The sequence below is a fragment of the Anoplophora glabripennis genome, unplaced genomic scaffold (genome assembly GCF_000390285.2).
Source record: "Anoplophora glabripennis isolate ALB-LARVAE unplaced genomic scaffold, Agla_2.0 scaffold5, whole genome shotgun sequence".
Lineage (NCBI taxonomy): Eukaryota > Metazoa > Arthropoda > Insecta > Coleoptera > Cerambycidae > Anoplophora > Anoplophora glabripennis.
In genome coordinates this window covers 2,231,811-2,482,815 of record NW_019416525.1, presented here as the reverse complement: position 1 = coordinate 2,482,815, position 251,005 = coordinate 2,231,811, and the positions used below count along the sequence as shown (strand labels likewise).

The window sequence follows — 251,005 nt, the reverse complement described above, 5'->3', positions numbered from 1 at the left end:
AAAAAAAAGTTACGGAGAGAGGAAGAGCTCACCGTGGCACTGAAGGGCGAGGAACGATTTCTTCGCGAACAGAGGGAGGCGCTCAGGGAGCAATTGCGGGTTCTCGATGAGCGAGAACTCACTCTGGAACGAAGAAAACGTTCCAATACCGCTTCAGTGAAGCGGATAAGGGGGATGGTTAACCAATTCGAAGAAATGGTTGAGGAAATAACAAAAAAATAGTTATTTCCTCGATCATTGAGTTCAGACTCTTTTTGTAACTTTTTTAATCTGATTTTTAGTTTGTAATATTTTAGGTTATTTTTATGTACATATAATCTGATTTTAGTTTGTAATCTCTTAGATTATTATTATTATTATTATTATTATTATTATTATTATTATTATTATTACTGTCTTTTTACATTCTTTAAATATTAAATCAATATTTATTTATAACAATTATTGGAAATGCGCAATTGAAAAGGTAATAAATAAAATATTTTATTAATGACCTAAAATTGCGACAGTTTTAATATAGATATTTAATTTTATTAAATTTATGTAGAGTTATAATAAATAGCTTAAAAATAATTTTATCTAGTTTCTGAAAATTATAAATAAAATTTTATTGATTGCTGAAAATTATAAAAGATTTTTTTATTTTGGACAATGCTCGATTTCTGAGGGGTTAGCTTTGAAACGTTGATTCGGTTCCCGAAAATTCCGAATAAGTTTATGCATAGATTTCGAAAATGTGATTTTTTTTTTATGTATTTTCTGGAAATATCTCTTTTTCGAGTTCTCGCGTGCAATTACCTATACGTAATGTTAAAAAATGATTTCGTCAAAAAAACATAATCATTTGCTGGTATTCAGACGGATTCGTTTTGTGCGGTTTTTGCTAACCTTTTGAATATCTGGATAACAACATTTTTATTTGACTATTGAAAATTCTCCTGGACCAAGTTGAAGGCCTAGATTACGAAAATGTAATCCAAACGTGCGTAAAAATTTAATATATGAGAATGTAATTATGTAATTCCGTGTACAAGCAGCTAATTTTAGTTTAATTCTATATTATGTGTTGCAAAAGTAGTAAAACTGATGTAAAATATTGAACTTTGCAGACGTATCGGTAGTAATTAAATAATAATTTTGTCGAATATAACGTTAAAATTAAACGGACAATTTTAGTAACTGTTGTAATTCATCCAGGCCATAATTTACGGCACGCGCGTCAAACAAAATGTAATAGATAAAATATGGCGACCAAATAAAAAGTTTCGGCATTTTGAACAAAATTAATTTCCTACTGCAATAATTTAAAACCAGTCTGGAGTTTGTATGCTAATCCGTACGATTAAATCTACATTGTTTTCATTTTGCACAATTGGAAATGTCAGGGGACTTAACTGGATCTAAATAATTTAAATCACTGTCAAAAAGTAACTTGGAATTAAAACTATATGTCGTAACAAAAGACGAGCTCACAACACAGTTTATATGTAGTTCTGATTCGTCCGATAGATGACGAGACATAAAATGAATCGTTTTCATCGCATAAAATTATCCATTTATGTCATGTTTATTATATCTTCTTAAAATCTCAGATCAGTGCCTCAAACACAGGTAAGAATATACAATGTAATGAATTTCACTTTATGCCTCAAGCAAAAACCATACAAAAGAATGAATGTCGCCTTTAGCGATTCGAAACTGTGAAAATTGTTTTGAAAGGGAAAAGAAACCGAATGACTCTAAATTAAAAGTAACCGTACTTATAGACTTATTCGAATAAACAAAATCACAATGAAAGTTTCTTAGAATAAATTTAAGCTTCTATTTCCTGCTGAAGTGCGTAAATTCATAAATTGAAAATAATTCATCTGAAATAATTACTCTCTCACAAACTTTCTGGGGGATTGTTCTCGTTGTAACTTCAGATTTTGTTTAAAAGTTAGGCAGATAATTTATGTTGGAACTTTATATTTTTGTTTCTGTTTTCAGTAAAATCCGAAACCTTTATATAAATATTGTATTATATATAAGAATTCATTTGTTAGTTTGCCTAAACGCGCCAGTAAATAATAAATTTTTGGATATTGTCAGGTGAAACATCTACCGGTGTATCTGTTATATGTACTTATTTTTTATTTGCTGCGTTTAAAAATAGAAGCGACAACCAAGTTTGCGACACCTTAAATTGGTTTGTCCAATAATTGGATGTAGTTAGGATGAATAAACCCAACGAGACCCAGTTCACTGGATCTTGTTATGCATTACTCCAGGTGTTCTTCCTTTTCCTTTCAGATTTTTTTTTATTCCCACAATGAAAAATCGTAATATATGCATATGTACAGACTGTGACAGTAAAAAAATGTAACTAGAAAAAATGCTGAAAATTTTATAACGCACTCTGTTAAAAAAATGTCAAACAATTACTTTATTTTTTAATTTGAGAACAGTTTTAGGCATTCTAACAAACAAATCTTACAGATTATATTTTGTGAGTTGCTTATTACCGGAGCATCCTGTACATTTTAAGAAACATTGTTCCGTCGGTTCTGTACGTATACAAGTATCGATTAAGTACTTCTCAAAAGTTTTAAGGACCATTTAATGCGAAATGATGGAGTAATAAATCATTATGTCGATAATCCTTTTACTCAGCTTTTAGCCTGAATGTAAGAATAATTATGATCACAACGTAATTAAGATGTTATGTATTTTTACGAAGTGTTTTGAAAATCTAAATGTAGCCGTTTTGTTCATTCTTCCACCGTTTTCCGCTACGTTTTTTAATGATTTTTCGCCAATATCGCAAAGGAAAATATTTAAATAGGAGTAGGAAAAAGCGTAAGGGGTGATTTATCGGCAAGCGTTAAATGGACTATTTAGCGTTATAATTCATATCTCATGACATGCATTATTGATTTAACATTCTCATCTCCTAACGTGACGCCGCTGATAGTAACTAACTAACAGGTGTACCCAGGCTCAGACAATCTCGGTCAGCTGTTAAAATCACCTGGCGAACGAAGTTTTGTGGTACATTGCAAGCTTACGCCTCATGAATACTGGATGTTATTAGCTGGATCGAATTTCATCACATATGACAGTATTTCCAGCATTTATCTTCACGATTTAGTTCATTGCGGCTTTCTGTAGCAAGCAGCGTCTTATTTATTCGTATTGTGTAAAATAAACATACCTATTATATACCTATAAGTCGACGCCACTGGATTTGCCAATAATAATAAACCCACTCGTCAAATTATTACATTCTGCATTATAATCAGATACAAATTATCGGCATAATTATATCTTATTCGATTCTACGGCAACGTATATCGACTTAATTAGCGACGTTAGCTTTACGTTAGAGTTTAATTAAAATTGAATACTCAATTTTTTATTGGCTTTGGTAGAACGCTTTTAATTCATTGTTCGATCCTGAAACCCCTGACGTATTAACCAATTGCATAGCTAATGTGATTAATACCCGAAACAGAAGGGATGGCCAGTAAATGATCTACTTATTAACGCTTTTTAAATTTTCAAGCGTGCTGACCGGACACGAATCGAGTTTTCTATTTACTAATTATAAAAATTCATATACGTGCACTCTGCCTAAAGCGGCGATAATTAAAATTGAAATCGTGTTACAGTTTCCCAATTTTTTTTTCAAAAGACTATTTCGTCTCGGAACGCTGGCCCTTGTTTCATATGGCGACATAGCCCCACGTTGGGTGCCATGACACGGAACGCCAGCCGTGGTTTCGGTTTCATGTGACGACATAGCCCCACGTTGGGCGCCATGTCGCGGACTTGTACTTGGGCTAGAGGGAGGCTAGAGGACTTGGAGCTACCACCAGACCAATAGACTGCATTTGCCGCCAGTTCGTGTTCGATCGCCAGCAGGGCGAATCTCGGACCTCGGTTGGACTACTGCGGCGTGGTTGGGTCCAGGGACATCTCAATTTGACCCGCGACGCGTTGGGAATATGCCTTGGTCTCGGTCGCTCGGCCGTGGTTCGCGATCTGAAATTAGAAATTCAAAAGGGAGGCGAAAATTTTATTTCCTCCGTCCTCCGTCGGCGGTTGTAGTGAGGTTGCGGTGCAAGACGCGGTTATTGTCCGCTGTGACAGGGGGTGGCTTGGGGCTTGGTGTCGTCTTAGCGGCACGACGTTAGGAAATTCAAAAAGTGGGTGAAAATTATCAGAAGGAAGGCGATTTTCTTAATTCGCCGTCTGAGGCCATTTGACGGGTGTTGTGGATGTCTGGATATCTTGGTACAATGTGTTGAACGTCTTGCATGTTGTGGAAGACCGTTCGTCACGGTTGGGGAGTTTCATGCATGTTTTCGAAACATCCGCGATTTTTCATGAAGAATCCGTGGTTTGGGTGGTTCGTTAGTACATTTGAAACATGGGTGAAATCTGAACGTATTTTGCCATTTTTTTTACCGTTTTGTGGGGAAAAAAATATATTCAGCTATATTGGCCGTTGTTGGCACTGCCAACATAGCAACATGTCATGCATTATACATAACAAAATTGCCAGTGAAAATACACAACTTTAAGTGGGTGTCAGCTTTTTAGAAATAGTCTAATATGCCTTAAACTTTACATATGATATTGGGCAACTCACCGTTTTTGTAATGCGGTAGGAAATTTTGCGACTTTCTGCGTGAAGTATGTTTTTTACTGGAATCGAAATAGAATTTGTAAAACGCATGCACCCTACCCTGTTCAGCGTTGTGTATGTAAATTAAAAAAAAAAAAGGTTGAAAATAAAGTTCAATCTACTCTTTATTTTTTAAAAATAATAATTAGCTTTTTCAAAACAATTCAGTGTTTAAAAGAAAAATCAAGTTGTTTTGGTAAATAGAAACAACTGTGGTAAAATTTTTAAGCCAAATTTCATTACAACGGATCAATTTTTTTTTCTAGAAAATCTTTTTCCTCATTGATACGTACATGAAAATGTACTTTGCGTTGGAGGAAGTCGAGGTGTTAGAGCAAAAATAATTGGCAGATGAAATTTTTGCTGCACCGACTTAACCGTATAACAATAGCCAAATGGGGAGTAATATATCTGCGTTTGTTTGTAGGCAGATATTCGGAAATTCTCGCATAAATTTGTTACGGTTTCTGCACTTTCACAGCTCTCTGTCTCTTGCGTAAAATACGTTTTATCTTTTCCACACCACCTCGGTCTTTTTCAGTATTTAATTCCATGTTTTATAAATTAAACAGTATATTTATATTACAGAAAGCTTCATGCAACTAATTAAACTGTGTTCCTTTGAATATTCTTCGAAAAACATAAAGTACATTCATTAAATCGTTTATGTTTGTTTAAAATAGGTTGGTTATGCATTGTTTTAAAAGCGCAGTAACGCTAGCAATAATTATTATGTGTTGTAGGTACGTAACAAATGTTACTTTCTATGATCAGTTCGGAGATAGGAGAAATTTTGAAATAAAAATAAAATTTACGTACCTATAAATCTTTGGTTGCCGGATAGAAACATTTTTATCGTAGAAGAATATATGGAAATGTGTGAATATGATATAAATTTTTCTGTTGCGACAGTACAATTACAATGATTGTTCTTTTAGGGGACTGGAATAATATATTAAAATAAAAAAAAATTCACGCACAAGACAAACCAGGTACGGAAAATTACACGAATTATTGAGACAATAATTGTTGTTCGTATTTTATTTGTTTTTATTGAAATATCAATTTAACCTTTTCGCCTGAACTTGACAATAATTACAGGTAAAATACAACTGGTTGATATTTATACAGGGTGCTAATTTTATGTTTTTCAGGAATATTCAAATGATCTAACCAATTTTTTATTATGTCAGTAGTAATATATGTACTTAATAGTTACAGAATGAAATGAACGTGTGTGGGGTCTTTAAGAATAGCGATGTTTGCTTTAAAGGGTAGACTTCCATTCGAATGACGTCGTCAAAATGTTTTTGTTACTATTAACAGTAACGCGTAATGAAGAAAATAATCAATCAATCCCGTGAATGGAACATTGTTTGATACAAAGTCATAAAAATTTTCACAAGTAATAAATCTTCGTTGTAGCGCAAAAACGCTATAAAATTAAAATGAGCATTTAAATATCTCCATAAAAAGTTTATTAATTAAGAATTCATTAAGAATAAATAACTTAACGCTTAACGTTGCATTATTCTAGCTGTGATACGTAGGAAATATTGCCCTTGTGGAACAAGGTAGTAGTCAAGAAGACAATTACTTTGGAAGACAATGCTTACCACATTAAAAGCGTTTTTGTGATACTACGCTTGGCGGTATGAGATGTATTCAGTTAGATAAATGTTTTGCTACTGCTAAGGGATAGGACAATTCCCAATGAAGCTTGCACCCACCTAAAAATACGCTTTTTCCGAAACTACAACCTTTTTTTTGTTTTACGGATTCATTTTTAAAACGAAATATACTTTTTAATTTAGCCTGCTATACACTTTGGCTATTCATTTACAGTTGTCACACATTTTATCGATTCCCATATTCAAATATTATATATTTGAAGCTGTTTTCATTAAATCAGTTATGGTTAGTAGCACTCAATAGAATTTGATTTAAAACAAATCCATTTTATAATAAAACAGAAATAATTGTGGGCACACTAGATTTATTTGGCACTAATTTCATGCGACCGTTATAATGGAAACACGGTTAAATAAAATAAATTATGTCAATCCGATTGGGTATTTCTGCCACTCTGAAAAGAAAAATAATTAATTTGCGTCAAAATGATTAGACAAAGGGTTGATTTTATAAATTTAGTTTTACGTAACCAGAATTATCACACACACAACATAATAATAATAATGATTAATGATAATTATTCATTCTTTTGGTTAAGAAAAAGTAATTTTATAAAATTAACAGTATTTATTATTGTCAGTGTAAAGTGTAAATATTGTCATTTGTAATTAAATGTGTCAAAAAATACAGCTAAAAGTGTACGGGGGGTAACTTTAAGTTGGTGTCAGAGAGCGAAACTGCAACGGGAAATAATTTCCTAAAATCGGATTGCTTTTGTGTGACTTGATACGTTATTATAAAGCCATCATATTATTTTTGTAGATATTTATTTTATGTCGTCTGTCGAGCACCCCGTATATGCCCTGGATCGTGTGCAGTGGCCAAATTACGTACTTTAAAGGTAAAAATCGATCAAATGAAGCAGTGAGTGAAAGAGTGCTAGGGGCTTTATTTCTGGGCTAGCGGAAATACATGTAACGTGTATTTTATTCCAGTTCTTTGGACCTGTTCCCTTCCAGTCGTTAATAAATCGGTAATGGTAATGCACACGGCTTTTTAAATTTGGACTTGTCAATGTCAAGTATGTAATGGGAACCAATTTTCTGTCTGCGGGTTTCCAGTTAGGACCGGTAAACATGGAAACAGATGAATAGGTCTTTTGTTATTTCTTTCTGGGTCTGAAAACACAAGCAAAATAGTTTAAGTAAAACTCACTCTAAACGATGTTTAATTTGCAGTCTGTCGACAAATTTATGAAAATCGGTCGTTATAAATTCATGTTTATTAGTTTATTTTTGTTGATTAATTTTATTTCGTGTATCGTCGTTGCGGGGTTAGAATTTTTCGAGAGATTTGTGGTTGGCAATCAGTACGTAGCGTCAAACGTAAAGTATCCTTTCGAAATTCATTACTTTGTCCCTGCTGTGCCAGTTGCTGGACCATTCATTCTAGTCGCACATAAATGCTATGTAGAACGTCCTCTGACCTCGAGCAATTTATCCCGGAAATTTCCTTTGCACATCTACCGCGTCTCCGATTGATATCTCCAGTCCCTTACAATTTATTGAATAATTGTCTAATGAACTAATGGGACTACCTGAATTGTTATGGAATTCTCGATCATCCGTATCCGTCACACGGACTAGTGCCGGTACAGGATAGGCCTTAAATTCGTACATTTATTCGAATCCGAAACTGTAGCTAAAATAAATCATAAAAATAAAAATCATAAAATAAATCCACCTTTGTAACATTCGACAAAGTATTCTTGAAATAGATCGAGTTTCATTTATTGTTGTTATTCTTAGGCAAAAAAAATGTATTAATGTAATTAATAAAACAGTACGTGAAGGTATTAAAAAGATCTCGGGTGGATGCATAACATTTCGTGAAAAACTGAGTAAACTTTTCACTTCCGAGCGTATAGGAAAGTCATGGAAAACCACCGTCGCGTCGGACTTGTAATAATGTTTACAGCTTCGGGGGCACTGGATATTTTTTCTTTTCATTTGTAGTTTGTATAGCAAGAGGCAGCAAAATATCTTTTCTCTTCTTACCGTTCTGAATTATAACAGACATTTATTTTTAGTAGAAAATACATTACTTCAAAGCCGTGTTGCCTTTGTAACTATTTACATTTGTGATACTTTGTAATACCTGCCATAGAGGAATATGAATATAAAAAAAAATTATAAATGTTGAACGCTTTCAAAGAAATAGTTGTATATTTTCCACTGGAATTAACTATGAAAATTGTTTTTTGTTGAAATCGGATTAAATGAAATTTGAATAACTGACATAATCATATAACTAATTATTGAAATATTTGAATAAGCACTTTAGAAATTATACCTAATGGAATTTTGATTAGTTAGTATGAGTTGTTCGGTCTTATGGTAAAATTTTAGTAATACAAATGATATTTAACCATAACAATAATGAAAATTGATTTAGAAAACTATGTTTTAATTCAGATATTATTTACATAATCAGGCTTTTACATATTAACATAAGTTTAATTAATTAATTTAACAAATTTAACTCGAAGGGATTTTTGAAGTAGTCTATTAACTTAGGAAACAAATTTCTAAAACAAAAAAAGACGTTGCTGAATAGGATTTTTATTCTGATGATAGTTAATGTTTTTTAAATGTCTTGGATAAAGAAAATATTCAGCTTAAATATGCGATACTTCGTAAATATTTCCTTTAGAAGTCAGTATGTTATTGAAAATTACGCATCAATTTTTTTATATTTTAACAGTGAAACAATTAATACATATACTACCGACGTTTGTGTATAGTCTAGGCTTTACTCTTTTACCAGCGCCTCAATGTTAGACAAACATTGTTTAATGTAATTAATAAAACAACTTCGACTCTTATTTTAGGTACAACAGGACCGGGTTCTACTATTTCTTACAGTAAAAACTAGATAGTTTTCATTATTCTTACTTGAATAAGTATGAGAAACGTAAAAAAGACTTGAGTGAATGCATGGCATTTTTTGAAATGACAAACTGCACAAATTCTTCACATTTAAGCATAGGAGAATCATGGAAAACCGCCCTCGGTCTTGTACGTATAATGTTTACCGCTTGAGGAGTATTGGATTTTTTGCATTAAAAGAGGTAACAACATATTTTTTTCGTTTCTTAGCGTTTTAAGTTATAAGAGACATTTATATTTAGCTTCACTTCAAAGAACTGTTTACATTTCTGATACAGTGTAATACCTGCCTGTTACTACAACCAAAGCATAGACGAATATGAATAAAAAGAAATTAGAAAATCGTTTTATGTTGAAATCACATCAAATGAAATTTGAATATCTTGCAAAATCGTTATGTTAATTATACTTATATGTTAATGGTAATGTGAGTAATTCGGTCCCATGGAATAATTTTCGAAAACTGTTTTAGAAATTATTTACGTAATTTAATAATACATAATAATACAATAACAAAATATATTCAAGTTAAGCTTGCACTATTTCGGGAATATTTGCATATTTTCTTTAAAAGTCATGCAACATCCTGTTTGTTAGTTTGTGAGTAAATTATGAAAAATACACATTCATTTTTTATTACAGAAACTATAAATGTACTAGCGACGTTTGTGAACAATGGTTTTGGTTTTGCTTTTTTACCAGCGCGTTATGGTTCTATGCAGCTAATATAAATCAAATCGATAAAAATTAATTGCATCATTTTGTATTTGCGCTAGCAATATTACAGTGTTGTGATGTCATTCGTTATTCTTCTGAAACATGCGATATTTGTGTATCGTATAGATTTAAACAGAAATATCAAAAATGAACATCATTATATGTTATTGTTGATCTTAAGAATTTTAAATACACACGTGATGTGTGTATTTTGATTGATTTAATGGTAATTAATAATAATAAGCAATTCCCATTTTTCAGTCTCTTTCAATTCAATTGTACAAATACGGTAATTTTAATTCTGTTTGTTCGATTTATGCTTTTATCGATTGAAAATGGTCGGCATCCGTATTTTCCTTATTATTTGTCATTTAAGAATTACTAAATTACGGCTTTTCCGGTTTGACCCATATGTTCAGTATAACTCATGGAAAATATATGTATTAAAAATTTACACGATTGTTGACTACCATTTATATAGAAAATACCACTAACTGCAATTTGTGTCACATATTACTAGAAAATCTTGCGTTTAATACAATTTTTGTTAAATATTTAGGTAGGTACATTCTATTTCGTTACAGGATAATATCCATATAATTATTATTTTGAATAAATACTAAAGAGAAATAAGCAAAAAATGCATATTTTCACTTTGTATGGATAACACTGTATTTTTAAAGAAAAATAAAGCGTATCTTAATGAACTGTCTTTGTTAGATATATATATGTATATCAGTAAAGGCCGTTAAGCAATATTTGTTATTAAAATATCATAAATGAATCAAATTACCTATGTAGCGTTTTCTTTATACGCGTATGAAAATTTAAAACGTTATTGTGAATTTCGAATCACCTAATTTAGGATTTAGGCATTCTCTAAGAATACGTTGCCTTCATCTACACTCTATTGAATACAAAATCAACCCTCTGCCTAAGGGGCATTTGCCCCTTAGGCAGAGGGCATGTTTATACTATTTAGTCTACTGCAATCAAGTGTGTATTGTAAGTAATGTGTTTGCATGCCTACCGACTTTACGTCGGTTTCAGTGTGTTCAATGGATGATTTTTTTTAACAGTGTGCTTTGTTTAACAAAACTGATTAGTTAAATGCACTTTATAAACTATACAGGGTACTCAGGATTTTTTGTGGCAAGGCGATTACTGACTAACTTCGTTCGGAAAAGTTGCAAGACTTATTACAAACTTCAGTTTTCCTTTAAATACGAAGTTTAAATGTATAATAGGTACTTTGCCCTAATTCGTGAGTAGCTGACTAAGGGAAACACATTATGTGTCATGGTGAATAACAAGCGGGAAACGCAAATCCCAATAAATACTTTTAAGTGCAGTATTCCTGAAATTCCGGGTACGTCAAATATTGTCACGAACGCCTTTACTTTTAAAAATTTACAACGTAATGTGCCTATAAGCATTCTAAATTTTAATTAGGAATTATTAACTATAAAAACATAATTAAAAGGGTCTTACGGTTTTACACTTAATTAAAAAACATTCTAATTAAGGGTACCGGTCCCAAGCTCCAAGACTATGCCTTCAAAATAATTATTACAGGGTGGATGCTATGCAACCAAAAATGATTTGGTAGTACAGTGGTAATCTTGTCACGCTGCTAATTTTAAGTCGGCAGTACCAACAACAATCCAAACGAAGCACCAACGGAAACAAATATTTCACTCTATTGGATGAAATCATAGAATAGTGTATTGAAACAGATTTTACATATTTTGTATTTTTTTTGCACAAAATTTAAATTAAAAAAAATAACTAAATTTATTTAAATACTTAACACAAATCTTAAAAAAAAAATAATGGGAAGCGGTACTTTTATTAATTTTATCAGAGAAATGGAATTATTCCTATGCGAGCAATGGTCGTCCTTTGGCGTTGACAGTTGAATTTCAAGGAGGAAACATTTTAATTTCGTATAAGGATAATTAATTCACATTATCGAAAATTTTCCAGACAGGGCTAATAATATAATGACTCGTTTGTGACAAAATTCAGTAGAGAAGACGATGTAAAATTGGGACATTGTAGCTATTACGCTGACTTGGAGAAAAATGTGCACGACATGAGACTGAATACACCCCGTCATATTGGATGATACTCGGGTAAGTCCCCTTCAGTGCACGCCTCCGCCGGCTCATCCTCTAGAGTCTAGAGAATATAAGATTACGTTAGGTAATGACGGTAGGTTGAACAATATGTAATACGAAAATTACAATAACTGCTCCGGCGTTCCCAAAAATTTAATATTTACACACCATCAATCGGATATCAAAATATCGACCCTCTAAGGTGCAACAAGAGTGTCAAGTTAGCGACAGATTTTTCCCAGACAAAAAAAATTAGTAAAAAATTTCCACGAGGAAAATTTTCAAAAATTGTCAGAATTTAAATGTGCTAAAAGTTTAGGTAAAAACACTCAAACGCGCCTTCGGTTTTTCCACGCAAATTCGGGGCTTATCCTTAGTTAAAATGAGGGACAGGCGAAACAAATTAGGGACAAATAAAATAAACTGAAAGGTTTTTTAATAAATTAGGTAATGCTTAGAATGTTACAGAGGGAAATTAATTATTTATTGCGGGGGATTTAAATGGAAGGGCTCAAAATTTAAATTAGAGAATTGAATGGTATTTTCGAAGGTAGGAGGAAATATGACGATTTCGAAAGGGTTGCTAATTACGGAATTCTGTATATAAAATAATTAGTGATTATAGATACATATTTCACGCACAGGAATGTTGGAAACATTCACGAAATCCGGTACAGAATCGGTAAAATAAGTAAATGGTAGATATTTTCGTTTTAGAAATACTTATTATGTATTTTATTATTTTTACTTTAGTATAAATGACCTTTAAAATAGAATAAATATATTTTATTGTTCTTATTCGTTGAATGTAATTTATATGTCGATCAGAGTTGTTTACAAATCCTTAAAGCTGTAAAAGGTAATAAAAGGTACATTATGTTGTGTCTCGCAAAGATATAAGTAAATAAACAATAAATAAATCAATAAGAGCCATCAAAATTCTGTTTTGGTAACGAAAACGAAGATAATATCGATAGCATTAATGATGTTACAATATTCACTATTCAGGTAATAATGAATTAAAATATAAATCTACTCTCATAGTTGCATACAAAAATTTGTATTTTTTTGAAGTAGATTTTATAAATGTGTCAGTATTGCCTTAAACACGAATCGGCTATAAAATTCCTGAGGAAGTTTATGAAGATTTAGTGTTGATGGTGCGATTTTAAGAAATTCTTGAGCCGGCGATCTGTGTAATACCGAGTTTTTATTTGAGGCTCTTTTAAACTTAAGCAATTTCGATCAAATTGCCCTTTATAACATTTTCGCGGAAACCGGTTGACAACAAAAAAATTTCAAACTTTAACTTGAGTAGGGGAAATCGGAGCCCTAACTCCACTTTAGATTGATATCCGTATGCCTTGCTCAAGCGCTGTATAAATTATACAGTGTGTTATTGTGAGTGGAATTAAATTTTGCATGAACAAAAAAAAATAAATTTAAGTAAGTGTACCAAGCTGCTCAGACAAAATTTACTCAAGTTGAAGTTATTAGATTTACATTCATAAAATAACTGACCCCTGAAATACTTTTTTTGGAATAAAGGCTGAAAGGTAAATGTTAGCTTTAAATGAACTTAACTCCCAATTCTAAAGAAAAACAATGATGACGAGGTGATGTTCTTTCTAAACAAAAACACAGTTGGTGTTTATGTAAGGCGGGACTCTTTCGTCTCTTTGCACACTTCTATAAAGCCCTCTTCCTTACCCCAGCGAAAGTGGTTAGAACAATTATACTTCGGCTTGTTTTTCCTTTTCTCAGATTCACAAGAGTATAGGGAGTAGTCTTAGGACTCCTTAACGATACAACAAAGCTTCCAGCGTTTCAGTCAATCGCACTCTTTACGGAGACTGCTCGTAAAACTCCTAAGCGCTTTACTGCTATATAAGCTTTCCACGGTTTCCTATTTTCCCATATTCACTGTTTATGCATAGTTTTCATTTAAGTAGTTACGGGTACATATAAACTACACAAGCATGTTTTTAATTAAAAAAGGCACATATTCATAAATTTCTCACGCAAAATCTACAATCTACAAAAGAAGCGTTCTAAGACGTACGTTTATAGGAACTTTTCTTATTAAAAAATGAATCTCTAACAACTGTTTACACAAGTTGGGCTTAAAGGTGTTATTAATAATCAATGTATAGACAAAACTTATCTTTTAAGAGTATCTTAGAAGTATTTAATATTATCTGCGACGTACGATCCATGTAAAAGTTTAGTCAACACGAAAGTGTTTGATGTTCTCTTAAAGTCGTGGTAAATGAATTACAGTTGACGTATCACCTTGCTAGCCATTAAATCTGCATTCTGGATGAGGAAAATCGATTTAAATCACATCGTTTCATTGATCCGTCTTTTTTTCGCAAATCACTTTAACATCACCTCCATAAATCATCATAAATTTCTATTCAATCAGTATTTTGGTGATTTAAATAAAGCTAGGGTGACATTTTACTTCCCGAAGAGTAGAAATCGTAAATGCATTTAAAACAGTGTTAAAAATAATAATAACCTATGTTATATTGTAGAAGGCGTTAATAGTAGTTGATCGAGTAGATATTAGCTCTATATCTTAATTAAGGAGTTAAAAATTTTGAAAAATTGATTAGGTTTTTAATTATATTCAGATGAATGGCAGAAGGGTCAGTTGACGAATTTCTGGTCTACGAAGACTATAAAAGAGCAGTCAAAACGCAATTTTTCCAAAGATTATTGAAATATAATGAAAATTAAAAGCGTCAACATAGTACTCGTAAGGTGGTCCAGTCCATTTCGACATATTGCACCTCTTGGATTTTAATGAAACTAAATGGCATGCTGTTGGGCAAGACATAGACAATTATTACATATTTATTTTCAAAGTGGTAATTCAATTAGATCTGATATCTGATAGAAATCGATTTAGAACATTTTTATTTGCCGTCTTTTAATACTTTTATTTAGGTTTGGCCCATAGGAACTGCTATAAAATAAACTGTAAAGTGTACCATAACACTGCCATTTAGATTTATTTTCTTAGCTTTGACATTAACTAAGATATATCGCTATTGACACTTTTTTCAAATAGCTCCTAAAATAACTAAGATATAAAGCTAATATCTACTCGATCAACTACTATTAGCGTCCTCTACAATATAACGTAGTTTACGATATAGGTTCCTATTGGGGACAGTTTCTCCATGGAAGTACGGCTAGACAACCATTAATGTATCTTAATGTATCAATAATTACTGTTCTCTAATTGCGACGTAATAGATTTGTATGTGATGGTGACTTATAATTTTAGCAATTAATCCCAAGAGCAGTTATTATTACATCGTTATGTTGAACGTTTATATCTGACGGCTCGGTGACTGGGTTGACGTTTGAAATGTCGTCATAGGACGAGATACGTTCGAGAAGACATCGTCGAATAAATATCACCCTCTTTGATTAAAAGCAATAAACGTCTTCTTCCAGGCTGTAAGATATACAAAGTATTCAGAAACCATATTTTTTCTTTTCACTATACACAATACGGCCACGTAATATAAAAGAAATGCGTTCCCTTTGGGATCCGTGATTTCAGAAAACGTTTAGTGGGTACACGTCTTTAATATACGCAGCCTGCGACGATACGAAATGAAATTTTCAAAAGTAGCTGTTATCACTGCCCTATTTATTATCAGTACATTTTATTACTACCTAAAGACTTAATTTTATTCCCTGTAATAAACTATTTTCATTATTTTTTTTTTCTAACTTGGTAATACACCTAAACCCAATTGTACAGGGTGAACCTTATATGCTTTCATATACAGGGTTAGAACTATTTAAAGGGAGACTACAGGGATATCGGAAACCGTTAGTCATACAGGGTGGCTCAAATTACAAAAAAGTTGCACAATTATGGGGCGAGTGTTTTGGTGAAAACAGATCCAAGATATCTTCGATAGTTTCTGAGATATCTCGAAAAAAGTGAAAATATCGATTTTCTATTTTTCGTTATAACTCATTTGTTTTTTAAGATAGAAAATGACAATTTGGACATCAGCCTACTATTTCAGAAAAATTAAAAAGAAATTCAAATTGCTGCAGGCAGACAGGATATTTTTGTAAAGTGTGATACATCGTTGAATTCGTATTTTTTTTCTTTATCCATCCATGAGGAGAACCAATATGGCGTCCATAAGGAAAAAAAAAGTTGACCATCGCGACACTGAAACAATGGAAGATAGAAAAAATCTCACCATTGAAATCGCCATGTTGGATAATGCCTAGATACAAAATTTCGTGACGCATCTTAAAAAACAAATGAGATAACGAAAAATAGAAAATCGATATTTTCACTTTTTTTCGAGATATCTCAGAAACTATCGAGATGTCTTGGATCTGTTTTAACCAAAACACTCGCCCCATAATTGTGCAACTTTTTTGTAATTTGAGCCACCCTGTATGACTAACGGTTTCCGATATCCCTGTAGTCTCCCTTTAAATAGTTGTAACCCTGTATTATAAATAGCAGTTTACTGTGTAGAACATATAGTTAATAGGTTTTTTTTACGAATTCGTGATCAGTGACCCCGAAAACCCCCGTACACCATATTTGGCTCGAATCTGTTGTTATTTGAAAATTCGTGATATCTGACCTTTTGACCCTTTTTTTTTGAGGTTAGAAAAAGAACCATCAATTCTGACCGCGGATTAATACAAGTTAACACTCTAACACGCAGGCTTCGCATACTTCAGTTGCATTGTTTTAGTTTTTTCTTATTAATGTAATAAGATTATGAGTAATGACTCATAATCTTATTTTAATATGTATCATTTACTGTTTGTTTGTCCTCTTACAAACATTTTATTTTAACATTTGACAACCATTTATTGCTTGTACTTGTATTGTTTTATTACCATTTTCTTTGTTCTTTAACTTGTGAACTAGTTACGTGCCAACACTGTTATACGCGTGTGTGTACTGTGTTGTATATTTTACTATAATTTTTATTATTTTTTATTTTCGTAATGATTTTATATTACTACTATAATTATTCTTTTTGACGTGTGTAAACACTTTTTGTGTACTAACACTAATATTTATCTATCTATCTTTTTTTAATTTTTAAACTTCTTTATTCTTTATTTTTAAATTTCTTTTCTTTTATATTTTGAGACATTTTCATTAACTATAACAGGGTGTCCCAGAAATAGGTGCCGAAATTTTAATCCAGCAATTAACAACTTTTGTGTAATATATTTTTTTAATTTCTTACATTTAAGACAACATAATTTTTTTTATTTTAAATATTTCTTAACATCCACTGGTCTTCGATTAATTAATATTGAACAAACATAGGTACATAATTTAATATTAGGCTAGCAAAAAAAATTAAGATCATTCCATAAAATATTCTCATTCGTTATTTCGATATTTATTTAATCTATAAGCAGCTCGTCACGTTATTTTAATGGGTACAACATATATATTTTTCTAAAATCTGAGAAAAATATTTATTAAACAAATTTTGTTGCTTTTGATGACTTAAATACGTGGTAAAACATTTTGGCACTCATTTTTGGGATGTCCCTGTATAGTATATGAAAATTTTTTGTTTAAAACATTTTCTTGTGTAGGCTAGGCTATTTTGACTCTCCTAAATTATTTTTTACAATGTTTTTGATTAAAATTTAAAATAACGTGACTAAAATATATTTAATAAAATGATATTTATCATCTTTTTTCAGTTCTTCAAATGGCAGATGAACGACGAATGAGCAACATTCGAAGATGTATGTTCCTAGTACCTAGGCGTTATATTATATCGTTTGGGGCTAGGAGTATATTTTTGTTGTTGCTCTCATCATCACATCACGATAGCAGAAATCGCGGTGAAAAAATTGATGGCATATACTAAGTCATTTTTGAGATAGTTTACTTTTTATCTGAAAGTGCAAAACCACCCCCTCTAACAATAAAACCTATGTCTGAACAGTTCAATTTCATGTCCTGGGTCCTACGAAACTTCGTTATATTTATGTCCGCGATATGTAAGTGGCGCCATCAGTTGATTGCATAAGAGATATGACTATTTGATTAAAAGTTTTAAAAATTTGTACCGAAACATAGTTTTTTTCGCGACTATTTAACTTGTAGTTACTATTTCTATCTCTTTTGAACTTAGTTGTCATATCGTAAGCTGAGATCTCTTCACTCACTCACATTACACATACTACAACATACACAACTTCAGTCGCAAAAAAAATATATAATTTTAAAGATATGTTAGTTCAAAATGGTCCGATAGATGGCAGCACATATATCTCGTCGACATAAGTTGAACGTAAAATCATGTTGTACTAAGGTAGTAAGGCCGGGATGGGTGGTGGGCACAGGGGCTGACCGACGAATTTCATTACCGCGACAATCTTACGGTGTGTTAATATAGTTAGTAATATGGTCAATAGTATTGTTTTTAGAGATAATTTCATAGAAATGTGAAACCTATCCCCCTTTTAGCAAATTTTTTACTGACAGTTCAATTTCTTGTTGTCTTACTAAACTTCGTGCAATTTATGTCCGCGAGATGCAAGTGGCGCCATCTATTGAATGCATAAAAGTTATGAAAATTGAATACCGTTTTATGAAATTTTTAAAAATATAAACGTAAGCTGAACATAATTTAAATTACAAAAGTTAGTTCAAAATTGGCGATAGATGGCCGATGATTACCACCACGACGACGTTAGGTCGTGTATATGATATATGTGAGATTTACAGTTTGACTTTGGTTTACAATAGTTTACATGTTATGACATGTTAAGAAATTAAAATTAAGGGTAATGATTACTGCAAAATTTAATTTTATTGTCTATTTTACCCTATTATTAGATATTCGGGGAGGTGGTATAAAATATTTAAAATCAGGGTGTGGTTAAGAGGTGGCAAATTGCACCAATAAATAAAAAATGTGTTTACAAATTATGAGATTTAATAATTAATTCACAATATTCACAATAACTCAGAAAACAATACAAGCAATAATAATTGAATATGAAATTAGTTTAAAGAGATATGATTATCCACCAGGCCAGCGCAACCAAGAGTATTTCTCCGGATCCGGGCAGACAAGTCGTCGAGGCTCGCTGATATCCCTTCTTCTGCTAACACGGCCAGACTTTTACAAAGGAAAAAAAAATAAAATAAAATCAGTCTTATTAAAAAAAAGTATACAGGCAGCACAAACAAATATTAAAAAATAAAATAAAAATAAAAATATTCAGTCTCGTGGGACAATGCAGACCCGATGCTCAAGACACATCTAAAGTCCAATCTTGATAACATATGGTATGGGAGTATGCTAACCCCATACTCAAGACTGATCTAAAGTCCAGTCTAGATAATACACATAATGATCAAATCAACAAATAAAATGAAAATACTTTCAAAGATTAATAAGAGAAATATAAGATATCTTGATCTTCAGCCTAGTATTAAAAAATAATAATCAGTCAAATCGGTGCGTTACAATCTGTAACAACAGCAAGACGCGTGTCTGTCAACAATTAGTAATAATAATACAAGGGTGAAATTGTCATAAAAGTTAATCTTGTTCGGTATTTCAACATTGAGCAAAATTTTCGATGTTAATTCCCCATTATCCTCACAATTAAAAATATATGTACACACTTAAGGTTCACCCTGTCCCTGTATGGAATTTCTGGTTGATCGTCAAAATGTACAGGGGACGGCGAAAATACTGATAATCGTAGGCAACACTGTACATTAATATAAACGATATCGGATATTTTAGTTTTCAAAAGGCAGCATTTATTTGTCTTTGATGAATATTACAAGCTTTAAATTTAAGGGACTGCAGGAAAATGTATATAATTTTATATTTAAGCGAATTAGTCCGTTCGTATTCAGTTGAGCTATAAAGAAGAGATAAAAAGAATTAGTAATACACCGGGACCAGCTGCAGAATCAATAAGTAGCCAATTAATTTTCAGTGCGAACATTTTCACACCCCCAGAAGAATATTTACGGAACTGAAATCTCTTGAAACCTGGCAACATGAAGAACTCGAAATTATGGCAAAAAAATGTAGTTCGTATTTTAAAAAAGGTATTAAGCGTTGTATATTATTTAATTAATCGTAATGAAGTGGTAAAAAATTAAGCGAGTTTGAGAAGTACAGCATTTTCTCAAAGAGTAATGTAATTTTACATCGGAAAATAATTTATAAAGTACCCGGAAATTTAATTTTATAGACCCATTTAAAACTTCATTTTCTGCAACCCCTTTCAGTTATTGGGACTACCAATAGCAAGAGTTCCTATGTAAAAGAGAATATGAAATAAAACAGTTTCAATCAATTAACTAGCTGTTTGAATTTATATACTTGGTTAATTCTCAACGACCTATTTAATTACATATTTTTGCTGCATAAATAAACGTTTCTTCGTTTCTTATTTAGTCATGATTGTGCAAACTTATGTGACTGGAAATAAATTAAACGCTTCATTGTAGTTTTTGAACTTGAATGTAATTCGATCAAGTTTTGAATCTTGGAGGATTAGACAATGAAACGATAAATGAAATTTGAATATCAGATTAAAATAATTTATTCACAAACCACAAAAGTTGATAAAACTTGTTTACAGTTTTAATCATTATAGAGTTTATGGGTAAAAGAATGTCAAAGTGGTATAACGTGTAGGACGACATTGATTATAATGAGTTCTAAAACACATAAAACAAGGCTTTGCGCTGAAGTTTTAATATAATTTTCTGAAACATCTAAATGTCCCTTGTTCCGAGCCAACAAGATCTCGTTATATATTTGGCTACGATAAAGAAATTAAATTCTGTCAAATATCCCCTTCATCATGTAGAAAACTTTCAACCCCTATTAACCAATGTCAAATATCCTTTGCTCCGAGGAATTGATATATTTTGTTAGTGGAATGAAAATATTGTAGCGGCGGCATTTTAATTAAATATTTTTAGACAATTTTACAAATAGATGTAATTTTCGTTTTCAGCTACTGACAGTAAAAAAGGGAAATAATTATAGTAAACATCAAAAGCTTGGGAAAGGAGTTATTAATTTGAATGTCCAAATACATGTAGCTGTAGCCATTGTACAATTCTTTTCGATCTTTTTACTCATTTCAGCCCCTTTAGCCCTTAAATAAATCACTTGTAATTTTTCACGGACAGAACTGAATATCAGTGAGCGTTTCACCCACTGTTGTACGACTACAACGGCTGAAAACTATAAAAATGTGCCAACTTTTCATTCCAACCGCGGAAAAGAAATTTGCAAATCAAAATTATTTTCAGAAGAGTCGTTGCCAGAATTGAATTTCTAACTGTTCTAATATTAACGTGAGTGTAAATGACTTTTTCACTAGAATTTGAAAATAATGAATGTTTTTCACTTAAAGGAATATGAAAAATTAAAAACGAAAAATTCAAAAAGTCAGTAGCTATCGGTAAATTAAATACATTAGTAAGAATACCCTCAAATAATATAATAATATTTTCATTTTACCACTTCCAGAGTTAATAACGAAAAAACAAATTATAAACACTTATACGTTCTTTTTGCAAGATCTACCTAAATCCGTGAGACTGCCCACCATTCTTTGGACACTCTGTATGGCGTCTAACTAATTTCAACACCCTGTATTTGTGATTTTTTTTGACTCAATATTTAGTTCATTAAAAATTAAGTCTAAGCAAAAAAATGCTCGGATTTGAGTAAATTTACTCACCTCTATTAATTGAGTTATTAGTTGGCAGTGCAATTTGAATTGAAATATTTTTCGCCCGGCGACTAAACGTTTCGTAAATGTGTAAAAAAAATATTTTATTGTCTTACTACGTTTATAATTTTTGGTCGTCAAAGTTTCTACTTCCAAGGGGACGATCTTCGATGTTAGATATAACTATTCTACGTCTAGTCTAGTCCTGATGATAGAAAGCAGAACACCTTGTACGTAGAGTTACGCTACAGCAACGTTCATAGTTCCTTTCTTATGCATTGTAATCCACTGTTCCATTCAGCGGGCGTTCTCATTCCATACATTAATTAGAACCAAGTGCAAATGATGAATTAGATTTTCTCCCTCGCACTTCAGAAACTCGGCAAAGATTTTATCATTTCCCAGGGATTTATTGTTTTTCAATTCCTTCACGCATCAAAGTGTCCCTTCCAATGTTAGCTCTAACTAGTTATTTTATCCACTACAGTTTCCAGCCGATAGAAAATTTGCCGCCGTGATAAGTTAATATTAAATAAAATAGGTTTGCTTTTTGATAAAATGCGTATAAATTCGACGACAGTAGGTATGTTCCGCGTTCAGGGCGAAGTTAATAAAAGTAAGTATAATTAATCAGAATTACTAGATTGATTTTTCATTAATACGGTACTGGTTCCTGAACAGAGCGCGACATAAAGCGTTCGTTAATAAAAATAATGTTCTATTTTTCCCTTTGTTCTCCGTGTGCCACTGTATCAATTACAGTAATAAAATGGCGTTAGTAATGATGATTGCCAATTAAAGCAACACAACGAATCTCTAAAAATCCTCCATTTTTCACAGTTACCAGCTTTGGCTTTTAGCCATTTATAAAAACAATGCACCGTATTATTCTATACTTGATTTATTTAAAAAATATATTTACACAATATGGAAAATTATATTTCAAAAAGCGTTGTTATTAATTAGGTTGACATATATCAAGTTATTTTAATATGTTTAAATATGTACAATCATATTTTTGTTGAAGTTGAAGTCACTTTTGTATCGACAAATCTATGAAAAATAAATAAAATCTTACCTCACTAATTAAATCAATTTACTAATGTTTCGATTCTTTCGATGCCGGAACTTGGTCCCTTAATATGAAAATATTATTAGGCCTTTAAAATAGGTACATATCAAATTTTGTTAAAATATACAATGCAAAAGCGTTACCAAATATGGCAGGGCAGCGAGTATATTTTTATATATGAAAAGCATAGCTGCTTATAACGTTGCAAACTGTGCAAAATAATCTTTTTCATTTTCTCTCGACACTTTACTTAATAGAGTATTATATTTACTTCGAGTTTTATCCGTCTCGATTTATTTGATTTTATTTCCAATACCACCAGTGGTGTCTCTTTTCATATGTGATTGAGTGTAACACTCAAATAAAAATCAATAAAAATATATTATACAAATATGAATATTTTTGACAAATAAATATATAATATCAAGAACTCCAAGATACAGGGCGTTGAAATATAATTATGCATTTAACTTTTTTAATATGTACATTTCTTGTTCGGCGACGTTTTTATTTGTTTGCGAGAGATTCCTCTGATATTTTTCACAAGTTATGAGCTGGTGGTAAACCTATAACACTCATAAGATTGTTTTGCTACATTTTGTTACGGTCGCTAGGGTTTTTGCGGTTCTAATGGACGGGCGGACCTTGCATGAAATATGGACTACATTAAACTTAAAAAAAACTCATATCTATCCGAGGACCATAAAAGTACTATCGTGGGGATGATATGGCTCCCGGCCTTGTTTTCATTAAAAAAGTTGTGCATCTAGAAGAGAACGAATCACTCTTCACAAGCAACTGCAGCGTATTAAAAAATCCCTCTACTTTAATTTTCCCCCTACCAACATAAAATTGTCAGTGGACGTACTTATTTAAAAATTCAATAAATGTGATTTATATTAAAAAAGACAAAATGTTCGCTTCGCGTTTGTCTCGGAATAAAATGATTTTCCAGCACCGCACTGGTTTCATATATACGAAACTGCCATTTTAAATTTAATTCCCCAACTTATCATGAACCCAAACTAAATAGAACATGCATGATATTTGATATTGTCAACCACAATGTATCGCTAGCGAGTTTAAAGAGAAAATTTAAAAGTACATGAATGGAAAAAGGATAAATAGACATGTAATGTAATGTAAACACGTTTTAGTTTTTTTGCAAAATAATACGAGTCAAATCAATCTTAAGAATTAATTTATACCTATTACTATTGCCGTTTTTTTAATCCTCACCGAACTACATTTGATTATAATTGCACAACTGTGAAATTACAAGGCAGTGCAAAATATAATATTTATCAACACTGTTAAGAAAACTGTTCAATTTTTATTCGGTGGATATTATTCAGAAAAAAATTGAAAATATCCCCTTACGAAAATATTTGTTCAAATAAACAATACTTGCTGATTTTGTACAGTATTCTCGATTAAGGATAACAGAAGTTAGCAGGAAAAATATATTTTTGAAAAATATTTCATTTTAGTTGAAATATGAAAATAGTGTAAACTGCAGGCACATTTTGGTAGTTCGGAAACGGTCAAAACTAGGCTCATCATAGATATTTGTCTTCCTTGGTTAAATATTCACTACGTCAGCGGTAGACGTCTCTAGGACGAAGCTTTTAGTGTTGAGAAAAGCTGTCTACGGCGAATTCCAACATTTTGGTAACACTCGAACAAAATATGCCAAGAGCTAACACGGTTAGTTGTTAGTTATTTGTATGATTTCGCTATAAATTAACTAAATTTACCGGTGCGGCTCATAAATTATTCTGTTTAATTTTTAAACGTTTTCGCAGACATATTCAAAGTTTTATAAGTATTTACTGTTCCTTTGCCAATTCTGTTTGTTTTTCGTTTTTTTTTGTTCATACACACAAGATATAAAATACAAATAGAGAGCGGTAAAGAATACGCGAGGCTTTTGGATTAACTTACCGGCTATGAATGATGTAATACTTGATTGCACTGTAATGATTGTTCTGTGGTGACGCCCATGATAAGTCCGCGGTACGTGAAGTGAAACTGACAATAAGAGGGCGGCCAGGAGGATCCGGAACGTCTGAAAAAGAAAAAAATAAAAAATAAGCTTACAGGGCTTAATTACTTTTAAGAGGAATTAGTTATTATGTATTTGATCAGGGGTGTCTCCAAGAATTTGTGGTCATAGGTTGTACAAGTTATAATAATTTTTTAGCCTATTTTTATTTTGTTATGCAATGAAAATACCCCACTGCAATAAAATAAACGTACGGAAGACCTATACGTTGAAAACGTAAGATTAAAAAAAAATAAATTGTTAATTTGCCGGGTAACTCAAATGGAAACAAAATACATTTTTCAAGATCCATTACGACTGTATTAAAATTGCGCCAAACTCTCTTTCATGCCGTGCTTTGAACGATTTGTTAATCTAATATATTTTCCTTTGTACCTTTTCTTTCCCATTTCTTTTTGTCTTAATAATATAAACACTTTTCAAGCAACGATAACGTTCCCCAACCTCAACGTATTTACGTTAAAAATTGTTCGCACAAAACACATCGGAAAGATGAAAACAAAAATCTATACATCAAAAACAGTGAACTATGAAAACGAACGCGAGTTAATATTTATAGAAGGAATAGATTTACGAACAAATTGCGGACCTTATACGGCAGTTTATGGTCGAAATGTCAACTTACCTAAGACTCTCAGTTGGACGACTCCATCCGGTTGTAGACGGTTGTTGATGAGGCAGATGTAATCCCCCGTGTCAGATGCTAGGACTGGATGGATGGTCATCCCGTAGTCCTTAGCTAATGATATACGGTGTTGTTCAGTGTACACGGTTAGAGAACTTTTCGAGTAATCTAAAATCACTTTGTTTTGCGACAAAGAGAACCATTCGAGGGCGTACACTAGCGATTGCTCGTTGGCACCTGGACAAGGCAAGGACTGGTTGTGATAAGCCTTCACGAAAATCTGCTCGGTCGGGGTAGCCGTCACATCTGAAACAGAAAACAGTTATTCGCTAGGGTGGCTAAGAAACTTTTCTTACACTTAAAATGTTCATCGAGTAACTTTATAAAAGATATTCTATATAAAATGGCATAGGAACGTAAGATACTTATAAAACGAATGGCGCAATTACTTTTTCGTGAAACAGTGAACTGTGTTTTGTGGTTTTTCTAGTGACTAGACAAGACATATTTGAATACATGCAAATTAATAGGCTCGTGTTTGTATATGTCACGTGAGCCTATGAGATGTCACGTGACGTTACAATAGTGTGACAGCTATTACTGCCAGTTTTTAAACTTCGTACCCGATTCAGAACCGCGTAAAAACTAAACAACCATACCTGCCCTAAATTATGGATAAGATATGATTACCCCCCTTAAAATCTATGATACACTGAATAGTAAGTTGGATTGATTATGTCCAAGTCTATCGAAATTTTTACGATTACACAATTTTTACACAAAATTAATGCCAATCCACCGTATTCTTTGTAATACTCGGTTTCATACGGTACTGCTATTCCGTTAGAACGAATAATTTTCTCCCATTTAAACGAATATTTTTAAAAACCCAATTGAAAAATATTAATTCGTTTGTAATTAAATTCGTGTGTATCGCGAAGTACGAAATTAATTTATTCACCGACGTAAATTTTCCATAACTCGACGTAAAATATTTACGGAAATTTCTCATGTTGGGTATTAAATTTGAAGCCCGCGCTGTCCATAACATAAAATTAGCTCTTTAGACAGACCCATACAAAAAGTAACAAGCCGATTTTAGAAATCACGGACCTTTTTAACCGCATTCATTGCCTATTTGCGTCGTATGATTCGGTCCTGCTAAAGCAATGTAATTGACTCAGGATCGGCCTCGAGATATTGTACAGCCCTTGGCAGAACACTGTTCTTATACGATGACATGTAATGGAATATCCTCGGACAGTTTATTTAATATCAAACGGATTGTTAAATAGAATTCATCATTTAAACGTACATAAGACTTAAATTGTGGAACATGGCACGATATCCATGTGTGTAATCCTTTATTATATACGATATAGAGATATTTGTGATTTATATCGTTTTCTATTGCCAGCCAGTTTCATTTAAGAGGGGCGTTACCATCAAAGCCGTTTACAACATCGAGATATTATACCTTTCGTGTTGAAAGTGCTAAAGGCAAATATTTTTATTATTTTGTTTGTCGGGTAACTCTTCAAAGCTACTAACTAGTAATTGTAATTTGGGAATAGATGCAATCTGTCACATTATTTTTGAAATAGTCACATAACAATCGGGTTTCACGATTTCTGAAATACTTGTTAATTAATAAATACGTGTTAAACTTGGCTCGTTATTTTTTATCAGGAATTATAGGTATTACAAATGCTGCGTCAGAAAAGATCAAAGCTTCTTTAAATTGGTAAAGGAACGACACATTACGAGCTATTGGCAAGCGTATTATCGTATATCGGTCTGTCTTTTGAAATCCAGTCCCTATTTCTGTGGAAATATATATTATTTTTGTTTTTCAAATATTAACAAAACCATATATACAAAATAAAATACCGCCAAACCGTTACCAAAATTGTGCAATTAATCCGATAAAAATCCTCCAAATCGTGTCGCACGTGTATTACTAATTAAATAACGGGGTACGCGAATGACCAAACATTAAATCCAATCCTTGTTTCCAATTTACTAAAATTTGGCGCCAATATACCACTGGAGAAACCAGATACGCGTTTCCAAATAAATATCAGGGATTTCCAAATATCAATTAAATTTCCGATACGTAGAGGGATTTTTTTTTATTTTATCCATAATGATGCAGAACTTTTCGATGCCTTCTTCCAATTTTATTTCTACTAGTTCCATCATTTTGTTAAGGAGCAAAATCAAAGACTTACTACTCTCGGCAGCTTGTATATCTCTGCCCAAATATATTTTAAAATTGTAATAGTACAAAGAATGACACACTATTCCGGCAAAAATAAGTTTACGTAAGCGTTTCTTAATATAGGCCGGTTTATCAGAACATTTCGTAAGAGTTTATCACAATTTATTCTGAAGTAAATTTAGTACAAAAAAAAATATAATTCTTAAATTGGGCATTATCCAGTTTTATTGTAGTAGTGTATTGTTATCAGATTATATTAAAGAGGGATGATATCGAAGATTATTAGGAATGGAAATGTTTTGACAAGGCCAATATTAAGTGTATCTTGTCATTTGTATATGTATACAAGTTTCGAAGAATTAATTTGTTTTGGTTACTATTCTAAAATCAAGAATCCTGGAGTGGCATAACTTACCAAAAACTCTTCTGGGGATATCATTGTGATTGATAGCAAACGGTAAACTAGTAGGAATAAGTAGCAACCAATAAATTATTGTTCTCATTGTGCTGGTAGCACCCGAGGACCACCGTAAAAATTACATTTTAAAGTGTACACGACCGCGAGGCCACTGTAACAACACCAACAACAAAATAAGAAGCGTTGATAACGTTAGTAAAAAGCGTTTCCCTAACCATCGATTCGCGTGTATTTGAGGAACGAGTTTCACTGCTAATGAAGAGTTCAAGTGCGAATCTCGCGTGGAAATGTTGCCAACTAAAATCTCATAGCCAGAGGCTTTTGCCGCCCCCAACATTGGTCACCCTTCTGCGGAGAAGCAAGCTTGCGCCTTACCGAGAACGTTTTGCGCATCCGTCGACCCCCGCACCCTGAAAAACTTTTGCTTTAACGAATCCATGTTTCGGCAACTAAGTTATATAGGTACACTGAATCGTTTATCGAAGAACCTCATAAGTAACGTGTAGAGATGTGGCAGTTGGAGGTCCATTGTATCCAGCTAGGTCCCGATTTGTATGTCGGAGCAATTTGAGAAAATCGGTAACAAATTTTATTCAGTCTATCTGGTTTTTATTAAGGGAAATTGTATCGGGATGATTTATTTTAATGGTTTTGGTAATAGCCCCCAACAATGTGGCCAGAGGCGGCTCCGGAAGGGACTGACACAACGGAATTGATGGAAAATCTAAATCATCCTATATACACTCGCCAATAGTCTACTTCTCCTTCATTCGAGTATAATTGCACAGAAACGTTGCGATCAACTTTCAAACGACAGGGTAATCATTCATGAATACAGGTATACACTATGTATGAACTTACACTGTAAAAAAAATTGAATGAAATTTCATTCAATTACACTCATTAATGTATTAGTGTCTGTCGACATCCGATCGAGTGAAATTTTCACTCTGTCAGTATGACAACTGAGACTTTACGAGCGAAACTAAAGAGGTTGAAGTGAGTAATTTTACTCAGATCCGAGTTTCTGCCAACTATCGAATGAGTGACTTTTACTCTATTAGCATTTAAGAACAATAATTGTTCTAATTTGATTAAAATTTAACACTAATACTACTATAGAGCAATTTTTTGCTTAGACTTGGTTTTTAATTGTCTAAATAGTGTGAAAAAAAAAAATTCACCCATAAAAGATAAATTTGGATATACGGGGTGTTGAAATTAGTTAGAAGCTTTACAGTGTCCAAGATAAGAGAGGGGATGGGAGAAATATAAACTATAGGTAGAAATAGGTACAGTGAACTATTTTTTTGTAATATTTTTAATAAAATCTTTTTAATACAAAAAAATATATAAATAACTAAAAAAAATAAAGAAATTCAACGAAAAATAGGTAAAATATAATCTCGGATTTTTAAAAAATTTGTCGACCACTTTTTAATAAAATCTTCACGGTTGTCAAAAATAAGCTTTCTGTGTATACTCATCATTGCTAGGCCATTGAGATGATTTTGAACCATAGTATTTCTCAGCCAGGTTTTTGTTCTTTTTTTTAATTTAAAATTCCAGAGCTAAATTTTTAAAATATGGAAATGCATTACTTTTTAACATGAAATTTTATATTTTTAAATTCTTTTGTCAACAAATATTTATACTAATTCATTACAATTGCTTTTTAAAAAAATAAAGTAAGGTATTAATTTTGAAAATTAAAGTTCAAGTAAATAAAATATTTTATTAAAAATTTCCAATCTAATACATTCTCAGCTTAAAAAAATTGGTGATGCCCTTGGAAAGTTATATGTGTATGTATGTCTTAATAAATTTTAATCAATATGGTGAACCAAAAGGCAGGCAATAACAGAAAAGGACGGAAAAATTCGAATTCATAAAGTTGTTATATTGAGAAAACTATGTAAATAAATGTAATAAAAAAACTATTTTGACTAAATTGACTATTAAATAAAATTTTTACTAGGACCTTGCACACGTGTCCTCCTCAATCATACTTGTCCGTCTTTCTATTGGTTGGTAGAAATGCTTTGCACAGGACTTAGGGATACACCTTACTTTAAAATCCGTTATATTTTTTAGTATTTACACGGGACAGTTATATCTACAGCATTTGGGGCGAGACTTAAAAACTTGGGGACATAGCTGCTGAAGAAACAAATTGCCCGACAAAATGTCTGCCAAATTTATTTCAACAATTCTTCCACACTTCTAAGTTTCCTTCACAGAAACCCAGCACAAGTAGCATATCAACTTGTTCGCTAAATGTAAATTTTCCAGCCATTTTCAACAACAATCAGAGGCAATTTGTTGAACACCTTATAGTGTGTCAATTAACTTTAAATCATAGTCAAATAAGACCAGTAATAAACCTAAATCATGTACCAAAGGTTCTTCTACGGTAAAGTGTTACAGAGATAATAATTTTTTGTATACAGGTAGGTTTGGTTAAATTACAATATTTTGGACACCCCTACATGTACCTGCCCTGTGTCGGTTCTTATGCGGGACACCCTGTATATATTATATTGGTAAGCGGCAATACGAGTTGTAGTTATTATCACACATAACCTAAATCGGTGGTCAAGCCGTGTGCCGCTCTATGCTCACAATACACAATACTAATGACTGTCACAAAAAAACAAAGCAAAGCGTTAAACTCACTCACACGCGCAAGCGACAATGAAATGCACGGCCTACGTCTCTCAGCAGAAAAACCGGGATTGTTCACCGGCACGCTAGGCCTACAGAGTAGGCATTAGGCCGCTAGATATACGTATCGAATAAATTGATCGATTCGAAGTTTCAGATCAAAGGCAAACATGTTTCATTAAACGCGTTGATAAATGTATTGAAGTTAGAGGTGGTCATCTTGAGCAATTATTGTTAAATAGACATTTTTTTACTAATGTTTACTATTTTATTGTTCATTACATTTTTTAATTCTAAATAAACCCTTGTTTTTGACATTTCTATATGATTTTGCGAGACAACTACTTTCATAAAGTATACCTTTTTTGTGCAAAAAAAAGTTGGAAAATACGAATTTGATACCAAAGATGAAATACAAAGTACATATAAAAAAGTTGTCGATTTTAACACATTCATTATACTGCAGCTAGCGTCCTCTATGAGCTAAAACCAAAATGTGAACAGCTTCAACTCCTTCCAATGAACTCCAAAATTTGTAGGGACATTTGCATTTATTAAGAAATAAAGTAAAATATTTTACATTTAACACCCTGTATCTCTTTTACTATCAACTTTAGGACTAAGGTGAGTTCGGCTAAATCGCAATACAGGGTGTCCCGAAATTCATGCAACAAACTTTGGTCATACATTCTTAAGACAAATTTAGGGGACGCGTATTTTTTCATTTTGCCAACTGGCCCCCTATTTCGGAGTTATAGCCCCCTGAAATCTGCCCCTAGGTAGTCTTTTATATCTCAAAACCATGTTGTACGAGAATCACTAAATTTGGTACACAGGGGTTTTATGACATGTGGAATCTCAGTGTTACGTTTTTTAGCGAGAAATCCCCTTAAGACACTTTTTTGTGGCCCCCCTTGTCTTTGGATCCAGGGAAATTTGATCGCAAATCTGATTTTTTTTTAATTATTAGCTAGAAAGCCATTGAATTTAGAAACTTTTTTGTCTCTTGATATTAGTTTCGTAAAACGCAATGTTTTTGAGGAAAATGGCGAATCACGTTATGCATTTGAACACATTTTGACATTTTTCTCGAAAACATTGCATGTTACGAAAAAAGTATAGAAGAGAAAAAGTTTCTAAATTTAATGGCTTTCTAGTGGACTGATAATTTTTAAGAAATTTAAATATACGACCAAATTTTTTTGGCTCCAAAGACAAGGGGGGCCCACGAAAAATTGTCATAAGGGGGTTCCCCGCCAAAAATCGTAGCACCATCAGATTCCACATGTCATAAAACCCCTGTGTACCAAATTTAGTGATTCTCATATAATAGGGTTCCGAGATATGAATTTCGGGACACCCTGTATTTTTGTTTCGGGAATTTACCCGTGAATTTTGATCCATTACCTCTGTATCCTTATAAGGTAAAAAGTGCTGTTATAAGAAGGCAACGATGTGTCACTTTTTGTTTAAATAAAATTATTTATAAGAGAACCCGGCCCTCGGCCAACCTCTAAGATTTCTGATCTCTACTTGTGACGATCTGTTGCGATTTTTTTTTTTTTGTTTTAAGACTATTAATAATCTGTCAATTTCATGAACTTATATAGGTTAAATTCGACAAAAGGAAAGCCAAAATTTTCAGTTTTTCGTGGATAATTTATTAAAAGATTTTTTATACGTCTCATTTTCCAACAGTTCGTACTAAATCTTTGTACACGTCAGTTCTCAGGAGGCCGTGGCCACACCATCTCAGAGCATCGCTGGAGAAGTGCACGCTGACCAGTACCGATTTAAACTTATTAGGGCATCGTATTCACGAAGAAAACATAGTTCCCCAAGAAAAACACGTGCACGGTATCGGAAGATTCCCGGAGTCCAGGACGTACCACCAACTCCAAAATTCCTTGGGAACCTTGAATTGGTTTCGCAAATATACAAACCCACAATCAGATCAATGGAGTATGGTAATGTTAGCAGTGACTCCAACATCCTGTCAGACATCCACGTTTTTATTCGAAGATAAACAGAGCACTGGCCGGTAACCGCGGAACAACTTCTAGATATCCTGAACCGCCATTCCAACAGAGCGTGTCACCGGAAAGACACGGCTTCCTCCCGCATAAGGACACATCAGTCTGCACACACGATGAGCTTCCGTTAGCAAGTAGTTAGACCCCAGGAACGGTCCCCGGATGTCTTAGGACAATCAGCGGTAGTGATCACTGGTTGAGGCCCGAGTAAGTGAACCACGCAATGCTACCTAGAAGCGGTTCCGTCAGGACTATATCTGCTATGGAAATGCAGAATTTCTGGTAATGGCTCACAGAACACAACCACCATACCCACCTGGAGACGCACAACAAGATAGGGACGAAACATTTAATAATATTGGAAAAGAAAGGCAAACCAGATAGGAGAATACATAAATAAATGCCTCATCTGTGGAACCAGGTCGGTTCCAGGAACCGGCACAAACCCATGCGCATCGGACTTGGGTGCCGTTCCGTTAAGCATTGAGCTACTTGGCTCCTGACCGTTTCCGATCTTCACCGACCATCAGCGTTTCTATGTACCAGAGGCTATTTAGATTATTAACCTACAAGGGGAGGAAAATTTTTATTGTGGTTTTTGAAGTGCTTAAGAGCAACTGGATAATATTACATATAGTTAAAAATAGTTTTATTTTTATTATTTACAATATTGATATGTAATATCGATTTATTAAAAATATCATTTGTACAATTTTGCTAAATTTGAATATTTTAATAAAAAGAACTGTATTATATGAATTTTTAAGACAACAGTTTTATCAAAATATCCTGATTATTTTAGCTATTCATTGTTTATGTTCTCCAATATCATACGTGGAATGAATGAATATGCATCTAATAACAGTTATGTTACAATAAAACTATGAATATACCTTTTTTTAATAGAACATATGGCAACATGTCAACAATATTTGAGTGCGGAAATGTGGTAAAAGAAAATGATTACGCGAGTTATTTACAAGTAAAATTTAAAAATAATTATAGTTTTACGAGTTACAACACGATTGTCCACTATATAAACACTGAAACAATTGTAAACGTGAAATCTTCCAGCAATGGGCCCTCATTTTTTCAAAGGGCTATGTGCCAGACACATGAATATATCTTAATATCAAATTATTCACTGTCGGTATAAACAGTTGACTTAATATCTTTTTCCATTTCACGTATATTCTCGACAATATCGAAATGTGCATATTCCTGTTTATCACTTTGGAATATTTGCCTACGTTTAATACAAAGATAAATCACAGAAGGAATTGTAACAACAATAACTAAAATATACGTCATAGTGAACATCCTGTAATACCATTTCTCAGATAAAACTTCAGTCATTATATGTATAGGATAACAGTACGATTCACTAGACGAAGCGTGTACAATTTTAGCATCCGTGTAACACTCCGTGCAATGATAGTCCATTGATCCTCTACAATTTTTGCACGTATAATGGCATGGCAAACAGGTCTGGTTTCTTGCTAAATCTAGTTCTTCTTCATTTTCGGAATAATCTAAAATGCTGTTGTAATATTTTTCATGGCATTCCTGTAGACAGCTTCCTTGGTGCAGGTAATAATTTGGAAGGCATTCTGAAATCAGTAAATTATTAATATATTTAAATTTATTATACGAGGCTATCGTATAGAAAAGAATACTAATAACACCGAAACATTTAAAAGACGGTATGGCATTTTCATAAATTAAAACCACTTAAATGAGGCAACCTAGATCAGAAATTGGCGTGATTCTCTAATATCTCAAAACGGTAAATTTCTATTTAATTTTGATTTACCTCTACTATTCATGTGATAATTTTAACCGAAAATTCTGTTACCATAAAAATTTCAATTTGTTTTGCTAAATTATTTTATTTAATAAGTTTCATTCCAGGGGTCAAATAAAAAATGTTTGATTTTGGTTATTTCACTGTAAAACCATCTTTGGATGAAAAGCATATTAATATATTACAAGCTTAAAATGCAGCCAATGTACATGTTGAATTTTGTATTTTGCCAAGCAGCTTTGTTAAATTCCAACACTACTTTCCATTTATTTAGAAAATAACTAGAAATTTTAGGCGTTACATATACATTGTAAATTTATAACACCCACGGGCAAAATAAAAAATTCACTTAAAAGTAACGACTAATGGAAATTAAATAAAATGAGCATAAAAGAACCACAAATCTGACAACAATTTTAGCACAACCAAAAAATCTAAAGACGTGCATAGATAAAAGTATCTTCCGTTCTTGTAACTTACCTAGAGTTGGTTAGTCGTTACGTTTGGGTGCTTCTCTCCAACGCAAATCTGTTAGCTGCGTAGATTCTTTATCTGCTACTATACTACGTAATCATTATAACAAGCTAAGTGCAATTGCGGGTACAAAAAATTTAAGATGTCTTGTTTTGCCACAATTTATTTTGTATAGATTACAAACAGTTGTACATATATATATAATAACAACATATTGTAGTTAATTAGCAAATCCACTGAAAGGTGTTAAATTAAAAGGTGATTTACAAAAATTTATAATTGTCAATAGACTTGCTAAATACTAGGCCATCGGATTGGAGATTTATTAAAAAACATATGAGATTTAAATAAATATATGAGCAATAAATACACAAACACTTATTACATACACACTTATCCAAACACATTCACATTCACACGTTTGAGCCGTTACTAATACATTAGGAATATGCATTTTAAATAAAAATTATACCATAATATTTTTTCTGCAACCAAGGGACATTTTACATGCAATTTTAACGAAAAGTTTGCTTTATACTTTTTTTATTTCTTATCCTTTAACGGAAAATAATAATTGCCTATATCAATCGAGAAAACCTTGAAATAATTAACTATGCAAATTTAATATACCTATTAAAAAGAAAAATTGTAGCTGGTTTATTTTATTGATAAACATCACATGAAAAGTAGTCCTTTTTTATGTAAAATGCGTAAACCTGAATGTACTAGCTAAGGCGTATTAATAAATCTACTTAAAATTACGTGTCATCTCCCAGTTTGAATATTTCTTAAAATTAATGGTTAACATATTCTCAGGAACCACTTTTCAATAATCAATAACATAAAATAAGTCTTTTAAGTTATGTACAAAAAAACAATCACAGTAAAGATGCATTACTAAAATTAATAGGATCTAAACACAGTACAAAAGGTGGCATTTTTTTGTCTAAGAGTATTGGTACATTGGGTAATTGCACTTATATTGTAACTCTAAAAATTACTGTCCTACCAAGATTTTTCTTTTTTCGTCTGGTAAAACTGTAATTTGACATCTTTAATAATTTGGCACAATTATTTTAATATTATAAAAATCGCTATCAATTCTTCAATGTAAAAAAAATCGGATATATCTATATGTATATATATATGTATATATAATAATTTATACCCAAATCAGCAAATAGCCAATCAAACTTAATAACAGAAACTCCCTACAGAAGCGTTTTCATATCAAGGAAATTTTTTTCTGGCGTAAATACTAAGAAAAGTATAATAATACGTTAATATTTCCCTAGTTTCAACAAAAGGCACATTTTATTACTCAAACTATTTGATAAACTTAGTTTTATTGCTATTTAAAATAAAATGAAACATACCCGCATAATATTTGGAGTTACTAGTTATTAATATTGACCTAGCGTGAGCATTTTAATTATTGCAGTTTTCTTTTTAATTTTTTCTTTTGGAATAACCACTAATGTGCTAATAATATAGTTTTATAAAATATGATTTTAAGTAGATGGCAGTGAAGTATTTTATTATACTTCTGTCATTTAATACTATCCATAAAAACAATTAAGACAATATCAATAAAAATAAAGTTCTGAATATTTAACAAAAGCAGCATTTTAAGTAACTATTATCAGGTACAGTAACGAAAATAAAATTTTGACAGTTAAGTAAACAGCCTCGTTTTCAAATTTATTTTTGTCAATATTCAAGATGAATTAATCACACCCTAACACTAATCGAGTGTCATAGCTGAAAACAGCATGACGTGAAATATATATCATGGCAACTATTAACAATCAGGAGAGTCGATGGGAAGACGCGGAAAATGTTTAAGGAGGGGGAAAAACCATAAACGATCAGTTAAAATCTCAACATCCTATCATTCATTTTCTTCTTTAACAGTTTCATAAAATAATCACATTTAACTGAATGGTTCTAAAAAGCAACCATTCCCAGCCAGGATCATCAATAAAAAAAATCGTTATTATTAAGAGGAAGACCAAAAAGGTTAGTTATTTTTATGTTTCCGTACTGGGGCTAAAAATTGTTAAATTGCAAAACGAGGCTGCTTCAGTCAAATTTCCCAGTACTGTACATTTGTCGTAATAAAAAAATTGACTATAGAAACCTAAACAACAAATACTTAAATTCAACTTTAAATTAGACAGTACATACTTGTATAAATTGGGAATTTAAAAAAATAAATATATAAAAAAATCTAACTACTTCAAGAAGCATATATTGAAATCTGTACAGCCATTTGTATATTATACATAGATTTGTTCTTAAAGAAACTGATAAATTTATTAATTGTACTATTACAAAGATTCTCTTTTTATATGGAATATTCTGTATGTATTTTGTATAACTGTGAAAATTGTTGTCAGAATTTTGTTGGTTTAGTATTACTACTTTGTAATTATAATTTGCTTCCAATATTTTTCTGATTTCTGTGTGTAATTTTGTAAAATTAGTTACGATATCTTGATTTGAAGCACAAGTTATAATAAATAAAAATGAACCATAAATGGGTATTAGTAACATAGACAAAACATCGTGAATGCTGAAAAAATGAAAGTACAATATTGATATAAAACATAACAAACCTAAACATAAATTGCCTTTTTTTTTCGCACAACCTGATGTACTTTTTTCTTTTTCTTCCACTTCTAGAGTGTCCTTTCGGTTCTGAAATATTGCGAAGACAATTAATATCACTTTACTATCTTAGATACTCTGGGCGTCTACCGCAACTGATTTACTAATATACTATTTTAAAACTATTAAAATTACTTACCTCCGCCCCTCCTTTCCAGTTTGATGAAGTATCATCAATGGAATTGTGAGAAATTTCTTCGTTGTATATTTCTGAAAGTGTAGTCGTCTTTCCACTCTGTCGGAGGTCATAAACAGGCGGAGTAGAAGTACCATATAAAGTCAATTGCCAAGCCTTAACTTCACCTACAAAATAACAAAAATATTACACACTTTGCACACGCTTCAGGAAGAGAAGGATCATTTTACAAAATTTTTTTTTTGAGAAATGCAATTAAAATACCAAGTAAATATTTTACATGACCAATAGGATTTTATTGATAAATTATTGAATGATAAAAAGAAATATTATTTTTTTCTTACTATGTACATACTTGGTAGAGTAAAATACTTAATTCATTGAATGATTGATAATATTTTATGCATATAACTACTTATAAAGCCAAGCCAACAAAAAATATAAGAAAAATTTGTTTCACAAATTAGACATAACGATTAAAATAACAACTATATTATTGTTATTAGTAAAAAAACTACTGAAAAAAAAAATAATAAAGGCAAACAAAAATTCAAAACCAGGCATGCATTCAGTTACCAAGTTGTCCTTTTTGTAAAGTTGTAGTTTTTGCGGGAGTAGGCGGTTCAGTAGACTTTGGAACAAGTTTCACATTTCTATTAGAGTTAATATCGCGGCTTTTTTCTTTTAATTTCTGCGATTTTTTAATAAAATTATAGTTTTTGGTGGCATCCCTAGAAGGAATCATTACCGGGTAGGTTATTGTAATATTTTTCACAAATTTTAAGTACTGCTTAACACTATCTTGATCTAACTTTAGTTTGGAATTAGGGTTTGAGTTAGACACGGCATAAAAGTATGGTGATACATCCGTGGTAGGATGTGTAATTTTTTTATTTTTTACGACATTTGTACCGTTAGAATTATCTTTTGACGCAAACTTTGTTTTTGATTTATTCTGTGATTTAGGAATTTTAGTTGGTACAAACATTTTCTGTATATTTTTATTTTTAGTTTTTTTGTTACTCTTCTTTTTCGTAATGTTATATCTAGTTTTATTAAATTTATTAGTATCACTATTGTTAGGCAAACTGGGGAGGAAATGCTTGGTTCCATAGAGAACCAGTGCCCAATTTTGTAACGTAGCTCTCCCTAAAAAGCAGCAGTGTTAGTAATAGCTGTTTTGTTAGTAATAAGAAAAAATTTACACCAAGTCCGTACTCACCCAAAAGTCGACCATCGTTATGTATCTCCAACTGCCAAGTCCCGAACGGTGACTCGCCCCAAGAATGGACAGACATAAAGGGCCAGAAATTAAAGCCCGATCTTGAATTATCATGCGCTCTATGAGCTAATAGCGTAACTCTTGTGCCCATCGGTGATGTTAACTGGATATTTAAATCACCTCGCCTTTGTGAAAATATCGTTAATTTAGCCTGAACGTGTTCTAAAACCTCAACTCCTTCACACTCACTAACTTGCAACTGTAAAACTACTACACTTTTTGCGGGGATTGGCCTGTGGAGAAAACGAGCGTTATGTTTATTTTAAACAAAGTCCAGCCGGTATAATTTATATCAAAGTGAACTTACTTGAGAACATGAGGGGCGGTTATTTCACATTTACGCTGTTCGGGAACAGTCACCCAATTTTTAGCGAGTTGGACCATAGCATAGGCATCCATTAGACCATATCCGAAGCTATGTGAAACGTTTCTACCTACTCCGTTAGTCTGCCAATCTGCGGCAATTAAATTCTGCGGCCTAGCAGTACGTACAACTATATGTTGCATATCCCTCCAAGTTAAATTGGGGTTTGCTTCTAAAGCTAAAGCACATATTCCGGCTGCGAGAGGTGCTGATGCACTTGTACCTGTGTGGCTGCTTGTACAAGAATGCCTTAAGTCAGTCGTAACAACTTGTCTTTCGCCTACAGACCCGCTGCTATAAGTCGAAGCCAATGTAGAGCTACACGCTTCACTATACCACGGCACATGTCCATGTTCCGTAGCGCTTGATATCGACAAGCTATAAATGGAATTCGTATAGCCGTCACAGTTGCAATTATCGTGATCTCTACCACCGTTTCCTGAAGCCCAGACAAATATCGATCCCTTTCCGTTACGCCCCTACAATAATAGATATATTTATCAATAACTATTAATTAAGTTTAATTAAAAAGATTCTACCTTACTGACTCCCTCTATAAAAGCCCTTGTTGCCAATTCTCCGGGTCCATCTACTGTTTTACCATCATCGTCAGGACCCCACGATGCGCTATATATGTCTATGTGATGCGGATTTAGACTTAGCGATCTCGCTTCCACGGCATCCGTAACATCCCCGTCTAACATTCTAACTCCTCCTACTTGAGCTCCATGGGCCACACCGAGCGCGCATACGGAATTGTTACTCGTCGCAGCAACTTCCCCCGCACATCTAGTGCCGTGCCTGTTTGAGTCGATCATGTCATATCGGGGACTGGGATCCGAGTCTTGGCCATTAACATCATAGGATGCCATGGGATCCTTAAAAGGATAAAATACATAAAAATATATTTACACATTAATAAAAAAAAAAATCCTTACATAGTTTTGTAATAAATCAGGGTGATCCTTTTCCAGACCGTCATCTAATATTGTAACTACTGCTCCTTTGCCTGTGATACCCTCCATCCATGCTGGTATAACATTCATATCCAGGCCATTACCTCTATTCTATAAATAGTGGAAAATTTAATAATGGTGGTATAAACAAACACATGAGACTCACCAAATACCACATCGATGGCCATTGAGGATCGGAATCTTGCAACTTTAAATCTCTTTTAACTCTCCTTTTAGCTTTCTGTTGCTGAGCCCATTTAACTCTCGCATCAACAGCAAGCCTCGCCTTCTTTTCCGAATTAGGTTTTAAAGATCGTTTAGCTACACCGCTATGTGAAAAATGGTAATGATCTTCAAATATCTGTAACAGAAAATAATATTCACGAATGAATAACAAACTGCTTACTTATATTTATGATTTACAAAACCCCCCCCCCATAAAAAAATATGACTACGGCTATGTAGCAAGTTTCTCAAGTATGGTTAAAATTCGATAGATGGCACTATAAGCAGGCCGTTCGTGTTGTCTTTCCCTTTTCCCATTTCTCATGTTTCGTGTCAAAATGTGTGACAGTGTGAATGCGAACAGAATCGCGATCTAATAATAATTAGACTCTAATTAAGGTGAAGATGATACGACATATTCTATTTTTTTATTATTATTTTTTTAACCGAACGTACAGTAAAATCGTTTGATTCGAATTATCAGTCTGCCTCACAAACCAATCGAAAGTTAATATAAAACTTGTTCCACTAAGAACATTTCTTGCTTTTAAGCAGTCACGAACTGATGAACAACCGGACACAGTCGAACGAATAAAACAAATTTAAAATTAAAAGACATTGTTATTGCCGTAGGAAATTTATCAAACCTAAATTACGTTGGTTTGACAATAATAATAAATACGGCCGGAAATTTCTCATTTACTACACAATTATTAAAATCTATCATTGTGTACGTATACATATTTAATCAAAGGTAGGAACCTTACCGATACACAAGATTTGTGTAAGATAAAAAAAACTGACGTCTAATTTTCGCGTGTGCATAATTTTCAAATTTTTTTTATTTGACCGGATGTTAACGATTTCTTTTCGATCGGAACGTACTGGAATGCAAACCATGACTTATCTCCAAAACAACAAAAATAACTCTTTTATGTTCCTGACTGAAAATGAAATAACTGTAAATTAAGTTATGAATCGATTGAAGACCATGCTTCGCATTTTATATCAGCTCATTTATCAGCACTGCAATTGAACGAATAATAGGTAGTACCTCTGTACCAGTGAACTAACTAAATATATATATATATATTTATTTATTTAAACCAGATCCCATTTACGATCGAATAAAATTATTTCATTAAATTAAATATTTAATAATTGCTGATAAGTAATAACTGACATTCAGAAAAATATATACATATTCAAATCTGGGAATATTTAGATAAAGTAAATAGAAAAGTATTTCTCGAAATATTCTTGAAAATATTCGCATGTTGATTATGGCTATAAGAAAATAATTGCCACGCTTAGTGTAATCAAATGCAAACAAGTTGTATGACGAGTACAATATATCGGAAACAAGTAAATTATGTTTAATTTAAAAATAAATTGTAACGATTAAGCATAGCAATTACCCCATAATCTATAACACATTAAACATGCATTTTGGCACAATTTACTCTATTATGTGATGTATTCTGAAAATTTAATTTTCTGGGAATCCACTAAAACATCCATGAATCGATAGATTCTTTTATTCCCACGCAACTAATTCCAACTTACTATAATAAATACTAAATTACAGAATGAAATAGTATTTGAGTATTAATACTTAGGTACGGCAAACATTTTGATTCCAGTGAAAAATGTGCGCCGGATATTTTACTTGTAACGGTTACAGGAACCTATAAAATTATATTACGTGTTTGGCACCAGAATTGTATTATATTCTAGTGAATCAAATGTAGCACACGGCATATTTTATTATTTTATGAAAAGTAATATAACTTGATACCATTCTGATACACTTAAAAAATTTATGTGCATCACATTAACTGTTATTATTCCTAGACAAACATACCCGTCTCCATTCGCTTGGAAGTGTTGTTAGTGCTGGGTCATTATTAATTTATAAGTGCTAATTACAAATATAAATTTGACGCAAAGACACACTAAATGTGTATATAAATGTTATTACCGAAGCAACGTAACTGAACAAGCAATTAGACCAATTATTTAGTAACGTAAGTGTTACATTTCAAAATCACTGGTCTAGTCCATGATATTCCTACGGAATATAAATTTACTTTAAGTTTTAATATTCTGTAGAGAACGAAATAAGCGCAAACCAACTACCCTTGCGCATTTTGCGAATTGATATGTATGTTTGCTCAAGCCAAGCGACAAATTTTCATTTGTAAATAGCTAGGCAACCCCATTCGAAGTCACTGCTGTGTAAGCTAAATTGCCAATATCGAGGGGAGAAATAGAAATTAAAATCAAGTGACCAATGACGTCTGCCAAAATAATGATGCTTTAACTGCCAAATACATATTCAATATTTTAAATAAAGCTTGCCCTAATTTTAACAAAATAATATTACGAATCATCTTTTGTTTCTCAGTTACCTAGAAACGAACACACAGTTATGTGTAAGTATGATTCAAAATCATTACCAAGACAATATATACAAAACTACTTTTTTTCTAACATTCTTAACTAAATGATTGGAAACATCTACAATAATAAAACACGAGTGTTTAAAACACGACGCCGCTGTGCTGAATGGAACAGTACTTTGAATGCTTTTATTGTTTACTATGTTTTCCAGAATATAAATATTTTTATAATGACTCCATCATTTTTAATTAAAATGTGATACTTTGCGCAATCAAAAAACATTCATTCTGTTATTTTATCGAGTAAAACTACCATTAGTCATCATTCAAACAATTTTTTCCTTAATTTCGTTTTACTAAGAAAAATAAAGAGGTGAAATTTGCATCATCGTCAACATCAGTTTTTTATCAGTATTACTGGGACTTTTTCATATAAGAAATTTCCCAGATATATATTGGGGGTTTGCAATAGAATGCCGTCATTTAAAAAATTTCTTTGCATTTCGCCCCACATTGCTTGAAAATTTCCCTTAGATCTTGATGATATTTACCTTTAAACTTTCTCAAAACAAGCTTATGAAAGCTTATGTTCATTAAAATATATAAAATTTCTTTTAAAAAAACAGTTCCAACTTTCTTTAATAAAAAAGGTCCTTTGATTTGTGTCCGTCTACTTCGTCTTTAATAAAATGAGTTTAAGCCGCTTCGTGATGATTTTTGTTTATTAAAAGTTTTGTCGCACGGAAGATAAACCATGTAAGGCGGCCAGAGGTAAATTTTCCGATCATTTATCTTATCTGAGCCAGGGAAACTTGCTTCGTTTAAACAAGATGGCCCCGTAAAAGAAAATAGCAGATCGGACGTGTACCCATTGAAATATTAAAGAAGTTTGAGAAATTAGGTTCCAGGTTTTGTATTTTTTTTTTAATAATTTTATTATACTTGACAAGGTACCATACTTATTTGATTTTAATAAATAGAAACATGAACGTGAACTCAATCGCAAAAAATACGGCCATAAAAAAATCACATATTAAGCGTATTACAAAATTGTTGGGATAAACAAGTAAAATTTCATTATGGAATTATGTAACAAATTCCTTTTGACTCCAGATTACAAGAGGAATACTTTCCAGACATTCCGGAGTTCTCCAAATTGTTAAATATGAAATTTAGGAGATAATGTGTAAACACGGTATCCGAGATGGTTTTTGGGTGAGGCTGATACATATATCTGAAATCACTGAATATTATAAAAAATATGTATCTAGAAATGTCTTACACATTCAAATTTTAAAAAAGTAAATAAAACAGTAAATTATCTACTTATTTAAAATATATCAGTTCTTATTAAAATTTTATGGAAATTAAAGTACAGGGTTATTGATTACAGGTGTTCTTTAAACTCATTGGAAATTATTACGATTTCAAGGAAAGTAACAATCTCCATCCTTTTTTTTGCAAAAGCAAGTACTCACCAGTCCATGATTAATAAATCCGTGGTCTCTAGCAACTTCGTCGGCTATTTTAGATCCACCTTCTATTTGCACAGCCCATTGTTGCGTGTAATGCGCTTTTGTATAATGTACACCATAAACAATTATACAAACACAAAACAAATATAATTTCATCATCATCTAACGTCGGAAGACGTTTTCCTTGCGTGCTTCTTAATAGTTTGAGCTTCTTTTATCTAATACGAATATCAATTTCAAAATTACTTATAGTTACCGATGAGTATTTGAAGTAAAAACAAAATGTTTCACTCTGAAAATAAAAAAAAAACTGTGTAAGTTGTTGAAAAGGTTTAAAAGTCTATTGAATTAATTCATGTAAAAATTATTATAGATAATTTAATCGGTCCCTGAAAAAAAAAAAAACATTTATATATAAAGCTTTATCTCTTTTACGATTTTTCTTATTGAACCATCATTTCCTTCAAGTACTAATACCTTTGGACTCTCCAGTGACCCTAACAGAAAGTATAGAAACGATAATATTATTAATGATATCGTAAATTCAGCGGTAATTTAAATAAATACAATATTACAATAAATACTAGAATTTTGACGAGAGGATAACTGACATTGAAACATGTTAAAAAAGTGACTAACATATTTATTATTCTAGCAGCATTGCACAAGTTGGTTTAAGTTTTACGTAGAGATTTTAATTAAAATCGTAATGAGTCATTAGTGTCTCTGAACTGATTCATCTGACAGACAAACCAACTGAAATTGTTAAAAAGTCAAGGCAAAATACTGTTAAAACGTACCGTCAACCGAAGCCGTTCTTGCGGAAGAACTAGCTACATATTATAAGTAAAATTAATGGCATTCTACCATATATACACATGAATTTAGTAGGGCAAATTAATTGTGTTGAATAATTATTTCTCAGCAAATAAATTGCAACCAGAAGGCGAATAGTAAATAAAGATAAATATGCGGTTTAACAATAGTGCAATACTATCATTATTTAAAAAGTCAAACTAGGGTCATTTAGGATAATGAACTATTGCAATAATCTGCACATGGATGACAATAAAGCATATTTTCGATTAGATGAAACTGAAAGAAAGTGAGTCATCAGATTAATATACCCAACAATAGCTTAATATCTCCTACAATCTAATTATGTTTAAATAAGCTTAATTGATATAAAAGAATCCTTTACAACCTTCACTTCGTATAACACTTTGCGCTTAGCGTTTCCTGTTTCTTATATTTTTTTATAGATGCCTATTTATTTATATTCTTGTTATATACGATTTTATTTATCAGTTTACGCATGTTTTGATTCCAGTTTATACATAAGTAAACTAATATCTACTTCTAGCAACTTGTAACTATTTTATTATTATTTTTTTCGATCATTAGGTTATCTCAACGGTTTAGAATCCAGCTACTGATAATTGCAAATTTATTTGACCATTCATCACTTTCTTTAGAATTTATTATATCAAATTATTAATAAAAATAGGTGATCACTATTATCAGTCGATGAATACAATAAAAATTGGTTAGTTTTAAAACAAGATGTTAAATATTATCTACCCATACCTACGCCACTGTTAAGAAGTTGTATTCCCCTCATATATATTAGAATATCGGTGCAAAATTAAAAAAATAATAATCCTCTACTGGGTGTAAAGTGAAGTGAAGAAAAAGTGATTTAAAAATTTACACTTGTTCCTATTCTTCAAAAGGTGTACCTCAGATTACCTCAACTTACTTAGGTTATTGAACCTTCCTCAGCTGATTTTGCTTTCTTAAACTCGGCACTGACTAGGTTAATAACTTGAATCAGGTCATTCATCTTTTTTCGGCTGATATTCGTAATTGCAATTGTCATTCCTTTTAATGTTAATTCAATATTGTATATTTTTTATATATTCTATTAATAAAACCTGTAATTCTTAATTAATTGTTGTGTGAATATACACTTCAATGTTCCTATACGCGAGTAAAATTAGTAATTAAATTACAAGATAGTTTATCTACGGTAATCCAAGTATTTATGTTGGGACACATCGTATCTTAGTTAGTTCGTCATTTCCTCTTTGATATTTGATATCTTGAAAATTAATCACTTTTCCACATATACATACATGAGAATCCTCAATGACGTACTATGTTAAATGTGAATCATCAAAAGGCATTTTAAAATTACTATAAAATTCGGGGATCGGGGGAATAATAATTAAATTCCGCGCTCTTAAATTATACATTTCGGAGTTGATAAAAATCGCGAAGCAGCAGCATTTACGAAATAAATTTTAACCAGTTAGCAAGTTGTAATCGTTATAATTTCATTAAAACTCGATGTGGAATTTCTGCTTTGATTCGAGTCGAGGATTCAGGCTTATAAGAGATAAGGTACCCTTAGGAGTAGCATTAAAAAAAAAAACAAAGACAACGTTTTACTATGTCCTCAATTATTTAATTTATAAATGAGCGTAAGTATATGAAAATATACGATCAAAAGTATTGCTAACTTTAAAACTGTTAACGCCACCAGATAGCTAAGGAATACTGTACATAAAAATATTTCCATATCCAATTACTGATATAAGTAGGTATTACAAAAAATATATATGTAAATGAATATGTGTAATGCATAGTTCCTTTCCATGATGTGCGCAATTAATTTATATTCGTATAATGAGATAAAATTTATATATTAAATTAGTAAACATTCTTCTACGTCAGAAAGAAATCATTTAAATTCATTCCTCTAGATTTAATTACCATATTACACATGTTGTTTTGCTAGAGCTTATCAATTAAATGGTACAGAGCGGCAATGAGAAGTGAGTCACGGCGACGGCTAATCTCAGATAATGTACAAGTACTATCTTGAGTAAACATTTTCTTCATACAAAATTAATTTTCTAATCTAAGTTATTTCACACAGAAATATTTCACAAATAGATTAATGTAACCTCAAATTATTTTAACTAATTTATTATACAAATACACAGCGCATCTTACATTTCCGGCATTGATCATTACGGATGTACTGAATACAACTTATCAGAGATTTTATTCCCCGAAATACTAACAATATCCACTTCATAACAATAACTCACAGCTCCCCTTTTAATCTTTCATATGACTATTGCTGGTAGCTGACAATCAGTCATAGGCACACAATATTATGAGTTTGTTCCATTGAAAAAATAGAACCTTCTACAAAGTAATTGGAAAAAAAATACAAAAGGAGAGCCTGTACAGATGAAGCAAGACGATACAGTTTTTCTTAGGATTCCCCTATTTCCTATTTGTAAATCTCTAGCCAAAATAAAAACATGGGGAAATCCACTATTCTCTGAAGTTTTATAAAAAAAAAATAATAATAAAATAATACATGGAATTCTCGATGGAATCTGTTTTTGATGAAAACGTTTGCATTGGTTTTAACAATTTTTTGATAATTATAGTTTTGTCACATACATAAAATGCTCGCAAAAAATATTGACAATAAAAGTTCACACTGGCATTACCTCTTTGGAAACACGTTTTGATGAAAAATAAAAACAAATATCTGCATCAAGTCCAAGGGCACACAAAAGGAACAGTTACAGGATGTTTGTAACAGGCAACCAGTTTTAAATTTGTTTGTTTGGTTGAAGTGACTATGAATTAATTATTTTTTTTGCGCTTGATTAAGTCATTGCCAACTGGTAAAAGATATCTACTTAACTCAAAATTTGCAGAACTGCAAACGATTGGTAAATACTGTCGGCTTCATGTTATTGTGTAATTGTGTTATTTAAACGACCGTTATTTAAGTTGAAATACGTGGCAATGTTTATATACAAAAACAATGTTAAATAAAAACAGCAAAAATTGTTCTCATTGTAAGTACATACATAGTTCCCCAAGGCCACAGTTAAACAAAAATGTAAGATATGTGCAGTGACTATGAAAACATAGATACAGGGTGCTGAAAATAAAAAAGAATTAGCTTTTCTAAAGTATCTCTGAAGACGTTTGATACAGAATGATGAAATTTAACTGACTTATTTATATTTTATAATTAAAGGTAAAAATCCACTGAAATGACTAACACACCTGTATTTAAATGAATAATTAAATCTAATAGGAGGATTGAATGTGAAGGCGCTGTATAAACTGTAGTGATTTATATTTGTTTGCTATAAATTTTCATAATCTCTTACAAAATTGTCCGGATATATTATCCAGCGTGGAATAATTTTCAATTTCAGTCATAAAATATTTCCCTAGCGTGCATTCACATTTTCCCTAAACTCCTCCCTTTGCTGTTTATTGTGGTTTTTAAAGCTAACCAATATAAAATAATTGTTCTAGAACAAATATTTTTCAAATGGGGAACGACTTTATTATTATTATTATTACCCCTCCTATCAACAACAGCTTTTAGACATTTTATTAATGGCAATTAAGCTAAATCGTAAAAGGAATGTATGTTTCAAAATGTCTTCGAAGAAAGTACTAAAATTTACTATTTTTAAGTCAATGCGCGACGAAAATAAAATAACTTACATGTAATGAGTTCTGTGTTTATTATTATGGCAAACCTACTTGAACAATAATAGGACTTGTATCTTTGGCACTGGAAGCTAATATGTGCCGCCAAGTAAACAGAGCTGAAAAGTATATTAAAATTCGTCAATATGTAACTAAATTTTTACGATAAAGGCATCGTTTACAAAAATGTATCGACTGTGTTTGATTTGGTAGAGAAACGTAGACACAAAAAATATGATGATCATTTCCTGAATTTTACTTTGACTACGGACCTGTTAATATTTTCGTTATACTCCGCTGAAATTAGGTTGACAGGCAAGATATAAGGATGAGGATTGGTTTAAAATACTTCGATTTCATTCAGCTGGAAGCAAATTAAATAATTACTTAGTTATACGAAATAGGTCAATTTATCTAAATGATAACATCTTTATCTGATGAATTTAAAACCTTTAAGTTTTTACATACACTCCAAATAAACCTGTGTTTATTGTGATTATTATATAGATAAATATATATTGTACTCTGATATCTTAAGATAATGTAACAGAGATAAACTAAAACTGTTCTAAATTTAACAAAGACGCAAATGCGCTAAAATGTAGAAATATACAAATAAACACACTATTAATTATAATTTATTTAATTTAAAAACGTGTTTTATACCTTTCTCAACACTTTTGAAGGTGGTTTGTGTACCACTACTTGTATCTTCTTTATTTATAATATTTGGATAAGTACCTAAGAGTATAACTTTCTCTCATACAGAATACAGTGATATAATATTTGATGAGTTTATCTTTAATAACGGCAAAGTAATAATATTACTACACCATGCTCTTTTGAGAGTATGTAATTTCATTATTTTTAGTCCAATTGAACATTCTACCCAGAAGCGCAGTTATAGCGAAAATAAAAAAAGATTATTTATAAAATTATATTTTGCCCAATATCTAGCAAAACTAGCTTAATGATCATAAAAAGCAATTTATGTAGAAACACACATACTATAATTGAATTTTACAAGTAATTTACTATAGAGCCACATTAAATAGGTTTATATTTTTATTTGGATTTTAAAATTATTAATTATCTAATAAATATGCATTTTTAATATCAACTTATATGAAATAAAATAATAACAGAACTAACAATAAGATACCTATACCTATCTATAAAGGTAGTTTTTTCGCATGTATTTATTAAACGTGGCATACTGAAAAAATGATAATGACGGCGAGTTAATCAATTATTTATATAAAATTATATAACTAAAAATAATACTGAGGTGAGCTGAGGCCACTGAAATTGTTGATACTCAACTCTAATTTTAGAGGAATTTAATGGAACTCAACATGAGTAAACTCATTTCACTATTTAGTGTTATACAAGTACACAATGACACGTGGGACATAGTATCTAGTTTAAAATACGTTCACAAATATGAGAAATGTTACAATGAATGTGTGACATGACAGCAAACTTAATTAGGTACATAAAAAAAAATCTAGGAAAAATTTTGTACAACAATGTGAAAGGTACATGACTTTAAGCAGGTAGTCCACCTACCCATAAGCTAGGTGGGTTAATTGTGCTTCCTAAATTAGGGTTATTGAATTAGTTTTAATTATTTATAATATACGTAATATATTGTAGAAAATATAAAGTACAAATATGTTAGATGTAACTATTCAATAATATTACTAGTACTGTTATTTAATAAAAAGGTTTTTTGAATTCTTTTTCAATTTAGAACCACTTTCGTAACTATCAAGAAATTTCATCGTTCAGGTACACAAAATCAAAAAAAAATACATACGGTATGCAGAATGCAGAATACCTTTAAATAAAAGCAATAATACTAATAAAGTAAAATGTACAAGATAGATGTTGGAACAGTACATAATTTGTGATTGGAGATTCATAGCATCCTTGTACTTGGAACTGGGGAAATACTTCTGAATACATAAATGACACATATTATATCACTCACCGTCTGATTATCACATAAGTCATGGTAGTATACGAGTTTACAAACTGAAATCACTAAACCTCAAATTCATCACATGTGCGAACCCACATCACTCAAACCAGAACGCTACACTCGCTACCTCTCATCTCAACCCAAACTGAAAATACGGATTTACAGGAAAGTCCTAAGTTGCACTGAGTGTGCTCGCTATCTCTACTCTCGTATTGTTACTGCGCAATGACCAAAACCAGGGCCGGCAATCTCATATGTTGAAGATCATTCGACTAATTAGTTCCTTCCTCTACCTCCACTGACGCTACAATCGCTAAATATGGGGATTTTTACTTTACACTATACACATATTTATCTGGAGTTGGTACTGCACATTTTCCATTTTGCTTCCGCTCAATTTCATTTGTATGGTGAATGTTTCTCGTTTATCCCGATTTTGTATTTAGATTTGTACATAGTCGTACGTACGTTTATTATTTTGATAATTAATAAAAATTGAGAATATTAATTAATTATTATTGTAAAACGTCGACATGGATAAAATCTACAGCTAAATAAAACTACCATGCACTTTTGCCGTAAGTTACAATAATGACGTCATTTTAATGTCTTGAAAATATATTGTAAGCACCATTTACGATTTCTACCATTTTATACTTTGATAGCAAGCAACGTGCGTTTACGGTCAAAAGTATATCTGCCTAACCAAGAGCAGAATAATATTGTATCCTACATCTCTATGTGCTTCGTAGACACCCTAATAACGATCCTACCTTACTTTAAATAGCCTTGGATTTTGTTAAAAAGTCGGTCGCACACCGACAGCTTGCCATGGATGTCGTATCAAGATCAAACAGTCTACAGCTATGCTAACTTATATGTATGTATATGCACCCAGTACTCTAGATAGGGACTATTTTTTTTTAATCATTATTAAATATAGAGATCGACTGCCAAACTAAGCATAGATAATTGATAGACAACACGGTATACATGCGGGAAGTAAGGTAATATGTTCTTTTTTTGTTAATAACTCCGATCCCCCCTCCCCCATCTAATTTCCTATTACAAACTATTTTGATTTCTAGGTATAGTTTACGTCTCAATTTATTTTTAAAACTTGCAAAACAAAACTTTTTTAAAATGTTTTGGGATTGATAAGCTTACCAAAACTTGAGAATTTTCTTTATTGATTATTAATATTATTGAATATTAATTTGAGTTGGTTGATCAGGCAAGAAATTAAAGCTGTATTCAAGATGTCTTAACATATATTTTTTATCTAGTCATTTTAAATATAAATAATTTCTTAAAGATTAACGAGATTATACAAACAATAAAATATGAAAAACCTCTATTTGCCGCCTACCAAACTACTGAAAATTATTAGCAATTAAATCTATCCTATTGTTTTGAAAATTACGTTTTTTCAAAACTATAATTTGCATGAAAGTTCATTTTTTCTTTTATACCCGTTATCTACTCTATGCCAGTAGTCGGAGAATTAATATAAAATATGATTTTAGTAGCGTAATATCAGAATAAGACATGTTACCAAATCCCAAATTTTTGTTATTCAATCAATAGAATTATGCTTGGAAAAAATCATAAAATAAAATCTTAATGCCATAAAAGTTGAAAAAAAACATTACACAAATTTTTTAGCTAAATAATTTGAACATGTTTATTATATTCATGAGCCTAGCTAGGATTTTTTGCCGGGAATGGTCCCAGAACCGTGCAATCTCTCAGGCCTCTAAAAAAATATATAAAATTTCTTGATTTTAAAAAAAAAGAGGGTCGTTCAATCAGCAACTTACCGATATAAGAAAGATGATATTACTGCATCTTTTTTTCTGGGATGGGCACCGGGCTCTGGTGGGGCCGTGCACACCCCTGCCCCCCTCTAGCTACGCCCATGACTATGTTTGATAAATTGATAGAAAATTAGAAAAAAAAGCTTAGGTAAACCAAACTATAGAAATTATTATTTACAATAGTCACGTACATAGGAAATGACGGACAATTTTACTTGTAATTGTGCGCTAAGAACATTCGTTTTAAAATACTAATTACAATTTTTTTCAAGATAATTACAAACAACATTTCTGATATTAAGTGGTTTGGACTAATTGCTGTTGCTCATTATCTAAAATATTACGTACATAAGAGATAGAGAGCAAAAATTGAAAAATACGAATTTTTAAAATTAATTTCATTCATTCAGACGCATATGCACACCAACACAGACATTTGGACATATATACATACACTTAAGTCAAAAACTCAAGTATTTAAAATTTGACAAACATGCAAAAATACTTATAAAAAATGTATGTAGAGTACTAAACAAAAGTCGGTAGTATATTTTATTTTTACCTTTCTATCATCTTCAGTCCTATACACCTAAATACTTCACGAAAAAGTTTTTTATGCAATACAGTGCGAGCATTTATTAACCAGACCTTTAAAATAACAAATGTGTATCACAGACACCATATAAAAACATTTATTCTTTATTTTAACTTTATCAAGTAAACATGATTAATACAAATTAGGAACTTAATAAAACATAGTAGAAATTCATTTCCCAGCATTTCATACCATCTTATAAAGATCTGGTTTTGATGTTTTAAAGGAAAGGGAAGTTTTTCTTTGAGTATACACAATTAATAAATTTATGCCAATAAAGTGTATAAATTAACAAGAACGATGCAAGTATGTGCAGCACCGTCCGTGCGCTTCTTCATAAGCACAAGTGATTTAACAAAATTGGAATTTAATAAAAATGAGTACACATAATTACAATTTTTTATAGAACAAAGGCACTAATAACTTACAGTAGGCTGGCTGCCAATATAACATTTATATAATGATACTATTATTTAATATTTAGCTGTTCACAACAGTAGCAATGAAAAATAAAGTGCTTGATTTTAAATATCACTAAATAGCAAATTATTAAAGCATCTAATTATTTATTCTGGCAAGTTTACTGTGTGTTATAAATAGCAAAACCACATTTACTTTTCATTAAATCTCAGTCAAATAATTTAAGGCACAAACATTTAGACAACACACGTTAATTATGCCTTCATATTCAATAAAATCATTAAAAAATTATATTTACAAATATTAGGAAGAATAAAAAAATATATACACAATAATATAACACATACAAAACAACATAAACCGAAGCACATAATTTTGTAAAAAAAAAAATGATTCACAAGAAAACACACATCTAAAACGAAGTCAACTAAGAAAACAGACATCTTTCTGAAAGTTTTGAATCTGTTATAATGGTTGTATAGTATATTCGCACAATATCAATTACTTCAATCATTATTATAAATATCCTAATGGGAAGAACCTACCTTAAAATAAGTGTACTGTTTTCCTAATTGAGCAATTTTGTGAAATCGGTTACTTATGACAACTAACATTTACGTTACTAAATGATTAATTAATCAAATAAAATAAAATGCTTAAAAAATAAAACAAATATTTGTCCATCTCATTTAAATAAGTCCGATATAATCAAAACTAAACCACAACGAAATGTGGATACCTCAATCCTCCTTTAAAGATTTACCTTCAAACTGTCTATGAGGAACATAACCCTTTGTGGTTTCTGTTAAAGATTTAGGGGGAGGTGCATCACCAACACTAACATAACCCGATTTAGGCAAAGCTAACTGAGGTGGCGGCTGCTGCCAAGAAAACTGGGGTTTCAAAGTAGGAATAGATTCGCCGGCCCTTATATAGAGAGGCTTTTCTTCATTAATAGCAGGTTTTGGGGTGTCACACTGAAGTAAATCAGATGCTAACAAATCTTTAGTTAGCCCTGCTACAACATAACCCATATTTCTGTCTGCGGGTTCCGTTGCAGGATGAGGAACATAACCAGGATTTGATGCCTTAACCAAATCTCCTGTCATTACATATGGTGGTGGCTGGTCACTCGAGAACGGTAATTTTGTATTTAAATCAGTTATCGGTACATATGGAGGATCAGGTTTTGTCGGGTTGGAAGGATCAACGCCCAAAACACAGTAATTTCCTGCGGGTGTCGACAGTTTTGGAACCAAGGTTGCCGAAGGGAGCGTATCTGCAGTAACATAACCTACAATATAAAATTTATAAAAGAAAATATAACAATACTCCATTTACGATACGTCTGCAATGATGTCACAGTGCGAAACGAAATGGTACAGTGCTGCCAGGTTATAATTTTTTTCAGGATATTTAATTAATAAATTTTTGATAGTGAATCAGGTTTACTAAAAATGTAAGTTAGAACTATGGATTATGAAGTTCATTTAAATCATTTAGGAAACAGTCAAAATATTAATTTTTACTTAAAATTGCGTAACATTTTTTATAAGCTTTCAGTAGATTCCAATGCACAAAAATCTCACGGAGCTGCTATCAAAAGTAACAAAAACTTCAAAATGTCTGTCAACGGCCAAACAAATAAATTCAATTTTAATTCAGTGCAACGCTGCCAAGTGTAGTAAACTTAAAACAATAAAATTTCCTAGTTTGACGAGAGTTTAAGGTTATTCTATCCGCTGTGCTCAATTAATAAATGTGACAGTATCGCAAACTTATCGTAAATAGATTTCAAACAGTTTTAAAGTTTACCTATATTAATCGGTGGACGAGGCGCGGCAGACACATTCCTCAGACGAAGAGAATTTTTTCTATTTTCTTCATTTAATGAAGGCGACCTAGGCTGTTCTGTACCTGAATCTGTTGGAGAAATGTGTGCTGTAGATTCTATAGATGAAGTGATGCTTTCATGACCAGAACTACATCCACTGGAATCACCACTTAAGCGCGTTTCGCTAATTTTATGAAGTAAAAGTTGTGCATCAGCAGGAGGATTTGGTTCAATTTCAATATCATTTTGTTTTTCAGAATTCCAATTTTCAATCTCAAATCCTGGAGGCAGTTTTGGAACAAATTTCCTCACTTCGTTAAAATACAAGTATAACCTAAAATTTAATGTTATAATTTGTTATCTCCTTATGTCTAAACATTACCTTTTGAAAACGCACAACATTCCTATGCCAAGGAAGATTACGAATGAACAAATTAACAGATATTTTACAGAGTTGTATGGAGCACATGAAGACTCCAAGTCATCACTCCACGGTCCTTCTTTATGCTCCCCATTAATTATATTTACTGCACGAACTGAAATGTAGAGATGTTTGTACTTGCCCGAACCACAACCTTCTAAGGTGTAGTTTGTTGTTGTTACATTTATATGTGGAGTATCTTCCATGTCAAGTCGTTCCCTAATTTTCACTTGATAATAATCAATTTCGCCTCCCGCAAGCTTTGGTCTCTCCCAACTAACAGTTATGTAAGAATCATTTTGGAATTTTATGGCCGGTTGTTTCATATTACCAGGTAACCACATCTGCGTCATAACGCTTTGCGGATTCGAACGGTTAGAGCACTTTACTGTACAGGCCTCAATGGATATTGTATAGTTTGTAAAACTCATCAAGTTCATCAGCGTTATCTCGTTTGTAGTAGTATTTTTCACTTTCTCATTATAATACACATAATAATTTTTTAAGTAACCATTAATTTTTGATGGTGGTTGCCACTTAAGCGATATTGAAGAATTAGTAACATCAATAACTTCCACTTGAAGAGGTGGGGTAGCGGGTGCTGCCTCATTAGTGGTATTAAGAAGGGGCTGACTAGGTAGACTATAAGTGAAGTTATTAAGGATGTAACTAACTGTAAGTCTATAACTTGTATGTGGTGTGAGTCCAGTAACTTTACCAGATTGTAGATTTACATCACCTTTTATAGTAATGTTTTTCTCTGTGCCATTTTTGCAACTTGTTTGTGTTGGTTTTTGTATCGGACAATAATGTATTGCGAACCCTTGAATGGTGTTTATACGGTTTGAACAATCTAAGCTCCATCCTATTTCTATAAAAGTAGAATGGACGTCTTTTATCCAAACATTTTCAATTTTTCCTTTACTCTTGTTTGGAATAATAGTACATTCGGCCCAAAACATTCCACTACTACTGTTCCAAGAGTTCGCAGATATGGCAAACTGGTAAATGCCTGTTACTGGCAAACTTCTAGTATATCTCCTTGTATCCTTGGATACTACATCCCAACTCAGATCTCCCTAAAAATTAAAAAAAAAAAACTTTAGTTAAGACAGTTAAGAAGAACCACTAAAAAAAAACACAAAATTTAGAATCATATTTGCTTACGACAGTCACTACCTCTAATAAATTACAATTTTCCTAAGAAAAATAGTCTTACCGCACACTGGTATGGTCTATCCCTTTCGTTACGGCACCAAAATATTGTATAATTAGTCACCATTGCTGCTGATTCTGGATCCTTTGGCGATTGCCAGCTGAGTTCATATGAATCTCCGATATGCTCTTTTATAAAATTGGATGGTTTATCCAATGCTACAATATTTTATATACGGTTATGGCATTCATAAATATTCAAAAGAGGGTACTCACGTTTGGCCGGGATAATCACCGTAGACTTTTCTGAAGAATACCCCATCTCGTTTACGGACCAAATATTAACAACATATTCAGAAAAAGTTAAATTCTCTAACATGGCATAAGCTTTGACAGATTCAACATTATTTATTGACGGACGGTTTAAGATTTTTGCTATATAAGACAAATTTTGACCATTATATTGTTCTGCCTTGAGTTGCTGCCAGTAAATATAAACATTACGACTGTTATCATTAATAACGATTTGAAAACTACCCAAATTAGTTTTAGGAGGACAGTCAGGCACTTTACTTTTTGTTCTAATGGTTCTCGTTGCATTTTCTGACCACATAGATTCATCGTTCTGATCTGCCACTGAAGATCTCATACTGACTCTAATATCATATAAAATATGAGCATATTTCAGGTTTTTTAATTCAAAAGACAAAGTTCTATTCTTGACGCCTCTTATAATGCCTCCTAAGTGCCAGTGTTTTTCATATTCCCATTGGTATAATATCCTATGATGAAGTCCTGGTGAAAATGTAATCATAGAGTTAGGAATTGTCCATGAAAGTTCTATGGAATGAGGTGAAGTAGCCACAGCTGTTAAATTTTCTGGGGGATTGGGAAGAACATGCTTGAAGTGATCGAAAGTAATATAATTCATATTCACACCAAAGTCGTTACTCATACCAATTGCAAAATAATAGCAATCATGTACTGATCTATATTGTGGTGATGTTGATAAATTCCAAAAACAGACGTTTTTACGATTTTCAGTTGATATTCTCGGACAATTATACAAAAACCTTAAAACAAAAAAGTATATTATAAATACTGCAGTAAACAAATTAATAAAAAGCAACTTTTGCACATAAATCATCTATTAAAAAGTTCAAAATACAAAACAAATGAAGAAATGTTTAATTTGAATAGACAACAGCTTCCCACAAAATATGAATTCCTCCTCTTTAAATGGTATTCATAGAAGATCAAATATATATTCAATAAATACATATACAGTAATATAATGTGTAACATTTATAACACACAGATGCCATAGCGCCATCACCTGAAGCTGAATAGATGAAGTCTAAACATTAATGCATTAAATCCAAGAGGGCCATAGTATGTGATTTGGACACTATCATAACTAAAATAACATTGTATCATACAATACAATAAAAAATTGTACTTGGCAAATGTCTGACGTGTAAATTTATTAAGTTGCCTGAAAAATGTCAATAAAAGGACGAATGAAAAAAATGTAGAAGCAAATTTTTCAATAAAGATTTCAGTTTTCTTGCATTTTGGCAAATATCTTGAAGATTTTATTATAAAAAACAGAAATCATAAAAGGGTTACATTCTTTGTTAAATATAGCAATTAGTGCTTTAGTGCTGTAAATTTTATTCGGTATGGTTTAATAATTAGCAAAAAATCTTTAATAAGGGTGTAACTCTAAATTTACCGGATGCATACTTAAATAATAGTTACGATTTAAAATTTCAATAGTTAATTAATGAGGTTAATAGGATGTGTTACGAAAACTACGTTATCCATTAAAATTGAAAATATTTTGTATTGAAAGATCAGTAATTTGCAAGACAAGATTGCAATTTCCATTACTTGGCCTTCAGTTTTAGTCTCAAATAAAAAAAATCCAAATCCAAATGTCCTAATCCACTGCTAACTAAAGACAAAACGAAAACACTTACGGTTTACTTTCACAACCCACATAAATAAAACTTACCAAAAGTCAATGTCTTCAGGTATAGGATCACAATTTGGTTTTGTCTTGTTTTTCCTGTAAAATTGTATATGATTTGGTCTAGAGATATTGTGACGATAAATGTTGCTAAGTCTAGAAGCCGATATATTTCAAATATTTATCACAATAAATTAATCCTTGCCAATTCTCTTAAACAACGCAAACATTTAGATTTTTACTTCCTTTACAAGTCCACATTTTGTTAAGTTTTTTTTTTGCAGCATTTTACTTTAGATTCATTTCTAATTATTTTATTTATAGGCACAAAAAATTATCATAATATATGTATTCATAGAGGTTGGCACCATTTTGATGTATTATTTGATGAAGTTATTTATAATGACGCCAATTCTAGTGGAAGATGTGAATAACCGTTTTGTTCTATAAGAACAAGACATAACTGCCACGACAATCAGGGGACTGTTTATGTTTTGTCAAGTTTTATATGTAAGGTAATGTATTTGTGTTTTATTATTACTCACCTTGATGATCTTGATTTTACATTGTAAGTCAAATTATAATCAGTTTTGACATAATTTTCAGGAGAGGTCCAAGTGCATGTTAAATTATCACAATTTCTACTAATACACGAAAAGTCTGTAACGTTTTGAGGAGCAACTAAAAAAAAAACACATGTTTATTTATTGTAAATCCATAGTCTCGTACCTAAGGCCGTAAGCGCCCAGGGCAAGATTAGAATTTTGCGCTCCCCAAAATTTATTTTGTAGGAACAAAAACAATACAATAACTTTAAAGTGTAATTTAAATTATGCATTTAAGCATAAGATATAAAATTAGTTCTCATTTATTTTGAAGGAAGAGAAACAGTATAATAACTTTAAAGGCGAGTGCTTCCCCTTCAGCTATTCGCCCCTGGTAGCCGCCCGCGCGACCAGTCCCTAGCTGCGGCTCTGAATCCAAATAATCAAATCATCAAATCAATTGTGTCTAATGACCAAATTCGGATGACCGATTAAACAACAGAGTTCATTAATTGTGATAAAAAAATTATATGGGTTTCACTTTAAGTTGTTGCAAGTTTGATAGTTTTTAAATGAAACTGAAATATGTGAGTTGCTACTATACATCATTATTTTGAATACAACAAAAATTTTTACTCACCACCAACATAAACAACGTTCATACATATCATTTGACTGCCTTCAGTTGCATTAAAGTAACAATAATAGTTAGCTTCTTTTGTTTTTGGATGTTCTGCAATGTATAAGTTAATACTAGTAGAATTTATGATTTTGACCTGGAAAATGTACCACTTAATTAACCTTTAAAATTAAAATAAGATACACATTTTTACGAATGAGTAATTAAGTGCAATTATAACATAATTTACAATTATTAAAAACGTAAACTACAACATTAAAATAGCAGACATAAAATAAGCTTACCATTTCAGGTGGAATAGACTTATTGTCTCTAGTGAAATATAGTCGAGAACTCGCATTTAAACCATACTTATCAACGGCCTCTTTGCACAAATTACAAGTAATATTTAAAGCTTCTCCATAACGAAGTGTTATATCTCCCTGTGGCATAGTATCTAAAAATCAAATATTAATATTTCTGTAAAAATCAAATTATAAAAATTACTTACATCCATCTGTAAGTAAGCTGCTCATACATTTTTGTCCTGCAGTTGACACAAATGTTATAAGTACAATAATAGACCTAATGTACTCTTTGCTAAATGCCATGTTTATTTAATGAAGAAATCTCCTGTAATGATAATATCCCTAAAGTGTGAATTAATGTATGATTTTATTTTTTATTAACTTTGACCTTAACTGATAACACTTACACACACAAATAAGATGATATACTTATTTTTCAGAGTTGTCCACATTTTATAGTGACAAAAATTAAGACGTAACATAAACAACGTAAGTGAAGACGTCAGTTTATTTATTAGAAAATAATTCGGTTTTCCAAAAACATCATTTCAATATTTACCAAAAAAAATGTTATAATACATTTTATCCGAATACTGTTATTGGACGCCATAATATATCAAATTTAATAATATAACAGGTAATGATATTTAATAAAAATCCACCAAACTTCTAAAACAGGTCTATAGTATATACTTAGTATTCTTGAACAATACCATCATTTTAAATTCAAATAGCCTCTGCAGAAAATGTTTTCAAATTTACAGGTTTGTTGGTTCTACCTAGTTGCATAATGTATGAAACATGTATAATTCAAGTTAATACTAACAGTAATGTGGGATTAAAGTATTTGAAATACTTCTTTCCAGTTCTATTTGTGTAAGTAAATATTTATAAAAAAAATTTCCACCCTCAAGAGCTAAAAACTACTTATTAAACACTAACTTCCTATTTTATCATTTTACATGACACATAAGTTTAACGTATAACATATTTGATCAATTATCAATGAAAATGTCTTCTGAATGTTTGTTGGAAACATTTCATTATGCTTTTGAAGTGTTTGAAAGCCCATTGATAATTTGTTAAATATACACATATCTTAAAATGCAGGAAACTATTTGAAAATACATAAGCAAATCGACTTAACTGTTTTTAGAAGAACAAATATCAGAACATTACAACCTCGGTTACAACATATAGTAGTATCATATTCATATAAATAAATTTCACAATTTATAAAACAATTCCTAGAAATCATAAAAGATTTACTTATATTTTCTTCGAATTTTGGGTGAAATTGATATAAAAATGTTGAACAATTTCAAGTTTAAAATATACCGCTAAATGAACAAAAAATATTTTGGGTAAAATTTGTTACAAATTGTATTTTATAAATAATTATCAAACAAAATACAAGTTTCTTGTTTCTGGTTGAAATATTTTCTTAGTTTAGATTTAAAATTTTAAAAGTAAAAAAAATTCAGTATATTCATTCACACTATTTTGTTGTCAGATGGTCCACAAGATACATATCGTCATACTTTCAATTTATATACTAATAAAATTATGTAAATTTTTGGAAAAATGCAACTACCTGAAGCTGAATACATAAACTATTTTGGAAAATTAATTTATTCATTAAAAATTCCTCCAAAAGAACTTAAAAAATTAGATGTTGGTCAATCATTAACAAAATGCCATTAAAAATCAGCAAGTTCTTCAAAATTAATAACAAATTAACAATATTGAAAGCTCCATCTGCAGACCATTTTCTGAATGAAAAAACCTTGGCAATATATTATAATTGATGAGCAGTTAACCTTTACCGATCGTATATTAATTTATAATTTGTAATTATAAGTATTCTTTATAGTCTACTGTTTAAGTTTCACGTTAAATTTTAAACGAAACCACTCAATCATTGACCACAATTATTGTGAATTACCACCATTCCATTCAATAACACAGCAAATGAGAAGATGGATTCATCTTTAAATTACTAAATGGTTTTAAATTAATTTTTAAATATACCATATAGAAAACTATTTTCATAAAACTGCGACATTTAGGTGTATCCAGGTATTTTTATAATAATTTTGTCCTACTATACCTACCACTTTAATAGTGTTTTTGCAGATTAAATAAATAATGTAATAATTTTCATATCAATAACTCAATTTTAATATCCGATTAAACATAAAAGTTAAAAACAACAGCCATAGCGTAAATTTACTACTAATTTACCAGATCTTTGCCTATACATTTCAAATATCTTTATTTGTGTGTGTGTGTGTGTACAAAGTTTGCTATAGAGGGCCCCACATCAGAAGTAAAAAAAAAATAAATAAACTAAAAATATTTTCATTTCAACTGCCTATCTAGGTAGAATAAAGAAGCACATTTTTATGTCAAGTATTATACCTACAATAGATACATACCGAATTAACTACAGTCTATGAATTTTACTAGCTAAATAAAAAAGGAGGCAAACATAAAATAATAATCAGTTCTCACTAACTAATTTGAATACGTATTTGATAAAAAATAATAAATTTCAAGTTCCATGTAATGAAAGTACATTGTATATAATTTTCGGAAACAATTTAAGATTGGAATTTGTATCTTCACTCATTAATATAAAACAAAATTAAGATCGATTTCACTAAAATTTGACAGCATGTACTTATTTGCAATATCTAATAGTAAATAGCAAAGTCAAACTAATTAGTCTAATAATTGTTAATCACAATGTGAAACAAAATTATTGAAAAAAAAAAACAATATGATTATTTCAAATCATTTTGAAAAACCCATTTGACGCAAATCTCGTAATTAAATACCCAGAATGAAAACATAATAAATGAAATATATGCCACATACAAATAAACAAATCCTATGGCTCTTTATATATTACTCTAATTAATATTTTCCAATTAAATATAACGCTGAACGTCACCGTAGGTCATAAATAGTATAAATATACAAAAATAACATACTTGTTGTTCAATGATGCACCATTCTTAAAACACCCAATACTTGGAATTGACGATACCTATACGTAGACAACCAACTTGGGTTGCAATCAGATATAAAAGTGTCTCATTTTATTAGAAGATTCGCACCGTTATTAAAGGATGGATTACCGTATAATTCACACATAATCATCACTTTTTAACACAGAGTTTTCTTGAGAGAAACACCGTTGTTTGTAATTATTTTTCACAACATAAGCTGCTTGGGATTCTACGAACAGCGCCACTTACACAACTTTAAGCTATCTACGGACAGTCACGCTTCCATGGTTTCCCCCAAAACAATGTTGCCAATATTTACAAAAGCGCCATCTGACGACGACCTAGCAAACAACTCCTACGCAATCGTATTTTCAAACTTATTATTCAAACAATTCTTTTATCTTTATTCTTATTTAGTCATTATAAAGTTTATTACTTCATTTTTACTTCTAATTGAAGCTAAGAATAAATAATTTAAAAAGATTAACTAAAACTGAGATAACTTCTATGTAATTAAAGTGGTGGCTAGTGAAAATTAAAGTGGTCATGTTTTGATAATGAAACATTTTCACGTAGACAACTTCAAATAAAAAATTTTAAAATAAGTTTGCGGAATAAACAATTAAAATAGGGATTGCCCAACTTGTAATCTGAAAAAGGGTTACACATATACAGTGTGTTTCACTTAAAGTCGGAACACCTCCGTACTAAGGATGGCGTTGGCCGGTTTCCAAAATTCTTTTTTTTATGTGGTAGTATTCAAAAAGCCCTACTTTTTGACTTTATATTTTTTGACATGTTATCTTTTCTACGGCCTACTATCATTAAGAAAAATCCCTCAAAAATTAAAAAACATATTAGGTATTTTTTTAAGAAATAAATAGATAGTATTTTCGATTTGATCCCACATCAAAACCCTAAATACAACGTTTCATTATTATAGATTTTACAGGGTGTTCACAAAATAGGTGCTAACTTCGAAAAAATTTCACTTATTGTAGTGTCCTGTATTAACAATGGAAAATATTTTCTAGATATTTTTACATAATTTTATTAACCGAAGGTATGTATATCCATGCAGTTTCATTGATTTCACTCATGCAGGGTGCTCACAATAGGACAGACAAACTATATATATTTTTTATTATAGCAGAAATGAGTTACACAACGAAATAATATTTAAATATTATTGTTTTCTATTAGTCCACTGTCGTTTGGTATGCGCTGTTCAATTCTTCTCCTCTTATTTCTAATAACCCTCCTCAACTGATTTGGTGTTATTTGTTTGTAAATAGTTTTATTTAAATTATTTCGTTGTGAAATTCATTTCTGGAATAATAAAAAAATATATATAATTTGGCTGTCTTATTGTGAGCACCTTCGGTTAATAAAATTATGAAAAAAATACCTTAAAAATATTTTCCAGTTAATACAGGACACTGCAATGAGTGAAATTTTTCGAAGTCTGCACCTATTTTGTGAACACCTTGTAAAAGCTATAATAATGAAACTTTGCATTTATAGTTTTGAGGCGTGATCAAATTGAAAATGCTATCCATTTCTTTCTTAAAAAAATGCCTACTATGTTTTTTAATTTTTGAGGGTCATTTTTTAATGATAGTAGCCCCAAAAAAGATCACATGTCAAAAAATATAATATCAAAAAGTAGGTCTTTTTGAGTACTACCACATAAAAAAAAGAATTTTGGAAATCGGCCATCCTAAATACAGAGGTGTTCCGACATTAAGTGAAACACACTGTATGTACAATAAATGTTTTTTATAATTAACATCCATTCAAGCAGGCATTTTTTTTATTTCCCAAAACTAATTTTCTTTTTTTTATTTAAATTTGAATTTAATACTAACATTTTATTTTTCAACTTTATTATACCGCAGCTTTCTGGAAAATTCAAATTTTGAGAATAAAAAACCGGCCATCTGTATTCATCAGCGAGGTTATAGGTTTGGCAATACCTAATTTCATTTTTGATTTAATAATTAGGACGGAAAAATTCACAAAAAGAGTTATATATACATATAGTTGAAGAATATTTATTTTCATAATGAAATGACAGCTTTTCTAATTTTTTTTAAGTACAGAATTGTAGTTTGAAAAATGGAAGTTGTTATTAAATTAAAATTTGCCCACATTCACAACATACTTTTGCGAGATAGAATACCCAGCAGTTAAATTTTTTTTGCCCTAATCGTCTGGATCTACAAAAGTATGAATCATGGTTCATTAACAAAATATGAAAACTTGAAAAAAACAGCAAAATAAATTACGTTCTAGTCAGTAAGGAACCCATAAAGAATACTCGTTTTTCTAATGTAAAGCAGAATTATTTCAGCTACTTATGAAGTAGATAGGTAATATATTTGAGAATATCATAATACGTTTTCTTCATTTGTTTATTTAGCTTGGGGTAAATAGAGCAAAACAATGTAAAATAAAAGTATACAATTTATTAGGAAACCATGTGTTTATTTATTAAGTTGAAAACATCAAATGATCTTAAGATTAAAAAAAAAACTATTTCTTCTTTTGAGCTTTTTCGGCAGCCTTTGTCACCTTTCCGGAAGTGGCATCTTTGAAGTTAACGCTTTTGATGACACCTACAGCAACAGTCTGCCTCATGTCACGGACAGCAAAACGTCCTAATGGTGGGAATTCTTGGAATGATTCTACACACATAGGTTTAGTCGGTACCAGGTTAACAATGGCAGCATCGCCAGATTTGATAGCTTTGGGATTCTCTTCTGTGGTCTTTCCTGAACGACGGTCCACTTTCTCCTTAATTTCGGCAAATTTGCAGGCAATGTGAGCTGTGTGACAATCGAGTACAGGAGTGTAACCATTTGAAATTTGACCGGGGTGGTTGAGAACGATGACCTGAGCCATGAAATCGGCAGCTCCTTTAGGTGGGTTATTTTTAGAATCACCAGCTACATAACCTCTACGCAATTCCTTAACAGACACATTTTTCACGTTGAATCCTACGTTGTCTCCAGGTACGGCTTCTTGAAGAGCTTCGTGGTGCATTTCAACAGACTTTACTTCAGTAGTGATATTTGCGGGAGCAAATACTACCACCATTCCCGGTTTTAAAACACCAGTTTCAACACGACCTACTGGTACTGTTCCAATACCACCAATTTTGTAGACGTCCTGCAACAAACAATCAATTATGAAAAATCGTTAAAATTATTAAAAAATTTTAAGATACGAAAAAAAAAATCAGCAAAGATTAAGCCTAATTAATAATCACGTTGTCATTTCAAATTTTTCATCACGTAAAAAAATGAATAAATAATAAATATTTATAAATATCCAAATATACCAACCTGCAGGGGAAGACGAAGTGGTTTGTCAGTTGGACGGCTTGGTGGAAGAATAGCATCCAAAGCTTCAATAAGAGTTTTTCCATCAGCCTTGCCCTCCTTACGTTCGACATTCCATCCCTTGAACCATGGCATATTATTAGATGGCTCCAACATATTATCTCCATGCCAACCAGATATTGGAACAAAAGCGACGGCAGCTGGATTATAACCAATTTTCTTGATGTAAGACGATACTTCTTTCTTAATTTCCTCGTAACGAGCTTCACTGTATGGTGGTTCGGTAGAGTCCATTTTGTTGACACCAACAATAAGTTGTTTTACTCCCAGTGTGAAAGCGAGCAGAGCATGTTCACGTGTTTGTCCATTTTTAGATATCCCAGCTTCAAATTCTCCAGTACCAGCAGCAACAACGAGTACTGCACAATCAGCCTGAGAAGTACCAGTGATCATGTTCTTGATGAAATCTCTGTGTCCAGGAGCATCAATAATGGTTACGTAGTATTTGGCGGTTTCAAATTTCCATAAAGCGATATCAATGGTGATACCACGTTCACGTTCTGCTTTAAGTTTGTCAAGTACCCAGGCATATTTGAAGGAACCTTTTCCCATCTCTTGGGCTTCCTTCTCGAATTTCTCAATGGTACGTTTGTCAATACCGCCACATTTGTAGATCAAGTGGCCTGTAGTTGTAGATTTACCAGAATCTACGTGTCCAATGACTACAATGTTAATATGAATCTTTTCTTTACCCATTTTATCTGTAAAGAAAACATAATTTATACCACAATCCAAAGTTGGTAAAAAAATATACAGTAAAACCCCCGAAAAAATGTTTTTAAATGAATAAAAATGATCATTAAACAACGTAGTCGAGACACAACAGGTGGAATCCGATGCGGCATGCATTTCCGATTAGTCATTATCGGTATCTTAAAAACAAATTAAAACTAAATGTAAGTAACTGTATGCTATCAAAATTATGATAATTACAGCAAAACCTTTACAAAAGCAAATTGTAGAAGAAGGAGCTTAACTAATTACACGAATTATTAAGAATTAACTTTGTTTCAACATATGGCGGCCATTACTAAAAGTTGCCTGTACACGTGAATTTAAGTTCTAATAAATTTAAAAAAAAATACGTTAACTAGGTACGAGTGGAAATAAATATACATGAATACTTACCGTTTGGAATAAATTAAATGCAACAGTTAATAAAAACCTTAAAATACAAGGAACACTTTAAATCTATCAACTTAACGAGACGGCAACCGCACCGGGCGACGAGCCAGTTAAAAAGGAAGATACTCTGAAGCTGCGCTCTTTTCATTTCCCCCCATTCCGAGTTGATGTGACGTCACTTCCTTCCCCAGTAGCGCTATCTATTAGAAACATTTAGGCGGCTATTTTAAATAATTCTCCTGAAATTCGAAAAGATAAAAACAATTTAGGTGTACGACATGATAAGTTTTCAAGTTTACACCCACATAAATTTGCCTTAATTGATTTTGGAAGTTTAAGAGTCCTTTTAGGAACACTTTCAAATTTGTACTTTCCTTCTCAAATCGATGGTGTTTTAAAATTTCGTCTCGTGGTGCAATGTTGTCATGCATCAAGTATTCCGTCACTAATATCTCTACAGTTCTACAGTTGTTTCATTCTTTCTTATCAGTAGATCGCATTAAAGATTAATGCAGTTGTTAATTTAGAATCTAAATACCTATATTGAAAAACTTTTGAATGAACATTACAGTCATAAAATGTACAGTGACGTTATAAAAACCTATATAAATAAGCATTAGTACAACTATTTCAATATTCAATTTCTTTTTGAAATTAATACATATGTATAAAAATGCAAAATATAGGGTGTAAATTATGTATTATTTTAATCCAAAAAGATTATACAACAAGGGTCCGCAAATGATTGAATGAATTTTCGAGATACAGGGGTTGGTATTGAATAATGAAACTTAAAAAGAAAAAAACCACTAAATTCGGATATCAATACGTGTACAGTACGGTGGCCCAAATAAAACGAATATTATTTTTTCGTGTCTCTTGTGAAAATATATTAGTGTATCATGTTTGAAGAGCCCCCTCGAAAAATCAGCTCTAAAAATTTTTTTTTAGAGGTCGCTCAAGATTTTAAAAAATTTCCAAAATCGTTGAAAATTAAATTTTTTTCTCGTTATTTGATCATTTTCTAGGTTGAAAAAAATCTCTCGATTCTGAAAATTTCAAATCGATATTTTAATTTCTAAAGGTCACTCATAATTATTTTAACTTTAAAAGTAATGTACCTAAAATGTTTTTGAAAATATATGGACATATATCATTTGCAGTAAGGGACGGAAAATAAAAGACATTAATATATATAAAAAAAAAACTCTATTAAGTATAAAAACCGTTACTATACAGACCCTTATTTTAAAAAGGCCCAATGCTCAGCTTCAGATAAAGAAACCTAAAATATTGCTTTGATTCACAACCAATATACAATCATTTAAAATATATTGAATATATACTTAAATACTTAAATTTATGAGCTAAAAAATTTAAACAAAACAGCAAAATCATTAAAACATTTTAAGACATATTTAAAACAGAACCGGAAATGCAATTTTTTATGCAATGTAACATTTACACTGTTTATAAAATGTGAGATCAAAGTCTTATATATTAAATTAACATAAGATAAAATTGATTTGTAACATCAATAAAAACATCAGAACTTTAACGCAAGTATCACTGCTAAGAGGCCAAAATTTCTTATCTCAATATTTTTCCAGTTCCTTTCTTAATGGCAAAATATTCTTAGGAAATATTTTTTTGCTATATAAAATATCAAATTTGAGCCTATAAATTTTACATTTGATCCTTCATAATATTAAAATGGCATCACAAATGAATTAATTTATATATCTTAAAATATCCATTTACAACATTCAAATATACTATACACATCTTAAAAATTTTAATACTATAAACATTAGCCATCCATATCAAATATAAAAAATATATAATATACCTAAAATATATATATAATTTATTGTACAAACATGTAAACATAGTTTTATTGCATTGTACTTTCCACTTTCCTACTAACTAAAGTCATACTAAAGTAGCAGTAGATCTACTTTTCGAAACATTTCCTGTATTGTTATTATTTTTTTGCTGATCTTTGTACCAAGCATTCATTTCTGCAGAAAAATGGTCAGAAACAGTTATATGGCCCAGATCAATACTTGTATTTAAGTTGGCACTATTATCCAAATTTCCAACACTGCTGAAACACAAAAAATAAATCAATTTTTTCAAATATGATTTACACATTAAAATAGAAACTTTAATAAAAAGAAAATGATGAGTATACCTGCTAGCGTACGGTTGACATTTAGCAGGAGCAGGATAAGTACTCTGGGATAATTCCTCAAACGTTTCATTCAAGTTTTTAGCAATATTTCCACTATTATGGACAGTGTTGACTGAGTTTTCATTTTCTCCTTTAATAGGGGATTTTTTAAATTTCGTCGAGTATTTATAAAAATCTGACATTTCAAAAGGTTTTGTTTCTTCGTGATAAGGCTTACAATGTCCTGCTTGTACGATGGTGCAATTTTTTGGTATGTTGTTATTGAATAACTCTAAATTGGTTTCTGACAATCGAGGAGAGGGATTTGACTCTGCAGGTATTTCCAATGGAGGTTTAGATATTGATAAGGGAGGCGCCGGTTGAGGTGGTGAATGCACAACGTATTTCTCTTCAGGAGACAATACTGAGAGATTTACTGGCTGCAAAGAACTAGTTGACGTTTGTGTCGAAGAAACTGGTCCATCTAAAGATGTTTCTAACCTACGATAGCACAATTATAAAATATTTTAATACTCATTCATTTGTATATATAAAGCCAAAAAATTAGACGGCTGTCTAAGTTAAAAACCAAATTTCTTTCTTAGACGGGGATGCAGCCAAGGATAAAAGAGTGAAGAAACTTTTTTATCCTTGGCTGCATCCTCGTCTAAGAAAGAAATTTGGTTTATATATATACAGGGTGTCGCGCTCAAATGTGATACAAGCCTGTAGCTTCTTTGTTTTTTGACCGATTTCAAAAATTGTTTTTTAGAATGTAGGATAAAAAACTATCTAACTGTAATGCTGCTGTTTTTATTAATACAATTCACAGCCAAATAGGACGTGTTTTTTTGACATGAAAACGGCTAATTGTTATTAGCGATTTTTTTTCCCAAAAAACAGATTACGTATTCTCATTCAGCAGCCCTTAAAATGTCTTATCACCAAGTTTCATCAAATTCGATACATCTTGTATCACATTTAAGCGCAAGACCCTGTATATATACTTATATTTTTTTTTCGTATAATTGGAAAGATAGTCGACTATGTCCTTACCATTCCTTCTCCTTATGTTTACGAAGTATTTGATTAACATCATTAATGCTTCGATTGTCACTTTCACAGGAAGAATTATCATCACTTGGATAAACACTGTCTATTGTTTGAATACCTACACTACCTAACGATTGAGTACGAACTAATTGTCCGTTGTCCTGTGTTCGTCGGTTTGCAATCTAAAATGCAATATTTTTAGCATTACATGGAGTGAAAATAAATAAACCGAGGTATGTGCTGACCTGTGATTTCACTGAAGCGTTTCTAACTTGATCTGGATAGTTAGAAACACTGGAATTGTTATCTATAGACGGAGATATTCTTTTATGAATCCTCTTATTTTTTCTTCTGTCTAAACTGCCAAATCTAAAAATTTTATAATATTTATCTAACAATAATTTTAAAAATATAATTGTACCTCTTATCTTTTTGCCAGTTGACATCAATAGTGTTTGAATTATACCAGACTAATTCTCCATTTTCAGATTTTTTCCAGCAACCGCCCAATCCCATAGTCATAATCCCCATATGTTCATACTGCTGATGAGGTTGTATTTGATGGGAATTTCTGTAAGTACTTTCACTCTGATAATGTCTATAGGTTGGTTGACCATGGATAGTATGGGAAGTAAAATATTGTGACTTTTGAGGAATAGGAGGGCTAGATTGTCTATGCAGATGGGTATTTGAAAAATGGTTGCTCCCCATAGCAAATTTATTGATATCTGTGGCATAATTAGAATGGTTATACACAGCAGGGCGTTGATGAGCAAGTTGAGGGCTGTACTGTAATAACTGTGGGCTGTGCTGTTGTGGATTATGTTGGGAAAAACGAGGGCTTTGTTGTGCCATGTGAGGAGTGTGATGAGATGCAAGAGGACTATGCTGGGAAGAATGTGGGCTATGCTGAGACATAAGAGGACTATGCTGGGATGCATGTGGACTACTTTGTTGAAAATGCGGACTATGCTGCTGACTGTGTGGCTGCAAGGAATTGTGTGACAAGTTATAGGGAATAGAGTTTGAGTACGTATTATAATTTGGAACTGAATGCATGTTATTTACTTTCTCACGTCTAAAAATAAAAAAATATTTATTTAAAGAAACTTCCTTACCCTTAATTTTTTTTTCTGCTTGATTGCAACACAATTATATTTTACCTTTCCATATATTTATTATATCCATTTAAGCTCAGTCTATAAAATCCTGAATTTAAACTCTCCTCTTGCCTTAAAGGCTGGTTGTCAGTAAAATGTATTTCAGTATTTCTGTACGTATGTCTTGGCATTACATGAGCATACCTTTGGTCAACACAACTCTCACTTGGACTGGGTAAATTCTGTTTTACAGAACGTACACTGTGACGAACATCTGATTTAAGAAAAGGATCATTAAAGTTAGTGTTTATGGATACAGTATCCTCTTCTGTAAAACAAATAAATTGTGGGTATTAATGCAGTGCTCATTTTAAAAATAAAAAAAATTACTAACTTTGTTCAGAGGCACGTGGTTTCTTCTTTTGTTTATATTGCTCAGCTGTTGATCGTTCCTTTAATAAAGCCAATTTTTCTTGTAAGGCAATGCATTGGCTTTTATGTTTTTGATACTCAGCTCTGTGCTGACGTTTTACAGTCTGAAAGAAGATTAAATGTTTTCTTTACACTGAATAAACATTTCTTATATAGTCACAGTTAAAAGACTTAATTTTAAAAGAGGCAAATTTACCGTTATTTAAAAGTAAATACGACATTTAGTTTCAAATTTACCTTACTAATACTTTGTTCATTAGCCAGCCCTAAGGCAGCTTCTGCCAAATTTGCATGTAGTTGGATTTGCAGTTCTAAATTGGTAATTAATGTATCTTTATTAGCATTTACTACCAAATTTTCAGGTAATTCAAAAGCTGTTTTCATGCGTCTCCTTATCAACGGGAGAGTCTCTCCTGGTTCTAGTGGCATTTCTGGTGGTGTTATACCTGTTAACTCGGCTTCCTAAAAAAAAAATATATATAACATAATATAGTTCATAAATATTTGCAACAAATTTGACAAATTTTGTCCATGAAATCTTACCTGGATACATAGCTGCCTCAATTCTTGATTACGTTTAGCAAGTGAATCTTCAATTTGCTTTTTTCTTTCTTGAAGAGCTGCTATTCTAGCTACATTAACATTACTACTAGCGCCCATTTTTACTAATTTACTATCCTGTATATTAACAGCATCTTCTAATAAATATAGAATTATAAAAATAGAATGTTTACCGATTTTAATACTTACCCATTTTAATAATTAGAATAAAAACGTATGACGAATTTCTGAGCCATTATCAGTGATAGCGTAATAAATATTTAAAACAGATACGTAAATATCATTTTGTTCTATTTTGAAAGATAATGACAATCACAATAATTATTGCTGTGTTGTCTAGTCTACTTATGTGTTTAAAATATATATATATCAGAGAGATATTACCGACAAACTAATTATTTATTATCTGTCAATATTAAAAGGGTCATATTATAAATAAATGAATATATTATATGATTATATGTAAACTCTTGTATCAAAATATTTACTAAAAATAAATTTATGACACCTTAACCACCATTTTGAGGTTAACATATGTCGTAACTCGTAAGTTGCCAATAGCCAACATTGAAAATGATATACTACCAAACAAAATTTCAATATTTGGCGCTCCTCCTCCATTTATTTACATTCTCCAGAATTATTAAATTATTCATGATAACGGATAGTTGTTCAGATGCAAAAATTTGAATTTTATGCTGTTTCTAAAACGCAAAGATTAATTTTACTTCTATAAAAAAGGAGATCCACCCTAATTTAAACTATGTATAATAGCTAGTTGTTATTGCCAACTTTAATAATTCTTCCTAGCGATACCAATCAAATAATACTGGGGAACTACCCTTAATTCTAAAATAGTGAAAACCAACCATAGATATAAAAGACAAAGATGAGACATATACCTGACCGACCTCTATATTTTCCAAAGTCTTTGAAGCCAGCTTTGCATGTTCCATTTCATTGGTTGTTCGGAAATAGTAATAAGATTCGAATATTTTCATTCGCCAAGTTTTTGTGTCTATCTGTCTATGCCCATATTTGTTCAATATGAAATACTAGCCCATCTTTTAATTTTTAAGAAAAATTAACGTATACTATATATTTCATTTTATAAATGATCATTGATCAAAAGGTTTAACTTGAAAGTATTTCATTGACTTTGGACTTCGATCTTATTTCCGCCTTGGTTGAAGGTTGAAGAAAATAAACTGTTCAGTAAAGCAAAACCGGAAGGAATAAGCGAATAGTGATGGGCATAATCGACCAATTTTGATAATCGAGTTATCGGCAATCGAGTACTTCTAATAATCGAGTGATCACTCGAGATACGAGATATTGGTCGTTTTCATCCCAGCGGCGCACAAATATGTTTGTATTAGTCATATATTACTTATGAGCGTAGCTAAAAAAAAAAAAAAAAGCTCACGCACTTCAAAATCTAACCACTTTTTCGTTTTATTCTAAAAAAAAGCTTACGCAATCAGTGACTATTTGCAGTATGCACTAACATTTTGGGGTGCAACCGTAGGGTAATAATCACTCGAGTGGTGGGAGTAAACATCTCGAGATATCTCGAGTGATCTCACTCGATTTTTCACTCGAAATCTCCCATCACTAAGCGAAAGCGTCCATTTATTCAATGTCTGCTGATGGGGGAATAGCGTCTCTCGTTACTTGTTGAAATTGGCTGTATTTATGAAGGTATTGTACAAATAAGATAATTAAAAATATATTAAATTTAGTTTATTTTATTTAACTGTTTATTAATTTTGTGTATCTAAGAATATTATTACGTTTAATGCTGTTCAACCATGTGGTCATAGTCATGAGCCACGTTGCATTTGGTGTTTCGTCCACATCGCGTTAATCATATTTTTTATAGTAAATTTACTTATTTTAACATAAATAACATCGCTTTGTTATGTAATACTCTATTGATTTATTTATTCTATATAGTTAGGTATATTTTATTTTTAAATTCTAACAAAAAAGTGATTTGTAATTTATATATACATGTGCAAATTCTTTTTTGTGTTCGAAATATCAGAGTTTGATTAATTGAAGCCAGTATGTATTGAATCAGGCATTGGTTTCTATTATGTGTGTACTTATTTTTTTTTATTGTGACAACCTACTATATTTAAAATTATTCAGGATTACATTAGCATTAGAAATAATGAGAAATAGAGTATCCTTATATTTTCTGTTCACAACTTTGAACTACTTCAAATAACTAATAAGCGAGTGTCAATGTCGATATATGCAATTGGTACGATTAAATGATGGCATATTCATTTAATAGTTTTTAAATTGCTAAAGAAATGTGATTACTTACCACATGCTAAACAATTTTTGTTAGCTTGTTATTGTTTTCACAACATTCATAAAGCACAAATTTCCATCAGTTAACCGAGCAATTAATGTTTAAATGTTCTAGACATTATTGGTACTTTAATAAAAATTGGTGACATGTGCAGAAAACGAACAACTGAGCCTGCCAAGTTATGCTACTAATTGTACATGTATAATATATAAATGTTAATTACCACATCACTTATATGTATTATCCTTAGGCGCAGAAAATATTTTGGATGGAAATTCCATGAGGACTTGATATGGAAAAGCCTATGAGACTTTGTAACTATAAATGTCAATACTGTTCTTTACCATGAAAAGAAGAGATGAAGCCCCAAAATGAATTTGAATATTTTTTTGAAGGTATGTTACCACTTTAAGCAAGTGGTTTTTAGTTGGGAAAATGTGACAAACTCATCATTGAAAGTTAGATAATGCAGCAACAATATTTTGATATTTTTTATAAATAAAATACTAACTGAACAGTTTAAATCTCAATAGGACCACACTCAGGCAGTTTCATAGTGTATAACTTATCTATAGAAGCGTTCATGTGTGTGGAAAATAAATATTATGTTAAACAATTCGTAAATTGGGAAAATAAATTTACACAGTTTAACATAATCACATTTATTTTGACAATATTTTGTACATTTCCAATAGTTAATAATTATTTTTTTACTAGGAAAAACATGAAACTATTGAAGATATGTTTTTTAAGACATCCAATAAAGGAGAAGACGGATGATGTATTTACATCACACAATAGTAAAAGTAAGTTATGCTGCCATTTTTTTTTTATTATAAAGTCTTACTACTAAAGCAAGTTACTAGAGCTGTTTAAGTTTATTTTACTTAACCAGTGTGAAAACCTTGCAAAATCAATTTTAAAGTTTTCCCTAGGAAATTTTTCGTTCATTAAAAAATTCCTTCTATAAAACTCTCACAAACTTCTAAATGATAGGTATCTAATGTTTATTAAACCTTGACCTCCAGATAAAATTTGATATTGACTTTTGTGTTTTAGAGCAAAGGAGTGGTGATGGGAAACACCAAATGATGCTGGACTGTTGAATTGTGAAAATATGAAAAAAAAAAATGGAAGAAAATGTCTATGCTAAAGAAGTGGGCATTTTATCGATTGAGCAGTAATATATTTTTTATTGATTTAAATAAAAATGAAACAGAAAATCATTTGCTGTATTATTATTGCTTTTTAAATATACAAGAAATGATTTAAAATCTTTATTATTCCATTGAAAATTGTTATTAGGCTAAATTTTTAAATGCATTTTTATAAATACTCGTAGTTACTTCAATTAATTGCTCTAATTACTATAATTTCACAGATTGTTGAACAGTTCGTTTCAGGAACTACACCAACACCTCTAGATTGAGACAACGCCTAGTCTAGAGCTTCGATTTGGTTCTAATATTGAGAACTGTATGAAACTAGTTGGTCGACGCAGAATTGTAGGCGCATATTTTGAACTGATTTAGAATTCTTTTCTGTGGTATTTCATTTTTTTGATGATGCAATAATATTTCTATGTAATATTAATTGCCTAATAATCTGCTTACCTTAGGTTTCCAAATTCTTAAAATATTAGAGTGAATGTAAAATTATATAATTCCGAACTAAGAATTAAATTAATACTTGCTCTCTTGGAAGAACTGTTTGAACAGTTCAAGAACTGATTCTGAAAAAAAAAGGAAACAGGATTTTGAAAAAACCGAAACGATATTTACGAAGTGCGCATGAACAGATTGTTATAGGACTCGTAAAAATCCGAACAGAAGCGTCGAATTAATTTTGGTAAAGTAAACTCTATGGCAAGATTCAACAAGCCAGTCCCCAAATCATAAAGAAGAAGAAGAAATACAACGCTCTCCTGCTGTCTCATAATGTTTTGTGCCGATTATTTATTGGTTATGGTTCGCTGATATGTCAGATTAAACGGTCAACATTTGAACAATTAAAATTGTTATAAATAGGACCTAGTAAGGGATAAATTCGATATCACAAATATGTAAAATACTTCAAAAAATAATTAAGTTCGTTGGTAGGTATGTATGTAATAAACAAAATTACTGAATTTAATTCTTTTTAGGTTAGAATCCTAACCCCGCCCCTTTTTGTTTTCAATATTTTGGATCTCGCATTTGAAATGATTTTGTAAATAGACTGACAGAAAAATAACATTCAATATGGCTGTACCTAGTGGTGATAATAGAGGGCCATGTTACTGGTGTTTTAAGACTGTGAAATGGATACCAGTTCTGTTCATTGTAACTATAGTTGCGTGGTCTTATTACGCATATGTTATTCAACTGTGTATATGTAAGTGCGTACTCTTTGGAAATATTGTCTCGTTTACTGTATGATATACTTTTTTAGTGACTGTGGAAAGTCCAACAAAACAAGTTATTTATCTAATATTTTATCACCTCTTTTTCTTCATGTTTTGCTGGTCATATTGGCAAACTATATTTACCGATATTGGTAGAGTGCCTAGTAAAGTAAGAATTTAGATTATTTATTTTTCACGTTTGTAATTTGTTTGTTGTAGTATAAAATTCCAGAAGCTGATTATGAAGCTTACGTGAACCACAGTGACTCTTATGAAACCCAAAACACAATATTAGAAACATTTGCAAGCCATTTACCTATAACGAATATAACAATAAGTGGTGGCGTACGATTTTGTGAAAAGTGCAAAATTATAAAACCCGACAGAGCACACCATTGTTCAGTGTGTGGAGTCTGTGTTCTAAAAATGGACCATCATTGCCCGTGGATTAATAATTGTGTTTCATTCACAAATTATAAATTTTTTGTGCTTTTTTTGGGATATGCACTTGCATATTGTGTATATGTATCACTTACTTCTCTTCCATATTTTATTTCATTTTGGAGGGTAAGTTAAAAAAAATACAATTTATTTCTAATTGTAGAATTATTAACATTAAAAATATATATACATAGTTTCAAAACTTCTTCCTTTATTTTAATTAAGAAAATACCCTGTAAGGTAAACCGAAAAATGTATTTTTTTTTCTAAATGCCCCTTTTTCGATTAGTTTTTGAATTATAATTATGTTGCAGGGCGATCTTCAAGGAATGGGGAGGTTCCATATTTTGTTTCTCTTTTTCGTTGCAATAATGTTTGGTGTTAGTTTAATGTCTCTTTTTGGATACCACTGTTATCTAGTATGTGAAAATAGAACAACTCTAGGTCAGTAATTTCACAATATTAGATATGACTAATAACATGTATTTATATTTAATAGAAGCGTTTCGACCACCCAGTTTTCGAGGTGTTGGTACAGACAAATATGGTTTTCACATAGGAAGGTATAAGAATTTTAAACAAGTATTTGGAGATGATCCGAAGACTTGGTTTCTTCCCTTCAGTACTAGGTAATTAATTTTTTGTGTATTTTTATTATGTTCACTGCTATGTTAAACATAAATTTGTCCTTTAAAAATAAATGCAAATAGATTCGACCTAAAGAAATGAATTATTTTAAGAACTATGCGTGAGCAGTGGATATATTATTATTATATATTAAACATATTACCAATAAGACTGAAATGATTCAAGGAACATAAAAGTTTTTATATTATAAATATGATATTAGTTAAAGCAAAGGAAACAGTACGGGACCAGTGGTATAGTATTACTCTAAAAGCAATAAAACATTCAAATAAACATTTTACTTTTGAGAAATGGATAAAGAGAAGGTGCTAAGGTGGAGTTGGCGAGATAAATAATTTTATTATCTCCTTTGACAAAAAATTTATCATTTTCTATCCCTAATCATGAATATCCACTAAGAATGGACATATTTATATTAAGTTGTAAGCTTCCGAGGTTGCAGTCAAAAAACAAGACTATATGGCCAAAACCAATCAAATATGTGCACTTTTAGTTATCTATTCAAACTTTTGTAAATATTTATTTCTTTTCTCGTGAAATCTATAATAAATTACAAAAAATTTTATGCTAGTCAAGTTCTTTAATTAAAATAATTATAGTACTTACGAACATGAGGTTTTAGTTAAAAAAAAACTTCAACACATGAGATAATTTCGATAAAATTAGAAACAAATTTAATACACATGTAAAATAGTATCATTATGGAAGATTTTAGGAAAATGGTTATATGCTGATAAAATTAAGACAAAATCATGTGGACCTGCCATAACAAAACTACTTTTGTAAACACTGATATTTTTATCAGTGTGCTTTTTAAAATTTTTTGCTCTAGAAATATTTTGAATTAAAAACAAACTTATTGGCATTAGGGAAATTTAGAAACTGACACCAATTTTACAAGGACGGTAAATTTCAATTTTGACAAATGTTTTTTTCAATTTCTAAAATAACAGTAAATGTATAACTTATATTTATTTAACATATTCTTCTTCCCTGAAAGGTTTTCTAAGAATTTTAGGACACAAATAAAACTTGTCTCTTATCAATTTTTATAATTGATGTATGTTTTACGATACCAAATTTAAGAGTACAGGGGTAAAATAAGGCAAATAATTTGATCATAAATATGTTTCAATCTATTAACAAAATTATGTAAATGCAGCTTTTTACATAAAAAAATATCAGCCATGTATAATTACTCTGTAACGTAGCAAGCTTTAATCACAATGAAAGTATTTGTTTGATTTCCACAGTTTGACACTATTATTATTTTTTTTATTAATATCAAGTATTTAAGACAATCACAAATATGTGGGTATAAATTGTGTGCGTTTTTATAGTTAATTATTTATAGAGTAATATACATTTATATCTCAGCAACATTACATTTTTTATGAATTTTTGTAGTTTGGGTGACGGTATAGAATACCCTGTACACTCACGCCACCAGCAGAGTTCTTATCAGTCTATGGACAGCACCCAGAACAGGTTAGAGTAATAATATTGGCTAACGCTATTAGCTAATGCAACTCAACATTTTATTTTCTTGCAGTATTAACACTTTTAACTTTTTATTTTTGTGATAACAAATAGCTATCAATAAAATCAATTTGTTTTAATACTATTCATTTTCTGATAAGATATGTTTTCTGTAGCTTCCAAAACTACGACTTCATTTTTTTAAATGAAAGTAACTAACTTGCGTGTAAATATATTTTGAAAAGTAATTACGACTAGAGTATAAATTACTTTTAAGTTCCAATGTATCTTATGAAGAAAATATGTCTTAACTAACAGTAGTTAAAAAAGTAAAAAATATTTAACAATTCACCCTGATAATCACATTTTCTTAATTTCTCTGTATTTAGCTTTGATGAATATTCATACTGTACATAAATTATTTATAAAAACCAAGGAGTGATGTAAAATTTCGGACGATTAATAACTTAAAATTAGCTTATTTTAGGGTATTCAAATTTTTTAAATTTTGTTTAATATATTAATACTTATTAATATATTAATTAATAAATGTATTAATATATCAGATTTCAAATATTCAAATTTTCTTTATTTCATATTTTAATAATACTTTATCCTACTCGTAGTTAAGGCCTTCAGAGCCCATGTTCATATTTAAAATGTCATGGTTTTTGAGGTTCTTTTGCCGTGGTCTATGTACATGGTTGCTGCCAGTTACAAATTTACATTGCACTTTATTAACGTTAGCTAGGAGTCTTTGGTTTGCCCATGTTGTTCTCGTGCTAGGGTCTGTCTTGTGTTTCATAATGGCCTCTGTAACTGGTCGCATTCCAAACGTTTAGCTTGCCTCCAGTACCAATATCATCAGTGGTGACTTTACAGAAGCTTCGCCATAACTAAGTTTTTCAGTCATGGCGAATATCTTTTATATAGACTATGGCCTAACAACCCAAAAAACTATGATACTTTAAAAACTTACCCTATTAGTATTTTTTTAGATTTAATTTGATTGATCCATAACCCGATTTAAATCCATATAGTATCTTCTATTAAATTAAAAATAAGTGGGTTTACAGTTAATAGTTAAAATTAGTTAATTTGAAATTAAAAATATTCGCCATTTAAATTTTATATTTTAATTATTCTAGAAAAATACTTATAACAGAAGTAGATTTGATACAAAAATGAAACATTTTCATTTTTGAGATCCAAGTAAAATAGTGAAACATCACAAGCTCATTTAATGGTGGTGATCGTCATGAAGCTTTATTTTTTTCCACTGAAACATTACTTTTCACATAATGTTTTGATAAATTTGGTTTGCTTCAGCAATGATATTTTTGCTGTGATATGTGTATTTCATTTTTAGAATCAGGTGTTGGTTTTAAAAACGATAGGCTGATTTTGCTAGTAACCTTTATTGCATGTAAAAAGCTTCATTGCAAAAGCTAATTTAATAAACAAAGTAATATTGCATTTTTTAAGCAGCACACGAGACGCTGAAACTGAAACAAGTAAGCTCAACCCTGGCCTTACAGAAATATCCATATTGTAATTTAAGTAAAATGTACTTAATTATTGTTAATTGATATTTTGACTTTTATTTTGGAATAAATTATTTTATATCATTTTCTGTTTTATGATTTGGTACCCTTTGTTTTTGATTAACATCCTTGAAATACTATGAATAATTTACTTTTGCTATATTTTGTATTGTATTTAATTTCGACAATTATTACTAACAGGTGTTCAAGTGAGGAATTTAATAAAATAGTATGCGTATGCAAAATATAAAATTGTTTCATAAAAACAGTACTATTTATTTCATTTTTAATTGCCACAAAATACATTCGTTCTAACAGGTGTGTCAAAGAACAAAAAGCTTAGCATTTGAAAGTGCTGTGATAGAATGAACTTAATTGAGAATGTAAATTTTTTGTATAGTTTGGGAGATGGATTAACATTCCCTCAAAGGCAAATGGATGAAGACCAAGAAGGGCTTTTACACGAACACCATTTTGAAGATGAAAGTCGCTACTATTCTTGAAGAAATGTGACTATACAAATAGCTATTTTAAGTTTGCTATTAATGTTTTCAATTGTAGAAATTTTTTAGATAATAATTGTAACAATATTCAGAATGCTGAATAAGAAATACATTTTTTCTTAAATTTTCTATAATACAAAAAATTAAAAATGTGCTCATATATGTATTAAATACTTTTTTAAACAGATTAGAAAATCGACATGTACAAAATAGGAATAGTTTTCTTGTTAATTGTTATAGTTCCTAATACCATATTTTTTATATTTTAAAGAAGGTAACCAAATATTTATATAGAATATGTTATTTATTCTTTTGAACTTTTTAAATTTATTTCCCGTGCTACAAATCGTATTAGTGACATTTATTTTTCGAAATATAAGACATATATGTATTTGCTCTTGCTAATACAAATATGAAGTGGCCATTCTAATTTGTTTTTTTTTAAGCACCTAACAGATATATCCTCAATATAAGTTTATTAATTTAATGAGATGGTAAAACTTTACGATACTGAAACTTGGAGTAAACAGAAATCATTTGTTTATACTGCCCCTTTCTACAGGCATCCAGTTTGTAAATTTTAATTAAATTCTATATTACTATTTACCTACAAATAAAACAATTGTGTGTGTTTACATATATATAAAAACATTTATTAAACGTTTTAATAGAGTTCTGATTTATGGATGAATTATAACAAAATGGCATCTTTATTAAACTAAAAATATGTTTGCATATAATCTACAAATGGCATTTTGTCAAATAAATGTGTAAAAAGACTGCAGTATATAAATGCTTAATTAAACTTATCTTGTAAGCAGTTTTATATATACAACACATTTATAAAATTTTGAATATAAATCTCTTAATCACTGCTTGTCGATAACTTTAGATTCAGCTTTCAACAAACAATAAAATATATTAAACATTAAGTTAACATTGTATTTTACAACATTAACATTTCTTATATGAGTCTGCTTTAAATGAGTAAAGTTAACAGTGCATAGAAAATTAAGGAGTGAAGTATGTTTTTGATTTTTTTTTACCATTAACTTTTCTGGTAGTTTACCTAAATTTAAGTTATTTTTAATTATTTGACTTTAAGATATAACACTGAGACACCAACTGGAAACTTATTTATGAAATTGTTACCGAAGACTAAGTTTTTCAACGATTCCAAAATTATATTTTGAAAATAATATTAGCAAAACTGATTAGTTTTTTATTTATTAAATGGAAAACATATGTATTACAAAATTTGACAGAATGTCTTTTAACAAAAAACTTATATAAGGGTTATGGCAATGACTAAACAATATGACTGTAATGTGTCAAAAATTAACTTTTAAGCAAAGCAACAAACTAACAATCTATAATGCTCTAAAAAAGCGATTGAGAAACATAAACATATCAGTACAAGTCCTAATTATTTAACTCTTTATTTTGTAATGTGAATAGATGATAATATCACATCACTGCGAACAGGTATTATGAATTAAAATTTCTTTCTGTTTGACATTCGAACAAATAAAATGTTATCTATTTTCATTCATTCTAATAATTATTTTCTTGGTTAACATATATCTGAAAATAAAATATACATAACATTAATTTAAAATATATATAATACAACATGTAAAAAAATTACTCCAATGGAATGTTTTTCTCATTTTAAATGTCTAAAAACTTTTGTTGCCATAATCTAAAAAAATTGGAAAATGCTGGATAAGATTCATTTTCACATATCAGCTTTTAGCTACCAAATTTAAAATCTGTAGATTGTATATGTACAAGGTATCCCCCGAAAAGTAATTGTTAAGAATGAAAATTATGTACATAAGATATAAAGTATAGGACGCATTTAAGCTTGTATCTTGAAGTTGAACAGATTTAAAGCATGTCTTCATAAGAATTTTTCTTAACGGGTACTTATTTCAGGACGTCCCATACAAGTACATGTAAATTAAAAAACCTAATACCACCCACATAACCCTTGTGTAGTTGCAGAAATTAAAAATGTTTCTGTATAGCACTGTTTGATTAAATGTTCTAAAATCATGGAGTATAATTTAAAAAAGTAACAATCATAAAATAGTGGCAATATTTAAACATTTTTTTTTTGAATAGCACTTCACCAAAAAGTATTACTCATATAAGATAACAACTAAAAAAATAATAAATGCCTAAGATCTAAAGAATATAATTGAAAAATATTTCTAAATTCTAAACTATTTACAATTAACAACGTGTGTATAATAAATACAGTGATGAAGTGGCGACATATAAAAATAATACATTTTCAATATTCAGTGTAAGTACGATGATTCAAATTTTTAATATTAGCATATTTATATGAGTAACACAAAACCTATTTTCCCAAATAAAAAAAATATATTCCATTACATAATTTATTGCAAATAAATTGGAATTTATTCGATATAATGTATTTTAATTAAAAAATCAACAATATCTAAAGGTTGTAAAGTTGTTAAAATATGATATGTAGTATTTTAATTACATAAATAAAATTCTTGTCAATGTAACAATTTCACATGATTACATTTATAAGAATTTTTTTTCTAAGAGATTATATGTACTTTTTCTTAATATAATGGGTGGATGGCTGCAATTTCTTATTTTATAACATACCTATATATTAAAAAAAAGAACAGACCAAATATTTTGCCCGTACAATTTCTTTTGATGTGTATATCACACATATATAATAGTGAGCAGGCTTTTTTGCAAAATTTGAACCACCTTGTTTATCAAAAGACAGATATATTCAAGGTTAAAGTACATACTAGTTTTAACGAACTAATAATAAACTTTAACCCTAAATAATAAAGTTCAACCATTACTTAAAATAATCTTGTACTTCACAAATAGTTCAATATAAATTTGATACTGAGATCAAGGTAAATATAAAATATTATTTATATTTACCTTAACAGTCTATCTAAAAATAAATTTTATAAATATATAGTTACAATTTTTATGCACATTTTAAACATTTACCTGTACAATGCATAGTTAAAGGGTTTTGTTCAGTTTAACCGAAGGTAATCGTAATTTACCTTCAGTTTTTTCACAATCCTTTAGGCTTAATGCCAGTACATGAGAACGACGCAACACTTTAACAGATCTAGGACTTGCTTTATCCTTTTCTAAAGCAAGTGTCCTCTTACCCCGTTTCATTTGTTTTTCGTCAGGTGAAATATTTTTTAAACTTGTACCGTTTTGGTAAGCTACTCCATTTTTTGTTAAACGAGACAGAGGACTTTTCTTTACAATTTGACGTTTTTCGTTTAGATGCAGCTTCTCACTAGCTGAAGTGGTGATAGGAGAAGCTAACTTTCTTGTGCTACTGCGCTTTACTGGTTGAGGCTCTTTTGTTTCAATTCTGTCAACAAAAGTATTGGTGGCATACAAACTTCTTATTCTTAATTTTTAAAAGCTGTCCTTGTGCTAAAACCATGCCTATATAAACTACTATGCTAGACATTTACAATGCCTACACAATTAATAACTTACTATACGCACACTACATGCCACATTCAAATAGCAAACACAAGCTTTAAAAAAATATTTGTTCATAGATTTTTAAGTTTCTCTATTGACCTTGAAGGTTATTTAAAACAATAGGTACTTTTAATCATGTTACTACACATTAATTAATCCAAGATTCTTCCAATGAAACAAAGTTTTTGCCTGTTTGGTCCATTTCTTTTTCTAATTTATATTTTGAACCAACATCAATAAAAAGGATATTATGTATTATAAAATTTCTTTTACCCATATACTAAAAAAAAACCTACTGGATGGAAAAATGCCTTAAATGACACATGAAGAATGATAATAATTGTAAAAATTAACCAGTAAATTATTTTTCATATCAAACGATACTGCACGTTTGATTGGCATGTAACGAGTACGGTGCTTAAAAAATTATCTAAAAATACAAAATACAGATTACATAAGAACCATTTACAACCTTTTCTATGTATAAACTCAAGCAAGTAAAAAGACACGCCTCATACTATAAGGTGAAAAAAGTTACTATTTAAGATCTGCATGCAGAGTAATACAAAAATATGTTTTAAGCCATGCTTTTATTTGCAAAAGTATGAAGCTATAAATGTGCATTTTTTAGACAAACCTTTTGGCGACCACCCGATTACTAGTGGATCCTGAAATTTTCGATGAAGAACTGGTAAGAATTTTACCTCCCCTTAAAACAGTCTGACTTGTAGGACTGCTAGAAACATGTACTCTACGTAAACGTTCTGTCCTACAAAGTACATTTCATTTCAAGGTCATTTTATTAGCATGGAAAAAATAACTCAAACATTAAGTAGGTACAAAAAAGAGCAATTTAATTCTGAGGCTACTTACTGACTTGTTCCAAGAGGCTTAGCTTTACTTCTCTGAGCTTTAATTTCATTTAGTTTGTCCCCTTGAGTTATAGTATTTTCTTCAAATTCTTCGTCCGGATCATTTATTTCCATACAGTCAACTTTTTTTACAATTCCAGTAACATTGTCGTGGCTCTTTTTTCTATTTAATTCCGATAAACTGTATATTCCTACTGTATGCTTTGGAATTCCAGTAATTCCGTTTTTCTTGCGATAAACTTCCCCAGCTTCCCACATTTGTTTTTGTTTCCTAAATAATGTTATATAAAATAATGTTATTTAAACAAATAATTTTACTGCTTACTCTTGCAACCAACTTTGTTGGTGACCAATTATAGATCCAGGCCTGCAGATCCTTATCCATGCAATTGCTTCCTCAGCCGTAAATTTATAATGTTTCATTATATAACAAGCAATTAAAGAACCTGTTCTTCCCAGACCCGCTAAAAATTTGAACTTAATAAAACGATCAGGGAAAAGCACTATTTATATACCTTTGCAATGCACTGCACATGCGCCCTTTGCGTTTTCAGATACACTTATAAAATGTTGTAATATTCTATCACTAGGTGTGCCTCCATCAACAAAATACAGATCTTTATGATCGAATCCAGCCTGAACAAATCTATTCGAGTCATAGGCCTTCTTATTTAATCGAATAATGGTCGTTACTTTGTGCCTTCGAAAATAGGCAAAGTATGTCTCCGGAGAGTGAATTGGATATCCCTTATCCAACTTAGATCTGTTATGAGGTCCACAAAATGCAATGAATTTATTGGGAAGGATCCAGTTGAAATCTCCATTTTCAACCCTTTCGTAATGTTCATATTCGAGAAAATCAAAATTGTCAAAATTAAAAAACCCAAAATGCAAGCCCTTCTTTACTGCTTTCAGGCAGTCTAAAAGACTTAATGTGTATGGCTCTCCAATAGAAGCATCCCTGAATTTTAGATAATCTTTTGTCGAGTCATGGTTCAGAACCTCGTATGCTTGTTCTGGTTCATAATTGAGATATATAATCTAAAACAAGCAATATGACTTAACTTCCTTTAATTCTTCAAATATTTAGAAAACATTGCATATTTATGTAAAAGTAGCAAACTGATAAATAATGTAAAAAAGACAGCTAATGACAAAAATATATGCAATATTTACAATTGAAAAGGCAATTTACAGTACTTACAGAATATGCACCAATTAAAAAAGCAGCATTTACTCGTTTTTGCACGTCTGCACCTGTATAATGTACAATCTTTTTGTTATGGAAAGCTGGGTTGCTTAGTTTTCTTCTCAACTTCACACAATAATGATACAGCATGGCCAAATTTAAAGGCCCAAAGTCTAGGTAGAAACTATCATAATTTAATTCTGTATCGATTGTAAAATAATGGACTGATGGAGTAGATTTCGGTTTTACGTCTGTGTTTAATGACACAAAAAACAGACGTCCTAGAATTAGATCAGACATATTTGGCACCGTTTACAATCGTAAGATAAATAACTTACCTTTAATAAATTCTGATGCGTTTAACAAAACATTTTCAAATACTTCCATCATATTATTAACTACAGTTCGCCTTTTCCTTTTCATAGGTGAACTGTAAGAGAAAAAATTATTTACCGCTAATAATATGTATGACCATAAACATTACTTTATTAGATTGAAACCCACACATTCAGTAGGAGTTTTTTTTAAGTAGGCGTTATAAATTAGAAATGGTTAAACGAAAGAAATTAATTAAACAGTTATTTAAAGCTTGTAAACATTATATAGGAATGTATACAATGATAACGCGGCTGGCAGACAATACGTTAAAAAAATAAACAAATATAAATTTAAATACCGAGGTTGTCTCAATTGGACAGTAATTTATATTATACAATACTTACCAGTTCAACATGACGAAATTTTATCTTTACACCATTTTACAATTGTAAAGCCACTGATATATTATTTAAAAACAAATAAAAATATTTTATTCAACAATTATCACGAACTACAACTTATTGATATAAAATGGCGATCAAGCACCAATTCATACTACCAATATAACATCAACATCAACAACTATTTCAGGTAAAAGGTCAAATATTGAAATTTGTTACATTTAATACGATAACTGGTTATGCCAAGCAAAATGTTAATGAATCATTATCAATATATCCTACAAATATAATTGTTTAAATAAATACATGCATTAAAATATTTGAATTTAGGGAATGTATCCAGAAGCATTGATACCAACCAGTGAATTTATATAACTTTTTGAGTAAAGTACCCTTTTACCTTAGCCTGGATCCACATGTATGCGTGATTACGGATCCGTTGTAACCACGTTATCATCATCACATGACAGTCTTGATACTGTCAAGATCAAAACGGATGAAAGTTGATTCATTTCAACTTTGTATGTCTAGATAAAACCATTTATCTAGGTTTGTATGTATCACGTATCCGTTGGAAGGAGATCGTTGAAGTAAAATGACAGATAGTGGGAACTATCAGGATATGCATGTGGATCATAGAAAATATAATAATGTGGATCCTGTTTAGAGAATTTTAACATATGAGAGATACGATTTAAATGACTAATAGAACAGATTATTATATATACAGTTGGCTGTCCTATCGTCGTTCCTTTGAGTATGAGTATTTCGGCTTACTCAAAGGAATAACGAAATAAAAAATAAATTAAAAATTAAATGTTATTCAATTCTCAACCTTCTATACACACAACAATCGCGGATCACCCGCCGATCAGCAGACTTTTATTTTTTAATTTTAGATTTACACATAAAGAATCATAAAACTGCTTCTGCGCATTTTCATTCATTCTCAGATAAAATAAGTTTACCTGTTCCTGTTACCTGTTGATAGTGTTGATCAACAGACTGTGTTGAGTGCGCTGTTATTAAATGATGTAAAAGCAAAAAAAATTCTGAGTTCCATGTTCTTAAATAGTTACAACATTTTAAAGATCAAGCAAAATCTTAAAGATAAAGATAAATTTACTGATTAAGATACTCTATTGATTACTATGGATTGACCTAATTTTAAACCATATTTAAAGAAAATAGTAAGCTACAAAGTGAAAGTATTTTATTTGGAGTCGTCCACTGGAAATTATTTAACTGCACTTAAAATGACTGAAAAAATGGAGAGAATTAGCCCCACAGTTTATATAGTATTTGTGTCGTTACTATTGGATTTATTAGCATTTACTATGATACTTCCGTTGCTACCATCCTTACTTGAACATTATAGAATAAATGATAGCACAGGTTTATATACATGGCTTTCCCATAAAATAAATTATTTTCAACAATTTGTTGGCGCCCCGGAACGATTCAGTACAGTATTATTTGGAGGATTTCTTGGATCGATGTTTAGTTTTTTACAATTTGTTGCAGCTCCTATTTTTGGTGGTATATCCGATGTTATCGGAAGAAAAAAAGTTATGATCGCTTGTCTGGTAATTTGCTTATTTATTTATTTTTCTCAATAAATCACTTCTGTTATTTATTTATAGATTGGAATATCACTATCATATATTTTGTGGGCGCTGTCCACTAATTTGGTAATATTCATACTTGCCCGATTTTTTGGTGGTATAAGTAAAGGAAACGTATCACTTAGTATGGCTATAATTACTGACGTGTCATCTATGAAAACAAGAGGAAAAGGAATGGTAATAATTTTGTAATGTTAATTTTACTTGCTATAGTTATCTAATCCATCATTATTATTATTATTGCAGGCACTTGTTGGAATTGCTTTTTCTTTAGGTTTTATTATTGGACCGCTAATTGGAGCAATTTTCGCGGTATGGGCTAAGCAAAAATCGGGCGAATGGTTTGTAGTCCCAGCATTATTTGCTTTTTTGCTTTCAATTGCCGATTTAATTTTCTTTACCATATTCTTTAAAGAATCACTACCTAAAGTAAGTTATATGCATATTTTTATGCAACAAACACAGGATGTTTTACTTTCAAGGACAAGTTTAGTTGCATATTTTTAATATACACTAATTTTTAGGAAAAACGTTCTAAAAGTGTTATGAAAACTTTGAAAAATGCCAAAGTGCTGATTAACGTTATAGACTTGTTTCGATTTACAGCAGTTGCAAGTGTAAAAGACGCAAATTTGAAAAAATTGAGGAAAATAGGATTAATTTATTTTGTATATTTATTCATTTACAGTGGATTAGAATTTACTTTAACTTTCCTTACCCATCACGTATTTAATTACACCTCAATGCAACAAGGCTGGATGTTTTTCGTATTAGGTGAATGATTTTTAAATGTTAACATGTATTTTTTTATTATTATAATTATTATAGGGTTAACAATGGCATTAATGCAAGGAACATATGTGAGAAGAGTACCCCAGAATAAAATTAAAAAAACCGCAGTTAACGGTTTGTGGCTAATTGTACCTACATTTATTTTGGTTGGAATAGCTAAAGGGCAAATAATGTTATATTTAGGATTATTTTTGTATGCAATTTGTAAGTAAACTAGAATTATTATTTTTAATGTTGCTGTAATTTTTATTTTTTAGCAACTGCTATGGTTGTTCCATGCATTACGACTATGGCTTCTGAATATGGCAATGACCAAGAAAAAGGTACTGTTATGGGTATTTTCCGTTCTTTAGGGGCATTGGCAAGAGCACTGGGACCTATTTTTGCGAGCATAGCATTTTGGAGTGTTGGTTCTACAGTGACATACTTGACAGGCGCTGTATTTTTATTATGGCCTGCTTTAGCTTTACAGAAAATTTAAAATATTTGACACAAGACACATTTCCTCTGATCAGAGACAGTATGGTACTAATGTCGTGTCAAATTTTCATATTTGTGATAATGAAATGTAGATAATATTGAAAATATGTATTAGAATTTTTATATAATTTATTTTTTACTTAAAAACTTTTATATGATATTTGATATATGTGTAAAGTTGGATCAGTATAACTATTTAAGTTTGTGTTTATTACAAACAGTATAAAATTCTTTATTTGCTGTTTATGTGCCAAAATAATGTGTATGTTCTGTCTAAGTATATTTTAAATAATTATTTGATTTAATACTGCCCAGTGAATTAATTGTACATAATCACAAATTAATTTATTATATACGCATCCTAATATTATATGTCAAATAAATATTAATTTTTCATATGCTTGCATTAATGAGGAGTCACATCATATTATTTGTATTTTTATATTTGATAATCAGTATTGATTTTCTTTTATCAGTATTACATATTTACTTTCATCACGAACAATGTTTTCTATATACAAATATGTTTTTCTGTCATTATTTTTAATAAATTTTTAATTCTATTATAGTGTATATATCTTCAGTAAAGTAACAATCTTAACTAGACATCCCATGTTATTAGATCTTTTAGAATGTCGATCTTGAAAATATCTGCACTTATAACTTTTTTATTATATTTTCAAGACAATTTTTAAGTATAATTGGAAATTTGGGAAATTGCTCTCCGAGTTATTTTGGACCAGAAAACCTTAAGATTTTGAGATCCAGAATATTGAGATTATATAAAAATATCGAGTTCAAATCACTTCACTTAGAGTGAATCTTTACTATCAATATCAATAATGAATAATGATTCGAAAATTGCTTATTTTCCGAAATTCTGAGGTTTTCAGTGCCTGTGCCTTTAAGTACTTCAGTTAATCAGTTACTGGCAGACACATCTATACCTATATAAGTTCTATAAATGTTTGTCTTTCATCAATCAAGGCTAAACATGCTCAGAGATATTTGAATACATGTAATATTTCTTTTAAATTTTAACACTATATTTCGAACACTAGTACATTTAAACATTAGAGCTTTTTGGTAAAACAACCCAATAATGAAGTTTGACATGAACTTATAACACGCCCTGTATAGATTTCATTCTTCTTCTTCTTTTACGTGTTTTTTGAGGTTAACTTTTCTTTCCGATCATATTATACGTCAATGATTTAAAATTTAATTAACCTCTAAATTATCGTGACCTTGTATAACGTTTTGTTTCTTGTGGTAATGATTTTTTATCATTGTCATTTATATTTGTAACCGTATAAACGTAGAAGGCATTAACGTATAAAATAGACGAACTTGTCCATTGATCATGGCTCAAAAATTTAACGAAATAAAGCAGGAGTTGGACAAATCTTTACATGATCCAGAAAAACCGTGGACTAGTGTATTCTCCCAAGTTGAGAAAAGTACCGGCGTAGATCGCATCTATATTTTTTTGGGTAAATAAATATCACTAAATAATATATAATTAACTATAAATGCATTATGTTGCGTCATATTGACATGCTTTATTTTCGTTTGTATAACAGGTACAATTGCTATTATTGGTGTGTGGCTTGTCTTTGGATATGCAGCTCAGTTAGTATGTAATTCTGTTGGATTTTTGTATCCGGCATATGCATCAATACACGCTATAGAATCTCCCTGCAAAGATGATGATACAAAGTGGTTGACCTACTGGGTAGTCTTTGCCATCTTTTCAATTTTCGAATATTTCGCAGATGTTATTGTAGGATGGTTCCCACTATATTGGTTAATTAAGGTAAGCCATATATAAGTATATAGAAATAATCCTAATAAATGCAAATACATTTTATAGTGTCTTTTCTTTGTCTGGTTGATGATACCGACTGAGTTCAACGGATCTTTAGTTATTTATAGGAGGATCGTAAGACCATATTTCTTAAAACATCATACTGTAATCGACAGCACTATTCAAAATGTTAAAGAAAAAGGTAAGGTGAATTTAATTAACTATTGTCCCATATTTACTTAATTTTTTTTTTAGCAAGTACATTGCTCGATCAGAAAAAAGAATAAATCAACTTGTTCTATTTTATTTTTTTTTTAGTTGGTGGTTTGTAATTTGAATATATTAAGATTTGTGTAGAAGCTAGAATTAATTTTAATACCTATATAAAGATTTTACATCATTATAGCTATACCTAGTAAGGAACGCAGAAAAACATGTTCACCAAAGCCATTCCTTTGGTTTCTTCTGTGATTTTTTAGGAGTGTTAAATTTAGACTGTACGAGTTATTTTTATTAAGTACTGCATTCCCACAAGGAATGGCTTTGATGTTTCTAGATTAATATATTTTTTATGGATTATTGTAAAACGTTTTGTAAAATAATGAGTCAATATTACCTAAAACTTCTTTTTAATTTATGGTCTGATGTCAGTAACTTTATTTCACACACCTCGATATTCAGTATCAAGGATTACTTATCTTTATTAAGTTGCAGCCTAAATAAACTTTTATCTAGATAAAATTGACTTAATATGCTTCTATTTTATATAAATTTTATAAATGTACATGTAAAAGGAAAAATAGCTTATATAAATTTACACGAACTGTTGGTTGTGAGCTACATAGAATGTTATATGAACAACAACTGCAACAAGAACTAATTTTTAACAACATAGATCATAATTTAGCATTTTGTCATTTTAGGTGTTCATGAAATTCTGTCTAACCAATCGGAAACAGTAGTTATCTATAGAACTCATATACCATATTCAAATATACAAATATCTACAATAACTTACTAAATACTTAAAATTTTCCTCGTGGTAGAGACTGAAAAAGGTTTGTTAGACAGCATTAAAAAGTCTATTTTTACTACAATGCACGTTGGCTTATATAAATATTTTGCGATGTCATTTATTGCTTATAATATAAATATTGTTAAAAAATATTCCATATTCACAAATAAAATTGGGTGTAATCAACTACATATTTTATTTAATAGTAACCTCGACTTTTCAAAGTACATTTTTATCCTTCGAGTGTGTCACCAACGTAAGAAAATAAATAGCTCTGTCAGATAAGAAATAAAATGTCCCTAAATTTATCGATTGATCACACTAACCTAAAAGTGTTGTTTCTATTGTCAAACGCGCAGTAAAGTCCAAATAAAAATACGTTTAATAACAATAATGATAAGTGAAACCAAGTGTCTAATACTTAGTAGGAGGAGTATGCTCATATTTTAGCAAAAATACTGGAAAATAAGCCAAATAAAGAAAATTCTCCAATATGGCTACTAATAATGTAGGCATTGACTGGATGGGTAGTCTTGGTGTAGTAGATTTTGAGACCTCTTCAAATACTGTTTCTGAACAACAGCAAAGCACTACCTCTGGTATGAACCAATATGAACAAATGGATAGGGCTAATACAAGTGCAACCTTAAAGGTTTGTTGTAACTCCTTGTAATCTGATTTAGTTTAAATTTTTAATTATTTCAGAGGAATCCAAAAATGGAATTATCAAAAAATGATTTACTTAAACTTGTAACTTATTTCGAAGGAGAAATTCAAGCTAGAGACATTGCCATAGCTGCACTTAAGGTAGATTGTTTGATTATTATTTTTTTATAATCTTTTGCATTGAAAAGAGTACCTAATGCTTATTTTAACTAATCCTTAATGTTCTGCGTCAAAACATATGATTTCTAGAAAATCTTAAATGTTGTATTTATATTTTATTAAAAATATTTAAAGATTATAAAATAATTCTTATAAGATTAGTAGTCTACGTATATTTAAATTAATTTAATTTTTATATTTTCTATGTGAATGTTCTCATCACTACAATATTTGTTTTAGTCTGAAAAATTAAAGCAAGTAGTAAATGTAGGAAGGTACAGACCGGCAGTAATGTCGGATCCATATACAGCGTTACTGAGAGATAGTATAGCTGATGGACCTACTGCTAAGCCTCCAGTGAGTGAAAAAGAAATGGCGCAGGCAGCTGAACAGCAGCTTCAAGCTTTAGAACAGTTAGTTTTGCAGCAAAGATGGGCGCATCAACATATGATTAGTATTTTAAAAGAGGCAGAAAATAAACATAAAAAGGTAAAACAAACACAAAATGTATTAAAGTAGTGTAATTTCCGATCTAGTAAATTATTGATACTTAAATGTTTTTTTATTTAATTTAATCCTTTTAGGTAATTCAAGAATTAGAAGAAGAGAAATGTAAACACGAACATGATACAGCTCAGGGAGATGATATTACATATGGTTTAGAGATGGAACGAACACGTTTGCGGCAAGAGTTGGAAATGGAGAGAAACGCTAGAAAAAAATTAGAAAAAGAAGTCAAAAGGCAAGTGGAAATGGCCGATGAGGAAAGAGCAAGACAAAAACAAATAGTTCTACTTTTACTAGCGGAAAGGAAGAAGATTATTGTTAAATATATTGAAGAAAGGAAGAGAAGCGAAGATTTGGCTCAGGTAACTAAATTATTGTGTGGAACTGACAGAATGAAAGAAAATGTTTTTTTTTTAATAGATTTTATCCGAAGAAAAGTCACGAATTGACACGATGGCTGAGGGATTAGAAGAAGAAAGTAAAAAGTCGCTACAAATGGAAGCTGAACTTGAGAAACAAGTATATGTTTACGAAAATGATAAGAAAACCTTAAAAACTCAGTTAACTGCAAAAGAACTTAGGTATTTCATGATTGACACCATTTTATTTTCGGTCTTATATATGATTTGATTATAGATGCCAAGAATTAGAAGCAGAATTATTAAGAGTTAAAGCAGAATGTGAGGCTTTACGGAACAGAGCCTCATTACCTAGTGACGGTGCGTCTCCTATGATAAGTAGTGTGGCTAAAGTTGTACAACCCACTGCAACAGTTTCTAGTGTACCTGTCTCTGGCCCTAGTAAGTTATCTTTAATAACGTTTAATCATCAAATATATACAAATTTCTAATTTTTAGCCACTGGAATTGCTCAGTCAGTCACCCCGGGACAAGCCCTTAGACAAACTGCTACATCAGCTACAACTACTCTAACTGCAAAGGTAAAGGACTTATTTTATTTGAAAAAACTTTATGTACTTAATCCTTTATGTACATTCAGGTAAATCCAACACCAGTAGCAGTACCAAATCAGATATCTTCCCAGGCTTCCACGGTGCGTACCCCCCCAAAAGGTGCAGCTTTCCATCCCCAGTTTCAAACGGGGTCAACAGCTCCCCAGACACCTCCTAAGAAAAGTTCAGTGTCTGCCAGAGGTGTTCCACCACCCATACCTCCAAATAAACCAGTCATCCCTAGTAAAACGGCAACTGCCAGGAGGCCTGATAGTGCAGAATCAGAGAAAAAAAAAACAAACGTACCTCTTAAAGACGGAGAACCTGTTCGATCCGGGCAGGGCATAGAAATGTTGGGACAAGAATTAGCCGACTTTCAACAAATGTTTGTGACAATGGCAACTAGCAATAATACTTAAAATATCAGTAGTTTCTCGATCGTTTAGTAAAATGTATGTAACTGAGGTTTGGATGGAGAAAAGTTATAGGTAGCTTCACTTAATTTATTTAAATGATTGTAGGAAGATTTTTTTTAAACTCGAACATAAATTTAAAGAAAGCTGTTTTGTTATGTACTTCATTTTGTGTATTTTTTTTTATTTCAATACCTTTTTTTTATTATAAATGAATATTTTTTAATGTAATATTATTGAAATGTATATAGTAAAATTGTAATTAGGAAAATCTAAAAAATATGATTAGGAGCAAAGAAAATGAACCAGTAGCCAAAAAATTAATCATAGGTTTATCAGTTTTTATATTTATTTTTTTTTACATTATGACCGATAAGTGGAAGTTGTAATTTATTTAATTAAATTTACTAAGTATTGCTTTAGGCAATCTCGTGTTAAAGTAAATTTCCTACAGACCTAGAAATTAAGTTTAAAATTTAAGTATTATGAAGATACTTAATTATTTGCATTTCTTTTTTTTTTCTTCATAAAATATGTATACTTAAGGTGTAGACTGTGATTACTTAAATTGACCCAGTATAAAATGCAGATTATACTTAAGAAAATTTTACTATAAGGTACAAGTATAAAGTTTTAATTTGTTTTTCAGATACTCTTGGATAAATATTTCTCGTATTTGAAAATATAACAAGCATTTTGATGGTATTTAGAAATATTTTCTACTTGTAATCTCTGCTATCATAAAATTTATATTTTGGCGTTAGAAAATAATTTTAGGAATGGGTTAGAAATATAATTAGTTGCATAAAGCATTATCCAGATAACACTGACGTATTTGCAAACCTACTGCAAATTATTACTAATGAATATATTAGGGTGGCCCAAAAAAACGAATTTTTTTTTTTAGTGTCTCTTGTGAAAATATGTTAGTTTATCATGTTTTAAGAGCCCCCTTAAAAAATCAGCTGAAAAATGTTTTCGAGCGACCTCTAAAAATAAATATCAACGAACTAATAATTGTTTTTATTGAATTTGATGAACAAAAGAATAGAAATAAATCACGACACTTAAAAAATTTCTCGAGGCAAAATTTACTACCACCGAGTATCAAATATTTATAATTTTTAAATTTTTTAAAATTTAAGGGTCGTGATTTATTTCTATTCTTTTGTTCATCAAATTCAATAAAAAAAAATTTATTAGTTCGTTGATATTTATTTTTAGAGGTCACTCGAAAACATTTTAGGTACACTACTTTGAAAGTTAAAATAATTATGAGTGACCTTTAGAAATTAAAATATCGATTTGAAATTTTCAGAATCGAGATTTTTTTCAACCTAGAAAATGATAAAATAACGAGAAAAATCAAATTCGATATTTGACGATTTTGGATATTTCTAAAAATCTTGAGCGACCTCTAAAAAAAAATTTTTTTTGAGCTGATTTTTTGCGGGGGCTCTTAAAACATGATAAAGTAACATATTTTCACAAGAGACATGAAAAAAAAATATATTCGTTTATTTTTGGGCCACCCTAGAATGTATATAGAAATTTTATTTTATCGAAATAAAATTTAAAAACGAAGCCATTTGCAAGCAAATATTTAGCTTTATACATCTTGTCATATTTCTAAGCTTCAAGCAAGTTGGCAATATTACTTTTCAAAACACCAAAATACTGTGTTTAAATAGAATCTCTAAAGGACTAGATGTATTAAAAATATAAAATGTAACTAAAAATTAAATCTTGTATTAAAATTCATGCACATAACAAAATTACCTAGAAAATTGAAACACTTGTTTGAAGACTTGATTAGAGAATGCATTTAATATGTACATTTGATATGTTTTTAATTTAGTTAAAATTTAATTAGAAGAAAGGCTAACGTACATAAGTAATAAATATTATAGTAATGATAAGAGAATATTTAAAGGCAATAAAATAAAGTTATTAGTAATTCTAAAGTTTTCATAATGTCAAATATCCATCCAGTGCAAAATTAATTCGAAGACATTTTTTATGTAAAAAAATTATTGCTTAGATAATATTCTTTTTAATAACTGAATAATTTGTTTTATCAACTAAATTTTTGATTAGTTACGGGATCTCTAATATCAAATGGCATCTAAACAGTTTGTCTCATTGTAAATTACACTTATTTAACAAGTGAGTTGCGAACCAGTGATACAGTCGATTATTCTAATGCGATCTGTTTGATAATTAGTTCATCTAGATCACACACTATTAATGATAAAAAATGCAAGGTCACTAGCATTACATATACTTTTTACATTATATCCAATAAATAAATGATATAAGCTATATCAGTTGCTGTTTATACACAGTATCGGTTTTATTATTAATTTTTGCAAAACTCCATACTTCACCTGGCACATTCCTGCCAAACTATCAAAAATATGTTATGTACTTTCACTTTAATGTGAATAGTTTTAATACTACTTAATTTCCAGTTTCTACGGCAGCGCTGCTCGCTCAATATTTTTAAATACTTAATAAAATCCCAAATACATATCCTCTGTTTTTCTTTTACCATTTTACCAATCGTTTAGTTTTTAACAAAAATACTATAAAATGTAAATCGCAATTTTTTAGGATGAAAGTAGCAGAAGAATCCATAATTTTATATTAAATATTTGTTAATTTAGAACAGTTTAATTTTTGCAGTGGCGAGTTTTAACGAAACAAAAAAACATTTTTTTCCATCCAAGCTTTCTCTGAAACTGATATATTGGAGCATGTAGCATAATCATTGATTCCACTAGCTCCTCTGAGTCCACTTTAATGTGATAAATACTAAATTAAATCTACGATACATCTATCTTATCACGATGACTCAAAATTAGGAATTTTAAGAAACTTTCTTTATTAAGTGACATAATGGTTCTTTTATGTTTATTTATTTTGAAAAATATTGTATTAAAAGAAGGTATTTTATTTTTCTTTTAATTTTTGGAAAACTGAAAAGTATGTAATAACTAGGGAATTAAGATAATTACTGACTTACTTGAAAGTAGAGGTATGTTTTGTGATAAAAGAAAATAGAAATTGCATTGCGTGACTGACATTTTCCAATTATCTTTTATTCATGAACTGTAAAATATAAATCAAGATTTTTTAGAAACAAATATATTTTTTCTTATACCCACATTTATTTGTACATGGAAAAATGGATAAGCAATGTATTTTAAACAATTATTGTTGTTTTTACATAAACAGAAATGTCAGATACCTATGTCTTATGGATGTTGTCTTTGTTACATGAACTACATAAACCAGATATTAAAATTGTTTTAAACATGTAATTAATCTAGTAAATTAATTATGAAATAAAATATTCAAATTATTTAATTTTTTATTTTGTCTGTAAGCCGTGCTAAAACTACGCTGCAACGAAAACGAGTTATTTTATAAGACAGGTGGTTAGTTTGTAAGTGGAGCTTATGTTTCTATATGTGCATAATGAAACGCCTGCATTCTAGTGATTGTGTGACTGACTCTAATCCCATTACAGGATAATTAAATTATATTATAAGCTAGCCCTTAGGTAGTAGGTAAAACACGAGACAAAATTACATTTCATCATGAACATTTTCATGCTATTAACTCTGTATATTTCGATACCGTACGCAGTGGCCACTCACACTTTGTAAGTACTAATTTGAAATTTTTGTTAAATTTAAAAAAAAAATCGGTATTAAGTGAATCTTCCGTTATATTCGCTTTTTAGTAAGAATCATTCCAAAAACAGAATTCGCGATTACATCGAAGAAAACAGTTTGTCACTAAGAGATATTTTACCTGTTAAACCCAAGCATTACGACAAGAATCGCGCGCCAAAACTGCAGGGACAACCAACCATTGTGTATTTCCATGTAACCGTACTTTCTTTGGATTCGATTAACGAAGAATCGATGGCAAGTATTTTATTGTAATATTATTTACATTGTCCCTTGATGTATTGTTACACTTACATAATATACTGAATGTCAGTACCACCTTAACAGGATCGGATTTAAAGGCTTTTAAAATTAATTCGTCTGATATGTCACTCACGCAAATTCGCCTTATTTAGGAGTTAACAATTTATAAACAATAAATGATCTAATCAATGTGCATACGATTGCCTTATAAATTATATTTTGTAGACGTATGTTACCGATATATTCCTAGCCCAAAGTTGGCGCGATCCAAGACTTCGTCTTCCAGAAAATATGAGCGAAGAGTACAGAATATTAGACGTAGACTGGTTGCATAGTATTTGGAGGCCAGACTGTTTTTTTAAAAACGCCAAGAGTGTCACGTTTCACGAAATGACTATCCCCAATCATTATCTTTGGCTGTATCACGACAAGACACTGTTATACATGTCAAAGTAAGTATTTTGTCATATTTTTCGCAACAATCTGTCATTCGTACAACGAAATCCAAATAGATTAAAATGATATTTTACGCTCCCGCCAATACGAAATGATAATACAAAAAAATATAGGTTATTTTTAGGCTGACCCTGGTGCTGTCCTGCGCTATGAAGTTCGAAACGTACCCTCACGATACACAAATTTGTACGATGATGATAGAAAGTTGTACGTCTGTGGTTCGATATGTACGCATTTTTTTAACTCTTATATTTTTTAGTGTCGCATACAGATCACGACTTAGTTTTTATATGGAATATGACAGATCCACTTGTTGTTAACCCTGAAATAGAACTGCCTCAATTAGATATTTCCAATAATTATACAACCGACTGTACCATAGAATATTCTACTGGTGAGGGACGTAACGTCGCACCTAACTTAAATATACACTTGTATTTACTTACATATTTGAGTTCTTTCAACAAAAAAAAAATTTTAGGTAATTTCACCTGTTTGGCAGTTGTTTTTAATTTAAAAAGGCGCTTAGGATATCATTTGTTTCACACCTACATACCATCAGCCTTAATCGTAGTGATGTCATGGATATCATTTTGGATAAAACCAGAAGCCATACCTGCTCGTGTAACACTAGGTGTTACATCTCTACTTACACTAGGTAATTCGAAGTTTATTACTTATCAGAAACTTTCGCCAGCTGATAAACAATATGTTCAAATCAAAATCCGAAACAGATCTATGACAAATTGCTAGCACGTACAATTTCGGAGTTAAAAATTATTTAACCTTTTGTCAGTTGGCGAAGTTTGATAACGCCACTCTGTGTAACACTATAAATTTAGCTACCCAGAACACACAGTCGCAACAATCTTTGCCTCCTGTATCTTACGTGAAGGCCATTGATGTGTGGATGTCCAGTTGTTCGGTTTTTGTTTTTATGTCTCTGATGGAGTTCGCTGTTGTTAACAACTATATGGGGCCAGTGGCAACAAAGGCAATGAAGGGATATTCCGAGGAGGACATTAACTTAGATATAAATGAGTATAGAGTAAGTTACTGTAATCCTTCATCATAGCAATAGTACCTATATTAGAACGTAGATAAGCGTAGGTATAAATTTTACTTTGATGACAACACATTATGAGAGAATTCTTCTGGACTTTCAAAAAATACTGCTTGTAGCTTATTTTTTTCCACATCTCGAACAATAAACGACATATGAACAATCCGACGCAATAAACAAGATTTTTGTTTCGAGACTTTCCTATTTCTTCCGGTAAATTATCGCAGGTATCTCGAAAAGTAAACGAGATACTGCCAAACTGATGCCATATGCGAGTTTCTGGTACCCGATTTACCATTACGTCTCATTCACAAAAAAAATTGCAGAAGAAATACAATTTTTAAGCGGATCCCTTTTCTATAAATTATTGTTAATATTTTGAACAGCTGGAAAAATAAAAATGTTAATTTGGCCATTGAAAATGCTGAAAAAATTTTCCAAGACCAATTCAAGAGTATAAATTCCTAAAATGTAATCTGATTTTACATGGGACGTCGATTTGGGTAGGTTTCGGGGCAAGCGAAGTGTATTTTTGAATTTCTCGTACCCGATTCATTATTACCAAATGTCCAGAAAGGTTGCGCTATTGTAATAATAAAAAATATTTTGCAAAAGGTTCTTATTAATTTTTACCACAGCAAAAGTTTTTATCGCGGTTGTTAGGATGTCAGCCTAGGACGACGAGTTTTGTGTGCATTTAGCATTTAGTACCTTTGAAAACTTACCCAAATTTCAATACATTATGCTGTTTTTCGGAAAGGTCTTGCTGGTCCATAGGAAAAAATGTAATTATTTTTGGAGATTGTATCTGTCCTTAAATTGGTAGCCCCTATTTCCAAAACACACTGTATATTGGGTGTTTTATTATTATTATTTTTTAATAATATAAGTAAATTCATTTTACAGGGAATGGAAAGGCCTCGTTACAGCACCGTCAGTCAACCACAATATGACACTTTCTGCGATGGAAAAAGTATAGCTCTTTGCATTGATCAGTTTTCCAGGTTCTTCTTTCCCTTTTCTTTCTTAATTTTAAACGTTGTTTATTGGTCCACGTTTCTTTGACGAAGTACTATTAGAAATAATTTAGCACAATTGTATAGACTTATCCTTTTATGAAGGAAAAACCATACTGAATATTTGTCGTATAAGATATTATTAATAAAATATTTTATTTGTAAGTACTCATTAAAAACTAACCCACCCTACATACAAAACTGATTTTGTTACAAAAAACATTTTTGTAACAAAATAGTGATTAAGAGAGCGCTTGTATCTCACGTTATTTATACTTCGTGTCCAGGTGTCGTACGACACAGCTAACTAACATTTGTTGTGAACCTTACGCTGGCGACTCTATAATTGGAATCCTGAAAATATAAGTACAACACATGATATAATGGTTTCATTTTATTATGGAATTCAGACTGAGCCTAATTATCTTTGGAAAATAATGAAAACGATTAATTATAGATTCGTATAAATTAAACCATTTGCAAAGTCGTAGAAAAGTAAAAATCACGTGTTTGTCTTTGGCAAAATGCCAGCAAACAATGTTCAGTTGACCACGTTTGAGAAGAAGGAATTACAAGACTATAAAAGATAGTGGGCAGATTCACTTTTCAGAAAAAGAAACAAATTACTAGTACTAGAACTGAGGAAAATCGATCAACAAGAAAATGTTGCTAATGTAATGTACGTTATGATACGAATTATTGGCAGACCTGTCCGTTAGGACATAGTTTTTGAGAAAATTCGAAAACTTCGACAGGAGGCCCTTTAATTCGACTGTCAAGAGTGGCAGAAAAAGTTCCACATTTTTTTTATAGGTAACTATGAAAAAATGAATTTCCGCAGTCCACTTTTTGACTCTAAATAAATATGAACCAACAATAATCGAAAACTTGTACGAAATGTTCTAGGTACTGATACTTCAAGTAGTATTAAAAATATTAAAAAAAAAACATCAATAGGTCATTTTCAAACTGCTATATCGTTTCATTTGAACTTTTTGTGTTAATTTTCACCAGAGGTTCAAAATTTCCGGAAAAATTGGAAGAAATAAAAATAAAACTGTTGTTAAAATTTGTATATTATACTAACTACTATATTTGTCTACGTAAATAGTATATTATTGTATATTTAAAAAATAACGTTTAGAAATTATTCCAATAACAAAGTAATCAGACCATTTCCGCTAGTAGACGAAGCCGACAAAAGTTCGGAATATGTCCGGAATGGTCAAGAGCATATTGTTCTAAATCACTCATAATAAGAAAGAGAAATCTGAAGATCTGCTTTTAAGTGAATATACAAATTAATGTTTTTTTTCTGATCTCAGTTTTCCATTTGCTTGCACGTTGAAATTTAGATAAAAAAAATAAATGTTTTCCTAATTAAAGAGACTAATGTTTTGAGTTTCCCGATTTGTACAGGGTGTCCCATAGGGACGAGCACAATACATCGATGTTTCTTGAAAACGTCTATTTTCTGTTTTAACTAGGGATATTATGTTTTGTAATAACATCGGTCAACATCGATGATTTTTACCTATACATTTTTCAAAAAAAATTACTTATACCCTTCTTGCACGAGTCTACAACTGAAGTGAGTGACACAGTGACGCGTATTTTTTACTTATCTACTATTGTCAGTGTGTGATTTATAGTTAGGCGAAAATAATTTAATAAAACATAACCCTTAACTAGTCTTTTCGGCACAAAGACATTTTTGGTTAATTTTTTATTTCACAAGTGGAAAAATATTATTATATAAGGAGAAAACTTAAACTATAACAAAAATAAGGGGAAAATAAAGTTGAGACAATCAGCAATGGCGGAGAGCCAATCGAGTGGTGTGACGTCACAAATGGCATGGACCGTTCCTAACATTTTGAGAATCGGAAATTATTATTTATTACGTTAATATTAAAGCTAACGACCTGATTTTCTCACCTCGTATATAAGGTTTAGTAAAAAGAAATTATAAATTAAATATTACTGAATGAGTCCCTTGCGAGAAATAGATTGAAGGGGTGTAAGTAACTCCGATAGCAAACGTCTTTGGAAATAAGCCTATACAGAAGAAACACCCGGTACCTATGTTATGTACAAAATAATAGTTCCACAAAATCTCATATTTGGTAAGACAACTAGGTTTTTGTTATGGTGTGCGTTTGAGAAAAGTTGGAGGTTGAGAATACAACCGATAAAATCAGAAAATTCGAGGAGAAATATGTACGGTCAGCAAGCAGCCGCCGTAAATCTGCGGTGGTGCAACTGCAGCGCGCGTTAGCGATCGTTAGGAAAATCGTCTGACGGCGGTGGAAATTCGCATTCGCGTCGCCGCATAGCGTCCGAGCATCTCCCGGCCCGACTAGAAGGAAACGAACACATGGCACCGCGGTACCCACACATCATGATACCGCCGCGGCCGGCGGCCAGTGCTCGACCAGAAACCGCGTCCCGACGCTGCCGTCGCAGCGGAATATAAATACACGCGTCGTTTGCTAGCGCGGACCCGAGTTTCGGTTACCCTTTATTAATAGCGATCGCCGAAGAGGAGCGGACATTTTTCAGTGCACCTGAGTGCCTCTGTTTCGGTTCGGTCGCGACCAGATCGTGCGCTGCGACGGCGACAACGGAAAAAACGAGTGTCGTTGCGATCGTCGTCGTCGTCGTCGTCGTTGCCGTCGGAACCAGGACGGGGTCCGCAGTGCGCAGTGTGAAATCGATGAGGTCGGCGTCGGCGATGCCAAAGAGTGACTGTGTGACTTTCTGGTGAGGAACGGACGTACCGTTGGCCCTTAAAGTTCCTGGTGATGGGACACGGCACGCAGCACGCCGCCTGCCGGTGACGGTGACGCGACCCTGAGGAATGTTCATCCCTGACACGTTGCGCAGCTGCATGGTGGAGCCCGATGTGTCCTCGTACCTGCAGACGCCGTCCTCTGGACAGGTGCCTACCCGCTGCTACCCTCCCTCCTCCCCCCGCGCCGTCATGCGTGATATGTAATTAACATGATTAACATCAGTGTTATTCTGTTTTGTATAATGTTCGCTCCCGCGGCCCGGACGGTCGCTCCCAGTGTTGCCAACCTTATCCGTGCCGGACACTTTTCACCGACGTACTGGCGACAGAACTAATTCGGTCAAAAATGCACCCACTTCTTTATAAAAAACCACGGCCCTCTAACAATATTAAAACAATAAAAGAGGAAGAAGTCAATAATTTTCGTGCAGATGTGGACGATAAAAAGTTTCCAATCTAAAGCACCAAAATGTCGAATTTTTTTGCTGTATAAATCGGATTTCAGGCGATAGTACAGCCATGGACAATAAAATGTTTCAAACGCTTACTGTACTCCTTTACATTTTTTAACTTTATATAAAAAAATATACTAAACACCAAAGCCTTAGGAATTATGTAAAAACCTTGACTGTTTCGTATGGAAGATACAAAACTTTTGTTTTTTTTCTAACTAAGATGATTATGTCATATATTTGCTTGCATAGTTTGCACAATATTTTGGTTTACTTACCGATGCTGCACATAGTCAAGATTGCCATGGAACCACTGGGGTATGTTTTCCGCTGTTAAATTTACTAAACAATTCTTTAAATTTACTATTACGAAAAACATTTTATTATAAAAGGTTTTATATCTTAATCCAGTTTTAAATCAAGTTTTTTTTTGTAATGTCTATTATCCACCTCATTCAATATTTTTTCATTGCGGTCATAATAAATTATTTCATCTTTCCCTTTTTTACTTTTTCTTTCAGAATCACCTATAGAAAGAACGACGTGGACTCCTTGCGTGGATCATAATCCATTCTTTGGAACACAATGTGGTTATTTGTAGTATTTTTTTGTTAATAAAACATTTAAAGATCTGTTTAACAATAACGGAGAAATATCAATATACACCGGTTCCATGGCTATCTTGACTAAAACACTTTCTCTTGGATATCTTCCACCATACCTAATATAATATTCCTGCGGTGAAATTTTACGGAATAGTCTATTTGTGACCTCTGACAAAATTAAAAAATTATTTTATTTTTTTTTAAATTTCCATTACAATAAAAAAAGGAGATGAATTAAATATTAAAAAACAGTCAAGTTAGTCTTGATTATCTTCAGTAGTTATGTTAGTGAGAAAGCGATATAAAGCACGATAACTTGTTTTTTTTTTTAAATCAATTTTGTCGAAAGGGTTGATAATTTATGTGAGGTTTTTCACAGTCAATTTCAGAGGTCTGAACCAGACATGGCGCCGCCAGCATTGGATTTTCCAAAACATTTTATGTCTTAATAAAATTCAAAATATTTCTTTAAGTTAACAAAAATAACGTTAAGGCCAGTGAAACAAATAAATAGGTAAATAGTATCTACACAAAATACTAGAAAAGTGTTTTTTTTCATCTATTATTATGCGTTGCAGCAAACGAATATACTTACAATTACTTCTAAATCTAAATTTTTTACTTACAATATTTTTGCCAACATATAAAATAACCAAGTCAGTAAGCCTATCTTGACCCATAGTTGTTCTTAATAAATAATCTTTAATTTTCTTTACACTGCTAAAATATCTCTCACAACTTGCACTGGAAGATGGTACTGTCATTGCTGTATTACACAATTTATTCATTGCAATGAAAACTAAACTCAAATCTTGTAAAATATGTATTATTACCTATTCAATTGTTACTTCATACCTTTCGGCTATAATTTTGTCTCGTTTCAATTGAGACTGTATCATGCCCTTCTAATGGTTAGGCTAGGAAATAGTTGTAGTAAATTCGTAAAAAATGGTGCTAGTTGAATTCAAAGTATGTAAATCCCTTTAATACAACAGCAATTTCATCATACTTCCGAGATATTTCTTTATGATTTCATATATTGCTTTTAAAACACCGCAAGATTATTCTATGTATAATGATTGTGTACCAAAATTGAAGAAAAAATATGTATTGGAAGATATACACATCAATTTTGGGGAACGCAGAATAATCACACGGTGTTACATTTATAAAAATCCTTAACGTGATTTTCTGTAAAATGCACTCACTTACAAAATCATAGCAGGCCATAAAAAATTATTCCCATTTGATTCCCCCAGCCTACCTATATTTAAGGCTGTTAACATGAATAACCAGACACACTGTATATAAAATTATTCACTTTTTACTATGTCATTGACAAAATGAAAGAACTTATCCTCGGTTTATGTAATTCCAACAATCTGTTCCAAAACTTACTCTATTTTGATTATATTTCAGTTACAGCGAAGTGTAGCGGAATTTTACAGTACCGCAGCGACTGTTCTTAATTTATGGTTGGCAACACTGGTCCCTCCAGTCTCCAGTCGAGACTGGACCGTGGACCGAGAGCACCCCTGCGGTCCATCGGCCGGCCTGACCGCGGCCCTCGATGTTGACATGTTTGATTTTGATGTTTACTGACTGTTATTGACTGTTTTGTTTCTGTCTCATGTCTGTTCATATCTGCACCGTCGTACTTGTTTGCTATCTGCTCATTTGCTACTATGTCGTCGGGCGGACCGCACCGTGGGTCACCCCTTTTACTTGTAATCGATGTTAATTGCATGCCTGATCAATCCGCTTGACATTTCTCTCCGCACGCACGCCAGATTTTCACGTCGGGTCCCCGAGTATACGAACTCCGAAACGTACCATCTGTTCTCCCTCTTCGCTATGTCACTTCGCCGCTAGCGGCTAAAAATACGGCGTTATAAATAGTCGGAATCTAACGGAGTATACGCGGGTGTAAGACATGGAAGACCTACCTCCGCTTTTCTTCTACTCGATCAGCGATGGCTCTAAATTGTCGAAGTTCCACCCGAAACTGCTACGCCAATCTAATTCGACTCAATTTTGGAATCGCGCCGCTCGTTCGTCTCATTTAACCATCTTTCGAATCGCGAAAATGGCGAGTACGCAGCTGCGATAACAAATAAATGAAATTTAAATCTAAAATAACAAATTTTTAAGGTATTTTGCAGTGACGGCTAAATGGCTGGACTTGGTGTCATTTTTAAATTTAAAACTTAAAAATTTAAAATTTATTCGAACTGGTGCTCTGTTGTGCTTCTTATACCGTTTTCTGCAGTTTATATTTCTGATTTCACGTACACTAAGTAGTCCGAGACCGAAATTTCACCTTTAACCATATTTAAGAAAGAAAAATAATTATTGACTACTGTAAATACTGAATTGAAAGGAATGATTGAAATAGAGAGGAGGTATTGTCATTTTAAATATTCCATGGTAATTTTCGACTGGCTTGGTCATTTTAGCCATTTTTGGTAAGTTATAGCCATCACTAGTATTTTCAAAACTTGAGTACGTCATTTCTATTCCACAGGGCGTTTTTAATAACTCTTCAGAATAATTTTAAAGTTATGAGAAAATCTCATTATGAAATTTCTGCGTGTCTTCAAACTCTTAAATATGTTACTGCTTCCTTGAATTTACATACAGAATGTTAAATAAAAAAAAGTAAAACTGACTGCAAGCTTTCCAAAATGTTTTGAAATATCGAAGAATATCATCTAATAGATATTGTTAGGAAAAAATAAATCTAAATTGAGTAATTTTATGATCTTCTAAAAGTTCCGATCTAAATTCATTGAATTTTTATTCATAAATTAATGTTTTGATAAGCAGTTTCTGATATAATTATTAGAATCATAAGCTACCTAAACAATATTAAATAAAGTAATTATATTTTCAAAAAACAATTGAAAATTGATATTTACAACATTCTTGGAATTACTAATGGTGACCCTTCAATATTTCAAAAGATTAAGGTACTTGGGGTCACTCTTATTTATTTTTTTAAATATTTAACATTCTATACATAAATTCAAGTAAATGTTTCAAGAGTTTAAAGGCAAGTAGGAATTTTCTCATAAATTTACAAATAAAAAAGTGTTTTTTACTCTTCAGGACACAAGTGTGGAACACGCTGTATATTACTTGGAGACGTTTTAGTCTAATTAAATGTCATAATTTCGCTAAACTTTCAAAATTGTACTAGATCTAAACCGATTTAATAGGAGCTGAAGTGTGGCCAATTTGTTTCCGATCAGCATGTGTATGTAGAGGCTACGAATCTTTCGTTATAAAGGAAAATAGCGTGAAAAATAAAATATTTCATAACTGCATATACATTTTTTATCAAACTGGTCAATTGTTAAATTGTTTGATCAAGAGACCTATGAACTGCGAATAAAGCAACAATTACATTTCAGACAAAATCTCCGCTACAGAATTGTAGCCATTGAAATGGAAAAATATTTTTAAATAAATCCTCCCATTAGCGTCTCATAAGGTTTACAATAATATAACCGGTTTATTACACTTTTTGGCAGACGCACAATCCGATATTCTATAAAAATTAAATTTTATTACAGAATTACACATACAGCAGTATTTTTTAAGCAAAGTGCGGTATACAACATCGCTTTACTCTGGAACCTCATATATACTACCTAACGAGTACGCTTCGGCATTTTTTAGAGCCCCTCTGCTTCTCAATCAGAAATGCGTACCGAGAAATCCATAAGGCCGAGCCCACCGAGTATATATCCTTAATTTAAATGCATCTCATTGCCGGGATACGTTCGCGACACATTCTCATACGGTTGTTGTTTCTGTTTGTGCGTTGCAATTGTTGTTTTGTGCATGCAAAGTTTGTACGTGATCCAACGGGCTTATACTTCTACATTGCCGATGCCCGATGTCAAAGGCGTTGGCCTCGCCGTTCAAAATACAAGGTGGTCACAGATCGATGTTGTATCACTTTTATATTGAACGTTGCAAATGTTACCCCTTACGTTTTTACACCCCCTGTGCACCACAGGGCGACTGCTGCAAAAATTATCTGTTTATTGGTAACAGTTGTAACGTTCGAGGCAGTGCAGTCTATTACATCGGCTTATAATATAAACATTTTCGATTGTCTTCCAGTCTCCTTACTCTATCTTTCTTCATTTTGGCAGTTACTATTAATTAACCACACCAATATTTGTTTTAGGGGCATTTTGATATTATCGTAGAAACTCATTTTAAAATCTGTTAGTTCTGATAACGCGAATGTGATGCGACACAACTGTTCGGGACTTATAGTTAAAAATGTATTTTAAATTATACTGTCAATATTATACGTGCCTCGTATACACGCTTTGTGAACAGTTTCCGCGGTACGTTTATTTTTAGCTTCTCTGTTCAGTTATATTTCGGAATTTTGCCTTAATTTAAAATTAAACCTACGGACGCGTGGTTAAGAACTTGACGTAAAACCAATACGTGTTGTGGTAGAGGTGAAATTTTTAACTAACGCATACCTATAATACTATCGTAAGTAAGAAGGGACTAGGGATATATGTGCATAACTCAAGTATTACACTTAAAACGTACATAGTTCCCTCAGTATGCAAACGAGTTAGCCTTTGCAGCACCTTAAGCGCTGTCAGAACAAACAGATCGATGTTAGATTTTTTTTTTTTCATTCCGTAATTGAATATGTGTTAAGTTTTTGCTAAATATGACGATTGAATGGCAGGATAAAGTGAATTAATGTGCCCTAATTACCAGGACGAGTTCCATCCTTTCATCGAGGCCCTGCTGCCTTTCGTCAAGTCTTTTTCCTACACGTGGTTTAATCTGCAAGCCGCAAAAAGGAAGTATTACAAAAAACACGAAAAGCGAATGTCCCTCGAGGAGGAGCGGCAGTGCAAGGAGGCTCTTCAGGTAATTTAATAAATAGACACAATTCTTAAACTCGGGCTTAACTTTTTCGAACTAACCCCGTAATAATTTAATAACAATTGACGTAAAGGTTTAACTATACTTTTCGGACATGTGAATCTATTTGTAGTAACTGTAAAGCATAAATAACCTATATACATTGGAAATTCGCTGTTCGCAACAACCGGTTAGAAAAGACTTAAAATTTATTTTGGTTATAGTGACACTGCAGTTTTTATTTGCGTCTCACCGAGTGAAAAATTTGTTATTTAAGATGCCCCCTATTTTTAGTATAACATACCGAGTATAGTAAGTGGGCTGTAATAAGTCATTGTCATTGAAACAGACCTGTGACCGTTGATAACTGAAGATGTATTTAATATTTAATGGAAACACATCACTAACAGGCGCAGGTACTTATTCGAGACCCGAAGAAATTTAAAATAGTTAATGCAGTTACACAATTCGACAGCTGTTTCGAATGTCGTATCAAAATTAGCTCAGTTTTATAATTATGCGTAAATATAATCTCTACAGCCATATTTCAGCATAACATAACGAAGATGAGCCCAAATAAAAGAGTGTTTATTTTTAGATACTATTACAGTAGTATCCTGTGTTAATTTTGACTACCTCGACATTAAACGAATTAAACGGCTATTTTTGAAACGGTTAATTAACAGAGCAAGGCTGCACACACCACGAAGGTGAAATTTTTACACTCAAAGAAACCCTCGTTGTGTTCACACGTTCCCAGATCAAATATTACTATCGCGTAACGAATGATATTACGCTGGCGCTTAACGTGGGGCTTTTGACGAGGACTTGCGACATTTTTCAGAATGAGAAAGCGGAAGTCAAGCAGAAGTGGGCGTCCCGCTTGCTGGGTAAACTGCGAAAAGACATTACTCAAGAGTGCCGGGAGGATTTCGTGCTGAGTATAACGGGGAAGCGTCCCGCTGTGTGTGTCCTATCTAATCCAGACCAGAAGGGCAAAATGCGCCGAATAGACTGCCTGCGCCAGGCCGACAAAGTTTGGCGTCTCGATCTCGTTATGGTGATACTGTTCAAGGCGATACCTCTCGAGAGTACGGACGGCGAGAGGTTGGAGAAGAACCCGGACTGCTCGCAGCCCGGACTGTGCGTTAACCCATATCATATTAACGTGTCGGTGAGGGAACTGGATTTGTATCTGGCCAACTTCATCAACAGCCACGGTAAATATCGCAAACTATGCTTAAAATAAGGTAATGTTATCACGATTTTTTTTATGTTGAGCAAAAGTGCAAGACTTCACGACATTTTATTTTTTCCTGGTCCCTGATCATGCACAATTTCAATTATTTCTTCCTCATTGCACTCTGGAAATGTATCATATTGCGCTTTTATTTCTTTATTTTTAGACCTTCCTTGATTTATAATAAGAATAGTTTATAATACCTTACGTCATCTTAGCATGGAATGTTCGCCTGAACGAGCAATTTCTCGTTACAGCTTTAAGGGATTCTCTTTTTTTTTCGTGTCGTGTTCCTAATTTATTCTTTGACATCTCTATTTGAAGGACAATGTTGAGGCCAGAATCTGATAATTTGCCAAATATACCTTAGTCCTAAATTGTTTCTTCGAGAAACATCACAAATACGTAAATAGCCCAAAGTGACGACTTATTTATTTAATCTATGTCAAATACCTTTCCAGATACTTAAACTGTAACACCCTGTAACTTGCGAATTGAGCAATTTCAGACTTTAGGTATATTTGGCCCAATTATCATAATTTTGCTCGAGATTTTTGTACTCCTTCGTTTGAATACACCCTGTACGGATGTATTATCCTTTAAATTTTACTGTACTATTAAATGCACGCAAATCTAACCGACAATTTTTTTTCAGAAATTTTAAGCGGTGTATGTTACAATAACAACAACAAAAAAGAAGAAGAACGGAAAAATAAAGGTAAGCTAGTTCATGTTTTTACCTTGGGTATGGTAATTGGTAACAATTTCATCAAATACTTCATTTTCGAAATTGTTTACTTCAAGATTCAAACATAAATATCATTTTCAAAAAGGCCTTCTAAGTTTTAAAATTAACATTAGGTACCTGTAACAAAAAATGGGGATCTTATATTCCATCCTTGATCAATACACACACACACGCACATACAAAATAAAAAAGTGGTCTGCACCTTTGATTTGATCCAGTGGGCTTTGTGTATTTTGATGTGCTGAATCTAAAGTCCGTTTAGCTCAAACATTATAAAATTTTGAGTAATTGGCAAAAAATAGACGTCTTTGAGTTGCGTCTCCCCAAATTTTGTAAAAATCGCAAAATCATAGCGAAAAATCGTCAAAAATCACGTCATTTTTTTTTACTGACCTTGATCAAGTGTGTTTCTTATATATTTTGATACGGTGAATTCGAGTCCGAAGTCTGTTAACTGTACCCCACCCCCCCACAGATTTTGCAAAAAAATGTAAAATGAAGAAAATTTAGGAAGTGGTTTTTTAGATTAGATTAGATCAAATTTTGTAGAGTCGAATTTGAATCTAAAGTCTATTGAGACTCAAGTATCGCAAAAAAACAGTTAGGTTGCTTGGTGGATCATAAATTGCACTTCCTACACTTTCATCTCGACTACTTTCCTCAAAACCTTGGAAACTACAGTGAAAAACAAGGAGAAAGATTCAATTAAGATATAAGTGGAGGATCGACATCAAGGAAGATGGGATATCAACAACGGTAGATTCCTGTCAGACAGAAGAGAAAGAGAAATCCGCACATAGGTCATTCGAAAAGAAAAGAGAAGAAAAGTGTAAGAGCAACATCAAAGAAATCCTGGCTCGAGTCAGTCGAATTTATTTGGAAGCAATTCACATCAGTGACATTTATTAAAAATTTTCATTTTTTTCGATATATTGCGATATTGCGACAAAATTTATGAGAAGAACACTTGATCCAATCTAGAAAACCTCTTTCTACATTTTCTCACTCTCATTAATATGATTTTTTGCCGTTTACTCAAAATTTTGGGGGCGTTTGAGCTAAACGGACTTCAGATTCGGAATCAGCACGTCAAAATACATTGGGTCAAATCAAAGGTACAGATGACTTTTTTATATTGTGTGCCGGTGTAATTGTTGTGAAATGGCTTGAGTTATAAGGAAAGGGTGTGAAAAATAGCAGTAGGCTGTAATTATAATCTACATGAAAACTATTAAAATAACGAATTTGCACTGAATTGACAATTTGAAGTAAACAAAGAACTTTTTTGTTGTTCTTGCGTTTGACTTGACATAAACAGAAATTATTTCCAGTTACAGGATACACCCACAATCCTTATAACGGAGTAGTATGTAATGACATTATATTAGCCACTGGAGTATTTTCATCAAAGGAATTATGGAAGTTATCCAAATGTAAATTACATTATCACAAAGAGAGATTATCTACTAATTCTGTTTATTTTTAGCTTCGATACTACACGAATTGTCAGATCCGCAACCCAACATGAACAGTGTGAAACTGGAACATCCTGCTTTCTATTGCAATAACTATCCTGAACAAGGACCTGTCGTTGGGGACCGATCGTCGTCTGTGGACGCAATGGTTGTTTCAGCTACATATTGTAAGTAGCTATTCTTAAATGTTCCATACACGGTCTAATGTAATTCTTGTTTTAGCGATGCCTCAGAATACCACGTTAGTGTCTTCCAGTTCTCAAGCAAGTCCAAGCACGTTATTCTACCAGCACAGTCCCGAACCTCACCACCAGCACCCGAACCAAGTAAAATATCCGGAAAATGGTCACGACTCCCTCTCGGATTTCGTCACCTTTGTTTGTCAGGAAACGGACAGCAACCAAAACGCACAGGTTAGGAGACTTATTTGTTTCCTTTGCGGTTTACTTTATTTCTAACTATTTCCTTACAGATGCAAACTAACTTATCGAGAAGTCCGAAACCGCAATATTTCCCTTCGACAATGCTCCCACCGCCCCCCTTACCCCCGATGGCTCGACCAGTGGCCATCATCCGATCAACTGGAGACGTGACGATGAGCGGAACTAACTCGCCTCCCGCCAGTATAACGCCTCCATGCAGCGAAGCTTCGCCGGCAGACGAAGTGCCGGAAATAAGTTCTTCACCACCGTTGAGTCCTGGGAGCCACGAAAGGCGAAAATCGCCTTCGCAGAGGAACTCGGTGCCCACGAGTAGTCCGTACTCCCCCAACAGAGACTATTCCTTCAACCACTTCCACGGGCAGCCGGGACATGTTGGTAGTGGATACTGTCGTCCAAAGGAAGACCCCCTATCTTTAACTTGTCGGTTAATCGAAACGATTTAGTTTCTGTCTTGAGGTAGTTTTGGATCTTAAGATACGGTGATCTTCCTTAGGACAGCAGATTCGGGGATTGTGGAAACATGATCGTAAATTTCCTTTCTTTGCAGCTCTTCAGCTACCCCAGTATGACAGGGATGTCTGGCGTTATCAGCCCTACGAACCTCAGTATGTACTCACCCAGCGTGAGTACGTCGAGAGGTATGTCAATAATTATAATTTCAATCCTCATATACTCCTTTGCTATAATAAAACAGACTTTGACTTTGAACATATTAACCAGAACACAATTAACAAAATACACGAAACTACATCCCAGTTCATGTAAAGCAAGATTAACGTTAAGTAAAATAAAAAAAAAATCCTTCAGATCATTTTTCCATAATAAAGAACACCCATTATATGGAGCTATAATATGAACAGATAAATATTTCACACCTATCGACACAAGAACGTCTTTAATTCAATACAAATTCCTACAAAAAGATCAGTTATATCGGAAACCGAGGGTGAGCAATTCAAGATCAGGTCACACCCACAAATGCCTATAAAAAGCATATTCCGAGGGGTGTGCCACTCAGCAGTAAAACGTACACCTACTTAAATTACTTAAAATTACCTTGCTACTTACCAGTAATTTTCATAATTTATTGATATAATTTCGTAATTTCAGTAATTTATAGATTTGTTCTGATACTTTTTGTAATTTTTAAATATACTTTCGTACTTTGTAGACTTTTTCACATACTTATAAGAATTAATAGACTTCTTCAAATAATTTTTGTAATTCTGTTATAATTTTTAATGATGTATGCAATTTCATAAGCCAATTATTATTTTGAAAAAAGGAAAACATTTGTTTTTACAAGTAACTGCACTTATTTGCATACTTCTTTGAAAATATTAGATTTTATTAGTTGGGAGTAATTTAAAAAAAAAAATTATTTGAATTAGCTAAAATAACACTTACAATAAAGTAAAAAAACTACAAAAGCTAATAATAATTAATAAATATTTAGGTAAAACATTGTGAGTGTAATTCGACGATAATGGTTGGTGTATTAATCCACAGAGTAATGAGTTTTCCACAATATATATTTACAGTGTGTTCCCGAATGGGGTACCGCACTTTTGTAAACGTTTTTTATTGATTTTTGAGAAAAAGTTATTCTTGATAAAAAATTTTGCATATCTTGGGAAGTCATTGACAGTAATCAAATTTATAATAAATCATTCCAGGCTTCCAAAATATTTCAAAATGTGAAATTTTTCCCTATGCAGTGCCTTTAATTTTTGTTTTCATTAAAAACACTGTATTTAATAAATTTGTTCGGGAACTCAAGAAATGCTTAAATGTGGGATTTTTGATGAAAAGTATACAAATGTAGAGCAGATCGCAAGCTAATTATAAAATTTGATACCACTGGTGATGTAAAGAATATTGAATATATAAAAAAGAATACAATGATAACGATGTTGCTACTGTTATAGTTATAAACTCTGTACAAGACAATCCAGGAAAAAGTCAGAAAACAGATATTAGTTGATCTCATATTCAAAAAATTTTAGAATGCTACAAAATATCCATTTAAACTAGTGTTTAATTATAAATTGCTTGATGGAGATGATGGTCGTCGTTTGGACTTTTGTTTAACAATGGGCGAGAAATTGAAAACATATTCTTTCATCACAATATTTTACTTATGACGCATCAACATTCACAACTAATGGCGTGGTTCCCTCTCAAAATTGTAGATACTGGGCTAAAAATGTTAAAAAAAATAAATGTCTGGTGTGGCATAACGTATCATGAAATAATTGGTCCTTGCTTTTTTGGAAGAAAATCTTTTTTTTTTTTGGCAGAACTAGATAGCGAAAGGAGTGACCGCAAAAAAAGCCATTTTTCGGCCTGTTTTTGAGACTTTGACAGGGGCGACAGGGAAAATCCTAAAAATATTCTAAAAATATCCAAATACTCGTCATGAAAAATGAAAATGAGCATCACTTTCAGTTTTTCGAAAATTTCCGAAAATCACCTTTATTTAGGGGTTGAAAAGACAAAAAAAGTGAACAAATTAAGAATCATCAACCGTTGTAAAACCCCGAATATTTCTTTGTTATTATCAAAATAATATTATGAACGTGAAAATATCTAATTTCATATTTGATACGGATTTGTCCGAATTGAAAATCAAACCATAATATCCCTAAAGGGGTGAAATCATCCCCTAAACGCCTACAAATGCAAAAAAATATATTAAAAGTTACAATTTTTTTCTTTTTCTTTTATACGTATATGGTTGAACTTAGAGGTGGTTTTTCCCTCATTTAGGGATATTTTCCTTCGGATCTAGTGATTGTGGGTTATTAACGTATAAAAGAAAAAGAAAAACAGTTGTAACTTTTAATGTATTTTTAGCATTTTTTGGCGTTTAGGGGATGATTTCACCCCTTTAGGGATATTAAGGGTTGATTTTCAATCCGGAGAAGACCGTATCAAATACGAAATTAGATATTTTCACGTTCATAATATTATTTTGATAACAACATATTTGGAGTTTTACAACTGTTGATGATTCTTAATTTGTTCACTTTTTTTGTCTTTTCAATCTCTAAATAAGGGTGATTTTCGAAAATTTTTGAAAAACTGAAAGTAATGCTCATTTTCATTTTTCATGGATATTTTTAAGATTTTTCCTGTCGCCTCTGTCAAAGTCTCAAAAAACAGGCGGATTTTGCGGTCACTCTTTGAATTCAGAAGAAAACTCATATTTGAATACAAAGGATGCCCTTTAAGCAAAAAATGGACAAGGAATTGATAAAGAGATTAGAAAAATGTGTGTTACTTAAAGGTTTACAAATTGAATAGGACTTGCTTCATTGTTGGTGTTTATTTAAGTTCTAATTTGTTATTTCTTTTTTTTTTTAATTAGAAAAGCTACTTTTATTTGGTTTTCAGGCTATTTTTATATTATATTAAATTTAAAATAAAAGTTTACAATTTTTTACAATTATTTCTATGCCGTCATACTTTATTATTTTCCCAATAAACTACTCTTCATCATAAAATTTCTCAATATTTTTGTTCGGTTACTTCCGTTACTAATTTAGAAACACAATTTGTTTTATTAGTAAGATTTTTACTTTTATTGTTATTTTCCACACAAATTTTTATTATAAACAAACTAGACTGTTTTTTTCAACAGTACCTAGGTAGGTAAATGTAGGCAAAGCAACAGAAGTTAGTCCGTATGAAATATTTTTAATCACACCATTTTACTTAAGTACTTTCAGTAATTTTAAAGAATAATTTTAAAAATCTTTGTACTCTATCAGGTAATTTTTTGTACTTTTTGTAATTTAATATGTACTTTTTGTAATTTCATACATACTTTTTGTAATTTTTGTAATTTACCAAAGAATTTGGTAATTTTTATACTTTAATAAATAATTTCTATACTTTTAAAGTAATTTTAAAGTATAATATCTCAAACGTACACCAAAAATTACTTGTGGCACACCCCTCGGCATATTCTAAAGGACGTCACGATCACAAATAGCATTTGAAGAAAAAATGCCATCTATTTCCCGAAAGCAACGAACAAGTAATAGAGAATATTAATACATATAAATTATATTGGAACCTGACTATATAAACTGACAAAAGTATGAGTGTGAATTATTAGGCAAAAGTTGCTGCTCTTAATAATTTAAATGCGTGATTAAAATTTTGGCACTGATTTCTGAGACACCCTGTATTACAATACATAATAAGAAAAAAATATATTTTACAGCTTTTTTTAAGGAAGTTGTTAATTTACATAATAAATCCTGAATAAGAGGCCCAAGTATGGGTCCTTGCGTAACTCCACATGATCCTTTAGATGTGTTACCTCTATCCATTTGTAATAAACTAATAGATGTGAAGTGTGTTATTCGGTGAATTAAAATGGGATTTGTTTGCAGGTACCCCGCGTTCTAATAGTATACCGAGGTGGAGCACCCCTTTGTTCACGTTAGACCAGGAAGACTTCAATATGATAACTCACCCTGCCAACCCCGAAACGAACGCGATAATCCTGATGGACGAGGCGACGGCTGCAGCGTCATCCACGGAACACACAGGACAGTGTTGTAACAGTGCAAACCTAATGTGCGACGCGGACAGATTTTTCCAAGCGAGCGACGCTTTAGAAAGTTCCGCTTCTCGGGAACAAGATCAATTACCACCACCAAAGTCGCCATAACTTCGGAAAACAACGACAAACTGCCTTATCATCTTCTGCAGCTTTCTTGCCAATTTATGTGTGATGATTCTGTTGGATTTTGATAATTTCTCGCGACTTTGTGCGCATATAGAGGCTGCTCAAGTAAATGTAGAGGTGTAGATTAGTTCTCATGTATACTCTAGGATAGACGCCGGTGCCGAGACGAGCTGCGCGAACCTCCGCGAAGGACCGATGACACACCTTCAACTTGGTCCTCTTGTCCTGGGCACCGTCAATACGTTAGTTTCAATAGCGCCCACTAACTTCGCCCCTGACAGTTCTTCGATTTTCGCTCACGATCCACGCGTTCCCGCAAAACCAATAAAGAGCATCGAAGCGTTTTCTCAGATATTTTTCGAGGTGCGTTTAGGAGACGCGCGGATGCCGAAAAGAGAACGACATTGTCAGGGGCCCCATTTTGGTGGCGTGTTTCAATTCCGTTCCTATGTTGGGTAGAATATCCAGCGATGCTTGTCTTCCACGGATGTGCTTGTTGCGTGAACAAGCAGTGAGCTGGGTCTGTGCCTTAGTATTACAATAATATTGATACTGTTACCGTAGCCTAGTTAGAAACGTTATAATCGAGCTTGCTCCGCTCATCGTGCAGCCAGCTTCCCTGTAAAACATCCCTTATTCGACGCCTCACGTCACAATCACGTCACCCTGCCTCGAAAGGGGTTTGCTTCACTTGGAAAAACACCAGTGACGTGCTTGAGAATAACCAGCGCCAGGGGCGAGAGTATAGGTGAGTTGAGGCTGCAAAAACGGCATCATAGTTCACATGTATATAATATATATTTATATACTATCGTACGTAAGGTTGCCACGAAATGAAAAGCATCTTATCCTTCTCGCAAAATCCATACGGCCGCAACGTAATACAGATTATGTTCGAAAAGATATCTTCCAGGTCGATAATTCGAGCGCTCCATGCCAAATTATTACGATTAAGTAAGGGGTTCTAAACCGAACAGGTCACTTTTTTTTTACGGAAAGTTTTATAATCGCAGAAATTGCTCGAGTTGAATTTTAATTTGGTGGCGACTGCTCGTCGTAGGCTTCAAAAGGTAGGACGAGACGTGGGATGCTTTTCGTAGTAGATGGATGAAATTGAATCTTACTGTGATTGAGTACCTTTAAAGCAGCCGCGGCCGAGCGAAGGGCGCTACGGACAGGTCACGGGGCGCCCACAGGTCACGCTCCCCCCCGACTCCTTTATTTCTAGTCACATGCAGCAGAGTGACCCTGACTGATGTACCTACTCCCTCCGCTCTTATTAACATGTTTACTCTACGGACACTCTGCATTTCGTTTACTTCCCTTTACCCCCCCAAAAAAAAAGTACAAGTTAATAGATCTATTTTAACTTAATATTTTAACGCAGTTTTATTTAGTTAAAAGGTCAGTTTGGTTTCTTATTTGACGATTGCTCAGTTCGTTTAGGGATTCGACCAAAGAACTTAATTTGATAAAAACCAATGATTCTTAGTGAAAATACGACAATAATTTTATTTTGTGTTACATGTTTTTTTGGTATAGATATTTTAATTCGTATTGTATATAGATATATATGTTTGTGTTGATTATTTATTTTGTAGACTGTGTAGAAAACGTGTGATATAATAATTCTAATAATTTGTTGATATAGTTTTTAGTTCGAAATTTATTAATATTTTAACTAAATGAAAATCAAATGATCTATTTACTTGGAATTACTTATATTTAATCTCCAAGTTACAATTATTATTATACTGTAAATAAATAACAAAATTATTTGTTACTTATGCATATACTTATAGAATCGGGTGATATTTAACCAGTGCCATTGATATTGTTGATTCAATTGTTAGACGTACAATACGTCACGTAGTGGTTATCATTATTAATTATTATTTAGTAGGCTTAACCATGAGCAATTGTATGACTTTTAATTTTAAGAATAAATCAGAGGGTTTATTTCATAATATTTTGTAGTTTATTTACCTTTACTTCATTCCCAAAATGATCCATCTTCCGCCCCTTCACGGCTTATCCCGTGCTTATTTTCTGCAGTGAACTGCAAAAGAACAACGTTTAAGGAATATTTCAAAAAAAAAATCAAGTGGTTTGGCCGCTCTCCATGCTGCCGAGCAAATTTTGACGAGAAATTTTCAATTTTTCACCACCAAGAACGGAGGTGACAGCATTTTTAACATTAAGGCGATGTTTCGAATTGTACTAGCTATGTCCTGTTTAAATTTGATTTAATTAATTTAATCTCTCTCGGTCTCGAAAATTTAATACCTATGTATGTGTGTTTTGAGAATATTGAATAATTTCAAATATTATGAATTTTTATCACCAAGAACGGCGCCCCAGAAACAGTTTTTCGATATTTTCAACGATTAAAAAGATATGAAAGGTTGTTTGTTAGGTCACGTGACCCACCCAAAAATTTTGAAACTAGCGAATAGCCCGTAACTTTTTTATTTTTCGACCTAGAAAGATGCGGTTTGGTTTGCTGGAATCTTCGTACGAAAAGCTAGAGACGCCTGAGTTAGATTTTCGATATTTTCAACGCTTAAAAATATACGGAGGGGCTTTATTTAAACAAATTAAAAAAACATTTTTTTATTTATTAGAAATTAATTTTTTTGTTAAATAAGTACAGATAAAATTAAGAAAAAATTGTACATTATAATTTTTGAACAAAAACTAAATTGCAAATTGATAAATGTAATCTAATTGCTTAAAAATAAAAAAAAGGGTGTTAACTTTAAAAATTTACTGTGGCCCTCCTAATGAACCGGTTTCAATTTTTTAAAAACCATTTAAAAGGTTGAGCGGTCTTTTCTATGTGAAAAAATTTTCATGTAGCTAGATGCTTTATTTGAGGCTGTGCATCATTTTGAAAATTCGAAAAATTTTTTTTTTAATTTTTTCAAAAAATTATTTTGCGAAAACAGTCAAACCGATTTTAATTAAATTTGGTGTGTTGTTTTATTATACTCTAAAGTTTTTTTTAACCAAAATTAGAATGCCCTCGGAGCAATTAAAATATTTTAAAAAAATTATCCAAAAAACTTGATTATTTTACCTTTTTTTGATCAATTTTACATAATTTTTAAAGAAAACAGAGAAAAAAATATTAATACAACGATAAGCTTCTAAAACAAAACATGTTTTCCTAGATGGCAAAGCAAAAACAAAGTTACAGAGTGTGCGAAAATTTAATACGTAATCTCTTCCCGATATGGTTTTCAACCCCTGAGACGACGGTGATAAAATCTACATCGCCAGACCGGGGTGTACTGTGGCTCGCCCTGTAGCTGCACCGTTTGTGAAATTCTAAATGACTAGTAAATTAAGGCCATAAAAAGAAAAGCAATTCCTCTTAGAGCATTTGTACTTGGTTTTATTGGTAAAAAATGTACTTTCTACTAGGCATCAGTATCTGTTACAGATACATATAGAACATACATGTCGTAAGTTTCGAGAGAATTACACTGGACAGGTAGGTAAATGTATTAAATTTTCAAACGTTATCGATCCTTGGATTATGTGTAACGAGATGCCGTACTCTTTCATGAAGGTTAATATGTGATGGTACTGGTACAATCAATTTAGAAGGAAAATTTGCAGTAATGAATGTAGTGTGTAGGAAAAGTGCGTGAATATTATTTTTTACCCTGCATTTAAATTTATAAATAAATTAAATACAGTCGATTTAAAAAATAATGCGTCGCTTCTACAATTTTTGTTTTTGATCACTTGCAATAAGTACGATACAAAGAATAAAAATCTCAATTCCAAAAAAATATACGAAATAAACGGGAGGGATAACTAAGGGACATACGTTTAAAGAATTCTTTACTGAAGGTTACGACTGTACAAGCGAATACGTTGTACATCTTTGCACCACTCTGCGTTGAATGAATCTGCTTGGAAACCCTTTCTCTTTCACTAAGGATATATAAATTCAATCTCGACTTTAAACTTTAGTTTCAATGTTAATCTTTACCCTCGCCATGCACAGCTTTTCAACTTTAGGTAAAGGTGCTTGTTAATTGGTGTGTTGTGATAGTGTTTGGAGTGAAAATTTCGGTATCGACATTTTTTTTTGTATTCAAGTAATATGAATCAATTTTTAGTAAACATAAAAATTAATTGTTTGTGTTTAAATATTATTGCATATTCATTCCAATCGTGGAAATTTCAAAATTCACGAACGAAACAAAGTACCTGTACTGTAATTAAATGTATTCGTACGGAAAAAGTAATCTTCGAGAAGTTTTCTACTCTTGCATGTGTATTTAAAAATCTAGTTCCGACTACAGCAGGAAGTTCGTGATAATATGTAACGATCTTCCTTATAGCTTATCAAATGAAGTTTAATTGAGAATACTCTTATGCGGAACTAATTTCTTATGGATTTTAAAATTGTTTCAAGTAGACTCAAACTGTAAGAAATAATTTGAACTGATCATTCTATTTATTACAAAAATTTCAGAACTTTAACAAGTCTGGGGAAAGCGCAATCTGAAAAATAATGAAAATATGATATAATAAACGTGTGGGACAGTGCTTCTTAAATAATTAAGTTTCTTGAGAATTACACAGCCAATATCAAAATATTATATAAGATACGATTAAGAACTACATAATTCTTTTGTTTTCAACTCATGGCCCTCTCTAAAATAATTAATTAATTACCGAAATATTTATGCATAATATGTATTCTTATTGTCTGTAATTCGTTTGTGTGTTTAGTTACACAATTGTTATTTATATCAGTTAACCTTTGCGAATTGTAAATTCAAACGCATGTTACTCAAAAAATAAAGTAGAAGGCTATGGGTAACTGAAGAAGTTGCGGCTTTGTAAACTATTAAACGTACTTAATATTTGATATTTATTTTCTAGTATACATAGCGATATTTTCAATACGGTGCAGGGCTATAATTGTAAGGGACGATGATCCTGATACCACCCCTAAAACTTACACGTATTCGGATTCCGAACTAGCCAGATCCGAAGTGGGTTATACACAAGAAAATTACTACAAGCCTCTTAGGTAAGTTTAAAATGAATTTATTCACACAGAATGTACATTAATTTCGAACAAATCTTGACCTGCGCAATATGAAATGTTAGAGAAAGACAACGTTGCTTAGGAGATTAATATTAATATAATTTTTTATCACGTAAACTTTTACAATTCAAGGAAAAAGAAATCTATTAGTAGAATCTGTTCACTCTGAACTTTGAATTGAAGAAATCGAACGGACATCCTTCATTAATGTGGCCTAAATTTTGACGTCAGATCTTTTACATAAACGACCATATTATAACGGGCACTTCCGTAAAAGTTTCAAGATCTTTAAGAAAGTACGATACACGGCGATTGTTTAATCCTTTCTTCATTTATTTTTTTTTCTATAGGCGTGAGGATACTCGAGTCTATCAATACACGTCAGAGGAAACTAATCAAGAAGCAGACTACACCCAGCAGCAGGCAGATCAGGACCCTGAGAATTACCCTTTTGCGCAAAGGGGCCACAGACAACAAATCGGAAGGCGAAGGATTCCAGCGAAAAAACAATACGTGGAGCAATATTTGAAAGAAGTCCCACCTACGACAAAAACAGTTTACAATCAGAGATCTGGAAATTATTTACGCTTGAATAGCCAGCCTCACGATAGAGGTATAAAAGAACAAACGGAATTGCAGAGAAGCATTCTAAAACAGCCATCAATTCAGTACATTGTACAATCGGACTTGCAAGAGTAAGTTTAATATTTATACTAGACAGTTACGGTGTAATAAAACTGCTTACGCTTAGAATATACGGATAGTCTTTGTCTCTATAAAAATCGAAACAATCGAAAAGAGGAAGTAATAAATCAGTATTATTTTCAATTTTACAGAAAAAAAAAAAGACATTAAAACGCACTATAATACCTGATAGATAAATGCTATGAAGAGTAGAATATTTTTCCATTGCCGCATGTGTTGTAACTATAATTATTGCATGCTTTAATTCAAATTAAAGCAAATTATAGTGCATTCAGTTCGAGATGACTAGGTGAATAGCCTTGTAATAGGAATGACCACTTACCACTTCATCTTCCACACGAGATAACAAAATGTTATTTTATGGTGACACAAAGTTGTGTGTCTCAGTGTCGCAAACAATGTATATTTAACAGTAAATTATCCAAGTTAATTAGCAACAAATCTTATCCTGAACATCCATAAATCTATTGCAAATAAGATCTACATATAAAGATAACAAATTTATTGGAAGAATATTTATAACATTATGCAACAGTTTGAGCAATCTAATTAAATCGGCATACGATAGTTTGTTTTATCATGTTGCAACTAGAAACATTAAGATGTTAACCTTAATTTATTCCTGAAGTAAAATTAATATTAATATGATAATGAATATCGTAAATCTTGTGACTTGTTACTTCTAAAAAAGGAATTGTCCGGTTTTTAAATATTATTTTCACTCAGCACGCGCGAAATCGCGACTTCTTTTCACTTTTTGGAATAGTGACAGTGTCTTGTTTTCTCAAAATCCGACAGCGTTCGGAACAGGATCGGATTCGGAAAATTATGGTGACTTTAAAATAACACGTCGTTAAACCGTACGGTTTATTGAATACTTTGTCGCTCTCTAGTAGTTGATTTAAAAAGTATCAACTGGCAACGTTGATAGTGCACTGACACAACCTACCGGGCTAATTCTTGGTGACCCACAGTTTGAAAACGAATTATAACGCGATTATTTATTTGATTAAAAAAAATAACTTCAGATTCGTGGTCAGGGCACCCCTAAAAATTCCTATTAAAGCTACACAATATATAACGAATAACAAAAGTACGGAAAAAATGTATACATTTTATAACATCTTTCTTAAAATACTAGGTATTCTCCTCAAAACTTACCGATGTTTCAGAAAATCTGGGACGCAGCAGCAAATCAAGTACGTCATTCCAGAAAAACCTGCACAACTTCGATCGAGCGACCAACAGTCCAACTCCGCTACTTTAACGGCTTATCAAAATGCCCTGCTAGCCCATCAGAAAGTTCTGGAAACCGAGGGTCAAGACGAGACGTCTTCAAGATCGTCTATTTACGTGTCTCACAGTATTCCAAAGAAACCGGTGCGAAAAATTGTGAAACCAACACCAAGGGATGAAGACGCGGAACGGTATACGCAGTTGCAGCAGTACGAAGTCCAACAAAAACAGCCTGGGTACGAGCAACCGTCGGCTGAAGTTATGTATCAAGCCAAACTTGAATATCCAAATGGAGGTGCAGAGTTTCCATCTCCCACAAAACTGCCCAAGTACGAACGCGAAAAAGAACTTATCAGACAACGCCTGCAAGACTTATCGCAATATCAACAAATACCTGGCGGGGAACCGTTACACCAAGAAGAGAAAATTATTTATCAACCGCAACAATTAGCGATATATCAGCAAGTATTATCCAGTAGAGAAGGTGACCACCATATTTTCCTATATTTGTCTCATTATTAATAACTATATTTCTAGGCAAAATTAATGAACAATCTCAACATCCTGAAGGAATATTGGAATATAAGACACCGTCAAGGGTTGAAGAACCAGGACCTGCGCAATACCGACAGCCAGCTTACGCGAAAAAAGGACATAAATATTTACCTGAACCGAAAACAGTGCAGTACCAGGCATCAGTTGCAGACGAAGCAGAAGGGAAGTACCAGCAAGTCCATATTCCAAATCAGCGCTCAGAAGCTTTAATATCTTTCGAAGCTGCTATTGCTAAATTGCAATCGGAAAAGCTTAGGGCTAGACAACAAGGACTGAGGCCTCAAGCGGCTTACCAACAAGAACCAGGTACTGAAACGGCAGGATATACACTACTAACGGGTGAAAACCAAGATGCAAACCTTCCAGAAGCGGGATACATAAGAATTGGAGATACTAATAGATACAGGTCGGTCGATAATGCCACTCCTGTGTCTTATAGACAGCCCCAGCAACCTGCTAACATTAGATATTACAGAAGACCGGCTATTTCTTATTCCTAACAGTAGTGATTTTATTCGGAAACGGATAAAATTAGACTTAAAAAGCATTTGTAATATATAGCGCGTTTATTTGTTATTTTTTTAAATACTTATTTTCAAAAAAGTATTTATTTTATTTAATTATGTATTAGTGACCTTTTTTAGTAAATATTTAAATAAAATCTTTGGCTTTTTTTTATAATAAATATATGTGTTTGGGTACAGATCTCAAAGAACTACAAAAACAATTGACTGTTGCGTTTCGGAGATATAAACCAAACTTTATTTATTTTAAATATAATAGATTCATCTTTTTTCTAATTACAATAATATGTACATATTGCTTTGAAAGTTTGCACAATATTTGTTTGATGTCGAAAATAATTTCCGAAAACTGCTGTTTATGATTTTTTTTTCTAAAAGGAAGGTCAAAAAAATAAGAGGATTAGAGCGTCATGTTTTGAAGATTTCTGTTGCAAAAGCATCAATTTAATTACGAAGGTATATGACGCAACCAAATAAAAGCATAACTGTATTGCTGGTTGTCTAAAACTAAATGCGATATCGAAAAAAATTATATTTAAAATTATAGAAACTACAAAACCCATTTCCTTAAGAATCATTATCAATTTAAAAAGCAGTAGATGCAATTTTTAATTTATATTTTCTCTGTGTCAAATTTAATTAGTATTGTTTCCAAAACTTACATTAGAAAATTAATTACAGATTATTTGGACACTACTAAATTTTTTCCTTAGAAAACTGTACTTTAAGGATTTTTTTGCGCTTCTTTATATACATAAGAAAAAAAATCTGGTCACCCTTCTCAATATTAAATATTTATTTTTAATTTTTTATTACAGTTTTATTTCTTATAATTAAAATTGCAATTAGTATTAACTAATTTATATAAATCTTGGTTTGTTTAAAATGAAAATCAATGAAGTTTTAATGTAAATATCAAACCTTACGGGGGGTGGGGAGACGGAAGGGGGGGGGACTGGAGTAGATTATGGAGATTATAAGGTTTACCGACATGAAAAAAATTTTCGAAATACAATTTTACCTGAGAAAAAAATCAAGCCTAGCGTATTAACTCAGGTAAGGCGATTGGTAGGGTGAGTTAACCTAACCACTCCTCTTGAACTAGAGAATTGTTCTTAAAGCAACCATTCGACGCGCTAAGATCGGTTAGTCGGTATTCCGTTACAAAAATGTGAATGTGAATTCATTTGCAGTGTAGTGACTGTAGTGCGTATGTAACGGTCTGGTTAATGTTTTTAAAACACATTCTTGTGAAAAATACGTCAATTAGTTTGCGGTAGGGGCGGTGTGTGTTGACAAATTTAAATTTGAGATTTATTAGGTATGTGAATTTTGATTGCTAGTGACTTTCAGCCACGTATAATGCCACAACTTGATACTCAGCCAACCTCGATGTACCTATATGACTACAATTTTTTACTTGGTTCATTTAACCAATAATTGTTGTGTGTGAAGACGAACTGGTATCGAGGAAATTTCCTGAATACCCATTAAAACTAGGTAATAGATATTTGTATTTTGTAACGATAGCTTTAGGAAAATTTATTACAATTTCCTCTTCGACTTCAATAAGTAAATATATTGGAAACTTGTTTTTTCATTTAATTTATCGGTGTTCTAAGCAGTAAAACAAACAGGTGTACTCTTGTGAAATTATACCTGCTTATATTTGTTTTAGTAAAACAATAATTGGTTTGCTATTCAAGTATGGTTTACCTTACATAAATATTATTATTACTTAGGTAGGTCATAATAAATATTTAAATTAGATTATTAAATATTAATTAATTCCGCTCAACCACTCGAAGAATTTGACGTATAATAAAAAAATCTGGTGACAATTTAGATTTTTTTAAACATAAATATGCATGTAGTCCTTGCCTCTATCGCACGATTGATTTGATAACACAATTTATTAGCCAATTATTGAGGTAAATGAACAGCAACGATATAAATGCAAATTAAATGACAAACCCAAATCTCTTAATTATTATCTTTTTGTTCGATCTATATACATACTAAGTAATTATTAAGTTAACCATAACTAATTGTCTGAAGTTGGAATATTACAGTATTAAAATTATAGCAGGTGCAAGGGGAAGACACTAAAATACGTTACAACAGTTGTGTGGCTTCTACTTCTATTTCCTATTTTTCACACACCGATACACCGCATAATTGGGCTCAATTTACCAACATTATTGACATACAAGAGGGTACGATTCCTTCCTGGTCAACTATTATTAAATCAATTCGATTTAGTTTGCGTCATTTTCATCGAAAAGAATTGGGGAAAATTTTTGAACTAATTCTGTGTTTACGCAAAATAATAGCATGCAAAAAACTTACCCCTGTTCCATGGCCAGTATGTCCCCCCCAGATGCCCTTACCTGACCCCTGAAACAAAAATATGTGTTAGCCTTTTGGAAACATATTATCACATCTTCCCAAACAAAATTGAAATAAAAAAGATCACTGACTTTTGATTCATTCATTTTTAATTTAAATAAATGGCCAAAAAGGCGCATAAATTTTGAACGCGGTTTGACCCTTGGTTAATTCCATTTTTAGAGTAAATATAGGCTGTTGCATTCATCTGGTATACAGATGATTTGTCTCGTATTACCAGATAAATGTAGGTATTATTATAACTTTGGCCCATTCATATATTGAAAACTAGTTCCGATTTGTCCAGCTTATTCATGTAGTTACGAGAGATGAATGTTGACTTCACAAGCAACAGAGGTGAAGTATCTCGGACTTTAATCTTATAGTAAAAATTCTCTGCCACAGTTTTTAATATGTTCTATGCCTATAGCTTGGAGAAGTTACATATTAATTTGTTTGCATGAAATTTTAATTTACTGTATACGTAGTATTGCGTCGATAGTCAAGCTTTACTTATTTATAGAAAGTAGAAATTATACTAACATAGTTATTCGTTTTGAAATCCAATTTATTTACTTTCCATAGTTGAATTGCAAATTTCTTCGTTTACATCAAAGTACAAACTGTCCTTTATCTGTAATCCTAAGAGTAAATTCCTTTTTACACACAACCGATTATGTTGGGGTCTATTATGTTATAGCAGATAAATACACTCTGTACAGACCAATGTCAAGATTGTCCATTCATTGATCGTTGCTCATTTTCGGCAACCAATCTATGAATATTTTTAGATTTGCCACACACAAGTGATGTCATTGTCTCGGCTGTATACGGACAATGTCTGGCATATAACTCAAACAAGTATTATTTTAGATACATTTTTTAAGTCAGATGGCAATGGCAATGGTCAGGGTCGAATGTTATTGCCGACAAATCAAAATGGTTTTTCGACTTACAAGTAAAAAAAAAATACGTGCATTTTTAAGAAATTGTGCCTTAAATCTTTGATTCGAATTCGTGTATCAGAACCATAACTATAATAGAAGGCGAATACGTATGTCAATAAATATATAAAGCTTTTAACATGGCACTCTAATTTTATATCAGCAATAAATTACTGTTTAATGACAGCACGTAGTAGAAAAAATTACTGATATTATATAACTGTTATACAATACAATTACTACACTTTTGTTTTTGTTAGTGAAGATAGTCCTATCTAATATTTCCGACTGGTGACTGAACATGAATGTCAACTAATCTAATGCATTTAACCGCAGCGTTAAACCGAAACCAAAACACCGATCTTAAAACCAAGATATTGTGAATGAAATTTTTTTTTTTGTTTCAGTTCTAATCAGTTCCTAATGAAGCGACCGTTAGACAGCCCCTGTGTCGCAATCGCTTGTATTTTTGAATGGTTTTCGTACACTTCGAGTACCATGTTAAAAACGTAACGCAATTTAGATGATTAGAGATATAAGAACAGAATGAGGAATAAGATGGATATAAAAAATTCGAAGATAAAATAAAAAATGTTGTTAGAATATGTGGAAAAATTATATCAGTGATACCAATCACTGGTTTAAATGGTTGGAGAGAAGCTATCTCACACAAATGATTGTGGAAGGTGGTAAAGATGTTGAAGCATATAACAAATGGAGGTATCTCAAGCCGAGGTTCCCGACCAGATAGTTCCATGGTTATGGAACCGAGGGTGGACCAGGGGCCCCATCGGTATCGATCCCCAAACGCCAACAGCTCCAGAATATCCCAACAGTATCCCCTCAACGTTTCACAGCTTCACACTACAAATTTGGATAATTCTAAACACTCCATATATAGCAACACGGTTTTACCACCGGCACCTGGCAAAGCATTGAATGGTGGTTTAAATATATCGAGGGTGCGGAATCAAAGTACTGTAAATAAGTTTATAGCAAAGTCTAAAGAGGTGGGTGTGAAGGAAATGTTAGTGAGTCTTGGGTTGCTGTGTTTAGTAAGCTTGTTGTTAGCTCTGTTGTCATTAATATTCCTTCTTAAGATATCACCCGTGACAGCTAATGATATACGTGAACTTCTGAGATCGGAACAGTTGACTGTGATAACTGCCGAAGAATACGTGGTAGTGTATGAAGTGACACTGGCTTTATGTGCGTTAACATTATCACTGAATTTATGCTGCCTCCTAGTGTGTGCTATCCAGTTCTTGTTCGCCGTTAAATTAGTTAAGAGTCCACACGGAGGAAACGATAGGTATGTAATTATATTTCATATAAATATGTTTACATTCTTATTTCTTGAAATCAATGAACTGCTTATGTAACACAAAACAGGAATGTCCGGATGAAATGTATATAAAGATCATAAACATTACATCCTCTGCATACCTCTTACGTACATAATTATATTTTGTTCTTTTCTTCTTACACAATTAGATAAGGTATTACGATCCGTAATACTTGTTATTAAAAGTTCATTTATTGTAATACTCGAAGGAAATAATGGACTTCTTTCTGTACCAGACAATGTCGCTCAAAATTACATATATTTTGAAAATAATTGCCGAGGAATTAATTTAAACGAGGTATTACCTATCAAATTATAATATGTACTAAGAAAAAGCTTTTATTTTGATATATGAAAAAATTCTGTTTGTTTTAAATGTGTCAACATATACAGGGTGTCCCCTAATAAAAAATTGTTAGAAATATAGAAGCACATTTTCAACATTTAAAATGTATGTAAATGTAATATAAAGTTTTTACCGCAAGTTACATTTTGAGGAACAATTGTCCTGGTTAAAAATAATCTGTAAAGTATTTTTATTTCTAAAATTTAAGTAGGCCTTGGTAAAAAAAATCTGTGTAACTAAATTGCCCCTTGTATAAAATATCACACAATTTCATTAGGAAGAGTTGTTCATAATTAAAATTTATTCGCATAATCGAAAGGAAGTAATCCATTTTGATTTTTTTCTATTTTTCAATCCTTTGTAATCACACTTTTTAGAATACAGGGTGTTTTCAAAAGAAAAGTACAAATATTACCTACTTAAATATTTCTTAGTTGCAATCGTGCGAGTAGTAATGCGAATGTAATTTTTTTTGTTAATAAACGGTTAATTTTAAAGCAAAAAAGTGAGAAGTAAAAATTTTAAAATAAACCAGGCTATGTGATACGTATTTTTGAATATTCAATTTCTGTTAATCAAAAAAATTGTAGCAAAAAATAACAGCCCCCACCAAGGGCTGTATGTCCTAAGGGGTGAATATTTTACCAAGGTAATTTTTATGCAAAACGTGTTCTTTTCAGCTGTCGATTCACCGGTACCATTTGTACTACTTATTTTGAAAACACCCTGTACAAAATTTTTTAATTGCACCTAATATCAAATCTTATAAAAATCAAACAATCGCCAGTTAATTTTTATCTGAGTTTGATATCATTCATTGCCCCTCACAATGTTACTCTGTAATTAATTAGAACTGTAGTTAACAGAGAAAAAACAGTTTTGTTATGCTTGGGCGACTAAATTGTGCTAGAATGTTTTTTACACATTATACGTTTTTTATTCGTTTATGTACTGTTAGAAAGTGACACGGATGGCTGTGTACAGCGTCACATAATGGATGAGTAAAAAAAACATTAGAAAAGCTTAAAACGGAGAAATGCACAATTACTGAAACGAGTTAGAGAAACCTGGAGAAAATTAATAACTATATTTTCAAAATTAAATGGTGTGTAAGCTTCAACACCTAGCGACTCGAACTTTCAGTGGCGTGAATCGCGTACTATCGCTCACTTAGATTGACAAAAACAGTAAAAAAAAATCAGTCACGATCACACAAACTGACTGAGCGATATAATTTTTCACATAGCAGTTAATAAATAATTCATAAATATCTTCAGACTCCCACTTCCTGTTCTGTACAATGAGCTGTAATTACTACTTAAATGGATGCTATAGGACTTGGTTAGAGATATGGGAAAATGGAAGTTATTAAACAGTTCCATCTCACGGAGCAAATCTCATAAATGATCAATTATTTTATAAATTGAAGCTTTTACTTAAAACAGTACAAATTAGATGTCATGACAACCTACGCTTCCCGAAAGAGGCTTGACCAATTTTGTCTGAATGCAAACATATATATCTACCTGTATTGCTTTCGTTAGCAATTAACTTCCTAAATGTCATGGCCAGACCAGTAGTCAATTAATTTTTTATATCGTATTTCGAGTACACAAAAAATATTAACTTTTCTGATGTAGGTACCTACTACTGACTGGCCACTTGTTTCATTTGGAATTTTTTAACTAAGTACCAATACGTTCCATATTTTGTGATGCTATTGCAGTATTCAAAGTGGTATAAACACAGAAATTCGTAGATTCTCCTCACGAAATTAGGCGATTTAGTTTTAATGTAAAAAATTATTTTCACGTTCGAATTATCAAAAATTCTGCATCAACAGCGAGACCAATAGATTAGAAATAGTGTCGGAAATACCTCTGAAAAACATGTTGTTTCCTTTCCTACCAGTTTTGTCAAACGTAACGAAATACCCAGTGATCTCACATATTACACACTACACAAATACATCATAAATCACAAATCACAAATGACACTTGGTTAACTACGAATTCAACGAAACATTGTTAAAAATTGGCGTCGCCTCGAAGAAAAGTTTGTCTAATACGGTCATAGCCACTGCGATTTAAAAGTAAATCTCGCTGGCTATTGGCTGTTTGTCTAAGAAGGTAATAAAGGGCTCTGACATTTCTGGCAGTGTTGGGTGACGTCATTTATCGTTTGTTTTACATACCTCTAAACCTGTTTGCTAAATAGTTTTTTGTATCGATCAGTACTGAAACGGTTCACTTTTTAATTGAGCTTTTGCCAGTACATAATATTATAAATAATTAACAAACTTGGGATGTATTTTTTAATTTTTACAATTTATCGGTGATTATAAATAACAACACTGTTAATTTTTGTCGTGTTTGGTGGTTAATATTGCAGGAGCAATGATTTTGATTATTTCTATTTCTTGATTAACAATGCAAAGTTATTGGTAAACGTAAATTTTAGGCGTTTTAATAGATAGATTACTAATTACCTGTTAAAAACATTCGACCCTTTTCTACCAGGCTTTCTCACACGTAAACAAATATCCAGTAATTTTGCAAGTACCACTTATTATACACTACACTACACACGACACAACGCATATCGCGAATTTCACTAGACTAATTAAATTAACTACGAATTTATGAAAACAATTGTTAAAAAATATTGGCGTCACCGTCATAGCCACCGTGATTTAAAAGCAAATCTCGCTCGCTGTTGGCTAGCAATCTTAAGATGATAATACAGGGTTCTGACACTCTGACAGGGTTTGCGACCTCGCGTACGTCCATAAACATATATAGGGTGTCCTAAATACACCAAAATGTTTCATTTTTATTTTTTGCGAGATTTTTCTGGTTTAAATCAACGTTAACTGTAAGTAGCTTTCTTTGTAAACTAACATTATAAATGAGACAATTAATTTCTGTAACAGGTCAGGCATCAGTATGATTAATAATACTAATACTGTTTAGTTTCCTGCATTTTTGATGATTAATTGCAGAAACTTGTGAAATTGTTTCAGTTCAATTTTTTTCTCGTTTAATTGGTTCTTAATTGTAAATTATCAAATAAACTCGAGAAATATTAAAAATTGAAGACTTGACACTCTAAATGTATGTTATTTGGTTTTGTCACTTTCTAATTACCGCACATCCAATTTTGTTTATTCATTCATTCAGGTCTTATTTATCTCATCTCGAATTTTTACTTACTGGTAAAAAATTTGTTATTCCTTTTCTGAAAAGTGCTTAGAAGTAATAAATTAAATTTTTTACAATACGTAGAAAAATATAAAACCTGTGCCAGCATTAGAAACATATTTACGTTATTCTATTGATTCAAAACATATTAGAACATTCTATTTTTTTATATTTCAATTTGAACCGTTAATTTGTGATTTTCAATTTTTTGTTAATGTAGTGAATGTAGAAAATAATTTCTTTCAATTCTAAATTAGATACAGCGCAAGTTATTTCCCACGTTTTGTTAAACACAAAGATCAGTAGTTATTATTGCTAGGCCATGTGTTCGAGAGTATGATCCTTGTTTATGGTACTATTCATAAGATAAATTAAAAATCTGCCAGTTCTGGCAAACGACTTGGTAAGATATTTCAACATATGCTTATATTGGCATCACATGGTTTGTTTGTAATTTCGCTAATGTGCCGATAATATTCCATACGCATTCTTTTACTTTTATGCTTTAAGTAGTCGGGATTCGGTATGAAGAATTTATATCTGAACCTACTTCTCTAGACGAGAATATAGACTGAGCAGACCCGTAAGAATGATTGATTGCTTTGTCAATCTTAAGCCGACCGCATACCGAAAGCTATGCTGTGCTGTTGTAAGCCAGCACGGCTCCAAGCCTCTTGACAGGGCATCGCACAGCGCAGTACAGCTTTACGTGTGCGACCGGCTTTATGAACGTGGGGTTCGCAGAAGTACTTTGGTGATTATTTTTTTTAAGATGTAGCCTTGAGCGATGTATACTATAATATGGAATGGTTATTTCCTTTGGATTTCAAATGCGTGGTCTTAAGTCACATTCTTTACCTTCCATTATGTCACGGACCTATTATGCGTAAATAAAAGATAAATTAACAAAAGATGAGACAACGTTCAAAGAAAGCAGTGTATTAAATGGCTTCCACATATAAAAAACTGGATGCCTTTATAATTACATCAACATTGTAATATCAAACCAGTAATTTTTACCTTGTATACAATATGTATATACAGGAAGTTTTGTGAGACACTAGTTTTTATCTTTAAAAAACTCGAGCAAACTTAAGACTAATTGTAAAAATAAATAAAGTGTGTGTAAGGCATAAAGAAAGAATTGTGTACTCAAAAGGAGCGTAGTTGTGTTCACTGGAAGTTTTAAAAATGTTAATTTTAACGCCTACACATAAAAATACATGATCCTGTCCTCTGACTTTAAACTGGCAAACTGTACCTACATATAACTTGTAGAGTAATGAATATTCATGTTTTTCAATTAATAAATATATATTTTTTACATTTTCATCCTGAAGATATCTTAGTGGCTATTATTGACTATAAAATTTCTGTACGACGCCTTCTCATAAACCTTAAGGCTACATTGCTGATGGAAATACCACATAAAATATTATTTAAATAGAAAAAAACAGCTGACCCTCGAGTTAATGAAGGCTGACTTGCTCTACTTGCTTTATTTTAAACTTATTTTATTAATTAATAATTATTAAATAGAAAAGTTTTTCAATTATTTTGTTATGCTTTTTCCTCTAAATTATGATGGATTATTTTTGCAAAACCTTCATTAGTCTTCGTATTCAGTTATGTCTTGTTTTAACGCTCGTGCTATATGACGCTAGTTAAATGGCGGGAAAATGTTCCGTGTTACCTCCACAAAAGTTTACCGCGTTAAGTATTTAACATTCCATTTTAAATTAAACTTATCCAAACAATTAAATAAATTAACTGTCTATAGAGATTAAATTATTCGTGATAATTAGCCATTTAAAACCAAGATATATTTTTAAAGTCGAGTCATATGATACAGGTTACTTTCTAAAACAAATAAAAAACAACGTGCCCCGTATATTAACCTTTATAATAAGAATTTAAAGTTTTTGCCTTGAATAAAACAGAGCAAACAAAAATACAAGATCTCTACCTGTTTGTAGGAAATTGGCATATTTCAAATTAATACCTCCGACCATATAGGTATACGTATTTAGGTCGAATAAAATTCAAATTCATAGCATGCTAGAGCAGATTTTGTTACGAGGGAATCTTGCCAGCTAAGGGTTTCTAATAAATCAAGTACTTACTACAACTTGTATCAAAACAGGTAGTAGAAAACGGAGGGGATAAAAGGTGTGGTTTCGTTGCCGCGTGCCAGTGGCGTAACATTTGTTCAATGTAAGAAAGATATTTTAAACGTTGCAGTTGTAACACTTTTCTATACGGTTAAGCAAACTGTAGCAAAGAGCAAAAAGTATCGTGGGTGTTATTTAATTTTTACCACTGGAAATTAATTTAAAAAAGTGTTGTGTTGATAATACCTCGAACTCTATGCTTCAAAGATACGCCTCTGATTGCCGAAGCGTTCTGAGTGCTATGTCCATAAGCCGACCTTGTGAAGGTCTATAGTTTCTTCACAGATTTTACTGCACGGATTTGATGTTTAGTCCGTTTTTTTCTGGCGCGCCATTAAATGTTAAACGAGTATAAACTTGTTGCTTGAACACTGCTCCATCTCTTACAAAAAAAAACATTTTTCATTATACCTTTGAAAATTTTGATTATCCACTAAATAAGATATTTGGCTTTACACAAGACCACCAAAAATTAAAATAAACACTATAATTGCAACTACAATTGACTTAAGTTGACTTTCTAGAATTCATAATAATATTTACAGCATAATTATGATCCTTAATATGAACTATTTGATCTACTTTAACCTTGATATATTGTATTTTCTAATGAAGTATAAAAACAACTAGAAACTAGAACGAATTGAGTGATATGTTTACTTATTTAAATATTAAAATTGGTTGGAAGGACTAATATGTATTATTAATTTTTCAGGACAAACAAGTATCTCCAAAAATCGTCTGTCAGTCGAGTTTGTGCAGTTGGAGGTTTTTTTATATCGATACCAGTATTTTTAACAGGTAGGGGTAACGTTTATATTATATTGTTATATTTTTTAATACTGTGTAGATGATACATTCAGTAAAAAGTTTTTTTAAAATTTCAAAACACCCTATGGGCCTATCGTGTTTTGTTTTTTTAGTTATAGAGCATCAAAGATATTTTATGTCATATTTATATTACAATGTGAAATTTAATTTTTTATAAAAACAATACTCTTGTTGACACCTCTGAAAACGCACCATTTATAAGAAAAACGCAATTAGCTGTCCAGAGGCAACCAGTTTATATACCTTAATATACAGGGTGGTCAGAAACAAACGGACCATACTTCAAGGATAGCTTCCTCGGATGGAAATAGACCTATTTAGGTCAAGTTACTTTAGAACAATTTTGTTTGCTTCTAAAGTTGTCGGCCAAAAAAATATGTTTGTTCCATTTCACACTTCAGATAAAAAAGCAACATTGTGTTACGGTAACTTGATCTAAATCGATTTATTTTCATCAAAGGAAGCTACCCTTACAGTATAACTCATTCGTTTCAGTCAATTTAATTTGTCTCAAAAACATTGCGTTTACGTCTATTTAAAAAAGTAATTTTTCATGTAAAATTAAATTTTACATTATACGACATGCACTGTAAACAACGTAACCTAAATAATGTTATAAAATGTCTCTTGGTAAGGTCATATAAGCGGCTTCTAGCAGATGGTCAAAAATTAATATTTAACGTTCAGTCCCCAAATTGATGGTACCTTTTTCAAAAACATCCTGTATTAGGAAAAATAACGATAAAGCTAATTATTAAATAATAAATTTAAAATATCATACATATTTCAACTTGTTTATTAATTTATGTTTTTAGTATTCGTTTATTGACGATAATTTTATTTTTCAGGTATAATTCTCTATACCTTCATCCAGTTCCATTCAACCCCTGCCATAGTAACAAGTGTATTTATAGGACTAGGAATAATATTTTGTGGTTGTGCTATGGTCCATAACGTGTTCATCTGGCAAAAGGAGAAAACGAATGCCGTTAAAGAATTGGCTTTACAGCAACACGAATCAAGTCAACACCACAATTCATTTCATAGTATAACGGCTGCACCTACCACACAGTTAAATCATTCCCATGTCAGTAATTATAACCATAGCTTTGGCCATCCAATCACCGCTGTTCACAATGGACCTTACATTGTGAGACCATCGACCACAACCCCACCTACAGGCGATAATTTAAATTTAACCAAACTCTCACACCCTAGAGAAGCAAGTGGATCTGTAAGCCCGGGAATGCCTACAGTCACTATGGATTTAAGTAGCGTTGCAACTACTAATTCGCCACACGAGCTGTCAACTCTAGTTTAATTAAAAAATAGTGCGAGGTCATAAAGTCACTGTTTTTATTACATTTTGTAACTACACACACGCAAATGAACAGATAACATTTTGCCCCAAAAGTAGGAGTACGACGAAAACTTTTATTGATATGTTGCACGTAAAAGAATAACTTTTTAGTGTACGTAACTGTATTAGTGCATTTAAATTACCATATAGAGTCCTAGTTACCAAATAATTGCTCCAATTATCAAAAACGTTTTAAGAGATTCTTCCTGAAATTTAATTTATATGAATTATCATTGCGGTATGTGTTTAAGGATAGTACTATTTTTTGTACCTTTATTACACGGTAAAGGTTCTAGTCAAAGTAGGAGCGCCGTTAACATCTTCACGTTCTCAAATTGTAATAAAATACGTTTATGACCTAACAGCGAGAAACGAAACTAATTTTTAAACCAAGTGCATGCAATTGTAATTTTGTTTTTATCGTCAATTTTAGTGAAATTGAAGTTATTTATTGTTGTACACTGAAATAAGTATTATACCAGTCATTTTTCTCGTCACTATTGAATATACTTTTATCAGAAAATTATATTATTTGTAAATAAACTATATTTTATTTAAAACAAATATAATTTAACGTGGCAAGAGGGTGTATTTAAAAATCGTGTATATAATGCTTTGTTTCACAAAAATATGTCTATTGTAACATAATTTATATACATATATTCTTGTGAAATTACAAAGTGTGGTTAGTACAAAATGTATCACTGCCTATTAAAAGGTGTTGATATTTTTTCAATTGTAAGTGTAATTTTAAGATTTTATATATTTTATACTTGATTATTTTATATTCCAATCCTTGCCTTTTTACAAACAAAAATAAATATATTTTACATACTATCTGCTTTTTTTTTAGTATACATTTTATTTAAAAAACGAATTTTTTTTTTTTCGTGCCTCTTGTGATATGTTGGTTTATCAAGTTTTAAGAGCCTCCTCAAAAAATCAGCTCAAAACTAATTTCTTTAGAGGACGCTCAAGATTTTTTAAAATTTCCAAAATCGTCAATAATTGAATTTTTTTCAAAATTTTTTTTCTCGTTATTTTATCATTTTCTAGATCGAAAAAAATCTCGATTCTGAAAATTTCAAATCGATATTTTAATTTCTAAAGGTTACTCATAATTATTTTAACTTCCAAAGTAGTGTACCTGTTTTCGAGCGGTCTCAAAATAAATATCAACTAATATTTTTTTTTTTATTGAAATTGATGAACAAAAAAATAGAAATAAATCACCACACTTAAATTTTAAACAATTATAAATATTTGATACAGTGTGGTAGTAAATTTTGCCTCGAGAAATTTTTTAAGTGTGATTTATTTCTTTTGTTCGTCAAATTCAATAAAAAAAATTATTAGTTTGTTGATATTTATTTTTAGAGGTCGCTCGAAAACATTTTAGGTACACTACTTTTAAAGTTAAAATAATTATGAGCGACCTTTAGAAATTAAAATACCGATTTGAAATTTTCAGAATCGAGATTTTTTCAACCTAGAAAATGATAAAATAACGAGAAAAAAAAATTCAATATAGACGATTTTGGAAATTTTTAAAAATCTTGAGCGACCTCTAAAAAAATTTTTTTTGAGCTGATTTTTTGAGGGGGCTCTTAAAACATGATAAACTAACATATTTTCACAAGACACGAAAAAAAAAATATTCTTTTTTTTTTTTGGGCCACCCTAATACATTTATATTATATTACAAGCGGGGTAGTTTCAGTGTACTTGGTACTCAGTATTTCCTTGTACTCGAATACATTGTCTTATGAAATGAGTACATTTTTATGTACACTTGCCAAATCCCGGCCATGCTGCACGCTTCGCTACCTCCCACCACAGCCTCATGCCAGCCATCAGTGAGTGAAGTGAAACGGAAGTGGTGTATTATCATATCAGCAGCACTAGCAGACAAAAGGATCAATTTCTCCATGTTACATGACTACCTGTGTGCAAAGAAACTTTTCGTGCGTTATTTATAATACGTGCCTACCATTATCGACCAACATGGAGCGCTTATTTTCGTACGCGACCATAATTAATAATCCACGTCGTCATGCGATTTAAGTGGCGAAAATTTTTAAAAATTGGTCATTAAAGCTACTAAAGTTTTATTTTAAGTAGGAATAAATAAAATAAGTACCAAAATTCCTCAAAAAGATAATTCCAAAATAAAGCTAATGCAAAGGAAAACAAGATCCCAGCATTACTAGCCGGTAGCCAACCTTATTAACAATTTTTTATATTTAGTTGGTACTTAACATGAAGCGAAATATCAATATTTGATGAAGGTCATAGGCCACCTGGTATTTAGTTTTGCACTAGTGCGACTAAATTCGTCTCTTAATCGGCCCATTTCTCCAGCGGTACTTCCAACATTTCATAACTAACATGTACTCGAGTACTCTCATATGAGAGTACTTGATTGTGGCACGTTGAAAATGTATGCAACCAGTTTTACACCAAATTCAATGGCGGCTGAATTTCTAACTTCCTGCCACTTCAACCATAAGATTTTTTATGCGAAAGAGAAATTTAAGCACTTTCACAAATGGAGACACAAATAAAACAGGCAAGATTAAAGTATGTGCAAGTTTTTTATTTATTTCAGATAGTTTATAACATTTCCGTATCTAAATGTTTATGAAAATTATCACTTGCAAGCCCGGTACATGGTATTTTAATACATAACTTTAATACTTAGGAATTAAACGACTTAATTACAACCAGATGTAAATTGTAATTAAGAAATTTATGGAAATAACGGTCTTACGCCTTTACACAATCGTATCAATGCGGTTAAACAAGACCTATACAATATCTAACCATTAAATATAATAAATTTCATCGAAAACACAGCCACATAAAAATAAATAAATAAATAGCACGATAAATTAACTTTATATAACATGTTTAAGAAAAAATATACATCTATTAACGTGACTTTGGTACAGCGGAGAAGCTCTTAAGCATGGACCGTTTCTCTTTAGGTTTCTCTCGCCTCTTCTCGGGATACTTGTGGTAAACTTGCTTCATTTCGAATTTAACGGGCGTGAAAGTTTCTGTATTCGCCGTTTGGCGCTTCCTCATATTATTCCCCGTGTAGGCGACGCCGCGCATTTGATATTCCTGCGTCTCGTTATTCCAGATTAAATGCGACAGAATTTTTTTCTGAAAATTAAAATAAAAATCACCAAAACATTAATCCGTAACTAATTCAAATACATACTAAATATTCCTGAGGTATGTAATTATCGATAATAAGGTTGGCTAGTTGAGATTCCCTCACTAATAACCTATTATTGTCGAAAAGAGCCTCCAAATCTCTTTGGTATTCGCGTTCCTTATCTGAATGCTCTTCTTTGGCTTCTTTAATAAATGCCTGAACTTTTTTAAGTTTCTTTGATAAACCTGCATCTTCTTCTTGTAACGAAGAATACTGTTCCTCTACGTCAATTTTTTCAGCAGCTTTTTTATTCAATTGTTCCTCTAGCTGCTGATGACTTTTATCTAAGCTTTCCAATTCTGCCGCCGATGATTCCAGGAAGAAAGCCTGTTGCTGGGCTTTTTCTAGTAAATTCTCTCCACCAACTAAAATCTTCTTCTGAATTAAAGCCATCTTTTCTTCTAACTCGGCCTTCATACGTCTGAAAGAGATATTTCAATGAACAGATTTATCGGAAGTTAAATTATAACAAGAACTTACTCTGTTTTTTCTAATTCTAAGTTGGTTTGTTTTATTTTCTCCTTTTCCTCAGCGCTTGCGACTCTATCTTTCTTTTTCTAAAAGATATTCATTAATTTTTGTTTAAGAATATATGACGAATATGACTACCTGTTCTTTTTTCTGTTCCTGCACAGATAATTCTGCCAACTTTTGCTGTAATTCCGCAATTTCCAATTCGAATCCTTCGATAAGTCCCTTTTCTTCAACATTAATTTTAACACAGTTTTTGATGAATTTAACTCTTGCAGCGTAACGTAACGTACACATACTTTCTTCGTAATCAACGTCAGCAGGACTGACCATAGCAATCTGCAAGACATTTAAAAACATACAAAAGCTTAAAGAAATGTAGTGTATGCATAGAAATAATATTACCATTGCAGTTTTAGAATTCCCACCTAACGAATCTTGTAACAATCTTGTTAATTTAGAATTTCTGTAGGGTATATGAGTACTTTTACCGTCTACCAAAGCAGAAATAACATTGCCCAATACCGACAACGATAAGTTAATGTTACTGGCTTCTCGAAGTCTCTCACCAGTAGCTTGCGTACGACTAGCACGTTCAGAACCCTAAAAATATATTGTTTTTGCATATACATTGGTCAAAAATAGTTCTTATAACATATTTACCGCTAGATCAACCAAATTTAATTTTCCGACTGTAGTTTTATTGTCAATTCGGTTTTTGGACTCGATTGTAATAGTAAAAATTGCGTGAGATCTACTACTGACATCATTCATTAACGTTGACCTAGTTACTCGATTCTTATTTCCTCTATTAAGCAATTCGGTTATAGATTCTATTGAATCTACTGTGAAGCCCATTAAATCTTTTACGTAGACGCCGATATCTTTTCTTTCCCTTATTGCTAATTTTTTGTTCGGATCGGCTGATAAAAGGTCTCTTACGTCTTCGTTATAAATTTCCAAATAGGTTACTTTGACTACGAAAGATTTTTCACCACTAGCCCTCGAAATTTGGCTAAAAATGTGGGAAAATGTATTCGGTATTATTCCTTTAAATTCGGGGACCATGTGGTTCCCCGCCATGGTATAAGTTTTACCAGTGCCCGTTTGACCGTACGCAAATATCGTTCCATTGTAACCTTCCAATGCTTTTTCTACTATTGGATATGCTACCATACGGTACATTTCCAACTAAAAAAATTACATTATAGTTTTAGATAAAATATATTGAATCATCCATAATTATAGACTTACTTGAGCGGTGTTTGGTGCAAATATGTGATCAAACTTAAAAGGTTTCGTGTGTTCGCCATTTTTCTTCAAAACTATCAGATTTTCTTTGTGATCACAAACAACAATGTTCTCGTTTGCTTCTGCAATTTCTTTTTTACTAAGTGGACGTATTCTTATAAAAACTCGGACATTTTCCTGAGATTCTTGCGAGTCTCTGTTTAAATTTTCCATTTTCTAAAACTAATGACGCAGAAATTTACCGAAATTCAATATATTTACACGTAAAACTTACATTTGTGTATTGTTAAATCAGTGAAAGAAAGAAAATTGCAAAATACTTCAAAACATTTTAATATTTTGACGTCAGTGACTAATCGATAACGTTGCTAGGTTATGTTTAACAACAACTGACGTAAAATTATTCACATCACATGACGATGACAGGTGACTGACTATTTTTTATGTGACCCCCCCACCAATAAATGTGATGAGAAGGACACCATAACTAAATAGCGGCACTACAAAATTTCAAAAGAATTTCTGTTTAATTTGTAGTTAATTAGCCACAAATTAACTGCGTGCTTTTCGTTCACTATTTCTGCTAGTGGCTCGTGTTTCGTGCTCAACTGGAAATGAAAATAATTTTTTAGTATTATGTATTTCAGTACTTAGCACTGGTTTTAGTAATGATTCCACTCCAATGAATAAAACGATATATACGGCGCTAGTAACTTTCTAAATTTCTAAAATCCAGTAGGTACTGGAATTTAGTAACGATTCCAGTCCAGTGAACAGAAATCATTGAAAGCAAAAGCAATCCTACCCTACTTATAATACTGGCTGTTTTCTATCCCCACTTTCACTTTGCTAATTAATAATAATAACTAAACCTCTGTAGGCTTATGGTTTTAGTGATGATTCCAGCTTTTCGCGGACAGTAAAGTCAATTTGCAAGTAGAGCATGAAAACTGTACTCAAAAAAACCTGAAATTATTTTTGAATAAAAATAATTACCTAACCTAACCACGTTTTTTATGAATAAAACAGTATTATTTACATAACTTTCGTAATTTTTTTTTGTGTCGTAGAATCCACCATTAAAGCTTAGTTAAGTTCAATTCAATCATGTTAGTTACAAACTGTATACAGGGGTGTCCGTTTTCCGAGTCCCACCATTGGGCTCTCAGTTATCTTAAGAGATACAAGGTCCGCTGAATTATGTTAAAAAGTATCGGATTTTAATGCAGAATAACGCGTAGAAGAGAAATTTGACATTTCTCTTTTCATTTCAAATTGTCAACGAACAACTCAAACATTGTTCGGTAGGTGTTAGGACACTTTTTTGTGGGGAATTAAAATATGCATTGTAATTAATCACAAAATCATCTAGTAAGAAAATATTATTTTTATAAATTTACTCTATTGATGTAATTTTTTTATTTATTTTATGTGAAATATGCCTTTGCCAGTTTTGAAATTTAATTCTTTTTCTATATTTTTAGAAATGATTAGTTGGTGTTTCCTTGGATTAATAAAAAATACTTTATAATAATGAAAATGTATTTTAGAAGACAATATTTTCTGATAAAAATATCCTATTAATTCATGTCAATTTGAATAATGCACAATACAAAAATCAATATATAGGTACATATAAAAATATAAAAATATAAGTACTCAGATATTTAAATAAATAAAAACTCTAAAAAGAAATAGTAAAAGTTAGTCTTAAGAACTACATCTATTTAACATTATTGCGCAGCCAAATGTATATCTCTTCTTCATTTTGAGAAACCCAGTTAATGTTTAATTTTATTATTTCTAGACTCTGTTCTAAAGATCTTGATGCTGATCCTACATTCATTCCAGAGAAATAAATTGAAACCTGGAAAATATATGTTTCATTTCAATTATATAATTACGTTACCGTTTTTTTTTTAAATTTAACTACCTCATAAAAATCATAAGGTGTTGATAAATGTGCGGTAACTGCTGATATGAGACTACCCATTAAAAGTGTGCCATTTCCATAAAGTGAATGCATGGTGGGCCAGTATGCCTTGAGGTGTCTCCAAGCCAACAACCTTCCTTCTGGATTTGCCGCGACTACTGCTAGTACCACTCTCACATCATCAGGTTTTACCATATTTTTATCCAAAGTCTCCATTAAATACCTGCAAAGAATCTTCTACAGACATCTAAATTTATATTTAGATAACTCAATGCCTTTTAACCTCATTGATTAATGAAGTATTTTTTTGGATGACTATTTATATAGGTACCTTTGTAACAACCAAGGATCAGAAGCAGTTCCTAAGGCTTTGAGCAGCAGCTTCTTTTCAGTTGGAGATGTGGTATTATTATACACATTCCAACAATGCTGCCACTCAGTAATACCACCATATTTTATTCCAGCGGAATACACAACTTCTTTCAAATTTGGATCTATGGATTCATTGGATTGCATCCATTTTTGGAACTGCACTTTGGCAGCAGATATAGTGTCATTTAATTCACATAATATCGCAGCCGAAAGCACTTCTACACACAACAACCTATAAAAAATACACAAAAAACGAAAACAATATTTACAATTTAAGATTAATCTCACTTTTCTAAATGCGACCTCCTTTTTTTCCATCCAACATACTCCGCAACTGGTTTCAGTAATTGTCTCATATACTTTAAAAACATTTTATATGATAACGATTCTGACAACCTTCGTGCCCATGCCTTTAAATGGTTTATTGCTGTAGCCCATGGCACATAATCTCTTTCTTTCGTTAAATACAACGACAATTCTAGAGGGATACTTGCATTAAGTAATCCGGCTCTAAAAAAAATGAATTTGCTACTACGTGTTCCCCAGAATCTGAAATTCATTTTTTATACCTGCATAGTGAAAATGCATCATCTATTAAACTGGCTCTGTCTGCCGCACTGAATAAAGAATGATTATTTCTTAAATTATAAATGAGAGCTTGCCACATTTCTTCGTCATACATGACTCTATAGAAACCAGTTTGATTTACGTTTGCCTTAATCCAAGGTATTTCGGGATCTAATTCAAATCGCACTAAAATGAGAATAGTGTAAGGATTGTAAGGAATAAATTACATAATAAAACAGTTTCTATACCATCTGTCATGTTCATCCAAATGTGTTTGACTGTTTCTGTGTCATTGCTTGTAAAATATGTTAATGGCAGATACCATTTATAATCGTATTTGGATTTTGGTAAGGAACGTACAGAACTGTTAGTACTTTCCACAGTAACCAAATACCTTTCTTGAGTTGCTATAACTTCATTCCCTTCACGGGTGATTGTAATAAGGGGAAAACCCATCTGATTAATCCACGTCTCCACTACAACCTATAATTTAGTTTATTTTGTTATATAGGTACTTATGTAACATTTTCATACACATAAAAATTGTGTAAAAAGCAGGGTTCTATGGAAAAGGGGAATTAAAAAAATTACCTTTATGTCAAGTGTATGGTTGGTATTTCTGCTAAGAGCATTCCATAAATCTTTTGTTTCGACATTAGTATACTTATAAGTATCTAGATAATCATTAAGGCCATTTTGCAAAATTTCATCTTGTAAAAAGTTAGCCAACATGTTGAAAATCGCTGCGCCCTAAAGGAATAATTATCACGTATAGTTTTTTTTTTATACCTAAACCCAAACATAAATTCACCTTGCTATAAGAAATAGTATCAAAAATAGTTTCAGTTTCAGATGGATCGTTTACAGCCGCAGTTACAGGATGACTACTTGTTAGTGCATCTAAGGCGAGAGCAGGTTGAGTTTTATCTATAATAAATTGTTCCATCATTCGCCATTCCGGGAAGTAACTATTTACACCTAAGTATTCAAAATAAATTGCTACACCTTCGTTCAACCATAAATCATTCCACCACTTCATAGTCACGAGGTTGCCGAACCACTAAAATTGAATCAATCAGCAAAATTATTAAGTCTTTTATTGCATTAATGATGCCGGAAAATTCGATACACATAAATGTACATTATAAAGAAACGAAAGTATAATAGGGGATATAATATTAAAGCCGGCCCTGTCCTAATGTGCTAATAATCCATTGCTTTAAATTGGTAGTAAAACAATATCACAAAAAATAAAAAAAATACGAGTCATGTTTTTTGTTATATTGGCAAACATCTCATTGTAATATCAGTAAATAATTTGCTCAACTTCCGATTTTGGAAAAACATCAATTAGGCAGCTCTACAACAAAATGGTTTATGTATCTATCCTCAAAGAACTTTTCGTAAGAAGTAAAGAAAATGTTATTCTATAAATAAAGATTCCTTGACATTTACGTTAGCTGTTAGTCATCCAGCAGCTTAGGTGAATGAAACTTATTATTAAATAATGTGTTAAATTTAAACATTATCTTCTTTATTATTAGGAAATATGATTGTTCAAAGGAAACTAACAGCCAGTAAGTAAACTATTACGTCAGCCGCGAAAATAAATGCCATCACAGGTTACGGAATAAAATTAAAAGATTTACGTAACTTGAGGACTACTTGCATTAGCGGTTTATTATCAGTTGGATACCAAACATTTTATAATTTTTAAATGTATGTACATGTTATTCAGTGTAAATATTGTACGGAATAAAGTTTAATCTCTATTTCACTACCGATTTATAAAAATCGGAAGTGTCGAATTGTTGTTCTCTTGAAAGTATTTGGAATTAAAATATAATAATCGGAACTATATTTTATGAAACAATAGAATGTTATTTGCATATGAATCACAACCGCCACACATTGTTTCCTATTTTAGATTGTAAAAATATCGCGTCATTGTTTTGAAACACCGATACCCAATTCTTATGACAACGTGCATGTGTGAAAATTTATTAGTGAACGGAAAACGGAAGTCATGACAACCTGATGTATCTAATAACCAACACCCCTTTTTACGCTAGTGGAAATATTTCAACATTTAAAATTTTGGAAGAGAAATCAGCAGTAACACATTTTTATCGAGATAATTGTTAATTTGACTTTTTTTTGGCAATTACCTGGTGCACAATCCCGTGCGTTATAATTGTGGAAACCCACTGATGCGCTGCAATAGAAGTTTCATTGGTATCGTATAAAATGGCAGTTTCGCGATAAGTAATTAGTCCCCAATTTTCCATTGCACCATCTGCAAAGTTCGGTATAGCTACCAGATCTGAAAGTAATTTCATATAGATTTTGGAAGTGCCACTGTTCTTATTTAATTTTGTCGGACTTACCTAATTTAGGAAGAGGGTAGGATATTCCAAAGAAATTTTCGAAAAAGTTTAAGACGTGCGTGGCTGTTTTAAGGGCGAATGATGCCTGTGGCATATAAGGTGCTGAAGTATACACTGAGACAGAAACCCCCTTTTCAGTTTGCTCGCTTTGATGGGAATAGTCACATATTACAAAAGCCACAAGGAATGTGCTCATTTCTCGAGTTTCCAAAAAGTCATCTCGTAACTGAAAAAATTAAACCTTAAAATTCTTTAACGAAAAACTTATTGTACCAAAGCTTACCAAACCTGTACCCATGTAAAATCCCAAGTCATCGGTGTTAACTACAGGTGTGTTAAAAAGAGTTATATGGAATCTGTCTCTAAAAATAGTTAACCTGAATTTGGCTTTAAACTGGGGTTCATCGAAACATGGAAAGGCGGTTCGAGCGTACGTTGGTTTAAAATGTGTTGCCGCCAAATATCTGAAAATGCGACGTTTATAATTGCGATTGCCAATAAAATTCTTAATATATGCACCTTTTATCACCGTCCTTGTTGATATAATTAGAAATATAAAACCCCTTCGGGTCCTGACTTAATTTTGAGTTAAATCTTATTTTCAGAGTATAATTGTGCCTCTTTCTAAATTTCTCTCTAATTTCTATATACAACTGTTCTGCTCCGGGATATTCTAACAGTTTAATTATAGTTAAATTATACCCTCTTTTATCTTGTATCATTTTATCTAGTATAGTAAGATTCTTACAATGAAGTACTATAAAATTTGTGTCTTTGTCTGCGTGAAATTCAATGGATACTTGACCTATAAACAAAATCGTTCCAATTTCTAACAAACTGCTTATTTCTAAACGAATTCCAAACTTACTTCTAACTTCTAAAGTCGTAAGATTAGGATGGATTGTTAAGTTATATCGTGTAGGTTTCAAGGAGGTAGGAAGACGAATATTGTTCCATGGAAAAATTTGTCCGTTTGTTGCCCTTGGTACGAAGGTTCTAGTCATGTTTGTTCCTTCATCAACGAAATTTGGTGGCTTTTCACCAGCACAGGTACAGTCTAAAACCCCGACCCAATTCAATACAATTTTATACGATAATTTTTAAAATTCATAAATTCTTACTTATACAGGGTGTTCCAAATCAAACGAATAGATATTTTAAGATACCGCTAGTAAGACGATTTTATGAGGAAATTTCATATAAACACGTGACGTAAAACCGTTGGTTTTCAATGTTCTCTTGATATTTTCGAAAGTTTAAATTTTGCGCGTGTACAAAACTTGATACTAAAATCCATTTTTGTGTAAAAAACCCGAAATTTCAAATTTTTTTATAAAATTTTGAAAAATAGAATAGTAAGTGGTCTTTTTGTTCATTAAATCTAATTTTATATTGCAAGGCATAAAAGGTTTGGTACGTGTGTAAAATTTAATTTACGTATCTTTAACGTTTCGAAAATATTTAAAAGAAAACCATCTTCAAAGTGAACATTAAACACATGTTTATATGAAGTTTTCTTCATAAAATCGCCACAGAAAACGCCCCTTAAAATATCTACATGTTGTTTTGGAACAAACTGTATTCTACTCTACGGGGTGTCGCTTTCTTCCGTTGAAATTGCAATTAAACTATTGCAGGCTAATTCGAGACACCCCGTATATGAATATGATAATAAAAAAGGTCAAGAGGTTTTTACGGAACCGGATAAGTATGTACAGACTTACCGCTCTGGGGCCCGGTAAAGGCAATAATGATGGCAATAGTGAATAATAGGGCAAATACGATGGTGGCAATGCAGAGAGCTCTGTTATGTGAGCATGCCGCAACTCCATGGTTCTCGTAAAGGCTCTTCTTCGTAGTGCCAGCATTACTTTCATTCCCTACAACACCGCCTGTGTCACAGGGATTATGAATGAGTGGAGATGACTGACAGATTGAGTGAGTGATGGGTGCAGAAACACTATGATTTGTACCTGTAAGAAAAGCAACATCGTCAACATCCTGTTCGGTCATCACTTTCTGATAGCGCCTCCAGACAACTGCCTCGATGTTATGATTCCCAGTTACAACTGAAACCTTTACCAAAGGTTCTTGATGTCTGCCCTCCACAATAATGCCTATTCACATGCACTTGTGATGGATGAATTTCAATCGGTGAAGCACTCAGAAAAATAATTACTCACTAATTCTTTTCACTATATTAATTCTCTATTTTGATTGAACATTGAACACCACGTTTTGGTCAAACTAACTATTAATCTATTAATTCTACATTGATATTTTCAAATTGTTTCGAAGTTGTACTTTTTGTGATATATTTTGTTAAAAAATACGTGTATAAAATAGCGGAATGTTATAATATCGACATGAGACGAGTACAGTTATTCCGGTACACCGGAGGGTGAAATAAGTCATGCGCCCTTGTGAAATTAGTCCGGATACGCCCCTAGCTACGCGCTTGTTCCGGGGTGAAATGACAGAATTTAGTGCAGATGTATGGTAAATGCTATTAACTATTTATAAACTAACGTACATGCAAGAATAAAATAATTTTAGGTAAAGATGTCGTGCATATCTACTGTTTTAAATAAAAACTACCTGGTGCTAAATCTCGCAATATATTATTGTGAAACTGTGACCGGGCGAGCACGGATTACATACCCATAAGACTCAAATTGATTTGCTAATATTTTTTTGTTCAAAAGATCTGATATAGTTAAAACATAGTGCTCTAGAGAGTTTAGTGTTTATAACATGCTTCTTGTAATAACTCGGTTCTAGATACTCTCACAAATAAGGGCAATTTTGAGAACATGAATAAGAGGGTGGTGTATCCCTGCATGGATTCAAAGAAAAGGCTGGTGTGTTTAAGCGATCCGCGAGGCGGTTGTGGAGAAGTTGAACTAAAACTTAATTACCTGAAGCATACACGTTCCCATTTTGAGTTTGTTTATACCTTCCCAGGGGTTCTAAACGAATAACGTCGGTCGGGGATGGGTTGTTTTGAGGCATACTGACAACTCGAATGATGTAAATGTATTACTTATAATCTACTTAGCCATTATGAAACTATGCTATGCTTATTTTCATGAGCTGGTTTAATCATTCATATTACTAAACTACTTAAATGTACAAGACCTATAGGACAGCATGCTGTCAGTTCACTAGTTATACCTGTTGATAACTATCTAATTGAAGAATTAAGGCTACGAAACTTTACAATCACCAATCAGTTAATTCACGACACGCTCATTTTTAGTTTTAACTAGCTGTTGCGAAGCTTGTATGCAATTGATGCGTTATCGATTTACCATTAGCTAGCTAGTCATCCCCTTTTTAACTCCCGTTCTCATAGAAAAGAAGCGCCCTTTCTCCTCCATTTTCACACACAATTTACGGTGCACGTTGCACGTGATGTAACGATATTGATTCAGTGTTTAAAGTCGGACGAATAACATCCGAGTTTGCGCTTTGATTTTCTACAAAATAATGCACATAAGTTTTTGTACTTACTTATTTTATATAGTCATGATAAAATAAAGAACATAACCATAACATGTATTAGTATAAACACCTAACACATACAGGTTTATCATTTTTCAAATTTTTAAAGAGAAATTGTAAGAAATTAATCTCCGGTACACTCTGTATATATTTAAAACGAATACTGATAGTTTTACACCATTGTTTGCAGGAACTTGTCGTGAAATAATAAAAAATTACTTTCTTCTTGTTTTTAATTACAAATTTCTCTATAATGACCATGATTCCTTCATTTCCTTTCACATTTTTGTTCAATTTCGGTGTGTTCTAAATATAGAATCAGAATCAGAAAAAAGCGCCAAGCTTGGAAGGATCTGTTAGGAGTAGCTGCCACTAGAGGGCCCTACTATTTAATATTTTTACAGTTGAGCCAATCTAACTATTCTAATCTGAATAAAAATATCTTAATTCTAATTTTCATAATTTTAAGCGAACTAAGTAGTAGTAGTATAATGTAAGTTAGTTATTTGAATGAAACGTAGTTTTTTATCTACAGAATATCGTGATCTGGATTGTGGTAACAAATGACGCATCACGACGCGTCAGAATCCAAGAACTTGACGCATCAACAACATGGGAAGTGACGTAACGTATTAGGTGGAAGCCGCTAGATGGCAGTAGAAAACAACTGTAAATCACAACGCCTACGAATAAAAATATTTTATTATGAAAACTTCTGTTATACTAGCCTAATGAACCGATGAAACCAGAAACAATTGGTGATTTTAAAAAAGACATTTGGCTATGAAGTAATTTTTAAATTTTGTTCAAAACGATTTACTTCGTACTAAAATATTCGATATTCGATTAGTGACTAGTGTACCTACGAAACGAAACGACCGCACCTATCTTTGTTGTGTACTGTGAATAAGTGTGGAATCGTTATGAGTAGCCCCTCATATTAGTTCTAAATATTTGGTAAGTTTTTATCTTATCTTTATCACCTGTTATCTTTTATATAAATTATATAGCAAGCGATATCTTGAACCTATTAAAGATTAGAATTTGCCATTCATATAGGAACAAGTATAGGAACCTTATCTACCTACACACATACACACACACTTGATCGTTTCTTTTTTGTTATGAAAAAACCCTTTTACTTAACAAATGCTTAGTAGGTATTCAAATGGAAGATTTCAACCGGAATATTAACATAATAGTTTTAGTTTTGCAATTATACAGTAATATGAGAGTTAACTGTTATGACATTTTGACCAATCCTTTTATTAATTAAGTATAAGTAACTGTATTTCTGAATAGTACCTACTAAGGCTAGTAGAGCCAATTTAAAATATTTTATTTTTGGAATAACTGCTATAAATCATTAGATTCTAGTTAATTCTAATGTTGACATCTATGTAATGAAGTCATATTTATTTAAGTAGAATTATCTTGTCCTTCAATAATACAGAAACTGAAATTCCAAAAAATTATTTTCATTACTGTTAAATTCTATATTATATATATTTCTTATCTTTCAGAATAGAATATGCTATAATAGCAGTTAATATTTCATATGTTCGTGTCATTTTTCTAAATAAAATTAACTACTGTTCTCTAACCAAATTGTTCTTATTTTCTAATAGTTAATGACCTACTTATTGTAGTAAGGATAACTTCTGTATAGCTGTTTGAAAATATGTTTTAAAATAAAATATTTTAGTATAGTCATTAATTTTAATAGATTTCATCATGACCTACAAAAATTTATATTTGTCTTTTCACCTATTTTTTCTTTTGTAAGAAATATGTTGAAAGATAGTAAACGAAATCCAACCGAAAAGTCGTTGAAAATAAATTTTAGACATTTACACAAATATTAAAACCAATTAGTTTATACATACATAGCACTTACATGTCACGTATAAGAGTAAATGGTTTAGTGACTCTGAATAGCACTATAAAATAATCATTCAATTTATGTTCAGGTCCAATAATATTCCATTAAGCATCTTTAGTAAATGTTTTTAAAAGTAAATTGTACATAGTTATGTTTGTTATATAATCTACAAATTCTTTGTTCTTAAACTTCCTTCAGAGTGCATCCAAGTGCATACATTTTTTGAAGATTACATTTATTTCAATTTTGTTCTAATCTTATGTGGTCAAACACTGAATTAGTTAGTCACGACTCCACTGAGTCATCCAATTTGTATATAAATTTATGTATGCAATAAATGAGTTCATACTATCTTAAACTATTTATATTAAATTTAACAAGATAATATTTTCTATGAATGAAATCTTATTTTATTTAACATTTATATTAAATAATATTTGTGTACTAAATAAATAAGTAGTAGTAGCTCAGGTGTTTGTTACAAAAAGTACTGCAAGTATAAAAATCAAAGTATTGATTTTTTTAAGACATGATTTAAGAAGGCTTTGAGTACCTCTCAAATTATAATACAAATATAGTTGAAATGTTTTATTATTTAAAAAAGGGCCTGGCTTAACGTTTTTAAGTACAGATTACCATTTGTAACACTTTATTGATTGTCCTTGATTTTGATGTACATATGTTGCTTTCCTTATAATTGAAAATATGTTAATATGGCCTGTCAAGATCCAAATCTTTAACATATTTGTTTGTTATTTGTAGGTTTCATAATAAATAAGAGGAACTTTTTTGTGTAATCATTTTGTACATACTTTTCCAACGATTTCCTCAATAATATGTACATTCGGTTGTTTTAGTTTTTGTTTGATTAGAAATTTTTTTTCAGATGCGGTCTATTAGACGACATAAAATGAAATATTATTTAGATAAACCGGTTTTGTTATTATTACTATCTATTAGCTCGGCGTTAGCTAGAGAAGGTAATATTACATTTTTATATACGTACACTTTTATTAATTTGAATTTATTTTAGTTCCGTCACCCCCTTATATAGTTAAACAGCCGCCGACAGACGAAGTGCTATTTCAAGTTGAATCGAATGGAGAAACAGATAAACCGTTTTACATAGAGTGTGAAGCTATCGGGGAACCTGCTCCAAAGTAATTCATATAAAATTAAAAATGAAATAACAAAATTGTCTTTGTTTTTGCAATTTTAGATACTATTGGATAAAGAATGGTAAACCGTTTATGTGGCAAACGTATGACGATCGAATTTCTCAACAGACTGGGCGTGGTACACTTTCAATATCTAGGCCTTCAGATGTAGATCTCGGACAGTACCAGTGCTTCGCCGAAAACCAGTATGGCACGGCAACATCGAATTCTGTATTTATGCGTAAAGCAGAACTGAACTCTTTCAAAAGTAGTCAACCAACATCACTATCAGGTCGGGAAGGTGAACCTTTCAATTTAACATGTCAACCACCTGATGGATGGCCCAAACCCATTGTGAGCTGGATATATTTCTACACAAATGATGCTATGAAGACTATCAACAGCTCTCGAATGACTCTAGATCCCGAAGGAAATCTATGGTTTTCTAATCTTACTAAAGAAGACGCAACAAATGATTTTATGTACGCTTGTGCAGCTGCATCCCCTACAAAATTCGAATATAAATATGGAAATAGGGTACTGTTAAACGTTGAGTCTTCTGGAGTTTCGGCTTCCCAAAATAAATATCCTCCCGTTCTTCAGTACGTTACTAGGAAAAATGAGGTTGCATATAGAGGAAAAAGTGCCAAGTTATACTGTATTTTTGGAGGAACGTAAGTAATATTTTAATTTGTGATCGTTTTTATTTTAAAACAAAAATACGCTTTTAGACCACTTCCCCAAACAGTTTGGTCGAAGGATGGCAGGATAGTCCAATCTTCCGATCGAATAACTCAAGGAAATTATGGAAAATCCTTGATAATAAAGATTATCGATTTTGAAGATGAAGGAACATATACATGTGAAGTTAGTAATGGTGTTGGCGAAGCCAAGTCGTATTCAATCAACCTGAAAGTATACGGTATATAATGCAATCATTAATTTAAGCTCGTCTATAGGTTTTGTATATTTTTAGCCGTTCCATATTTTATTAAAGAGCCGGAACGTATAAATGCTGCAGAAGACGAAACTGTGGAATTTGTTTGTGAAGCCGGTGGTGTCCCTGAACCGGAAATCAAATGGATACACAATGGTAAACCAATAGCAGAAGCATTTTCTAATCCTAGGCGTAAGGTATATAAAAATAAAATCATGATAGAAAAACTGGCAAAGAACGATACTGGAAATTACGGTTGCAATGCTACTAACAGTTTGGGTTATGTCTACAAAGATGTTTACGTTAATGTATTGGGTGAGTTAAAGTATCGACTTGGATTTCTCAAATTATAACGGTGGTATATTTTACAGCTTTGCCTCCTGAAATAACGGAAGCACCTAGAGATACTCAGGCAGTAGATAATCAGAACGTAAACATGACTTGTAAAGTATTGGGAGCTCCAAAACCAAATATAAAATGGATGCTTAATGGAAAGGAATTAACTGGCGGACGATATCAAGTTCAGTCAAATGGCGATCTACTCATAAATTCGGTACAATTTGACGATAAAGGCAATTATACATGCTATGCTGAAAATAAATTTGGAAATACTAGCGCCAGTGCCAAATTAGACGTTAAAGGTCAGTAACTCGAATATACGAATTAATTTATTTAAAAATTTCAATGATAAAATTTGTATCTTACAATCGTTTTCTGTCTTTAGCTCATACCTACATCACTGACGGTCCAGAAGACTATGAAGTAGAAGCTAAATCTATTGCTACCTTTAGATGTAACGCAGTTGCTGATGAATCGCTGAATTTGGAAATATTCTGGTTGAAAAATGACCAACTGATTGACTTTGAAGGAGAACCAAGATTTGTAAAATCTACGGATTACTCCTTAACTATAACTAAAACAAATGAACTGGATTCTGGAACATACACTTGCTTGGCTAAAACGGAATTAGACGAAGCATCTGCAAAGGCTCAGCTTACTGTTCAAGATGTACCAAATCCACCAATGATGAAAGGTGTTACATGCCACGAGAAAGATGCAACTATTAATTGGATGCCAATGGGAGATAATCGTGCCCCAATCTTGTATTACATAATACAGTACAATACGAGTTTCAATCCTGAAGAATGGAAGGATGTTTTCAATCATGTACCATCCGTAGATATGACCTACAACGTACCGATGAACCCTTGGGCCAATTATACATTCCGTGTAATTGCCGTCAATAAAATTGGCCCGTCGACCCCTTCTTCTCATTCTGATGTGTGTACGACAAACCCTGAGGTACCCCATAAAAATCCGGATAACGTACAAGGCGAAGGCGACCGCCCTGATAATTTAGTGATATCTTGGACACGTATCCCTCAAATTGAACACAATGGTCCGGGATTCAAGTATCGTGTTTACTGGAGACGAGATATCATTGGAAAAGATTACGATGAACCAGAAGAAATACATGATTATAATCAGGATAAGTTGGTTATCGAAAATCAGCCGTCCTTCCAACAATACAGAATAAAAGTAGTTGCAGCCAATGACCTCGGTGATGCCAATGTTGCTCCTCGGGAAGTGATAGGTTATTCGGGGGAAGACAAACCAGAAAAAGCACCAACTAATTTCACATTAAAAAAGCTGCAAGGCCCTACTACTGCATTGTTAAGTTGGGAGCCTGTTCCCCATGAAACGGTTAGAGGACATTTTAAAGGATACAAGGTAAGGACATGGAGTGACAATTCTCTAGTAGCCAAAGAAATTCAAGTTCAAGGAGGCAATTCCCAGGCTCTTGTTAGCAATTTCGATCCATATACGAAAAATTATGCTCAAGTTTACGTTTTCAATGAAAAATACAATGGTCCACCAAGTGTAACTCTTACTTTCCAAACTCCAGAGGGAATACCGGGAGAAATGCAAGACTTAGAAGCTATTCCACTGGGTTCATCGGCGTTTATGCTTAAGTGGGAAGAACCTGACAAACCAAATGGTATATTAACCGGTTACAATATTTATTACGCTCAGGTGGACAACAGTATGAAAGTTTATCAGCCAGTTCCCCGAAATCCACAAATTAGAGATCCTACTAGAAAAAGGGCTAAACTTGCGGGTCTTCAGCCAGGTACAAAGTACCGCATTTACATTAGCGCTACAACCAGTGTTGGGGAATCTAAAAGATTTTTCATCGAAAGGCAAACTAAACCTCCGGGAAGCTATAAACCTTCGCCGCCACATTTTGACTGGTACCTAATAAAAGATGGACTATCCCCCTCCGTAAAAGTTCACTGGTTACCAAGCGAAGATGGCGTACCAGGGTCCCACTTTTTAGTTAAATATAGAAAACAGGGAGAGACGAACTACTTGGAGACTGAACCCGAGTATAATGAAGACTTTCTAGAAGTTGCTGGGTTGGAAGCTGCAACGAAATACGATTTTATTGTAACATCTGTCGATGATAAATATTACGTTGACAGTGAATCTCAGGAAGTTAGCACTTACGATGTTGATGGACCTATCATTAGACACAAAGAAAACGTGGCAACTGCGGGGTGGTTTATCGGAATGATGCTTGCAATCGCTTTCTTACTTCTGGTTCTTATCATAGTATGCATTTTCAAGAGGAACCGTGGTGGAAAGTATGCCGTACACGAACGGGAACAAGCAAATGGTAGACATGACTATCCTGACGAAGGGGGTTTCCACGAGTATTCTCAACCGTAAGTTTCATGATCATTTTTCTTTGAAAAATTCTTATTTTTTCATTTAGGCTGGACAATAAATCGCATGGCAGAGCTTCCATGAGCAGTGAACCAAAGATTGGCCCAGAAAGCGACACCGATTCTATGGCGGAGTACGGCGATGGCGATACTGGTGAGTATAAAAAAATTTTTTTTGGGGGAGGGGGGCTTTTTTATTTTTTTTATTTTTTAATTTTATGTTCATAGAGGGTATGAATGAAGATGGTTCTTTTATCGGACAGTATGGTCGAAAACGGGGTCAGGGTGAAACCACATCTCAAGGATTTGCGACATTGGTTTAATACGTAAGATTTTATTTGTTTCCATGGACTAACAACACCTATTAGCTAATTTAAATTGCCATACTAACGTAATTTATAGTGCTCGGTCTAACCGAAAAAATAGTAATTAACTTTTGAAAACAATTTTTAATATAATTTGTTTGTAACTTGTCTGGGAGTGGGCTTATTTTCTCCAACTGCATAGAAAATTAATATGTTCTTTTTTAAAAATATTTAATTTTTTTAAATATTTTTGGTGAACGTATTAGTTAATTTAAACGGGTCACTTATTTCTTGTTTTCACTTCACTAAGCGGAATATCACTAAACATTTGTTGGCACACTGATGGGGTACCATAACCTGGCGATTTCTGCATTGATTTTTTAGGTAGGAATAAAAGCAATGATTCTGCATCCTCCGCCAGAGGTTGGTACAGTCTATTTGATAACACAGGCCGACAATATTTTAACTCAACAACACAAATATACTTCCCTAAATGATTTTGATATGTTGAATTCGAATCCGAGATACAAATTTCTCAATTGGCTTTGGTTTTTGAGATATCCTAACCTAAAAATGCCAAAATCGCAATTTTTTTGACATATTTGAGGTTATGTTACATGGAAAGGTAATTTGTAATTTTTTTTTGTGAAACCCTTACTGGGGGTCTTCAAGTACTATGCTTACTCTCTAAAACGTACTTGGATTTATCCCGATATCATTTTTCAACTTTTAGAAATCGTATGTTGAAATTTAGTAGTTCGATGTATTTCTTCATGTAATCGCGATTTTGGCACTTTTAGGTTAGGGAATCTCGAAAACCAGAGCCAACTGAGGAATTTGGATATCGGATTGGCTTTCGGTTCACCAAAATCTTTCGGAAAAGTATATTCTGGTTTTTGGGTTGAGGGTCGGCCAAAGAGTGACTGCAAAAATCGCCCGTATTTTCACAATTCGCAGCGAAATAAAGAAAATAGATAAAAATATGTTTTTGGTCTCAAATTACTCGTCGTAATAAATTAAGATGAGCATAGCTTTGTTTTTGAAAATTTTCAAAAATCACCCCTAAGGGGTTGAAAAGCCGCCCAAAATGAAGAATTGAATATTACCAATAAATATAAAAACAGCATGTGAATTTTTCTGTTGAATGATTCTTGATACAAAGAAAGATTTATTCTCATGACTGAAATAAGCATGTTGAATTAGAAAATCCACCCTTAAGCGCGCTCAGGGGGTAGAATCATCCCTAAAAATAGAGAATATCAGAAATAATTGTAAAAATTCCAAAAAAATATATTAAGATAATTCACATGCTAATAGTTTTTATATCAATTGGTAATATTCAAATTGTTCATTTTTGGCATTTTTTCTATCCCTAAGTAGGGGTGATTTTTAAAATTTTCAAAATACTAAAAGCTATGCTCAATTCAGTTTTTTACAAGTAATTTGCGACCAAAAACAAATTTTTATGTATTTTTTTTTAATTCTCTGCGAATTGTGAAAAAACGGGCGAAAATCACATGTTTTTTGCGGTCACATTTGTCAGCCTGTGTAATTGAAGAAAATTTGGCACAAATTAGACAATTTTATGTTTGCAAAACACACTTGCCGAAATAATTTGTGTATAAAAAATACTAATTAGTCATATTCTTTGAGGGTTTTGTTAACTAGAAATTTAATTAACATTTTATGGGCTGAAAGTATATAAAATAACTTTTGTAACGTATAAGGCGGTAATTACTAGTAACTGGAAATTCAAATCATATTTTCTTATTTATTCATTCATCATATTAATTTATATATATATCATAATTTCCAATTTGGAATTAGATATTTTATTATAACAGTTTCTGTTGGCAACACAGAAGCTGACGCGCGTGACTAAAATATAAAAATTACCTACCTTACAAGGCATATTTAATTTCTTTTTAGGAGTTAAACGAAGTCGAAAAATATCTTTAGTTAAAATGTTGGAAAACGCCCCATATTTTTTTAATTAACTACTTAACTGAGGAGGTTGGTTGAGGAAAAGGTTGCATATTGAAATATTATTAGACTGGTAGTAGTTCTTCATGGAGCGGATATTTTAGTATAAATATTTCTTATTAGGTCGCTTTACGGAGGATGGATCTTTCATCGGGCAATATGTACCTAGTAACATGAAGCAACTGGGCAACTCGGGAGCTACCCAAGGAGCAAACAATAATGCAATGGCTACCTATGTTTAGATAATTCATGTGAAATAGCTTTCAATGTTGTGTATATCTCTGATAAACTTTATTTCAAGAATACTAATTCCAAAATAATTGTTATTAACATATTTGCCATTTAAAGATGTGTTCTTTTTGTTTGCTTAAAAGTGATCTTGTAGTTAAATTCGTCCATATCAGTTTTAAGTAAGTTCTGTTGTTCATAATCGAAATGAATTTGAAGGTATATAATAGATGGTAATATATTTTGTTGTTTATTTCTTTTAAAAGTACAGTTAGGAAACTGTATCTTTAAAATGAAACTGTGTTTGTTAAGTGCTAACGGGACTTTATTGTTTATGTATATTATTACGATAAGTTTATCAAATAGATTATGCTTATTTCAGTGACTAATGAGAGTTTGACTTTCCGTAAGCCACTGAAACTTTGTACTCAAATATGCATATTATTATCTTAAGATATTCGTAAAGCATAATCTAAATGCTTTTAAAATATTTAGGTGAAACTCGACCTCAAAGTGAATATAGGTTTAGGCATTCAAAGATATTTGTAACTAATTCATTTTAGGGCATTAAAGAATAAACCGTTTTACCAACTTATTGAGTTAGATAGACATCAGAAATATAAAAAAATGCAGCAAAATGAATTTGTTATTGGAAGTTTGATTGATATTTTTATATATTTTTATTATTGACACTGCCTTATTTATCGGTAAATATTTCGTAATTAGGGGTATTATTTTTATTGATGTTGCTACCACTTTAGGCACGGTACTATTAAATAAATAATCAAAATTTAATATATAAGATTCTTCTGTAGACGACGTGCAGACCAAAAAATTTAGTTTTACATAAACTTATACAGGGTGCCTCAGTTTCTAATTAACAAATATTAACAGAATCAAAGCTGCTACACCTTCACTTAAACAAATGTTTATGTTTTTAAATTTTATGACAAATTACTGATTTATATTGAAGAACAAGATTTATTACTTGTTTATAACATATTAAGAGATTTTAAAATTTATTATGCTATTTGTTAAATGTTTAATACCGAAACTATTAATTTAAACTGAATTGTAGGTAACAACAACTTTAAAATCGTATGTAAATAATAATTTAGCAGTACCAACATATTTTCATTTCTGTGTGGTACGTGAAAATTATGTACCCAGGTAGAAACACTATTTGAGACTGAAAAGTAAAATCTATTTAATGGAAAGGGCCCATTAACTTCTGAATTATTATTTTGTTTAATGAAATCAAGACATGTAACAGAGTCAAAAAAGAAGTTGTGAATTTTTACCTGGATGTGGAAATCTCTATACACCAATAGTGAGGTGGTTGTTCCACACTTTTTCTGGCTCGGTCAATTGAAATTAAGATAATTTGCTGCTTAAAATTATGGCGGTGCTAATATTACTATTAATTTGTTGCGTGTTTCTAGTTATGTTTCACGTAACATGTTGGATGAATTTTTTGATTTTAGAGTTAAGAACTAATTCCAGCTTATACTTTTTATATATTAGGTAGACTGGCTTTCGTAAGTGTAAAGTATATATTTTGTAAGCACCATGTATTATTTTTATATATACCTACCTAGGTGTACGTATTGATTGATTGGCAGGATTTTTGCTTTGCACTGTTGTATATTAGGTAAGATTTTTCAATATATTTATATTTATTAAATATAACTGCTTTGCTAGTTATTCACAAAAATAATTAGATTATTTTTTTATTGTACAAATAAAGTAAGTCTAAAATCTATGAGCAGCTTAATATGTATCATAACAATTTTGTATTTAGTTCGTTAACATATAATTTGGTAAAAAAGTTTTTCTTAAATAATTATCCTTAGTTTCAAACATGGCATCCTATATTTTGAGTAACTTCTTTTTTACCATATTGTAGATGACTTTAGTTGTAGATTTTTTTATACAGAAAATGGTTTACATAATATATTGTCATAATTTTTGCACAATAAAAATATTATTATATTTCAGTTTTTTTTATTTGTTATATAAAAACAGATCTAGTTTTCTGCGAGGCAAAATTGTAAAAAATTTCAATTAGAACAACTATAAATGCTTATGGATTGGCTTTAAAAGTGAAATTTGTTTTTATGCAACCAACTATACACTTAACTGCAGCACTGGTTGCTTGTACTCTGGCATTTGAGAAAATAAGACGTATTAGCGCGCATGCTGTCAATTTCCCACTTCTAGCACCCGCAGCTCTATGCCAGCGGTTTTTCAGCTTTTGGTTACCTCCATTCAATATTTTTTTGTTGCTGTGGACCCCCAGCTACTTACAATTAGATATGTCCCAATTTAAATGGGACTGAAATATTTATTCTAAATTGCACAACAAACCACCAAACGTCTTTTTGAAAAATACTCAATAATATTTATAAGAAAAACATTTTTTAATATTTATAAAAAAACTATTTTGAACGATACAAGGTGTCCTGGAAATTAATTAAAATTTTAACCAGGCATTTAATCATCAAAAGCTAAAACATTTTGTGAAAAAGTTTTTAAGACAGTATAATTTAAATAAATTTAAAAATTTTGCGACCCGCCACTGGAGCATATACGGCGAAATGCTCATTTCAGTTAATAACAAACAAAAAGAAGCATAAAGGTTTGTATTTAGTATTTAAGCTAGCAAAATTTAAGATATTGTATCATTCCCTAAAATACTGGGCATACGTTACTCAAGTATTTCTCAATTCATAGGCAGCTCGTCAGTGCAGTTTTAATAGGTACGGACAAAAAATGAGCTTTCGGGAAAATTATTATACAAAAATTGTCAATTTTAGCACATATTTCTGAAACACCCTGTATAAAGGGCAAGCTCGATGACCCGGAAGTGGAGACTTTGGACTACAAATTCACTAACAACGTACATATATAACAAACTCATAGTATAAAAGGTCTATAGGTATAACATTAAATATTTTAATCAAATTGTATCGAAACAAAGAGAAATAAGATACTATAAATCTTAACCGTAGTCTCAACAGTTATAAGCTATCGAAAATTTTAAAAGGATAATTGTGCTTGCAACTTAGTTACTATGCTTTGTGAAGTGCCCATCTCTAGATATTTGTATATAAATTAATGACAAATATTAATACCTACGTAATAATATTAGGGAGAATGTTATTAAATAAATATATTCCTGTAATTTCACATTTATTAAATATATTCATAAATAGTACAAAAGTAAAATTATATAATAACAAATAATTAAATCATTATCACCATTTTCAGTACCTATTTTCTTTTTCTATGAATTTTAATTACTTTTCCAATTTCCTTAGCTTCACAGTAATTTCTTGGGTAAAGAGAGGTTTCCGAGGATGCTAAATAGAATATCAGAAAAAGACTGCAGATAATTATTTCGCATCAAAACGTTTCATTTCCATATAACCGAGATATAAATGCAATGTGTATGTGCAGTATGTAAAATCATAATGAAGTTGGTGAATATTTGAAACAAATACATACATAGAATAACCATTCTAGAAAGGTTAATAAAAATTACAAAGCTATTAAATTTAATATCAAATATAAAATTAATAAAATTGGTGCTTCCATGGGTTTTTTTTTTCAATGCGGATTTCATTTCAATTGTTCGCAAAATAGATCGAAAGTGGGTAGGAAAAACTACCGGAAAGGGAACTGATGTGGTAATTGCTATTCGTTGGCGTGGAGTAGCTAAACATATTGGGTGTGCAATAAAAATAAAATTTGGCTAATGCTTTGCATAACGGCAATTTCTACCAAATGCCGTATGCCATTATTATAAGTAAATATGTTTTTTACCATTAAAAAAATCTTAATTGACATCAATTTATTTGAATTTAATTTAATAGACTGGATATAAAATCGCCTATGAAAGGAATCCGATTATTTTTAGATAATCAAAAATATATAAAACTGTATCTAATATTTAGTTAAAATTCGACATCATTGGAAATATGCTTACAAATCCAATCATTAGAAATTATTTAATGACATTGCATAAAATTAATATAAGTCGATAATATAAGCTTTGGTCTACATAAAATTTACACCAATATAAAATCATGAATTATATATCTTAGGACTAAAGTGTATTAAGTGTAGTGTACCTACATCAGATCTGATTATGTTAGTATATTAAAACTGTTTTCATAATTAAACATTATACATTTGATTTATGCAAATGCCTACCTATACAATTTACATTTTTTGGTTGCATTAGGAATTAAAATAATTAAATATTAATAAGAAACTGAGGTAAAAAAATATATGCTACATTTGAAGGATGTTGATGATGTATTTATTTAAGAATTTGTAAGAGAGTCTGATAATAATGATAAGATGTAATTTTTTCATGTGCATGATGCATATTAAAGAATTAAATCTTAAAAAGGTACAATTAATTTTTCGTTACTAGTAATTGCAAACAAATTTATTTAACTGGCTCGAATAAATTTAAAGATTGAAAACCGAGCCTCAAAGTAATAAATGGAATGAAAAGGCAGAGAAAAGGAAATCGTTCCGCGAATAAATTTATATGTCAGACTTATATGATGATTTATTAATTTTGAACTAGCATAATTTTTGACCATTTAGTGACTAGTCTACCATTCCCCTAATGTATTCACATATTATTTTATTATGTGATAGGCAACGGGTAGAGAAGCCAGCAAGTAGTTGATTGAAGAACAGTTTGATACAGAGCTCGACTTGGACAATTTCGTGGGTGTTAGTGTGTTAGTAAGCCGCTCCTAAAAACTTTTTTGGTTTTTCACAATTTAAATAAGTGACATCGTGTGGTGTTAAAGACAGCTGTGCTGTGTTGTGGCGAGCAGTAACTTTTTATTGGTAAATATTTATTTTCACGAAAATTGCAATCGACGTTAATATTCACAAAATACATATTTAAATACAAGATATTTTGATGTTGAAATAAAAAAGTCCTTGTTGATTGATGTATTTTGAAAATTTTGTACAGCATACTTTAAGTTTTAACCAGTACTTACTAAGTAATTTTTATATATGTATGAAACAAAAATATATTAATAAAGAAACGAAAAAAACTATACTTATATATTAGTAAAATATGCAGAGAAATATTGATTTTCAACTCTTGACAACTGAGGATTATTTTTCAAAAGTAGATTTTGGTAGTTGACATATCAAATTTAAAACCGAATTTCAACGTTAAATAAATTCAAATTTCATGTGTCAAAAAATCAAATTAGGTTACACAAAAATTCCAGGACGTACCACTTAAACAAAAATTGTTGCTACTTCCGTTAAAGCCGGAAATACACATCATACGTCCGTCCACAAGGTTTGTCAGTAAAGAGGGAGATAGTAACACTCGGTATAGTAAAAATTGAATCCAGTTTCCTTATTTTTATAAAGACTGATTTTAACCTTAATGAAAAATTTGAAAAATACTTTTTCCGATCTTTTGAAATTTATCTATACTTTGGACAAATAATTAAAAAATATATTGTATATATTTATATAAATACAAATTTCAAATTTTATAAAAATATTATTTTTAAATTAGAAATGCAACAGTTTGATGGATTATTTAAATGTTTATTTCCATTTCCACAGCTGCTTCAAATGTAGTATGTATGTTGAAAAATTTCTGATACAGTGAAGTCGTTTCATGTGAAAGAAAACGCTATTTTGTCAATAGAATATTCAGGTAAGTTTTCAGTAGATCCTATGAAACGAATATGGATGCAAAAAGGCTAAAGTTAGCATTAACAAGTACCGGTGTGAATGGAAATAATAATGTCCCCCTTTTTTGCTGCCCCACGATGTATCGCATTTATTTCAATTTCACCATCAGGAGTTATATCATCAGCATCACTCTCGCACAGCTAGTCTATATTACAGTCAACTATTAACGGAAATATCAATTTATTCGGTATTTATGCCTTAATTAATTTATAAGGGGTTAAACATAAAAGTAAATATTTTTGCTTTAATGATGGCCCATCCGTATACAAACGATTATTTTGGTATTTCGTCCTTACATCTCCTTGAGCCTAACAGGAAAATTGCTTATCTTATACAGCTGCTCTCATTTCCAAATGACGTTGGAGTAAGATTTGACTCATCATTTAATATTTAAATTTGTTTATCAATGGATTAACGTTCAAGTACACATGAATTCAAATATCAATGAAATATTTTTCACCAAAGCCAGAAACTTCTTAACGGTATTTAATCGCATTGAACTGACAAGTATATTGACGTTTTCATCACGTTTAACACATTGCAAGTTAAAAGAGATAATTCTTTAAGCTGGTAAAGATAAGGAGTACGCCTTTACAATGATCTATACTTATAGGTAGCAATACAATGTTTAATATTTTCCATGAAGGTTTTTGAAGTACCTAGGTAAGTTTAAAATCGGTGATATAGCAGAAATACGCTTTTAAAGGCACTAAGCATTTGAAATTTTTTGGTTTTTAAGGCGCAGAATTGCAAACTGAAAGGTGATTGCATTTTTCTTTCGTTCTGTTTTTTAACGACCTTTCCATTTTGTAGGTGGTACTTGATGTCATGATCAGTCGTTAGCAGTAATATAAAATTAAGAACAAATATGAAAATGACAGACAGGAGCGAAGAAGCGCAGGATTTCGTGGACGACACACTTAAGCTAAACCGTCACGAAGAAATCGAACTACCGACTTTAACGAACGTACCGAACTTAGTGAATCAAATACAATTCTCCAAAAATGTACATATACCAGAGAGAGGGACTTGGGGTAGTAAATTAGATTTCATTTTATCCGTGGTAGGACTGGCTATAGGTTTAGGAAATGTATGGAGATTCCCATACTTATGCTATAAAAACGGTGGTGGTGCTTTTCTCGTACCGTATTTTATCACCTTGATCCTCGCTGGCATACCGATGTTTTTCATGGAACTTGCACTCGGCCAAATGATGACCATCGGAGGGCTTGGAGTATTTAAAATCGCACCCATTTTCAAAGGTAAGCATCCTCTCCCTACCCGACACGCGAAACTTTGGCAAATACTAATTCAGGGATGTTCTGCTATTAAAAAGATACCTGAAAAACCTGTAACTGGAAAGTAAATTAAATTTAAAGGTTTATTGTGAAAAATGTAATAGTATCATCAGAGATATATACTGGCCTGATGAAATAAAAGAATTATAACCCGCTGTATATCATTAAACGATACGAAACAAAAAGTTATTAGAACTGTATGCATTTTTAGGTATTGGATACGCAGCCGCTGTGATGTCGTGTTGGATGAATATCTACTACATTGTTATCTTGGCATGGGCTATATTTTACTTCTTCATGTCGCTAAGAGCAGGTAATTGTTGCACCGTCAGTGATCTTTCGCCTTTAACACTAATAACGTTGATTTCAGATGTGCCATGGAGAACCTGCAACAACTACTGGAACACGATTTACTGCGTAAACCCTTACGATCGCAGCGCGTTAAATTGTTGGAATAAATTGAACCCGAATAACACTCTCACCAAAATGTGTCAAATCAATCAGTTCAACGTGTCCGTGAATGAATTAACGGATCCCGTTAAGGAGTTTTGGGAGTAAGTTTACTGAAACAAACCGGTACGCAGAAAGAAACATTTACATGTATTTCAGACGCAGGGCGTTGCAGATTTCCGAGGGTATCGAACACGTAGGCTCGATTCGATGGGAACTGGCTGGTACTTTATTACTGGTTTGGATAATCTGCTACTTCTGCATTTGGAAAGGGGTTAAATGGACTGGGAAGGTGGTGTATTTCACGGCGCTTTTCCCATACGTGCTCCTTACCATCCTTCTCATCCGCGGTATAACTCTGCCTGGTGCTATGGAAGGTATAAAGTTTTACGTCATGCCTAACATGTCAAAACTGACGCAGTCGCAAGTGTGGATCGACGCAGTGACCCAAATCTTCTTCTCGTACGGATTGGGATTAGGAACTCTAGTCGCTTTGGGGAGCTACAACAAATTCACCAACAACGTTTATAAGTAAAAGAGATGGTAACTTCTTCTTACTTGTATAACAATTACGTGTTATTTCTAGGGATGCGTTGATTGTCTGCTCGATCAACTCTAGCACTAGCATGTTTGCAGGTTTTGTTATATTTTCTGTCGTTGGTTTCATGGCTCACGAACAGCAACGACCCGTAGCAGAAGTCGCTGCTTCAGGTAAAAGAGAGTAACAATAGTTTAATTTTAAATAAAACTGCATATCGTATATTTGTAGGACCTGGTCTAGCGTTTTTAGCTTATCCTTCAGCAGTGCTGCAGTTGCCTGGATCGCCGCTTTGGGCCTGCCTGTTCTTCTTCATGATCCTTCTAATCGGTCTCGACTCACAATTCTGCACCATGGAAGGATTCGTCACGGCCATCATCGACGAATGGCCGTCACTTCTAAGACGTAGGAAAGAACTGTTTATTGCTGTCGTTTGCGCTCTTTCTTACCTTGTCGGATTGTCTTGTATCTCACAGGTAATGTCTGGTAGTGTCGAGTTAAAATAATGAGAGTTACTTTGTTTTTTCCAGGGAGGAATGTACGTGTTCCAAATTTTAGACTCTTACGCTGTCAGTGGCTTCTGCCTGCTCTTCTTGATATTCTTCGAATGCATTGCGATTTCCTGGGCGTTTGGAGTTAATAGATTTTATGATGGTATTAAGGAGATGATCGGGTACTACCCGATTAGTTGGTGGAAGTTTTGTTGGACCGTTACTACGCCTTTTATATGCGTTGTACGTGCAATGTTGAAATTTTTCTATTAAACAAATATAAACAATTCGTTTACAGAGCGTGTTCATCTTTAATTTGGTACAATGGGCGCCTGTAAAGTATTTAAATTATGAATTCCCATTATGGGCACACCTATTCGGTTGGGTCACCGCACTAACCTCGATGCTTTGTATTCCAGGATACATGATCTATATTTGGTATGTCACACCGGGTGATAGGAAAACGGTAAGCGCAAAAAAATACAGACCGTCTAGATTTCAAATCGGACTATGCTTTTCCGAAGATTTTTGTTTTCCAGATATCGTCAAAGTACGAAAAATACACAACCTCGAAACGTTCGGGAAAGCATAGTCTGGTTTCTGGTTTATGTCGGTCACATTTTGTCAAGGAATATATTTTTTAGAAAATGCGACTTCTTGTTAGAATAGACGATGACGTGAGGGCCATCAGAGTAAAAATGCACCCGCACTCAGCAGGTTCTTGAATGTTTTTCGACGTATCGTTTAGTGAAAGATCATACAGGAGGAGGAGATCTTAGTGTTCATTTGCTTTTTAATTTAGTAACTAAGCATGAGGTTAAGACTAACAGATACAATCTAATTCTAGTGTATTTTATAAAAAATATTACAGAGGGCACCAAATAGGGTATATTTTATGTTAGTTTTAATGATTTTTTACGTACATATGAAGTAAATGTCAGTTTTAATCAATATTTATATAAATTTAAATAAAATATTTTCAGTATCCCGAGATATTCAAGCAATACTTAAAATTGTAATATTAATACATTTTAGTCTTAACATTATTTAAATTTAAAATGTAAATAACGCGTAAGTTAGTTTTTTTTTTTGTATAACGTAGACAAGTATCCATGTATATACCATATTCATCATTATTACCAAAGCCTAACACTTTTTAAAAGTCATTAACACCTGAAAGAATATAAAAATATATTTGGCGATATTAAACTTTAAGAAATATATTATTTGTTGATATAATCTTACTAAATCGTAGTACTTACTACTGTTAACATGCTTATATCAACAATATTTACACCACTTTCGATTCTTTATTTTAAAAACACCGGCGAAAGTTCAATAATGCCGTTATACTAATTACAAGTTTTTTTATATAATTATTTTTTGTAATATTAACCAAAACCTAGGTAGATGACACTTCAGAAAAATTATCACTAAATGGCCGAAGATGCCTACCTATGTACATCTTAATTTTTTTGAAGCGTACATTTCATGTTATTTATTTCATTATTTACTTTATTTAAAATTTTTAGTTTCAACTAATATATTATTATAATCAGTAACATATAGTATTTATTATTCTTAAAAGTTACTAGAATTGCTTTACTATTAGCGACAAAATTAATATTTATTTTACTGTAAAAGTTATGTAGGTATGACTAGTAAAAGTAAAATTATAATTATGCTTTTTGCTTTATTAAAATTATTATTTTGAAAGCGTACATCATATTCTTGATTGTACTTGATGGAAGTAATATTGGAAATGTAGAAGAAAACATTGTAAAGGACTCTATTTAGTTGTAAAAAAAGTATTAGTATATAAATACGTTTCCCAATTGCGATATGTTTATGACATTTTCTATACCTTTTTTTGTATAATGGGTTACTGTTATGATAACGTTTTTAATATAACCACATTTTTTACAAAGCACCTATCTCGTTTCTATTTAATAATAGTGTCTTCTACTGACGATTTTATTTTATGATTTTAATTTATTTCGAAAACTAACATTTGTATCTGGTGTTCCATTGAATACTATCCTAAAATTTTAGGTTAGGTCTCATTTTTGTGCTTCTTGTTGTTTATTATTTAAAAAATGTATTATGTATCTTAAAAAACTAAGAGGCTTTTGAGAAAACTGTGTTTATTGTCGGTATAATTTTCAAAACAAGAAAGACGTAAGGATTACTCCAACATATTAAAAATCTTGGCAGAAATTACAGTCATTATCGACAGCGGCTAACATAATAATAGTTTGAGACAAAATTAACACCACTCTCCACCTGAGAGAAGTGCTCTCACAGAAGCACCGATTCTACTTTGATTTTAATAACATATTATTCTTTTCACTTCGAAACATATATATATTTTTTTCATATTAAGAGAACGTATTGGTTAAACGAATAATCTACTTAAAATCAAACGAAGAGCTACTGTAACATGGCAAAGCGTAAAAATACGTTGCTAATTATAAGTACCCATAAACTAATAATAATTGAGTTTATGAGCTTTTTAGATAGCACTTTATTGAATTACAAAGTCCTTTTATGTTTAGCCGTTCCCATCTACATATAACGCTTAAATTGTATTATAAAATTATGTATCACTTTAAAGGGTGTTGATAAAGCTACTTTTAACACAGTAGGTAACTTTGTTACAAGATTCTATTTTTGAAATTTGCACTTTATTTCTCGAAACTTGAAAGGCTTCAGCGTGACAAAGCAACGCATGTTTTTAGAGAAAAAGCGTTTTTATATCACACCCAGCTTGATAGCCTATTATTTCTGTAGTCATTAATTTCAAGCGAAAGCGTGTAATTAATTTAACAATATTTTCAAAGCCTTTTCTAAATTTTAAGGGTTACTTGTTTTTAAAACCTTTTTATCAACTGTTCATGTAATTATCGAATACGAAACTTTAGTGAAATTATTAAAACATACAAACTTAAACAAATGTATTGAGTCCTATATAACATCATTTATTCGGAGTCGTTAGATATTCCCGAGTGTAAAATGTCAAACATTTTTATTAAATAGTGCGTTACTCCATGTTGCAACGTTCAAATGCGCCGACATTCACTGCACCGAAAGAGAGGTAAAAAATTAAGAATCCGCCTATATCGACTTGGACTGCACAGCACCAAAGAAAATATTTTTTCTAGAATTTACTCGAAAAACCGTAGCAGTTTAAATACAGGGCGGATCATAATTGAGAGTAAAAAAATTTACCCGAAACTTCTCGCAAAAACAAAATACTAATTGGTTCCAAATTACAACCTATTATGTTACTATTTTTTTTATGAACTTTATAACTTTGGAACAAAGGTTTCTTTGTGCAATTTGTTTCGGTTAAATGTTTTCACCTAATTAAGACTCGCCCTGTATATAGAAAGCTTGGTAAAAAATCTATAAAATTTTGAAATTTTATTTCTTGCCCAACTTTTTTTTAATAAAACAAAATTTTTTTCTTGAACTTGGGAATAGTTGCTAATATCATTTTAAACTGGAACAAATACATATATGTGATAGAATAGAATGAAATAGAATAGAGAAATTTTTTATTTTCTGCAAAAATCCTAAAATCTTGATAAAAATATTAATTTAAAAACAAATCGAATATGTGATTTTTATTTTCACGCGATAATTATGTGTCTAACTTATTTATTTCATTAGTGTCATTATCTTCAGTTAACTGACAAATCGTCAGAAGACTTATAAGATATACAAAGTTATATACATATCCATTAACATTGTGTTACATCAGTTTATTTTTTTTATTATTAGATTTGTGTACAATGATTATTGTAAAATTGTCGATACATCTGCTCTCCGTCTAAGGAATGATTCATTATGAAGTATGTTGTTATAACAGAAAGCAAACAAATAAAAATCGATGAAGTGTATACCAGCTTCCTTAAAATATTTATTGTAAGCGACCTCCCCCGGTAACTTACCTCAAGTGGCAACCACTCCTTAGATGAGGACGCCCGGGCTAATATTGACATTTGCCGTATTATTTTCAATGATACACCTTTGACTTTGTTAACAGTATGCATACGTTTCTCCTTCGTTTACTCGCTTCTTCAGTTCACGTGACGTTAGGAGCGATATTTGTCGACGAAAATCAAACAGACAATTTATATCGTAGACTGGATTCTAGGGACAAAGTTTTTGAGGCCGCTGAAACCCTAGTAGGAATTTCGCTGATGATTTTCGACGGTGTTTTGGGAAGCCATCTAATTTCGGGGATTTACCAATCAACGTATAAGAAAATTCACATACACTTTGTGGGATATTGTGAAAATTGTCTAAATATCGAGGGGATGCGGGTTATGACGACGACGCAAAGCGCTGAATGAATTCCCAATTATTAATTTGTAACAGTAAGCGGATTTGCTCGAAGTCATCAGTGTTGGCTATACCACGTTCGTATTGAGGGGAAGAAATCCATACCGGTAACAGATATGTTTGTTGTGCTTTATGCGGCACAGACTCCTATTTTATATTTAAAGCTAATCCGATGAGGACTGTGATTAAATTTTGTAATAGTATTAGTTCCGATTTGTGGCATTTTAAGCCTCCTACCTTTCTATTAAGGTAGCCACCGTATTACATAAGATCCCTGTAATAAATTGAACCTTAAGCCACTGCAACAGACATTTTTTTTATTTACTCCCAAAATACTGCATCGGGACAAGTATTACACACTAAATAAGTATAATCATGCGCATGTAACACTGTTGACTACAATTTACATAAAAAATACGACTACTTCACATTACCAACAAATTATATTTAAAATGTTGTATTCACTGTAATAAAAAGTATGGTAAAATTCCTCGAACCTTCCATGACAACCTACCATTGAAAGTTCGAGGAATTTTACCATACTTTTTATTACAGTGTTTACTCAGATAGACTTATTTCACCTTGCGATGAAAGCGACGGCCGATATGTGCATATTTGCTAAAATCAGTTTTTAAATCTTAAAAAATTACTTTCAAATTTTTATAGCTACGATTTTATTAAAATTTTCATTTCGCTGGTTCGAGTTGGTTCACATGTAGGTATATATTAATATTTTATATAAATAAAATTTCGTCTTGATCGTTTCATTTGTTGAGGAGCACTTGTGAAGAATTGGGTACATATTCTATCAAATTACCCTTAATCCTGTTTTTATAAAGATGCGGAGATTCTCAGGATGCAGGCCATAAGCGTCCCTGATTTATTTAATGTACAATGTTATCTTTACAGAAATCTTGAATATTTGCCAAACGTTATGAAATGTATTATTTATCGTCACATTGTTAGGGTTATCCAAAGGCAGGTGTGTTAAACAGAAGTGTTTACCGACCCTTAGCAAAATATTCATTTCATTCTAAAGATTCCTTGTTTGTAATAATAACATTAAGAATAATAAGAAATTTTATATTCCATTCAAACCCACCTTATAATACCATATAGAAAACTAAGCAAACAACGCTTTTAATATATTTTCTGCTATAGAAAAATATTTAAAGGAATCCTTTAAAATAAACACACGAAACCGAAGCGAAAATGTGGGGCTATATTTTTTTTTAGAACAACATGATGCAAATTTCATAGAACGGAAAATTTGATGGAGACAATATTTTTGCAGCGGTTTCTACGTAGGATCATTTGGCCAATGACCTCCCACATAAATATACGATAATAAAGAATAATTCAGTGACGATTCAGCGAGAAATAAGAATTTCACCGATGTTTCGAAATTTTCCCAAAGCTCCTACAACCAACGTAGTACGGCTGTACTGTCAATTAAAAATTAAAAATGCGTAAACATCAACAAAATGTAAAGCTAAAGAGCTAAAACTTAAAATTTTATTTGATACTTGTTATATAATTTCTGAGATCAAAAACAGGTTTAGCTTCAGTAGTCGTTTAATAGTGACTGTACCAATTATTTCAAGCAGAATGTTGATTAAAACTGAGAAAGAAAACCTTACCTCAAGACATTTTCAAATTAATTAAATTATACTGTTATAAAACAATATAACTCATATATTATTATTATTATTTTGGGGTATATTTTATATCAAGAAACGAATTACACAACCGCTATTGATAAATTAACGAGAAACACGATTTTCCCCACAAAAGCATTTGCCAGGTGTTACCAAGGAATGAGAAATCTCGATAGAAGCAAAATATGATATAGCATTTTAACTCAAAGGCATCCCTTTTGGCCACAATAACAATTATTAGGAAACTGTAACACTACACCAACTTTGTGGTACAATTTTCTACAAAGCACTAAACAAATCTTTTGTTAAACGATTGGTTCTTTGTAAGTAATAGGATTTTTTAGATGTCAATTGTCAACTGACACATTAACAGCTTATTTCACCGCATATTGCCTTAAATATTACAAGATAAGTCTATTCCGACCTACCACATCACATTACAGGGCACTGCAAGTAAACGTTCTTTTGTCATTGTTCCTTTTATATCTCTGCACAGTTTTAGTTTTCATCCCATTTATTTATTATTTCACTACAGTTTTGAATGGCTAAAAAGTAAATGCATACGCTTTGTAGCGTTTTAATTATTTAAATTAAAATTTGTAGTAAACATATTTATTTAACTATAAAGAGAATGTTTCAACAATGCGCTTTTACAGTAATAGTATTATTTAAATAAATTTTGAATTTTAACCAAAAGGATTTTTTAAAGCACTACACGAAAAACAATTTTAATAATTTTAAGGACATATTATTTTAATAGTCGTGTATCTCTTTTGTGATATAAAATAAATTTTTTCATTGTAAATATATTTATGAAAACGCTTTCGATTCCAGGCGTAATATACTACAGGTGAGATATGTGGCATTAAGAAAATAACGTTATGTAAATAACCAGACGCGAGCACGAGATAAATATTATTTTTAGTCGTATTACAAAGCGGATAACGATTCTAGATTAGAATAAACAAAATAAAAACAAAAACCTTTCATCAAAACATTTAATAAATATATAAACTGCTTGTTAAAGTAACCCGTCAAAATTGAAAGGTTCATCAATGTAATATAGCCCGAGCTTTATTCTTGAATAACTAACAAAGACAATGATGTTTTAAAACTGACTCCGTAACAAAAGATCGGACTTGGACGAGCTGTCAGCATTAAATACCTAAGTGTTTGGACCACTTCAGGTTCATATATAAAGAAAACCGTCCATCAAAATGCCTCTAAAGGTCCATTGTAATAGTTTCATAACTCTTCAAAATACAGTCACTATATATTAAACCCATAGAGCTCATTTTTTCTCGGAATTATTTATTTTGTTTGCAAATCGAATAATTTTACTTCCTAAGACAGCGAAAATAACAGAAATAAAGTGAAATTCTTTAATGAGAAGAAGATATTATGGAAAGGCGAAATATTTTCTGGAAACATCGCTTTGTTTCCCCTGGCCACAAAACTTAAATATCTGTTAAAATCTCACGTTAAACGATCACGTAACGTCCCTTTTCCTAATGCATGGGGGAAATAAAAATATGCAAATTCCATTCACTTTTGTAGTGTCATTTCGAATATTATTTTTACGGGAAATGTTTAGAGAGACGTCAAATAGGTAAAATGTTTTCTCTTTTATTTATCTGAACGATACAAAGCTCGCTTAAAAGCATGTACAGGGCGATCGCATTTAATTCAGAGCTCAAACGAAGATAGCTGAGTTTTATAAACAAGGCCCGTATTTTTTTTTATGAAATATTTATTTTCAAACGAAAGGTTTTACTTATTTTCCTTTATTATTTTAATTAATTAATAAAGTTATAAAGATATCCATGCGGCGTTAAAATAATCCTCTTAATTTTTTTATTAAGTAAATGCGATGCTACAAAGGGCGTGAAATGTCTCAAAATTCCTCTATTCAGTTAAAATTGGGAATGCAGGCTTTCTGGTCGTAATTCTCTGAATCAATTTGTCCACCCACTTGGTTAATCCTCTCGAACTGTTTAATTAAAATAGGAAATAGAGGAAACAGTATGAAAAGGATAAATACGTAAATATCCTTATTATTGTAAATAACCATTGTGTCTTCGCGCACTATTATGTTCGTTCTCAACCTAATTTCATCAAAACCATGAATGCGCCACAAGAGGCTCTAGAATTAGGCCCTTAAGCTACAGGGGGTATAAATATTGTGGGTTCTAACCTAGGTACTCATTGTTCCCTTCTTAATCTATACTTGACACGGCCATTGAACACCTTTGTGGTCTTCTACGTATTTACGCCTTTTACGATGTTTTTTTAAAAAGATTAGGACTTTTACTTGATTCTCTAAGCCTATTCACGACCATTTAGCTTACAATGCATTTGACTATTTCTTTACTTGTCAAATAATTACTTAATAATTAGCAACTTTTGTCGATACTCTTAAAAATTATACAGGGTAAGTCATAATTAGGTAATATTAGAAATAATCTGTTTTTTTAAACTCAGTTTTCACTTTACTACAAAAAAAACATCTTTACATACTTTCAGTAAAATATTCCAGTAAAAAATAATATGTATTTACAAAAACAATTAACCGAATAGCACCTCTCTACTAAAATGATTTCAGCCACCATAAATAAATCCGTTGCTTCAAAAATTCACGCTTAAACAGAAATCTAATGGATTTAAGTCGGGCCTTCTTGGAGGCCCTCTCACAGGACCAAATCGACCAACACTAAAATGACTATTTAACCACTCTGCAACGAATCTGCCGTTGTGAGGAGGTGCGCCATCGTGTTGGAAGAACATCTGTTATTTAATATTCAACGAGATGTCTTGTAGTACATCACGCAGATGATGGCGTTGGAGAAAGCCCCTGTAAACATTTGCGTTCATGTGATTATCGAGTTCTTGCAATTACAGTAAAGTACCATTACAAATTCCTCCCAATATACAGGGTGATTCACAACTTATCCAGAAAAATTTGGGAGTAAATAGATACGTCATGAAAAATGGAGTCAATATCGTAAAAAAATTTTTGTAAAATCCTAATACTTTCTGAGAAAAAAATTATGGAAGTTGTAGCATTTTCAACCCTTACATCGCTGGGCTATTGTAGTCTCTAGCGTCATTCGCCCACGTAGCCCCAGGCGATTTCGAATACTGAAATCCGATTTTAGTATTTTTGCCATAGTGTTTACATTAGTTTTTCAAGTTTCAAAAATGTCTTACGTGTATATAACTCGGAGTTGATGGATATCGTTTTAATTTATAGTGAAGCAAGGTAACATTTGTGTTACGGTGAAGCTAGACAACATTTGTTAGTTCGTAGAAACTGGGTAAGACAGGCCCATGTGTTTATACGTTGGTGGACAAAATTTTCAACAATTGTAACATCAGGTATGCTAAATTATTTTATTAATTAAAACCACAAATTAATTTTATTAATTAATAACAATAGCGGCAAAAGCAGTTGAATTTGCTGATAGAAAATAGGTGTTATAAAATTTTATTTTCAATTTTTTGTCCGTTTTTTGCCGCCGTGCCGGTCGCCGACAGCATTCAGTGGACCAGTTTCCAGTGCCGTGCAGAAGTGTAATTTTAAATCACTTTCGAACTTCCCTTTTTGATTTTTGTTTTACAAAATTGTATTTGTAACAGTCCCCTGTACATTCAAAATTTTTTTTTGTATAGGTTCTGAATTTTGGAGCAGTGGATGTGGATTTATGACGTTTTAAATATTAAAATCGGGCTCAGTGTGACAATGGAGCTGTGGTCCAAACAAACTACCAAAGGGTGCTTCAGAACGCACTCAAACGCCTAAAATGTTTTGGTCCTTATAAAAATTTCACCCCGTGTTAATCCGGCGAGCAAGTATAATGCGACAAAGAATTACTAGGTGTTAATTCGAGTACTTTTTATAGGAGACCAAGTACAAATAAGTACGTCAAGCGGGTAAAGATAATTCTTCGGGTGTGAGTAAGGCTCGGCGGGTGTCCGTAGTATTTAACTAACAATGTATTGTACGCTGCCTCTAGCCTGTATTTAGATATACAATTATTTACTAATTTACACAGTCCAACAAATACAGTTACAATTGCTGGTATTGCGGTGCAGTGATGCATTAAACTTCTATTATGCCATAATAGATTATTCTTCAAAACTAGCTCTCAATTCCCTTTCTTTAGACGAACGGACGAATCTATGTATAGATGCTACATAAATAATTGTGCGCTACGCACAGCTACACATATTTTTAAGGATATCATGTCTTTAAAAAAATATCACAATTTATCATCTACTCTTTTAATTTCATTGGGCGTTTCTGCCAAAATTTTAAATAAATAATAAATAAATAACCCTTTAAAAATTGCCTTTTATGTTTAATGTTTAAGAATTATTATTATTTTCAAAAGAATATTGATTATCTAACAGGGTTTGAAAATATCATGATATTTATATAAATATCATCATATCGGATATATATCAAATTTTGATATTTATTTTGTAATACTTGTCTACTTTTTTGCTGATGTAAAAAACTGATAAATAATAAGAACATATTGCTAGTGTACTTTATTATTTAGAAAAGAAGGTCGATAATAATATAGTTTTGTTGAACAAATAAAATTTGAAAATGGAGATCAGCTTAAAATGATTTCATTTCACATAACTAATTATTGGTTAGTCATCGAATAATGAGGAACGACATAGTCGTGCACTTATTTTTTATGGGAATAAATATATTCGTTGTAAACATCCATGATATATATCAGAATTTAAATATCATGATATATATCGTGATAAACATCGTGATATATTATTTATATATCCTTCGAACCCTGTTATCTAACACGTTTTTTTACAAACTTCTTTAAATTTTGATGGTTACTGGTTAAATATTGTCAACGACGAGATACGTAATAATATAATACACACAGCACCCTATTCTACTATGAAAGGTAAATTAAAATAACATTTAATTCAATTTTATAACTAAATTTTTGAAAACGAAAACAGCTAATTAGGCGAAATTAAATGTATAAAATCAAATTCTCGACTAATCCTGTTTGGTGCAAGGAGTTATTTATTTAAAAATTTTCCTTTTATGTGCAGAACTACCAAATCAAATAAAAAGAGTAACTAGAAATGCCACAAGTAAATAATTAGAGACAATCTAATTAATCATATCCTACACAACACCTTGTATATTACGTTAATATCGAGAAAGTTAAGTCTGATATGACGGAGAACTTTTGAGATAAAAGATGCACCTATTTCTTTATACGACAATATAAATTTACTCACTTTCGATTCGAATTTGTATCTATATATTTAATCGTACGTATTTAAGGAATAAATAAATTACGTTTTTGTTTTTTAAAGCTTTGTATTTTGAGTCTTATCCTATTTTAAATCAGGCTAACACTGCAATGAAAATAATGGATTTTGATCTCTCAAGGCGGAGTTACAAAATTGGCTATGTTTTTCCAGTCTAGGGATTTCAAGGCTTACTGCAACGAATCAAATCTGAAGTACTTCTAACATCTACTTCATTTTTTTCAATATCGCTTCGTATTTAGTTACGGAACCATTTCGCTGTACATTCACCCATTTTTTCCAGATTACGATCGTATTTTTAGTTAATAACACCCTGTATGTCATGTTAATACAAAAATGGTATATATCTATTTATTTTTTTAGTAGGAAATATCACAAATTTACTCCACTTTCAAATTTCCGAATGTTTTTATCTTATTTTTAATTATACCCACCTAATTATTATCCAATACTGGATCTGGCTATGTTTATCCAGTCTATACAGGCTGTTACAAATTCGCTTCTCATTACAGGGATCTCGGAAATGGTAAGAGATACGAAGTAGCTTAAATGGGGGCAAAGTTACGTAATCAGGCAACCAACATTATGCCTCTAAAAATCAAGGCTAACATGATTAGTTTTCGAAATACCATCAACTTACGACCCTAATTTTATTACATTTTTTTGAAAGTCTTCATGACCCCCAATATTCTTCAGCTCAAACCAGATTCAGACGTTTTGATTTCATTATGACAAATTGAACAACAAAAACTGCAAACAAATATTATACTTTAAAAAATTACAGTAAATGTTCAAAAACGTTTCCCATTTGGCAAACGTTGAAAATTAAGACGTATTTGTATGAATATCATGAAAAAAATTAGATCGAAATTTGTTTGAATTTTGAGTACTCGACGAACCTAGAAATAACTATGAGCACAGGATTAAAACTCTAAAAATGTTTTATTGTAACGCGTGATGGTAATAGTTTAAATAACTAGGTGGATTTCACAGGGTCTAGCGACACTTAGAGTGTACGATAATTCAAGAAACATAGAAATCTAAAAAAAAAATTAGATAAATTTGGAACGAATACATTGAAGATGAATTTTTCGAGACAAAACGTATGAATCTGGTTCGAGCTGAGACAGTACTGTGTTGGGGGTCATGAAGGCTTGCAAAAAATGTAATAACATTCCCAGGGTCGTATTTAAAAAAATTAAGTTGATGATGGTCCTGATGGAGAAACGAAACGTTACATATAAAAATTGATTACGCCATTCGATAGAGGGCAAAAAGTGACCATGAGAAAGTGTTCTTTTTTCAATATCACCTCAAGCAAAGCAGACATTAAACAAAAACAAATTTTCAAAATTTCGTTTTTTTTTTAATATTTCGAAAACTAATCATGTTAGCCTTGATTTTTTAGAGCCATAATGTTCGTCCCCTGATTACGCAACTTCTCATTTTATTTTCGTCTTATTGTTTTAACTTAGACTAGTTAAAATATCTTTAAGTCTAATATGGCATTGTATTTTAAAAAATATACTTTCCAAATGTTTTTTTTGTGTGTAACAAGAGACGGCCTCCCATGTCGAAATAATATTTGTAAATAACACCAGATATTTTACCTCAACTCGTTCAGAACGTATCGCTTTTACAAGGCATGTTTATTTAATAAAATCCTATCCGTCTTCTTTCGGCTACTACCAAGGTATCGAAGCCACGAGCTTTTATTCCGCTCTGCCTCAGTCAATAAAACTGTGGCTGTATTCTAGAAAATGTAAATTTGTGTAGACCAGAAAGAAACTCTATTTGTCAATGCGTTTTTGGTGAGATACACGGAAAAAACACGAATTTCACTCCAGATTCTATTGATTTTATAGACATAGCTTTGCGTTTGGTATTTTATTTGTTTTGAAGACTTAATGTCTTAGTAGTAACTCACTTCACTTTGAAAATTTCATGTATTTACGATGTTGAACACACAAAGGGCCAAATTATATAACATAATGTATAGCTTTGCCAATAAGCTACATTTATGCATACTAGGTACGCGTATAAAGTTTGATCCATTGATATCGTAGAATCTACAGTTTTGAGCAATGGAACTTGGAGAATAACTACACTCAATATTATCTAACAGTAAAGTTTAAAAGTCTACAGTGAAATTTATTAGAAATGAAAGTTAAAAGGAGGATTTTGTAAATTATAAAATAAAAAACGTTCGTGGTATATTACATATATATTTACATATAATATTCATACACATTTATATTATAATTTTATATACAACTATTCATAAACACCGATTTTCGGAAAATCACAATTGGTAATAGAATAAATAAGACATTCATATAAAACGGAGATCCGCAAAGCCAGATATTTTGCCAACATAAATTTAAAGAAAGTATTGCTTAATTTCGATTAATATACTGACTCTGTTTTAAAATATCGCAGTTGGTAACCTATTCAATATATTTAAAAAATCCTTGGAAGAACAATAATCTGAAACCCGAAATAAATCAAATAAATTGATTTATCCCCAGTAAGTAGTTTTACATCAAATTGGTATAAGGTTGAGCTCACCGCTTGCTTCTTACCCCATTTGAAGCTGAAAGGATACATGATTTAATTTCAAGTAAAACGTTCAGGCACTTTACCTTAAATTTAATAAAACTATTCTTACTGAAATTAACCATTCGAATATTAACGGCGAATATTACGAAAAATCGCACTATACGTTTTTATTCAATAACTAATGTTACTTCTGTGATTTATTATAAATAATTGATTGGAAAGGTAGTTGAAATCTAGCTTTTCGTAACCTGACGCATCGTTTTGTTAAAACTGGTAATATTTAATAGTTAAATTTGAAGGGTTTAATTAAATAAATTTCCAAGGTTTTCATTCACCCCGGACTGATATATTTAATTACAAATAAATGAATATCGCAATAAAACTTGACAACTTAATTTTTAAAATTTACGAGTTTGTTTTCGTCGCCAGGAATTAACCAGCTGGTCTAAAACCGGCAATTAAAACTTAAGTACTCGGTATATCTTACAAAATTCATCGACGACAACCGCCAAATTGGCTTATAAAAGTAGCCGCCGGCAAGACACGTGCCGCGAACGGAACAAATACTTTGTAGTGGCCGGTGGAAGATTTAATGTTGGCGTATGCGGAGAACCAACTGCGATATCCAAATGAATAAAAGGATGCAGTAAACACTGCCGCTAGAAATAAGTTTAACAAATCATTGTTTATAAAATTATTTTTGCAACGAGGATATGAATTATTTACAAATTATAATAATGGCACAACGATTGAGCTGTTCACCAGTAAATGATCACTCTAAATTAAATAAAAATGTTCGTGGACAATTTTTGAGAAAATTCAATGTAAACAAAGCAGATCTAGGCGAAATGTTGATTAGAAACGTCCTAGATATATTTCTGACGATTCGAAACTGAAGTGAAAATTGAAATGTTAAGTGAAGGTTAAGTTTTTGATAGAATATACATCTTATAGCGACCAATTACTACCGAATAGCTCAACAAACCAATATTAGAATCATTTTCGACTTACGAGTCAGTACTGTCAGTAGTGGTTTCAGTTTTTAACTGTCCGCCGGGTCTGGCGTGCAGCAACGCTTGGTAGTAATCGACAATCGGAAACATAGGCCACTGTTGTTTTGTTTCTGGTTGTTCCTGCTGATCACTGGAGACCACGTCTATGTCTTCTTCGTTAGTCTCTTCCCCGGAGTCCGGTGCCAGCAGTGAAGCTACGTCGAATTGTCGCTTTCGTGGGGCCCCCCGACTCGACGGGACCGGATAGACAGCAGTAGAAGGTCCAGGAACCACCGGTGGACTCACCGACAACGGCGGAGGACTTGGGGAATCCGCACCGTCCTCGTCCACGGCTAAGCCCATGTGTTTCCTCACTTTCCTTTGGGCCTTGCGTCTTCTGAAGTCGCCTTTTCTGAAGTCCTCCACGTTTGCCGGATGAATGGCCCAGTAGTGTCCCTTGCCGTTGGCGCTTCGTCCGGCTTTGATGAAGCAGTCGTTAAGGGACAGGTTGTGCCTGATCGAGTTCCTCCACCCGGGCCCTCTCGTTCTGAAGTAAGGATAATGGTCCAGGATGTGTTGGTAGATGTCTGACAGGACTAGTTTGGCCTCTGGCGAACTGAGAATGGCCATCGCTATCAGCCCTATGTAGCTGTGCTGGGGCTTGGGTTCTTCGGGTTGCAAAGCTCTCGGGAAAAGCGGATAACATGTCAACGGTGACGGGAATGGGTTCAGTAGCGGATACCGGAGTCGTTCAGCGACGGCATACTGGTAAAGCTGAAGTCGGTATTGGTCTAACGGAAGAAGGGCCCTTGGATTGTTCGCCTCGAAGGAAAAAGGCATCGGCAACCTCGGCGACGGGTGATTCGTTGGGCTTTCGTTGCTACACATACTTAAACTAACCTGTCCACTTTCACTCGCGATTTGTTTTCCACAAACTGGCTAATAATTTTTATCAGTTTGTGTTAAACTTGTACACTTAGATGATTAATCATGTTCTGTCATTCAAGAGTGAGTTAACTATACTGTACTACTAAGGACCCATCTGGGCATCTAAACATTATAACAAACACGAACTATTTGTCGACCAATATTTGGCAACAGTCGGGAGGCGGGAACGGACCGAGCCAATGATGAGATCCAGCACCCCTCCGAAGGACGAAAGACTCCGCCTCGCCATGTTGTTACTTGGGAGCCGTCCTGTACAACCTCTTTTCGTCTGGCACGAAAGTGGGGTAACTACCCTAAAATCTTTACCATTTGTGTATACTTAGAAATCCTTAAAATTTGCATTTTAATCCATAATCTGAGTACAACAAATCATTGTAGCTAATCAAATATTTGCTTAAATTAGCGATATTTCGGTTGTCATCAACATGTTTTTTCACTCAAACTCACCGCTCAAAGCCAAATTTTCCCACAACGCCAACTTCTATAAAACCAGTGGCAGAACTGATGCACTAACAAAAAATCTGGAAATTTACTGCATTACTCCTAATCTCTTTACTATACTAGCAGATCACATCTTAGATTAATTTGTAGCGTAGTAATGCAGCATAGCGATATAATGTTACTATAAATAAATACTAAGGTAAATATAGCTATAACATGACTTTCTGCAACTCATGTAAATCTTAATTTAACGTCATTAAAAAGTATGAGAAATATCAATATTAACGTATTGAACTTTGCTTAACTTTTACATACAGGGGTCAGGATTGTAGCTTACTTTTTAAGACTTATTTTACATACTGTTTCCCATACCTACATTATATTTTGTTTTGAGTTTAATATTCTCAAAAGAACTGGCCACTATCGGAATTAATAGAAATACGCCACTTCAAAATACATCTTATGAAGAGTATTTTTGTTAACGGTTTAACTGTATTAGGTAAGTCAGATTTTATAGAAGAAAATGTGCCCCATTTGTCTGATAAGTAAAGACTAATATTAATTCAATCTTAACATGTAATTTAAGCTGTTTAGAGGCTATTTTGAATGTTATCTTAAGCAATGATTTCCACATTATAAATGATACTGTTGTCCTTCCAAATAATGAGCAAGTTCCCAAAAACTGCTAAATCAAGTATTATTGGTTCTTTGCTAACAGTCCTAAGCAGAAGCATAATTTTTGTCGAGGTGTGAAGGTGTGCAAAATAAGAGATAAAGGTTTTGGGAATATCTGAACAAATTTTTACTTGTAGGAAATTCTAGGGGGACTGAGAATATGCTTATATCCAACGATACAAAAAAATTCTGGAGGTGGATATAAAAATATTGAATTAATACTTATACTTATATGTTTATAAAATTTAAGAATATTTTCCAGTGAAGCCTCTGATTTTTGAGATACAAGTTAAATTGAAAACATTGGGAAAAAATTTCATGCGTATACCTATTTCATAGTAAAATGACATTCAAAATGCGTAGATTAACATTTTTGCGTAGCTTTTACCATTTGGGCAAAACTTGTACAAATCAGCAGCCTGTAGACACAATTAGGAAAATATAAAATTATACATGATGTTTTGACATGTTCTTATGAAACGTGTCAAAATGAAGGTGCATTTTCCTCTTCCAAATATAAGAATGTCTTCATATACAGCGTGTCTCCGTTTTGTGCGCCTTAATTCAAAAAGGTAATAGAAAAATTAATTTTATACGAAATGTTTCGTATAAACAAATATCCGGAAACCCTTAATGAAAAACATAGAAGGTTTGTACACACACAGCATAGTTTTTCCGAAGTCAGTTGAACATGCAACAAAACGTCTGATAATAAAATTTAATGAGTTTCATAGGCGTCTCTAAAAAAATTTTCTGCTAAAGGTAAAAAATTATAATAATTTGTATATAATGTGTAGAAAATTTCTATTATATGTTCATTTGGCCAACAACATATTTTAATTATTTATGTCCTCAAACAATTTTATTATATTGGTGGAAAATTCGTTTTGTTCCGCTTCAAAAGGTCTCCAAAATGCCATGTTGTGATAATATTAGTAAACAAAATATCTCTCTTATTTCTCCCTTTCGCAATTGTAATATGAATGATTGATGGAAGGTGCCTACAATAAATTAAAATTACCTGAATCACACCAAATTCCGCATTGCTGCACTGCACTGCTGGGCAACTTATCAACCACTTGTCATCTGCTGTGATTTATTACCCAGTAGCCCAATGCAACTGTGATCGTTTTCCTTTGCCCGCGCTCGCATTCTTCAACTGAGCGTATACTTTTCTATCGCCTCCACGTTTAGTTCGACCAGACCTGTATATGGGTATGGCTAAATAAATATGGGAACAAGTTTTCTAAATATTTCAATGCCGAGTTGCTGCGTCAGCGACCGAACCTGGTACATACTATCAATCTGTTGGTTCTTCCATTGATATCGGAAAGACTATACATGGATGTAGCACCATGAAAGCGAATAACTGTACCAGTGGCGGAGTTATGGGTAATCAGTGAAATGAATTCGGCAAAAAAAAGTGATACGGCCCTGGATAAAATTAAACAAAAATCGGTAATAAATCCTAAAAATCTTATTTACGGCGCAACGGTGACAGATACGAAAACATGTCAAGAGATAACTTCTGTTTAGAATTAAAAGGTTCATCCTAATAATATGACATCCTGTTACTGGTTACCCATAACTCCGCCAATGGTAGAGTCCTCCATTCATGTACCGTGTATGTAAAATTTGGTTTAAATATCTCTGAAACCTCTAAATAAAAAAATTTAAACTTTTTATTTATTATAATTTTCACACGTTGCACCTTTTTTATTAAGGATTTTTGCGTTTAAAATTAACTTTTCTATTACCCGTTTCATTTAAGGTTGTTAAAACGAGGACACCCTGTATAAACAGTTAACGATGGAGTATCAGCAGATTAATTGGGACACGGTAATTTTTTAGGAAAAATATTGAGGCAATAATTTGTAAAATCACTTAAAAATATAGGTACATATTTCCAAATTGCTAATTTGCAACAAAACGGAAAAAGCTATGGAAAAACCAAGGAAAAAAAGAGTGATTGCAAAAAATCTGTGATTTTCGCCCGTTTTTTCACAATTCGCAGATAATTAAAAAAAATACATAAAAATATGTTTTTGGTCGCAAATTACTTCCCGTAAAAAACTGGAATGAGCATAGCTTTTAGTATTTTGAAAATTTAAAAAATCACCCCTACTTAGGGGTTGAAAAAATGCCAAAAATGAAGAATTTGGATATTACCAATTGATATAAAAACTATTAGCATGTGAATTATTTTAATATATATATTTTTTTAATTTTTACAATTATTTCTGATATTCTCTATTTTTGGGGATGATTCCACCCCCTGAGCGCGCTTAAGGGTGGATTTTCTAATTCAACATGCTTTATTTCAGTAGTGAGAATAAATCTTTCTTTGTATCAAGAATCATTCGATAGAAAAATTGACATGCTAATAGTTTTTATATTTATTGGTAATATTCAATTCTTCATTTTGGGCGTTTTTTCAACCCCTAAATAGGGGTGATTTATATCAATTTTCAAAAAAACTAAAAGGTATGCTCATCTTAATTTTTTACGACGAGTAATTTGAGACCAAAAACATATTTTTATCTATTTTCTTTAGTTCTCTGCGAATTGTGAAAAAACGGGCGATTTTTGCGGTCACTTTGTATTTCAAAAACGAGAAGGAAGTGTTTTTACGCAGCGATACCTCATGTCTACGCCACTGGTTTGGGTTGAGAGTTAATTTTTTCCAGCTGAATGCGTTGTTATTCATGTATTGCACCCACAATATGTCTCGACGTTTTTACTTGTTAAATATATTTAGCAGATATTTTTTTTTGTTTTGTTTTAAAATCCAAATAATTTTAAGTTGTTGTATTGCACCCTGTATATAATATGCCGTACTTGAACAGTTAAATGAATAAATTTTATGTCTTGCGGTCCAGCCGGGAATTTCCTACGACCAGTACAGCGCGGGTATCCGAAAACCATATCGACATTTATAGAATTCCTCCAATAGCGCTACATAAGCTACGGTACAATTCAGACTTACAATCGGATTTCCGCAGGTCTTTAACATGTATCCTGCGCTGTGTCGTTTTAAGAAGCTGTTCTGGCAACAATGCGTAGGACAGACATAGGCGGAACAACTTCCACGACAGTTGGCCGTGCATGAACGATCTTGGCGAAAGGCTGATTCCAACTCCTCATTACAGTAAATAATGAATAAAGCCTTTAGAGAATCTTAATGACTGAAGAGAGTTTTTACAAACCACCAATCTGTATCTTAGAATTTGTGTAAATCATCCTTCATTTTTGACGTTCCATTATGTCATTCCTTGCTGCCTTACACCATGTATTAGATACAGTTGGTCTATGAAATTTGTTAAATCAGAATGAGACCAAAAAGGAAAAAAAAATCGGATTTAATCGACATACGAACAGATTTAATTTAAAAAATATATACCTACACAATCAATGATAAGCTGAAGGCTAAATACAGTCTATTGTAACAATTTAGCCGCTTTCCCGTGGAACTAGGAAAAAGCGGCAGTCCGAAAAAAAAATCTCTTTGTGAATCGGCAACTCGGGAAACGTTAAAGTGAGATAAATGAAATAAAAATAAAATTAGCCCTTTTGGTATTTCAGTGAAATGCCGAAGCTGTAAAGCACTAGAGTTAATTTGGGCGCATTAATGCATTTTCAATCGTGGTTTCCGCCCCGATAGTCTACAGATCGATGAAACTATTGTGCCTCATTCTGGTCACGGTTTTGACCGTATCTCATGACACGCATTGTGTTCCTAAACACATTGTCAGTCCGTGATACACCCGCACGATCGCACAAACACATGAAAACTCTACGCTATCGACTATTCGGTGCAATCTGGATTTCTCCCACCATGGCCGACGTCTACAAATCCGTAATAATACTCGAATTTAACGTGTCGCAGCTATATTGGAATTATTTTAATATGCAGTATCTACTACACTCTCCTAATACCCGGACCTGATATTCCTTGCATGTACTTACAGAGGTATGATCGTCATTTTTATTCAAAAAATTTGTTTCATGTTAATACCAGAAATCTGTGTAGTCCTTGTCAAAGGTGACAACAGGAGAGCAAGAATACAGGATATTTCTTTGATTGCATTATTTAACAGTTTCAACGTATCAGGTAAGTGTTTTTGTATTTAATTACATTTAAACATATCATTTTTCAGTCACTTTTTTGGATCCTAATTATTTATTGTCTAGTTGTTTACTGGGTATTGAGGGCATAATTCAAGGCTATAGTTGAGGCATGTAGTCAGTAGAGTAGTTGTTTCCCGCAATATCAGCAGTTGGGATCGGTGGGGTTAAACATATTTTGCATACCTAGATGTCTGGTATCGAAGAACATCGCTTGATTTCATTTAAGATTTTTTTTTTAAATTTGTGACATTTGATTCACAAAAAAAATTTCCTAGGCCAATAATAGATAAATTGTACATTTCCAACAAAATTCTTGTTAATTTTGTAACAGTAAAAGCAGAAATATTTATATACTAATACTAATAACCGATAATGACAATTTGATAATGTAATATTTGTTTCAGAGAAAAATTCGTACCTTTAAAAGAAGTATGGAATATATAGAAAGAAAACCTTTGTAATCTTTTATACAATTCTACAACTTTGACCATAGAGAAGCTAATCAGTACAATTCACGTTGGGTTCGAGCGAATGCAATTTTTATGTTCCTAGTTTTTAAATTTTACAAAAGCATTCGATTGTGTGCCCCTTTCTTTCTATGGTTTTGCAACTCAATGCTCTGATTTAATTACGTCGTATCTTACCAACGTACATCAAAATGTGATACAGAGTAATTGTACTTAGATCAACTTGTCCCGCTCTCAGTACTGGAGTGCCGCAGGGATCCGTGCTTGGACCTTTACTGTTTTTAATTTATGTTAGCGATTTTACTGGCACTTCACCACTGTGTACAGTAAAAACGTTTAATTGCGACAATAATTTTATTTGCCAACCATAATGAGCTGCAACTGACTGGAAGTAAATAAAATTCAATCACAAACGATTTAATGGTGGATCACAAGTTTGCACGTGTAGACATCTTAATTTATTTGTGGGTAATATTCAAGATACCTGCGACAGATAAAATATTTACTGTAATAATTTTTTTAGCAATATTGTTTAATTGGAGGGTTTAGTAGTGAAAAATCGTAAAATCATAACGTCAAAATTCTCGTTATAAATATCGTTGTTTAAGAATTTTAAAGTACATAAAATAAATGTAACATTTGAATGGTAGTTCAACTGAAGGTTGGACGAGAAAAAACTTTTTTCAGACAAGACAACGCTTGATTTTTTACACACACATACGCATATACAGGGTGATATATAGAAAATATGTGAGTATGCATTATTCAGTCATCCTGATTTCGGGTATTTTGTGTATTAGCATTAAGTGGACATTCGGGCTGGAAGTAGATGTAAAGCAGCAGCGGCAGTAAAATAAACGAGTGTGAATGCTGTGAATCGTTCTTTGAGCTTTACCGTTGCTCTAGAGGGGATAGAGCAGTTGAGTGAGCGGAAAGGGTGGTTTGAAGCCCCACCAGTCCCAGGGGATGCCACCAGTCTGTAATTAAACTCGGAGCGACGCTGGAACGGTAAAACCGAAGCCCGCCGGCTTGTATTCCCCTCTCCATACCAGTGGCGGTTCAAAGCCTCTACTTCAACAGAAACTCGCGGCAATTTGTATATTATATCAAAGATTGACTTCGAAATCCCTCTTTGGCAAACAGTATTTTCTTTATTTTCACTTTTCACCAAAGTCGTGAAAGGAATATAACAACAAAGCACACGCTCAAATTCCATTATCTCCCTTTCATCGAATATATCGATCGCTACGTTAATAATTATCAGTATCTTTTATTATTTTAACTACACGGTTAATTTTATCAGGACCAGCGCCAGGAAACCTATCGCCGGAGGCAAATATTTCGCTTGCCGCACGAAGAAATAAAATATTTATTTACTGTTGCCACAAATTTGTTATAAACTTATTAAAAAATTAAAGACACATTCCAACAGTCAAAAACAGCGAAATAGAAAATTGTCTGTATTATTTGTGGCATTTCAGTGGTTATTTTTTTATTTGGAAAAAATTTAAATAAATAACCAGTTATCGCCAAAAGATATAGGTAATGTAAATGCGGTCATTAGATTTTTTCCTCATTTTGCGCTATAGTTTTTGATACAATTGTTTATACTGTGTTACTAGTTTGGAAAACTATTCTAATATTAAAATTATTACCAATTCTGTTTAATTTTTCGTATAAGTCATGACTATTTGGTATTCTACACATGCATACATCACTGGTTATTGATAAATCGATTTATTAATAAGGTTAAAAAATCACTTCCAGTAATTTATTAGATTACTGGTTACTACTGTGGTTGGTAAAGAAGGTAATTGAACATAATATTGACACAACTAACCGTCTTGCTGTGGTAAGCGAACCTTCTGACTTTCCCCGCCCATTTGCGTCACGAACAAATGCGAAGTATTCCGATGACATACATCGTACACCCAATTTTAAGTCGACGTCATAAATCATTGTTATGGCTTTCATTATTATGAAATACAATAATGAGGCGTGTTTTTTACTAAGATACAATTACAAAAAAGAGATTATTTTATTTAAAGAAAAACCCAAAGCCCGAAATTGAAATCGAAGCAGTCTCTGAAATATTCTAATGGGCCGTCACCGTAAGACGGCCTGTATATTGAGAATTAAGGTGTGTAACAACAGTGGTTGAAAACAGCGTATAGAGGGGCGAGACATCACGGTACGTTCGGAGAGAAAATGTTGACTTGACAAATACAATATTTGGGCGTCCATGTTATCGTTATGCTTAGAATATAAAATTAAGGGTTACCTACAGAACAGGAGGGCGTCAACTGTAGTAGGTAAATTTGTATAGATGGAGAAGGAGAGGACGATGTTGTGGAAAATATTTACCCTGCATTAATATCCTAAATATTTGTCGTTGATAATATATTTAACTACATGTACTGTCCCCCTGTTCCGCCAACATTTATCTACTTCCTATTTTCATATTTAATTTCGTTCATTTTTAAATTTTTAATTAAAAAAATCTGCAACCTCAGTTAAAAAAATTAAACTATTATTATGAAACAATTTATTAGATATTTTAATTATGTTAATAGAATTTTAAAATTGGAAAATGTAAACTTGACATATTTTTAAGTATATTTACTTAGATAGTACCTACATAGCTAGTTATACATTTAATACCTACCTAGGTATTTTAAATTTAAAATAAAATGAATATTTTGTTCGGTACGTGGAGATTAATATCATAATGCAGTCTGCAGAAAAGTTGATTGCAGGTTTCAGGCTCCAATATACGTGTTGCATAGATGGTAAGCCGATTATCCTGGGGATTTCACAGGATTTTTTCCAATTTCTCATCGCTTGTATATACCTACTTAATTAAATACACTATAGCTTATGCGGATGCATAGAATATTGTAAAGGGACATATTTTCTGCATAAAACCAACAAAATACTGGTATATTTTACCGCACTTTTGATTAAATTAACTTTTGTAATATACCTAGCTCTCAGCAAAAATTTTAGACAAGCCTCGATATTTTTTTATTTATTTACATCGATTTTGTTACAAACGGGCTATAATGACTTTGCAAACACGCCATTTGTTTCGGAATTAAGAGCTTACCTCCTGCTTTCCGAGTTCATAATGTCGGCATATACTTAAACGAATTCTATCTTAGCGGTTTTTGCTTTGTAAACCTTTTTGATATGGCATCGGCTTTCGCCTTAGGTTAATAATAGGTTTCCACCAGTATAAAATATAAATTATAAATTGTTTGTGTAGACTAAAAAGAGGGTGGTTCGGCACTAATGCTCTTTGTATTGTGTTAAATAAAAGCCGCGATCTTAATCTAGCACTTATTAGGTTCATCCACTTCAAAAGCAGGAGTACCTAAATGGTTAGTGACGGCGCTCAGAATCAATTATATCTGATAAGTGATAGTTTTCGATACTCATTTACTTGATGTTTTATTGTGTGGACTGACGGACAACCTGATATGTTTTTCCTTTGTTCTAATGAAACAAATATTTTGTTTTGGAATACATAAACAATTTTAAATAAAAACGCACTGTATATATGCAGCGCGTTATCGAAGTTAGTAGACCCTATTTTAGGTTAGACATCTATTAATAGTCCAAAAAAATACTGTAAGATTAATTTTTTCAATGTAAATCGTCAAAACGGCTGTATATACTGTTGTATTAATCCAATTAAATGGGCCTATAAATCGCAGTTTTGGACAACTTGCCTGATATTTGATATAAGAAAGTTTGAGGTATATAATAACAACTAACAAGTGACAGTAATTTTTTTTTCAACCCCTGACCAGCGGTGAAATAAAGGGGTTTCAAGATAACTCAAAGGGGGTAAAAGCTAGGAAAAGTTTCTTATAAAAGTTGTAAAGCACAAAAATGGTCTTGTACTATTAAAATTAACAGTTAGGGAGACTAGAAGTTAAGGAATGATTTCAGAAATTTAAAAAAATCATAACAAGCAGAAAAATGAATAATTACATATTTTTTTAATCTACCCTTAAAAATGTAAACTATCTTTTCACAGAAATAGACATATTTTTTAATTTTTAATAAAAAAGATAACAATTTCACAGAGCGAACGTGATTTTTTATATTTGTCGTAAAACAAAATATCGAAAGACTTTTCATTATTTTAAATAATAATCAATCGATTGGCATAGAAAAAAATTGTTTTAGTGTTAAATCAAAAAAATTGAAGATTAAACAAATTGAAATTGTGTTAACTTTTTTATTAAAAATTAAAAAATATACCTATCTATTTCTGCTTATGATTTTTGTAAACTTCTAGTCAATAGACCATTTTTATGTAGAATTGTATGCTTTACAACTTTTATAAGAAACGTTTTTTTTTTCTAACTCTTTCGAGCTATCTTGAAAAACCCCTTTATTTTATCTGTTTTCACCCCTGGCCGGGCGTTGAAAAAAAAATTACTGTCATTTATTGTTAGTATATACCTCAAACTAACGTATATCAAAAATTCAGGCAAGTTTACCAAATTGCGATTTAAAGGCCCATTTAATTGGACTAGAGTCGACGGAATATATGAAAATATATCAAAAACAATTAAACACCTCAAAATAGTACTGAAAACACACTGAAAACTTTTAAAACTTCGAAATACCTCAAAAGTATAAAAAAACTCTTAAAATAACTTCTAATTTTATTTAAATACTAAAAATTTTAAATTTTACTGCAATAAAAGTACATTTTTTTGTTTAATTATACGAAAACACTTTTTGCCATCGTTTGGTACAAAATGGAGAACACTATAAGGCATTTTTTCGGGACGAATCAAAACAGTTGTAAAATACAACAAAATACGTCAAGGTAGTTTTAAAGTTAATAAAAATTCTTAAAATCCCCTGTGGAATACATTAAAATGTATCAAAATAAATAAAAAACGGTTGGATACAACAAAACAGTACATTGATAACTTCTAAAACCTTGAAATACTTCAAAAACTACTAAAGTAAATTCTAAAAACTTCCGAATACATCAAAATATTCCGAAAAGTCCAAAATTCTTCGAAATACATACATCGAGAAATTTGAAAATACTACGAAAAACCTGGTTATAATTCGAAAAATGTCCAAATTCATCAAAGCAGGGTTAGAAAGCATATAAAAGCCATAGCCATGGGCGTAACTATAGCTTTTTCATGGGGGGGTCCAAAAATGTACAAAGATAAACTGGTTTTTGGCCGGATTTCACGCAGAAAAAGGCAGAATTCTAAACGCCAAGGGGTATGCTAAGGGGGGGGGGGGATCCGAACCCCCTAAACCCCCCCTCATATACGCCCATGACCATAACAGCTCAATGCATGACTTCGAAAGAACAAAAACATCACAAGAGCTTGAGAAAGAGATATGAAGCAAGGTAGGCAATTTGTATGACCGGTTTCTTATTTTTGAATTTATTTTGAAGTTGTTTTTAGGTATTTTTTAAACTATATTGGAAAATACAGAGCTTTCATAAATGATTACAAGCCGAGCGTAGACAACCAACAACATTGCGGGGCTGGTACTGTCAACTAAAAATCCCTAAATCTTAGCATCATGCGTCACTAATAATAACAATTCGTTTACAATGAACAATGACAAACCGTTATGTCTACGCTCTAGGTAATGTGATCGCTGATCGGTTGAATAAAATGACGTGAAAAATTACACCAATCACCAGCCGGTGAAACAAATTGTTGTCTTCTAAGGTAACCTTGAATCTTATTGTTTCGATAACTTTAAATTTTACCAAAATTGAATTGCCAACGTGACGGAAATAAAATTACTGTTCACGTGGCTTGTAATCTATGAAAGTTCTGTAGACATATGGTAATAATGAGTTTGACAGAGTTTTAGATCAAAATATCGTGTTAGATAAATTAGTATACATATTCATTTTTTTTAAACAAGTTGCAAAAGAAGTAATATAACTAAGCAGCAACAGTAACACTCCGATTGTCAACTGCGATGTCGAAACTTGAACCCTATTTTCTAGCAGGCCAACGTAAGACCCCATGCTGTCACTATTACTTGTAGTACCCTTCAAGAACTAGTTAGGCCGATTACTGATATCACCAATATATTTATTGCAAGAGACAAGGGGACGGGATATTTTAACCTCAAAAAGACATCAGTACTACTACTACACTTAAAGTTGAAAACTTTCAGTGGCCTCTAAAAAAGCTTTGCCATCGTTCTGTTTAAAATTGTATTTTCTGATTTTACATGATAAACTGTTGGAGTTGGTATAGATTTTAGCTCGGAGACGATATAGTTTCGAGCGTCTGGCTTAGCGGTCTGCGCTTTTAAATCAATTATTTAAATATTCATATTATATTGTTCATATGACATACCGTGGATTACATGACACTCGACAAGAAGATCGGATTACGAGTTATGTATGTAAATATATATATTGGGGAGTAAGAGACTTCACCACCACGGGGAAAAGTCCTGAGGGAACATCACCCTCTTATTAACTAATAGCGGTAAATACCGTGTGATGAATGTAATCATAAGCTAATTTTGTGGACCCCCGTTCAACTTGTAATAAAACAATCAACATATGTAATTCCCTAGCACATACGTTGTTTAAAATGATCCCTGCGATGTTGTAGTTTTTATTGAATTATTATACAAGTCCTAGCGCGTTTTATTTATGCAAATTACTATGTTACACGCAAACTGTTTAGCTTTTCGCCACTTTCTTAAAGCTCGCCAAAACAGAGAGATCTTTATGTTTACGGGAATAAAGAGGTATTATAGAGCTACCTATATTTTATTAATATTTTAAGTGTTTTAAAACGGCTTATTTATGTCACACAATAGAAACGTCATGTAATTTACACAACCACTTGCTGCTAATTCGCTAATTTTTACTTCGGTACAAGGAATTTTTTGAGTTAAAAGTCAAAATTGCAAGTATGATTTATATAAATAAATAGGTATAGCACCGAAAGGAAGAGACAACTTAAACTGTGTAAATATAAAATTCCTGAGATTTGAGTAGCTTTGCAGCCTAATTAGTGATTATTAATTAAAACATAAAATATCCTAAACGTAATTCCGTGTACTCCTACAAAATTCTTTTTCTTTTTATTAATTGGAAGGTGCGTTAATAGTAGAAGTACAGATAACGGTGCGTGATTGCAACAGTATTTAAGGAATATTGTTTTTGAAACGTTCCAATTTGGAATCTAGCAGATAATGTAAATAACGAAAGACCGGAGCCGGATATAGGAAATGGTGTGGTCCTTTTAGAGCTGAAACGTTGAAAAGACACCATTATGTTGTTAGAAAACGTCACAAGTTTGTTACAGGAGTTCTCAACACACCGCTGCATAAAGCGCCCCAACGCGAAATGAACGATTTGTTAAACATATTGAGAAGCCCTGAAGTTTCCACCCCCTTTTCACGAATACCCGATGCGCAATAACGGAAACAATTAAATTAACAATGGTTGGTTTAGTCTCGCACATAGTTAATGCCATTCGGACCAAATCTTGCAGAAAATGCGTTTTTTTTTATTTTGCATTGAAATCGTTTCATATTTAATAGGAAATATGCTTTGTTACATCATTTGCTGAGTTCATTTATTAAAAAAATCATTTAGACGTATAACTTTATTCAATGCACACTCTAATTATTCGCAATCATCTCAACCATCCAATACAAATAATTACCTATTTTAATTGTCTATACCTTACATATTCGAATTAACAAATTAATGTTAGGTAATAACAAAAAAATAAATATTTATAAATTCTTTTTAAACCTCCGATCTAATTGAATTAAGGCTATATATAGGGCGTTCTGGAAAAAAGTACCATAAATTCAAGGGTATCAGCCCTTGAACATAAAAAAATATGTATATTTTTTCTTATGAACACAGTCCCATCGTCTTTAGTGTTTGACATACAGGGCGTCAAAAATTATTTTTTGTAAATCAAATTTGGCCATATCTTTTCCAGAAATCAATATAATGCAAAAGAAATTTGTTCAGGTAAGTTTTTGGGATTGATAAATACAGCGGTGTTATTAGTTTTTGACCATCTGCGGGAGGTCGCTAACTACGACCTTTTCTAGTGACATTATATGAAATAACTTATTTAAGATTTTTTACAGTTATGTTATAGGTACGTCACAATTGAAAATTTTATTCTACATAAAAAAGATACTCTTATTAAAAACGCAATTGACTGTCCCAATCCAGTTTTTATTCCTTAATATTCAAAGTGCCCGGAAACAAATACACCATTTTTTTTTTTTTTTTTGGTGGAGATATGACTAAAATTTGATTTAAAAAAAAACATCTTTGACGCCTTGTATCTCAAAAACAAAAGTCCACAGGTAAATATCCCCTTATTTTTCTATATTGTCAGATCCTGAATTTATGGTACCTTTTCCAAAATACCCATTATACTATATTGAATTTTTTTGCAAATAGCTCGATACTATTATCACAATATATTATTTAATCAAAATAATAGTTTTTCAATTTAGAAATTAGAAATTTAATTTATGTAATACCTGAACATTTAAAGCTCGATTTAGCTTTTAATATTTGCAGTTACAAAGTTATTCATGCAAACAATAAAGAAACAGGAGTATTCATAAGATGAATTATAAAAATGAATAAATTGAACTCGTTTTCTAGAAATTAAACATAAACAATGGAATTACAAAGATTTCGAAATTTTACACTCCAGAAATTCACAATATAATGCAAAAAGAAAACTTACATTAAACTTCAACCAACGTGTCCAACTCCCTCGAAGAATCCCGACCATATCCTGGCACAATCACTCGCGAAACGCTGTAAATTACCGAATATTTCTAGAGATCAACCAATCAACGGATATCAAAGAATTTAATCACTAAGTTGATCACGCGGCAATCAACATAACTCCGATTACTCATTTTATTTTATATAGTCAGATACTGAATTTATGGTACCATTTCCAAAATACTCTTTACTCCCTATTGGATTTTCTTGCAAATGGTTCCATAGGTACCTACTATTACCACAATATTTTTTTTAATCAAAATAACAGTTTTTCAATTTAGAAAAATTGGGAGAATCGATTATATGCCAAAATTGAATAGCATTCATGCATAAGAAAAAAAGTTCGATTTAGCTTTTAGCATTTGCAGTTACAAAGTTATTCAGGCAAATAAGAAAAAAAAGGATTACCTATTCATAAGATGAATTATAAAAATGCTTATTGAAGTCGTTTTCTAGGAATTAAACACACACAAACAATGGAGTTATAAAGATTTCGAAATTTAACACTCCACAAATTCATAATATAATGCAAAAAGAAAGCTTACCATTGAACTTCAACCAACGTGTCTAACTCCCTCGAAGAATCCTGGCACAAACACTCGCGAAACGCAAAATTGGTGAGTTTTCAAAATTGGTTCCTCATCGTAAATTATCGAACATTTCTAGAGGTAGGCACTCGTTCCTGGCTCAACTCACCAATCAACGGATATCAACGAATTTAGTCACTAAGTTGATCACGGTAATCAACATAACCGATTACTTAACGTCACTATCACTAACACTGTTTCATCACTAAACCATTGTGGATGTCCTATTACGCTGCATCTACGGAACACTGAAACAAAAATATTATATTAAACTTTTTAAAACACAGTTATTTTGTTTAGCATCTTGTAGTAGTATACTCAAGACTATTAGTCCAAGCATTATAGAGAAATCTATGTTTATTACTAAAGATGATCATTGATTTACGATTATACTCAGTCGACTATCAGAAGAAATGAAGATTCGCATGTTAAAAAACGGTTATTTGGGTTTTGGTAGATATATAAGAATTGTTCTTAAAGATATAGGTTATGTTATGTTAAATCATTAATTTGACAAAGAAATATAACTGTTTAAATATGCAGTGTATTAAGATGACTTTTTTAATAGAAAAATAAACGTTTGTGTAGGACATATTTTCTGTAACCAAGTTTGATATTAGAAGAGACGAGTACTTTGCGGAATCGATTACAAAATTGATATAATATTTCACGTTATTGAAGTCCATCAAATCGTTGGTGAGGTTATGTTTAAGATCATCACGTTAAGAAACTCAAAGACTTGTATTTATTGGCAGTTCGATACGAAAATTTAATAATACATAAACACTTTCGCGGTATTTTCTAAACATATAGATGAGGCGGTGTATACGTACATTTTGTAATAGGTTATGACAGCTGATGACAATTACATTTAAACGTCGAGTTTCTTTTGTTAAAACCTAAACATTTTTAATCTTCAAATCACCATATCCTTGGTATCTACGGAAGTCGGCGTGGGTTGTCCTAATTTCTTGGTTTTTACTTTTTCTGTTAAAGATACACTTCCGACTTTTGTTTCTGTATAACACTAACGGTGTTATTTAACGTTTCAACACAACAGGACGTGAAAATAATACGAAATTTCCACTTTACGACGAATATTTTTAAACAAGCCGAGCACACACCAACTTTAGAAAATCTTTCACTACACGGCCTACCACAACAAGAGATAAAAACAACAGTCTACTACCAATGGCCAATGAGCGACAGACAAAGACTGGACAAACAACATTGACCCGAATCGGTTATAATCGACATTTTTCGATTTTGTGGTATGTTCCTATTCAAAAAGAGCGGCTGACAAAAGATAGCCCAGAAAGAATAAATAAATAAATAAAGAGTAATAATAAGAATTTATTTAAGGGGTAGGTGTTATAACAGCGATTAACGAAACAAATAATATTAATTAGGTATTAATATAATTTGTATATTTAATATGTAGCTACGTAGTGGTTTGGAAAAAAACACGATAATTCAAGTCGATAGAATATAAAGAATAAAATATTTTTTTCATATCGTCTTCTGCTTTTGAGATACAGGAATTTGATGCACGTATATTTTTGAGGCTGCTAAATCTGCCAGTGTTATTAGATTTTTATCATCTGTTAGAATTCCTACATAGGTACGACATTTTGTGACATAACTTTTTTGAGGTTGGTAAAAAAATATTTTGCATACCAAATATATTATGAAAACGCACCTTGTTTGAAATAAAAATCACAATTCATTATACGAAAGTCAACCAGCGTTTCCTCCGTAATAAACAGGGTGTCCAAAAATGGATAAGCCATACTTTAAGGCTGGCTACCATGAACGAAATTAAATTGACGACTTACTTACCTAAGTATGCATTATGTTGTTTTTCGGAAAAAATATGGCAAAAATTTGAGTTCAAAAAATTATTTTTCTTAATTTTCATTATTAAAATTGGATCGTATCATGTGAACTAAAAATTCGAGAACAATTTGAAATTTGTTTTATTAAAAATGTTAAGATACCTAATAAGCTAGTTATTTGAAAATAAACACTTAAAATCAAATTCATCTCAAGGCAATATATAATACCTAATATAATTAGGACAACCAGTTTTATGGCTAGGTATTTATTATTAGACAGAAGCGGACTCTGTTTTAGTCAGATATATTTTGTATATAAGCAGCTAACAGCTGTTGACAACAGTTGGATAAATTTACTCAGTATTATCACTGAGTTAAAGAAAAAATATGTAATTATGTATTGCATCAAACACATTTTAATAGAAGCTATATTAGGTTTTGAATAATATAATAATTTGGTTAAATACGGTTCTGTCTATAATTTAGTTATTATTGTGTATTTGATCATTTAAATGCTTGCAAATGAGTCGCACAATTATATTGTTTTCAGGGTTTCCAAGGATTTCATAGCTATACATTGTTCTATAAATAATTTTCTTATAATACAGCAAATCAAACGCACAGATACCGGCATCGATGGATTTGTAAGTAGATTACCGTTTTCATATTCAAATAATATGTTTACTACTTTCAGACTTCAAGAAATAATCATTTTTGTGAACGGAAGAAAATGTGCAGGTATTTATTTTGTATTTATACTAGCTTGTAAGTATTTATAACAATAATATTTTAGTGAATGCATCAGAAGTGTCTCCTCAAACTAATTTAAATACATTTTTGCGAGATTATTTACATTTAACTGGTACTAAACGCATGTGCTTAGAAGGAGGCTGTGGTGCCTGTATCGTTTCGGTTGATAGAATTAACCCAGTCACAGGAAAACTTGAAACTTTCTGTATAAATTCAGTAAGTATAATAGATATACAGGGTGTCCCAAATATTCACCGATAGTGTTCCAGTGTTTGGTATCAGTTTTTTCATGTTTTGGTTGGGACGTCTTCACTGTTGAAGGGATTGGAAATTCATCTTCCAAACACAAAATCCAAGACGTCTTAAAGAGACACAATGGTACTCAGTGCGGATATTGTACTCCAGGCATGGTGATGAACATGTTTGCTTTGCAAAAATCCACTGAAGATGTGACTATGAAACAAGTTGAAAACTCTTTCGGGGGTAACATCTGTAGATGTACTGGTTACAGGCCTATTTTATCGGCATTTAAAACTCTGTGTAAGGATGCGAGTGATGATTTATTCGAAAGATATCCGGATATCGAAGACGCAAACGTCTGCACAAATGTATGCACTAAAAAATGTTGCTTTAAAATAAACTCTGCCTTTTATTTTAAACTTGACAAACAGTCATGGATCAAAGTTATAGAATTCGGAGAATTAATACAAGTTATGAAGTCATTTCATGGCAGCAAGACCTCTTATATGTTGGTTGCCGGGAATACTGGCAAAGGCAAGCGTTTAATTAATATGCGACTAAAACTAATTTTGTTCAATCTTCTTAACTTTCAGGCGTGTACAGAACAGAAAAGGAATTTGACGTCTATGTAGACATATTAGATGTTCAGGACCTTCTTAACCACGAAATTAACAATAAATTAATAATTGGAGCTAATATAAGCCTTACAAATGCAATGAATTTGTTCGATAAGCTTTCCAAGGAGAATAGCAAATTCCGATATTTGAGCAAATTATCTCACCACATCGATTTGATAGCTAATGTGCCCGTGAGAAATGTAAATATATATATATTTTTTGTTTAAAAAAGTGCAACTGCATAATTTGATTTAGACAGGAACATTAGCAGGGAATTTAATGTTAAAGCATCAATACAACAACTTTCCATCAGATGTATTTTTATTTTTGGAAACAATTGGGGCCCATTTGCAAGTAGGTAAGTGACTTGTTTAATGTGCAGGTAGATATCGAAATTAAAATTAGTTTATATTCATTTACGTGAATTTCAGTTGATATAAATAATAAAGTATACGACACCACATTACAGGAATTTTTGTTAATAAATATGTCCGACAAAGTATTAAAAAAAATCGTATTGCCTGCTTTAAACGATCATTATTACTATGAAAGTTACAAGGTAAGGTTTAGAATTTTATACGTTTTTTATTATATAACTTTATAAATTCTATCTACAAATACAGATTATGCCTAGAGCCCAGAATGCCCATGCCCTGGTAAATGCAGGATTTTTACTGAAAATTAATGACAAATTAATAGTAGAAGATGCTAGAATTGTATATGGTTGCATCAATAAAACTTACACACACGCTGTAAACACCGAAAAATATTTAGTCTCCAAAAGTATATTCAACAACAATATACTACAAGCTGCTTTTCAAGTGCTAAATGATGAACTAAAACCTGATTACGCACCAGCTGATCCACAACCGACGTTCCGGAAAAAATTAGCAATATCATTGTTTTATAAAGTAAATACGTTTTTCTTTACTACCTATGCTTTGAACTTAAGTATTACTGATAATTTTTTTTAGTACATTTTGAGTATAGCGCCAAGCAAATTTGTGTCAGAAAGGCATAGAAGTGGTGGCGAAGAATTAATTAGACCAGTTTCGTCCGGTTCTCAAGATTTTGGTACGGATAAAACTGTATATCCTCTGTCACAATCCATGCCCAAAATTGAGGCTGTGGCTCAGACAACTGGTAAAGCGTACTAAATTGTTTTTACGTTATACTTATTTTTTTTTTATTTAAAGGTGAAGCTGAATACATAACGGATATGCCTGATTTGCCAAATCAAACGCATGCAGCTTTCGTTTTGGCTAAAGCGTCTCCAAACTCAGTTATTGTGGATATAATCACCGACAAAGCATTGGTAAAATAGTAAAACGGACATTGGGGATCATGTAATTGTTATTTTTTTAATAGGAAATGGAAGGTGTTATAGCATTTTTAGACAAGAACGATATTCCTGGAAAAAATACATTCACACCCAGCGAATCTGGGTTGCCAATGGAAGAAGAATTATTTTGTACGGGAATCGTTAAGTATCACTCGCAACCAGTCGGAATTATTGTAGCGAAATCGCAAGAGATTGCAGAAAAAGCAGCAAATTTAGTTGATGTGAGGTACAAGGATGGAAATGAAAAACCAGTTATAACTCTAGGCGACATATTAAAACGAAATCTTTCAACTAAAATTAATCAGGATAAAATTATTAACCCAAAGAGAACGGGTACTCGATTTATTTTATGATACTCTATATATTAAAATCGAGATGTTTTAGGTACAAATATAAAACACGTAATCAAAGGCTCCTTTGCTTTGTCTTGGCAGTACCACTTCCACATGGAAACACAATGTTGCAGTGTAGTTCCAGTGGAAGATGGACTTGATATGTATCCTGGAACACAGTGGATGGATTTAGCTCAAGTGGCAGCATCTGTTGCCTTAAATATCCCATCAAATAGGTGGGGATGATAAAAAAATATAACTTAGATACTGTAAAGGTCTAGTTTCAGGATCAACGTGAAAGTTAAACGACTTGGTGGTGCTTTCGGCGCAAAAATTGTTCGTAACTCTCTAGTGTCGACAGCTGCGGCAGTGGCAGCGTATAAACTCAAGAAGCCAGTGAAAATCTGGATGCCACTAGAAACAAATATGAGCGTTATAGGAAAAAGATACCCACTAACTAGTGATTACGAGGTTGCCACCGATGAAAATGGCGTTATTCAATATCTCCATAATACATTTTACTATGATCACGGATGTGGTTCGAACGAACCTGTAATGTACTTGTTATATGATACTTATTTTGGTTTATATAACACAGAGACTTGGTACACGAACGCTAACATAGTAAACACGGATATGCATGCTAGTTGCTACACGCGAGCACCAGGTACTTTTTTTAAATTACTAAAACAATGCCATTTTTTTTTATTTATTTAGGTGAAAAAATAAAAAGTGGAGAAAACCCCGTTTCCGTTATCAGAACTTGGAATGACACTTTCTTTTAAATTACTTTTGAGTATTGAAAATTATTTATTTTTGGTTGTTTATGATAAATGATTATTTAGGTTCTGCAGAGGGTTTCGGTATGATTGAAGCGATAATGGAGCATACAGCTTTAGAAATAGACATGGACCCGTTGCAATTTAGACTTACTAATATGACAAAGAATCACGAAAAATTATTAAAACACATAGAAGAATTGAAAAGGTGGGCAGATATAGATAAACGAAAATCAGATATAACTGAATTCAATATGGTAATTTCCGTAAAAATATGTTGATAAGAAATGTGTACCTAACTAAATATTTCTTTTAGAGCAACCGATGGAGAAAGAAAGGATTAGCTGTTGTTCCTATGGTTTTCCCTTTTATTTTGTTTCCTTTTACTTACGGTGTTATTGTTTCAGTATATCATTGTGACGGAAGTGTTAGCATATCTCACGGCGGAATTGAAATTGGACAGGGCATAAATACAAAAGTACGATTTTACTAATAAAAAAGTTAAAATACCAGCAGAATTTACATTTTTTTAGGTAATACAAGTATGCGCGTACAAACTGGGTGTCCCCGTTAATAAAATTTCAGTTAAACCAAGTAATAATTTAAATGCACCCAATTCCTCTCCAACTGGAGGTAGTCTCACCAGTGAAGCTGTTTGTTGGGTAATTTAAAATTCATTTATTAGAAACGTACACAAAACTTCCAATTCTAGGGGGTCATTCAGGCATGTGACATACTTCTAGAAAGGATGAAACCAATTAGAGATAAGATGAACGACCCAACTTGGGAAGAATTAGTGAAAGAATGCTATAAAGAATTAATAAATCTCTCTACTTCATCAATGTAAAAGCTGTTTTACAATTATACTTTTTCTGCTTAATTTTAGTGTTGTAGGTATTCACCAAAGGATCCCGCAATAAATGCCTATGAAATATACGGTGTATGCTCTACTGAAATAGAACTAGATGTGTTAACTGGCCAACATCATGTGTCTAGAGTTGATTTATTGGAAGATGTGGGCGACAGCATAAGTCCTGAAATAGATATAGGACAAGTAGAGGGTGCTTTTGTAATGGGTCTGGGGTATTATACAACAGAACATGTAATTGTTGGTGAAAATGGAGAAATTTTAACCAATAGAACATGGACTTATAAGCCTCCTGGAGCAAAAGATATTCCTATTGACTTTCGTGTAAAATTTCCAAATGACAATCCTAACCCACTTGGAATTTTGAAAACAAAAGGTATATTGTTACGTCACATCCGCAACAAAATCATTGTAATATCTTCTGATATATTTTAGCTACTGGTGAACCCCCTCTTTGTTTAGCTGTGTCAATTCCCCTAGCAATTAGGCAAGCTATAGCTTCTGTTAGAAACGAATTTGATAGCACTAAACCAAAATGGTATCCCTTTGGTAAGCCGAATATATAAAAATTATTAAGTAAGTAGTATTATATTTTTTTTAGATGGCCCTTCTACCGTGGAATATAATTTCATGAATTGCCTCCATGATTACAAACAATATACATTGTGAAAATAATTTATAGAATTAAATATTATAGCATTTATTTTTAGATAAAATTACAAATATCAGAGTTAATTTAGTTATACAGGGTGTTTTTCTAAGTTCACGACATAATTTCAGAAAGTTCGTTGACTTTAGAACAAAACGTCTTGACCCAAGTACCTAACAACTTTTTGGAGTCATAACATACAAAACATCATGTACATGGATTGTATTTTATTTTAAGCGATTTAATAAAGATATATGGTTAAGATTCTGTGTTTTAAACTTTTAAAGTGTCCAGTATTTGTAAGTGTGACAAAATTTCATATATTTTATAAATTTTGGCACATTTCCGACGAATTTTATAATTAGATATAGGTATAATACTTTTTACTACCAAAGTAAATTCTCACAATGTTTTCTTATTACTGTATGCTTGAATGTTCTCAACAATAATTTTAATATGAATTATCTCATACCGGAGTTAATTAAAATTGGTTTATGGTTATGCAACCAAACATACATGGTAGTGTAAGTAGTGTTGACGAGTCATGAATGTACGTTGTTCTTGATATTTAGGGACTTTAACCCTTTACCCCAGTCCATCCCCAACCTAACCACTACATTAGTTACTTTACCTTAGCCAAATATATAATGCCATCTATTGACTTAGTGCAAAAACTATTAGGAATACTTAAATAAAGCTTTACTGGCAGTCGAATAGTTTGTGCATTCTTATAAGATGGCAGAAGTGGTAGCAATTGCGTTGCGTGTAAGATTGGAACTGGAGCTGACAGGAGTGACAGGTTTGTTGGTAAACGTAAACGGTTGGATTGTGGATTGGTTGGATATTTGCTCGATTTTAGACACGGCCATTGTGTTTGGGAGGTGATTACGTATTTACAAAAATATTTTAGGACTAGTAGTAATAAATTCATGGTAATAGTTTTATGACAATCTAAAAAATGTCATCGCCAAGTGCTGGGAAAAGACGTATGGACACTGATGTTATTAAGCTGTATCCTTTGTGTTCTTAGAATAATAATGTAAACAACAACAATCTATCTTTACATCAGCTGATTGTAGTACTGAGGTATTGTTAACTTTGGCTTTTCCAATTATAAATTTGTTAATTATACTACTGGCAATAAATGGTGAAATTTCATTAAAATAACTGTTCTATTTTTATTCATTATAGTCACAGCTGATTGTCAACAATATGTTAAATTTTTCTTAACTGCCGTTACAGTATTGAAAGTAAACACGAAGTGACAATTTTAGGTGGATTAAATGAATTTTGTGTTAAATTTTATGGGCCCAGAGGAAGTAAGTTGTTAAATATTTCTTTATGCGAATGTATTATTTATGGCATTGTTTACTAGCTCCTTATGAAGGAGGAGTTTGGAAGGTCCGTGTCCATTTACCAGAGCATTATCCATTCAAATCACCTAGTATAGGATTTATGAACCGTGTGTACCATCCAAATATAGATGAGGTTTCTGGTACTGTATGTTTGGATGTTATTAATCAAGCCTGGACAGCATTATATGGTAAGTAGAATTTGCACCATTGGTTTATCATAAAATATTTTATAAAATGAAGATTGTAACGTAATTTCAACACCAATATAATGTTTCGTTTCATATGATATTAAATTCTCCTGTATAAATCAATATGAATATCAATACATAGTTAATTGCCTCGGCTAAGTTAATAACTTTATAACAAAGGCAACGTTGTATTTTACTTTTTAGTTAAGAAATTTCAGGAGGAAAGGGGCAAATTAATTTTTCTGTCCATTAAAAATAACTTTTCATAAATACTTCCAAGTAAAGGATTTACTAAAAATAATTCCTTTGTTCTTTAAATAATTTCAAGATTTGTGATCTTATTTATACACAGAATGAGTATTAATTATTTTAAAATCTTATTAACGAGATGATTACTATCTGGTTGAACCTACATGCTTAGCCATTTGGCATATATATTTCTTAAAAAATATGTGATGTGGCTTTATTGTTATCTTATTATTAAATGGGTTTATTGTAACCAATGGACGATACAGTACAGGATGTGGTCAAGAAAGTTTATTATTTAATTTTACATGACTAATATTACCAATGAAGAATATAGAAATTACCCACCTACACTTTTCATTTTACCTGACATTACCTGTAAATTTTCAGTGAAATATGAAATGTTTTTCGAGAATGCACTGCATAAATACTTTCGATTTTTATATATTCTTTGTTTCGATTCCCATTTCCCATCCGCAAACTGATAAATTGTTTTGGGTCAGTCATATTTATCCAAACTAAGGTTTGTAGTTATGTACCTTATGCATTTAACTTTATTTCCATAGATTCGTATAATTAATAAAAATAAATATTTACTTTTTCAATTTTTGTAAGATTTTGGGGGACCCGGGGCCCCCACCTTGCCCTCCATTGACTACGTCTATGATTCAGACTAATTTGTGTTTCATTATTGTTACTGATGAAAAGATAATTAGCATCAGCCGCTAAATACAGTGCCTTCATAAATATTTACAAGCCACGTGATCTCCGTTGCGTCTATGCTTGAGATAATGAGATCGCTGATTGGTTGAATTGATTCTCGTGAAAAATTACACCAATCACCAGCCGGTGAAACAGAATGTTGTGCTTTGACGTAATCTTGATCTTATTGTTTTAATAATTTTTAATTTTATCGAAATGTAATTGCCAATGTGAAAGAAATAAAATTATTGCTCCAAACAAAATATTGGTCACGTGGCTTGTAATCATTTTTGAGGCTGCGTATGTTTGTGTTGCATATAACTGCCCAAAGTTAAATAGTTAATATATGTATATATATAATATTGCTTATTATACTTTTTATATCGACAGAAATTACACTATTAACTGAAGTAGCAATAGATGATGTGCTTTGTTTTTAGATTTGTCAAATATATTTGAATCTTTTCTTCCACAATTATTAACTTATCCAAATCCAATTGACCCTCTTAACGGAGATGCAGCAGCCATGTATTTACATAAACCTGAAGAATATAAGAAAAAAGTATCTGGTAAGTTTTTTAATTATAAAAATGTCTTAATTTTTATATATTTTTCATGTTCAGTAGAGGAAAAAATAATATTGGGGATATGAGTTATACCTATGAAATTGTCAATTAATTTTTTTATTAGTGCATCTGTAAAAGTATAGGCTTCACCTTGTTATTAAAGAGTATATTTGTAGAATATGTAAGAAAATATGCCACAGAGGAAGCATTGCGGGGCCAAGAAAATGTTAGTTCAGATAGTGAATCGAGTATGTCAGATTTTTCAGAAAACGAAGCAGAGGACATGGAGTTATAACGCAGGCTGTCTGCCAATAAAAGCTCGCTCAATCTGACTTCCTCCTACATAGGTGAAATTTTCCGTTTAGAATTATATGTGATGTGCTTAAAATGTTATTTATATAATCATATTTGTTTTGCATTTTCATAGTTTATTTTGTTGGCCAATCTGTCCCAGGACTCATTAACATTATGTTCATTAGTTTATACAAACATTATTCCTTTAGGGGAACACATTATACAATCTATGTACAGGGTGTTTATTAACACAGGATTGTTTTTCCATAAAAGCTGTTTATAGATTTTTAATGATTAATGCTCTCCTATTGGTGATTTTAACATTTTGTAGAAGTTTTAAGTCAGAAATCCAAAACTATGATATTAAAAACAAAAAAATGGCATAAAGGAAAATATTTACCTAACTGTTATGGTAAACTGTTTTATTGGTGTTAGAACAATTTTAATGTTACAGTAGATATCTAACAATACAGGGTCCGCCTGATTTCAATATATTTTTTTTATAATACACTATATTTACCTAATTCTGTACAACGTTGAATAACTAGACAAAAAAATATTGAGATAATACCCACATAAAACTGTTCTAATTTCCAATATATTCATTTGCTTGAAACAGCACTTAACTCGTAAAAAACATTGTGATATATATATCTTTATTGCAATTATGAATAATGGACATATCTGGTGTCTAAGAGTATATATACAAAATTTTAAATTCAGAATTTATTTATTATGGTGTCTTATGACAGATTGTTGGAACATTACCTTTAAAAGAATCATATCATTTACAGAGTTTTTCTATAATACAAAATATTTGTACTTATACTCCGGATACAGAGGATGCCACTAGTTTGTATTTATTATATACATTTATGACAGTTCATTTTTCTTACTTTTAATTTATTGTATTTTACCTTATATCTATTATATTTTTTTAATTTGTTGTATTACAGGATTACTATGTGATATATTTTAAAGATCATGTAAAATTTCTAATGTAATTAAAATTATAAGACAATTTGTCTGTCGTTTATAGGTTGTACCGTAATTTAATTGCAGCTCCTGTAAAAATTAATATATTGATGTCTATAACATATAATTTTGTTCAAAATTATATACTTAATAACAAATCTGAACATTTAAATAAGATAGAAATTAACAAGATATATTAAGAAATATCCTAAAACTGCTTCTAGAAAATAAAAAAAAATAAAATAGAATATGTTCACGTAAAATCCAATATTCTAGATGAACATCAACAATGTAAAATGAAGTGTTAACTAAAAGTATTACGCAGCATGTTTAACGAAGTGAAAAGCAGGAACGATTCTACCATAAATATTTACATATTTAAATCCTTTAAATTTTTTAATGCAATTACACAATTCCGATAAAAAGAGATGTATAACAAATATTGTATGTTATTAACAATCAGTTTTTTATGGAACCATTAGTTTTAACTTTGGAATTAATGTTTTATTTAAATCAAGCAAAAGGGTTAATTAAACAAATAAAGATGTCTTACAACATGTTTTCTACTAATTTTTTTATAATCTTTCTATGCAATTTTCAAATGACAATTATCTATTCAGATATTAAAAAGTTGTTAAACAGTCAAAGTAAAATTATGTTTATAATTTTATTGCATATATGTATAACATTCGCAGTAGTACACATGTAAATGTTGAAATATTTTTACAGTATTCTATTTTTTGGCTGTTTAACAATTTGCCACAAGAATTAGTGTATTATTTGCAGCAAATGGAAAACGAGTGGCTACACTATTTTACGAATGGCTAATGTAAAATGTCACCAACATCTCTTAACAACTTTAATTTATTTTGTCGTCAAAAGTGGAATATGCAATAATATGTGCCTCGAATTGCAAGTTGGGAAAGTTCCATTTTATTGTCTACAGAATATTTTTACATATGCTGGACTGGATTTTAAATTAAATCTATAGTTTCTTGACATGAGTTTCAGGAAGACAGTTAAGTGATGTCTATTCAAAATGGAACGTATTTGAAGTTCAAATTGTTTGCAGATAACCTGTGTATGTGTAATTGAAAAAAACTGATGAATTACACTTATCCATCACATGAAATACTTATGATAACATTAAACTAAAAATTTCAGTTATGTTAATAACATGATTTTACCAAAGGAAAGAAGTGTTCAAAGGTCATACCGATTATATACGGCCCTGGAACTTTAATAGTAAATAAAGAATAAACCATCCGTTTGGCAACTAAGAACCGATGTATAATCCTCAGAACCATGTTAAATATAGTTACATATTTTAAACTTGTGTCAGCAGTTTCCAAATACCTCTTTAATGTTGAAATAAATAAATATTCTGTACTAGTTAACTGCCAACGTTAATGACTTTACCTGAACAGATTGCTTTTAGGGTAGGTTTTAGTTTTATATTAGAAATGCCTTACCGAGCGAGTTAAAATATTTATTTCTAGTTTAGTTATTGGTAGTGCAATAGAAATGATTATTCATGATAAGAATTTTGTTTATTAACAAATAGTTTAATTCAGTTTTGAAGAGTAACATTTGTGGTCTCATTAATATATTAATGTATATAATATTTATAATTTTACACCGTTAAAAACTTTCCTTCGGTAAGCCCAATAACTAACGTGTATTTTTATAGAATATTTGTGTGTACTAAGTATAATTTTTCATATTTTGATGTTGTAAAGTAGATATAAGGATATTTCTCATTTTTTGGAAAGTTTGTAACGTGTCTTACTAGTAACCTAAGTTATGTTATGGTTTAGCCATTACAGCACAATAAGTTTTTAGCTGTTGTGACAAATGACTAAGTAAAAATTAATATTGTTCATACACCATTTCAAATACATCACAGTTTCTATTTTTAATGAATATTGAACTTTTAAATGTAGATCATTTTGGTAGCATTTAACAATAATAAAGAACTACATTTATTAATATTTTGATTTATTTCTCCATATTACATTATCCACATTTTTCACAAACCAACTTCATATTTGTTGCTACCGCTAAGTACTTGAATTTCGAAAATGATAACAAAAAATTTGTATTATGTAATTGTGAATATATATTAAAAACGTGATCCATACTTTTTTTTTAGATATTAAAATATTACATCTGACTTATTTAAATATAAATATTTAAAAATCATTTTTTTTCTGATATTCAGTCTCGATTAAGTCGAATATTTATTGAGATATTTAAATTGTAATGTTCACGCATGATGGTATCAATTAATGCATATATTTATATCTCTAGAATTCATCATCATTTCAAACACAAAGATTATCTAGAAAGTTTATCTCACGGGGGCGGTATATTAATACTCTAGGCTGAAGCAGATTTCGGTAAATTCTGCTTAGCCCAGAAATCCACGATTTAATACTGCGAAACGTTATCCTGTGGAAACAAGAAACAAGTTTCTGCATGACATCACAATGTCACTAAAAATACCACAAAACGTAAAATACCTTCGAAGACGTAAAAGCAAATGCCTCAAGCAACGAAACATTTTTAGATGTGGTTCATTCACGTAATCTCGCATCATGACCCAAGATCGTAGCAAGACAGGTTGCACCACAAAACATGGTTGCACTATCATTTTCTGGCATCGGTAGAGTTGGGGATAACACTAAAAATTCATTTTATTTAATTTTTTTTTCCTCTACGTTTTATGGCATTATAAAGAAAACGGCTCTTAAAATAAAATTTTGTACACTAGTAAATTAGGGGCAGGTTGTTGTTTGCCTACTGATGTGACGTCAACATTTAATCTCGAGTCATTTTGGAATATTAACGGCAATATTTTGAAGAACTCAATATTTAATCCATTATAAATTAATATAACAAATTAATTATGGTTCTTTCTAACGGAAAGATATCAATGCAGTATGACACAGAAAAAAAATGCGTTAAAATATTTTGTGATACCCCCTTAATAGAATAGCTACGTACGGAAATGAGTTATAGTGTAGTATTAATAATCTTGCACCTGCGTATTAAAAATACTTAAAGGTTTATTCAAACAAGTTTTTATCAATAAATCCTACCTCAGTATTTGTATGTAAAGTGTAGAGAAATAAAATAATTACTGTCTTTTGATATGTGCCGTTTTAAGTGAGATACATGGATGTTTTTTTCGTGTGAACATGTACTTCCCCTAAGTGGTCGGTGGTTTTTATGTACATAACCTCTGTTTATTTTGCAATTTACCGTTTAACAGTCTTAACTAAAACTAAATTATCGACTAGTTTATTTACTAATAGAATAAACATTATTATAACTTGCATTTCTATTTAAATCTAGTATAAACAATATTACTCTTTGACATTTGACAGATGTTATATTATGATTTATCTTATCTTTGGTACTGGGTACTGTCCTTATATTTATACGATTTGAACATTTTTAGTATGCAGAACTATAAAAATGTTTTAGAAAAATAAAAAAATGGTGGAAATGGGAAACTCGAGTCTTCTGCATTTAGGAGACATTGTCTCTTTATATGCAGAAGGCACAGTTAGCGGTTTTTTGAGTACATTGGGGTATGTATTCCAATTCATTTTCTGAAATAGGTACATAATAATTTTTATATTTAATTTTGTAGTTTAGTTGATGATCGCTGTGTGGTTTGCCCCGAAGCTGGGGATTTATTAAACCCTCCAAAAAAATTCAGGGACTGTTTGTTTCGTATATGTCCAATGAACAGATATTCCGCTCAAAAACAATTTTGGAAAGCAGCGAAACAAAGCATGGGTTCTAACGGTGACACAAATTTACTCAAAAGATTGCATGTAAGTAACACGCAACATTTAAGTTCCTTATTTTTCTAGCATCTACTTATATTTTAATCTCTAATCTGTGTAATTATGAAGAGTAAAATGTTTATGAAACATTTTAAAAATATTTTCTAGCATGCTGCGGAAATTGAGAAAAAGCAGAACGAAACCGAAAATAAAAAATTGCTTGGAACAAATGTTCAGTATGGCAATGTGGTGCAGGTCAGTAATTATATGATTTAAAAAGTTGTGCATATTAAAGTGCTTTAAATTTTAGTTGCTGCATCTGAAATCTAATAAGTACTTAACTGTGAATAAACGACTACCTGCTTTGTTAGAAAAAAATGCAATGAGGGTGTACTTAGACGGAAATGGAAATGAAGGATCTTGGTTCTATATTCAACAATTCTATAAATTGCGAGCCACTGGTGATAATATTGTACTTGGTGATAAAGTTATCTTAAGTCCAGTCAGTTCAGGCCAGCAAGTACTTCATGTAGCTTCGAATCACGAATTACCTGATAATCCAGGCTGTAAAGAAGTAAATGTAGTAAATGGTAGCACCTCCTGGAAAGTCAGTTTATTCTTAGAACATCGAGAAAATCTAGATGATGTTTTGAAAGGTGGGGATGTCGTCAGGCTATTTCATGCCGAACAAGAGAAATTTTTAACAATGGACGAATATAAGAAGAAGCAGCACGTATTTTTAAGGACCACGGGTCGCACAAGCGCCACAGCTGCTACTAGCAGTAAAGGTTAGTTAAAAATATATTTTGTACCTTTATTTGATATTGACTAACAAATTTTACAGCTTTGTGGGAGGTTGAAGTTGTCCAACAGTACCCTTGCCGAGGAGGAGCTGGAAAATGGGATTCCCTTTTTCGTTTCAAACATTTAGCGACAGGCCAATATTTAGCTGCTGAAGTGGATGCCGATAATGATAAAAAAACATCACAAGGTGATTCCGATATTCCCGCCTACCGTTTGGTACCAGTTGGCTTTTTTAACGATATCGCCACACTATTTGAGTTAGACCCGACAGGTAGGACCAGGGGAGATTCTCTAGTACCTCAGTCCAGTTATGTACGTTTACATCATTTTTATACGGACAGTTGGGTACATTCCACGTCCGTACCTATCGATAAAGATGAAGAAAGGCCGGTTATGTCGAAGGTTGGATGTGCAGTTACCAAAGAGGATAAAGAGGCTTTTGCCTTGATTTCTGTCTCGCCGGTGGAAGTCAGAGATTTAGATTTTGCCAATGACGCATGTAAATTGTTATCAGCTTTGTCTGTCAAATTAGAGACGGGAACTATTTCCCATAACGAGAGAAGGTATTAATTCATTTATTATTCTTAATATGCTTTATTAAAAGGAATGTTGTAGATCGCTGACATCTTTACTGCAAGATATTGTCTATTTTGTGGCTGAACTTGAAAGCGAACAAAACAAGTCCGAAGCATTGGATTTAATTGTAACGAATCCAAATAGGGACAGGCAAAAGTTACTAAGAGAGCAAGCTATACTAACACAGCTATTTAAAATTTTACAAGTAATAAATTTATTAGCATATCGAGAACATCGTAACTTTGATTTGTTTACAGGGACCATTTTTGGATTCAGGAGGCGAAGGCCCTTTTTTAAAAATAGAGGAATTGAGTGATCCTCGTCATTCCGCTTACAAATATATGTTCCGTCTCTGCTACAGAATACTAAGGCTGAGCCAACAGGATTATAGAAAGAATCAGGAATACATTGCTAAACATTTTGGATTCATGCAGAAACAAATTGGTTACGATATATTAGCTGAAGATACGATAACAGCATTATTACATAATAACAGGAAATTATTAGAGAAGCATATAACTCCGGCAGAAATTGAAACATTTGTAGGCTTAGTGAGAAAAAATATGAATAATTGGGAATCTCGTTTCTTAGATTATCTGTCAGATCTGTGTATTTCGAATAGGAAAGCCATTCCTGTGACTCAAGAACTGATCTGTAAAAGTGTTCTTAGTCAAAAAAATTCAGATATTCTCATCGAGACTCGAATGATGAAAACTCAAGTTGAGCTTGCAGAGATAAATGAAGATAACATTTTAGAAAACGATGAAGAATTAGAGCCATTAATCACAGTTGTAGAAGATATAGTATTGCTGTGGAATAACCGCCAGAAATCTGTTCCACTTACCGATCTTTGCAGAAAAGCGAAATTGGGGTCTAAGGACGATCAAGCCATTCTTGACTATTACAGACATCAACTGGATTTGTTCTCAAATATGTGCTTAAACAGACAATATTTAGCTCTTAATAATCTTTCACCACACCTCGACATTGAGCTTATTCTAAAGTGTATGGCAGATGAAAGTGTTAGTTTTGACCTTCGAGCTTCATTTTGTAGACTTATGCTTCATTTGCACGTAGACAGAGATCCTCAAGAACCCGTTACTCCTGTGAAGTACGCTCGGCTTTGGTCGGAAATCCCATCTCAAATGTCTATTAACGAGTAAGTTATCCTATCGTTATTTTTAATATCGCCGTGTCCTATCAAATTATTTACTTTAAATGACAGTATCGAATCATTTTATACTCGCTATTACTTTGTGAATAATGGCGACACTCGTTTCATTTAATATTAGATATTTAATTACATCATAGTATGTTTTTAGGATATATGTGCAGGTAAGCAACAAACGAGCGTGTGGTTTTTGACCATTATTTGCTTTTTGAAGATATTGCATGGGTTTTTCCACCGAATTTTGTTGAACTAAAAAGTTATTACAGTTATGTATTTCGTAATGATGAGTTTCCTCGATTGTCATGATTTTTTTCATTCATAAAAAGTACTTCGATTTGAAAAGATGTAGAGAAGTTAGGCTAAATGTACATATATAAATATTTTATTTTAGCTATGACTGCAATAAAACGCCTGATGCAAATAAAGAAGCAGTACGAGCAAAGTTTTCGTCTACAATAGCCTTCGTAGGGGGCTATTTATGTAATGTAGTAGCTAAAATGTGGTCCTTTGCGGATCAAGAGCAAAATAAGCTTACTTTTGAGGTCAGTTCATTCGTATCTGTATAGCTGTCATTTACATTCCAATATTTATTTTTTAGGTAGTGAAATTAGCAAGGGAATTAATATATTTTGGGTTTTATAGTTTCTCAGATTTACTAAAACTAACAAAAACGCTTCTTAGCATCTTGGATTGTGTTTCTGAGAGTGATTTTTTGGATGGGCGGGTGCCATCTGGTGATATAGACTGTAAGTAAATAATTTGTATTTATTATTGGTATTAATGCAGTTTTACTTTATATATAGCTGACGAATCTGCAGGAATTGTGAGAGGTATTTTGTGTGGTTTTTATTCACTTTTATGCAAGGGTATATGACATTATAACTTAAGTTAATAGTGCTATTATTCAATATTTTCTTCTTATGTTTTTTAAATTTTAAATTCCACATGAGCATATAACAATATATCTAATTAAATATTTTCTTTGAATTGAGCAGCAGAAGGAGGTGTTTTACGTACAATCGGAGATATGGGGGCTGTAATGACATCCTTAACTTTAGGCTCTGTAGGAAGATCAGGAGTTACCTCTAATTCTGGTCAAAAAACTGCTCTGTACATGAAGGAAAATCCTTTAGTGATGGATACAAAGTTAAAAATAATCGAAATACTGCAGGTTTTTGTTCTATTAAATATGTAGAATAATATAATTTTGATAATTTTTATTTTGTAGTTTATTTTAAATGTTCGTCTTGATTATCGAATAAGCTGCTTATTGAGTATTTTTAAACAAGAATTTGATGAATCCGAGAAAAACAGTGGTGGTGATCTAAATCTTTGTCAGAAAAATATCGATTTGGAATTAATAGGAAGCCAGGCTGAAGGAATTTTTGGCAGCAGTGAAGAATGTGCAGTTCTAGATTTGGATGGACATGGGGGTCGTACATTTTTAAGGGTACTTTTGCATTTAACCATGCATGATTACGCACCTCTAGTGTCGGGTGCTTTACACTTATTGTTCCGACACTTTAGCCAAAGACGAGAAGTCTTACAAGAATTCAGACAAGTCCAGCTTTTAGTATCAGATAGCGATGTAGAATCCTATAAACAAATAAAAGCAGATTTGGATGTTTTAAGGCAGTCCGTAGAAAAATCAGAACTCTGGGTATATAAATCAAAATGTGTTGAAGATCATGGATCTAATAATAAAAAGAACAAAGAAGAAGAGGAGGAAGTAGCGACAACAAAGACCCCGACAGTTAGTGTTCTGGAAAAAAAAGGGTCTGCTATTAATCTAGATGTGGGGCCACATCTACACCCGGAACAGGCAGACGAATATAAAAAAATCCAACAAATTTTAATTAGAATGAATAAACTTTGTACTCAAGGTTCCCCGACGGGAATCGTAAAGCCAAGAAAACACGAGCAGCGTCTACTAAGGAACGTTGGAGTACACACTGTTGTATTGGAACTACTTCAGATTCCGTATGACGAAAAAGAAGATATCAGAATGAACGAACTTATGAGACTCGCCCATGAATTTTTGCAAAACTTCTGCTTGGGCAATAGACAGAATCAAGTACTACTATATAAAAATTTAGATCTTTTCTTAAATCCTGGGGTAATAACTTTTATTTCTATTTAACTATATATATAAAGTATCATTAATGTTGTAGATTCGAGAGGCCCAGACGGTTTGTGCAATATTTCAAGATAATTCAATGCTGTGTAATGAAGAAAATGAGAAAGTTATACAACATTTTGTTCATTGCATCGAAACCCATGGGAGGCACGTGCAATATTTAAAGTTTCTTCAAACTATAGTTAAAGCTGAAAATCAGTTTATAAGAAAAAGCCAGGATTTGGTTATGCAAGAAGTAAGTACTCTTTGTTTATTTGGATCGAATATAAATACCTTGCATTTGCCATGGTAAAAACATTTTGATTTGTAGTTAATTAATGCAGGAGAAGACGTGCTCGTGTTTTATAACGATAAGGCTTCGTTTAATCACTTCATAGAAATGATGCGTTCTGAGAGGCATTGTATGGATGAAGGTAGCCCTTTGAAGTATCACGTGGAGTTGGTAAAATTATTAGCTTGTTGTACAATGGGAAAAAATGTGTACACTGAAATCAAATGTCACAGTTTATTACCGTTAGACGATATCGTTGCCATGGTGACTCATCCGGATTGTATTCCTGAAGTCAAGGAGGCGTATGTCGGCTTTTTGAACCACTGTTACATCGATACAGAAGTAGAAATGAAGGAGATCTACACTTCGAGTCACATGTGGACTTTATTTGAAAAATCGTTTTTAGTCGACATGGCCGACATAGCAACCGCACCAACAGACAGAAAACATCCAGACAGGGCACTAGAAAATTATGTTACTAATTGTGTAATGAATATTATTATTACATTTTTTAATAGCCCCTTTTCTGATCAGAGCACTACAGTTCAGGTATGTTTTTTCTCTGGTGATTTTCCAGTTTCCTCCACCTTAACATTGCATGTGCTTCAATTTCATCCTTGTGCTTTCTTTTCTTGAGTAACCTGTCAAAATGGGTAGATGTTAGTGCAAAGTAATTCACGAAATAACGTAGTTGAACTTTCGAGCTATCAATCTTGTAACTTGCTTTTATGGTGTCTTTTTTGTGTATCTTTTCCATTAGAAACATCTGCATGAAGCCAGGGTGTACTGGAGCGACTCTACCATGGATGACTATGATCCGTTCTCAGTTAATATACAACTCAAACAATCTCCATTTTCCACTAATGTAAGTAGATCGCTGATCTCGAAAAATGTTTAACCACATTCGAAACTTATTAAAACCATTTGTTTTATTTTACTTTTTTTTTTTTAGAAATTTTCTCAATATGAATCTAGTTGGTTAGAATATGTATTATGTGTATAAATTTGAGAACAAAGTGCTGAACATTTTGCTACATTTGCTCCCATGTGTATTACGACATAGTTATAAATTTTCTTTACGTATGAGAGATGTCTTTAATGCTAAAAGGCCATATAAACAAATGCTAAAACCTGACCGTTTCATTTGTAAATTTTAAGAAAAACCGTCGGATATCTTTTTCAAATACTAAACGCTATGAAATGCCTTGTTTTTCAATTTATTTAATACTGATTTTTTAACTTATCTCAAATCCGAAGCTTATACAGGATGTAACTTTAAATGGGAGTCACACTTATACGGGGGGCTACCTTTGCCCTTTAGAATTTAGAAATTATATTAAAAAGTATCTAATCTATCAGATTAATAAGTATTTTATAAGTAGTTTACTTTTTATTATGTACATTTTATAAAAAAGCAAAAATATCAATTTCAAAACTTAATTTAGTTTTACTTACAATGTCTATCCATATACGAATATTAGTTAATATTTAATAAAAATTGTTTCTTAAATATGGTCGCCTTAAAATAACATGTCCCAAATTAGTACAAAAGCAAAGAACAAATTGCTTATTTGGTTTAAAAAATATTAATTACATTAAAAATAATTAATTAATTAAATCAAGTAATAATTTGGTGTTCGTTACTTCTGAAATAACTGACTCACTTAAAGTTACATCGTGTACATGTGTAGATGTAGACGTAGATATATATTATAGATATTCTAAAACCAATCGAATTATATTTTTTCTCAAACATTCCTTCAGGTTTATTTAAATGAAAACAAAGTACACAACCACCTTTTACATAACACACATGGGTTGAGCTTTTCGTCAGCTGTTATAATAATGCTTATCTAACTCATATTGCATTATTGTATGGAACTTTAAACAATGGTAAGCTTTCTCTTAGGTACATTTTTAACCGAAAATTAAACTAAAACTTAAATATTATTAGTTAACCTGTTGCTACATAAATTAGAATAAAATAGAGCATTATTTTACAGTCGTTTATCAAATTACTATTTGTAAATAACAGCTGTAGCTATACTGTAAAATACTTGTCCTATTGTTATATAGTCTATAAATTTAACAATAACAGCATGGTGTAAAAAGGGGTAAACTTAACCCAGACTCGATTAAACATAACTAATTTATTTAAAAAGTTTGAATTGTTTAATAGTAACTAACTGCATGTGCTTTCTTACATCGGTGGTTGGGCTACTAGTCTTGGAAGCTTCATAAGTGTTTTTTTGGTCTAAAGGAAATTATTGTTTATTCCCAATGTTATAAGAAATATATATATTTTGCAGACAAGGCAACCCATTTTTGTACAGCTGTTGCAATCAGCATTTAGAGTATCTCAGTGTCCTTGGCTATCAGCATCACAACGCTTTAATGTTGAAAATTGTATTCGTACACTTTCAGAAGTTGGTTAGTTTTTAGATGTTGATACAGGCGGTGCAGCATAATGTCTATAATTCAATTTCAGCCAAGAACAGAAGTATAGCAATTCCGTTGGATCTGGAAAATCAAGTGGACGCGATGTTTAATAAAGCAACTATTTTGAGTAAACAAACGAATAAGTGGCGACAGGCCTCAAAGACACCTAAAATAGAAAGGTCGCAGTCACAAGTAATTACTTTTTGTATGTATTTATTATTTTATTGACACATTTGAAATATTTCAGTTGATGAGGTTAGATAGAAGTATAATAGAGGGTTTGCAAGATATAGTTTCTTTATTACAAGATCAACTGAAGCCGTTGGTTCAGTCGGAATTATCACTGCTAGTCGACGTATTGTATAGACCGCATTTGCTGTTCCCCGCTGGTACCGAGGCTAGAAAAAAATGTGAAAGTGGGGGTTTTATCAGAAGGTATTCAAATAAACTTCAACTGAATATAAAATTAAAACTACCGTTTCAAATGATTCTGTCGTTATTTTTAGACTTATTAAACATACAGAGAAGTTGTTGGAGGAAAAGGAGGAAAAGCTGTGCGTGGAAGTCTTAAAAACTCTTCGTAAAATGATGGCCGTAGACTCCGAATACGGCGAGAAGGTTATCTATATATTTTGCTTATACTGACTCTAATATAACTTAACTATCTTTTTTTTAAATGCTGCTTAGATCGATATAAATGAAAAATCAGATAGTGATATGGTATAGTATTAGATTTTTATTTATTACATTTTGATGTGCACTTTAATTTTTATTGTACATATTCAAGAGCATCAGAATTACGAAAACGTAAATGTTCGTATTTCCTTTATTATTTTTAGCAGTCATTATGTCTAAATTTTTTTTTTTTTTTTTTTGAAGGCTTAAGTTTACAATCCTTGTTTATTATTTTGGAAGACCTGACCAACGTTGATGTTGTATTACATATTAGCAATAAAGGATTTGCTAAGATGAACCGAACAATTTGCTTGCTTTCTTTATGTCGATTTATGAAAGCAGTGCTTTTAAAATTGTGCTTTTTTATAGGGTGATGTTTTGCGTAATAGTTTACTTGCTAGATACTTTGGAAAAACATTTGTTGCGAGCAGTTCCACTTTAGAATTGGGGCATATAAAAACTCCTATAACACACGGTCCTGGAGGTAGATAGATATCAGTATAATATCGCACGGTTTTTAGAAATGTATACAAATTTTAGCTAAGATTTTAAGAAGGGCAGGAAGGACACTTCACGAAGTCCAGACACATCTAGATAGGGAAGGCACTTCTGATTTAGTGGTGGAATTAGTAGTAAAATCTGGTAGTTCTCCTTCGATATTTGAAGAAGCTGTCGAGCTCGGTATTGCTCTGCTCGAAGGTGGTAATACCGTTATACAAAAAAGTATGTTCAACAAACTTCTCGGAGGCGATCTAAGTCAGTCCTTCTTTAAGGTAAGTTGAAAATTGTTAGTTTTCACTTTACGTCCCTAAATTTTTTTCAGATGTTCTATGATAAAATGAAATATTCACAGCAAGAGATAAAGTCCACCGTCACTGTAAACACTAGCGATATTGCTGCCAAGGCTCATGAGGACAAACAGGATGGAAAAGACTTGGATAAACTGTCAAAAAAGCAAGGAAGCAAAACCAATGGTATATTGATTAGTGACGAATTAAGAGAGGAACTAAGTAGAGCTGCTGAAACGACCTCCCAAGCTTACGCTCACATTCGTAACATGGGTGCCGGAGAAGAAGGGGTCGTTTCGTCAAATTCTGCCTCGGCTTTTGAAGATTTACTTGCAGAAAAACTGGAAAAACATCGGGAGCGGGAAGATCAAAATGGACTCTCCAACAAAGTATTAATCATGCAACCCATCCTAAGATTCCTCCAATTACTTTGTGAGAATCACAATAAAGATTTGCAGAATTTGTTACGGAATCAGAATAATAAAAACAACTTTAATCTCGTATCGGAAACGCTGATGTTCTTAGATTGTATATGTGGTTCGACGACTGGTGGTCTCGGACTTCTAGGTCTGTACATTAACGAAAATAATGTTGCTCTCATTAATCAGACATTAGAAACTTTAACCGAGTATTGTCAAGGACCTTGTCATGAGAACCAAAACTGCATTGCGACTCACGAATCGAACGGTTTAGATATTATAACTGCGTTGATTTTGAACGATATAAGCCCACTGGGGAAATCCCGCATGGACTTGGTTTTAGAACTAAAAAATAACGCTTCTAAACTGCTATTGGCTATAATGGAGAGCCGTGGTGATAGTGAGAATGCCGAGCGCATATTGTACAACATGAATCCGAAACAACTCGTAGACGTAGCGTGTCGTGCTTTCCATCAAGAAACGGCTGACGACGATGTGGATGATGCCAGCGTAGAAAATATGGTTTCGCCCAGAGAAGTGGGGCACAATATTTGGATTTTGTGTCATCAGTTGTCCCAGCACAATAAGGAACTAGCATCTTTACTTAAACCAACGGATTCCGGTAGAGATCCTAAAACTCAAAAAGCTATAACTTATTATACTTCGTATACTGCACAAATAGAAATTGTAAGACATGATCGTACATTAGAGCAGATTGTTTTCCCTATACCTGAAATATGCGAATATTTGACTGATGACACTAAAACTAGAGTACTACACACAGCTGAGAGGGACGATCAAGGTTCTAAAGTGACAGATTTCTTCGAAAGAACCGATCAGATGTTTAACGAAATGAACTGGCAAAAGAAGCTTCGAGGTAGGTCATTTCACATATTCGTTTTGATATCGTTTTATGTGTACTTATTGTTTTCAGCGCAACCTATTTTATCTAGGGTCAGTAGCTATATGTCTCTATGGAGTAACATCCTCTTCAACTGTGCTGTCCTTATTAATTTAATAGTTGCTTTTTGCTACCCGTTTGACGATGTCGTGCCAAGTAAGCGATACCTATAATTTTTTATATCGTATTACGTAAATATTTTTTTTTCTATTTTAGCAATAAGTTCTTCCATATCAGCACTGATCTGGGTCGTCATGATAATATCGTCAGCCATAGTGATCACTTTGCCAAGAGAAACCGGTATAAGAACCTTAGTGGCTTCCACCATCCTTAGACTGATATGCTCTCTCGGGCCGGAGCCTACTTTATGGTTACTCGGAACAGTTACAATATTAGTGAAATGCATACATCTAGTCAGTATAATGGGCAACCATGGAACGCTCACCAAAACCTATTTGCAAATACTCACCGATGCCGAACTGGTGTACCATCTGGCGTATTTAGTTTTTTGCATGTTTGGACTCGTAATGCATCCCTTTTTCTATTCTCTCTTGGTGAGTTATTTTAAATTTATTTTATAAGTGCCTTGGTACATAATTTCCTTTTCAGTTGTTCGATGTTGTATATCGTGAGGAAACCCTTCTAAATGTAATTCGTTCTGTGACCAGAAATGGCCGCTCTATAATATTGACCGCTGTGTTAGCTCTAATTCTGGTTTATATGTTCTCTATTATCGGATACATGTTCTTCAAAGATGATTTTATTGTCAGCGTTAAAAAGAAAACGGGTAAGTAACGTAATTAGGTTTTATCATTTAACGTGGCAGTTTCCTTCAACTGCACAAAAATGGAAATGTTCGTTTCTCAAAATATATTTTTTTATTTTAGACGAGACATGCAAATCGGATCTTACTGGTAGTAAGTACAAAGACGGTTCGGATGAATATTGTGAGTTAATCGATCCGGGTGAAGAAAAGAAAGAAAGAGCTTGCGATTCTCTAATAATGTGCATTTTGACCACTTTGAATCAGGGTCTGAGGAATGGCGGGGGTATTGGAGATATATTACGAGCACCCAGTAGTGAGGTACTATTTAAAAAACTCGGTAATTATTCCTTCATTAATTGTTATTTATTTTCGTTGTAGGAAGCTCTTTTCGTTCCCAGAGTAATTTACGATTTGCTATTCTTCTTTGTCGTTATCATTATTGTACTTAACCTCATTTTTGGTGTAATTATTGACACGTTCGCCGACTTGAGAACTGAAAAACAACATAAAGAAGTTATCTTAAAAGACACTTGTTTTATATGTGGTAAGCTTGCGGAAATATGGCAATATATAATTTGTACTGTTTATGTTATCTTTTTCTAGGATCAAATAGGTCTGCTTTTGATAATAAAATAGTAAATTTTGAGGACCACATAAAAAATGAACATAATATGTGGCACTATTTGTACTTCATCGTTTTAATAAGAGTAAAAGACCCGACAGAATTCACTGGTCCCGAAAGTTATGTGTATGATATGGTGAAACATGCGAATTTGGAATGGTTTCCTAGATTAAGAGCTATATCTCTAGCGGCAGTCGAAAAAGAAGGAGAGCAAATTGAATTAAAAGGTCTTCATACACAACTACTTAACACACAACTCCTCGTTACCACTCTCTCGCACCAGCTGAAGGAGTTAAAAGATCAAATGGCCGAACAGCGGAAATACAAGAAGAGGATAGATCTTTTATCTTCTGCTTCTGCATATCTACAAACTTCCAATGTTCCCTCAGTCGAAAAAATATGCTAGTCTGAAATACCTGCTCGTGAAAACTGCAATAATTTTTATTCATCGTTAATATGATAGATACCATATTTTAGTGTTTAGATGCAATGCTCAAAGTATATCTCATTTCAGTAATGATAGTAGATGTCAAGGTTACTATAAAATAAGTGGCACTGTAATATTTTGCTGAGATTTTCTTTTTCTATGTCCAATTTACAGATTACATAACACGACTATAAAACGATATTAGAACACCAATAAAAGTAAATTTCTTGATTAGAGTTTCAAGGAGAATTTATATAAACAGGTTTTTAAAGGTGTTTAACTGTTTTATATTAATCTTGAATATATATGACATTTTTTAATACAAATTAATTGCCAACGTTTCTATTCAGATATTAGATAGTAAGGTGTAAATTTACATAAATTCTTTTATATCTAAATGGTCCAAAGCCAAATTTTACAAGTGATGTATTTTCTTCTGGTTGCACAATAATGTTGAAAAAAAAAATTACACCGTAGTAGGAGAATATTTATATTAACATGTAGGGTTTCACTTAGTTTAATTTGTATTAAAAATTAATTTTACGTTGAAGGCAATTTATTATGTGAATATTTTTTTTATGTTTCGTATTCTGTGTCGTGGTTGTAGGGTTGTATTTAAGTAAATTTGTTTATATTACAAAATTATTTTATTTTTTGTTGTACCTTTAAGATTATAATAAAATTTTATCAAAAATAAATTTCTATATTGTGTTACAAGGATTTTAAAGTACAAATACAGTTTATGAAAAATAGGAAGTTTTATTAGAGGAACGTATTTTGTTTCAAGGAATTTGGACATGAGACCAACTAGACTAAATAATTGGGAAATAAAGAAAAATTATTAAACATTTTTATAAATTCTATTCATAAATGTTTTACTCCAATGTTTAGAATACAAATAACTAAATGGGAAAGTGTGTATCACTTAAAATAAGGTAGTTTCCTTTAACCGCAAAGAAAACGAGTTATGTTTAAATTTGTAATTTTTTTATGTTAATTTGAAATTGTTTTACATTTACGAGGTAGGCTTCTAAAAATTCAACTATTCCCTGTACTCTGATAGAGGACGCTATGATCTCTTCGACAATCGACCTCACTTACTCAATATTTTTACTAGATCGATTTTGGCCTTTATGTACTTTGGATATAGGTGCCAAAAATATGTTTTCTTTGTCATGACTAGAGAGCGGACAATGTGTGACTTTAACCCGAAGAATAGGTCAAATTTTGATAGAGATGTGTACGCGTTCAAAAATGTATTGCTCGATGTATTGTGTACAAACTATGCAAATTATAATTATTATGTATAGCAAATATATCGTATTATTCTCGCGAAGATTTGTACCCTTTATTTAAAATCCATAAATCATGTGAACAGGTTAAATAACGAGAAAATAATTAATTTAGTTCTAAAGAAATGAAATGACACTCGCGCCCATCTCTAGTTCTTCCGTCGACATCGGTTGCGTTTATCGAATTCCTATTGGTCAGAATTCAAACTGCAGCCCTGTTAATAATGGAGCGTGAGTTGAACTATTCTATCATGTGCGTCGCCTGAGGGTATTCGTTACATTGACTCCTAATTTCCAATTAAAAGAACGACACTATTTTTAACCGAACTTTATTTAATAAATATGTAGTATACAATTTCTGATTTTCTAAATATTTTATAACGCCTAAAAATGTATGTACCGTGGAATTTTCGTGAATTATCACGTAAATTTCCGATGCATACCCGACACGCCACTGCGTCATAGTTAATGTATCTAGGTTTAAGAATGACATATCTATGTTCAAGGTTAAAGTCACAAATTAAATTAAAATACGTTCATGTAGAATCCATGGGCGTAGGAGGGGAACAGGGGTGTGCACGGCCCACCCCAGAAAAAAAGAACTAATATTATTGTTTATCATATCGACTGCGTGATCTTGATATTTTAAATTATTTTCGTTTTGCGACGCAGTTAAAAAGTTGGAAAGCACTCCACTAACCATTGTATACACAGTGTTGGTCTATTTACTGTTGGTGTAGATTGTAGAACTTACTTCTACTACAGACAGCCAATCCACTTTGCTTCGAGTCTCCCGGTATGCGCGTTTTTCTCGATTCTTAAAAAATAAAAATTGTACTGATAGGTCAAGTTAGGTTTCGTCGTTATATAAAACGTACTATAAAATGGCCGTAAATCATAAAATAGATTCTATGGCCCATAAGAGACGCACATGCAAAGAGCATCGAAGCAAAGTGGATTGCTTTTGTCTAAACACAGGTCTTTATTTTGAAAGATACTCGTTGCGCCATCTAACGGTTTCTATTTTAAGATGATATTATGGAAAAACACGGACCATGGGAGAAATATACATTTTAAAGTAGATAATTTAAATTTTATTTATTTAAATAGATGCAGGAAGAAAAATATATTTAAAAATAAAATTAAGAATTCATATTTCTCACAATTGATCTAATCCAAAATTTAGGTACATACAGTTGTCACAGAAAGTGAAAGTACCTTTATTATTTTTACAGTTCTCCATATAAATAACATTTATTTTAATCGACAGTTTATTAAATTTACATCACATGCAAGGTTAGATCACAAATAGATCACTTTCAAACATGTGTCACTAAGATAATTATAATACCTAGTGCATACATGCAGTTTATTGCTAGTGCTCATTTTAAATAACTGCACGTTAAACAATACTTTTATATGACTAGAATGTTTTGTAGAAAAGCGTCAGCGTTTCACCTAATAGATGTACTTCTTGTTTGCGAGCCCCTCCTTGAAAGATATTTTAAGCTGTAGCTGCTTTCTCGATGTCCAGATTTGATATCTGATGAGAAGCAAACTGCTAGGACAAAGCTTTCCCGGAAACTTTTTGACATAAATCCATAAACAATTGGATTTATGCAACTAAAAAAATTACGTTATAGATAGGTACATATTTTCTTATTACTTACACCTAACAACCTGTTAAAGTAAGCCATAAGACTAAAAGCAATAGACATATGTTTCAATGGACCAATCCTTAAATATGGAAGAACATCGTATGCCATAAGTAAATTGTCTATTAAAAGAGGAGCCCAGCACACTGCAAACAATGCCACAACAACTACCAGCATACAAATGACTTGTTTCACCATGTGAGTATCATCGCGACCATTCCTTACTTTGGGCTTTTTCTTTTCCGTTACAACGAAATTTTCAACGCCCTTTCCATTCACTACTATCGCGTAATTTCTCGTTAATCTGAAAAATGTACATTTTTAAATTTTCCCATGTTTTTTTTATATATAAAAATGAGACTCACGCGTACTCGCTGGTCATCACGGAGCGTCGTTCCATAACTTTCCAAATTTCCCAACAAATTAAGCTGTACGAGAACGTCATTATACAAAATGGTAGTACAAGAATTAAAATTAACATGTACAGTTCGTGAAACCGCCATATTGGTTGGTTATCCCAGTTCCTGACACACCAGCGGTACTCATTGTTAAGTCCAACAGGCAAATGTATCTGGAAGAAAACATTTGCACAAAGAAAATTTGTGTGGAAAGTTTAATTAGCGTGTTAAATATCTACCAGTAAACTATTAGATTCACAGTTTCTATATTTTTCCACTAGGACTTTACTCACCTGCACTTTTAATGTGGGTGTCGCTAGCAACAGGGATAGACCCCATATCAATAATATAATTCTTTTCGCTTGGCTGATAGTACAAATATATTTAGCTTTCATAGGATGTACGATTGCATAGTATCTAAAAAATTAGCACAACTGCTTTATCAAATTTGGGTTGAAAAGATTGACTAATATTTTGGTACTTAAACTGATAGTGTTTCTCATCTTTACCTCTCTATACTGATTGCCGTCAACGTTAAAACTGAACAAATTGTCGAAACATTCTGCATGTAATGTACACTCTTACAGATAACAGCACCCATTTCCCATGTGTAAGAAAAAAGCTTGGCTACCTGAAAATGAAAAAAATATATACACTAGCCCTGTTAATGAAAATAATACTTTATGAAATAAAAACGTCGCAGATGGAATAGTAAGTCACCTCCTGAAACTATCCCTTTCGAAACGTTTGAGATTTGAAGAAAACCGCGTAGTGTCCGGATAGTATAAATTTGAAATACGATTAAGTCATTTAAGATATCGTCAAAAATTTCGTACTTCTCAAAAGTTTGTATAAAAATGTACCCGTATCGGGAAACAATTTGCGACCACCCTGTATATAAGTATATTTTTGTATATTTAAGAGAAAGTAATCGTAAAAGTATATAAACCATACGAAACAGGTACACAACTGTTAATTATGTCTTTATAACTTTGTTTTTGTAAACACTTTTTTCCAGGGGAAATATAGTCCCAGTAACTCGAAGTCGTCTAAATAAACACAATATTTTTGTTAACTTCATCGAAAAGTGGTATAACGAAGTGTTTATATAAATATTTACAAAAATCATAAATATATGGAATCTAGCCCATCTAGTTTAATATCATTACATTACTTTTATATATAATATTCGATGTTTGTTTAGACCGAAGATTTATTTTTATATTTAGAATGATTTTATGTACTACTTTCCAGATTTAAAATTTAGTATAACATCAATATTTTTTCTAATCTAATCGTGCAAATACAAATAGTCTTGTATCCAGTACAGGTATTTTGTATAAATTATTTTGCCGTGAGTGTCATCGATCCTTCAAATAAGGGAACAGAAGATTGTCGTAACTCTCTTGTTTAATTTATCCATTTTCGCTTTAATTATACATTAATCAATATTAAACAGCAGATATTGACTTTCGGCAGATGCTGGCTATTAGAATAATATTTTTATATTTATTACTCGTTGCATTTTATGGTACCTAGTAAAAATCGTGATATGTTGTACTTATCTAAAATTAAACCAAAGCAGAATATCACGGAAAATTTTTGTTTAACGGTTTTTGTCCTTGCAAATCCTTTAGAAAAGGCAAAATAATTCAGGTTTATAGCAATGTAAATGTAAATACACCCTGCTGCTACTGATAATCGAATTATTTATCTCCTTTACTAAACTGCTTGTATTATAACTGAACTTGTTAGCATTACAACTGATAAATAGTAAAGGTCAACAGTTTTATCGCTTCCAAAAATATGATTTAGATTCATTTTAGGAATTATTTTAATATGCAAATTAAAACATGCAAGGAGTAGAAATATAGAAAACTTGCTTGTACATTTACGTTCTTCTTGTGCTTATATTTTTAAAATAATATTAGAAATACACTTTGTGATGATTAGAGGCTGGAAAATATTGCAATTTTTTATTATCTGCATTGGTGAATATCGTCATTCTCAGTTTCAATAGTTATTAAATGCTGTCACACTTCACACCTCGCCAGCTGTTGACTACGTTGAAAATAAACATTTTACCAGCCACGGATTGGATAATCTGCTTATTATTATTTACTGTTAAACAATTGCCCCTCCTTATCTTGTGTACGACATCGATAGCGAGACGATATCTTATCATTATGGGGCTTTCGATTTTTTGTTTTACTCATCCTTAATTATCATTAATTAAACTGCCGGCGATAAATTTTGAAAGCCCTAAATTGTTTTACCACTCTTCTTCGACAAAGTAACGTTAAAAATTAATTAAATACAGACAGAGGATACAGTTTGAGAGCTTTCTAAAATTAAACATTTTATTCCTATACTGTTTAGATACGAGTTTTATGTTTATGCATTCAAATGACTTACTTCTTCATGCACTTGAAACCACTCATGGCTTTTACAATTTGTTGATCCTACTTCGTAAAATATGCGAATTCCGCATACCTATTTGTAAATCAACCTACCTATCAATTAGGCACTGCTCTTCATTTTCTGAGTAATCAACATTATTAACGTTAAACAAATGAGAAATAACGAAAGGAAAAATGGAAAAATCTTTAATGTTGATACCTGTGTAGGTTTCGCGGATCTTTCGAATTCATTGGCAGTAGGAGTAAAAAATATATGAGCTGCTGCAATATACTTGCAGCACTCAATCATACAAAGAGAAACGTATAAAAATAATATGTTTATGTGTTCTAATTCTAAAATAAATCTCTGATAATTACTAGAAGGTAGCTAAAAGGTCAAGCACGAGTAAGTAATTATGATCGCAGATCGAGTTATTTTCGTAGGGGATAGGTAGAAGTCATGAGTGAATTAACATCTATTCTATTTTAACTGACACAGTAAATATATAGTAAAACCCTTCCTTAGGGCTCTCGAATTCTTAATTAAATCTATTCTCCCATTACAAACCAAAATCATGGAAAAGATGGTTAACTTTTACATCGCAGATATTAGGTGAACTAGATGTTTCGAAATCTGTTTGGTGAAACTACGGTTTATAAATGATTCAATTGTTTAAACAAGTTAGAAATCTCGAAGCAGTAATAAACAAAGTAGTCACTGATTTTTTATTAGTTTAAATACAGACTTACAGTTTTTCGTGAACAGTTATTATACAATTAAACGTATTTCTAACTTGTCGAATCGTTGGTTTATTTAAAATATCCTTTTCAAAATCATCACTGTTATATATCAGCCTGATTAATAGACTGTCGATCTTCTTTAAGCTTTAAAATCGATTATTTGTATACTGAGTAAGTAGTTCTATAGTATTTACAAGAAATCCTGAATTAGCAGTGCATTAGTTGACGCGCATATATGTAGTTTTGACTAATAAATACTGTTGTTACAACATGACACCTTTTTTGGTAGAAGCGACACCTTAAGTTGAAAATGGCACGTCCCTATTAATCACTAAACTGAAAACTGAAAATTATCCACCATGTACCTCACATGAGTGTTTTATACGAAAGCAAAGGCTTCTGCGAGATATTTTCGACTAGTTAGTTTATGTAAAACTGCTACACTTAAACCGAAACGCTACTTTTCCTTCATTTACTTATTTTTAACGTACACAATTTGTGACTAATGCAGTTTCTATTTTAGCTACGTATTTTCTCTAGACGTTGTTTATATTAAACATATAGCAATGGTAGTCCTTTTACGTTTTTCTTTGCCAAATATTCATTCATATCTAGATTTTAGATACATTTTCCTTCCTGATTAGAAGACCATTTCAATCCTCCCAAATTTATTCCTGATATCTGCTTTGTGATAAAATTTAAATGTAAAGAGCAAAAGCACCTTGTTTTAGGGACAATCTGATGCCAAATTCGAATTCCTAGCACCTGATTTACTATATAAACGGTAATATTTTACTCGTGCGACGTATTTGTAACTATAATATTAAAGTTCTAATCTTTTCAATTATTTTGCGATTTCCTCCCAATCTATAGAACGTCGCTAAAAACAGACTTTGCCAGCGTTTTCAGCAAGTCCAAATACGTACACTAAGATGTTTTTGTCTAGATTTCAGACACTTTTATATTTGGAGAAATATTTCTCTGGAAAAAAATAATTTCTACCCTTTTAAATTTATTTCTGATACATGCTTTTTATTAACGTAGCTAAGGGTTTCCAGAAAGTACAACGATTACAATCATACCCTTAAAATGTAAAAAAAATCATGTGTTTATTCTTAGCATCAAGATTTTTTGAGCTTTAGTTATTTGCTACTCTCTGTATAAGCGATAAAACCAAAGTTTGTGTTACATTGTTGTAAGTTGAAAGATAGTGACGCATATATTTTACTTAATTTTATTAATTAACCAAACATTGATAAATTTGCTACAAAATTTCTTATACTTATCAATATCATTAAATAATGCTTCCTGAATTATTTGGGTTTTTATATTTATATTTTCGATAAACTAATCTGAGGAGCATTGACTGTAACGGTATTTGTTGCTAAATACAAAAAAAAATTGAACTTTGGAAAAATCGGTAAAACAAGGAAGCTAAAACATCGAAATATCGAAAGAACGGAATTCTTGCGAGTAGGTATATATAAATAAAATTCGTATATACAGGGTGCTAAAATTTTAACTTTCGTCTAATAATTTGTTTCGAAAGGCAACATAATTATAAAGTCTAAAACGCTTAGTTGAGTTAATAATAAACAAAAAGAGGCACAAATAAAGGGAATTAATGCTAATATTTATGCGAAAAGCATTCGCATATATTTGTTATTACTTTTATTCATAAGCAACTTGTTAGCGTTATTCTATTGGAATCAGAACATCGGATAAAAGTGTTGTTAGGCAAAAGTTGGTTTTAGGTGTTGCTACACGGTTAAAATTTTGACACATTTTCCTGAGACACCCTATATGTGCTCACATTCCAAATTGAAGAATTTATCTACAGTAAATTTTCCATAAATTAATTGCAAACGGAATAAATAATATGTTGAATATACAGATTTTGCCTAGCGATAAGTATTATTACCGTTTACCGATTTTTTTTTCAACCGGCAATGAATCCTCGGTACGAAGCAAATCCGGTGTAATTAATTAATAATATTAATTACAATTATTGATACAAACACCTAAAAATAGTAGTACGGTTACCATAGAAACCGTGCACTTTTTATCTTTATCATACTACACCATTCATTATCACTTATGTAACGGGTAAATATTAGGCACATCTGGTTTACATTTACTCAACTTAAATTATATGTCAAGTATGATCAGCAAACAAAAAATAAAAAGCAACTTTTAGTAACAGCCAAAAGTTGTCGGCACAACAAAATTGAAACAAATCACGTAATTATATCCAAAAATTTCCACTCGCTATGATTCAGATCAGGACCACTGAGAGGCCGAGAAACAAAGATTAGCTTTATAAGAACGCGAAAGTGGGAAATTTTTGGACATGAATCTTACTGACCTTAACGGGAATACAGAACATGATTAGGAGAAGGTCTGAAGAAGCTAAGCTAGACAGGAAGACGTTAGTGACACTCTGCATCCTCCTGTACTTGAAAGTTGTAAATATAATCAAAATATTTCCACTCAGGCCCAGAATAAAAGTGATGCCGTAAACGACAATGGTCGGCAACAATTCATTCCAGTTAAACACTGTATGTGGGTCATCATCTTCTCCAGAGTAGTTGTAGTAATCGGTATCATTGCTCATTTTTAATCAGGAAGTGTCCGTTCGACCTAATCGAACGAATTGTTGTATTAGTTATCAATTTCTGTTTCCGAGCTGTTAATAAAATAGTAGTAATCACCCACTTATTCCTATTTACCTTATTAATTAAACTACTTGTATACACAATGAATCTGTATTTGGCCAAATCCTTATTAAAATAAATTTAACCAGATCTGTGTTTTTTTATAAAACTCGACGGTAGTAAATTCGATTTGTGTAAAAGTCTTAAAAATAGAATTAAACATATAAAAACGCTATGGCCATTCATTAAATGGAAAAAAACAGAAGATGAGTATTTATTCAATGCCGCAGTAAACTCGTTTATAAAAATGAGTCTAATGCTTTTACGGAGCATTAAAAATCCATCGAGATTTCGTAAACATATAATATTACCTCCATTGTTCTAAATTATTAACTGTGCTATTAATAATTTATTTAAAGATTAAAACAATGTTTACAGTATCCAACAGGCGTTTGATATATTTAAAAAATAATTTCCATCAACACAATTGCTTTATATGCATCAGCATCATTTTTCCTTCACAAACAGTTTAAACATCAAAAGGAACATTACAGAAAAAATGTGTTTGGGTAATAAATTAGAAACGGTTACTTGAAAATAGATTAATACCTTTGGAGCGAATTTGAAATGTTCCTTTCCCTAGTGAAAGAAACAATTTCTTCGGAGTAATTCCAATTCAAAATGTAGCCACTACTGTGTCGTTACTGGTACGAAAAGGACGCACTAACTGAAATTTTCGCGATAGTGTTATTCAGGTTGTTCAGAAACCATGGGAAATACTGGACGCCAAGCGTCGGGATGCTTGTATATATGAGAATCGTTTACTGAAAATATTCGCACTTGTAAAGATATAATGGGACCAATTCATCACTATTGAGGCCTGTCTATTGGCTTTTATATAATTTAGATTAAATACATTTATTTTATAAATATTTTATAGTTATTTATGGACGGTATGGAACAATAATAAAGCAATTAAAATATTTCTGGTTAAATTTAAACGTGGAGAAGTGTAACTGACACCTGTTAAGGGCATCTGGATTGTTTCACATGTACTGATAAATAAATAGTTTCCTGTTAATCAAACAGGCAAGCATCAGTAATGAAGCGAAACGGGCCATTCTGAAATGACAGGAAAAAACGCAAAACTCTTCAAAAATACTCGCTGCCAAAATTTCTGACACCATTTACCAAACATCCTGTAGCAAATAAAAAACGTAACGCTTCTACAAAATATGTTTTGTAATTTTTAAATCAGAAACTACGACTACACTAAAAATCAATCTATGTTTAAATGTTTCTATGCAGGAAATTCTAGATCTAACGAATTATTTATTATATGTCACTGACATTGAATTGACAATGTTTGAATTAATTTTTCTCCGTAATAAATCATCTTAACGTTGTTAAGTTAATTTGCAATCTCAATAATAATATGTATAATAAAATTATAGGTCCAGGAATAGTACTTTGTGGAACACTTGTTTCCATTTCCCATCATTTTCTTTAGCAAGACTTATTTTATCCTTCAGAATATATGATTTCCATGCACCAGAAATAATATTCGCGAAAACGATTTCAGTATGAACGTTTTTAATTGTAGCAGTTGTGTCCTTAATCATCCGTTTTTTTCGCAAAATTTGCCGACGTTTCGAATATATGTTTAGTATTTTTCGAGGCTAAAACAAAGTGTTCTATGACAATTTCTTGTATTTCAATTTTACAAACGTGAAAGGCCTAACTTATCGTTTTATTTTATCAACTTTACTGACGCAAAACTCCTTTTATAGTTTAATGTTTTGGTTGAAAATGATATTATAGATTTAAAATATTACTCTTGATGGTATTGTTTATTAATTCATTACCCAAATTGTCTTTAGTTTTACCAATGTGATTATTTTTATTTTCTACAACTTCATATACGACATACCATAACTTTTGTAATCGTTTTTGATTTTTGTTTTCAATAATACTCATTTTTCGTTTTCGTAATTAACTTATTTGCGTTATTATAGGGAAAATTTTGTAATAATGAGCATAATTCAATAAAACAATCTATTATTATTGCCTACTTAATCTGACAAGGGTACCTGACAATTTTACGGTTTTTTAAATTACATTCTCGTAATTTTAAAATTATTACTAAAAATTCGTTGCACAATTACTTTGGCACGTTTCCACTTTTAATTATTCGCTTAGATACAGAATTATACATTATCAGCACTGGTACGCAAGCATAATAATTAAAAAAAACATTTATCATGAGTTAATTCATGAAACATAAATGCAAAATAGCAAAATTGCAGAAAATTATCTCAGAGCCTGGTATATAAAGCAGAGGAAAATTATTTCCTTTACACTTCTGTGATCCATCCAGTTCGTGTCCAAGATGTGGTCGCATATCGTCATTTGTTTGCTCGGTAAGTTTTTATATTTATTATTCTTAATTATTTAAATTTTCCAAAATATATTTGAAGTCAAGGCAAAACTATTCAAAAATCCGGTATTCTCGCACACTTTTGTCTACAGTTCATTAATTAAACTACTGTATACAGAGTGATAAGTTATATTTCATCTTTTTTATTCGTCGAAAAGTAGAAAAACAAATAAAAATTATGTGAACAATTTGTTAAAGATATTTTGGTCTTGTTTTTTTTTTATTTAGTTAGTTTCGGTTGCAATTAATTTAATGTGTATATTTTGTTATTATATATTTTAACAGTCTGAAAGCTAAAAAGTTATTTGGGCATAATTATAATCATTTTAATTAATAGTTCCGTTGTAAGATTATACATTACAAATTTTGTAAAGAGGTAGTAGGTATATGATTTTTATTTTTAAATACAAATTTTTTATTTACACATTTTTAAAATGGAAACGTAGGTAATAATTTTTACTTTATTTTAAACGAATTAAGTTAAGTTAAATAAATTACTTGAAAATTCTATCAAATACAGTCAAACAATTTTCTTTGATATCAAAAGTTTAGATATCTGTAACAGCTGTCTAGCTGTCTACATATACTGGCCAAGTGGTGGCCAAGAAAAAATAAATTTGGTTTTTAGTAATGTTTTCAATTTTCTATTTTGATAAATAAAAAAATAATACTGTCGAAATTTAACAGTCGGTTACGCCTCTGCCTCGACGAATCCTGGATGGAAGGAAAACAGCGAATACGTCTACAAAATTCGTGGCAGGACATTAGCCAGTCTCCATGAGGTGGCCAACCAGTATTCGGGAATTATATTTAAATCAGACTTGAAAATCCAGCCTAGATCAGATGGAAAACTACAAGGACAAATTTCAAACGCCCAGTACAGCCAAGTTCATTCGCACTTGGAAGACGGTTGGAACTCCGAAATCCGAGACGCTGATGTAAGCTACAAACCCTTACCTGCGTCAAGCCACCCATTCCAAATTGAAATGAAGGACGGCGTCATCAGAGATCTCATTGTTAACAAGGACATCCCTAACTGGGAAGCTAACGTCATCAAAAGTGTAGCCAGTCAATTCCAATTAAATACCAACGCTATTGACCACCTTCCCAGCACGTTAACTGCTTTGCCTGAAGACGATCAAAATTCGGCTGTATTCAAAACTATGGAAGACACAGTGACGGGTAAAACTGAAACTATGTACGACATTCACCCCATGCCTGAGTATGTTCTGCAAAGCAAGCCTTGGTTGGCACGCCATCTTGAATTAAAGGGAGAGGGAGAGGTGATAGAGGTTGTAAAGCATAAGAATTACAGTAATCACGATGAACTTCCTTTGTACCACTACGGATTTGGTGACTCGAAAGATTACAAACCTGGAACAAATTACATGGGATATTTCTTCATAAGGAACTCCATCAGCAGAGGTATCCTGACAGGAAGCTTAAAACGTTACACAGTACAAAACGTTTACACCGTCAACGAAATCGTTATGAGTCCCAACTTAAACAATAAGCAGAAGGGTTCCGTTATAAGCATGGTAAATGTAACTTTAGAAGAAATAAACTCTAATGGTCAAGACCTCGGTGAAGTACCTAGCCCCATACCTCTAGGTAACCTCGTATACACTTACGTAAATCCAAAGACAGGTGGTGTTAGTCGAAAGAGGCCTCATGAAGGTAATAGCGACAGCGATGAGAGCAGATACCAAAGGTCTGCAACCATGAAAAGAATCCGTCGTGCCATTGGAGATTATGATGATTCTAGAAACTCATACTCCTCACACTCTTCAAAGTCTTCTTCCAGTTCCTCAGAAGAAGACCACTATCAAAGGAGTCAGCCACAACTCAGAGAAGCTCCTCACGCACCCTTATTGCCGTACAGTACAGGATACAAAGGAATGTCAATAAAGCATGACCCCAACGTAGACATTAAAAAGAGCGTTCACAAAATTGCCCAAGACATTGGAAGCGACATGCAAAATCCAGAACAGTTCCTTCGTCAAAATACTTTAAATAAATTCACCACCATGACCGCCCTTATTCGTTTAATGGACCAACAAGAGCTAAAGCAAGTCGCCATCGATTTATACAGCCAAAATAAGAATGGGCCTCAACGCGATACTTGGACAGCTTTCCGCGATGCAGTTGCTGAATGTGGTACAGGCCCAGCATTCCTTACTATCCAGGACTGGATTCAATCTGGTAAAGTCAAAGAAGAAGAAGCTGCTGAAATCGTGACGACTATGACCGCTGCCGTTCGCGAACCTACAAGGGACTATCTGAAGTCTTGGTTCGATTTTATTAAGAAACCTAAAGTACAATCACAAGAAAACCTGTACTACAGCGCACTTTTGTCCTACTCTAACCTCATCAGGGAAGTTTGCGTCGACAGGAAAGAAGCAAAGGCCCAATATCCCGAGAAAAGCTTCGGAAAGTTCTGCACAGACGAAGCAAGGCAAGATGTGGAAAAATCAGTAATCCCTTACTTCACCAAACAACTCCACGAAGCCGTTTCCCAAGCTGACACCTACAAAATCCACGCTTACATTCGAGCTCTTGGAAACGTGGGCCACCCGGAAATTCTTGCTGCATTTGAACCATACCTGGAAGGTAAGAAACAAGCCTCGCAATTCCAAAGGCTTTTGATGGTCATGGCTATGGACAAATTGACCGAGACCTATCCTAAGGTAGCCCGCTCCGTTCTTTACAAAATATACCAAAACACCGGAGAATCCCAAAAAGTAAGAGCCGCTTGCGTCTACCAACTGATGCATGCCAACCCGCCAGCTGATATGCTCCAACGCATGGCTGCTTACACCAACATAGACACCCAAGAACATGTCAACGCTGCTGTCAAATCTTCTATCGAATATGCTTCTGAACTTGAAGACAAAGAATATTACTGGCTGTAAGTACAATTGCTTCAAACCTCGTACATGGAAGTTAACAAACTTTTAAATTTTCAGACGTTCCTCTGCTGAAGCCGCCAAGCCTCTTCTGACTAAGAAGCAGTACGGCGTACAGCACGGTCAAGTTTACTTCCGCAGTTACATCACCGAAGAACTTAAATCAAAATATCACCAAAGTTGCCAGTACTTGGGCAGCGAAGAAGAATTTTATCCCACAGGTTTAAGGTCTCGCATCCATGACAATTTGGGAGGTCAAAAACGTAAATTGGCTACTTTTGACGCGATGGTTTCCAGTATTGATGAAATGATTCACGTTGTCAAACATCAAACGTCAGATTATCAACAGCAAAGACAAGAACAACAACAGAAAGCGCAGCAACAAGGACAACACAAGTTTTCTAGCTTGTACATCGCACAATTATTGAACATGAAAGCTGATGAACGCGAACAATTCGAGGGCAATCTTTACACCGAACTACAAGGTGCTTTCTATAAATTCTGGCCATTCGACAACCGCTCTATGGAAAAACTACCCGAAGGTAAAATTCTCCAAACTTGTTAATTTCTATATTGAGTAATACTTTTGTTCCAGAAATACGTAAATATGAGGAAGAAATCAGGAACAAAAAGGAATATCATTACACCAAAATCACCAACAGAGAAATGGCTCTTTCGTTCCCTACTGAGACAGGTTTACCATTCTTGTTCACTTACGACATTCCTAGGGCCGTTAAAGTCGAAGGGTACATCCAGGGTGAAGCATCTCCTCAGATAAGCGACGGCGGAAAACTGCAAAAACCTGATACGATGAACCTGAAAGTACAACTTGGATTCACAGTAAATACAAAGATCCAAGGTCGCCTTTCCTTCACTACACCATTCGACGGTCAACAATACATTTGCGGTTTCGACAGGAACATCCAGGTACATATTCCACTGCAGAGCAACTTCAAAGTTGACGTGAAGAACGGCCAAATCGAAGCGGAAATTGAGAACAAAGAAATCCATGAAGGTGCAGCTCTTTTCCACTACAGCACCTGGCCTTACACCTCAAGGGTTGACGTTAAGAATTTCCAACCTGTTTCGGCGCAACAAAACACTCATTACATCCGTCAACAAAATCTACGCAGTTTCGACCAGGTCTACGGCAAAAAGAAAACTGGAATCGCCGTAAGAGTTCAAATCGAACACGAAAGAGAGTTTATTGACATCCAGAAGTTACACGACCTTATGCATGGTCATAACGCTGCAACTACTTTATGGAGGTTGTTGCAAGAGGCTTCCATCCACTATGGACAGATAAACGTACTACTTCAACCAGAACAGTCTTCAGCGCAGAAGTACATAGTTCGCGCGGGTTACCAATATAAATACATAACTGAAAATGAACACAGAAACGCAGTCCAATCCCCCAACTGGCATCAACTCTTCAGCATGCCCACGCCACTGGCTCGCCAAGAAAACCTCATAGACACAATTGGTGCTGGTATTAAAAGCGCAGACGTCTACGTTTGGGACGCCGACATCGAATTCCAAGGAAGCAAAAACATCAAATACTCCGTAATGGGCGGTGTTGGAAGGAGCAACGTACATCCCAAATCAAGGGCGATGTTCTATTACAAGAAGACATCAGATGACCAAGATGAGAAATCGTACGAAGCGTCGTTAGAAGCCGAAAGCGAAATCCCCAACACTAACGGTCTCGACTTAAGCGAATCACTTAGAACCGAACCTAAAGCAGACACCACAATGCAAGTGAAATTCGGGGAATCTCTGAAATCAGCCACCAAAGCCGAATTCAAATTCGAATGGCGCAGAAGCGAGGAGAGAAAACAGTATTTGAAAGAACAAACAATGTACAAGGAATGCCAACGTGAGATGAATGAAGGCAATTACCAACTCCCTGCTTGTGCCAATATGACAATGACCTCCAACCTGCTTGACCGCGTCAAAATTGATGTCCAGTACGAAAATATGAAACAAGAAGTATCAGATGCCGTTAAATCAATATACGAAGTACTTAAACTTTACCACTATCCCACACTTGAAGTAGATAGACAGCACGGTACAGGACAACAGAACCAAATCCAATTTGAGGCACGTTTCGACCCTGACTTGAGAGCAGTGAATATCTCTGTAAAGGCTAAGGATCACCACTCAACCATAAACACCATCGAAGTTGACAGCTGGGCTCAAAAGGTATTCGTTGTCCACCCAGTGTTCCATTTGCCCTCGCGCATGTTTGGACATGGATTAGGACTACACACATACAGACGTAAGTATTACATACTTCTATTAACCCTAACGTGACAACTATTCATTGGTTTTCAGCTATCTGCGTTGTGGATAAAACTTACGTAAGCACGTTCAACAACAAAACGTATCCCGTGCCCCTTGGGAATTATTGGACTCTGTTACTGCAACACGTCCCCAAAGAAGCTCGTCACGGCGACCAGCAGCTTTCCGTCGAAGAACAACTTATGTATGAACCCGAGCACTACGCCATCCTTGCACGTCAGCACCAAGGTTCAGATCAGCACAAGGAAATCAAAATAACCCTCAGTTCACCTGAAACCGAATACAAAGTTATCGACATCACACTAAGCCCAGCTTCTCAACGCGATTCAAGGGCAGCTAAAGCTAACGTAAAGGTCGACGACCAACAAGTCCAAGTCAACGACGAGCAGAGTTACGACGTGAAGAAGGGATATATCCAAATCTACGCCTTACCCAACGGGGAAGTAAAAGTTGAAGTGGAGAACGCCTTCTACGCGATCTACGATGGCTACCGTGTGAAACTTACAGTCGTCAACGGTAAATTCCGTGACTCAGTACGTGGCTTATGCGGCGCTTTCAACGACGATCCCGCAAGCGACTTCATGACGTCGGAAAATTGCATCGCACGCGACTACCAAGAATTCGTCAAGAGCTTCGAACTGGAAGGTAGCGAAGGTGAGCAGCAAAGGAAGCAATTCGCCGGAAGGACAGAACAATGCGTCCCTAAAGAGGTTCCATTGTATGTGAACGTCATTTCCGAAAAGGATGCTGGCCATGGAAAACATTCGGGCGACTCAGGACGCTCGTCTAAAGGCACTCGATTCCAAACTCGATACGTAGAAAACGGCGGGGAGGTGTGCTTCACCATCAGGCCAGTGCCCGTTTGCAACAGCAGGAGTCAGCAACGCGGTGCCGTGAGGAAGAGCGTACCAGTCCATTGCGTGCAGAAGAGCAACGTAGCACAGTTGTGGATAAACCAAATAAACAGGGGAGCCAGCCCGGATTTCAGCCACAAGAAAGAAAGTAAGACTGTACAGATAGAGCTACCGCAAAGCTGCTCCCAATAGGTTTATTCGTGACGACTGCGACCCATGTAGATATACGAGTAGTTTTAATTTTCCATTTACGAGCATCCCAAAAATGTAAAAAAAAATAAAGAAAATGAAATAAATGTTTGTTTTTAATAAAATCTTTTTTGTTATTTCAACTTAGAACTCAAAAAAATACTTCTCATAAAATCTTGAAATGCTTAATGAACCACGAGTCTAAAATCCTGAATTTTGAAATACAGTGTTGAAAATTAAAAAAGTACATGGTGTCCCAATATTACCACAGTTTCCTGCTATTAAAATAAGCAGGTTTAACTAAACTTATCTCTAACCTAAGTTACTTCGTTTAGTCGTTACAGAGCACCAAAAAAAAGTTTTTTAATTTAATACTCTTGTGTTCTGTTATAACTGTATATCTGGTGCTGGGCACTAGTGGAACTCCCTTACGAACTAGAATCCATTTGCCTCTTTGGATGGCTAGTGTATGGCAGCTTTAGGAGGTCTATGTATGGTAGATTTAGAAGCTGTGCATCCCTAAGGATCTTCACTGCATCAGGGTGGGCTATGGGGGTTTTGAGTTCGGTTTGACATTTTTTGTGAAAAATGTAACTCGGTTTAGCGAGAATCTGGAAATTTTCGAAACATGGATGAATTTCGAAGAGGCGTACTGCATTCTACGACAATATCTTTAGTTATTTCAATTTCAACAGTTTGTATCTTGAAACATAAATATCAGTGAAATAATTATAATGTAATTTTCTAAATTTACACTGAGTTTCCTTTGAAATTCTTGAAAATTGGAGCAAAAAATGGGTATTAGTGAGCAAAATACGTATATTAACAAAAAGGAATATGTGCTAATGTCATCGAGTCGAAATTAAATTAAAAAATATTGTTCAGGTTAGTGGCAACCTCATATGTTTGTCTA

At 32.1% G+C, this 251,005-nt stretch overlaps 24 protein-coding genes and 1 long non-coding RNA gene across 40 annotated transcripts; 15 read left to right on the top strand and 10 right to left on the bottom strand.

The window, feature by feature from the left end:
* Window positions 1-19,042: 19,042 nt before the first annotated feature.
* Window positions 19,043-28,551, bottom strand: LOC108906786 (titin-like). The gene is made up of 4 exons (XM_018710146.2): window positions 28,241-28,551; window positions 25,605-25,910; window positions 24,859-24,982; window positions 19,043-19,246 (listed from the first exon to the last, which is right to left on the bottom strand). The coding sequence occupies exons 1-4, from the start codon at window positions 28,326-28,328 to the stop codon at window positions 19,129-19,131; spliced, it is 636 nt and encodes a 211-aa protein (XP_018565662.1). The 5' UTR covers window positions 28,329-28,551; the 3' UTR covers window positions 19,043-19,128.
* Window positions 28,552-33,647: 5,096 nt separating this feature from the next.
* On the bottom strand, window positions 33,648-51,487 carry LOC108906809 (furin-like protease 1). The gene is made up of 10 exons (XM_018710192.2): window positions 51,261-51,487; window positions 44,732-45,020; window positions 40,793-40,987; window positions 40,609-40,737; window positions 40,210-40,548; window positions 39,614-40,149; window positions 39,247-39,539; window positions 38,028-38,191; window positions 37,837-37,918; window positions 33,648-34,550 (listed from the first exon to the last, which is right to left on the bottom strand). Exons 2-10 carry the CDS (start codon window positions 44,888-44,890, stop codon window positions 34,078-34,080), a joined length of 2,370 nt encoding a protein of 789 aa, XP_018565708.1. The 5' UTR covers window positions 44,891-45,020; window positions 51,261-51,487; the 3' UTR covers window positions 33,648-34,077.
* A 1,730-nt stretch (window positions 51,488-53,217) lies between these two features.
* Window positions 53,218-64,230, bottom strand: LOC108906810 (cytokine receptor). Its single transcript, XM_018710193.1, has 11 exons — window positions 63,934-64,230; window positions 61,141-61,262; window positions 60,935-61,086; window positions 60,651-60,786; window positions 60,011-60,146; window positions 59,511-59,564; window positions 57,770-58,566; window positions 57,558-57,712; window positions 56,300-57,417; window positions 55,899-56,251; window positions 53,218-55,377 (listed from the first exon to the last, which is right to left on the bottom strand). Exons 2-11 carry the CDS (start codon window positions 61,238-61,240, stop codon window positions 54,824-54,826), a joined length of 3,555 nt encoding a protein of 1,184 aa, XP_018565709.1. The 5' UTR covers window positions 61,241-61,262; window positions 63,934-64,230; the 3' UTR covers window positions 53,218-54,823.
* A 2,187-nt stretch (window positions 64,231-66,417) lies between these two features.
* On the bottom strand, window positions 66,418-68,604 carry LOC108906796 (elongation factor 1-alpha). Its single transcript, XM_018710161.1, has 3 exons — window positions 68,484-68,604; window positions 67,299-68,056; window positions 66,418-67,122 (listed from the first exon to the last, which is right to left on the bottom strand). The coding sequence occupies exons 2-3, from the start codon at window positions 68,049-68,051 to the stop codon at window positions 66,487-66,489; spliced, it is 1,389 nt and encodes a 462-aa protein (XP_018565677.1). The 5' UTR covers window positions 68,052-68,056; window positions 68,484-68,604; the 3' UTR covers window positions 66,418-66,486.
* Window positions 68,605-69,684: 1,080 nt separating this feature from the next.
* Window positions 69,685-74,194, bottom strand: LOC108906815 (putative uncharacterized protein DDB_G0282129). The gene is made up of 10 exons (XM_018710212.2): window positions 73,989-74,194; window positions 73,782-73,936; window positions 73,476-73,700; window positions 73,201-73,342; window positions 72,870-73,134; window positions 72,128-72,784; window positions 71,952-72,075; window positions 71,710-71,888; window positions 70,675-71,154; window positions 69,685-70,587 (listed from the first exon to the last, which is right to left on the bottom strand). The coding sequence occupies exons 1-10, from the start codon at window positions 73,990-73,992 to the stop codon at window positions 70,413-70,415; spliced, it is 2,406 nt and encodes an 801-aa protein (XP_018565728.1). The 5' UTR covers window positions 73,993-74,194; the 3' UTR covers window positions 69,685-70,412.
* Window positions 74,195-75,413: 1,219 nt separating this feature from the next.
* Window positions 75,414-77,368, top strand: LOC108906816. Its single transcript, XR_001964304.2, has 4 exons — window positions 75,414-75,500; window positions 76,373-76,517; window positions 76,840-76,928; window positions 77,182-77,368. It is a non-coding gene; the product is annotated as an uncharacterized LOC108906816 (long non-coding RNA).
* Window positions 77,369-78,080: 712 nt separating this feature from the next.
* On the top strand, window positions 78,081-83,550 carry LOC108906814 (palmitoyltransferase ZDHHC15). 3 transcript variants are annotated; one of them, XM_018710210.1, is made up of 8 exons: window positions 78,081-78,209; window positions 78,266-78,495; window positions 78,553-78,674; window positions 78,725-79,072; window positions 79,261-79,390; window positions 79,446-79,575; window positions 81,002-81,082; window positions 82,562-82,701. In XM_018710210.1, the coding sequence occupies exons 2-8, from the start codon at window positions 78,363-78,365 to the stop codon at window positions 82,626-82,628; spliced, it is 1,011 nt and encodes a 336-aa protein (XP_018565726.1). In that variant the 5' UTR covers window positions 78,081-78,209; window positions 78,266-78,362; the 3' UTR covers window positions 82,629-82,701. The 3 variants fall into 3 exon arrangements, with proteins under 3 accessions (XP_018565726.1, XP_018565724.1, XP_018565727.1); XM_018710208.1 differs by having other exon boundaries at window positions 82,559-82,701; XM_018710211.1 differs by lacking the exons at window positions 81,002-81,082; window positions 82,562-82,701 and adding an exon at window positions 83,018-83,550.
* Window positions 83,551-84,763: 1,213 nt separating this feature from the next.
* LOC108906829 (dual specificity protein phosphatase CDC14A) lies at window positions 84,764-89,904 on the bottom strand. Of its 4 annotated transcripts, none has more exons than XM_018710237.1 (8): window positions 89,823-89,904; window positions 89,042-89,133; window positions 88,719-88,984; window positions 88,030-88,555; window positions 87,840-87,978; window positions 87,516-87,785; window positions 87,280-87,411; window positions 84,764-86,523 (listed from the first exon to the last, which is right to left on the bottom strand). In XM_018710237.1, the coding sequence occupies exons 2-8, from the start codon at window positions 89,124-89,126 to the stop codon at window positions 86,154-86,156; spliced, it is 1,788 nt and encodes a 595-aa protein (XP_018565753.1). In that variant the 5' UTR covers window positions 89,127-89,133; window positions 89,823-89,904; the 3' UTR covers window positions 84,764-86,153. The 4 variants fall into 4 exon arrangements, with proteins under 4 accessions (XP_018565753.1, XP_018565752.1, XP_018565754.1 ...); XM_018710236.1 differs by lacking the exon at window positions 89,823-89,904 and adding an exon at window positions 89,426-89,570; XM_018710238.2 differs by lacking the exon at window positions 89,823-89,904 and adding an exon at window positions 89,188-89,320.
* A 486-nt stretch (window positions 89,905-90,390) lies between these two features.
* LOC108906774 (major facilitator superfamily domain-containing protein 10) lies at window positions 90,391-92,828 on the top strand. The gene is made up of 6 exons (XM_018710133.2): window positions 90,391-91,008; window positions 91,066-91,224; window positions 91,294-91,476; window positions 91,572-91,821; window positions 91,876-92,043; window positions 92,097-92,828. The coding sequence occupies exons 1-6, from the start codon at window positions 90,679-90,681 to the stop codon at window positions 92,318-92,320; spliced, it is 1,314 nt and encodes a 437-aa protein (XP_018565649.1). The 5' UTR covers window positions 90,391-90,678; the 3' UTR covers window positions 92,321-92,828.
* Window positions 92,829-93,544: 716 nt separating this feature from the next.
* On the top strand, window positions 93,545-95,321 carry LOC108906764 (receptor expression-enhancing protein 5-like). Its single transcript, XM_018710119.2, has 4 exons — window positions 93,545-93,812; window positions 93,903-94,135; window positions 94,193-94,328; window positions 94,382-95,321. The coding sequence occupies exons 1-4, from the start codon at window positions 93,683-93,685 to the stop codon at window positions 94,411-94,413; spliced, it is 531 nt and encodes a 176-aa protein (XP_018565635.1). The 5' UTR covers window positions 93,545-93,682; the 3' UTR covers window positions 94,414-95,321.
* A 105-nt stretch (window positions 95,322-95,426) lies between these two features.
* On the top strand, window positions 95,427-98,780 carry LOC108906784 (uncharacterized protein CG10915). The gene is made up of 8 exons (XM_018710144.2): window positions 95,427-95,793; window positions 95,847-95,948; window positions 96,207-96,455; window positions 96,551-96,835; window positions 96,894-97,054; window positions 97,110-97,273; window positions 97,331-97,413; window positions 97,473-98,780. Exons 1-8 carry the CDS (start codon window positions 95,635-95,637, stop codon window positions 97,842-97,844), a joined length of 1,575 nt encoding a protein of 524 aa, XP_018565660.1. The 5' UTR covers window positions 95,427-95,634; the 3' UTR covers window positions 97,845-98,780.
* A 2,660-nt stretch (window positions 98,781-101,440) lies between these two features.
* On the top strand, window positions 101,441-104,379 carry LOC108906752 (glycine receptor subunit alpha-2). Its single transcript, XM_018710106.1, has 8 exons — window positions 101,441-101,505; window positions 101,587-101,773; window positions 102,005-102,231; window positions 102,360-102,442; window positions 102,495-102,629; window positions 102,717-102,893; window positions 103,078-103,283; window positions 104,205-104,379. Exons 1-8 carry the CDS (start codon window positions 101,441-101,443, stop codon window positions 104,361-104,363), a joined length of 1,239 nt encoding a protein of 412 aa, XP_018565622.1. The 3' UTR covers window positions 104,364-104,379.
* A 2,350-nt stretch (window positions 104,380-106,729) lies between these two features.
* Window positions 106,730-123,025, top strand: LOC108906835 (nuclear factor 1 X-type). Of its 7 annotated transcripts, none has more exons than XM_018710251.1 (11): window positions 109,813-110,316; window positions 110,467-110,630; window positions 112,924-113,079; window positions 113,918-114,293; window positions 114,969-115,031; window positions 116,393-116,494; window positions 116,548-116,703; window positions 116,759-116,949; window positions 117,009-117,350; window positions 117,527-117,617; window positions 121,383-123,025. In XM_018710251.1, exons 3-11 carry the CDS (start codon window positions 113,038-113,040, stop codon window positions 121,661-121,663), a joined length of 1,644 nt encoding a protein of 547 aa, XP_018565767.1. In that variant the 5' UTR covers window positions 109,813-110,316; window positions 110,467-110,630; window positions 112,924-113,037; the 3' UTR covers window positions 121,664-123,025. The 7 variants fall into 7 exon arrangements, with proteins under 7 accessions (XP_018565765.1, XP_018565770.1, XP_018565768.1 ...); XM_018710250.1 differs by having other exon boundaries at window positions 110,435-110,630; XM_018710249.1 differs by lacking the exons at window positions 109,813-110,316; window positions 110,467-110,630 and adding an exon at window positions 106,730-107,255.
* Window positions 123,026-125,683: 2,658 nt separating this feature from the next.
* Window positions 125,684-129,876, top strand: LOC108906789. Its single transcript, XM_018710149.1, has 5 exons — window positions 125,684-125,713; window positions 126,587-126,737; window positions 127,106-127,450; window positions 128,633-129,180; window positions 129,234-129,876. Exons 1-5 carry the CDS (start codon window positions 125,692-125,694, stop codon window positions 129,749-129,751), a joined length of 1,584 nt encoding a protein of 527 aa, XP_018565665.1. The 5' UTR covers window positions 125,684-125,691; the 3' UTR covers window positions 129,752-129,876.
* Window positions 129,877-130,941: 1,065 nt separating this feature from the next.
* LOC108906779 lies at window positions 130,942-143,155 on the top strand. Of its 2 annotated transcripts, none has more exons than XM_018710139.1 (4): window positions 130,942-131,096; window positions 133,515-134,419; window positions 140,885-140,970; window positions 141,849-143,155. In XM_018710139.1, exons 2-4 carry the CDS (start codon window positions 133,803-133,805, stop codon window positions 142,319-142,321), a joined length of 1,176 nt encoding a protein of 391 aa, XP_018565655.1. In that variant the 5' UTR covers window positions 130,942-131,096; window positions 133,515-133,802; the 3' UTR covers window positions 142,322-143,155. The 2 variants fall into 2 exon arrangements, with proteins under 2 accessions (XP_018565655.1, XP_018565654.1); XM_018710138.1 differs by having other exon boundaries at window positions 130,942-131,275.
* Window positions 143,156-144,946: 1,791 nt separating this feature from the next.
* LOC108906761 (kinesin-like protein KIF3A) lies at window positions 144,947-148,038 on the bottom strand. The gene is made up of 8 exons (XM_018710116.2): window positions 147,580-148,038; window positions 147,309-147,527; window positions 146,718-147,245; window positions 146,460-146,657; window positions 146,193-146,393; window positions 146,064-146,140; window positions 145,587-146,004; window positions 144,947-145,528 (listed from the first exon to the last, which is right to left on the bottom strand). The coding sequence occupies exons 2-8, from the start codon at window positions 147,516-147,518 to the stop codon at window positions 145,292-145,294; spliced, it is 1,869 nt and encodes a 622-aa protein (XP_018565632.1). The 5' UTR covers window positions 147,519-147,527; window positions 147,580-148,038; the 3' UTR covers window positions 144,947-145,291.
* A 907-nt stretch (window positions 148,039-148,945) lies between these two features.
* Window positions 148,946-155,714, bottom strand: LOC108906777 (endoplasmic reticulum aminopeptidase 2-like). Its single transcript, XM_018710136.1, has 15 exons — window positions 155,483-155,714; window positions 154,289-154,537; window positions 153,433-153,621; window positions 153,084-153,369; window positions 152,848-153,028; window positions 152,565-152,790; window positions 152,346-152,500; window positions 150,989-151,237; window positions 150,769-150,927; window positions 150,426-150,660; window positions 150,180-150,363; window positions 149,899-150,120; window positions 149,570-149,842; window positions 149,239-149,461; window positions 148,946-149,172 (listed from the first exon to the last, which is right to left on the bottom strand). Exons 1-15 carry the CDS (start codon window positions 155,574-155,576, stop codon window positions 149,029-149,031), a joined length of 3,069 nt encoding a protein of 1,022 aa, XP_018565652.1. The 5' UTR covers window positions 155,577-155,714; the 3' UTR covers window positions 148,946-149,028.
* Window positions 155,715-156,741: 1,027 nt separating this feature from the next.
* LOC108906821 (neuroglian) lies at window positions 156,742-167,269 on the top strand. Of its 2 annotated transcripts, XM_018710221.1 has the most exons (11): window positions 156,742-157,025; window positions 158,837-158,930; window positions 158,984-159,110; window positions 159,170-159,781; window positions 159,839-160,029; window positions 160,084-160,359; window positions 160,416-160,685; window positions 160,769-162,770; window positions 162,821-162,924; window positions 162,999-163,096; window positions 165,182-167,269. In XM_018710221.1, exons 2-10 carry the CDS (start codon window positions 158,837-158,839, stop codon window positions 163,091-163,093), a joined length of 3,771 nt encoding a protein of 1,256 aa, XP_018565737.1. In that variant the 5' UTR covers window positions 156,742-157,025; the 3' UTR covers window positions 163,094-163,096; window positions 165,182-167,269. The 2 variants fall into 2 exon arrangements, with proteins under 2 accessions (XP_018565737.1, XP_018565739.1); XM_018710223.1 differs by lacking the exon at window positions 162,999-163,096.
* A 4,642-nt stretch (window positions 167,270-171,911) lies between these two features.
* Window positions 171,912-174,539, top strand: LOC108906754 (sodium- and chloride-dependent GABA transporter 1). Its single transcript, XM_018710107.1, has 9 exons — window positions 171,912-172,299; window positions 172,547-172,648; window positions 172,706-172,889; window positions 172,945-173,316; window positions 173,372-173,496; window positions 173,555-173,799; window positions 173,854-174,057; window positions 174,113-174,280; window positions 174,459-174,539. Exons 1-9 carry the CDS (start codon window positions 171,912-171,914, stop codon window positions 174,537-174,539), a joined length of 1,869 nt encoding a protein of 622 aa, XP_018565623.1.
* A 14,162-nt stretch (window positions 174,540-188,701) lies between these two features.
* Window positions 188,702-189,574, bottom strand: LOC108906794 (fork head domain-containing protein FD5). The gene has a single exon (XM_018710154.1). The coding sequence runs from the start codon at window positions 189,572-189,574 to the stop codon at window positions 188,702-188,704; it is 873 nt and encodes a 290-aa protein (XP_018565670.1).
* A 17,553-nt stretch (window positions 189,575-207,127) lies between these two features.
* Window positions 207,128-212,391, top strand: LOC108906838 (indole-3-acetaldehyde oxidase-like). The gene is made up of 20 exons (XM_018710259.1): window positions 207,128-207,214; window positions 207,265-207,308; window positions 207,364-207,536; window positions 207,590-208,094; window positions 208,154-208,377; window positions 208,433-208,535; window positions 208,609-208,736; window positions 208,801-209,088; window positions 209,152-209,320; window positions 209,374-209,492; window positions 209,546-209,852; window positions 209,904-210,087; window positions 210,139-210,518; window positions 210,697-210,887; window positions 210,947-211,108; window positions 211,164-211,292; window positions 211,343-211,473; window positions 211,525-211,874; window positions 211,934-212,047; window positions 212,100-212,391. The coding sequence occupies exons 1-20, from the start codon at window positions 207,207-207,209 to the stop codon at window positions 212,165-212,167; spliced, it is 3,777 nt and encodes a 1,258-aa protein (XP_018565775.1). The 5' UTR covers window positions 207,128-207,206; the 3' UTR covers window positions 212,168-212,391.
* Window positions 212,392-212,884: 493 nt separating this feature from the next.
* Window positions 212,885-218,462, top strand: LOC108906828 (ubiquitin-conjugating enzyme E2 H). 2 transcript variants are annotated; one of them, XM_023454847.1, is made up of 6 exons: window positions 212,885-212,946; window positions 213,007-213,158; window positions 213,390-213,466; window positions 213,523-213,690; window positions 215,079-215,207; window positions 215,381-218,462. In XM_023454847.1, exons 2-6 carry the CDS (start codon window positions 213,106-213,108, stop codon window positions 215,497-215,499), a joined length of 546 nt encoding a protein of 181 aa, XP_023310615.1. In that variant the 5' UTR covers window positions 212,885-212,946; window positions 213,007-213,105; the 3' UTR covers window positions 215,500-218,462. The 2 variants fall into 2 exon arrangements, with proteins under 2 accessions (XP_023310615.1, XP_018565750.1); XM_018710234.2 differs by having other exon boundaries at window positions 212,928-213,158.
* A 1,046-nt stretch (window positions 218,463-219,508) lies between these two features.
* LOC108906811 (inositol 1,4,5-trisphosphate receptor) lies at window positions 219,509-232,732 on the top strand. Of its 2 annotated transcripts, XM_023454859.1 has the most exons (27): window positions 219,509-220,069; window positions 220,132-220,318; window positions 220,439-220,525; window positions 220,581-221,058; window positions 221,115-221,637; window positions 221,690-221,855; window positions 221,908-222,809; window positions 223,213-223,363; window positions 223,420-223,567; window positions 223,817-223,992; window positions 224,050-224,937; window positions 224,993-225,193; window positions 225,269-225,778; window positions 225,990-226,094; window positions 227,539-227,659; window positions 227,718-227,860; window positions 227,916-228,103; window positions 228,175-228,286; window positions 228,713-228,827; window positions 228,884-229,116; window positions 229,167-230,427; window positions 230,485-230,607; window positions 230,668-231,005; window positions 231,061-231,238; window positions 231,339-231,535; window positions 231,596-231,761; window positions 231,821-232,732. In XM_023454859.1, the coding sequence occupies exons 1-27, from the start codon at window positions 219,975-219,977 to the stop codon at window positions 232,243-232,245; spliced, it is 8,217 nt and encodes a 2,738-aa protein (XP_023310627.1). In that variant the 5' UTR covers window positions 219,509-219,974; the 3' UTR covers window positions 232,246-232,732. The 2 variants fall into 2 exon arrangements, with proteins under 2 accessions (XP_023310627.1, XP_023310628.1); XM_023454860.1 differs by lacking the exon at window positions 225,990-226,094.
* A 1,909-nt stretch (window positions 232,733-234,641) lies between these two features.
* LOC108906755 (pyroglutamylated RFamide peptide receptor-like) lies at window positions 234,642-241,365 on the bottom strand. Its single transcript, XM_018710108.1, has 6 exons — window positions 241,117-241,365; window positions 236,121-236,242; window positions 235,905-236,028; window positions 235,579-235,784; window positions 235,239-235,517; window positions 234,642-235,181 (listed from the first exon to the last, which is right to left on the bottom strand). The coding sequence occupies exons 1-6, from the start codon at window positions 241,363-241,365 to the stop codon at window positions 235,013-235,015; spliced, it is 1,149 nt and encodes a 382-aa protein (XP_018565624.1). The 3' UTR covers window positions 234,642-235,012.
* A 2,416-nt stretch (window positions 241,366-243,781) lies between these two features.
* On the top strand, window positions 243,782-250,199 carry LOC108906823 (vitellogenin-like). Its single transcript, XM_018710225.1, has 5 exons — window positions 243,782-243,825; window positions 244,530-246,750; window positions 246,809-247,290; window positions 247,344-249,026; window positions 249,083-250,199. Exons 1-5 carry the CDS (start codon window positions 243,795-243,797, stop codon window positions 250,093-250,095), a joined length of 5,430 nt encoding a protein of 1,809 aa, XP_018565741.1. The 5' UTR covers window positions 243,782-243,794; the 3' UTR covers window positions 250,096-250,199.
* The last annotated feature ends 806 nt before the right edge of the window (window positions 250,200-251,005 follow it).

Coding starts and splice junctions, on each gene's coding strand:
- LOC108906786 (XM_018710146.2), bottom strand. CDS start 28,328: ATGAGAACAATAATTTATTGGTTGCTACTTATTCCTACTAGTTTACCG. Junction 25,911..28,240: donor TATCCCCAGAAGAGTTTTTG/GTAAGTTATGCC, acceptor TTTCTGTTTCAG/ATGTGACGGCTACCCCGACC. Junction 19,247..24,858: donor TATTACATCATTCATAGCCG/GTAAGTTAATCC, acceptor CCTTTGTAAAAG/TCTGGCCGTGTTAGCAGAAG.
- LOC108906809 (XM_018710192.2), bottom strand. CDS start 44,890: ATGATGATGAAATTATATTTGTTTTGTGTTTGTATAATTGTTTATGGT. Junction 40,549..40,608: donor CTGATTTATTACAAAACTAT/GTAAGGATTTTT, acceptor TATCCTTTTAAG/GATCCCATGGCATCCTATGA. Junction 37,919..38,027: donor ACTGGAAAGGAGGGGCGGAG/GTAAGTAATTTT, acceptor GCAATATTTCAG/AACCGAAAGGACACTCTAGA.
- LOC108906810 (XM_018710193.1), bottom strand. CDS start 61,240: ATGGCATTTAGCAAAGAGTACATTAGGTCTATTATTGTACTTATAACA. Junction 60,147..60,650: donor GAACGTTGTTTATGTTGGTG/GTGAGTAAAAAT, acceptor TTTTTTTTTTAG/TTGCTCCTCAAAACGTTACA. Junction 58,567..59,510: donor CCTGAAGACATTGACTTTTG/GTAAGTTTTATT, acceptor TTTTGTTTTAAG/GTTTTTGTATAATTGTCCGA.
- LOC108906796 (XM_018710161.1), bottom strand. CDS start 68,051: ATGGGTAAAGAAAAGATTCATATTAACATTGTAGTCATTGGACACGTA. Junction 67,123..67,298: donor CACTTCGTCTTCCCCTGCAG/GTTGGTATATTT, acceptor TGTTTGTTGCAG/GACGTCTACAAAATTGGTGG.
- LOC108906815 (XM_018710212.2), bottom strand. Junction 73,135..73,200: donor ACCACGTGCCTCTGAACAAA/GTTAGTAATTTT, acceptor TTTGTTTTACAG/AAGAGGATACTGTATCCATA. Junction 70,588..70,674: donor TGTCAACCGTACGCTAGCAG/GTATACTCATCA, acceptor TTTGTGTTTCAG/CAGTGTTGGAAATTTGGATA.
- LOC108906814 (XM_018710208.1), top strand. CDS start 78,363: ATGGCTGTACCTAGTGGTGATAATAGAGGGCCATGTTACTGGTGTTTT. Junction 78,675..78,724: donor TTGGTAGAGTGCCTAGTAAA/GTAAGAATTTAG, acceptor TGTTTGTTGTAG/TATAAAATTCCAGAAGCTGA. Junction 79,576..81,001: donor TTTCTTCCCTTCAGTACTAG/GTAATTAATTTT, acceptor GAATTTTTGTAG/TTTGGGTGACGGTATAGAAT.
- LOC108906829 (XM_018710236.1), bottom strand. Junction 87,979..88,029: donor ATGTGCAGTGCATTGCAAAG/GTATATAAATAG, acceptor TCAAATTTTTAG/CGGGTCTGGGAAGAACAGGT. Junction 87,786..87,839: donor CAACAAAGTTGGTTGCAAGA/GTAAGCAGTAAA, acceptor AACATTATTTAG/GAAACAAAAACAAATGTGGG.
- LOC108906774 (XM_018710133.2), top strand. CDS start 90,679: ATGACTGAAAAAATGGAGAGAATTAGCCCCACAGTTTATATAGTATTT. Junction 91,477..91,571: donor TTAAAGAATCACTACCTAAA/GTAAGTTATATG, acceptor ACTAATTTTTAG/GAAAAACGTTCTAAAAGTGT. Junction 92,044..92,096: donor ATTATTTTTGTATGCAATTT/GTAAGTAAACTA, acceptor TTTATTTTTTAG/CAACTGCTATGGTTGTTCCA.
- LOC108906764 (XM_018710119.2), top strand. CDS start 93,683: ATGGCTCAAAAATTTAACGAAATAAAGCAGGAGTTGGACAAATCTTTA. Junction 94,136..94,192: donor CACTATATTGGTTAATTAAG/GTAAGCCATATA, acceptor TACATTTTATAG/TGTCTTTTCTTTGTCTGGTT. Junction 94,329..94,381: donor TCAAAATGTTAAAGAAAAAG/GTAAGGTGAATT, acceptor TTTTTTTTTTAG/CAAGTACATTGCTCGATCAG.
- LOC108906784 (XM_018710144.2), top strand. CDS start 95,635: ATGGCTACTAATAATGTAGGCATTGACTGGATGGGTAGTCTTGGTGTA. Junction 96,836..96,893: donor GAAGCGAAGATTTGGCTCAG/GTAACTAAATTA, acceptor TTTTTTTAATAG/ATTTTATCCGAAGAAAAGTC. Junction 97,055..97,109: donor TTAACTGCAAAAGAACTTAG/GTATTTCATGAT, acceptor ATTTGATTATAG/ATGCCAAGAATTAGAAGCAG.
- LOC108906752 (XM_018710106.1), top strand. CDS start 101,441: ATGAACATTTTCATGCTATTAACTCTGTATATTTCGATACCGTACGCA. Junction 102,232..102,359: donor ACACTGTTATACATGTCAAA/GTAAGTATTTTG, acceptor GGTTATTTTTAG/GCTGACCCTGGTGCTGTCCT. Junction 103,284..104,204: donor TAGATATAAATGAGTATAGA/GTAAGTTACTGT, acceptor TTCATTTTACAG/GGAATGGAAAGGCCTCGTTA.
- LOC108906835 (XM_018710249.1), top strand. CDS start 107,175: ATGTTCATCCCTGACACGTTGCGCAGCTGCATGGTGGAGCCCGATGTG. Junction 114,294..114,968: donor CAACTTCATCAACAGCCACG/GTAAATATCGCA, acceptor ATTTTTTTTCAG/AAATTTTAAGCGGTGTATGT. Junction 117,618..121,382: donor CAGCGTGAGTACGTCGAGAG/GTATGTCAATAA, acceptor ATTTGTTTGCAG/GTACCCCGCGTTCTAATAGT.
- LOC108906789 (XM_018710149.1), top strand. CDS start 125,692: ATGCACAGCTTTTCAACTTTAG. Junction 126,738..127,105: donor AATTACTACAAGCCTCTTAG/GTAAGTTTAAAA, acceptor TTTTTTCTATAG/GCGTGAGGATACTCGAGTCT. Junction 129,181..129,233: donor AGTATTATCCAGTAGAGAAG/GTGACCACCATA, acceptor CTATATTTCTAG/GCAAAATTAATGAACAATCT.
- LOC108906779 (XM_018710139.1), top strand. CDS start 133,803: ATGTTGAAGCATATAACAAATGGAGGTATCTCAAGCCGAGGTTCCCGA. Junction 134,420..140,884: donor CCACACGGAGGAAACGATAG/GTATGTAATTAT, acceptor TTAATTTTTCAG/GACAAACAAGTATCTCCAAA. Junction 140,971..141,848: donor GATACCAGTATTTTTAACAG/GTAGGGGTAACG, acceptor TTTATTTTTCAG/GTATAATTCTCTATACCTTC.
- LOC108906761 (XM_018710116.2), bottom strand. CDS start 147,518: ATGGAAAATTTAAACAGAGACTCGCAAGAATCTCAGGAAAATGTCCGA. Junction 146,394..146,459: donor GGAATTCTAAAACTGCAATG/GTAATATTATTT, acceptor AATGTCTTGCAG/ATTGCTATGGTCAGTCCTGC. Junction 145,529..145,586: donor ACATACCTCAGGAATATTTA/GTATGTATTTGA, acceptor TTTAATTTTCAG/AAAAAAATTCTGTCGCATTT.
- LOC108906777 (XM_018710136.1), bottom strand. CDS start 155,576: ATGCCTCAAAACAACCCATCCCCGACCGACGTTATTCGTTTAGAACCC. Junction 153,029..153,083: donor AACAAGGACGGTGATAAAAG/GTGCATATATTA, acceptor TCGCATTTTCAG/ATATTTGGCGGCAACACATT. Junction 152,501..152,564: donor CTACCCTCTTCCTAAATTAG/GTAAGTCCGACA, acceptor AATTACTTTCAG/ATCTGGTAGCTATACCGAAC.
- LOC108906821 (XM_018710223.1), top strand. CDS start 158,837: ATGCGGTCTATTAGACGACATAAAATGAAATATTATTTAGATAAACCG. Junction 158,931..158,983: donor CTCGGCGTTAGCTAGAGAAG/GTAATATTACAT, acceptor AATTTATTTTAG/TTCCGTCACCCCCTTATATA. Junction 160,360..160,415: donor TGTTTACGTTAATGTATTGG/GTGAGTTAAAGT, acceptor TATATTTTACAG/CTTTGCCTCCTGAAATAACG.
- LOC108906754 (XM_018710107.1), top strand. CDS start 171,912: ATGACAGACAGGAGCGAAGAAGCGCAGGATTTCGTGGACGACACACTT. Junction 172,890..172,944: donor CCCGTTAAGGAGTTTTGGGA/GTAAGTTTACTG, acceptor CATGTATTTCAG/ACGCAGGGCGTTGCAGATTT. Junction 173,497..173,554: donor AGCAGAAGTCGCTGCTTCAG/GTAAAAGAGAGT, acceptor GTATATTTGTAG/GACCTGGTCTAGCGTTTTTA.
- LOC108906794 (XM_018710154.1), bottom strand. CDS start 189,574: ATGTGTAGCAACGAAAGCCCAACGAATCACCCGTCGCCGAGGTTGCCG.
- LOC108906838 (XM_018710259.1), top strand. Junction 208,536..208,608: donor TGGGGCCCATTTGCAAGTAG/GTAAGTGACTTG, acceptor CGTGAATTTCAG/TTGATATAAATAATAAAGTA. Junction 210,888..210,946: donor ATATAACTGAATTCAATATG/GTAATTTCCGTA, acceptor TATTTCTTTTAG/AGCAACCGATGGAGAAAGAA.
- LOC108906828 (XM_023454847.1), top strand. CDS start 213,106: ATGTCATCGCCAAGTGCTGGGAAAAGACGTATGGACACTGATGTTATT. Junction 213,159..213,389: donor GACACTGATGTTATTAAGCT/GTATCCTTTGTG, acceptor CTGCCGTTACAG/TATTGAAAGTAAACACGAAG. Junction 213,467..213,522: donor ATTTTATGGGCCCAGAGGAA/GTAAGTTGTTAA, acceptor ATTGTTTACTAG/CTCCTTATGAAGGAGGAGTT.
- LOC108906811 (XM_023454859.1), top strand. CDS start 219,975: ATGGTGGAAATGGGAAACTCGAGTCTTCTGCATTTAGGAGACATTGTC. Junction 223,568..223,816: donor GCCATCTGGTGATATAGACT/GTAAGTAAATAA, acceptor TGAATTGAGCAG/CAGAAGGAGGTGTTTTACGT. Junction 230,608..230,667: donor GTTTGACGATGTCGTGCCAA/GTAAGCGATACC, acceptor TTTCTATTTTAG/CAATAAGTTCTTCCATATCA.
- LOC108906755 (XM_018710108.1), bottom strand. CDS start 241,365: ATGAGCAATGATACCGATTACTACAACTACTCTGGAGAAGATGATGAC. Junction 236,243..241,116: donor TGTTCTGTATTCCCGTTAAG/GTCAGTAAGATT, acceptor TTTCATTTTCAG/GTAGCCAAGCTTTTTTCTTA. Junction 236,029..236,120: donor ACGGCAATCAGTATAGAGAG/GTAAAGATGAGA, acceptor CTAATTTTTTAG/ATACTATGCAATCGTACATC.
- LOC108906823 (XM_018710225.1), top strand. CDS start 243,795: ATGTGGTCGCATATCGTCATTTGTTTGCTCG. Junction 246,751..246,808: donor GACAAAGAATATTACTGGCT/GTAAGTACAATT, acceptor TTAAATTTTCAG/ACGTTCCTCTGCTGAAGCCG. Junction 249,027..249,082: donor AGGACTACACACATACAGAC/GTAAGTATTACA, acceptor ATTGGTTTTCAG/CTATCTGCGTTGTGGATAAA.